At 50.6% G+C, this 285,736-nt stretch overlaps 2 protein-coding genes and 1 pseudogene across 13 annotated transcripts; 1 reads left to right on the top strand and 2 right to left on the bottom strand.

Moving 5' to 3' along the window:
• Nucleotides 1-97,037: 97,037 nt before the first annotated feature.
• On the bottom strand, nucleotides 97,038-97,572 carry LOC129555113 (E3 ubiquitin-protein ligase Mdm2 pseudogene; annotated as a pseudogene).
• Nucleotides 97,573-120,378: 22,806 nt separating this feature from the next.
• On the top strand, nucleotides 120,379-184,174 carry PTPN1 (protein tyrosine phosphatase non-receptor type 1). 5 transcript variants are annotated; one of them, XM_055393578.2, is made up of 10 exons: nucleotides 120,380-120,618; nucleotides 136,584-136,754; nucleotides 163,672-163,762; nucleotides 166,551-166,651; nucleotides 169,104-169,202; nucleotides 174,672-174,809; nucleotides 177,888-178,097; nucleotides 178,408-178,569; nucleotides 178,944-179,170; nucleotides 180,839-184,174. In XM_055393578.2, exons 1-10 carry the CDS (start codon nucleotides 120,556-120,558, stop codon nucleotides 181,023-181,025), a joined length of 1,449 nt encoding a protein of 482 aa, XP_055249553.2. In that variant the 5' UTR covers nucleotides 120,380-120,555; the 3' UTR covers nucleotides 181,026-184,174. The 5 variants fall into 5 exon arrangements, with proteins under 5 accessions (XP_055249568.2, XP_055249553.2, XP_055249577.1 ...); XM_055393593.2 differs by lacking the exon at nucleotides 177,888-178,097 and having other exon boundaries at nucleotides 120,379-120,618; XM_055393602.2 differs by lacking the exon at nucleotides 136,584-136,754 and having other exon boundaries at nucleotides 120,381-120,618; nucleotides 163,672-163,742.
• RIPOR3 (RIPOR family member 3) lies at nucleotides 171,233-260,939 on the bottom strand. Of its 8 annotated transcripts, none has more exons than XR_016039075.1 (22): nucleotides 260,394-260,937; nucleotides 214,213-214,331; nucleotides 205,921-206,067; nucleotides 203,228-203,306; nucleotides 201,030-201,053; nucleotides 200,671-200,727; nucleotides 199,970-200,119; nucleotides 199,752-199,815; nucleotides 199,360-199,403; nucleotides 199,075-199,200; nucleotides 198,845-198,990; nucleotides 197,233-197,362; nucleotides 195,272-195,841; nucleotides 193,862-193,992; nucleotides 192,897-193,020; nucleotides 192,263-192,398; nucleotides 191,498-191,659; nucleotides 190,653-190,814; nucleotides 189,965-190,167; nucleotides 188,833-188,916; nucleotides 175,078-175,162; nucleotides 171,233-171,468 (listed from the first exon to the last, which is right to left on the bottom strand). XR_016039075.1 is itself a non-coding variant. In XM_088843678.1 (22 exons), the coding sequence occupies exons 2-22, from the start codon at nucleotides 214,320-214,322 to the stop codon at nucleotides 186,467-186,469; spliced, it is 2,823 nt and encodes a 940-aa protein (XP_088699804.1). In that variant the 5' UTR covers nucleotides 214,323-214,331; nucleotides 260,394-260,938; the 3' UTR covers nucleotides 185,260-186,466. The 8 variants fall into 8 exon arrangements, 7 of the variants coding, with proteins under 7 accessions (XP_088699804.1, XP_088699802.1, XP_088699803.1 ...); XM_088843678.1 differs by lacking the exons at nucleotides 171,233-171,468; nucleotides 175,078-175,162 and adding exons at nucleotides 185,260-186,570; nucleotides 187,027-187,117 and having other exon boundaries at nucleotides 192,918-193,020; nucleotides 260,394-260,938; XM_088843676.1 differs by lacking the exons at nucleotides 171,233-171,468; nucleotides 175,078-175,162 and adding exons at nucleotides 185,260-186,570; nucleotides 187,027-187,117 and having other exon boundaries at nucleotides 260,394-260,936.
• Between the last annotated feature and the right edge of the window lie 24,797 nt (nucleotides 260,940-285,736).

Raw genomic sequence — 285,736 nt, 5'->3', positions numbered from 1 at the left:
CCTCAGTGATACCATTAGGAGCCCAGGTTTTTTCCTGTTTTTTCACTTGGCCTTCTTGTACATGTGGATTTTGTCCTCACGGTTGGTCGTGGTTCAAGATGGCCATTCTCTCTCTAGCTCGTATCCACACTGTAGCCAGGAAGAAGAGGACAGGGGTGAGCAGAGTGCCCATTATGTTCGTCTCTTTTCAAAAGGCTTTCCCAGGGGCCCCACTTGGCAAAATCTGCTTAATATTCATGTCTCATACCTGGATCACATGGCTGCTCCTGGCTGTCACAGGGACTTTAGGAGGCTGAGAGCTTTTAGCTGGCTGACTGCCATCCCAATAAAATCAGGGCTCTGTAAACAAGGATAACAGGAAGAGTGGCTATTGGGCAGATACTAAGCAGTATCTACCACAAGTTGTTCAAGGGACGTTAATACAAAGACTCAAAGACATTTTCCAGGACACGAGTTTTTCCTCTTTTCTACTCTAATCTTGTCAGTGCGGGCTTCTGTCCGGAGACCTGATTTCCCTCCTCAGGCTGGGAGGGTGACCCCTGACTTAAGTACATGGGCCGATGCCTCCTCAGACAAAAGAGGGTTCTTTCAGCCAACAAGAAGAGTTGACAGTAGCTGTAACTGAACAGTCAACAGCGTCTGCCAAACCTCAATTAATCAGAATTTTTTAAACCCCATCCTCTTCTTTCAATTCACTGCCATCTCCCTTTTGTTCTCAGAGGTATCATCATCCCCGGCTGTGATGATTCTGCATAACAAACACCCCAAACGTTTTATTCTCTCGAGTATGGAGTTGTTGCAGGTCAGCTGACCTGGTGTGGGTGTGGCTGGGTGGTTCTGCTGATCTTGGCTGGCCCCATCCACCTGCCTGCTGTTGCTGGAGGTCGGCTGACCTAGGCTGGCCTGGGAGATGGGACTCTGCCCTGCCTCACACGCCTCTCACCTTCTTCTGGGACCCAAAGACTTTACCAGGTGTGTCTGCTTACAGTGGCGAAGTGAAAGTGAAAGTCGCTCAGTCGTGTCCAACTCTTCACGACCCCAGGAACTATACAGGTCAGAATACTGGAGTAGGTAGCCTTTCTCTTCTCCAGGGGATCTTGCCAACCCAGGGAGCAAACCTAGGTTTTCTGCACCACAGGCAGATTCTTTACAGTGGTGGCAGAGGCATAAAAGCCAGGTGGAAACACGCGAGGTCTCTGAAGCCTCGTCTCCTACGGACGCACTGTCACTTTCATCCCATTCTGTTGGCAAAAACAAACCATGTGGCTGAACTCAGGTCAAGGGGGAGGGAGTACGCTCCATCCCTTTTGTGAGAGGAACTGCAAGGTCACAGGTCAAGAGGCGTGGATCCAGGGAACAGTGAAGAGTTCCTCAGATCCAATGTCATTTCTGTTTGTTGGTTACCTACCTCACTGACTTCTCGTTTCCTTGGTTTTCTTGTCTCCATGCCTTCTTCCCTCCACATTCAAGAGAATCAAAGTTTTGGGGTGGTTTGCTATGTAGCATTATTGTACCTGTGGACGACCAATACATGCGGTGAGAGGGAAATGAGATTGCAGTGATGGGAGGAGAGAAGAGGATGGATAAAAAATCTGTGGTCAATAGAGGTGAGGCAGACTTGTCAGCTGCCCAAGCACAGCCATCGTCAGCCCTTCTGCCTGGCTGAGAACCTTCCTTAACTTGAGGGGGCTCTCACTCCATGTTCTCAAGAAGAGAACTCCCTCTCCAGCCTGAGGCGCTAAGTCGGGTCTCAGGGCAAAGCCCTAGGCAGAAGAGGGACTCTGGGGGTCTCCAAGGTTCTCTGGTCACCTCCACTCATTTTCTGCACATGCCCTCTGACTTAGGGCCAGCCCCGGGCCTTCAGTCACCAGCTCTGCACTGACAATCCCCAGATCTGTAGACTCAGACCTGGCACTTCTCCTGGGTCCACCTGCCAAGTGGGCATGTCCACCGAGGCGTCTCACAGACTCTCAGCTCTTTCCCACTCACACCCTGGTGGCCTCGGCCTCAACCGTACCCCAGACTTTCTCCTTTATTCTCAGTCTCATGCCCATCCATGCCGTCACTCAATCCAAGAACCTGACTCCGTGCTCTCCTTTGTGCTATGGTTGGTACTTACAACGACCGTTTGCACTTAACTATGTGCCAAGCACAGGACTGAGCATCATACACGTATAATCTGATTTAACCCCTCAGATGAAGGCGGCCCTGGTATTGTCTGTATTTCACCCAACACAATCCAGCAGTCGCCGCGAGGTGTGTGTCCCACAGTTAGAGCGTGTGGCCTCTCTTAGAAGCTTCAGTGATCAGTCCCAAGCCAATCAGTGGAAGTTCCCACTTTAAAATCCTTTATGGGGACTTCCCTGGTGGTCCAGTGGTTAAGACTCTGTGCTTGCAATGCAGGGGATGTGGGTTCAGTCAATATAAAATATTTTTTAAACAATTTAAAAGCCATGTTAAAAAAAAAATTGAAGTCCCTTATGATTTTCATTGTCCTAAAGACCTGAACTAAACCCTTTGGTCTATAGCAGTTGCCTCCAAGATTCTTTTTTTTTTTAAACTTTTTATTTTGGATTGGGGTAGGGATTGGGGGTAGGATGAGACGGGGATGACAGAGAATGAGATGGCTGGATGGCATTACCGACTCGATGGACATGAGTTTGAGTGAACTCCGGGAGTTGGTGATGGACAGGGAGGCCTGGCGCACTGTGGTTCATGGGGTCGCGGAGAGTCGGACAGGACTGAGCGACTGAACTGAACTGAACTGATAGCCTATTAACAATGTTGTGATAGTTTGAGGAGAACAGTGAAGGGACTCAGCCGTACATATACATGTATCCATTCTCCCTCAATATCCCCTCCCATCCAGGCTGCCACATGACACTGGGCTTCGTTCCAGGTGGCTCCAAGATTCTTGCGTTTATTTACACAAGAGGAGAAATGATTGAGCTTACTCAATGTGCCAGGAAGTTTCTAGGCACCAGAGAAAGACAGACGTCCCCAGGAACTTAGGTCCAATGACAGTAAACAAAAGAATACATATCTGACGTGTCAGGTAGTGACAAAGAGTTAGAAAAGAAAATAAAGCTGGGTGAGGGGTAGGTATTTTGGGGACGGGACACCATTTTGGTGGGAGTCAGGGTCCATCTCTCTGGTGAGAATGTATCACGGTCAAGGAAGTAAGGGAGCAGTAAGTGCAAAGGCCCTGAGGCCCAAAGGGGCACGGTGGGGGCCAGAGCGGGGAGTGGGGGGGCTGAAGGAGTGCGGGGGAGGGGAAGTCAGACAGAGCCTGCAGCCCGCCGAGAGCACTCGGCGTCGACCCTGGGTGCAGTGGAAGCCACAGGAGGAGTCGGAGAAGAGGAGGGTGTGACCTCACTGACTGCGTGTGGATCAGGGTCCGCGTCGGGGCCACGGAGGAAGCAGGGTTTTGCAGGCCTCTTGACACTTAGGTCAGAGAGGGAATTCAGGTGTCCGAGTGACAGTCTCAAAAAGCACAGGGAAACCAAACAGGATTTTCGAGTTAACTCAGAATCTACCAGAAGATGGGAGGGAGCGGCGTGCGCTAGCCTCAGGCACCGCTGGGCCGCCCTTTCAGCAGCGTTCTCAGGAGATGCTGAGGCTGTGGTCCCAATGATGCTGCTGGGTTTCCCCTGCACCCACCACCTGCTGTTCTGCCAGCACCGGGGAAGGGCGAGCGCTGAGCACACCCGGCGTGGCCCAGGTGACGCTGACCGGTGACCAAGCTTCCACCAAAGATGCTGACGGCTCTGAACCCTAGAACAAACACTGACGCTCCTAGTTCTGCAAAAACAAACCATGTCTCCTTGCATGCGTACCCGACCCCGGCCCCAACGCCACCCCGCCGCACCAAGCTCCCTTATCTCGTCGCACAATCCTTCAAAGAATAACACGGTTTATTTGTGTCTGTGGTTTGGATTCCCCCAACCTGTGACATCAGATAAGTGCGATGTTCATAAAACACGAACGACATCACAGAGAGGAAAAAACAACTGCAAAGAAGCCCCTGGGTTCAGCCTCAACTTCCTCTCTGGGGAGGAAGGGGCTCTATCTGGCTGAGGTTTCATGGTGCAGAGTCTGGGGCCGGGGGTGAGGGTGGGGATGGCGTCCTGCTCTCTCCCCAGCCAGTGCTCATCTCAGCCTTTACACTCACCCCTGTAGTATGGAAATGATGTTCTCCACCTCTCTGGGCTGCTCTTGAAAAGTGACTTTAAAAATGCATGGCAATAACGGCAATCATCTGCCATGGGCCATTTTCTTGGGCAGTACTCTTCACAGCCACCGGCTTCACCCTCACGTGGGGTGGCTACTGAGATCAACTGGTTTGTAGATGGGAGACTGAGACTTTGAGTAGGAAACGAAGGTGGTTATCAAACACTATGTGGCCACTTTTGGTTTTTAAAAAATGTAAACATGTAAAATGGAAATTAAAAAAAATTTTTTTAAACTGTATAAATAACGGTTTGGCAGGAGATTTGCCCAGAAGTCACAGGGGTTTTCCTGGGTGTTGGAAGTACCAGGGAGACTGATTCCCTGATGTCTCTTTTCCATCACTCGGGTCTCAGCAAACTGGCACCTCTGCTGAGAGGCTACCCTCAGGCCTGTCTACACGGACCTTTCCGCCTCCCATTACCTTCATCTCTTCATGCACCTGTCATCACTGGTGTGTACCTTGGTTTTCCATCTGTTTCTGGGTTCATGGCCTGTGTTTCCCACTAGAGCATAAACTCCACGAAGCTGGAACCGCATCCACAGCTCCTTGAGCAGCACCTGGCATTAGCAGGCCTCAATAGATACTCCTGGACCAACTAACTGTGTTTTATTCTTATTTTAAAAATTTTCTTTTTAAAAACCAAACCATCTGGATTACTTTTAATTACTATTTTAAGAGCTGGTCAAAAGTGAGCTGGCCAGAGCCCTTCAGGGAAGTGTTGCCTCTGCAGGCTTATCTGGCTGGACATGAAGGAAGTGGGTACCCTGCCTTTCCTCGGGCTGTGTCAGGGGTGAACATCCCAGAGTTTCTCAGCCCAGCCTGCTCCGAGTTCCCTGGCCCCGGAGATCTCTCCGCCTGGGACAGGGTTATCTTTGAATGACAGCATGTTCAGCTCCCCCCACCCTCAATCCCCTAGGGTGAGGCTGCCAGAATCTCAGGGGGCAAAAGGGGGCCCCGGGCCAGACGCAGCCCATACAGGGGAGGTGTTACTTAGGCCATGCAGTTCCAACATCTTGGAGTTTTGCCATCATTTAAAAATCAAGAGACTTTGGAAGAAAACTAAAATATCTTCCCAAAGGGCAGAAAATAAGATGAGAATAAAATAGGTGGGAAGACTTCACATCTTTCAAATGACAATTGTGCCAACATATATAAACCGAATGCAATTTCAAGTAGTGACCCACAGGGTTTCTTTAATTGGATAAATTCATTTTGGAGTTTACAAGGAAGAGTATGAAATAGAAGAACGGTGGGAAGAACTACCACAAAAGTGGTATTTGAATTCACTGGGGAAATGGAATATTGAATCTAGGATGCCAGCATAGCACATTATCGATTTATGCCATTTATCACTAAAATAAAAAGACTCTCATCTTCCACTGTATTAAAAAAAATACACAGGTTTCACATAAAATGTCTGGGTTTCTGCCTGAAAACCTTGAAAATACGAGACCCTCATTTTCCCGAGGCAGCCGTGGGCTGGTGCAGAGTTGAAACTCCAGGGCTTTCTTGTTCACCGCGTCCCCCTCACTCCCTGCTGTCTACCCCCCCGCCGCCGCCCCCACCCCAGCTGCCTTCATTATCTGTGTGTCTTGTCTGGGCCCTGAAGTCACTGGAGTTCGTAGCCCCTGAACTCAGGGCTGGCACAACAGAGAGACTCAGAGGACATTGGAGCTTGAATGCCTGCTGTCAGCCCCTTTATGCTCACGTCATTTTTCTTGGTGGAAATACAGATGCCAAGGAGGGATGTGGCTTGAGAGCCTAGACCGGGGAGTCAGAATCTTGAGTGTCCTCTGAAGAGTGACTTTCCCTCTGGGTGCCTCAGTTTCCCCCTCTGCCAGGGGAATAATAAGATCTGTCAATTATCGCCTGCAGGAATGTTGCCGTTGTTCCTGTAAAATGCATGAGCCAGGGCTCAGAGCAGAGTCACGCCAGGGATAATGAGGTGGGACAACAAACCCTCCCTCTCAAATTTAGGGTTTTTTAGTGCTCTTTTAGTCTTTTTAGGGAGACCAGGACAGGAGGAAGGGGGATCTGGGCAGAGCAGAGGATTGGCTTTGATCTCCTTTTGCCAAAAAGGAGGAAAGAGGGTAAACAAATAGCCCTGGCCTCCTTTGATTCCACACTACCTGCCCGAAGAGCTCTGCAGCTGATAAGAACGGGCCAGATTTGATCTGGGCAGCTCCGCCCTTCTGACTGGACTTTCCCTGGGCAGCTGGAATCTGGGACCCTAAAACCTGTCCCCGAACCCTGCCTGCAGCGCCTACCTTTCATGCCCTTCTTTGCTTGCCCCTGCGATGGAGACTAGAGGGGGACAAGAGGGGGAGAGTTTCCCACCCGGGCAACACACATCCAGACGTGGGAGAAGGGGCTGGGAAGGAGGCCTCAGAGCACGTGAGCACCCCAGCTCCCCGATCCCAGGAAGGAGCCCTCCCAGGGGGACTCATGGGAAATGAAATTCTCGGACATTGAGACTGGGCTGCTGGAAGGAGGGTGACCTTTCTGGGGAAGAGCAGAAAAGTCTGCCTCCCCATCAGCTGGTGGAGAGCAGCCATGCGGTACAGGGGTTCACAGTGTGACTTTGAAGCCATCCTGCTCACGGGTGTGTGACTCTGGGCAAGTGACTTCACCCCACCTAGCCCTGGCACCTGCCTCGTTAAGGGTTAAGTGAGGTCATGCCCCTCAAGTGCCTGGCACAGAGTGGGTCCAGTGACTGGACACTTAAAATGGCTTAGAAGTTTCCAGAACAGCCTCAGGCGGAGAGACAGGAAAATGCCAAGTCCAGAAAGATGGAAGAGGATCGGTTGTTTGAAACCTCTTAAGGCGCCTAGGGCCATGCAGTCAACAAGGTCAGGAATCAGGCCCGTTTGAAGTTGGGAAGATGTAATTCCGGACAGAGTTTAGCACAAAGAGAGGACATTTCCTCCATGTTACCTCCAAGGAGGCCCCAGCTGATGGCGTTAAGCTTCCCAGGGACTGGTAAGTAGCTAAAGGTTAAGGCAGAGGGGGCTGTGAGAATAGTCTCTGGGGTCAGGGGTTCCTTCCCACCACAGCCCCTTCCTCACTGAGCGATCTGTGCATCCTGGCCTCAGTTTCTCCACCTGTAAAATGGGAGCCATAGCAACATCAGTCTCCAGATCTTGAGGGTGGAATATGTGGCATTCAGTTGGTGCTCAGTGAATGAGTGGAAGTCACGAGCCACAGCTACATTAGGGATACGGTGGCAAAAGCAAGGGTTGGTGGAGAGAGACGAACTGACCTCTGTCCGGTGCTCACTTGGTGATTAAGCCCAGGCCCCGTTCCATGCCACCAGCTCAGCCACGGCCACTGGAGGCAGGAGCTTGCCCTGCTTCATGCCACTCCAGGACCTGAACAGTGCCTGGCACAAATCGGGGGTTCGCTCACAGAATGTGTGGAACCGGACACAAGAGGAACGGAAGGCACAGAGAGGCCAGGGAACTTGTCCAAGACCACACAGCAGCCTGCTCGCCTGGAGTCACAGCTGGGGTTGGGGCTGAACTGACCTGGCCTCAGTGTGACTTCGCTCTGCTTCTCCATCTCCTTGAAGCCTCCCAGCCCCCTCTCAACCACTCCCTGTCCCAGTTGCCCCCACCTAGTAGAGCCAGGCTCCTCCATGGACCGTCCAGCACCAGCTGCCCGCAGCATGCCCTCACCTTCTGCTCTCTCCCAGGCAGGCCGGCCGTCAGGAGCTCACCACCTGTGGGCCTCACCTGGCCTCAGATGTGTTCTGTGAAAGTGAAAGTCTCTCAGTCATGGCTGACTCTTATCGACCCCATAGACCGTACAGTCCATGGAATTCTCCAGGTCAGAATACTGGAGTGGCTAGACTTTCCCTTTTCCAGGGGATCTTCCCCACCCAGGGATCGAACCCAGGTCTCCCGCAGGCGGATTCTTTACCAGCTGAGCCACCGGGGAAGCCCGTGTTTTACGCAACCTCATATACAGTGTGGATGTGCGCACGTGTGTATGTAGGGGCTTTTTTTTCTCATAATTTTGAATCATTTGCTAACACTTAAAAACTGGAGATTTCACATAAAAACCAGGGTTTCCAGCTGCTATTAGAAATTTGCAGCTTGGGCCCCCTGGCCCACCTTTCCTCTGCCACCTGGGGTAGTGTTCTGAGGGCCTCCAGACCCCGTGTCTAAGCCTGGCCCGCCTCCCTCCTTGGGGCCTCCTCACATGAAGACCCCAGGCTTGCATGAGAGACCCAGGCTCCCCGCACTCCTTACCACCACGCCGGGCCCCCTCGCATTATTGATCCTGAGGCCCAGGGTACTCGCAGGGGAAAGCCCAGAGGCTGGGTTGGGCCTGGATTCCAGGTTTGTGGCAAGTAGGGTGAAGGCTCCTCCCAAGTGTGTGTGTTCATCGCTCAGTCACGTCCAACTCTGTGCGACCCCATGGACTGCAGCCCGCCAGGCTCCTCTGTCCGTGGGATTTCCAGGCAAGAAGACTGGAGTGGGTAGTCATTTTTTCTCCAGGGGATCTTCCCCACTCAGGGTTAGAACCCGGGTCTCCTGCATGGCAGGCGGACTCTTTACCGTCTGAGCCCCCAGGGAAGAAGGATGGCTCCTCCAAAGAGGCCCACGTCCTGATCCCCAGCACCTGTCGTTATGCCACCTTACGTGACAAAAGGCCTTGGGAGACATGATGAAGACTCTAGAGATGGGCTGTGTTTCTCATGAGCATTCCTGTTCAGCAGCAGCTGAGCTAAAGGAGGAGCTTTCCTTTTGTCGAGTTTGTTTCTCTTTCATATCCGTGCCTCCGTTCCTCTTAGTTTATGTTTCCCAATTTCTCCATCTCTTTTTTTGTTGTTGTTCTTTATCAAGCATAGAAGAAAAGCTTTTGCACACACACAAATATATACATATATAGTATATAATATGTATATTTTAGAAAACTTTTGAATTTTGGCCCAGCTGAAAATTTATGATGGTTGATTCCGCTTGTTTGACTTAGTACGAATAGAAAGCTAGATTTCTAATTTATATTCACTCAAAACCTTGATATAGTTCCATGTATTTTGGCATCTAATGTTACTGCTAAAAGATTAGAAAGTTTATTATCTTAGAAGTTTAAAAAATTTTTTTAATTAGGCTTGACATTTCTAATCCAATTCTGAGAATATATTTTAAAAAAGAATCTGGAGATGAGAAGATTAGCCTGGATTATGCAGTAGGCTCAATGTAATGGCAAGCATCCTTATGACAGGGAGGCGGGAGGGTCAGAGTCAGAGAAGGAGAGGTTTGAGGGAAGCCGAGGTTGGAGTGGTGTGAGCCAGGAATATGAGTGGCATCTAGAAGCTGGAAAAGGCAAGAAACGGAGTCTGAGGAGCGAACCCTGGGTTTGATTTTAGCCTGGGGAGACCTATGTTGGGCTTTTGACCTCCAGGGCTGTAAGGTAACAAGTGTCTGTCATCTTAGGCCACTACATTTGACATAATTAGTTATAGCAGTGACAGAGATGGAGAAGGAAATGGCAACCCACTCCAGTATTCTTGCCTAGGGAATCCGTGGACAGAGGAGCCTGGTGGGCTGCTGTCCATAGGGTCGCACAGAGTCGACACGACTGAAGTGATGCCGCAGCAGCAGCAATGGGGAACTTCAGCCTGGGCACGCATCCTGGTTTGCTATTTAATCGGCCATATGCCCTGGGCAGGTGATTTGCTGCCGCCGAGTCAGGGTTTCCCTGTCTGGAAAGGGGGCACCAGGGCTGTCACACTGGGTGTCGTGAGCGGTCCGTCGGCACGGCACTGAAGCGTGAGCGCAGCCCAGCAGCTCCTGGTGCCGATTGGCCAGCACCACCCTCACGTCTGTCTCCGTGTCGTCGAAACCAGCTCAGAGCCGGCTGAAAAAATCTGCCCGCTGCGACCCGGCCCTCAAACGTCTTACTTCTGGCCCGGCTTAACCCAACTTGGCTAATGATAGCAATGCTGCTAGCGCCTGAGAAGCATTTGGCCTGTGCTAGGGATGATTCTTGGCGCTAGTGGTAAAGAGCCCGCTGGCCCTTGCAGGAGACGAAATGAGACGAGGGCTCGGTCCCTGGGTCGGGAAGACCCCCTGGAGGAGGGCATGGCAGCCCACTCCAGTGTTCCTGCCTGGAGAATCCCATGGGCAGAGGAGCCTGGCGGGCTACAGTGCATAGGATAGCAAAGAGTCAGACACGACTGAAGCGACCTGGCAAGCACACGAAGCCATGATTCTAAGCACTGATGAGATATTCAATTCATTTAACGGTCACACTATCCCTCTCGCTTTCCCAGTTTTCTGATGGAGAAAACTGAGGCCACAGGGGTGAAATCACTTGCCCAGGGTTCCTTGGAAGGGCGGTAGCTGTGCGGTATTTGCTTTATTCATTTGTTTTTGGCTGCCCCGTCCTTGTACCTGCGCGTGGGCTTTCTCTAGCTGTTAGTGGGAGCTGCTCTCTAGTTGCGGTGCATGGGCTTCTCTTTGCAATGGCATCCCTTGTTGCAGAGCCCAGGGCTCCGGGTGTGAAGACTTCAGTAGTTGTGGCACACGGGCTTAGTTGCCCCTAGGGATATGGAATCTCCCTGGACCAGGGATCGAATCTGTGTCCCCTCCAATGGCAGGTCCCGAATCCTGAGGAAGCTTTAGGAGACGGGCACGACTGTCATTACTCCCATTTTACAGATGAGGGCACTGAGGCCCACAAAGGTGGCGTGGGCTGTCCTAGGTCACAAGGTCAGTGAGTGGTGGATTCTAAGCCACTGGACTTCCAGGGAAGCCCGCTACGCTGGTATTGAACACACACTATTGTGCCCTGGGGCCTGAGCACTGACCACTGGATAGGGGTGTCTCTGTGTGTGGACAGACCAGGTCCCAGAGTGAACCTTGAGACTCGGTGGTCTCGGCATCCCCTCCACCCACCACTTGCCCAGGTGCAATTCTGGACTTAAGACTCCTGGTTCACAGTTGTACCCCAGGGTGCATTTATTCCACAGTTTCCAGCAGTGCCCACTCTGCACTGGGTACCGTGCCCCAGAGAAAAGACAGATTCCTCAGTGGAGCCCCAGACCCTGAGGACAGATGAATATGCAGCCATCACAGCTCAACAAGAGACAGCAGGAGCTGGGGGTGGGGAGAGGTCAGGGGAGGGGCATGCAAGGAGGGGTCTGAGGAAGTGTGACGCTGGCCCAGCCAAAAGACAAGGCCAAGTGTGTTCCACGTGAGGAACAGCTCAGGAAGGCCCCAGGATAGACGAGCCTGTGTGTTCGGGGAACTCCTTGTGGTCACATGTGGCCAAACTGCTGCAAAGGAGGCTTGACCACTCACTGTCCTTGTGACCTGGGGCAGCCCACACCTGCTGGGCCTCAGTGCCCTCATCTGTAAAATGGGAGTAATGAGAGTTGTACCCATCTCCCAAGGCTGTCTGCGAGATTCAGAGCATTGGCACATGCAAAGTCCTGTGCCTGGCCACAGGCGGGCTGAGGGACCGTGAATCAGCGCGGTTGCTAGGTTTCTATGAGCATGAGCCGCCCAACCTGCTCATCCTTCCCCTTATACTCAGATCCTCAGGTGCAGAAGCCCCAGAGTCCCCATATTCACATTCACGGGGTGACTCAGGAGGCAGCAAGTGAGGAGGTACTGCCTCCCGGGACGTCAAACCACCAGACTGGTGCTCCTAGCATCCCAGACCCGACTCTAGACCAGTGACACGATCCCCGTGTTCCCTGCTTCCGGCAGCCTCAGTCCGCCTGCCCTGCTTCATGCACCCCAGTTCCCATCGCTCCTTTCGTGTGTAACGTTTGTTTTTCTTCCCCTTGACTCACTGGAACTTTCTCCACATCTTGACCCATCCTGGTTGTGAGGCACACTTGACCCTTGAGTTTCTCTTTTTCGAAGGCACATTAAAACTGTGAGAATTGCTAAGCCTATCTGATCACTCACTGTCTGCCTGGCATTTCCATTCATTCATTCAACAAATGGCCGTGGGCACCTCCCAGGGGTCTTGGAGCTCAACAGTGCACCATAAAGATTCCTGCGTGGTGGAATTCACACTGCAGGGGCGAGAAAGGAAGAGTGATAGATAATAAACCTGCAAGTCTCCAACCCATTCTCACTGAAGCACCACAGCAATCCCAGGAAATGTTTGATCCCATTTTCCAGGTGAGACAACCAAAGCTCAGAGCGGAGAAATCACTTGCTCAAAGGCACACAGTTAGGAATTTGAACCCACACCAAGTTCTTAACCTCCCCAGGAGACTCTCTACAGAGATAAAAGCCATAGGCCCGGTTCCACCTACAGCGTGTTTGGGAAGCATCACAGCGCCCCAGGTTGGGTGTGCTGGTACCCAAGGGCTCAGCTCATTCCCATGAGTCCACAGGCAGGATGAGCTCTGCCCTCCCTCCCAGCAGCCTCCAAAGGGGAAGGCCAAGTACACAGTCACTCTCTGGCCAGAGCCGGTGGGAACAGGACGTCCCAGTCCTCTTGCCCTGGCCAGGCCCCGTGAGCTATTTTGGGGCACGTTTATTGATGGGACATGGGTGCCCGGCTGGACTCCTGATTTCAGAGGCGCAGCCACAGGCTGGCCTAGGACAGCTCTACCCCTCCACGCCCCGTCGGGGGGCCGCCAGCATCTGTGTCCTGTCCAGGCCCCAGGCCCAGGGTGCAGCCTGAACCGGCTGGCTCCAGGAAAGGCAGGATTCCCAACTGGAGTGGGCGGATACTGGGGGTCATATGGATTATTGTTTCCCAGAATTCCGGCGCCTGATTCCATTCACAGGAGGCAGAACCCGGAATGAACCCAGAATGAATGCAGGAATGAGGTAAATGCAGGGTTAGATAAATCCTAGCTGCGTCCCCTGGGACAACTTGCCTCGGGGAAGCCAGATCAGTTCTCAGAGGCTCAGTTTCCCTGTCTGTAAAATGGTCAGTGATAGCTCTTACAGGGAAGGAATGGGACTTAAATGAGATCGTGTCTACAGCTCAACGCCTATTTATACAGTAAGTGATTGATAATTAATAAATTTGCAAATAATGATTGACAGCCGACATTTACTGGGAGTTTGGCACGAGCTAGGCCCCTGGGCTAAACTGTTGATCTGTTTTGTCCCATTTCATCCCCCAGGAACTCCAGGAGGCCTGGGACACTGTCACCCCTGTGTACAGATAAGAAAATTGAGCTCAAAAAGATGACGTGTCCAAGATCACACAGCAAATATGTGGCAGAAAACCTGCCTTTGATCGCAGACCTGAAGAAGAGGGGACAGGGCAGACCCCAGTCCAGGGCCACCTCCCTGTCCCCCAGGACTGTACCCGAGATCGGCTGCAAAGTTCCTGTAAACACCGAGTCCCTGCCAGGCGGTGTTTACCTCAGTCATCCCTCAATCTGGGGAAGTGACCTCCTGGCCCTTCCACCTGATGGGAATCCAGAAACCAACGTTTCCAGAATATTCCCTTGACCTGCCTCCCTCTCTTCAGAGTTATTTTGTTTTCCTGATTAGTTGGTGAAAGTCTACAAGAAACTGGCTGGATTGGCCAGTGCCCTGGTCTGGGTAGGGGGGTGTTTTGCCCTGTACACTGGGGGCAGGGTGCTGGGGGGACCGTGCACAGGGAGGCCAGGGGATCCTCCGCGTGTGCAACCTGAGGCCAGAGTGGATGCAGTGTTTCCTTCCTAAGGGGTCCGTTGTGCCCTGAACCTGCCAACAGGCTCTGCCCCGTGCCCTGAGGGTATATGCCTGCCTCCTTTGGCTAAAAAAAGCAGCCCTTTGAGAGATCTGCCCTTCTGGGCCCTTCCAGCTTTTTCTCCCACCCCGGGCCCCTCTGACACCATTCTCCAAAAAGACTGCCTTTGCGCTCTGCTGCGCCCTTCCCCTGGGAGGCCATTCCTCCATTCTCCACCTGCCAGATGCTTCTCCCTATCCGTCACAATTCCTCCACTGTGGGACCTTCCTGGAACCCCCCTCCCGACCCCCCAGCAGTATCGTCCCCCTGCCTGGGGGTTGCCATAGCAACCGTGAGACACTGCCTCCAGAACCACCTTGGGCTCCTACTGGTAAGACCCTGATGTCCAAGTGGCAAATGGTCACCTTCACACGGTGTCACACAGACCCCTCAAACGTCACAGAGAACCTCAGAACCTCCCCTTTCCCCTCCAAAAACTCCAGCCCTTCGCACTCATCTTCCGCTCTTAGTAAATGAGGTGGAAGGGCTCCTCACCCAGATGCTCAGGACGAAACCTGGGAGCTGTATTTGATTCCCTGTTGTCCCACCCCACGCATCCCATCCATCAGAAGGCCTGTCAACTCAGCTGCTGAAGGTCAATACATCCAAATCCATGTTCTTGCACCACCATTGTAGACACACCAGCACAGCACAGCCCAGGCGGCTGCCACCCTCACCCACTTGACTGTGGTCACTGTCTCCTCCCTAGTCTCCAGGCTTCCAGCTTTGCTCCATCACAGCAGGAAGTACCTCTGTAAAAGATAAATTAAGTCAGGTCACACCCCTGGGCAAAGCTCTCTAGAATTCCTCTTCCCTCTTAGAAAAAAAACCTCCTCCTCTCTGTGGCCCGTGAGACCTTGTATGATCTGACGTTTGTCTACCTCTGCTCCCGCCACACACGCCTCCTCCCTGTTCCTGAACTAGAAAACCTGTCCTTGAACCTAGGCAGAAACTTGCCGTTCCCTCTGCCTGAAACTTCTTCAACCAGATATCTGTCTGCTTCATTCTGTCATTTCATTCAGGTCTCTGCTCAAATAGCATCACCTCAGAGAAAACGTCCATGACCTGCTCATGTAAAATAGCCAGCACCTTCACCACCCTCCCCTAGCCTACTTTATTTTCCTTCATCGTAGTTGTCACGATCTGACATATTACATACAATCAGTATACTTGTTTCACTATCGTTTGCTGCTAAATGTTTGGCTCTCGGCAAGAAGGGAGCTCTGATGTTTACATCTGCCAATTTATATGGTGTGAATTCTCCGCCTCTGGCCAGTCTCAAGCTCCCAGCATGACTTCCGTGAAGGTAGAGTTGAGAAGAGATGTCCAGTGTCCTGCCCTCAGATGCTCTTTCCACCATATAGTATGGTAGATGGTGCAGAGGTATTCTGTGATGCCATAATAGATGTCGACTACCTCGAGAACATAGAAAACTGTATGTCAGTTAGAAAGTGACGAGTCCTGAGTAGCTGTTGCCTCTATCTGTATTATCATTAATTTAACTGTAAGTTCAAATAATTAGAGTTTTCATGATGGCTGTATAAAAGCCAGCTTGCAGAGTTGGCCAGCCAGGACAAGCCAGCTCCAGCACCCCATGGGCTATAGGCCACATGAGGGCAGGACTAGCAGCCATCCGGCTTCCTGCGCTCTCCCTGGGGTCTGGAACGGTAGAAGTAGCCCAGTAGAAGGTGCTCAGCTCATATTTGGTGAACATTTCATAACGCATCTGTTTTCATCAGCAAGCACAAACGGCTTGCCCCCATCAACTTGACTCTGTGGGCAGAGTCCAGCCTACAAATGGGTTTCATCTGGCTCTCAGAATGTTTTTAACATTTTTTTAAAAATTCGTTGCCAACATTTAAAAGTCATGAGATTTTTTGCATGAAATTCCACATAGACCTGGACTTACAGCCTCTCTTGAAAGTTCTGAAGCTCTCAGCACACGGGGCCTGCTCCCCTTGTGATGACAGAGGTCGGTGCTGAGGAGCGGCCGTCGCCTCCTCACGGGCCTGAGCTTTGCCGGTTCACGGCAGCCCCTCCCTCCCTGTCACCTCGCAGGCCTGCTTCGTTAACTTACACACCCTGCTGGCCCTGTAGATATTCGGGTTTGTTGCTTTTTTTAAAGTCTGTTTATATATTTGGCATTCTGGGTCTTCGCTGCAGCATGCAGGATCTTTAATTGCAGCATGCAGACTCAGTTGGCACACATGAAATCCAGTTCCCTGGCTGGGGATCGAACCTGGGCCCCCTTCTCTGGGAACGTGGAGTCTCAGCCACTGGACCACTAGGGAAATCCCGAAATCTGAGTTATAATTGCCATCTTAGCCTCCGTCCTAGCCCTTGTCACAGTGTCCCCTCCAGACTGAGGCCACCATGAGGGCAGACTCTGTGAGTTCGGCCCCCAGGGGTTTGCATTCCTGCTACAGGGCCTGGCACACAGTAGGCTCACAGGCCCTGGAATTTGGTGAAAGGTTTGTTGTCAAACGAATCCCAAACCCTCAGCTCCTCTAACTGGGGCATGCACTCGATCCAAGCCCCGACCGGAATGTGACAAAGAGGTTGGCCTAGGCCAGGGTTTTAAAAATACCCAGGGCTGGTCAGCTGCGAGCACTTGGAGGTGTTGAAACAAACGGGCAGCGTCTGGCCGGAGGCCAGCCCCCCAGCTTTGCTGTGCAAGCGTGGGCTTATAGGCGGGGCCGTCGACAGCTCCCGGGGGCGGTGGAACAGTGGGGAGACCGGGCTGCAGCCCCTTCCCCCAGCGCCCTGCTTGGGAAAGTTTATAAACAGTGCTCGGTTTATAAACAGCACTGGGCGACGTGACATAATTTCGCAGAAAGGGCTACAGGGCAGAGCGTGAACATAGGGCGGCTCTCCTGATGTCTCCTCGCCGCGGTCTCCTGGCGTTGAGAGCCAGGCTGTTGCTCTCCTTGTGGTCTCCCCGCAGCCTTCAGAGCCACTGCCCAGCCCGCCGGAGTCACAGTTAAAAATAACACTCCCTGCACAGTCCCCTGGGGGACAGCCAGCCCCAGAGGGGCTGGACCAGGGAAGTCCGAGGAGGGCCCACTGGGTGCCAGGCGCTTCTGAGACCTCTGCTCGCTGAGCCTCATGATGTCCTTGAGAAGGAGGGATCATCGTCCTGTGCACAGATGGGGAAACTGAGGCTGGGGAGAAATGCAGTCCCTGGTTCAGAGTTCCTTGCTCAGCTGGTGGCTGTATTCAGATCCGTGAGGATAGCGTGTCAAGGAGTCAGGGGCTCAATGTTTTGCTTTGCTGGGTCCCGAGTCCCCGGAAGAGTGTCCAGGCCTCAGCAGGCACGGGGGCAGCCCCCGCTTAACATGTCCAAACCCTGCTCCTCCCACTGACATTTTGGAGTTAAGGACACACGCTGATAGATCAAGTGAGTATGTTGCATTCCAGATGTGTCTCCTTAGCAATCAGTGCTGAGAAGAAAAGTACATCGGGGAAGGGGTGGCGCGCCTCGGAGAGGAGCAACTCTCCACGCGGGAGCAGGGCCAGAGCCGGCCTTGCTGAGCAAACATGTGAGGACGGGCTCAGAATACGTGAGGGACTGGGCAATGCAGATAACTGGAGGAAGCGCGTTCCCGGCAGAGGACACAGCGAGTGCAGGGGCCTCGAGGCTGGGGCGTTGCCGGGCATGTGTGAGCTCAAGGAGGAAGCCAGTGTGGCCAGGGCAGCGTGGGAGCCAGAATCCTCCCTAGATGCGCAAAGCTTTCCTCTGGGGTCCACGGGAGCCCCAGAGGGCCCTGAGCAGCGCAGCGAGGTCTGACCGAGGTTCTGGAAGGGTCCCCCTGACTGTGTGTGGAGAATGGACTGTCAGGGCCTGGGAAGAAGGGTGGCAACCAGAGAGGAGGTGACTGCAATGGTCCAGGTGGAAGGGCATGGTGGCCAGGCCCAGGGGAAGACACTGGAGGAGGGGACGTGGGGGAAGGTCATGCTCTCACATTCTAGATCTGTTCTAGAGGCGGACAGGACACGCTGCTGGACCAAATGTAGCAGAAATCAAGAAACCAGGGCGGCTCCAAGGTTTCAGGCTCAGCGGCAGGAAGGACGGAGCCTCCCCCTTAGGGAGGCGCAAGCACTGTGCCGGCTCCCAGGGGAGGACGGATGTGGGTGGGACAGTCCTTCCTGGGGCCACGGGGGACCTCGGCAAAGCCCTGCCCCCAATATGCAGGCCTAGCTTTCTGACAGCCACCCCCGTTCAGACCAAGATCCTTCCCCCACCCCCCCCTGTTTCATCCCTGGCACAAGCTCCTTGCACTTTGTGCAGAAGCCACTACGTGTCCTCTCCCCCTCAACCTCTGCAGAGCAGCAAGCTCTTCTGTGAGCCCTCATCGTGTGCCTGCTGGATCCTCTCCTTTACGTCTGTGAATTTGTTTGACCATCACAGGGGTTCAAAGAGGTGGGGACTATCATTTGCATCTGCTTCATGGACGGGGAAACCAAGGCCCAGAGGGGCTGAGTCACTGGCGTCTTAGAGCACACAGCTAGCAAGTGGCAGAGGCAGGACGTGACCCCAGGGCCATGCTCTTGACCCTGCTGCTGTCTCATGAGCCGCTCACCAATGACCATGAGGAGTCAGACTGGAGGACTGGGGTTGGGGGAGGGGCCTCGGCCACCCCTCCCAGCATCTGCCCTGTGCTGTGTCTCTATCCTGCGCATCAGCGGAAGGGGTGGATAGTATGGTGCTTGTGCCCATTCTACAGATGAGAAAACTGAGGCTCAGAGAGAGGAAGTGCCATGCCCAAAGTCACACAGCCAAAGCATGCGGACCCGGGGTTCTGGGGCTCCAGACCCTGTTCTGTCCCCATGTCCACACTACCTGTGCATGTCACCTGCTTCTCGCCCTGGTGGGGAGGGAGGTGTTCAAGGGTGCGAGGGCCACGCTGAGTTTCCTTCCGGCTGGCTGGCAGAGGATGAGAAGCAGGCTGAGGATGTGGAGAGGTAACTCGGGGACAGCAGAGCTCTTTGGGCTTGTAGATTCTGACAGCGACCGACGTTTCTGAGGCCAGCCCTGGGCCAGGCTTGGGGTGGGGGCCGTGGAGGCAGGAAGGCACAGCTGAGTGTGTGAGAGAGCTCGAGGCCCCAGTTGGCTCTGACGCCGCAGGAAACGGTGGGGCTGCCACAGGAGTTCACATCGAGAGTAGCCCGTGGAGCAGGTGCTTGGGAACCTCTGCTTTGGGCGGCCTGTCTAATCCCTTCAGAACTTAGTTTCCACTTCTGTGAAATGGGTTGATAATGCCTGCCTCAGAAGACTGTTGTCAGGACTCACTTTGTGAGGCTCCTTGCTCCTTCTCTAACCGGCTGCCGTGGTTTTTTAGGATGGGAAGAGCATAGGAACAAACACTTCGTAGATGGTCTGGAGACGCGGAACCTGCTGGGCACATGGAGCAAAAAACGAAATGCTTTCGCTCTGTTTCATACACACACAGAAGCTCTCAAACCCCTGATGAGGTATCAAGATCATCTTAACTGGGGACTTCCCTGGTGGTCCAGTGGCTAAGATTCTGCACTCCTAAGCAGGGGGCCCGGGTTCAATCCCTGGTCAGGAAACTAGATCTTGCATGCTGCAACTGAGACATGGAACTGCCAAACAAATTTTTCAAAAAATCATCTTCAATGAACAGATAAGAAAACAGACACCCAGTTAAGTTATGAGACTTAACCAGGGTCACAGAGCAGGGAAGAGATGAAGTGGGAATTCAACCCTGACTCACTGGGCCTCCCTGGTGGCTCAGACGGGAAAAAAACAAAATCTGCCTGCAATGCAGGAGACCCCGGTTCGACCCCTGAGTCAGGACGATCCCCTGGAGAAGAAAATGGAAACCCACTCCTGTATTCTTGCCTGGAGAATTCTATGGACATACCACAGTGTTGCAAAGAGTGGATGCCATCGAGCGAATAACACTTTCACTTTCTTTCACTCTGCCTCCTCAGCTTGGCCTCTCGTATTACAAAGCTGAGATCACAAAAGCTTCGGTTTTCCTTGAGCCCTTATTGTGTGCCATGTGCTATTCCGAGCACTTCATGTATCAACCTAGACCTCCAGTGGTTCAGACAGGTGCTGCTTCCTTCCCATTCTCCACACGAAGAAAGGTTAGGTAACTTATACCTTGTTAGGTAACAATATCAGATGCTCCGGCTGTGTGGCCCTTGGCCTTAGACCACCATGCTCCACTTGAGAGGGTCAGCCCAGTGCCCGGAGCCCAGTAAGTGCTTAATACACTGTTAAACCTTGGAAAAGGATACAGAGATAAGCAGGGCTTTCCCGTTCTAAGCCACGCTGAGCGCTCGCTTGAGAATTCACCGTTCCCTGTTTCCGCCCCTTCCTGCCAGTCTCGCCCGCCGGAGGAGAAACTGCCTGTGGGCCCTTTTCCCATCTCCCCTGCCCCGGGGGAGGTTCTGCACGGCATCCACGGGGTCACGGGGCTGCTGGCCGGAGCGCTGGCGAGCACCCGGGTTTGGCCAGGTTATCAGGTTTCGTGGTCAGCCACCTCCGCCCCTGACCAGAGCTGTCTTTCCAAAGCAGAGCCTTTGGTCACGCCCGGCCCCGTGCTCAGCTGTCCTCGTGCCCCTGACCTTGCTTCCTGCCCACCCGCCCACTGGTTTGTTTTCCTTCCCCCCCAGTATCCTTGTCTCTTACTGACATCTCGGGAAGACGACCAGGGCAGGCAAGACAGAGTCAGAGAAAGAGAAGCCGAGAGGCCGAGACAGGGAGAGATCGGAGAGGCTGTCGGGTCCTGACGGGTCAAGACAGAGACGGCCACGAGAGAGACAAAGAGGGGATTCAGACAGAGGTGGAGAGGCAGAGACAGGGAGACACAGAGAGACAGGGAGACACAGAGAGACGGGGAGACAGACACAGAGAGACGGGGAGACACAGAGAGACGGGGAGACAGACACAGAGAGACGGGGAGACAGACACAGAGAGATGGGGAGACAGACACAGAGAGACGGGGAGACAGACACAGAGAGATGGGGAGACAGACACAGAGAGACGGGGAGACACAGAGAGATGGGGAGATACAGAGAGACGGGGAGACAGACACAGAGAGACGGGGAGACAGACACAGAGAGACGGGGAGACACAGAGAGACGGGGAGCCCCGCAGACACCACCGCCTTTCCGCATCCACTGTCTTGGGTCTCCTTGCCGTGGATCTGAACCTCCTCCCAAGTCTGCAGCACCCCTCCCGCCACCCCCTGCCAGCCCCTTCCTCACCCCACACACAATTCCTGCACAACTCCTTCTCCAGGAAGCCCTCCCTGCTCCCACAGTACCCTAGCTGCCTTTCCCTCATCAGGCTGGTGCGGTCCACTTATTGGTGTGTCTCCTCCACCAGCTGTCCACGCCTCAAGGGCAGGAACTGGGTCTGCCTGGCTCGTGCGGCACCCCTTGCACCCGGCACAGTCTCCGACACACTTGCTGCTCCATGTACACTGGCCAAATGAAGCCCTAAACCAGCTGCCTTTGCATCACCTTGGAGAAGCCCTCCCTGGTGGCTCTGATCACGTCTGTGTTTCACTGTATGATCATTTGCTATAGGGTCTGTGTCCCCTCTGGCCCCAGGAAGGCAGGGTCTGAGTTTGTTGTATTCATTCCCCTCTGTTTCTCTCCAGTGCCTGGAAGAGTGTCTGGAACAGAGTAGGCACTCAACTATTGGGGGAAGGAACGAATACCCAAGTGATTTAACTGCTAGCCATCCGGAGGGGTTATTACCATCATTATTATTAATTGTCATTGGAGTACGGTTTGCTTCACAATGCTGGGCTGGTTTCTTCTGTGTAGCAAAGTGGCACTGCCTGGAGGTTTTAAATCTTATGTCTTACTCCATTTGAATCCAGCTCAAGTCCGTCTTCCTGTTGCCATTCTGATCAAGCCCTGCGTCCTTCCTGAGGCCTGCGAGGCCCTGCAAGCTCTGGCCCCTACGCCCTCTATCTCCGCCTTGCTCTGTCCTTCCCACACCACCCCCCACTGGCACCCGTGTCACCATTCCCCAGGGCACCATACATGGTAGACCGTCTCAGCCCCCCCAGCACTCCACCACACGTCATGCCAGCAGAGTCGTTGTTTTTCTTCTGTGAACGGGACTGCCGAGCAAACGGAGCACATTTGTACAAACAACCTCAATGTCACCGGTGGACCTTGGTCACTGTGGGACAGTCTCCAAGGTTCGGCCGGCCAGCTGCCCGGGGCCTTGTCCCAAGACAGAACTTGAGTCCTAGCCTCAAAAGGGCTGCCTGGGTGGGAGGGGGTGTGTCCTAGGGGACCCTGAGTCTGACCTTCCTGTCCTGCAAGAAGGGAAGAAAGAAAGACGTGGGGAGCCCGGGAAAGCGGTGCTGATTGAGGAGACCCTGTCATCCTCTGGGCTCAGGCCTGGCCCCAGCTCCTCCCAAAGCTCTGCTGGCCGACTCCGTCGCTTCCGGGGACCCCTGCTCTCACCCTCATCATATCGTAGCAGCTCATATCACGTTCCGCTGAAATTCTCCATTGGACTGTTTCCTCCACTGGACTGGGCTCCAAGCAGTTAAGGCCAAGTCTTCTGTATCTTGGTGTCCCCAGGGCTCAGGCCTGGCATGTGGGAGACATCAGCGAACACGTGCTGAACAAGAAAATGATTACCGAACAAGTGCTTCCTGCCTTGGTTCATATTTACTTCTGTCTCTATCACTAGGCCGAGTGCCCGAGACCTTGTCTCTTTAACTTTGTTCTCCAGCATCTACCGCTGCTTGACACAGAGGAGGAGGGATGGAACATACGTGGACAAAGTGAGTGAACGAGCTCTTCCTGTACCCTCCCTCATGCCCGTCTCTCCCATCGCACCGTGAGGTCAAGCGCCAAGCCTTGTCTGTTTCTCGTGTCTCTGAGTCTAGCGTAGGGCTCGGCACAAAGGCGACAGTTGGTATGTTTTTACTAAGTAGGTGGATGATGGACAGATAAATGATGTTCGAACGTATGGGTCAGTGAAGAAGTGAATGGGAGGCTGGATAGAATTGAGTAAACGGGGTAGGTGGAGAGAAGCGTGGGTGAATGGATTTGTGGGTAAAAGGATGGATGGATGGAGAATGATTGAATGTATGGATCAATGGAGGAATGAATGGAAGGCTGGAGAGAGTGAACAGGGCCAGTGGATGGAGGTGTGAGCGGGTGGATTGTCGGCAGATGGATGGATGGACGGAAGGCGGGACAGAGAAGTGCGACAGTCCAGGTGGGGAACGGGGGCAAATCGTGCTTTACAGTGAGCCCACCTCAAAGTCACCATTTTAGAAGAACTAAATGAGGTCAAAGAATGAGTCAGCTAGAGTTTTCACGTGAGGGATATTTAGCAGGAAAAAAAATAATGTGAGAAGGAAGAGGCTCTGAGCCTCTGAAATTCTCAAGCAAAATCCTGCAAGTTGGTTATGCTTTCTTGAGGTGTTGACATGTTATTTTTTGAGAGCTTACCGTATGTCGTGCCTCTGGGTTTCATCCGGAAGTGGGAAGAAGTATGAGATGCCAACCCTGACTCGGAGTGTGGTCAGAGTCAGACACGACGGTGCCACGTCTTCAATGGGTCTTCTTGGTAGAAGCTGGGTGCACTCCAAAGAGCAAAAGTTTTGGAGATACACAGTGGGTTTGTATCCTGATTCCTTCTCTGTGTGGCCTCAAGCAAATTGCTTGACCCCTATCTCCAAACCTAGATTCCAAACCCAGATTTGCTCACCAGCCCATGCTTATGAAATGCAAGGCCCAGGCCTGGATTACAGTGTGTGATTGACAGACATCAGGGTGGGCCTCGGCTTGTAACACTGGCCGAACTTCTTAACTTTTCTGTCCCTGCCTTTCAATGCGAGGCAACCTTCCTGTAGTGAGGACCGTAAACCAGGGAAGAGCTGGAGTTGGCAAACCCAGTGCATCCGGATTCAAGTTCGGCCTCCTCCACGCCCCCACTGCTCAGCTTCAGACAAGCCCCTGGGCCTGTCTGAACCTCATGTCCCACATCTACCTCCAAGGCCTCCTTGCTGTTTCTCAAACACAGCTGTCATGCCTGCACCCAAGCTGCGAGAGAGGCTGAGAAAGTGAGTTTTCTCGAGTCTGCCGTGGGGAGGCGTGGGCTCCACAGGTTGACGCTCTGCACACAGATCTGCCCTGAGACACAGTGCAGGGTGGGGAGGAGGTCTGGAAAGGCAGACAGAAGACAAGGGCGTCTCACCGCATCTGGAAGAGGAGTTCCGTCCCATGCTGTTTACATATGACTCCGTGTAGCATATTTATTCATTTATTTTCCACTCTACTCTCTCAACACTGCTATTGTCAGTTTCATGAGGGGAACTTCTGTGTCCCCGGGGACTGAAGCCAAGCCAGGCACACAGTTTGTGTTAAATAAATGTGTTGGATAAATGAATGGACAGATGACTGGATGGATGGATAATGGATGGATCGATAGGTAACTAGCCGGGCACAACAGAATTAAAGAGTTTAAATACACACTCACACACATGCCTACGTGGGCCATTTCACTGAGTCTTCGTGGGGGCAGGTAAACCTACCCTCTTTTTCAGAGCACAAACCTGAGGCTCAGAGAGGTAAAGTCACTGACCTCAGGTCACATAGCCAGAAAGTGGAGGAGCCAAGAGTCCAGGTAAGATCAGCTTGATTCCGAAACCCAAGCCTGACCTGATCGGGTCAGCAGGGCCACACGGGACCCCGGGGTTTTCAGTCCCCAGGTGGTTCTGACGTGCAGTCGGGACAAGGGCCCGTGGGCCAGACCAGCCAGGTCTGGGGACAGTGAGCCGCCTTTGGGGCCGGCTGCCGTCTCCTGTTCTGCCTCGCAGCCTGTTTCCTCTTCTCTGACGTGGAGGTGATGGCAGCGCCTGCCTCGGGGGTTTCGGGTGGAGGCAGGAGTGGAGCAGAGCCACAGGGTAGGAAGCTCAGGGCGGAAATCACCCTGCAGAGGCCGCAGGTTTCCTCACTGCGCGGGGGGCCATCGGCCGTCCTGCACCTTCTCCCAGCTCCCCTGGGCGCAGATACATTCCAAACCCTTAGTTTAGAGCCCGAAATAAGAGGCAGGAGACCTCTCGGCAGCATTCAGGAGGCTAGGAAAGGGTGGAGCAGGGCTGGTGGAGCAGGGCTGCTGTAGCGACTCTACACTCAGAACATGTGTCCACTGGCGTGTGACCCTGCTGACCACTACCGTGCGGTTCATCACAGCAAAAGCCAAGAAACAAGCCCCACGGTGGTAACAGCTGGGGCGAGTTGAGAGCAACACTTCTCAGTTCAGAACCAATGTCATCTGGGGCTGGGTAGTCTCTGTAGGGGCTTCCCTGATGGTTCAGATGGTAAAGAAGCTGCCTGTAATGCCTGAGACCCAGGTTCAATCCCTGGGTCGGGAATATCCCCTGGAGAAGGGACTGGTTACCCACTCCAGTATTCTTGCCTGGGAAATCCCATGGACAGAGGGGCCTGGTGGACTGTCATCCATGGGGTCGCAGAGTTGGACTCAACTGACCAACTGAGCACAGCACACAGTACGGTCCCTGGGGAGGGACTCTGTTCTGTGCATTGCAGGATGCTAACAGCATCCCTGGTCTTGGTCCACTAGATGCCTGTAGCTTCTTCCCTATCCCCGTGGTAAAGGTCTCCCGACACTGCCGCATGTCCCCCAGGAGGACAGAATCACCCGAGAGCATCTGGTGCAGAGCCTGCTCCACGCCAAGCCCTGCAGCCTGCTCTCTGCAGGAGCCGCTTCCTCTGGGCCCTCATCACACCCAGAGGCGGAGGCTCTTCTTCCTTCCCCAGCGCAGACGCAGACTCAGGGAGGCGGCTGGTTTGTCCCCAGTCACGGAGCTGGCATTTCAGCACAGCTATGACTTGAACCTGTGATGAGTCCTGGGGCCCTCTTTTTCTAGCCACTTTCTGTGGGTTCCTTGGCTTTCTCGCCATTCACAATCGTGTTGCCTGTGACTCGAGATTGTTTCATTTCTTCTTTCCCTGTCTGGCCACCTTGGCACATTCAAGGAAAAAACTTGCGTGACATGAACTATAGCTCTGGTAGATTCTATAATCTGCACAGAGATTCTTTTAGGAACTTAGGTCTGCTCAATTACTGACAGTTAGAAAATATAGAAAGAAAAGAAAACATGACATCTCTGATAGGTCTCCCCACAAAGGCTAACTTTCCAACAGTTTTGTCCTTCAAGTGGCTTCCTCTGTTTAGAAATGTTGTTGTGCTGTTGCAATCACACTCTACATACAATTTCAAATCTTGCTTTTCCTAAACTGTACATTTTTTAAATGTTATTACAGAATCTTCTTGGACGTTATTTTAATTGTTGTTATTGTGGCAAAGACCCATGCTTCCCTCAAATTCTATGATCTCTCCCTCTTCTTTAGTAATAGAAATCTCAAATTTTAGCTGGGCAAGTGACCACCCAGAAAAAAAAAAACTACCTTCCCGGCCTTTTATTTTTTGGCTATACCATGTGGCATGTGGGATCTTAGTTCCCCAATCAGGGATCAAAGCTGTGCCTTCTGCAACAGGAGGGCGTCCCACTAACATTTAACCCTGGGCGTCCCACTAACAGTGTGCTGGAGGAATCAGCTCTTGTCTCTTTTCAGGATCATCGCCTAATTAACTAAGCCCGTCGCCTGGTCACTGGGTGTTTAGATGGTTTCTTGGCTCCCCACTACTCTACATAATTCGACTGCAAGCATCTCTGTGCATCTTTCACTATTTCTGATTATTTCCTCAGTATGGAACTCCAGAAAAGGGATTTAAGAGTCAAAGAACATGAATAATCTTGTCGTTGTTGTTCAGTTGCTAAGTCATGTTTGACTTTGGGACCCCATGGACTTCAGCAGGCCAGACTCCTGTGTCTTCCACTAGCTCCCGGAGTTTGCTCAAATTCACGTCCACTGAGTCGGGATACTATCCAACTGTCTCATCCTCTGCCGCCCCCTTCTCCTCCTGCCTTCTATCTTTCCCAGCATCAGGGTCTTTTCCAATGAGTTGGCTCTTTGCATCAGGTGGCCAAAGTATTGGAGCTTCAGCTTCCGCATCAGTCCTTCCGATGAACATTCTTAATACCTGTTAGTACTTGTCATCCCAGGGGGACCACAGAGTTAGGACTGAGGGCTCTTCAGCCAGAAACGAGGCCCAAGTCTTCTGGAAGGGCTGTCCAGAAGGGAGCCTGCTTACTTTCCTGGGACCCCCTCCCAATGCATCCTTGAGGGCCAGGTCCATTCTCCTCCACACCTCTTGCCCTGCCCTTCTCTGATTACACATCTCTAGCAGGCATGTCTGACTAGTGCAGCCCCAAGTCCCAGGCCTGCACCAAGCTGCAAGGGAGGCTGGGAATGAGCGTCTTCTGGTGTCTCTGTTGGGGAGCTGTGGCCACTAGAGTAGAAACGTCCCTGACATGGAGGATGCAACGTGCAGGGGCAGCCAGAAAGTAGGGCAGAGCTTAGTTCCACAAGTAAAGACCCAGCTGGGCCTGTGGGAGGAATGCAGAGAGGTTTCTGGCATCACTTTCCCATTTCTTCTCCACTTATGACGAAGGGACAGCAGGCAATAAAGGCGACAAGAATATCATTCCTGGTTGTGTCAGCCTCACAGTTAACCCAGCTCTGCAAGAGCTGAGTGAGAGCCGGAAATGCACGTCTGTCAGGACACAGGCCCCTTTCTCTCCCACCACGCGGGGCCAGCAAGTCAACCTGGATGTCCTCAGCCAGCTGTAGTGTGTCTCTCTGACCACTGACCACACCCCTTAAGGGGAGGGCCTGCTTGCCTTACCCACTGTAGTCCTCCCAGCACCCAGACAGGCTCTGGCACACAGAGGGTGCCCAACAGATAAATCTTGAATGAATGAACAATGGCAGTCAGTTCTCAGCCTTGGAAGGAAGCTTGGAATCTTGGAATTAGCATTTCTTGATTCAACCAATACTGAACGCCTACAATGCTCCATAAAGAAGGTTGAGCACTGAAAAACTGATGCTTTCTAATGGTGGTGCTGGAGAAGATTCTTGAGAGTCCCTTGGACAGCAAGATCAAACCAGTCAGTTCCAAAGGAAACCAACCCTGAATAAGTCATTAGAAGGACCGATGCTAAAGATGAAGCTCCAAAACTTTGGCCACCTGATGCAAAGAGCTGACTCATTGGAAAAGACCCTGATGCTGGGAAAGACTGAGGGCAGGAGGAGAAGGGGGTGGCAGAGGATGAGAAGGCTAGATTGTATTACTGACTCAATGGACATGAATTTGAGCAGACTCCGGGAGACAGTGAAGGACAGGGGAGCCTGGCATGCTGCAGTCCCTGGGTTCAGAGTCGGACACACTGAGCCACTGAACAACAACAATACTCCAGGCTCTGTTTTAGGTGCTGGGGATACTGTAGGAAAGATAACAAACGTAGTCGGTGGGGATGGACACTAAATATGAATATGATCCAAAATATGAATGTAAAGAAACATAATGTGACATGATACTCATCGTTCAGTCCTTTACGAACCCGTGGACAGTAGCCCGCCAGACTCCTCTGTCAGTGGGATTTTCCAGGCAAGAATTCTGCAGTGGGTTGCCATTTCCTTCTCCAGGGGATCTTTCCCACCCAGAGAGATCAAACCCAGTTCTCCTACATTGCAGGCAGATTCTTTACTACTGAGCCACCAGGTAAAACTTTAGGAAGTTTTAGGAAGAAAGGAAGCTTTAGGAATAAAGATAACACCGGATAAGTAACTTAGAGAGGCTAATTGAAAAAAAAAAAAAAATGGTTGTGAAGTCCCGTCTTAGAAGAAGACATTTGAGCAGAGACCTGAAGTAAGAAAGCCAGGAGAAGCATATTCCAGGCAGAGGAAACAGCCGGTGCAAGGGCCCTGAGGTAGGAATGAGCTTGATATGCGCTGTTTGCAGCAAGGCAGCCAGGAAGGCAAGGGTTATACCAAGTCTCCCAACTTCAGCAAGTCTACGGAACACTTCACTGGCAATTGGCGGAAATAGTGGGATGGGAGTGGGATGAGTTTTTCACTCTTAAGCTTCTCTGGAAAAACATGTCAGGGAGAGACAGTAAATCTTGATTTGTCCCAAAAAACAATGGGCCTGTGAAACCAATGAAGTGTCAGGCTGACAGTAAACGGCCAAAAGGCTGGGGCACGGGTGGCTCATATGGAATTCGTTAACGGATCTGTGTTTGAAAAAGAATTTCCCAGTTCGGGGCAGAAGCCTCTGGTCAGCATCAAAAAGATGTTTATTGTGGTGCCTCCGTGCAGACATGAGAAATGGAGATTTGCTGCCTAGCTAGAGATGTGGAAAGATGTACCCGATATGTTAAGTGGGAAAAAATAGGTCACAGGGTAGTATAATATATTATGTAACCCCTTAAAAGAAGTTACCCATTCATTCATTCACTTGGAAAATATTCAGTACAGGCCTACTGTGTGTTGGCACCCTGCTGGCTGTGGGGGTTGCAGACGTGACCCTCCCTGCCTCCTGGAACTTTCTGCACAGTGGAGAAGGCAGATAATGATCAGAATATCTAATCATCAAATACAAATATATCATCACAAGCTTTGATCAGAGCTAAAAAAAAAAAAAAAGATACCTGGGACGGCAAGAATGTACAGAGACATCAGGTGATGGAAAAAGCCTGAAAGGGTGTGCTCCAAAACGTGAAAGGGGAAGTAAGGTTTCAGGAGATTCCACTTTTCTTTTCTTCCCCTTTCTTCTGTTTGTGTGTTCTAATTTTTTTTTTAAGCAATGTCATACTTTATAATTAAGTGAACTGAAAAACACAAACAAAACCAAAATGAATAGAGGAATTGGAAGTCATGTGTCCAAAGATGATTTAACCCCAGGAAAGGAAGGAAGGACATGTGAGAATCTGCTAACTGTGTTGGCTTCCAGGAAGCAGAGCCAGAGGCTGGGGTGGGAGAGTCAACCTCATAGCTCACTGGAGGCCCCTGAAGCTGCTTGAGCATGCACGAATGAAAAAACAAACAACAATAATAAAAATAAGCAAAGATATTTTCAAATGAAACTTCAAATCAGGTTTTATTTTTGTGAAAAATGAAAAAGCAGTCCAGAGAAGGATCTTAAGACAAATAAATTAACTAAGCCAAATTTCCACAAAAAAATCTGTGTGTTTCTCTCTGGAGGGGGGGCCTTCTTGTTTTCATCTCCATACTTTTCCATATCTCCTATACTTAAAGTTAGAAGAATAAAAAAGACAAGAAAAAAGACCTCCGTGCTTTGAAAGGCATTGTTCTGCTGCTTTTCACAGTCACTCTCCAATGAGCCTGTGTTCACTGTTCCCATTTGACAGATGAGGAAACTGAGGTTCAGCTGATGAATCCCCTGGCCAGAGGTCACACAGCTGAATTGAACCCAGGTTGGTCTAACCCCCCAAAGTCTGTTTTAAACCAGGATGCTCAGGTGCCCTTCAAGATGTCCTTCAAGGAAATTGGCATTGCTTTTCAAAATCAGAGGGGGAGAAAACCAAACAAACCAAACAAGAAATATGACATTTTTTAAACCACTTCTTCAGGCTCTGATGGGGCCTGAGACCAACTGGGCTTGGGCAGGATTTCCCGGCAGGGGCACTGTTTGTACTTTGGGTGGGGTGTTCCTTCATGGTGCCTGGCCATCCCCCCACCCACTCCATGCAGGTCCCTGCCCTCTAAAGACCAGTTATGTCCCCCAGTCCTGCGTCATCCAGACCCCCTTCCCTCTCCAAGGCTTCCCCTATTGAAGACTGCCGGGGGGTGCCCTGTGGTGACACTGCGTTCCCTCAGTGGGCTGAGAACCTCCCAGGCTGTAAGCCCCTGTTAGAGTTGATCCTCCCCGCAGACTTGAGCCTTGCTTTACAGAGACGAGGCTCAGAGAGGCTGGGTGACTCGCCCGAGGTCACAAGGTGAGCCCTGAGCCCTGGGTCTTGTCCCCAGGCTGCAGCATCTCCCCTTGGGGACCAGGCAGGCCCAGGAGCTATGTCTTACGGCCCTGGGATCAGGCTGAAGGGGAGAATGAGGCCCGTGAACTGCAGTCCCCGGCCCCCGGGCCAGGTGGCCACCAAGCACCACCGTCCACTCTCTGGCCAGCAGAGGCCAGGCGGGGAGACTCGGAGCCCCAGGCTGCAGGGCCGGGCGGGCGCTGGGGACGGGAAAGCGCGGCTCCCTCTGCCTGCCCGGCAGCGGCCATGGCCGCCTGCCAGGCCCCGCCTGACGTCAGGCTCTGACCAGGGACATAATGTGCTGGCGTGGGGACAAGGGCTGGCTGCAGGGAGACGGGCCCGGAGGCGGGGCGGCCAGGGTGAGACAGGCAAGGGGGAGCGAACAGGAAAGGGAGAAACAGACAGAGTTCAAGACGCAGAGACTCAGGGAGGCGGAGAAGAGAAACTCGGAACCAGAAAGAAGGGACCCCGAGGAGTGGGGAGGAGGCAGAACCAGGACGTGAACGGGGAGATTGAGGTGGAAAACCCAGAGATGGGGTGGAGACCCAGAGATGCAGAAAAACGCCAGTAGAAAGTGGGTTAGAGAAAGCTGCGGGCAGGTGAGGGGGAGAGACAGACAGACAGACAGCAGAGATCAGAGGGGTGTGGGGTTTAAGTGCAAGCTGGGGAGACCCCAGACCTGGGCGGGACCGGGGCTCTGCCCCGGGGGCTGGTGACTCAGCACTCCCAGCCTCTGATTCCCGACCTGGGCGCTGGGACCCGCGGTCACAGGTCTTGCTCATTTGGGGAGGGGGCAGGGGACCCTCTCCACAATAGGGGTGGTGGGAGTCCAGCTGCAGGGAGACTTCTGGCAGCTCTTGGCAGGCGATGAGAGCTGGAGACGCTGGAGGCCGCAACTAGAGGGGGTGGGCAAGGCAGGAGAGAGAGAAACGATGCGAGCAAGGGAGAGGGGAGAGCTGGCCCCGTGGAAAAGAGCCCTCGTTCCAGAGCGCCCCCAGGCCTGCTACCACCGGGCGTCCCCCCGCCCACCCCCGGCGTGACTCGGACACAAGGCCACTGTCACAGACCTTGGCCCGGCCTTGCCTGTCTCGGGGCCCAGCCCCCTGTTTATGGGCTTGAGAAGGACATGATCCCAGGGCCATCACGTCACCAAAGCCAAACAAGGCCAGGGCCTGCTCGCTGCCGGCCTTCCAGCCTTGTCACCCCTTATCCAGCTTAATTATTAAAAGCCCCAGCAGGGCCGAGGGTCTGAGCCAGCTGCCCTGCTAGGGGTGGGCAGGGGTGACTGCGTGTCCCTCATTCATGCAGGGGCACACACAGTCTCGAGACCCCAGGCTGTACTTGCAAAGCGCCCTTTCTCTCGCCCCCACTTCTCCCAGGAGCCGCTATCACCTTCATCTTCATCCTCAGAGTCAGTAAGCTGAAGCAGCTACCGGGTATAGGGCACGGTGCCTAGCCCCCATGACAATCCCAAGAGAGTGAGCGATATTATTATTCCACTTTCCAGATGAAGAAACTGAGGCTTAGGAAGCTAGAGTCACTCTCCCAAGGCCACCTGCTAACTTGTTAAGTGGCAGAGCCAAGAGTCCAGCCCGGCTGCCCTCTTGACCAGCAGCTCCCATTTCCTGAGCAGCTGCTGAGTGCCAGGCTGTGAGCCAGATGCCTTACCCACATCATCTCTTTCAGCTGAGGTGGCAGTTCTCAGCCCAGCGCGATTTTTTCCCCTCAGGAGGCTTTAGGCTACATCGGGGGTCATTTGGGGTTGTCACAACTGGGGACATGCTCCTGGAATCTCAGGGGTGGAGGTCAATGATGCATCCTGCCCTGCCCAGGGCAGCCCCCACAGCAGAGAATGTGAGTGAGTGAATAAGAGTTACTCAGTCGTGTCCAACTCTTCACAACCCCATGGACTGTAGCCCTCCAGGCTCCTCTGTCCATGGAATTCTGCAGGCCAGAATACTGGAGTGGCTTGCCATGCCCTCCTCCAGGGTATCTTCCCGATCCAGGGATGGAACGTGGGTCTCCCGCATTGCAGGCAGATTCTAACTGATTGAGCCACCAGGGAAGATCCAGCCCCCACTGTCAGTAGCATGGAGGCTAAGAGCACCGCTGTAAGGTGGGGACAGGTGAACGCCCCGCTGTAAGCTGAGGGCAGGTGAGCGCCCCACTGTAAGGACAGGTGAGCGCCCCGCTATAAGGTGGGGACAGGTGAACGCCCTGCTGTAAGGTCGGGACAGGTGAGCACCCCACTGTAAGGACAGGTGAGCGCCCCTCTGTAAGGACAGGTGAGTGCCCCACTGTAAGGTGAGGGCAGGTGAGCTCCCAACTGTAAGGTGGGGACAGGTGAGCGCCCCGCTGTAAGGACAGGTGAGCACCCCGCTGTAAGGTGGGGACAGGTGAGCACCCCGCTGTAAGTACAGGTTAGTGCCCCACTGTGAGGACAGGTGAGCGCCCCGCTGTAAGGACAGGTGAGCGCCCCGCTGTGAGGTGTAGACAGGTGAGAGCCCCGCTGTAACCCTGTTACAATCTCCAGTCGCAGACGTGGAAGCCAAGGCACAGAGAGCCCCACTGCTGGGGCTCCCACCCCATGACCCTGTGCTTCCCTCATGAGACCCAAGGCCACTTCTGATGGCGTCTGCCCTTAGGAGACCTCAGCTAACCTCTATTGCAGGCCCTCTGAAGCCCTGGCTTGCCTAGTATAAACAAGGCCGCACCGCTTTTTCACATGTGAAGTCGGGGCTCTAATCACTGGCTGAGGGAAGCGATCAAGCCGAAAAGTCACCAGCACAGTCAGAATGTCTTTCAATGTGTTTGTACTTTATCCACAACAGCACAGGGGGACACTGGGAGCTGGCCACATAGGGATTCGTGGAGCCAAGGTTTCCTGCGCACTGCTAGGTGCCAGGCCCTGTCTTTGGTGCAGGAGACACAGCAGAGAACCAGACAGACCGGCCCTACTGGGTCTTTAAGAGATAGTCGTCTTGTAGGGATGGTGGATAATCAACAGGAAAACAAACAAACAGTGAAGACAATTTCAGACTGTGTTCAGAGGGTGGGGAGAGGGAAGGGCTGTTACAGGGAGGGCAGAGTCCAAGGGGGCCTTTTTGAGGAGGTGGGACCTAAAGGATAGCAAGCAATATCCTTGGGAAGAGGCAGGGTGAAAGGCTCCAGGCCGAGGGAACAGCATGTGCAAAGGCCCCGAGGCAGGCGCACGCGTGGAGTGTTGAGGCCCAGCAGGCAGGCATGGGGCTGGAGAGGAGCTTAGAGAAGTAACCAGCACAGTATTGTGCAGGAGGCTGTGGCCACTGTAAGGACATTGCATGTGCTCTGAGGGAGCTGGGGGCTATAGGGTGATTCTAAGCAGAAAAGGCACAAGACTTAACTTAGGTTCTAATAAGATCCCTTTGAATGAATGATGCTCCCTTTCCAAAATATCCTCCTCTTATCCCCCAGACCTTTGAACGTCACTTTGTAGGGCATAAGGAATTTTGCAGCTACGATTTAGTTAAAGATCTTGAGCTGGGAAGATGATCCTGGATGATCTGAGTGGGCTCAACGGAATCACGGGAGTCCTTATAAGATGGAGGCTGAAGGAGGTTTGAGCACAGAAGAGGAGAAGGCAGGGAGAATGACAGAACAAGATTGAAAGGAGGCACGTTGAAGAGGGAGGAAGGGGCCACAAGCCAAGGAATGCAATTCACCACTCAAAGTTGGAGAAGGCAAGCAAACGGCTTCTCCCCAGAGCCTCTGGCAGGAGCCAGTCCTGCCAGCATCTCGACTTCAGCCCAGAGACTGATTTCACACTTCTGACCTCCAGAACTGTAAGTAAATAAATGTGTTCTCTTAAGCCACGGAATTTGTGATCATTTGCTACAGCAGCCGTGGGAAACTGATGTAGATGCCATGGGGAAGACAGAGGTGGGGAGCGTGGGGTGGGAGCTAGGGGACCAAGGCTGGGGGGCTACTACAGTAGTCCAGGCAAGAAATGGGGGTGGGCAGAGAGAAGTGGATGGATTCAAGAAAACTTTAGGAACCCAAACAGGCAGCCTTGCTCATGGACTGGATGCTCGCAGCATGGTGGGGCTGGTCGGCTGGGAGCAGTGTTTCTGGCTCACCCAGTCATCCCTGGGCTAGTGCCCAGGACAGAGAGTTGGCCACCATGCAGTTCCTGCTCTGGGGAAGAATTCAGCCGGGGGAGGCCCAGGAACAGTTACAGGGTGATGGGGAGACCAGGCTCAGCTCCCCTAGAACCTCGCATCTCACACGTTCAGATCTCTGCCATACCCTCAGGGAGGCCTCCCTGCCCACCTTGTCTCAGAGAACCCCTCCCTCCGTCTCTCCCCCCTGCTTTGGCTCGCCTCATGAGTCTTGCGGTCTTGCTACATGTGTGTCTGTTTCTTTGCTGTCTGACTCCCTTCCCTGCCCAGTATCAGCTCCACAAGCAGGACTCGGTCTGACTTGTTTAGCACTGAATCTCAGCATCCAGCGTCGGCCCGCCTGAGAGGTGCTCAGTACACACGTGTTGAATGAATGAACAAATCCATGTTTTCCGACGAGGACACTAAGGAAAATCAGAACAAGGGAAGTAACTAGCTCAGGGTCACCCCGTGGTTCCATGTGGGACCAGGATTGGAACCCAAACTGATTCCAAAGTTTGCACTAAGTTGCCCACCTCCTTTTCACAGCAATGATAGCCTGAGAAGTTGCCACACTGTGGGATGCAGTACTCCATCGTTCACGAACGTCAGACATTATACTTTGTAAAGTATTAGTTTGGTGGGCCGTCCCACGTCTTGCTTGTAGCATGGGATCCTCAGTCTTTGTTGCAGCAAGCAGGATCTTTAGTTGTGGCATGCAAACTCTTTCTTCGTTAAGGCATGTGGGACCTAGTTCCCTGGCCAGGGATGGAACCCGGGCCCCCTGAATGGGAGCATAGAGTCCCAGCCACTGGACACCAGGGCAGTCCCCAGACATTCTAAATGCGGCACCTCAGGGACTCTGCAGGGCACTCGTCACGCCCAGGGACATTGCCTGTCATAAAACTGAAGCTCAGCGGGACTGGGCTCTTCCTCGAGGTGCACAGCTTGCCAGCAGGAGGGCCGGGACTGAATCCCCACTGCACCCCACACTCAGGGTCTTACTTCACAGTCCCAGCATGTTCTGGGCCCCTGAGAAATAAGGAAGGGCCTCTTGACCTGATGGCCTAAAAGGCAGGGTGAGTGTAGACCGCTCCGCCCATGGTCCTGGGGTAAGTCCAGCAACACCTCAAGCTGGGAGCTTCTGAGAAAGAGGATCGGGGGTTAGGACCTGAGGCCCTGGGGTCACACTTCAGCTCTGCCCCTCCCTGCTGTGTGACCTCAGGAAAGTGGCCTCCCTTCTTTGACCCAGGGCTCTTCCAGTACTCCAGCTAAAACTCTAGACAAAGTCCTATAGACCACATGTTAAAATAAAAAGATCCAGCCTATATTCTGACATTTTTCATTAGACTCTACTGCTTTGGCCAAACACATGTACTCATAATAAAATATAGGAAGCTTAATTTGAAAACATCAACAATAACAAGGGGAGCTTATTTTTCTCTCCTATGTATGAAGTCCAGATGTAGGGAGTTCAGGGCAGATTTGAAGCTTCCACGGAGCCCTCAGTGTCCCACCCTCTGTTCTGTTCACCATTCTGCCATTCCCAGAGTGTGGTCTTCCTTTTCATGCCCCAACATGGAGGCCATAGCACCAGCCTTCTCCTCTGCCTTCCAGGTGGCAGGGTAGAGAAGGAAAGATAATGAGTGGAGAGCAAACAATAGCTGACTCTCCAGGAAAGTTTCCAGAAACTGCTACACATACTCCCAACTACAACCCTGGAGTCAGAACTTGGTTGTATGGCTGCACTTAGCTGCAAGGGAAGCTGGGGAAAACTGACTTTATTCTGCATGGTGATGACCTCTGATAAAAGTGGATCAAGTACTTGAAGACGAACGAAATCATTTCAGATAGTGATACACGCTGGGAAGGGACAGAACAGGGTGACCTGAGGGAAGATGTGTGTGGGGAAGGCCTCTGTGAGGTGACACTTGTTGTTTCGTTGCTAAGTCATGTCCAACTCTTTTGCGACCCCGTGGACTGTAGCCCACCAGACTCCTCTGTCCATGGGATTTCCCAGGCAAGAAGACTGGAGCGACACGGCTGACACATAAATGAGAAGACGGCCTGGGGCTGAGCATTCCGGGAACAGAAAGTGCTTGCTTGGAAGGAGGAATGGGCCTGGTTGGTGAAGAAACAGGAAGGAGGCCAGTGTAGCTGAGATGGGATGGGGCTGGGGGCCTGCTGGGGAGGAGGTGGGGTCACAGAGGTCAACGGGGCTAGACGCAGGGTGACACTGGGAGGCCCCGGCTGAAGCGCGGGGTTTTTTCATCAGTGCAGCAGGGTGATTCAGGAGGGCTGAGGCTGAGGATGCACCTGACTTGCTATGACATCCTTCTGAGAGGGTGCAGAGCCCCCTGAGCCTGGGAAACATACCAGATCCTTGGCAGAGCTTCATCTGTTCTTTCACTCACTCGCCCATTTATTCGTTCAGTAAATGGACTATAGTAACAGGACTGATCCCACCCTCAGGAGAAGGACAGACAGAATGAGCAGACAAGCAGAGCAACACAGCTCACAGGTGGGCACTCTGAGGAGATGGGTGGGGCTCCAGGAGGGCCCGCGATCACCTGGGAACCAGCAGGAGCTTTCCATGAGGGTGATTTTGAGCTGACGTTTGAACCAGAAGGAAGCTTGATCTTGGGGAGGTCTGGAGAGGAGGGAGACCACAGTCCAGGTGGAGGGAATAGCTTGTGCCCAGGCCTGGAGGCTCAGGAAGAGAAGTGCCCGTTCAAGAAACTCACCAGATGCTAGACTGGCAAGAGCGAGGAGGGTGAGAGGGGAGGTGAGCGGAGGCAGGTCCCAGAGAGCCAGAGGAGGGGCTCGGGGTTTCCCGCTTCCAGGCAGGAGGCTGTGTTAAGAGCCTTGACCCCAAGTTCCAGGCATGGGCCCAGGGTCATACTGAGACAGGCAGGGACCTCGCTCTCCTCCAAGGGTGAGCACAGGCTCCCTGATGACGGGGGTTGCTGCCTTCCTGTGGCCTGCGAGTCACTGGGCACTGCCCGCTGGGGTGATTTTCTCTTGCTCCCAGCCCTGAGAGTGCCTTCTGACTCAGTTTCCCAGACAGCCCCTCCCATCACCTGCAAGGCCACCATCCCCGCCCCCATCCCTCCCTAGGACGTCTCCACACGATTGCCTGACCCTGGCTCCCCTGCAAGAGTGTCTGTAATACATTTGCAGTCAGACCTGCCCATTTCACAGAGGGAGAAACTGAGGCCCTGTGAGAAAGAGACTCTTCCCCCAGTCTCACTTCCAGCTTGGAATAGCGTCACAGCCTGCTCCCCCATCTCCTGACACCTGGCCCTGAATCTTCACACAGTTTAATTTAAAAAAAGAAGGAGGAGGAGGAGGAAGACGAGAAGGGGGAGAGAGAGGAAAAGAAGGTAGATGGAAGGAGGCGAGGAGAGACAAGTCATATTCAAGTCGAACCTGTGTGGGCCCTTCCCAGGGGAGAGTAAGGAAGGAGCGGGCTCCCACCACGTGCCAGGCACCCCACCTACATCTGCTCCATCAGAGGACTCCTCCCAGCCTCACGGTACGAGGGGGACAGTGACATCCTCTGAATGGTTTGGAAAACAGAGAGGCTAGGCAGCCTCCCCACCATCACACAGCAGTTATCTGGAAGAGAGGAGATTCGAAGACCATTCTGGCTGTAATTCTAGCCCCATGAACTCTCCTATGGCCAGCCTAGCCCCCTGCTCCCCTGCCTGCAGAAGCTGCAGCCTCATCTCCCCAAGTGAAACAGCAGCGGTTTTCCCTGGCTGCCCACAAGCCTGCAGATAATGTTTCCTTTGGCACATGCGGCATTTTAATAAAATTTGAGCCAGTGTTCACAAATAAAGAGATTTTACATAAAAACTCAGATTTCTACCTCCCTTCAAACATTGGAAGATTGAACTCTGCTAGGTCCGCGTTCTTCCTGGCAATAATCAACTGGGAATGGGTGTGTGAGAAAGGGCTCCCCCTGCCCCACACGCCCCACCTCTCCCTGCTGTCTCCATGGCCTTGAGGCCAAATGCCAGCGGCCATTTATCCCAATACATACACTGTTGTTTTTCTGAGGGCAGGGACATTTTCTCTGTACCCTTCTTGAAAAGAAGAAAACAAATAATAACCAAAGAGGGATCAGGTTTCCAGAAAAATGGGAGAATGCATATTTCTTTGTGGAATTTTCTTAGTGTTTATTATGCAAACAGAGTGTGGCTAAGCTCCCACACCAGTGCTGAGGTTTCTGACCCGGTGACCCTAAGTAGGATTGTCAAATTTAGCATATAAAAATATAGTATGCCCAGTTAAATTTGACCTTCAGTTCAACAATAGTTTTTTTTTTTTAGTAAAAGTATAGCCCATGCAATAATTGGGACAGATGTAAACTAAAACAGTTGCTTTCTTTATCTGAAATTCTAATTTAACTAGTCATCCTTTATTTTATCTGGCAACCCCATCTAGAGGGGTTGAGAGCGTGTCTCTAAGGGGTTTGCATTTGAATCCAGTTTCCTCCTCTCTGGGTGATTTAAGACAAGTCAACTGAAGTTCTCTGGGCTTCAGATTTTTCCTCCTAACGGGTAATAACGTGTGATAACTTGATAACGTATGTGAAGAGCTGACGGCAGAGCCAGGCTCTCTGCACACACGCAGCAATGTCAGCGGCGGGGATCCGGGCCACCGGCCCCCTGTGCACGCGCCAGTCATCTCCCTCCCTCTTTTCTATCTGAACCCCAATTTGTGCCAGCCACGCCTTGCCCAGGGAAAATTATGATTGGTCAGCTAATCGTGGCTGAGCCATTTCAGTCTGCTAGTGATTGGTCCAAGGTGAGCATGTGACCTGGTTCTGCCCAATGAGATCCAACAGGCAGTTTGCGGGCGGCGTGCTCCAGGGAGACCGTTCCTCCGCTACGGAGAGTTGGCAAGGCTGCCGCTGCCTGCTCTGCTTGCCGTGGATACAGCCATGGAACGTGGGAATGCTTGACCTCAGTCACCGTCTCGTGCCAGTTCGGTGGCAAAAGCCAGTGTGCTGAGGATGGCAAAGGGCAAGGTCAGAGGACTCCACGCTAAACTCTTTTTTAAGTAAATGACAGGTGTTCTTATGGCTGAAGTCACTGTTGTTTGGCTCTAAAGAGAGGCAGCTAAGAGCATGACCTCTGGAGTCAGCTGTCTGGCGTCACATCTCAGGTATGTCACTTACTAGCCCTGTGCCTGCGTTCCCTGTGTGTAGGGAAGAGGGCATCTCCTCGTGGGGTTGTAAAGAACAGATGAGTTCGTGTAGGAGGAGTGCCTGTTAAAGTGCCTGGCAGGTTGCGTTCAGCAAACAACTGCTGGCCATTGTGATTCTCCGGTTATCAGCACCCAAGCATTTCTAATTGATACAGACATTTCATTAAGTCCAAAATTCTCACATGCTGTGAAACTCCGAGAGTTAGTAACACATTCAAGAATCTAAGCCGCCCCCCTCAATATAAGCAAACGTTGCATTCTTTTGAGCAAGTGTCAAAAGTCTCCCAAGAATTAGCATGTGTGTTTCTTCACACCTCATTCATCCTGCAAGGACCAAAGCAAACTGAATAGGCTGCTTTCCATCAGCTTCCAAGGAGGAAAAAAAAGAGGTGTCTACCATTCATAAAAATAAGTGATGGTCCTACCATCTGGGAGTTGGGTAGAAACTCCAGGGCCAAAATGTGGTGGGCTGAGCATAATTATATTAGCTATGAATGCTTTCTTTAGCACTAGTGGTAAAGAACCCACCTGCCAATGCAGGAGACGTAAGGGATGTGGTTTGATTCCTGGGAGGGGATGAGGGGGGGAAGACCCCCTCGAGTAGGAAATGGCAAACTACTCCAGTATTCTTGCCTGGAAAATCCCATGGACAGAGGAGCCTGGCAGGCTATAGTCCATAGGGTTGCACAGAGTCAGACATGACTGAAGTGATTTAGCCCTTTAAGCAGTAAATTTCAGAATAATCCACTCAGTTCAGTTCAGTTCAGTTCAGTCGCTCAGTCGTGTCCGACTCTCCGCGACCCCATGAATCACAGCACGCCAGGCCTCCCTGTCCATCACCAACTCCCGGAGTTCACTCAAACTCATGTCCACAGAGTCGGTGATGCCATCCAGCCATCTCATTCTCCGTCGTCCCCTTCTCCTCCCGCCCCCAACCTTTCCCAGCATCAGAGTCTTTTCCAGTGAGTCAACTCGTCGCATGAGGTGGCCAAAGTATTGCAGTTTCAGCTTTAGCATCAGTCCCTCCAATGAACATCCAGGATTGATCTCCTTTAGAATGGACTGGTTGGATCTCCTTGCAGTATAAGGGACTCTCAAGAGTCTTCTCCAACACCACAGTTCAAAAGCATCGATTCTTCGGCGATCAGCCTTCTTCACAGTCCAACTCTCACATCCATACATGACCACGGGAAAAACCATTGCCTTGACTAGACGGACCTTGGTTGGCAAAGTAATGTCTCTGCTTTTTAATATACTATCAAGGTTGGTCATAACTTTCCTTCCAAGGAGTAAGCGTCTTTTAATTTCATGGCTGCAATCAGCATCTGCAGTGATTTTGGAGCCCAAAAATACAAAGTCTGACACTGTTTCCACTGTTTTTCCATCTATTTCCCATGAAGTGATGGGACCAGATGCCATGATCTTTGTTTTCTGAATGTTGAGCTTCAAACCAACCTTTTCACTCTCCTCTTTCACTTTCATCAAGAGGCTTTTGAGTTCCTCTTCACTTTCTGCCATAAGGGTAGTGTCATCTGCATATCTGAGGTTATTGATATTTCTCCCAGCAATCTTGATTCCAGCTTGTGCTTCTTCCAGCCCAGCGTTCCTCATGATGTACTCTGCATATAAGTTAAATAAGCAAGGTGACAATATACAACCTTGACGTACACCTTTTCCTATTTGGAACCAGTCTGTTGTTCCATGTCCAGTTCTAACTGTTGCTTCCTGACCTGCATACAGGTTTCTCAAGAGGCAGGTCAGGTGGTCTGGGATTCCCATCTCTTTCAGAATGTTCCACAGTTTATTGTGATCCACACAGTCAAAGGCTTTGGCATAGTCAATGAAGCAGAAATAGATGTTTTTCTGAAACTCTCTTGCTTTCTCCATGATCCAGCGGATGTTGGCAATTTGATCCACTAACTGTGGCTTAAACAGTAAAGGCATTTAATTTTTTCAGAGGACAGAAAGGCTGGGGATAGATAGTTTCAGGGTCAAGGCAGCATCTCAACAATATCATCCAGTATCCAGCCACTTTCAACCTTTTCACTTAGCCATCCTGTGTGTTGGCTTTTTGTCATTAGTCTTGTCTCTTTGTGGTCACAAGACAGTTGCCACCACCCCTAGCATCACATCCTTAACAGAGTTCAAGACAGGAGAAAGTGCTGAGGGGAGAGGGGAGCCTCCTTTTTCCTTGAGCTCTTTTAACCTGGGAAGATAATCTTTCATACAGCCTCTTTGAAGGGACTCTCCTCACACTGAATTGGCCAGAACTGGACATACATACGGAGAAGGCAATGGCAAGCCACTCCAGTACTCTTACCTAGAAAATCCCATGGATGGAGGAGCCTGGTAGGCTGCAGTCCGTGGGGTCGCTCAGGGTCGGACACGACTGAGAGACTTCACTTTCTCTTTTCACTTTCACGCATTGGAGAAGGAAATGGCAACCCACTCCAGTGTTCTTGCCTGGAGAATCCCAGGGACGGCGGAGCCTGGTCGGCTGCTGTCTATGGGGTCGCACAGAGTCGGACACGACTGAAGTGACTTAGCAGCAGCAGGACATACATATGTTCTTCACTGCAAGAAGACTGGGAAAGTAAGTTGAAATGAAGAAGAATAATATGACTAAGTTAGCCCCATCTTAATCCCTCCCCTGGGGCTGGACTTATCGCCTCCTACTCCTTAACAAAATCAAGGTCCTGCTTTTGAAGACAAGAGAGTCCGGCTGTTGGGCAGACAAGAATGGTGTTGCCAAAGTGTAAGCCTCAGCTTCTTCCAGAAATCTCACTGACACAGTGGTGAAGAGATTAAGACAGGAAAAGAGGCAGATGCTCAGGACGAGAACAGGCAGTGAGAAGGTGGAGGAGGGGCTATGCCCCCCAGGGTTTGGAAACCGGAAGGCAGTGCTTCGTCACGGCTCCTCACCGGGAGCCAGCATTGGAAAAGTCCCTTCCCTTCTCTTGGCCTCAGTGTCCTTACTGTTTAGGTAAATCTTTTTGGCTGAGAGCTTGCCTCAACATTTCTCCCACCTGCATATGTAGGAAAACAGTGGTCTTGGATCCTTTGCTCCAGTATATAAACGACTCTAACACCTTTGGGTTGTTCGAAAATTGCACCTGGATGACCTAAAGGGTGTGGATTTCAGGGGCCAAAGGAAACTCTTCAGTCCTAGAGGTGTAGGAAAACTTTCAGTACCCTGCTCTAAAGGAGACCTTTAGAACCAATAAATGGCAGTGGATGGCCCTCCAAGGATACAGGAGGGAAGAAGGCTGGCGTTGAGCACTTACACTTTATATCCATTTCCTTTCTTAATTTCCTTATTCTCTGGGTGACCTTGGATGAATATTTAACCACTCTGTGCCTTAATTTCCCCATCTGTGAAATGCAGCGTAGTTGAGGCTGCCAGTTGTCCTAAAGTGGAGCACTGAAGAATTGATGCTCTTGAACTGTGATGTTGGAGAAGACTCTCAAGAGTCCCTTGGACTGCAGGGAGATCCAACCAGTCCATCCTAAAGGAGATCAGTCCTGAATATTCATTGGAAGGACTGATACTGAAGCTGAAACTCCAATACTTTGACCACCCAATGCGAAGAACTGACTCACTGGAAAAGACCCTGATGCTGGGAAAGATTGAAGGCAGGAGGAGGAGGGGACGACAGAGGATGAGATGGTTGGATGGCATCACCAACTCAATGGACATGAGTTTGGGAAACTCCGGGTGTTGGTGATGGACAGGGAGGCCTGGCATGCTGCAGTCCATGGGGTCACAAAGAGTTGGACACGACTGAGCAACTGAACTGAACTGTTCCTTCCCCAGCTCCATGGGGGCTTGTAGCTGAGGATGGAGCTGTCCCCACAAAGACTACATTTCCCAGCCTTCCTCGCAGTTGGATGTGGCCATGTGACCAAGTTTTGACCAATGGGATGTGGGGTTAAGCCATGGGACCACTTCCAGGTTCCGCCTCTCCATTTCCCTGCTGCAATATGAATGTGGGGTGGAGGCATGTTGTACATGAGGCCAGGGCAGCCCCGTAAGGAGGGGAGGACAGGTTAGCAGCCTGGGCACGACAGTATGGGGCTGCCACATCCGCCCCAGCCTGATAAGCTGCTTGTGACTCAATGCATTGAGACCCGTAAGTCACTGAACACAGGGCTAGGAACAAAATAATCCCTTGTTTAAGTAGGTGTGGGTCTAACGCAGTGGTTTTCAACCAGGGGCGATTTTGTATCCTTTTCGATCGTCATGACTGGGAATGGGCAACTGCTCCTGGTCCATCGTGAGTGGCCAGAGATGCATCTAAACATCCTACAATGCACAGGACAGCCCCCACTGTAGAGAACTGAGTATCCATCCCCAAATGTCAGCAGGAATGTGGCTGAGGAAACCTGGTCTCATGGAATGATGCCCACTGCTTACCTAGTGCCCAGGGCATTGTAGGATGTTTAGATGCATCCCTGGCCTCCACTCACAATGGGCCAGGAGGCCTCTGGTTTCCAGGTAATGGGCAGGGTTCTTTGACGTGCTCATCCAAAAGGCGTCTCTCTGCCCCACTGCCTCTTTATGTCGCTCACGTCTGCACAGGCCCACACATGGGGCGAAGGGATCTGCATCAGGAGGAAACTAGACCCTCATCACCTTTCTGCAGTTCACCCCTGCCGTCTCCCACCCCTCCTGCGGCAGCGAGGGGCACGTTCAAACAGCTCTGCCTTCCTCCCTACCCGCCCCGTTGCCAGCCAGGCCAGTTTCCGGGTGGTGGGCGGAGGGCAGGGTGCCATCCCAGTGCGGTCCAGTTTTCCCAGGGGGGGTGAGAAGGGCAGGGTTTTTTTTTTTTTTCCTGCTCCTGGAATCTAGCGCCCAGACCGTCAGGGCTGCCTGCCCAATCAGAGAGGGCTGAATGCTGATGAAGCCTTGTGGACTGTTGAGGAAACTGCTTCCTAGAGAAAAACCCAAATTTCTCCTCTTCAGTTTCCCAGGATGTGGTGAGTCCCAGCCTGCTGGGATGGCAGGGCAGGCTTCCAGAACCTTCTATCCTGGCCACACAGAAACCAAGAGACTGGAGCAAAAAAGCTAACCCCCTGAGGAGCTCTGGGGATTCGCTGAAAGTTGTAGGGGAAGTGGAGCCCGCGACCACGCTCAGAGGCGCGTCTTCTTTTTCTCTTCTGTTGACCAGGCCCACCCCCGCTCACCGTCCAGTGGCTTCCAACCACCAGCACCTGTGTCTCCGCGCTGAGGGTTCTCTCTGGCCACCAGAGCACGTTAAGGCCCTGCCGGTCGGGCCGGAAGTGCCCAAGAGTTCATGCGCTGGTGGCAACCCTCAAGCAGTGACATGGAGGTGGTAGACAGAAACCCACTTCCTCTCTCCCAGGTAGGACTGCTTCGGCGAGCTGTTCTCTGCTGGTCCCAGTGCTCCGCAGCTGGCCACACAGTGACCTGCTCAGAGACGCACCCCAGACCGGCTGCCTTCGCTTCCCCGCCCGTTTGGCGTCCCCACATCCTTACTGCCTAGGATCACCTCCCAAATACACGACTTGCATTCCTGTCTCAGTACCTGCCTCTGGGGGCACCCAACCTGAGAGCTGTGCTTACTATGAGTCAGACAGACATTCAGGGATCAGAAGGGACGCGGTGGACCCCTGCGGGGTGCTCACAGTCAAAAGCCAGACAGCACTCCAAAAGTCATGCAAAAGCAGAACTGCAAGGGTGAAGAGGGCTGAGACTGTGCAGAGAGACAGAACCCCGTGTTAGAACCCTCTGACGGCTGCCCTCTGCTCCCGGATCAGGAGCCAGAGTCCGTAAGACAGTCTTAGGGTCCAGCACAGCCTGCCACCACCCGACCTTTCCAGGCATACCTCTTCCCCCGGCTGCAGCCACAGGGGCTTCCTGGCTGTTTCTCAGTTGCGCTGGTTATGCTCCGGCCTCGGTGCCTTTGCTCTTGCTGCCCCCTCTCCCGGGCATGCTTCTCCCAGATCTTTCCATGACTAGCTCCTTCTTCTTAACTCACATGTCAATTCAAACATCACCTCCTCAGGAGGACCCCATCAGTCAGCCTCTTACCACGCGACCCTGTTCATTCACGTCATGTCACACATTTGTCTGATGTTCTCTTAGCTGTTTGCCTGTTTATTGAATGATCCCCAAACGTGAGCTCCATGAAAGCAGTGGCTGTGTCCTCGGTGCCTGGAACAAATCCTAGAGCAGAGTAGGATGTTTGGTGGATAAGTGACTGAATGTTTAAGTGAAGGAAAAAAATAATGAATGATGTCAGGACGCTGACAGGGTTGGGGGGCTACTGAATCTTGTCTGGAAAATCAGGGAAGACTTCCCTGAGGAGGTGATATAGAAGCTGAGATGCAAATGTGCTGTGCTTAGTTGCTCAGTCGTGTCCAACTCTTTGCAAACCCATGGACTGTAGCCTGCCAGGCTTCTTTGTCCATGGGGATTCTCCAGGCAAGAATACTGGTGTGGGTTGCCATGCCCTCCTCCAGGGGATCTTCCCAACCCAGGGATTGAATCAAGGTCTCCTGCATTGCAGCTGGATTCTTTACCATCAGAGCCACCAGGGAAGCCCAAGAATACTGGAGTGGGTAGCTTACCACTTCTCCAGGTGAATCTTCCCAACCCAGGAATCAAACCAGTGTCTCCTGCATTGCAGATGGATTCTTTACCAGCTGAGCTTTCGGGGAGATGCAAACAGGGATGGGAAACTAACTGAGCCAAAGGTGTTGAAGGACTGCCTGCTGCTGCTGCTGCTGCTGCTAAGTCACTTCAGTCGTGTCCAACTCTGTGAGACCCCGTAGACTACCTAGACAGAAGAAAAAGCATAAGCAAATGCCCAGAGGCCACACCTGGGTTGTGCTGGAGAACAGACCAACAGAAACTCAAGGCTTTTCTTTGTTTTGATTGAGGCACAAGTGACGTATAACATTATATTAGTTACAGGAATAGAATATAGCAGTTTGATCTTTGCTTATATTGAGATGACAGTCAGAATAAGTCTAGTTAATGTCTGTCGCCATGCATAGCTACACACGTTTTTTCTCACGATGAGAACATTTAAGTTCCGCTCACTCAGCACCTTTCAAACACGCAGCACAGTATTATTAATTACAGCTGCCAGGCTGTATAGCACATCCCAATGGTGTATCTGTTTTTTAAGTGGAAATGTGTACCTTTGGATCCTCTTCACCTGTTCAGCCCCCACTCCCCACACCTCTGACAACCACCAATCTGTTCTTTGTATCTGTGAGCTGAGTTGTTTTTGTTTTAGGTTCCACATATAAGTGAGATCATATGATGTTTGTCTTTCTCTGTCTGACATTCACTTAGCATAATGCCTTCAGTTTCCATCCATGTTTTCACAAATGGGAAGATTTCGTTCTTTTCTATGGCTGAATAATAGTAAATTATATATATGTATATAATATTATGTATAACATAATGTTTTAATATTATATGTAATTATATATTTTATATATTCTATTTCATATAATATATAATTTATATATTCTATATAAAATATATTAATATATAATGAAATTATACAGTAATAATATTTTGTATAATAACAACAATAACAGTATAGTAGTATAATATATAATATAATTGTATGTAATTATATCATTTATATATTATACTGTATGTATTACATAATTATATAATATATATAATAATTATGTATATATATCACAGACAACATTTTCTTTATTCAGTCATCTGTTGATGGACACTAACATTGTTTCCATGTCTTGGCTATTGGAAATAAAAATGCAGTGAACATGCGGGTCTATATATCTTCTTTTTGGAATTAGTGCTTTTCAGGTTTGTCTATCATTTTTTTAAATTTTATTGAAGTATAGTGGACTTAAGATATTACACTAGTTTCAAGCATATCACGTAGTGATTCGATATTTTTATATGTTACCAAACGGCCACCGTGATGTCTAGTTACCATCTGTCACCGCACCGAGTTATTATGATACCGTTGACTACATTCCCATACTGTACATCACACCCCCCAAATGGCGTATTTTATAACTGGACATTGGTACCTAAGTCTCCCTCACCTATTCCACTCATCCCCCACTCTTCCCTCTTGCAGCCACCAGTGTAGTCCCTGTATCTGAGACTATTTCCGTCTTATCAAATTTGTTCATTTGTCTTGATTTTTAGATTTCACATGTAAGTGATGTCCAGTGGTGTTTGTCATTCTCTGACTTATTTCACCTTCCAGGTTCATCTATGTTGCCACAAATGGCAAAATTTCATTTTTATAACTGAGTAATATTCCATTGACACACTCCTTTTCCTATTTGGAACCAGTCTATTGTTCCATGTCCAGTTCTAACTGTTGCTCCCTGACCTGCATACAGGTTTCTCAAGAGGCAGGTCAGGTGGTCTGGTATTCCCATCTCTTTCAGAATGTTCCACAGTTTATTGTGATCCACACAGTCAAAAGCTTTGGCATAGTCAATGAAGCAGAAATAGATGCTCTTCTGGAACTCTCTTGCTTTCTCCATGATCCAGCAGATGTTGGCAATTTGATCTCTGGTACCTGTGCCTTTTCTAAAACCTGCTTGAACATCTGGAAGTTCACGGTTCACGTATTGCTGAAGCCTGGCTTGGAGAATTTTGAGCATGACTTTACTAGCGTGTGAGATGAGTGCAATTGTGCGGTAGTTTGAGCATTCTTTGGCATTGCCTTTCTTTGGGATTGGAATGAAGACTGACCTTTTCCAGTCCTGTGGCCACTGTTGAGTTTTCCAAATTTGCTGGCATATTGAGTGCAGCACTTTCACAGCATCATCTTTCAGGATTTGAAATAGCTCAACTGGAATTCCATCACCTCCACTAGCTTTGTTAGTAGTGATGCTCTCTAAGGCCCACTTGACTCCACATTCCAAGATGTCTGGTTCCAGGTGAGTGATCACGCCATCGTGATTATCTTGGTCGTGAAGATCTTTTTTGTACAGTTTTTCTGTGTATTCTTACCACCTCTTCTTAATATCTTCTGCTTCTGTTAGGTCCATACCATTTCTCTCCTTTATGAAGCCTATCTTTGCATGAAATATTCCCTTGATATCTGTAATTTTCTTGAAGAGATCTCTTGTTTTTCCTATTCTGTTGTTTTCCTCTATTTCTTTGCATTGATCGCTGAGGAAGGCTTTCTTATCTCTCCTTGCTATTCTTTGGAACCCTACATTCAGATGCTTATATCTTTCCTTTTCTCCTTTGCTTTTCACTTCTCTTCTTTTCACAGCTATTTGTAAGGCCTCCTCAGACAGCCATTTTGCTTTTTTGCATTTCTTTTCCATGGGGATGGTCTTGGTTCCTGTCTCCTATACAATGTCAAGAACCTCCATCCATAGTTCATCAGGCACTCTATCTATCAGATCTAGTCCCTTAAATCTATTTCTCACTTCCACTGTGTAATCATAAGGGATTTGATTTAGGTCATATCTCAATGCTCTAGTGGTTTTCCCTACTTTCTTCAATTTAAGTCTGAATTTGGCAATAAGGAGTTCATGATCTGAGCCACAGTCAGCTCCTGGTCTTGTTTTTGCTATCTGTATAGCGCTTCTCCATCTTTGGCTGCAAAGAATATAATCAATCTGATTTCGGTGTTGACCATCTGGTGATGTCCACATGTAGAGTCTTCTCTTGTGTTGTTGGAAGAGGGTGTTTGCTATGACCAGTGCATTCTCTTGGCAAAACTCTATTAGCCTTTGCCTTGCTTCATTCCGTGCTCCAAGGCCAAATTTGCTGTTACTCCCGTTGTTTCTTGACCTCCTACTTTTGCATTCCAGTCCCCTATAATGAAAAGGACATATTTTTTGGGTGTTAGTTCTAAAAGGTCTTGTAGGTCTTCATAGAACCATTCAACTTTGGCTTCTTTAGCATTACTGGTTGGGGCATAGACTTGGATTACTGTAATATTGAATGATTTGCCTTGGAAACGAGCAGAAATAATTTAACTGCTTATTTAACTTTATGCAGAGTACACCATGAGGAACACCGGGCTGGAAGAAGCACAAGCTGGAATCAAGATTGCTGGGAGAAATATCAATAACCTCAGATATGCAGATGATACCACCCTTATGGCAGAAAGGGAAGAGGAACTCAAAAGCCTCTTGATGAAAGTGAAAGAGGAGAGTGAAAAGGTTGGCTTGAAGCTCAACATTCAGAAAACAAAGATCATGGCATCTGGTCCCATCACTTCATGGGAAATAGATGGGGAAACAGTGGAAGCAGTATCAGACTTTATTTTTGGGGGGCTCCAAAATCACTGCAGATGCTGATTGCAGCCGTGAAATTAAAAGATGCTTACTCCTTGGAAGGAAAGTCATGACCAACCTAGATAGCATATTAAAAAGCAGAGACATTACTTTGCCAACCAAGGTCCATCTACTCAAGGCTAATGTTTTTTCCCGTGGTCATGTATGGATGTGAGAGTTGGACTGTAAAGAAAGCTGATCGTCGAAGAATTGATGCTTTTGAACTGTGGTGCTGGAGAAGACTCTTGAGAGTCCCTTGGACTGCAAGGAGATCCAACCAGTCCATTTTAGAGATCAATCCTGGTGTTCATTGGAAGGACTGATGCTGAAGCTGAAACTCCAATACTTTGGCCACCTCATGCGTCGAGTTGATCACTGGAAAAGACTTTGATGCTGGGAGGGATTAGGGGCGGGAGGAGACGGGGACGACAGAGAATGAGATGGCTGGATGGCATCACCGACTCGATGGACATGAGTTTGAGTGAACTCCGGGAGTTGGTGATGGACAGGGAGGCCTGGCGTGCTGTGATTCATGGGGTCACAAAGAGTCGGACACAGCTGAGGGACTGAAGTGAACTGGATATTCCATTGTGTGTGTGTGTGTGTGTATGGAAATGATATATCTGATAAGGGGTTAATATCACAAATATACAAAAAACTCATACAACTCAAGATCAAAAGAGCAAACCAATTACAAAATGGGCAGAGGATCTGAATAGACAGTTTTCCAAAGAAGACATACAGATGGCTGGCAGATTCTGAATGAAGTCTCAAGATACTGAACATCACTAATCATCGGGGAAAGGTGAGCAATATATCTGATAAGATATTTGCAAATGATATATATCTGCAAGGGGTTAGTATATATATATATATATGTAGATATATATATATATATAGTGTGTGTGTGTGTGTGTATATATATATACCTCCTGTTCTTTACCCATTGATGGACACAGAGGTTGCTTCCATATCTTGGTTATTGTAAATAGTGCTGCAATAACAAGGGGCATGTGTACGTCTGTGTGTGTCACTTCAGTCGTGCCCAATTCTTTGTGACCCCATGGACTGTAGCCTGCCAGACTCCTCTGTCCATGGAATCCTCCAGGCAAGAATACTGGAGTGGGTTGTCATGCCCGTCTCCGGGATCTTCCCAACCCAGGGACTGAACCCAGGTTTCCCGTGTTGCAGGCAGATTCTTTACAATTTGAGTTACCCAGGAAGCCCTGTTAAGGGGCATCTATACTCCGGGAGTTGGTGATGGACAGGGAGGCCTGGCGTGCTATGATTCATGGGGTCGCGGAGAGTCGGACACGACTGAGTGACTGAACTGAACTGAACTGATCTTTTCAAATAAGTGCTTTTGTTTTCTTCAGAGAAACACGCAGAAGTGGAATTGCTAGATCGTATGGTCGTTCTGTCTATGATGTTTTGAGTCACCTCCATATTGTTTTCCATTGTGGCTGTGGCAATTTGCGTCCCAACCAACAGTGAGCTTCGTTGGCCTTTTCTTCACATCCTCGCCAATTCTTTCTCTAGGTTGTCTTTTTGATGATAGGCGTTCTGACAGCTGTGCGAGGAAATCTCATTATAGTTTCCACTTGCCTTTCCCCGATGATTAGTGACGTTCAGTATCTTCCTGTGTCTGCCAGCCATCTGTATGTCTTCTTTGGAAAACTGTCTATTCAGATCCTCTGCCCGTTTTGTAACTGGTTTGCTCTTTTGATGTTGAGTTGTATGAGTTCTTTGCATATTTGTGATTTTAACCCCTTATCAGATACATCATTTGCAAATATCTTCTCGCTTTCAGTAGGCTGTCTGTTCACTTTGTCGATGGTTTCCTTTGCTCTGCAGAAGTCCTTTTAGTTTGACGTAGTTGCACTTGTTTGCTTGCGCTTCTGTCGCCCTCTGTGCCTAGAGCAGGGCCCAGCACATAGTCTGTGCTCAACGGATTCTGTTCAGCTGAGTGCACACAGACCAGTAAGAGTTGCGCTCACATGTCGTCTCAACAGAGGCAAAGGATACTTAAGATGACCAAGATTTACGGCCCTTCAGAGGGCTGCAGACGCACAGATTATCTGTGTATTAAAACAGGTATACAGGTTATCTGTGTATTAAAATTTCATGGAGGATGGGCAACTAGGAAGACAAGTATCTAAAAAGGCTCCTAGAGCAGGAGGAACATTGAGAAACCCTGTTTTAGAGGGAAGATGGGACTACTGGAACACATAGTAAAGACCCTTAAACCGGCCTGGGAGATCACGGAATGCTTTCTGGAGGAGAAGGCATTTCAACTCTTTCTTAAAAGATATGGAAAAGTCAACTGAATCAGGGGCCAAGAAACCTTTTCTATAAAGAGCCAGATAATAAGTATTTAGATCCACAGGTCTCTGCCACAGCTACTCACTTCTGTTGTAGATCAAAAGTGGCCATGGATAATCCAGAAACAGAGATGCGCTGTGTCCCAATAAGACTTTATTTACAGAAATAGATGATGGGTCAGATTTGGCCCCTAGGCCATAGTGTATCAACCTCTGATCTACACAATGGGAAAGGACAGGCCACCAGAGGGAAGAGCTCTAGCAAAGGTGTGGACGTGGGAAAAAGCATGAAGAACCAGAAAAGAGCCAGCAATGTGGTTTCCCTCCTCCCTGGGGCAGAGAAAGAGGTGTCAATATTTACACAGACTTGTGTTGTCACACAGGCCGAGCACGAGATCGTGCTGATTCAACCCATAAATGTTTATTGCGTGCCTACTACGTGCCAGGTATCATGTGAGGCACTGGGGATGCAGCAGTGAACATGATCACTTCCGTGTCCCCAGGGTCTAAAGCCCAGGCAGGCATATATTTTTCATTAAAGAAATGTGTTTGAAAAATGAACGGAAAGGTGACCGGATGGATGGATGAGTTGGGAGAAAAGCACAAAACACACAGATAAATAAGTAAGCAATTAGATACAGCTTCCTCACCAGCTGCGTGGCCTCAGAGAAGTAACGTAACCTCTGTGTGCCCCAGGAGGTTGACACAGTCGGTCTTTTACATGGAGAGTTCCGCATCCGTGGATTCAACCCACCGAGGATCGAAACTATCTGGAAAAAAACAATTTCAGAAATTTTCAGAAAGCAAAACTTGACTTTGCCAGATGCCAGCAATGATTAACATAACATTTACATTGTGTTAGGTATTTTAAGTAATCTAGAAATGATTTAAAGTGGGCTATATGCAAATACTCTGACATTTTACATAGAGGACTTGAGCATCCGTAGATTTCCTTATCTGTAGGGGTCTTGGAAACAATGCCGTGTGGATACTGAGCATGTGTGTGCGCACGTGTTCAGTCTCTTCAGTCGTGTCTGACTCTGTGGCACCGTGGACCATAGCCCGCCAGGCTCCTCCGTCCATGGGATTCTCCAGGAAAGAAGACTGGAGTGGGTGGCCATGCCCTCCTCCAGGGGGGTCTTCCTGACCCAGGGATTGAAGCTGTGTCTCTTATGTCTCCTGCACTGACAGGTGGGTTCTTTACCACCAACACCACCTCAGAAGCCCGTGGCTGCTGAGAGATGACTGTAAGAGCAAAATGCAAGACCAGCATGTCATGGCTGCCCTATAAATGTAGCTGCTGATACTGAGTCAATATGCTATTAAATACACAATCTAAAATAACTGATCCATGCGACATCGAAAACAAAGCAGGTACAGGAGAGCGAGAGAAGAGGGGGGATACCTTGAATCAGGTAGTGAGTCAGGGCTGTTCTGGCCACATCCTGTGAGTGTATCCTAGAATTAGTAGTGTTTGCAGCCCTGATGCCCTGGGGCCCCACAAGAGAGTTTATTAGGAGTACAGGAAGGTGTCTTCTCTAATTAGAGTGTGCGTGTAAAGTGCTTTGAAATCTGAGGATTAAAGGGGGAGAAGAGGTGAGGCTCTGGTCACGGGGCCAGAGCACCCCACTGGGAACCCATCCATGAACCTTGAGAACTAGACTCAGCTCTGGCAGCCTTGTCTGGAGTGGGGCCCTTCTCTCCTCTGAAGTGGAGGTTAGGGGCAGTGGAAAGTACACCCTCGTAAGGCATGGAGCCCGGGGGGGCAGGGGAGGCAAAGGTGTTGGCGCTGCCCTGAGATGATGTGCTTAAAGCAATGGCCGTCATGAGACAAGGGGTGCTGAGTCAGAATTAGCTGTTTCCAGTCTTGCTCCATTCCTGCTTTTGTTGCGGTGGCTGTTCTCTGCCGCTTCCTGGCTGGGTGTCCCTGAGAGTTACCTTTTCTGAGACTGTTTTCTGAGCCTCGGTTTTCTCTGCTTTACAATGGGGTGATTACAGTACAGCAGAGCCAGTTGCAGGTGAAGCACGTGGCCCAGAGCAAAGATAATGACACCTCTCTTGGGGGGTGCTTAGGGAACCATTGCTTGGTGCTGAGCACCCACCACTTCCTGCACGTTCCGTGAGTTAATTCGTTTGACCCTGATCTTCCAGACAAGAACCTCGGGGTCACCAGAGACAGCCGTGTGCTGCCCAGCTCCAGGGGCACCAACCCCAGAGATCACGGTGAGAGCAGCCCTCTGACTCTGGTGCACAGACAGCTGAAGTCACTTTCCCAAGGGCACAAGCTAGTCCATGGCAAGACCAGGATTAGACCCCAGGCAGCCTGGCTCCCAACCCTGGATCAACTTTGCCCTCATCAAGATGCTTGTTGTAATGGAGAGTTTCTGGGAGGCAGAGAAAATTTCCCTTTGACCAGCCAGGCAGGCAGCAAACCTCCCTTCACTGTTCTGTTACGTCCCCCTACCCTCAAGGCCTGTATGTGTCTGGGAATTTTTGATGTTTTTACCGTCTTCAGATTTAACAAGAGCAAGTACATCTGTGTCTTGGCTTGCTGTGCCCACTGCAGTCCATGGGAGCCTGTGAAAACGCCAGGACATCCGGCCTCAGAGATGGGCACCGACTGTGCCCCTTCCTATTCATCATCACATTCTCAAGACCTTCACTTAACAGACGGGCTGAGACCAAGGTGATTCCAAGGTCACACCGCTCGGAAGTGGCCGAGCAGACTAGGGCTTTTGGACTCCAACTTCACCCTTCTTCATCCCCATATCTGAGTTCTCAGACTGGTGGCCCATGAGCCAAACGTAGCCTGCAGCCTATTTGATTTGGCCTGCATGATGTTTTCATAAAATTAGAATTTATCATCAGGATTTAAAGAAAGGGATATTTCCAGGAATAATATGCAAAATATTTAACCAGACTGACCTGGGCATCTACCATTCAGAGTGGACGCTGGCAGTCCAGCCCAAACCCTGGGTATTGCAAGAAAATGCAATAAGATAATCAAAAGATCTAGAAAAGACCAGCCTTACAGAGACATTAAAAAGATCAGGAGTTGCTGGGGCTTAGAAGGGAGGGAGAGATGACTGAGCAAAGCAGAGAGGATTTTGGGGGCAGTGAGAGGATTCTGTACTATACTATGACAGTACAGACACGCGTCAGGACACATTTGTCCAAACCCATAGAAGGCACCAAGCGTGAACCCTAATGTAATTACGGACTCTGAGTGGGTCCCTAATGATGTGTCCATTATGTTCGTTGATTGTAGTAAACGTACCACTCTGGCAGGGGGCTGGCGTGGGGGGGTTTTGGTAGGTGGTGAGGCTGAGCGTGAGATAGGGTGGGAGCAGGGAGATACGGGAATTCTCTGTACTTTCTGCTCAATTTTGCTGTGAGCCTCTAAAACAGCCTACTGAAATATCAGAAGGTACACTGCTCGCATATTTTCACGGAGCCACAGTGGGAGGCAGCTGAGTCCTCAGGACCCGCTTAGGTGGAGCGTGTGTCCCTGAGGGTGCTAGGCTCCAAGTCTATCTGCTCCAGCATCACCTGCCCAGGCCCTGCGTGTAACCCAGGCACGGAGAGGATTCTTTGGAAGTTCTTGACACGAAAGAGAACTGGGTGAAAGCGTGCCCTGCCAAAGCCGGCCAACGAGGGCAGGAAAGAGACCTGGTGATGCTGGCCTTCATCAGACACTGTTCACCATCTCCCTGGGCTAGAGCCTCCTGGGCATTTTCCACGGGGCAGAGTGAGCCATTCTTGATTCAGCCTTCATCTGCCTGGGCCTGTGGTGGGTGGGAGCCCACAGGGGACTCAGCCCCATGAGGCAGCCTTGCTGTGCACTGCAGCAGGCGGAATCAGGGTTCTGAAGGTTGAAATGATGCCAGCCCGGGAGAACAGAGCAAAAATGGGCCAGACGTGGGAAATCAGAAATGATCTGTAAGATCACAATGAATTCTGATAAATTAGATGGATTTTTCTTCTAGTAGTTTACTTCGTATAATCACTTCTTCATTTAACAAACATTTATGGAGTAATCTAACGGAGATCAGTCCTGGGTGTTCACTGGAAGGACTAATGCTAAAGCTGAAACGCCAATACTTTGGCCACCTCATGCGTCGAGTTGACTCACTGGAAAAGAGTCTGATGCTGGGAGGGATTGGGGGCAGGAGGAGAAGGGGACGACAGAGAATGAGATGGCTGAATGGCATCACCGACTCGATGGACGTGAATTTGAGTGAACTCCGGGAGTTGGTGATGGACAGGGAGGCCTGGCATGCTGTGATTCATGGGGTCGCAAAGAGTCAGACACGACTGAGCGACTGAACTGAACTGAACTGAAGCACATACAAAGGAGGCCTTGGAACAGGGATAGCTGGGGGTGGGGGGGTGGCGTTCAATAGCCAACTGTTGTTTGTACCTGACCACTGTCCATCCCCCTCCCCGCTTCTGGGAACTACTCCTTCCCTATTATCACTCCATGTGGCTCAAGAGGAAGTGGGCTGTCTCCCCAACAAGAGCAACAGGTGTATGCGGCCTGGGCAATGATTGCATAGGTCCCATTCCTAGGGACTGGTTCTGGGATGGGCATGGGACCCAAGTCAGGCCAACCCGAGTCAACCCCAGACTGATGCTGGGAAAACGTAGCAAAGTCAGCTTTTATCCACGTGGCTTGCTGACCTGGAAGAGGGGCAGCCTGCATTCCTGGGGCTACAGGTGACCATACCTGACACGGAAGGAAAGAGAGCCGAGAGCTGGAAGGGGCATGGCTCCTAAAGAGCAGGTACGCATCTGGATCCAGCCACTCCTGAAGCTGAACCCACCTCAAGAATTTCAATTGCATAAAGTGAAAGTGAAGTCGCTCAGTCGTGTCTGACTCTTTGCAACCCTGTGGACAGTAGCCCACCAGGTTTCTCTGTCCATGGGATTCTCCAGGCAAGAAAACTGGAGTGGGTTGCCATTTCCTTCTCCAGGGAATCTTCCCCACCCAGGGATCAACCCGGGTCTCCAGCATTGTAGGCAGACACTTTATCGCCTGAGCCATGTGGGAAGTCCCATTTGCATAAACCTATACATTCTCACACACACTCACTCACTTTTTTCTTAAATACTTTTCAGCTGGGTTTGTTTCTGTCGTTTTCAACCCAAAACCTGGATTATATACCAGTGGGTAAGTGGGTAATTCACACAGGGTCTGACAAACCCTACAGAACCTTCTATGGGATTATCAGGACCAGATGTAAAATGAAAACGCAGGGCACGTGTTCAGAAATCAGTAAGGATTTCAAAATGGCAACTGCAGAACTGTAAACCCAATTTGGGTCCAAAGGCGGAGCCCTTTGGTGTATGGGGCGCTGTGTGACTTCAGAGGCCCTGAAGCCCTGGGGAGGAGCTGGATTTTATATTCCATCCTGTTGGAGATGTGGAGTCTCAGACGTGCAGGGACTTTTGCACAGTCCTACTAAGAGCCAGTGTCAGAGGCAGGTTTCGAATCCAGGTCTTGCTCTTTCAGCTTCCACTGTCGCTGGAAGGGCTGTAGGAGGACGACAGTGTCTCTGGAGGCTCGAGACCTCAGGGGCCAGGACCAGGGGGGTGCAGCCCTGAGACCCTGTGCTCGGCAATCCCATGTGCATTCCCTTCTTCTTAACTTCACAACAGTGACAGGCCCTCGCTTTCCCAGCGTCCTTGGCAGCTGGCTCAGGCATGTGATCCATCACGTGACCAGATCTGCCAAAAGAACTGTAAGGGGAGCTGCTGGCATGCAGGGAAATCTTTCACTTTGGGGCAAAGGGGACAGAGTGGACGGTGCTGCCTTGCTTCTTCTTATCATTAGAAGGACTGAGCATCTATCCTGAAACCATGATGGGGAGCCGAGAGAACTGCAGAGATGCCAGCAAGAGCCCTGATTTTCTTGAGCCACTAAGTCAAGACCAACAACTGTCTCCCTCTGAACTTCTTTTTATGGGGAAAAATAAACCCTTGCTAGTTTGAGCATCAGTCACTTGCATTTCCATCTCCTTGCTGCCAAATGCATTTCTCTCTGTCATAAGACCTTAGGTTGCTCTGGAGCCCCACTGTACATAGGGAGATACTGAGGTCTGAAACGGAGAAGAAACTTCCCTGGGTCACATGCTGGAGTCACGAGTTTACTGACTCACCATCTAATGTTCCTTCAGTTCATGCTATATTTCCTTTCATTCAGGCTGCTATAGACACAGCCAACAGCTGCTCTGTAAACCAAACATAAGGCGGTGACGACCTTGCCCCTGAATCTTTCCAGTGTCTTACGTAAATAGCCCCCAGGCCACTGCCTCCAAGCCATTGGACCCAGGACAGCTTCCCACATCCTTTAAAAAGATGAGATGACCAAACGTAGAATCTGTGCTCCTGGAAAGTGTGAGTCACGAATCCTGAACCAGAAAGTTCACAGCCAGGAATCTGCCTATCACACTGGTAGTCTAGACCCCAAGGCTTCCACTAAGCTTATCCCATGAAGCACTGACTCATCTGCAGCTTGCGGTCAGTTCTGACACTCAGATCAACTTCTTCTCTGCTTGTGCTAGGCTGGTGGTCTTTAGTTAGGTGCTGTGAACCTCCTGTCTCTGCCCCACCTTCTTAGAGGAGAATATGAATACTAAAGAAATAATAGTGATGCTAATACTAACAGTACTTCCATATTCCCAGTGCTTTAAATGAATTTCAATTTTTTTTCTCAAAAGTCACTGCAATAGATAAATATTTTATGATCAGAAAAACTAAGGCTTAGAAAAGTTAAGCCACTTGCCAGGATAGCAGAGTACTTGGTGGAGCTGGAATATGGCCCTGAATCTGTTGGCTCTTAGAGTCCAGCTCTAAAGACAAAGCCAATTGGATCATTTAATATAGTTTTCAGAGGCTCCACAATAGCAGTTTAGAAAATAAAAGCATTTATTGTTTTTTAAAAGACGACTGGAGACCCTAAGGTGTATTTGGAATCTCAGGGTGATCATAAAGGACCAATGCTCCTTGCCTTCAGCTGCAAGTCAGCAACTTGTCCTTAGTCTGTTCACCTAATGTCACAAAATGGTTGCCACAGCTCACTCATTACCTCTTCACACAATTACATCCAAATCAGGAAAGGAAGAAAAGAGGCAAACAAATCTCTCCTCATATGCCTCTTTCTTATCAGACAGGAAATCCTTTCCCAGAAGCCCCCAGCAGCATTTCCCTTTGGCCAGAACTGGGTCAAATGACTACCTCTAGACCAATTATGGGTCCAGGAGAATAGGATGGTGATAACTGCTTTAAATCGAATGTGGTTTATTTCCCAGGCCGGGGTACATGACCCAGAACAAAGACAGGGATCCGTCAGCAGGAAGGAAGGGAGACATGGCCGTTGGCATGGTAACCACCAGTGTCTGACACCCCAGCATTTTTAAATGTTCAGCACAAGCACCACTGTTGGTTTTCAAGATTATCGAAGGTGGTATGTGGATAAAGGTGTGCTTTCAAAACACTTTTAGTATTTATTACATATTTACACATATTTGAAAAAGCACTCATATTACTAACTCATCAGAACCATGAATTCATGGGTATTTTTTCTCCAGGTGAAACAACCATGTTTAAGGCTTTTACAAAATTATGTAAGTTGAAAAATATTGTTAATAATAATTCATTTACTTCAAGATTCGGCAATTGTAAGGGTAGGAAACATGTTTTCTGTTACTCTGATTGGCGTTTTTTTCCAGCTTCTCAGAGGCCTTCTGACTTCAACCTCCTTCTTGAGGAAAATAAACATCCACAGAGATTTCTGCATCATCTGCAAATATGATTCAAATAAAGCTTCGAGCTCAAATATAATCCAGGGTTCCTAAGCCCAGAGGAGCAGGCATCTCGACTCCAATCCTTTCCTGGTATTTCACCTCTGTCTTAGTAATTTTACAGTTTTACTGGGTCTGCCCCTCCTGTTGTAAGCTGCCGCAAATCCTATTTCTCAAAGAACAAGATATAAATTATAAACATAGAGACAACTTGGGATTTCTTGTACTTGTCAGGAATTTTCAAACTGTCCTGAGACATGAACTCTTTTCATTTAGACAAGAATTTCAGGGGTCTGTCCTAAGAACTGGATCAATGATGGCCCAGCGGTGCAATGAGAGATGCAAGAGTGTTTGTTAAAAGGAATGAGGTCGATCAACGCAGATCTTCCCTGACTTACAATAAGGTTACATCCCAATGAATGCATCGCAAGTTGAAAACATTGAGTCAAAAGTTTACTGAAGGAAATTCCCTCCAGTGGCCAGGATTCAGTCCCTGGTCAGATCCCATAAGCTATGCAGTGCAGCCTTTAAAAAAGAGAAAAAGGCTTCACCCACGGCATGCTCTGCGCTGGCTTCCTCAAGGGCGGCACCGACGCGTGCCAGGGTGACTCCGGAGGCCCTCTGATGTGTGAGGATGAGACCCCTGAGCGCCAGCTCATCCTGCGAGGCATAGCCATCTGGGGCTCAGGTTGCGGCAACCGCTTCAAGCCGACACCACCGTGACCAACTACCTAGCCTGGATTCGGGAGCACACCGCTTCCTGACGGCCTGGCGACTGTCCTTCCCTTCTGAGCAATTCTGGAATGGAAGCGTGGCTGACGGGGGATTATGGATAGCAAGGATTGTTTTCCATTCCCCCCAGCACTGCCAGCCTGGGGCCAGGCATGGCATAGGCACTCAAGAAAGTGCTTTTGAAGCTGTTAAAAATAAATAAAAGAAAAAGAAGAATAAAATACATTTAATGCACCTAACCGATTATCACAGCTTAGCCTTGCCTACCTTAAGCGTGCTCAGCACACTTACGTTAGCCTAGAGTTGGGCAAACTCAATTAACACAAAGCCTATTTAATAATAGAAAGCTGAATATCTCCTGTCATCTATTGATACCGTGCTGATGGGGAAGAACAGGATGGTTGTCTGGATCCAAAACGGCTGTCAGTGTATCAGCTGTTCGCTCCAGTGACCCTGGGGCCGACTGGGAGCTATGGCTCACTGCCCTGCCCAGCATCATGAGGGAGGATTGGCCTGCACATCATGAGCCTGGAAAAAGATCAAAATTCAAAATCAGAATTACAGTTTCAACTGGACGCGTATCACTTTTACGCTATCACAAAGTCAAAAACCGTAAGTTAAACCAAGTCAGGAGCCATCTGCGTGTGCTGAGAGCAGAAGACTCCCAGGAGCTCTGGTCACGTGAAGAAAGCAGAGCGTGTACAGCGTAAACCGGCTGAACACATAGTTTCTGCCGAGGGCCTCGTAGTAAACACTCGGGGCTCTGTGGGCTGCACGGCCCTTGCTGCAAGTCCTCAAGGACGCCGTCTGAGCGTGAAAGCAGCCACAGAGGGCACGCAAACACACGGACAGGATGGTGTCCCCGTGCAACTTTACTCATGGATGCTTTGAATTTCATATCATTTTCATGGGTCATAAAGTATTATCTTTCTTTTGATTTGGTTTCAACCATTTAAAAATGTAAGAGAATGTAAAAACCATTCTTAGCTTGCAGGCTGTACAAAAACAGGCATCAGGATAGATCTGTCCTGAGAAAGCTGTCGTTGGCCGATGCCTTGTATAAACCATTGGTACAAAGAGAACTGTTAGGCAAACACAGGAAACAGAGAGACACTACATTACACATATGCACGGATCGTATGTGTGTGATGCACTATATGGTTGGAAAGAGGGAGACAGATTCGTACGTACAGTTACAAGCACACACAAGAAACAGGCAACAGTTGGAGCTTCTGGAGACAGGAACTGGGAAAGATCAGATGAAGGCAGAGGGAAGACAGTTTGCCCCGCAACCCTCTTACCCTGTCTGAACTTTCCTCCACGTGCTCACGTTACTTTCGCAAAGCAGGAAACATGTGTTGAAGCAAAAAGGATTCCTCTGCCCCGTCTATGAGGATGAGATGATGATCTGAACAAACACGTGTAGGCAGCCATGGCACAACTCCAGGGGGCGCTGTTCGTGGGGTTATTTATAGCCTGGAGCTCCTGGAGTTGTTCAGGCCCCACCCAGTTGGCAACCAAATTAACACCAAGACTTTGTATGAAGTGAAATTAATAAGTAAACATTGAGGGAGTCCGGTGAGGAGGGAAGTTGTGGGAGGAACAATAAAATCTCGCTATTTCCGTTTTAGGCTGTTCGTTATCTGGGTCACGGTAAAACCAATGTTCTGCCAATATTTACTTTTGATCTTTGCTCCAGCGTGGCGGAAAGATGCCCGGGCACAGCATAAATGTGAGGGTGGAATTGAGAGTTATGAGAAGAGAAAGGAACTCACTCTAAAATAAAATCATCTCAAGAACCTAAATAAGAAAATGCCATTCATTTCACAGAAACACTCAAAGGCCAAGTTTACTCCTTCAGCTGCCGCTCTCAGAAGTCCTGTCAGCTTTCCCAGAAATCTGGGGTTCTGTAAAAGCCCTTTGGAAGCATTTGTGACTTAGGTCAGAGGTCACAGATAGCAGCTTCCCACCTAGAGAGGGGCGGCCCTGGTGGCTCAGCGGTAAAGAATCCACCTGCAAGGCAGGAGACACAGGAGATGTGAGTTCAGTCCCTGAGTCAGGAAGATCCCCTGGAGGGAGAAATGGCAACCCTCTCCAGTGTTCTTGCCTGAGAAATCCCATGGACAGAGGAGCCTGGCGGGCCACAGTCCGAGGGCTCACAAAGAGTCAGACATGACCAAGCGAGCAAGCACAGCTGCATGCACACACCTGTGTAGGCAGCCGATGTGGATTTTTGATCAGCAGTTGTTCAACGGTTTCAAAATCAAGACTTTTCACATAAATACAGAAGTTTCTGGCTTCCCTTGAAACACTTGGCGCTTGGCCATACTGGGTCCATATCCCCACGTGGAAATGTTAGGCTGCGTAGAGCCGAGTGTTGGCTGCACCTTGCAGACGGGACCAGGGTTCCCGCTATGCCGCAGTCCCCACCACTCTCCGCTGTCCTCCACGGGCACCGTTTCATTCACTGCTTGCTTTCACACTCTCTTCACTCAAGCAATGTTTATGGAGCGCTTCCCATGTGCCAGGCCCTGCGATTATAGCTGTGAACAAAACAGAAGAACATGCCCCACTTCGTAGAACTTATGTTCCAGCTGGGAAGACAGATGATGAACCAAAAAGTAAGTTAAAAATACATGAAATGCCAGAGAAAACTAATGCAGCCAAAGTGGATACAGACTGTGGGGCTGTGGTTGAGGCAGGCCCTCCTGAAAAGGTGGTATTTGAGGAGGTACCTGAAGCGGGTGAGGGAACACACCTTGAAGGTGTCTGTGGAAAGGATGCTCCAGCCAGAAAGACCAGCGAGTGCGAAGGCCCTGAGGCAGGGCCGTTCCTCGTGTGCCTGGGGAGCGGTGAGGAGGCCGGTGCAGCGGGAGGGTGAGGGGGCTGGTGAGAGAGGTGCGGTCAGGGAAGCGTCGGGGTACAGATCTTGGAGGGCTTCACAGGATCTGTGGCGTTTCCTCTGCATGAGGTGGGAGCCGTGGAAGGTTCTGGGACATGGTTGGACTTAGACTTTGATAGACACCCTCTGGCTGCATGAGGGGACTGTGTACATGCCTGCGTGTGTAGAGCGTGGGGTGAGGAACAGGCGTGGCCGCGGTGAAGACCCTCTGCACTAGTCCAGGCACAAGGTAATGGGGGCCAGATCAGGGTGCTGGCATGGAGGTGGGGGAGAGGTTGGATTCCGGTCATAATTACTGTATGTCCCGGCTCTTTTTGGCACACGTGAGAAACTTTCCTCACTCACCCTGATCCAGCCACATTGTCTTTGCACAGTGCAGCCTCAGGGCTGTATCTTTAATCCCCCAAAGAACTTAGGAGCTCGTTTGATTGTCACATAGCCCCATTTTACAGATGAGGCACTCGAATATGAGCTCCTGTTCACCAGTGTATTTTCTAAAGAGGCTCACAGCCATGTCCCACCCTCATGATTTTTCTTTGAGAAACAGCTTTACTGAGATATATTTTGTATACCACGGAATCGATCCTTTTAAAGTACACAAGGTATGCCAGTATCTAACTTGAACTGTAAGTATTAAATATCTTATACATTTAGTGCAGGTACCGTAACCAAAAGATATTTCTTATTTTGGTGGATTGAGAGGTAGCTTTCTGCTGTATGTTATGGCAGTTACAGATTTGATCATAACTGAACTGAATTTGGATCATAGAAGTGCACTTCCTAGCTATTTTTTATTTAGGTGTAAGAAAACAGTGAGAACCTTATGGGTAGAATGTAGCAGTTGCAACAGAGGGTAACTATACTGCACGACTTCGGCGGTTCGGGCGCGTGACACTATCCTTTTGTTGGGGAGCAGGGTATAAGATACACAGGAGAGATAGAATAGTGAACAGTAACATTTTATATGTATGTTTTAACTTCCATGATATTTATTATTTTGTAGAGACGTTTGTGATTGTTTAGAGTTATTGTTTTTATTATATTTATGTATAAGGTTGACTTTTTTAAAATAAATAAGCCAAAAATTAAAAAAAAAAAAAAAATAAAGTACACAAGCCAGTGGATTTCGGTATATTCAGAGAGTTGTACAAAAATAACTACTAATTTAGAACATCGTCCTTGCTGCCGGAAGAAACCCTGTCTCTTGGCAATCACTCCCCGTTCACCCCTCCCCAGACTCTGGCTATCAGTAACCAACTTCTGTCTCTGTGAACGTGCCTCTTCTGGATGTTTCGTTATAAGTGGAATCGTACAGTCTGTGGGGTCTGGTGCCTGGCTTCTTCCACTTGGCACATCTTTGTGGTTTCCCCAGGATGTAGCCTGTATCAGTACCACATCCCTCTTCAGGGCTGAATAATACTCCACTGAATGGAAACGGCATACTTTGTTTACCCATTCATCTGCTGACAGACTTCTGTTTTTGTGTGACGAATATCTTCGCTTCTCTTGAGTATATATTTTATGTAGGAGAAGAATGACTGGTGAAACTCCATGTTTAACCTTTTGAGGAAGTACTTTTCCAAACTGTTTTCCAAAATGTCTGCCTCATGCTGAACTCTGACCATCCATGTGTGAGGTTCCAGGTTCTGGACATCCTCCTCAGGTTCTTCTTACAAAGTGACTTTGACTCTCCTCCCATTGGGTAGGGAGGTCTCGCCAACCTCTCCTGTCCCTTCCCCTTGAATCTTGGATGACCTTTATGACTGCATCAACTGACAAAACACAAATGATCCTAGGTGATGTCTGAGCCCAGATCATTAAAAAGCCCTGCACTTCCAGCATGATCTCTTGGAATGCTTGCTCTGGGAGACCCACCACCACGTTATAGGGAAACACAACCAGCCCAAGTGAAGAGACTCCATGGAGAAGTCACACACAGGGTGTCCTCCCGCCAGCCCTGCAGAGGAACCAGCCGCCAACCACACGAGTGAAGACTCTTAACATGATGCCAGTTCACTCCAGGAACCAAGTCACCCCTGTCTTCAAGTCATCCCAGCTGAGACTGCCAACATCGTGGAATGGGGAAATACATCTCCCTGTGTCTTGTCTGAATTCCTGACGCACAGGATCCAAGGGATATAAATCCAGAAGAATAAAATGGCTGTCTTCTGCCACTAAGTTTGGGGGTGTTTCTTATGCAGCCCAGCTAGCAAGGCAGGGTCAGAATTCAAATCCCAGTCTGTCTGGTGACAGAGTCCTTCCGTTATGACCCCGTGAGTGCTGCTCCACCACACCTCCAGCCGTGATGAGGGGAGTTGGGGCTCCATCCCCGGTTCCATTTGACTCGGTACAGGAGATGACATCCCCTTTCTCAGCCTGACCTTCTGGCAGCAGCATCAACCATGGAGGGAAAAGGCTTCCTTTCTGTCTGTCAGATTGTTGTCACTGCCACGGCTATCATTTAACACACAAGATTTCTTATTCTTTCTACACAAATTAAAATAAACAAATAAGGAAAAATAAAATCCACCTGTCATCCCCAGCATGCAGGGAGAATCTCCATGGAACTTTGACTCCAGGGTTGAGTCACATGATACAGGCATTTAACTTGACAGTTTTGCCATGAACACAGGGGCAAAGTGGGGATAGGAGGGAGAGAGACATGGCTGAAGTAGCTCAGGTGAGCCCAGAGGGCAGATCCTGTCTTCTCTTCAGCACATCCTCAAACACAAGGCAGTCCCTCCATCCAGTGGCTATTTCAATTTACAGAGAGTTCATAGTGCACTATGGCCAACAGAAAATTTAGCTTATTTTCTAGAATCCACGTAAAAGGAAAACTCTTTTCCCCAACAAAACAGGGATTGCTTTACACGTATGGTTTGGTCCCTGCCTTTTTCACAGAACGACATCCCTTGAACGGCTTCCCATGTAAGTGCCTTCCTCGTGGCCTTTTTTGGAGGAGGGAAGCTTTTGCATGCTTCATGTGATATCTTGGTCTGGGCAGTAACACAGTAGAAGTCTACTAAAACACCATGAATCTTCCAGTCCTAATGCTGCGTGAAAGAAACCAGACAGGCAAGAGCCCATGCTGTGTGATTCCATTTATATAAAGTCCAGAAGCAGTAAAATTAAGCTCTGGGGTTAGAACTCTGCATAGGGGTTCGTTAACCATGGGGGGATTTACTGGGAGGAGACATACAGGGGGCTTTGGGATGTTCTGCTTCATTCTGGAACATGCATCTGGATGCTGACGTGATGAGTCTGTCCCTTGGTGAGAAGTCTCTCTGGATATGCACACTTTTCTGTGCAAAAGATAACAAAAAGCACCAATGTTTTCAGAACATGGGCTGTGCCGTACGGAAATGCACGCTTCATGTAGATGGACACGACTCTTTAAAGGATTGGATGTAAAGCTAGGAAATCCGGGCCTGAATCCTGGCTTGGCCACTGATAACTGTGTCACCGCTTCCCTGGTGGCTCAGATGGTAAAGAATCTGCCTGCAATACAGGAGAGCCAGGTTCGATCCCTGGGTTGGAAAGATCCTCTGGAGAAAGGAATGGCTGTCCACTCCAGTGTTCTTGCCTGGAGAATTTCTTAAACAGAAGGAGCCTGGGAGGCTACAGTCCATGGGGTCGCAAAGAGTCAGACACAACTGAGTGACTAACACTTTCACTTTCACTTGGGCAAATAACCTTTCTGAGCCTCAGTTTCTTCATCTGGATTCCAAGTTCACAAGGCCCCCATGATCAGCCCTTGCCTCCCTGTCCAAGGTGGACCTACCAGCCCTCTTTGGCTCTCTGTCTAAACGCCAGCCACACTGGCCACCGCTCTGTTCCTCCCACAAGCAAAGCTTAGTGTAGCCATGGGGCCTTCGCACTAGCTATCCCCGTCCCGCTCCTTTCCTCTCCCTGATTGTCTTGTGATCGGTGCTTTTTTCTCACTCATGTCTCAGTTCAGGCATCACCTCCTGGAGAGCCCCTTTGCTGACCACTACCCACACCCCCCATCATCAGTCCTATTCCCTGGTCTCATTCTCCTCCCAGCCCCTCCACCTGCACTGATCATACTTGCTTTTTGCATTGCTGTTGTTTGCTTGTTATTTGTTCAGCACTCCCTCTGGCGCCAAAGGCTCCATGGAATCAGGGGTTTTTTAAAAATATTTATTTGTTTGGCTACGCCGGTCCTAGCTGCAGCGTGCGGCATCTTCCACCTTTGCTGCAGCATGCAAGGTCTTGAGTTGCAACACGCGAGGTCTTAGTTCCCTGACCACTGACCCCGTCCCCTGCATTGGAAGCACAGAGTCTTAGCCGCTGGACCATCAGGGGACCTCCTGAAATCAGGGATCTTGCCAGTCTTTTTGATTGCTAACCTCCTCACCACCTAAAACAGTAACTATCTGTTGTATGAATGAATCAATCTACCCAGTGATCTGATCCTACAGTATAGAATATTCGAGAGGTTCAAGGAGATGATGTCTTGAAAGCACATTTTAAGCATCCAGGTTTATAAAACACAAGAGAACTTTGAAAGCCTTGATCAAATATGGTCAGTTACTAGGAGGACTCTAGTTAGGCTTGGGTTTTCCCCTTAAGCTAGACCTTCAATAATCTGACCTGTGCTAAAAGTCACTTTACCTTTTACAGCCATTTGCCTGGAACAAAATCATTGATGTTCTTATTTAGCTTATTTATTTCTAGAACAATACTTTAACACAGTATTAAGTCATTCAGAAGGTACTAAGAGGATAAAGAGAAACCTGTCTCCCCCTGACTCCTGACTCAGAAGCAGCTAACAGTTCCAGACACCGGGTAATGATTCTGGAAAATTTCTACACATTAACAGGCATGTAGGGAGATATACCCCACCTTTTCTATTTACACAAAAAGGATCTGATTGACTATTCACAAACCAGCTTTGTATCCCTGCTTTTCTTTTTTTCCGCTTTACAATCTGGTCCCCTCTCTCTGCGCAGGGCCTGGCTTTGCCCTTTAGAGCCTGTGGAGCCGTCACGGTTTACCCATCCCCTGGCTGACGGGCGTGGGCGAATTCAGTCATTTGCTACTGAAAACAGTGACTATCCTCCAAGGCACATCTGGGGGCCCGGAGAGTCACGCGCACAGCCTTGAGTCTGTTGGAGGAAACCAAGCACTCTTCCCTCCCCACCCTCCTCTCCAGCCCCCCTCTAGACGCCCTCCCCGGTGTTTGTGTTTTGGCCTTTTAAAGACTTTTTCAAAGTTGACTTTGGCTTCTTGGCCTGAACCCTGAAGTGTTTGAGCTGATAAGATAGGGGGCGGGAGCAAACAGTTCCCTTGGAGGCCCTCGGCCCCAGCTGAGGAGGGGGACGCCACGCTGGGCCCCAGCCAGGCCGGACGGCGGGGAGACAGGGTCGGGGGCGGCTGCATGCGCACTGCTCCTCACCCGCTCCTCGCGACCTTCAGAGCAGCTGAGAGGGCCCTCACCAGGGGCGACCTGTTTACCGGGGCCTCTCGGAAACCAAACAAGACACCGTGGGCAAGTGAGAGCAAAGTCCTGGCGAAGCTCAGGCCTCGTGCCCCTCTCCAGAGGCCTCGCACCCTGAGGGACCCGAGGGGCCACAGACGGGCCCAGTCTCCCCGGCCGTGGCACGGTCCTGACACAGAATCACCACAGGCTGGCAGCTGTTACCTCATTCCAGGAATCTTACCTGCTGGCACCCATCTAGGTTCCAGGTCACAGAAGTGAACAAATTAGTCCAGATCCCACCTTCCAGAGCCTTCTTCTGTCTAGAATAACAGGGAGGTGACAAACTGTCCAGGAGTTCCCAGCAGACCTCAGACACCCTGTGGGGACCGAGCAGGGGCACTGCCTGGCCTAGGACAGGGAAAGCCTCCCCAGTCATGACACATCCTAGCTGAACGACTCCCTGGGGCTCCCCAGAGATCCCCAAGGTTCCCAGGACCCACAGTCCCTGCACAATCTGGCCCCACCCACCTCCCCGCCTCAGCCAGACCCGCCGTCAGCTTGCCGACAGCCCACGCTGCTCCTCAGACCCTCATAAGTGCTGCTCCTCTGTCTGCAGCGTTCTCACCTTCCACCTCCTCAGCCAAGAGGATGCCTCCTCCTCCAGGAAGCCTTCCATGATGCCCAGGATGGGTCCAGAACCCCCTCAGGGCTGTCTCATGTTCCTGTATATCCTCTGTCTCAGCTCCAACTCCTCTGGATTCAGGTCACCATTTGTGGGTAGCCAAAGGGCTTCCCTGGTAGCTCAGATGGTAAAGAATGCAGGAAACCTGGGTTCAGTCCCTGGATTAGGAAGATCCCCTGGAGGAGGGCGTGGCAACCCACTCCAGTATTCTTGCCTAGAGAATCCCCATGGACAGAGGAGACTGGCAGGCCACAGCCCATGGGATTGCAGAATCGAACATGACTGAGCGACTAAACACAAAATACCCAGCATAGCCAGAGTGCAGGCTGTGCATCTGACCCGCCGGCATTTACATGCTGGCTCCCCTATTAGCTGTACAACCTTGGGCCTCAGTTTTCTCATCTAGAAAGTGGGCATTACGATGGCACCACCTCATAGGATGGTTGCGAGGAAGAAGCGATTTAACTGAAGGACTAAGAGTAGTGTCTGGCACAGAATGCTGCTCAGCATTAGTCCACCATTTCTCTTCCACAGACCACAGTAGGTGCTCACTTAACATTTGCTGGATAAATTCATGCAGCCTTTCACGTGTGTGCATGAGGATGAGCAGTGGGAAAATGCTCGTGATACGATGGAAAAGCTTTCCAAAGACAACACTAAACAGAGCAGTGTGATTTACAACCCCGCAAACACACACACACACACACGCACACATGCACGCACATGCACACACACGCACACACGTGCGTGCACGCACACGCACGCACACATACCTTAGGTTAGGAGAAAGAGGAAAAGAAAAAAGAAAAGCAGACTGTTTAGTGTGGTTGCATTATTAGAATGGAACAAAGAATAATTTTTCTTCTTTCTTGTTTGATGTGTTTTTTTCTAATCTTCTTTAATAAGCATGGTTTCAATTTAAAAGGGAAAAAAAATAACAACGAATCTAGCAAAGGGGGAGCCCGCAAGCCCTTTCTGTTCCATAGAGTTTTCCCACAAACTGGGGCAGGGTGGGGTGGGGCGGCGTGGTCAGAGAAAGAACTGCCCTTTAGAAGTGAAGCAAGAGTGGGAAACCCAGCGCACTCTGGGCCGGCGGAAGGTGTCAGCCGACCAGGGGGAAGTTGTGCGGATAATGACCCAGCATGTCCTCTCCCAGCATGGGGCCTGATGGACGTGTGGACGCTGCCACACCCCAGAGCCTCCACAGACCCCAGACTGGGCCGGCGACCACACCTCACACCACAGCCCCACGTGTCCCTACAGCCTAACGGGGGTCACCCTAACCCTAACCCTAACCCTGCCCCTCTTCACGTGCGTTACCTAGCTTAACCTGGTCTTGACAAGTTGCCTGCGAGCCAGCTGGGGTCACTGTGTCAGCCTCACTTCACAGAGAAGGAAACCAAGGCTGAAAGATGTAGCGATTTGCCCAAGGTTGACGAGCTGGTAAATGGCGGCGTCTAAATTTATCACCACTTGGTTCCATCCTTGTCTATGATGGGCCTCCTTCTTCTCATTTCTATGAAACCAAATAATGAGTTTCCAGAGGAAAAGGATCGGAGAAGGCAATGGCAAGCCACTCCAGTACTCTTGCCTAGAAAATCCCATGGACAGAGGAGCCTGGTGGGCTACAGTCCATGGGGTCGCTACTAGTCGGACAAGACTGAGCAACTTCACTTTCACACGTTGGAGAAGGAAATGGCAACCCACTCCAGTGTTCTTGCCTGGAGAATCCCAGGGATGGCGGAGCCTAGTGGGCTGCCGTCCATGGGGTCGCACAGAGTCGGACACGACTGAAGTGACTTAGCAGAGGAAAAGGATGGGTTCGCAGGCTTCACTGTGTCCCCAGGGCTTGGCCAGAGTCTAGCACATGAGGCTGGGTCTAGCACAATAATGATGGCTGGATGAATGAACTAACCTGTGGAGGATGAACAGACGGTGGATGGATGGATGGGTGAGTAGCTGGGAGAAATGAATGAGTGACAGGACGGATGATGGATGGACGGATGCGTGGGTGTCGATGGATGAGCGGGTGGCTGGAATGCATGCAGGGAGTGAATGGATGGCTGGAGAGGTAAAAGAATTAATTAAATGATCATGAGAGGCCAAGGGCGCAAAGAGGATGCCTGTTTGTTCCTGGACCTTGAATGCACCCTTCAGGAAGGTTGCAGACCGGCAGCTCTCAAGACAAATCAGGCTTCCGACATGTTTTGTTTTGGCCATCCCAGGGTTTTTAATTTTTTAATTAATTGTCATTATTTTAAAATTAGGAAATTTCACATTAGAAATCTGGATCTCTGGTTTCCCTGACAGCTCAACTGGTAAAGAGTCTGCCTGCAATGCAGGAGACCCCTGTTCAATTCCTGGGACAGGAAGATCCCCTGGAGAAAGGACAGGCTACCTACTCCAGTATTCTTGGGCTTCCCTGGTGGCTCAGACGGCAAAGAATCTGCCTGCAATACTGGAGACCTGGGTTCAATTCCTGGGTTGGGAAGATCCCTTGGAGAAGGGCATGTCAACACACTCCAGTATTCTTGCCTGGAGAATCCCCATGGACAGAGGAGCCTGGAGGGCTATAGTCCATGGGGTCACCAAGAGTCGGACACGACTGAGCAAGGATATGATCCTTGCAAAACTTGGCCAGCTCACGTGCCAGGAAGCAATGTGCCAGGACTGACAGGGCCTAGCCACCTGCGACCACAGTCTCCACCGCTCCCCAGAGCATCTCTGATGTTGAGGGTGAGTGTTGGCTACCATTTATTACGGCACTTCATGCTGGTGTTCTTCTCATAGTATAATTACAATGAAAATGAAAAATCTTGTGTACCTGAGTTTCCATCAAAAGTGGGAAAACGAAAACATGTAGAGAGAAAACTGGGAGAGACATTATTTGTTTGTAGAAGGAGAGAATGTTCCTATGGAACTGATGCCCACACAATGCATACTTTCCTGAGGGACAGTAGAATATAGTGGTTGAGGTCACAGGTGCTGGGGCTTGAGAACCAGGTCCCAGCCCCAGGGCTGCGGGCTGTGTGGCCTTGGGAAAGTCACTGACCTCTCTGAGTTTCAGTTTCCTCGTCTCTAAGGCAGAGATGGAGTCAGTTCTCACCTCCGGGTATTAATGAGTTCCCACATGTGAAACTCTCTGTATGTGAGCCAGGAGTAACTTTGGTTGTTTTGTGTGCCCTGTACATCAAGGGTTCTAGACCCAGGGCCATTTGGCAATGCCTAAAGACTTAGGCTGCCGCAATGCGTCCCTTCCCGGCTGTGGCCAGTTAGACAAGGGATGTGTCCCTAGCGCCTCCCAGTGACTTCACACCGAAACTGCATGAAGCTCTCCAGCCTGGGGTGGTGGTAGGGAACAGGGACTCACTCCAGGGCCATTTTCATCCAGACTCAGTGGGAACATGGAGATGTAAGATCATGAAAGGTGATAGCAAAGGCTTAGGAGACAAAATGACGTGGGTTTGGATCCCAACTCTCCCACAGAGCCGCAGGGAGACCTTGAACAAATCTATGACCCCTCTGGACCTCAGTTTCCTCAGCTGTAAAATGGGGATGATGTTACGCCAGTGTTGTGCGTAGGATTATATTAAGTAACATACATAAACAGGTGGTGCCTACTGGATGCTTCATAATCCTCCTCTCTGACACGGGTGTTCACCTAGATCCAGAGCTATGGGGATGAACTTCCAGTATACCCAGAATGATTTTTAAATAATTCTCCAACAAATAGTTTTGCTAGAGGGGTGGGATGTGATGTGGGGTAGGAGGTTCAAGAGGGAAGGGAGATATGTATACTTAAGCTGATCCACATTGTCGTCGGCAGAAATCAGCACAACATTATAAAGGAACTGTCTTCCAATTAAAAATAAATTAAAAAAAATAATTTTGCTGCAAAGGCACATTTACTGTAAGGAATGGGATCCGCAACATATTGTCAAATAACCTCAGACCTGAAAACCATGGTGCAGAAGGGGACCCCATTTCTGTTTGACAGATCTGGATTTTAGAATTCACACATTTGTAACATCTGTGAGAAACGAAGACCTAATTTTCTTAGTATATAAGAGCTCTTGCAGAGGAAGAGACAATTATCCGACAGAAATATAGGCAAAGGATGTGAATGCTTTACTACCAGAAGAGAGACACAAATGGCCTTTAGACGTGTTTTTTAATTCCCAACCTAAAGGAAGACTTTGCAGATTACAACCGCGGTGAACATGTTTCTTCCCGATCAGCAAGGCCAAGATGGAGCGGTCGGATAACAGCTGGTGTTGGCTGGAGTGTGGGGAATCCAGGGCTCACGTCAGTCGTTGCCCTGAATGTCGGTTGGTAGGCATGACCTCAGAAAGCATTTAGACAGTAAGTGTTAAAATTTAAAAATGTACCTGCCCTATGACTGGGCAGTTCAGGGGCTAAGAATTCATCCCTTCGGAAATAGATCCGCATACATGGAAAGACTCCTGTGAAAGGAATACTAATCGCAGCATTGTTTGCTGCAGCAAAACACTGGCATCAGCTACATGGTATCACCGGGGACTGGTTAGATTCAGACAATGGAATGTGTGAAGAATGCTCTCCTAGTGCTGATCTGGAAAGATCTCCAAGGTACATTATTAAGTAAAAAATAAAACCAGTGCAGAGCAGGGCGTGCAGTATGCTTCTACTTAGAGAAACAGCTACAGGAATCTGTGTACACATTTGCTTATCTACACTCTGGATATCTCTGCAATGATCCCCAAGAAATGATAGCCAGGATGACTTCCTGACAGGGAAGCTTGGAGATTTGGAGCTGGAGAGCAGGGCTAAAGGATTGTTGCTGTTTAGTCGCTAAGTTTGCTCTGACTCTGTGACCCCACCCTGCCTGGCCCCTCTGTCCACGGGATTTTTCCAGGCAAGAATACTGGAGTGGGTTACCATTTCCTCCTCCAAGGAACCTTCCCAACCCAGGGATCATTGGCAGGTGGATTCTTTACCACTGGGCCACCAGGGAAGACGGGGGTTAAGGGTTAGACAGGGAATATACACTGTAAATCTTGTAGTACCTTTTCAACTACCTTCCATGCAAATATGTTTTCTTATGAATATTTTTAAAGTTTTCATCCTTTAAATTAGACGAGAGGGAGAAATGCCCACAAGGAGATGCTCCAAAATGTCTGCAGCACTTACCTGTGGAGACTGATGGGGATTTGGAGTGACTTTTATTATCTCATTTTTACTGATGGATTTTCTGATTTAAAAAAAATAATTATCAAAGGATATTTGGTATTAATAACTTCAAAAATTCTTTAAAAGTAGACTCTCCGTGTTCTTTTGGTAGCCAGGGGGAAACTAACTTTTACATTGAAAAGCAACAACAGAATATGTGCACTCCCCTAAATAGTCCCATTATCTTCACTGCCAAGAACATTATGGAGTTGCTGCTGCTGCTGCTGCTAAGTCACTTCAGTCGTGTCCAACTCTGTGTGACCCCATAGACGGCAGCCCATCAGGCTCCCCCGTCCCTGGGATTCTCCAGGCAAGAACACTGGAGTGGGTTGCCATTTCCTTCTCCAATGTGTGAAAGTGAAAAGGGAAAGTGAAGTCGCTCAGTCATGTCTGACTCGTAGCGACCGCATGGACTGCAGCCTACCAGGCTCCTCCGTCCATGGGATTTTCTAGGCAAGAGTACTGGAGTGGCTTGCCGTTGCCTTCTCCGATTATGGAGTTAGATTCCACGAAAAGTGAAGATTGATATAGTCATCCTACTATGTGTGTGTGTGTCGCTCAGTCACGTCCAACTGTTTGTGACCCCGTGGACTGTAGCCCACCAGGCTCCTCTGTCCATGGGATTCTCCAGGCAAGAGTACTGGAGGGGGTTGCCATTTCCTTCTCCAGGGGATCTTCCTGACCCGGGGATCAAACCCAGGTCTCCTGCATTGCAGGGGGATTCTTTACCATAAAAACTCTTAAGCTTCCAACTCATTCTGGGGCTTGAATCAGCTTCAGATCTGTCACTTGTTAGCTGGGCACATCAGTTCAGCTCTCGTGGCCCCACTTTTCCCACAGGGTGGAAACACTGCAGCGCTGCCAGCAGACTTGTCTGAGATGATGCCTGTTGAGTTCCTCTCCTGGCTCAGGGTGGACACAGAGTGAGACTTGGTTTTTATTTCGGGCGTGATGGGAAAACGAAACAGGCAGAAACTGTGCACATTCACGGGAAGGACAGGATAGGGGCCCTTTGCCTTCTTCAGGATTAGTTTGTAAATAGCTCTGCCCAGAGTCCCCAGTACTTGGCCCATCTCTGCTGGGCCGTCTTCCTACAGCTTGGAAAGAGTGACACCAAGTGGCCAAGACCGAAACTATACCTTCAGGCCTCAGGCTTATTGAGAGCCTGGGAATGTCTCCTTGTCCCCTCCACGGTGGCCTTGAGCAAGGTGCTGAATCTCTCTGGATCTCATTTTTCCCAGTGGTGAAGTGGAGATAAACGTGCTTTTGTGGTAAGGCAGAACTGAGGTGTAAATACGGTAATCCAGGGACATCATCTCCAGGCCGCTCTATTATACAGTAAACACCTGGGAGAACGCAGCTCTCATTACCATCACTCCCTCAAGCTTCTAGTCTCCTACATCCTCCTCCAGAGTGATTCTAAATCAGGATCTCCCAAAGCATAGACCAAGTGCCAGTGATGCTTCATGGTAAGATTTTTAGTAGGTACAGGGCTGCTCCATCCAATAACACTCCATTTTCTTTTGACTGTTCTTATTACATCTAGGTAACAGTTTGATTTCCTCTTCTTGGGCTCTAAAATCACTGCTGATGGTGACTGCAGTCATGAAGTCGGAAGACAATTGCTTCTTGGCAGGAAAGCTATGACAAACCTAGACACAGAGACATGACTCTGCCGACAAAGGGCCATATAGTCAAGGCTATGGTCTTCCCAGTGGTCACATAACAGTTGGGAGAGCTGGACCATGAAGAAGGGAGAGCACCCAAGAATTGATGCCTTCCAACTGCGGTGCTGGAGAAGACTCCTGAGAGTCCCTTGGACTGCAAGGAGATCAAACCAGTCAATCTTAAGGGAAATCAACCCTGAATACCATACTCATTGGAAGGACTGATGCTGAAGCTGAAGCTACAGTATTTTGGTCACCTGATGTGACTAGCCAACATTGGAAAAGTCTCTGATGCTGGGAAAGATTGAGGGCAGGAGAAGAGGGCATCAGAGGATGAGATGGCTGGATGGTATCACCTGTGCAATGGACTTGAACTTGAGCAAAATTCAGGAGACCCTGTGGGACAGAGAGGCCTCTGTGCTGCAGTCCACGGGGTCACAAAGAGTCGGACACAACTGGGCGACTGAACATCAACAGGTTGGTACTGACACATCTTTAATGCCTTTCTAATGCTCACCCATCTTCCTTTTGAACAAAAAGCGAGTGGGCCTCAGGCTCAGAGCCTTCCAAAGGCAAAGTTATCTGGCCACAATTCAATAAATTTAAATGTTTTCATATTTACACTTTTGTGATCACCTTTTGTCGAAGGCAAGAGGTGCTGGTTTTCCATTTACAGTAGATGTGGTGGATTGTGTTATTTTTGATGTTTATCGGTCCTTCCTGCTGGCAGTTCGCTGGTAACTCTCCCCACTGATGTCAGCCTTGGCAGTGTGACTTCCTTTGACCACTAGCATCTGGGTGAAGCTTCCAAGCAGGAGCTGTAAGAGCCAGCTGTGGTCCTGCCACTTGCTCTTCTTTATCTGCTGTGAGTCAGATGGCAGGGAGGGCGCTGCTTCTTCAACCTGCACTCCAGAGTAAAGAGGACACCCGGGCCAGGGCTGCAGTCAACCTGCAAACAACATGAACTGTGAACGAGAAATAAACCTCTGTAGCTTGCAGCCCACTGGGATGCTTGGGTTGTTCATTATTGCAGCAGAATCTAGCCTGAGTTGGCTGATACAGTAGAAATAACATGCTGCCTTTAAAAGTAAATAGCAAAACGAACGTGTGTGTTTAAAGAAGAGCACTAAGTAAGGTAGTAGGGACATGTTACAGGTCAACATACTGTAGGCATGGGGACATGCATAACGAAGGCAGTGGCTGGATGACTGAAGTTGAGAAATACTGGTGCAGAGTTTTAAATGTGAAAACTGTTGCTCCAGGCTGCACATGGCGCATTTCAGAGGCCCCCAAATATTTCTCAATTCACATTTCCAATTCTCCAGTCTTTGCTTCCCTCACGTAGGCAGAGTGGGTTTCCTAGAGCATACATTTGACCAGGTTCTCCCCTGCCCTACCCTCTCCGGGGGCTCCCTTGCACCCTCAGGACGAAGCCCGGAGTATCCATGACGGCCACCAGGCCTTCACAGTCTGTCCCCTCATCCCGTCTTCTCTCCATGCTGCGTTCTCAGTTCCAGCCACACTGACTTCTTTGTTAATCTTTGAACAAGGCAAGCATGCTCTTGCTTCAGAGCTTTGTTTCAAATTTGAAATCCTCTCGTTATAATGCCCCTCCCAAAGGTAGGAACATGGCCGTTCCTTACTCCCTGAGGTCTCCGTTTAAATATTACTTTCCCGAAGAGTTCTTCTCAGACCACGCTGTATAAAACAACAGCCCTCTATTCTCCTGCCCCTTTATCCTGGTTTTTGGTTCCCTGTCACCTATGACTCTCTGACCACATTAAATATCTGTTTATCTGGATCCTCCATTAGAATGTTAGCTCCTCAAAGGCAAAGTTCTTGTTTTCTCACTGCGGTGGCCCCGGTGCCTGTAACAGCACCTGGCACATAGTAGGTGCCCAGTAAGCATTTGCTGACTGAAGGGATGAATAAAAGATGGCAAAGGTAAACCCCAGAAGCTTTAGGCCCAGGACATAATAGAATCTTTTCCCCCACTATTTATGTTTTCTATGTTACTTTTTTAAAATTTATTTATTTTTAATTGAAGGATAATTGCTTGATGTGTTGGTTTCTGCCATTCATCAACATGAATCAGCCATGGGTATGCATCCGTCCCCTCCCTCTTGAACCTATTTATTTATTTTTATATTTTATTTTATTTATTGTTTTATTGAACATCATACTATCTTTAAGTCCAGCTGATAAAGAACTTCTCATTCCCAGTGGTTCAGATCACCTGCATTTCACTGGCTTCCCCAGATCACATGTCCCTGTCTGACCCAGTCTGGCCAGGGAAAGGGAACACTGGTTGGCCGGGCCTCAACCATATGCCCACATTTAAGGCCAGGAGCAGCTCAGCTCTTGGTAAGCTACATGTGCCGAGTGAGTGTTCTGTAACGAAACTATGACGCTCTCATCACAGACAGAGGCAAGCCCCCAAAAGCAGACTATTCACTGAGCTGAGTGCCTAGGGACTTAGCGCGCCCTCTATGACACAGGGGCCTTATTTGGGATCAAGCTGAATACAGGTGGGAGGGGAAGTAGGGGGAACTCTGCTAACACCAGAGATGGAGCTAGAATAAGCAGCAGGTGTATCCATGGCATTAACAATGCTGGAAGGAATCAGAAGTTGGGAAGCAAAAGAAATCTTCAATTTCTACATGCAACTTCTTACATAATCAGCAAAATATTAATCTCTCTTCTGATGCTGAGGGCGACACCCTTGAGAAGAAATGTAAAAATAAATATTGTTGGCTCTAATCTATTACTGTTGATGAGTTTGAGGAGCCACATGTGCTTATTGCATGATACAACCATAAGGCAGCCCACAAACCCCAACGACCAGCCAAGTGGGGCCTCCTGAAATTGGCAGTCATGGTCAGCTGAAATTCTGAAACCATATGGTGTAGTGCTGTTATTGGGAATGAGTAATCTATTTTGTTCCAGAATCTAAAGTCTATACTCTTCAGTGGTAGAGTTTGAAAGTTGCCCCCCAATATCAGTCTTCCCCTTCCTATAATGATAGAAGCTCCATAAAAGCATATGGCTTTTCGGAATAAAGACTACATTTCCCAGACCCCTTTGCAGTGGGAAGTGGCCATGTGACTGAGGGATGGTCAAACGGGTGTGACAAGGGGAAGCAAACGTGGTGGTCAGCCACTTGGGTTTTGGGACGGGGACAACACGCGGCTGCGAATGGGGCCCGAGCCTCCGACAACTTCGTGGTGGAGTCACCATCCCAACTCAGGCTTCTGTGCAAGAGGGAACTTTTATCATATTTCCGTCTCTCATGTCCCTGAACCCCACAGATGAAGTTATATTCAAAATATAGTTGTTCAGTCATTCAGTCGTGCCTGACTCTTTGCGACCCCACGGACTGCAGCCCACCAGGCTTCTCTGTCCATCACCAACTCCCAGAGCTTGCTCAGACTCGTGTCCATCGACTCAGTGGTGCTGTCCAACCATCTCGTCCTCTGTCATCCCCTTCGCCTCCTGCCTTCAATCTTTCCCAGCATCAGGGTCTTTTCCAATGAGTCAGTTCTTTGCATTATGTGGCCAAAGTATTGGAGCTTCAGCTTCAGTCCTACCCTTCTAAAGAAGTGGGTCTGACTTGGAAAATTGTGCACAGTATATCCATGGAGTAAATCCTTTAAAATAAAAGAAAAGAAGTACACAGTTTTGATTCTCTCTTATCAGTTTATTCCTGTTCTACAAATACTGAAGACTATGTCGGGGAAGACACCCTGCCCAGGGTGCCGACATTTCAGCTGCTTTAACAAAACTGAGGCAGCCTGGGACTTCGCTGCAGTGCTGCAATGCTAGGACCTGGACACACCTCTGCTCCAGCAACAGAATACAGAGAAATTGTGTGGGACTAAAAATAACTGCATGCATGGCAGTTGGGGCAAATTCTGGACCCCAAGATACAGAGAGACCAAAAAGCCCAACTGCCATTTTTGAGGAGCCTGGAGCAAAAACAGGGTGTCAGGAGCAAAAGCAGGATACTGTACCTGCCCCTGGCACATGCCACTGCCTAGGGGTGGGCGAAACACCTAAGCCACCTCCAGCCTGACCCATGGACATGCCCTTACCCCTCAACCCGTATAAAAAACAAGCTCGCTGCCCCCTCAGCTGAGGGAGCAAGCAAGGAAGCAAGGAAACCTGTTTGTTCTCACCTCCCCCAGCCCCACTGTAGCAGGGACCCCAGTAAAGCCTTGCCTGAATTTCTTGTCTGGCCTCTGATCAATTTCTGTTGATGAAGGAGGCCAAAAACCCTGGTCGGTAACAAAACCACTCTGGCACCTTTAACTGAAGTCCCCCAGGCTCTGAATTCCCAAACCTGGCTGGCTATCAGTACCATATGTAGAGTCGTTCTAAAATACAGATTCCTGGGCCTTGGCCAGTTCATTCGAAGAATTAGGAGATGAGGAATCTATAATTTACCAGCTGCGTGATCTTGGGCAAGTTACTTCACTCCCCTGTGCTGTCGTTCCTTCTCCCAAATAATGAGGAGAGTAATAGCAGGAGCCACAACAGGGCTGCTGTGAGGGCGAGCTAGTTTCACGTGTACGAAACGCCTAGCACAGTGCCCGGGACAGAGTGAGATCTGTGGTATTTCTCATCACGCCTGTTGGGAGGAGTATAATTTTATTTTTCCTTTTGGCCACATCAAGTGGCATGCAGGATAAGTTCCCCAACCAGGGATCAAACCTACACACCTGGCAGTAGAAGCCTGGTTTTAACCACTGGACCACCAGGGAAGTCCTGGTGAGGGTATAAACGAATACCAGCTCTCAGGAGAACAATTTGCACTATCCACCAAGATGATGGGTTTCTGGTAGCTCAGTGGTAAAGAATCCACCTCCCCATGCAGGAGACACCAGTTCGATCCCTGGGTTGGGAAGACCTCCCGGAGAAAGAAATGGCAAACCACTCCAGTATTCTTGCTTGGGAAATCCCATGGACAGAGGAGCCTGGCGGGCTACAGTTCACTACTGGGTTGCAAAGAGCCGGACACGACTTAGCGACTGAGCGGGAGCATGCACCAAGATGCTCAGTGTGTCCGCCTTGACCCAGAAACGTGGTGGCTGAATTGCCTAAGATTGTCCTCATTCGTCCAGCAATGTGTGCAGTAATGTTCTTTGCAAGTTTTACTGAGCACCTGGAGAAGGCAATGGCAACCCACTCCAGTACTCTTGCTGGAGAATCCCATGGACGGAGGAGCCTGGTGGGCTACAGTCCATGGGGTCACAAAGAGTCAGACACGACTGAGCAACTAACACACACACACACACACTGAACACCCACATTTTAGTCAGAATAAGACAGGCTATGCTGCATAACAACCTCCCAAGTGGCAGTGACTTAAGACAGGAAAGGTTGGTTCCTTACTTTCACATTATGACCCCTAGCGAGAGCCCTTCTGCATCTTGTTGCTATGCTGTCTAGAACAGGTGGTCTTGGAGGTGGACTTGGGAGGCAAAGAGACAGCTAGAAGGTCACATGGATTTTTTTTAAGGACTAGGCTGGAAGTGGTTTCCATGATTTTTGCACATCCCATTGGGCAGAAATGAGCATAGTTACAACCTGATTGCAAAAGAAGGTGACGAAGGTAGAAGAGCAAATGGATACTGAGTCACCGCTGTCCCTGTGAGATCTGCTACGTTCAGGGACTGTTCTAGGACCTGGAGCCCCAGAGGTGAGCAAGACCAACAAGGTCTGGCCCTCAGAGCTTCCCTGATAATAAACTTCTACTTGAAACATGATCCGGGTGTATGTCATTTTACGCCTGAGCAAGACCAGGAGTAAAAGGTTTCGTTTGCAGCAGTTAGGGTTGTTGCATCAAAGAGTATATGCGTTTGTCACTGTGACAGATGTGGTCAAATTGCTCTCCGAAGGACTGTGCTGGTTTCCACTTCCACCAGCGGGGTACGAAAGTGTGTCTTTTCCTGCAGACTCGCAGGCACAGAGTGTTATCAGACTTTGGATTTTTGCCAATCTGATAGATGAGAAATGCTCTCTGTGTGTACTTATAATTTGCTTTTTTTTTTTATTACAAAGGAGGGTGAACATCCTTTCATATATTTATGAGCTATTTGTATTTCCTTTTCTGAGAACTGTGTGTTCATATCCCTCATCCATTTTTCTACTGACATTTTTAAATGAAAAATGAAGGGGAAGAACAGGATGCATATTATATTCACTTTTGTAAATTAAAAGCAGAACAATATTTTGGCATATACATATAGTCTTATATATGTATAAAGGTTTTCTAAAAGCAACCACAAGGAACTGTTAATGGGGAGTAGACTCAGCGCCATTTTTTTTGCCTGTGAGCTTTTTAAAAATGTCAATTTTTAAACCCCTGAATGTGTGTGTGTGGGGGGGGTTTTATTACACCTGTGTGCTATGTTTTGAGCCTTTCTGAATGACTTCACTTTTCTAACCAGGTACAAGTATTACTTGCATTTTTTTTTTTAATGTCAGTAAAGGTCTTTTGGCCTTTTTGCCTTTATATTTTATATATTTTATAAATTCTGACACATGTTGTTTTAACTCAGAAATATTTTAGAAGCCCACTGTATCTGCAAAACATCACCATTAGGATCTGAGGCCAGTCCCAGAATTCAGCTCAAGTCTTACACAGCTTATAAGTGCTCAAGAAATATTCGGTTGGGTTGAAAGAAATGGAAGCGTCTCTTTAACTGAAAGACCCCAGATGCAGAATTACAATACTCTTTTTGTTTTCAAGATCAACAAGAGAGAGATCATAGTTGCCTTTCCAGGACTCCTTTTTTATTTATTTATTTTTTCCTTTCATTTTTACGTGAGAAGGCTAGTCCCTCTGTCCCAGACAGTCAAGGGCCTCGGAAAATCTGTATGGGGAATGCCACACCCTCTCTCAATATTGCCTCTCCTTCGGGAGATCGAATGTCGTCTGTTGCATTTAGGTCATGCGCCCATCTCAGCCAATCACCGTGGCCAGGGGTGGACCACAGATTGGTCACGCCCCACACCTGAAGCCAGGGGGTGGAGTCCACACTGTTCAAGCTCCTTGGACCGGCAGCAATGGAGGTGTGGTTTTGTAGCAGGAAAATTGGAATGCAAATACTAGAAGAAGGAACAACAAATGCTAGAAGGCAGAAGCAACATCACATGTCCTCCGCAAACACCTGCTATGTGCAAGGCGCTGTGCCAGATGTGGGGGATATGATGGTGGAAAAGACAGCCGTCCCAGCCCTCAAGAAACTGACATAGTTCAGTTCAGTCGCTCAGTCGTGTCCGACTCTCTGCGACCCCATGAACCACAGCACGCCAGGCCTCCCTGTCCATCACCAACTTCCGGAGTTCACTCAAACTCATGTCCATCGAGTCGGTGATGCCATCCAGCCATCTCATCCTCTGTCGTCCCCGTCTCCTCCCACCCCCAATCCTTCCCAGCATCAGAGTCTTTTCCAGTGAGTCAACTCGTCGCATGAGGTGGCCAAAGTATTGGAGTTTCAGCTTTAGCATCAGTCCTTCCAATGAACACCCAGGATTGATCTCCTTTGGAATGGACTGGTTGGATCTCTTTGCAGTCCAAGGGACTCTCCAGGGTCTTCTCCAGCACCACAGTTCAAAAGCATCAATTCTTCGGTGATCAGCTTTCTTCACAGTCCAACTCTCACATCCATACATGACCACGGGAAAAACCATAGCCTTGACTAGACGGATTTTTGTTGGCAAAGTTATGTCTCTGCTTTTTAATATACTGTCTAGGTTGGTCATAACCTTCCTTCAAAGGAGTAAGTGTTTTTTAATTTCATGGCTGCAATCAGCATCTGCAGTGATTTTGGAGCCCCCAAAAATAAAATCTGACACTGTTTCCACTGTTTCCCCATCTATTTCCCATGAAGTGATGGGACCAGATGCCATGATCTTTGTTTTCTGAATGTTGAGCTTCAAGCCAACCTTTTCACTCTCCTCTTTCACTTTCATCAAGAGGCTTTTGAGTTCCTCTTCACTTTCTGCCATAAGGGTGGTATCATCTGCATATCTGAGGTTACTGATATTTCTCCTGGCAATCTTGATTCCAGCTTGTGCTTCTTCCAGCCCAGCATTCCTCATGATGTACTCTGCATATAAGTTAAATAAGCAAGGTGACAATATACAACCTTGACGTACTCCTTTTCCTATTTACAACTGACGTAGTAGGAGAGACCAAAAAAGGCAAGCTAACAAATGTTTTTAGAACTACAAATTGCGATAAGTTCTATGAAAGATACAGACAGTGGACCGAGATAGGGAATCCTTTGAACAGGATAGTCAGAGAGGAGGCAACCTTTAAACAGAGTCAACATGAGAAGAAACAGTTCAGGTCGTCACTGGGAGGGGAAGTCTATCTGGACACCTCCTCCACACCTAAACCAGGACAAATTCCAAATAGATCATGGGCTTAAATGTATAAAGTGAAACCACAAAGCGAGTAAAATATGATAGGTATAAATCTATTATAACTTCAGACTCTGAAAGACCTTTTGAATAATGAAGCAAAACTGAAATGTCCTAAGTGAAGCCTCTCAGTTGTGTCTGACTCTTTGTGACCCCATGGACTCGGGCTCACCAGACTTCTGTCCATGGGATTCCCCCAGGCAACAATACTGGAGTGGGTGGCCATTCCCTTCTTCAGGGGATCTTCCCCACCTAGGGATTGAACCCGGGTCTCCTGCATTGCAGGTAGATTCTTTACCATCTAAGCCATCAGGGAAGCCTGAAATGTCCTAAAATGAAAGATAAATGTGTTTGACAACATAAAGATGTTAAAAACACTCTTTATGGTTAAAAAGATTTACTAAATTCAATGCCGAGAGACAAATTGGGCTAATCACAAAAGGCTAATTTACCTAACATACAAAGTGTTTCAACAAATCAAAAGAAAAGTGTCAACAATTCAGTGGGAAAACAGGCAAAAAGAGGTAGTTCGAAGAGGGGGAAAAGCAGATGGTTTTAAGGATGTAAAGAAATGATCAATATCATGCATAATAAGAGAGATATAATTTACCTCCCCATCAAATCACCGGAAGTCCCCGTCTGGCAGTCTACTAAGTTGCTGACTAGAAACAGGATAAGAGCATTCCCCAGCCGTCCAGTGGGTAAGACTACGGGCGTTCACTGTACAGGACCTATCTCCGGTTGGAGAACTAAGATCCCACAAGCCCACAGTGTGGCCAATAAATACATAATAGACAATTACTCTACAGGTTTATTCATACATATGCTAAATGGCGTATACAGAGTTATTCATTATCACAGTGTTTATGACAGCAAAAAATTGAAAACAGTATCTACTGACAAAGAACCGGATGACTAAATGGCAGCCCATCCCTACAGTGGAATAAATTTCAGGGATATGAAACAAGGAGGCAGGGGCTTCCCTGTGGCTCGGTGGTAAAACATCTGCCTGCCAATGTGGGAGACACAGGTTCAATTCCTGATCTGGGAAGATCCCACGTGCTGCAGAGCAGCTAAGCCCATGAGCCACAATTATTGAGCCTGTGCTCCACAGCCCGGGAGCCGCAGTTGCTGAGCCCATGTGCCACAAGTGCAGAAGCCTGCGTGCCCTACACTCCGCGCCAAGAGAAGGCGCCGCGATCAGAAGCCTGTGCACTGTAGGTAGAGTACCCCTGCCCACCGCAACTATCGAAAAATGCCCGCACAGCACCAAAGACCCAGGAAAGCCATGCACAAGCAAATAAGAATCGTTTTTAAAGAGCAAGGAGGCAGGTTTGTGTGAACAGGTAAGCAAAGCTCATGCCAGGACTTCCTAAGCAAAACACACACACACAAAATATGACGAACCATGTGTATAGCATTTACTCATTTGTGACATTTTCAGGGTGTGGAAAGGAAAATAATATGTTTTCATATTTGCTTATATGCAAAAGATATTTTAAAGGTTATGCAAGGGACCAATAACACAATGGTGGAGGGAACAGCAAACTCAAAAGTCCCCAAGGTTAAAAAAAAAAGGTGGGCGGGGGAGGTGGTAAATCCCAAGGACGAGGACAGTGCCTGCGAGAGATGACACGTGACAGGTGGTGGCCAGATGCTTGTAAACCACCCTTTAGGAGTCTGGTCTTGAGTCCAAGTGCAGTGGGAAGACATTCAAAAGAAGAATATGATCCGATTCACATTTTAAGAGCATCTTGCTGCCATTTGGAGAAGCTGTTAGAGGAAAACAAGATGGAAACAGGGAGGCCATTAGGAGGCTGGGCAGCTTTCTAAGAGAGAGAGGAGGTGGTTGGACCCGGTGGGGGCAGTGGAGTCGGGGAGGAGAAGACGGATTTGAAAGAGAGTTTGAACTTGGAATCCGCAGGTTGATGTGGCACCAGGAGGAGCAGGGATCCAAATGAAGGGAAGACTGGAGGCTGACTTCGGGCTCAGGCACCGTGAGGCTGGTGATGGTGTTGACTGGGCTGGGGGCACTGGGGAAAACGGACTGGGGTTGACGTGGGCTGGGGTGCGCTCCAGGGTAAGGCATGGTAAGGTTAAGAGGTCGGTAAAACATCCAAGTGGCATCAAGTAGACGGCTGGGTGCTTGAGCCTGCAGTGGGGGAGGCCAGTACGTACTGAGAGAGTGTAAACAGAATAACAAGGACAAGTCCTGTGTGGATTCCAAATTAGAGTCCCAAGCCTACCCTGGAGAGCCGGGCTCATACGTCCACCGGAAGTCACGTTCAAGAATGTTCATGGCGGCTTTATTCATTACAGCCCAAATCTGGAAACGGCTCAAGTGTTCTTCAACAGCAGGTGCATAAATAAATTGTGATAAATTAGATGATAGACAGGTAGATAGATAGAAGGTGCAAGCTAAAATAATGAAAAAGAACGAAGCATGGATACACCCAACAACCTGAGTGAGTCTCACAGACAGTGTCCCGGAGCCAAAGACGCCAGACAGGGCCTCGGGCACTGTGGGTCCTCGTCCACCTGGGGGTGGACACTGGCCTGAAACTGCTGGAGGCCGAGGGCCCCCAGGGACGTGTCCACCCAGGGCCCCCTTTATCTGTGACCACCGCCCAGAAGCCTGGACGGGCCGGTCGCACTGCAGAGTGAGGGCCTCATTGGCCAAAGTCCTGGGCGGCTGCCCCCACCCTGAGGCTCCAGCCAAGGTTCCTGGGGAGACAGGAATTGTCTGGACGCTGGCTGCGTGAGGCGGGGTGCGGCCCGGCCTCCCCGTAATCTCCACCAGGCCTGCCATCTCCTGCTTTGGGATCTGGTCTGAGTCTGTGCTGCCCGAGGCAGGGCCTGTGTAGCCAGCCTCCCACCTTCCGCACCGTGATTTCCACTGGAGCCTCTGCAGTTTCTGGACACGAGCTCAGTCGCCAGGACAGGAATGGATGACTGACTGGCGGCTGTGAGGGGCGGCCGCCTGAAATCAGTGTCAATAAACCACTCAGGCCTTTCTCACCTCCAAAAAAAAAAACAACAGAAAACCGAAGCCAGACAGCAAAGAATGCATACTGTATAATTCCATTTATATAGGGTCCTTGAATCGGCAGAACTAACTTATAGTGATAAAAGTCACACTAGACTTTATATCGGGATGGGGAGTAGAAGTCCCAAATTTAAGTAAAATTAAACTGAAGTATTTTATTCAATCAGTCGCACCTACCATTTTAAAAAATTTCATGGTGGTGCCAGATGCTCCTGAGGGTGAAGGAACAGGAGGGGATGAGCCCAGGAACCTCGCCTGGAAGCTGGCGGAAGGTTCTCAATCCCCTCTGCCCCTCTGTGTAGCCAGATGACTGCCTGCCCGCCTCAGGGCTCTGGGAGTTACTCTCCGGAGACACTGAGATAGAAAAGCTGCGGATGAAACTAGGAGCCGAAATGGTCAGACCCAGCTCCCTTCCCCGCCTCGGCTTCCGGATCACAGGCAGCCTGGCACAGGCAGGATTCCTGGGCAGACTCTGGGAGAGTCCTCCACAGAGGAGTAGAAGTGAACCTCCTTGGCAAAAACACTGATAATACTGATACTTGGGTCCCAGGATGAAAAAGCTGGCTCCCTGCCCAGCCACATTGCAGAGAAACGCATGGAGCTTCCAAAGAGTTGTTTATGCCTCCCTCTCATGCGTGAATAGAGGTAAAGAGCCCCTGACATCTTAGAAACATTTCTAATGTGAAAAGACAGAGAGTGGAATCGACAAGCAGGCAGAGGGACCTGGGAACAGAGGAAGACATTACAGAGAACAGGCGGAGAGGCATCCAAGTAGGAGACTGGAGACTAGGACTTGCATCCCAATTCTGTCACTGGCTGGGCTGCCACATACCGTTGTGCAGATTGTGGACTGCCAAACCGAGGGGGCACTCTTCCTATTCAGGTCTGTGTAGATGGTGTCCCTGAGGCTGTACAGTGCATCACCATATTTGGGACCCTGACCCACTATCTGCCCCTGGGAAGTAACAATAAAAGAACCCCCCAGCGGAGGCACTTCTGGAGGGCAGACAACCATCTTGGTTGTTTTCATAGCCCCAGGCCTAATAAAGCCTGTGAGTTAGCTCTCCATAATGCTTGCTGACGAAATAAATGATGTAATCAGTGAATGAGAGAGGGAGACGGTGACGGTGAGTTGCAGGGTCTGTGCGCTTCCACACCGTCCATAAGACGACAGCAAAGAGGCAGCAGAATGTAGTGCTGGCTCTGGAAGCAGACTGCCTGCTTCAAATCCCAGTCACTTAATCCCTCAGAGTCTCTGTCTCCTCGTGAAATAGAAGTGATAATGATGATGTCTGCTTAAAAGTGCTATTGGGAGGATTAACTGAGGTGCATAATAAAAGCACTGAACATGGGCCTGGCCAAGTCTTGTCAGTTAGAATTCAGTTCAGTTCAGTTCAGTCGCTCAGTCGTGTCCGACTCTCCGCGACCCCATGATCACAGCACGCCAGGCCTCCCTGTCCATCACCAACTCCCGGAGTTCACTCAAACTCATATCCACAGAGTCGGTGATGCCATCCAGCCATCTCATTCTCCGTCGTCCCCTTCTCCTCCCGCCCCCAACCTTTCCCAGCATCAGAGTCTTTTCCAGTGAGTCAACTCGTCGCATGAGGTGGCCAAAGTATTGCAGTTTCAGCTTTAGCATCAGTCCCTCCAATGAACATCCAGGATTGATCTCCTTTAGAATGGACTGGTTGGATCTCCTTGCAGTATAAGGGACTCTCAAGAGTCTTCTCCAACACCACAGTTCAAAAGCATCGATTCTTCGGCGATCAGCCTTCTTCACAGTCCAACTCTCACATCCATACATGACCATGGGAAAAACCATTGCCTTGACTAGACGGACCTTGGTTGGCAAAGTAATGTCTCTGCTTTTTAATATACTATCAAGGTTGGTCATAACTTTCCTTCCAAGGAGCAAGCATCTTTTAATTTCATGGCTGCAATCAGCATCTGCAGTGATTTTGGAGCCCAAAAAAACAAAGTCTGACACTGTTTCCACTGTTTTTCCATCTATTTCCCATGAAGTGATGGGACCAGATGCCATGATCTTTGTTTTCTGAATGTTGAGCTTCAAACCAACCTTTTCACTCTCCTCTTTCACTTTCATCAAGAGGCTTTTGAGTTCCTCTTCACTTTCTGCCATAAGGGTAGTGTCATCTGCATATCTGAGGTTATATCAGATTGATTATATTCTTTGTAGCCAAAGATGGAGAAGCTGTATACAGTTAGCAAAAACAAGACCAGGAGCTGACTGTGGCTCAGATCATGAACTCCTTATTGCGAAGTTCAGACTTAAATTGAAGAAAGTAGGGAAAACCACTAGACCATTCAGATATGACCTCAATCAAATCCCTTATGATTATACAGTGGAAGTGAGAAATAGATTTAAGGGACTAGATCTGATAGATAGAGTGCCTGATGAACTCTGGACGGAGGTTCGTGACATTGTACAGGAGACAGGGAACAAGACCATACCCATGGAAAAGAAAGGCAAAAGAGCGAAATGGCTGTCTGAGGAGGCCTTACAAATAGCTGTGAAAAGAAGATAAGTGAAAAGCAAAGGAGAAAAGGAAAGATATAAGCATCTGAATGCAGAGTTCCAAAGAATAGCAAGGAGAGATAAGAAAGACTTCCTCAGTGATCAATGCAAAGAAATAGAGGAAAACAACAGAATAGGAAAAACAAGAGACCTCTTCAAGAAAATTAGAGATTCCAAGGGAACATTTCATGCAAAGATGGGCTCGATAAAGGACAGAAATGGTATGGACCTAACAGAAGCAGAAGATATTAAGAAGAGGTGGCAAGAATACACAGAAGAACTGTACAAAAAAGATCTTCCCAACCAAGATAGTCACGATAACGTGATCACTGACCTAGAGCCAGACATCTTGGAACGTGAAGTCAAGTGGGCCTTAGAAAGCATCACTACTAACAAAGCTAGTGGAGGTGATGGAATTCCAGTTGAGCTATTACAAGTCTTGAAAGATGATGCTGTGAAAGTGCTGCACTCAATATGCCAGCAGATTTGGAAAACTCAGCAGTGGCCACAGGACTGGAAGAGGTCAGTCTTCATTCCAATCCCAAAGAAAGGCAATGCCAAAGAATGCTCAAACTACCGGACAATTGCCCTCATCTCACACGCTAGCAAAGTCATGCTCAAAATTCTCCAAGCCAGGCTTCAGCAATATGTAAACCGTGAACTCCCAGATGTTCAAGCAGGTTTTAGAAAAGGCAGAGGCACCAGAGATCAAATTGCCAACATCCGCTGGATCATGGAGAAAGCAAGAGAGTTTCAGAAAAACATCTATTTCTGCTTCATTGACTATGCCAAAGCCTTTGACTGTGTGGATCACAATAAACTGTGGAACATTCTGAAAGAGATGGGAATACCAGACCACCTGACCTGCCTCTTGAGAAACCTGTATGCAGGTCAGGAAGCAACAGTTAGAACTGGACATGGAACAACAGACTGGTTCCAAATAGGAAAAGGTGTATGTCAAGGTTGTATATTGTCACCTTGCTTATTTAACTTATATGCAGAGTACATCATGAGGAACGCTGGGCTGGAAGAAGCACAAGCTGGAGTCAGTTAGAATTAGATTGGGCTATATAAAATGAAAACCCAAGTAAGTGGCTTAAGATAGAGCTCTTTTCCTTTTTCTCCCCTCACCAACTCCTCCTTTCCCTGTATGCACTTAAGAAATCAAAAGCTGTGACATCCAGGGTTAGAATGACGAATAGATAATAATCATTTTGCGCCACCATCCTTGAGGTTGCCTCAAGGACCAAAACAGCTGCCAGAGTGCCAGCCATTGTGTCCACATTCTAGGCCCAAAGAAGGAAGGCATGAAGAGGGATGAAAGGTGTGTACTTGACAACTATCAGCTCCACCCAACAACTTCTGCTAGCTTCTCCCCTAGCTGCATGGGAGGCACACTGCTGCCCAGAACAGGGTCTGTTAACAAGGAATAGATATTGGGAGAGCAGCCAATAAATGTCCAATGGGGACACAATAAATATCAGCTGTTATTATTGTTGTTGCTAACCCAGTTTTTGAGAGGGGGGGAAAGTAAGCTCAGAGAAACTGGGCAATTTGCACTGAACAAGTCTTAACTATATACCTATAAACCTACCATGCTCTGGCCCCTTAGGATACACATGCTGAATAAGACGTGAGCTCTGCTCTCAAGGACATGAAATCAAGTAATTTCAAAGAGCACTGAGTCTAATGGTCCAAAGGATAGAACACTCGGCCTGGGGTGAGGGTAGGAGGCTAGAGTCAGGGAGGGCTTCCTGGAAGAGGTGGAAATCTTCATTATGAGAATAATGGCTATACCTGCTATATATGAGATATGCTATATAGCTCACATATATGAGATATATATACGTCTCTCTATATGAGATGCTGTATTTCTACTATAAATGAGGCATGCTGGAGACAGGCTTAGCACGGTGTCTGGCACACAGTGAATGCTCAAATTAAAACAGCTCTTATGCTGCTATGATCATTGCATCATCATCATTATCCTGATCATTTTTCAGAAATTAAAATGGCTACTTCTCAACTTTATAATATTTTGCAAATGAATTCATCTTCAAAGGGTGTTGACCTCCAATATATATTTAAAAAGCAGAACAACAGGAACCAAAAATTTCTCATTTTCTGTTGACTCTAGGCCAGAAACTGACCTTAGGAACGATAAATTTGTACCTTTTCAGGAAGAACTGGATTTAAAGTCCTGGCATCTTACATTTTAACCTCAGGCACTTAACTGGCATCCTCTCTATGTGATAATAGGAAAGAAACAACAAAAGATTAAGAGAAAAATTTTAAATAGTAAGAGAGTTTAGTTCTGAGAAGGCTAGACGCACTGAGGCTAATTCACATTTTACTCCAGTGACCCCAAGAAAAACCAAATTTCCTGGAAGATCGAAAGGCAAGGCAGGTTCTGTTTAAAACCAAACTCTGAGTGAAATCAGATTATTGGGGATGGGAGAGGGACACACGGTAGCCTTTAAAGTGAAAGTGAAAGTTGCTCAGTTGTATCTGACTCTTTGCGACCCCATGGACTATACAGTCTATGGAATTCTCCAGGCCAGAATACTGCAGTGGGCAGCCGTTCCCTTTTCCAGGGGATCTTCCCAACCCAGGGATTGAACCCAGGTCTCCCACACTGCAGGCGGATTCTTTACCAGCTGAGCCACCAGGGAAGCCCAAGAATACTGGAGTGGGTAGCCTATCCATTCTCCAGTGGATCTCTCCGACCCAGGAGTCGAACCGGGGTCTCCTGCATTGCAGGCGGATTCTTTACCAGCTGGGCTGCCGGACCTCAAAAATAGCATTGGTCCCCTGGATATTTTGGGAGTGTCCTTGGCAGAGCATGGCAGGAACCAGGGGCCTGTGTGGACATCTCCTCCAAGGGCACACCTAAAGAATGCATCACCCGCCCTCCCCTTGACCCCGAGCCCCACCCAGGCCCCAGAGCTGCGTCAGCAGCCATGTAAGTGGCACAGAGATGAAAGGAGATGTTTAAACACCCAGAAATCATCTTCCAATTTAGGAACCAAGCTGCAAAACATCTTTCTCCCTTCACGGCTTGAGTTGGGAATTTGGATTTTGAACCTTTTCTCTTGCCAGGCTGCCAAAACGTCTTCATGAATTGATAGAAGGCGAATGGAAGATTTCAGGGACAGAAGGGCTGTGGGCCTTAAACTGCCTGGAATCCGAAGATCCAGACCAGCAGAGCCCATTCTGGACTTTTTTGTTTCCTCTCTGCTTCTGCCAGGGCTTCTGATCACCTCATCATTGCTGCTGTGGTGGCAGTAATTATTAAGCACCCTAATACTTGAACAAGGAGTGTGCGATCCTGTAATTACATTCCTCCCTGCCCCATTGTTGGGGGAGAGTTGGAATTGTTGTCCCTGTTTTGCACAAAGGAAAATGAAGGCCTGGGTGAGTGAACCAGTCCAGGGTCAAAAACTAGTCAGCACAAGGGCGATGCAGGATGTGGGTGGGGACGGGGCAGACAGAGGTTCTAGCCCAGTTTGAAAAGCTTGCAGGTCTAAGTTCAGGACATGTGCTTTAATCTTAAAGCAGTGGCTGCGCAGCTCACGTGTGCGGAACGTGTGCAGGGGTTTCTGCGGGTTGGTCTGTCTATGTGTCTGTGGGTCCAGTGTTGGTGCTTCCACGTGTGTATCTATCCATGTGTGTGTGTGTCTGTCTGTCTAGCTGTGGAAAAGGAGGGACAGAGGTGAGAGGCAGAGGGTAATCAGAAGACAGGAAGGAGAATCAGTTGCCACAGTTTAGAATGGCAAAGCTGCTGACCCCTTCAGAATCATCTGGCCCAGTCTAAGTTCTCATTGCTAGCTTTGGTAGGTATGATAACATCGTGGTGACTTAATTTTTAAAGTGGTTATCAAGTATTCACTGGTGAAATGACACGAGGCCAACCAGTTGCTTTTAGAAGAACTCTGGCAAAGAAAGGGTAATTTGAAGGAAGATGACCAAATGAGATTGGCAAAATGTGGATAATTGTTGAAGATGGATACCCAAGTATTATGTTTCCATTTCTTCTATATGTTTAAAAATTAAAAGTTTTTAAATCTTGTCGGCCACTCACTGCAAAGTAGCATCCTATGGGTCAAACACCATTCATACAAATCTTTATAAAAATTGAATAGTCACCAATATTTAGAAATGGCAGATTGCAAATTAAAGGCTCGGTTTCTAGTTTTTCTTGAAAAATCAGATGCTCTGATAACTCCAGTCCCATACATGATCCTTTTGTTTTTTTACTTCATAAGTTTATTTGGCTACGCGGAGGCCCAGCTGCTGCATTGGGATCTACCTAGTTGCAGCATGCAGGATCTTTTCTTTCTTCCTTCCTCCCTTTCTTTCTTCCTCTTTCTCTCTTCCTAGTTGTGGCATGTGAACTCTTAGTTGCGGCCTGTGGGATCTAGTACCCTGATCAGAGATCGAGGCTGGGCCCCCTGCGCTGGGAGCATGAAGCCTGAGCCACTGGAGCTCCAGGGAAGGCCGCCACAGCGCTTCTGGGTAACAGAGGATTGCGCACTGGGAAGCAGCTGGAACGCACGCCCTCCACGGGGTCTTCGGTTGTTCTTTGCCGCAGCCCCCACCACGCTCCATCTCTCCTGACACTGACAGCGCTTATCATTGCCCTTGGGCCACTGTTTCTCTTTCCGTAGAAATAAGAGGAAAGGGATTGAGATCTCTTGGAGCAAGGACTGCTGTTTGCCATCCACATGTCTAAGAGCTATTTCCCTCATACTTACACCACTACACTATTGGGGGTGGTAATAGATTCAAAAATCACATTTTCCAGCTTTTCTTGAATGTGAGAGTGCCCTAATGGGGAAGTTTTGTCCCCAGAGATGTTTCTGGTTGTCACAGCTAGAGGTGGGGAGCACTACTGCCATCTAGTGGGCAGCGGAGGTGATGCTGCCGAACACCCTGTCAGTACAATGCCCGGGACACACCCAAAAAAGTCTTCAGTCCAAACTCCATCATGCTGAGATTGAGCGGCCAATGCGTTACAACTGAAAACTGATGGTGGGGCTTCCAAGAATGTTGTCGGTGCCTTGCCATTCTCCTGCATTTCCCCTGCAATGCAAAAATGATGGCTGGAGCTTAAGTAGCCATGTTGTGACCTGAGAGAGGTTCTGTACTAATGCATGCTAAGTCGCTTCAGTCGTGTCCGACTCTGTGCGACCCTATGGACAGCAGCCCTCCAGGCTCCTCTGTCCACAGGATTCTCCAGGCAAGAACACTGGAGTGGGTTGCCCAGTGGGAGAAGGAATCTCCCACTGGAAGGTTTAAGAGTATAGGGCTTCCCTGGTGGCTCAGAGGTTAATGCGTGTGCCTCCAATGCGGGAGACCCAGGTTCGATCCCTGGGTCAGGAAGATCCCCTGGAGAAGGAAACGGTAACCCACTCCAGTATTCTTGCCTGGAGAATCCCATGGATGGAGAAGCCTGGTTAGGCTGCAGTCCACGGGGTCGCAAAGAGTCGGACACGACTGAGCGACGGAACCAAACCAAACTGAAAATTTAAATATTAAATCTTTCACAGGAACTTTTTTTTTTTACATGACAGGTACTAAATCCAATCTAAATTCACTGAAAGCCAAATATAAAATAGCAACAGAACAGGCATTTTCCTAAAAGGAATAATCACTATTGGGATAAATCTATATGTCAGGTATTTTCTTGTTTTGATACAGCTAAAAAATAAAAATAAATTTCATATCTAAATTTTTAAGCTTATAATATATAATTCTGTATTTACAGGTAGTTCAACTAGGGGAAATAAGTCAGCACAATCATTTGAATTGGTTGTCTACATACTGGACAGGGCTTATTTCTTTTTTTAAATGTCTTTGCACATGTAAAGCACGCCATAAGATGTCCTGTTTTGCCATGGACGATGCAACCATTTTTAGATCGACCCTGGCAAATCACACAAGGTTCAGTGGCATTAAGGGGAAAACAAGACTCCATACTTTCAACTGTCTTGCATTTCTTCTCTCTCAAAGTCTTTGACGTCTTCTTGGCTGTCATAAACGATGCTGTTAGAAGTCGAGGGCTGACAATAGTCCTCACTTTCTTGGGATAGAGAGGCTCGTGTGATCTTATCATCATTTTCTTCAACACACGATTCTCCGGAATCACTCACCGTAGATTTCTTACAGTCAGGGACATCAAAGCCCTCTCCTTCTTGCGTCAAGTCTTCTAGTTAGGCTTTCTCAGACATATTCCCTTTATCTTTTCCTTTATCTTCAGGAAGCCAATCTGTACTAAAGATGGAAGGAAACGGAATCTCTGTCCACACCATGGAGCTACTCCCTTGGAATGCTGACCTCCAGACTGGCTTTAAGTAAAAGGAAGGAACCTATAATTGGTTTAAACTGCTACAGTCAAGAATTGATAACGGTTACAGTCAGCCGAGTGTAATTTCTAAAGGACTTCCCTGTGTGCCTGGTTCTCTATGCTAGTGGGGAAGAAAAGACAGACAGGAGGGCCAGATCTTTACAGGAAAGCAAGAGAAAGCACAGTTCTTGGTGGCAATGACCCAGTCCGTATCCCTCGCTTAGGTCAGCTTTTGGCTTCCACAGGCATTGGGATTTGTAACTCTTGGACTAGTCTACTCCTTCACCAAAAATATAAGGAACTGAGGCCCCCAACAAGTTAATGATGACTTGGAGGATAATCCCCAACCTTGTCCTTCTTGCCTCTTATTTCAAGAAGCTAAGTCCAGTGTAGTGATAAAGAAGGGCGTTTCCAGAGCCAGACTGCCCTGGTTCAAACACTGGGGCCACCATTTACTAGCTGTGTGGCTTTAGGCAGCTCCCTTACCCTCTCTGTCCCTCCGTTCCTCATCGACGCGATAGGGATGATAATAAAGGCGTCTACAGCCTTTGACTGTCAGGAGGATTCACACCAGTCTGAGACCCAGCAGGAGGACAGCTTTATGAATGGACTCTTTACAAAGCACTGGGCAGTGTACAGCCCCCATGGATGCTACAACACCCCACGGCTAATAACAGAGAGGGTGTTACCACTAAGCAGTAGTGACAGGGCGGGGGTGCATTCCAACCCCTCAGCAGTAACAGTGGAGGCGTTACCACCTTAGGCTGAAAAGGGCAAAGATGGAAGCGGTGGCCAGATCTGGAGAGAAGACCGTGATCTTCAGTCAAGGGACACGGTGGCCCAGGATCCCAACAGGAGAGCTGGGGGAATAACCAGACCCATGCTTCTCCTCTCCTCCCGTCTCCTGCCAGTGTCTCTCACCGATCAAACCCAACCAGAAGCCAGAGGGCAAGAGAGCCCTTTGATGCTGTTCACATGGGTCCCAGAGCAGAGTGGGAAGGACTGGAGGGAAGGAGGAGGAGGCTGGAGACCAGGGCTCATGCCCCCAGCTCTGTGATGACGAGCTTCCGGATTGTGCCCTTGGAGGGAACAGAGGGCCCTCTTCCTCCCTTTTCCCTCTTCCCACCGGCAGGAGGAAATACGGTAGGAGCTAAAACAGCCTTCCTAGACCAGGAAGTGGAAGTCACACGTTAGGAGTGCCCAGCAACGAGCTAGAGTCTGAACCCCAGACAAGGTGGAGCCACCATGGCGAACTGGATGCTAACCGCTGGGCTATTCCATGAGAGAAGATTCAACTTCCATTTTTTAAGCCAATTATTTTACCTTTTATTTACTGCAGTTGGACCGATATCCTCACCAATACAAGATTTAAATCAGGTATTTGCTCAGATTTTTTGGATCTATTTTAGACTGAGCTTTTTAAAACAAGCAGAAGGGACTAGAAAGTGACAGATGCTGCTCAAAAATACTGGTAAGGAATCTGCTCTCCAGGGAGGTTTAACATAATACAATAATGATCAGTGTTTGTGAAAAAAAATTTTTTTAGCATCTGAAATTCCTCTGGAATTGAGACGTTCAGTAAGCCGAGTTGTTTGTCAGCAACCCAACCACACTAAACTCCCAAGGGACTGCAAGACAGACCTGCTTCCTGGCTGCTGCCAAACAAATCCTGAGATGAACTCTGATTGGACCAATCTGCACCACGTGTCATGGTGGGCCTGTACTTCAGCTGCTCTGATTGGCTGGCGCTAAGTCACATGTTCCTTGTCGGGAGGAGTGTTACAGGAACCTTCTGGACAGAGAACTTGCATGAGGGGTGGTGCCAATGGAAATGCAGAGGGCTTGGCATAGAAGAGGATGCAGTTTGGTTTTGACCTTCTTCTCTGTTTCCTCCTGCTCTTGAGTTTCCGGGCCAGCGCTGGTGCCCACGGTCATCCTCGTCAGCCCACCCTGGAGGACTGCCTGCAGCGTGGTGGACAGCTGTGTACATGCCGATGGCAGCTGCATCACCGCCCAGGGCCCATGTATGTGTTCGGCATGTTCGCAGCAGGTCAACAGGGAAGTGCCTGGGAGTTGACAGCCCCAGGTGGTACCTTCAACCATTGAGAGATGGGCCCCCAGTGAAGAAGGGCCCCGAATTGGCAAACACCCTTTGTACTCACCATTATGAAAAGAAAGAAAATAGGGGAAAAAAATTTTAGAAAAATAACAAAGTGTCATGGGAGTGGGGGGACTGGTTGTTGTGGGATTTCCAATCAGCCACTCTGTTGTTTTTTTTAAACAAATGAAAGTACTGAGCCAGACCATTTGTTGCCAACATTCAACATGTGTGCCTATCCCCAGAAAGTAACTAAATAAATAGGAATAGGAGTCGCCCCCCACTGGAGACCCAAGGGACGTTTCCAGGGCTACCAACAGAGCATCCTCTGTATCTCAGACAACAAAGGAACTCATGTGAAGTACAGGGGGCGACTATGCACCAAAGGGTGGGGCGTGAGGCTTGTTAATGCCGTGGGGGAGATGAGTTCCTTCCACTCAGTGAATGGAGGAGCCTGGTGGGCTGCAGTCCACGGGGTCGCTAAGGGTCGGACACGACTGAGCGACTTCACTTTCACTTTTCACTTTCACACATTGGAGAAGGAAATGGCAACCCACTCCAGTATTCTTGCCTGGAGAATCCCAGGGACGGGGGAGCCTGGTGGGCTTCCGTCTATGGGGTCACACAGAGTCAGACACGACTGAAGTGACTTAGCAGCAGCAGCAGCAGCTTCAGCTCCAGGTGGAATTATTAGGAGAGTGCTGTTTAACTGGATGATAGCATGTTCCCTCCTATTCTTCAGAGATTTAAAGAGAGGCTACAACTGGATCTAACGGATATCTTAGTTTGGAAACCCCCACAGTAGAGCTTGTATCATCATTTGGGCTTCCCCAGAGGGAGACCCTAAGACAAAGATTCAAGGACAAGTAGTTTAGTTGGAAGGCAGAAGACACCCCAATAGGGAAAAGAAAGTGAGGGAGGGAAGGAGGAACAACCAGGATTAAGCAAGTTATCAAGGCAGTTACGACTCTGGGCAACTAGAGCCCACGCCCACGCCCAGGGCAGAACATGCGTCTCAGAGTTATTCTTCCTGAAGGACCAGGGAGCCGGGGGCACTTATACACCGTTTCCTTCCACGCACAGGCTGACGGCTGCTTGGCAGAAGGGAGAAAGCATGAATTCTTCAGCACTTCTAGCCTGCTTGACTCTTACAGCCAGGAAAAAAGAAATACCAAACAAACTCATGCACAAAGATGCAGATGCTAACAGCTAGAAGATGGGCAGATGAAGTTGAGCAAATGATAAAATCCAAGGCAGACAGATAGCAACTGCTACTCCCAACCTAGACAGCATATCAAAAAGCAGAGACATTACTTTGCCAGCCAAGGTCCATCTAGTCAAGGCTATGGTTTTTCCCGTGGTCATGTATGGATGTGAGAGTTGGACTGTAAAGAAAGCTGATCGCCGAAGAATTGATGCTTTTGAACTGTGGTGCTGGAGAAGACTCTTGAGAGTCCCTTGGACTGCAAGGAGATCCAACCAGTCCATTCTAAAGGAGATCAGTCCTGGGTGTTCATTGGAAGGACTGATGCTAAAGCTGAAACTCCAATACTTTGGCCACCTCATGCGACGAGTTGACTCACTGGAAAAGAGTCTGATGCTGGGAGGGATTGGGGGCAGGAGGAGAAGGGGACGACAGAGAATGAGATGGCTGGATGGCATCACCGACTCGATGGACATGAGTTTGAGTGAATTCCGGGAGTTGGTGATGGACACGGAGGCCTGACGTGCTGTGATTCATGGGGTCGCAAAGAGTCAGACATGACTGAGTGACTGAACTGAACTGAACTGACTGAACTCCCCAGGTGCAAGTAGTTTATCTGGGAAACAATCTCAGGAAGGATAATGAGGAAGTGGGAGGTGAGACAGGGAAGGGAGAATGGCAGGCGTGGTTACCTTTGTGGGCAAATGGGGCTCAACCTCACGGAGGACATCTGGGAGATGATGCAGAGGACACTTGAGGACTGTCCCGGGAAGGGTCAGGAAGCGGGACTTTACCCACAATGCCCATCTCCCAGTGCTTGATGGTACTGCCTGGGGTTGTTAATTGCCAGGCACTTCCCTGTTGACCTGCTGCGAACATGCCGGTCGCATGGGCCCTGGGCAGTGATGCAGCTGCCATAGGCATGTACACAGCTGTCCACCACGCTGCAGGCAGTCCTCCAGGGTGGGCTGACGAGGATGACCATGGGCACCAGTGCTGGCCCGGAAACTCAAGAGCAGGAGGAAACAGAGAAGAAAGTCAAAGCCAACATTTACGAAGTGCAGGGCGCTGACATCCATTAGCACATTTAATCTTCTTTTTATAACTCCCATTTTACAGATGAGGGGATGTGACTTGTTCCTGGCAATGTGGCAGTTAAGTGGCAGTGCTAGAACCTCAGCTCAGGTTTAGTCTACGAAGACAGTGTCTCTCTCTGTCTCACTCACACATGTTTTCCCCCAAATGACGTTTAGAGAGTCACCAAGACGAAGTCCAGAGAAGCCTCCTGGCGTCCTCAAAATTTATTCTTCTATTTTTTAACTATTTGTTTATTTACTTATTTATCTGGCTGCACTGAGTCTTAGCTGTGGCATGTGAACCCTTACTTGTGGCAGGTGGCGTCTAGTCCCCTGATCAGGGATCGATCCTAGGCCCCCTGCATTGGGAGCCTAGAGTCTTAACTACTGGACCACCCGGGAAGTCCCTGTATCCTCACATTTTAAAGATGCTTTATGAAATATAGTGTTTGTTTGCACTTTTCATACATGCAACACATTTATTAAGCAGCTACTATATCTAACCCACTCCAGTATTCTTGCCTGGAGAATCCCATGGATGGAGAAGCCTGGTAGGCTACAGTCCACGGGGTCGCATAGAGTCGGACACGACTGAGCGACGGAATGGAACGGAACGGATATGGTGAGAGCAAGAGACAAAATCCTTGCCCCTTAGAGTTTATATTACAGGAAGGAAAAGAGACATTAAACATGTAAACACACAGATGTGAAGCAACAGAAATATGGACCCCAGAGTGGGGAAGTGAGACAAGGAAGGGAAGGCTGACAGTAAAGGGAAATTACTTGAAATCACAGCTGTGATGCAGGCTGTCAACCTCAGCCCATTGATACCTTGGGCAGAATTGCTTCATCGTTGGGGATTGTCCTGTGCATTGTAGGATGTTTCATCTTGTAGAACTTGATCCTAAATAGGGTAAATCTTACAGTAGATAATTTCTTAACTTAAAAGGAAAAAGAAAATTATTTCAGAAGCCTCTACAATAGGACTATCAGGACTTCCCTGGCAGTCCAGTGGTTAAGACTCCATGCTTCCAATGCAGGGGTGAGAGTTTGCTCCCTCGTCAGGGAGTTAAGATCCCACATGTTATGGGTGTGGCCCAAAAAAGCACACAGGACTATCAATTGGATGTTTGGGGGGAAATCAAGCTTGGTGAGAACCCTGAAGTAAATCTTGACCCCAGTGGGGGACTGTGTGTGAGGGAGTAAGAGCCCAGGATCATTGGAACCAACCTACATGTAAGAAACTGGGAGATCTTTATGGAAATGCAGACGTTTGGTATTAGATGTGGGGAACGACTGTTTTCCACACATTAAAAAAATTTTTTTAAAGCTCATTGCAGCACTATGAACAATAGCCAGGACATGGAATCAACCTAGATATCTGTTGACAGAGGAATGGATAAAAAAGTTGTGGTACATAAACACAATGGAATATTACGCAGCCATAAAAAGGAACGAACGTGAGTCAGTTCTAGTGAGGTGGATGAACCAAGAGCCTGTTGCACAGAGTGAAGTTGGTCAGAAGAGAAAAACAAATATTGTATTGAATCTAGAAAAGTGGCACTGATGAACCTATTTGCAGGGCAGGAACAGAGGCGCAGAGCAGAGCACAGACTTGTGGACACAGCAGCAGAAGGCGAGGGTGGGACAGGTTGAGGGAGCAGCACTGAAACGTACATGTTACCATGTGCGATATAGGGGCTGACAGTACAGTGCAGGGAGTTCAGCCTGGGGCTCTGTGACAGCCGAGAGGGGTGGGACGGGGTGGGAGGTGGGAGGCGGCTTCAAGAGGGAGAGCACGTGTGTATACGTGCGGCCGGTTTCATGTTGATGTATGGCTAAAACCAACACAACATTGTAACGTAATTATCCTTCAATTAAAAAAAGATTGTTCCAAACAGGTCAGTGCAAAAGCAGTCTGGGGGAACACTACTGGATTTCATGCCATTCTGTGTAAACTTAGCTGATGGAGTGACCGACTTGGCTGCAAGATGAGGAAACTTCGCTGGGTAGAAAAGAATCTTTGCACAAACGTTTGTCTGTGTTCAGATTATAGATGCACTCAGGCTCCATTTCAGAGCTGCTTTAAAGGTCATTAAAACTTAGTCTCAAAAGCAAAAGATTGACAGAGCAGTTAAGATTTAAGCAACCTTCAAAATTACATCTGGTCCACCAAACCCCAAAGTGAACTGGGATTTCGTCTTTTCAAATGAGACACTTCAGTGCCAATAACAATAAAAGCCAATGAGTCAATGGCTCATGCAATTTCAAAACTGTGGTTTTCATCTTATGGCTGGTGGGGACTTCCACAGAAGTCACAATGTTAGCTTAATACAGGAACAAACAATGAAAAAAAAGAGATGGCAATGTGACAAAGGCTTAAACCAACGTCTGTATGTTTACCAAAGTCCAAATAAATCCTATACCAGTGGTTTTTATAAATATAACCATAAATGGCGGGCCAGCTTTGTCTCTGCCATTTAATACTCTGTGGCCTGAGGAAGTCCCTTTGTCTCTCTGAGCGCCAGCTTCCTCGTTTCTAAAATGCAGATGGTAACAGGACCTGCCTCATAGGCTATTGTGAGAATTAAATAAGATACAGTGTTAAATGACTGATAAGTACTAGTTTCTGATGGCTGCTATAACAAATGATCACAAGCTTAGTGGCTTAGAGCAACCCAGTTACTATCTTAGAGTTCTGAGGTCAGAAGTCCAAAACAATGGGTCTCATTAAAAACCAGGTGCTGGCAGAGCTGCGTTCCTTCTACAGACTCCAGGGGAGAATCTGTTTCCCTGCCTTTTCCAGCTTCTAGATGGCTGCTGAATTCCTTGGCTTGAGGCACATCTTCCGTCTTCAAAGCAAACAATTTTGCATATTCTGTTCACTCTCTTGGGCCCTGATTCCTTACCCACATCATCTTCTCTGACTTCGACCCACCTGCCTCCCTTTTATAAAGACCCTTGCGGTTACACTAAGCCCACTGAGATAATCCAGGATAATCTCCCCATCTCAAGATCCTCAACCTAAACCACACCCGCAGAGTCCCTTTTACCACCCAAAGTAACACATTTACAGGTTCAGGAGATTAGGGCATAGACATCTTTGGGGGTGTGTGTGTGTGTGTGTGCTCAGCTGACTCTACTACCGCATGGACTGTAGCCCACCAGGCTCCTCTGTCCACCGAATTTTCCAGGCAAGAATACTGGAGTGGGTTGCCATTTCCTTCTCCAGCAGATCCTCCCAACCCAGGGATCAAACTCACGACTCCTGCATCTCCTGCACTGGGAAGGTGGATTCTTTATCACTGTGCCACCTGGAAAGCCCCTAGACATCTTTAAGGGGACTGTTATTCTGTCAACTATAAGCGGCTGTTAATGGCATTATTGGTATAGTTTGCTGGCTGCAAGAACTCTGGCAATGTAGAATACTGATGATGACATATTGGTAAAGGGGAAAAAATATGCTGTCAAACCTTCCATAGGAAAGAAGACTGGGAGAACACACACTAAAATGCTAATAGGGGTTGTGATTGGAGTTACATCAGCACAACCAGGGGTGGCGTTTCTTTTCTCCATTTTTGGTAACACTTTTATAAGAAAATATTTTAATGAAAATATTAGTAAATATTAAAATTGAAAACCTTAATTACATATATATTATGTATATACATATTGTTCTCACCATCAATTGATGCATGACAAACCACCTCCAAATTTAGGGGCTTAAAAACAGCGGTTTATTATTCTTGCTCACAGTTCTGTGGGTTGGCTGGACTCGGCTGAGTGGTTCTCACTTGGATTCTCTCAGGCCGTTGCAAGCAGATGGCTACAGGGGTTGATGCATCTTGACTTGGGCTGGACCTCCAAGATGGCACCTCAGCGCCCTCCCACTGGAGTAGCCTGGACTTCTTCCATGGTTGCTCAGGGCACTATGAGGCAGGAAGCCCAGGGCCACTTTCACCATGTTCTACTGGTCAAAACAGACACAAAGTCTAGGCCAGTTCAGATTCAAGGGACTGGAAGGTTAGACCCCATACCTGAAGGGAAAGAATGAATGGCAGCCATCTCTGAAGTCCAGTTAACATGTACTCTTTCTCTCCTCCCTCCCCCTAACATCATCCCAAGATGTTGCCTGCTTCCCCCACTTCCCTATTTCATTCTGGGATGTCTCCCTCTCCTTCTTGAGGGGAGTGTCACGTATTCGGGGGGAGATCACAGTTTCGTGGGTTCTCAGTTAAGACACGAAACTTGTCCCCTCCAGCAGTGTCAAGAGCTTAAGCTTCTTAGAGAAGTTGAGGTGGGCCTTTTTTTTTCGCTTTGTTCTGCTAGTTTAACATCCCTTCCCACTTCCTGTACCAGGATCTTCCTGTGGGGGAACTACTGGTCAACCACAGTGCCTTACACTCTATAAGCTGATGAGTGGGCAAGTGGTCCAGGCCAAGCCAAACAAACCCTCCTGAAATTTGAATCCCTAACATAGTGTCCCTAACAGAGTGACAAAGTCTGAAATAAAAAGTTTACAGTGGACACTATAGGTGACTCCCCACCAACTATTACACCCCAGTGTAGACAGGGCCTGATTAGTCTAAGCCAGGGATTTTCAACTTCTGCAGTGTTGATGTTTCAGAACAGGTAGTTCTCTGTAGTGTGTGAATTGGGGAGGCACGATCCTGCCAATGAAGGGTATTTAGCTGCATCTCTGATTCCTACAGGCTTCCCTGTTGGCTCAGTGGTAAAAATTCACCTACCAATGTAGGAGACATGGGTTTGATCCCTGGGTCAGGAAGATCTCCTGGAGAAGGAAACAGCAATCCACTCCAGTATTCCTGCCTGGGAAATCCCATGGACAGAGGAGCCTGTCAGGTTACAGTCTGATGGGTTGCAAGAGTGGGACACAACTTAGTGACTAAACTTCTGATTTCTCCCCATGAGATGCCACTAATACTTCCAGATGTCTCCCAATGTTGCCAAAATATGTCTTCCAAATATGCCTCTTGCCGATGACTGGTTCAGGGGTGAACGGGCCCTAGCCACCTTTGCCCAAGAGACACACCAGGATAGATGTCCTGAGGACTTCGGGCAGCAACACTTCCTTACTCTTAAGAGAGAATCCAAGAAAGCCACTCTTTCTTTTTTCCCCATTGGATGCTAACAGTTTTTTAGCCTGATTACTACTGGCCACGACTTTGCAGCCACAGAGGGAACCAGCTCTCAGCTGAAGCCAGTGTGTGGATAGTAGAGGGAAGAGAGAGAACCTGGGTTCTCAGTTACATTCTTGAACCCCCAAGTGAAGCGACTTGAGAGTTGCCCTGCCTCCCAGCTCCCGTACTGCTTAAGACAGTGTGAGGCTCTGCTCTCTGCTGCCTGCAGCCAAAGTGCCCTAGAGACACATGATCAGAGCTGACTTGCCCGCTTGTGTAACCAAGGCCCCCCCAGGCCATCCTGTTCTCAAGCCTTTTTGAACTTGCTTCTGGCATTTTCTCTATTCCTATAAAGTGCCTACCTCCTTCTCACAAGTTCCTTTACCATGCCTGCTGGCCTGAACCAATTTCATGATTTGGCAGTAGGAGAATTCTATAACTGCAGTTGACTAATTTCAGCTCCATAAAAACCGACATCCCCAGCCACTGGACCAGGATCATGAGGCCACCTGAGAACCTGTTTGCTGAGGATGACTGACTCACCTGGCATTTCACAAAGTGCTGTTTATGAGACCCGCGGGAAACATGGAGCCTCACGTGGACAGGTCAATGAGAAAATCAAGACAGAAAACATTTCCGTAAGTCCTAAAGGCAGGACTGCCTGGCTGCCGGGGAGGGGGAGGGGGTCAGGCCAAGGGGCAGCCAGGCAGGACCACCCCAGGGCATCCTGAGGACTGCTAGATCTAGCAGGAGATGAGAGGAGGTGAAAGGGCAGAGAGTAGAGAAGAACAGGATTCCCTGGTCAGAGAGGCCCCGGCTCCACCACCAACCCCCTCTGTGACCCCAAAGGAGTTGCTTCGTCCTCTGAGCCTCAGTTGCCTCATCTGTTAAACAAGCATGAGCCGTACTAACTTCTCAGGCTTGACGTGCGCTTTTTCTGAGACACACACCTAACCAGTCTAGGGATATGTCTCAACTAGTTGAGGTGTTACTATGAAATCATTTTTATAATAATTACTACCAAATATCCTGTGTTGAAACTTCCGTTTTCCCTCTGGGTAATAATAAAAATCTAGAGTAAAGGTAGGATTCATGGCAGAGACAGGAGTGGAGGCAGCAGCAGGCTTCCCCGGAGCGCCCCCTGCAGGCCAGGCCCTGCTCTACACACCTTGCGCATTAGTCTTGTCCATGGGCTTCTCCAGACAAGAATACTGGAGCCAGCAGCCATTCCCTTCTCCAGGGGATCTCCCCAATCCAGGGATGGAACCCCGGTCGCTGCATTGTAGGCAGATCTTTTTTAACATCTGAGCCACCAGGGAAGCCCCTGCACACCTTGCAGACATTAATTCAGTGAGCCCTCACAAGGACGTGGTGAAGCAGGAACTTGTATCAGCCCCACGTTACAGAAATAGAGAAACAAGAAGTTTGGTCACTTGCCCCAGGACATGTGGTGTCCTCAACCCACCTCTCTCCAATTCTATAATTTTGGGGATTCTTTTAGTTACCGAAAATATCTCCTTTCAGCTCTTAAAACTCGAAACTCCTCAAATTAAAATGTTGGTCTCAACCAGTGAGCCACAGCTAGACCCAGCACAAATGAATCTCATGGCCATGATGTTGATGGAAAGAAGGCAAGGCAGGCATGAAAGAGCACACTCTGAGTGATTCCACTGATGCAAAGTTCAAAAACAGGCAAAACCAACTAAGAGTGTTCAGTGTCAGGATGGTGGTCGTCCTTGAGGAAGGGATGTGACTGGAAGGGGTACCAGGTGGCTCTCAGGGGGCTGGTTGGCTCTGTGTCTTGATCTGGATGCTGGCTACATGAGCATGTTCAGCTGGGAGAAATTCTTTAAACTGCATACTTAAGACTTAAAACTTAAGACTGTGTACTTTAAACTGTGTACTTATTCTGTATGTATGTTGTATTTCTGTAAAAATTTGCTCGAAAAAAAACCTTCAATCTAGAATTTGATTTAAAAAAAAAAATTAGCAAAGGGACTTCCCTTGCAGTGCAGTAGTTAGGACTCTGGGTTCCCAGTGCCGAGGGCTCAGGTTCAATCCCCGGTCAGGGAACAAATATCCCACAGGTCACGTGGTGCAGCCAAAAGAAGAAAACAAACTTATAATTTGATGCCAAGTTCTTCTACACCTTCCTCACTTCCATCACCCAGTTCAAGTGAGACTTCTGGCTCTTAGGGGCTTGGAAACGGAGGGGAGGGGAAGTAGGAGAGGAAGTAGGTGCTTTCCCACTGAAATGGCTTCACAGGGAGCCCAGAAGAGAAGTGACTGCCCCCAACTGCTAGACGAGCTCTGAATGTAGACTGAGCAACTCAGAGGGCCCCCTCATCATTTTATTGTATATATATGAAGTAGTGGCTGCAAAGTAGGGGGGGGTGCTAGATGAAACCCAATATATTTGATGTTTCAAGGCCTAGCAGTGGGGGTGCTCTGCTCTTCTGAAGATGCCAGGAGGCTGTGGATCACACCTGGTTGAAGATGATGCTTCTATTCATGGCCCTTTAGTTAGAAGGAAAAGCCCAAGTCTACCGTCTTGGGCAGAGTTCCTCCAGAAGCCAATGTGGAGGCAAAGCTCTGAATACAAGTGAGTTACCTGAGAGGAGATCTTAGGGAGGACTGGTCCAGGGTTAAGGGAACAAGAAGGGCAACTCAGGAGCCAGTCGCCACTGTGGGCAAGGAGGACTCCGCCCCCGTGGGGACTCCCAAGAGTCCAGGAACAAGCAGTCCCTGAGAGGCCCCCCTCTGAGGAGCAGGGAGTCAAGGTGCTGGTGCACCAGCTTCCCTTGTCCTTGGCCGCTCGCGACCAGACCCCGAGGGGCACTGAGCCCACCCCAGCGACTGGAGGAAGCTTGCGAGTGTGAACGCAGCGGGCTGGGGGGACGCGCAGGCCAGGAGCCTGGCCGGGGAAACCTGTGCCGGGTTTCTCGTCCTCTGGGGAAACGAAGCTCCGACCTGCCTCAGCTGGAGTGTGACTGAGGGCCGAAGCATTCCCCACCGAGGCAGGAAGAGCAAGGGAAGCCGGAGAGCAGGCTGAAGTAACCATTGGGAGCGAGAAGAGACGAGCGATAAGCCGAGTTCGAGGAAAAGGTACCCAGACTTCTCAGAAAGTGTTGGGGAGGCCAGGGCACTGAATTTCCTGCTGCCTCATAAGACAGGAATTAGATCAAGCTGAGCTGTTCATCACGGAGGGCGGGGGACGACCCAGTCTGGAGGGTGAAGACCTCGGAAGCATTTAAATTGGAGAAGGAGAGAAAGATACTTGGAGGGAGGGAGTGAGTCAGGACGGGCTGAGGGAAAGAGGGGGATGGAGACAGAGGGGAAGCAGCAGGGACAGACCAAGAGATGTGGAAATGCACATGCCAGAGTGCCCAGTCACCACCACGCGTGGTCAGACTGAACACTAAGCGTCCTCTCTTTCACATGTGCTCTCCAGGCTTTCTTCACTAAAGGGGTATTCCTTTGGTGATTAGAAGAAGAACTGAGGGGGGAACAGGTCTAGAATTGACAGCTCTTAGTGGAGAGCATGTCCACTTCGAATCATTTCTGTCTCTAGTTCTTCCATGTTTCTTGAAATGATTTAAATACAAACACAGTTTCCTTTCTTCTCTCTCTCATTCCTTTTTTTTTTTTTTTTGAGATGCTCTGGGTCAGAGTCAGCTCAGAGCTGAACCAGAGCTAAGGCTGACAGTGGGTGGATTAAAGGTAATTTAAGGAGAGAAGGATTAGAAGCTGCTTTGGAAGTGAGAACCGAATTAACTTCTTCCTGTCTCTACCTCTGCAAGAACTGTCTTGTCCCAGAGTAGTGTAGGAGGGCAGTGGGGAGGGAAATTGGCTCTGTTTAGGGAGGTGATAAAATTGACTTTAGATGATTCATTCTTTCATATAGTCATTCAACAAGCATTCAGGGAGCACCTTCTTTGCCCAGCCCTGAGCTACCCAAAGGTATACCAAGATGAGTACTCCTCAGTCCATGCCTGAGACAAGCTCCCGGTCAGCTGAGAGAGACACACATCCGGACTGATAAGGCCAATACAAGAGGACTGATCTGCACCGAAAGAGAGGGTTGCACAAAGGCTGAAGTTCTGCTTTCACCCCACCCCACCCAGATACAGATCTTGGTTTGAAATGAAGAAGTAAGATGTGACGAGGGAGATTCTTATTTAGAAGAAAAGTGGTGACAAGTCGATGAAGGTGGTTTCCAGAAGAGCTTGACTTCCAAAGCAATGAGGGCTTTGCAGAAGGAATGTGGTTACACTTGAGACCCACAGAGAATGAGGTGGCTGGATGGCATCACCGACTCGACAGACATGGGTTTGAGTGAACTCCGGGAGTTGGTGATGGACAGGGAGGCCTGGCGTGCTGTGGTTCATGGGGTCGCTAAGAGTCGGACACGACTGAGCGACTGAACTGAACTGAACTGAGACCCACAGGGCTGGAGGAAGATTGAGACAGAAGACATAGACAGCGTATCAGTTAGCGTGCTTCTGGCTGCAAGTAACAAAAAAAGTAGCTTCAACAATAAAACAGAAAAGCTTGTCATGACAAAGAAGTTCAGAGCCAGGTGGTTCCAGGGACAGCTCAGTAACTCAGTGACTTTGTCAAGGACTCAGGGCTCTCTCTCTCTGTGCTCTTCCCGCCTTAACCTATTGAGGAAGAAGCGAAATTCCTTCCACGTGTCTCTTACAAGAGGGAGAAACCTTTCCCAGGAGCTCCTGGGCGGACTTTGCCTGACATCTAATTAGCTGCGTTTGAGTTATATGTCCATGCTCTAACTGCCAAGATGGCTTGGAAAAAGAACAGCTCACTTTTTTTTGCCTCTGTTATAATGGGTGGGCTCAGTCAGCCAAGAAGGGTGGGGGAAGGAATGGTGGGGAGATAGGCAACCAAAAAGTATCTGCCTCAGAAGGGAATTAACATTCTCTGGGCATGGTTTCTAACCCCAGCTGTCCCCGAAATTTCCAGCTTCCCCTTTAATATCTAACTAACAATCAGACCCCATGACACAAACAAGACTAAACTTTATCAGGTTCTTTCTGCGGATATTACTCAGAATCTCTGGGGGATGTTCACATGTCCCATGGACCATCCCTGTGGTTGCTTGAACTGTCTCTCCCAGGACTTCTACAGCCCTTGTCTGCCTTCTTTTAACTGCCTGCAGCAGGGTGCCACTCCTATCCCCAACACCATCTGAATCTGGAGGCACTACCCAGCCCTCTTCCTTTTCAGCCCCCTAAAACATGGCTGAGTTAACCAGAAAACAGATTCAATTACTATAAATGAGACTCCCACAAACAGTGGCTTAAACAAAGCAGAAGTTTAACAGTAAGAATGTCTGTAAGCAACCATGATGACTAGACCTGTATGCATCAGCTGAATATCAGCCTCCTTTATGTCTCTCTCATAGAACAATCTATGCACGACCAGTCTAGGGTGATGGGCCAGACTCTTCTTTTTCTTTTCCGCCCCTGTATGTTGCCCTTGTCTGCGCAGTTCAAGTTGGAACTCACTACATCCTACATTCCAGGCAGAGGGATGAAGTAAAAAAGCAAAAGAAAGAACTTACCTGTCCCCCTGCCCAGTACCGCTTAGGCCTTTGAAGGCACAATTTAGAAGTGGACCACATCACTAACACCCACATCCTATTGGCCAGCATGAAGTCACATGGCATAGTTACCTGCAAGGGAACATGGGAAATGTAGTCTTTAGTTGGGCAGCCATTGCCAAGGTACAATCCTGTTTCTACGAAAGAAGAAGAGAATTGATGTTGGGAACTATTAGTATCTAACCCCCAACCTAAGATGAGCTTGTAGCAGTGAACAACATTTTAGTGAAGCCTCGAGTGTAACAGGTGGATGCGCAGAAAAGGAAAACATAAAATGAAATTGTAAGCGCAGAGTTTCTAGAGGCCATGTACCTGTATCCTACTTTCGCTCATGCTGGTCTCCTTCTTTCTCTCCACCCCGTGACCGTGCTGTGGGAGCCAGTCTACCCGTCATGGAGGGGGCCTTCCTGCCTCTCCCTTTAGACTTTGGACCCTTACTCTCCCTTGCCTACCCCAGATGTGGGCAGTGGGAAGATCCTGGTTCTTCGAAGGAAAGCTCCACCCACTGTTCCCCATGGCTCAGGTGAGGATAGCAAAAGAGTTGTGAACCCATTTCCCCAAGTCTGGGTCCCTCTGCTCGGTCACTCCAAGTGTGGGACCTCTCCACAGGTCTCCCTCCATCACAAGGAGAGAAAGTTCAGGCCAGCCCCTCCCTCTCTGCAGTCAGTTCTCAAATGGAAGCTATTTCCATCTTCAAACACAAAAACTGCTGAAGCAAATACTTAATCAAAAAGACCTAAGCCTGGGGCCCTGTGCAGCTGCACAGATCACAGTGTGTGTGCTTAGTCAGTCGTGTCTGACTCTTTGCAACCCCATGGGCTGTAGCCCACCAGGCTCTTCTGTCCAAGGGATTTCCCAGGCAAGAGTACCGGAGTGGGTTGCCATTTCCTCCTCCAGGGGATCTTCCTGACCCAGGGGTCAAAACTGCATCTCTTGTGTCTCCTGCAACAGCAGGCAGGTTCTTTACCCCTGAGCCACCAGATGAGAGACACACCCACAAAGCCAGCCCTTCTCACCTCCAGCAGCATGCTAAAAATTCAGTTCAGTTCAGTTCAGTCGCTAAAAATTAGAGATGTAAAATAGGAGGTGGCAACATATACCATGAAAACATCTAGAAGCAGGTGGTAGCTTTTTTCACTCAGCAACCTATGCAATCACAATAATAACAGCCATATTTATGGAGTCCTGGCCCTGAACTAGACACAAAGCTCAGACACCAACTCATTCAACTGTCACATCCCTGGCTTAACGTAAAAGACGGAAAACTGACAATCAGAGGGGGTAAATAACCTGTCCAAGGGCACACAAGCCCAAGTCAGCCAGATTGCAGAATCTACGCCCAGAACCACTGTAGTGCGGTGGCCTCTGAAAACCTTCCTTTCCTGAAAGCACGGGGTCAGGTCTAGTTTCCATCCTTGAGTCAAACTTCCCTGCTTAAAGGTTCCCTGCTTTAATCACCACCCCGCACCCTCCTTTCTCAGAAGACACATGATTCCCCCTAGTTCCCCTGAGCGCCTGCCCCTCCAGTCCCTGGGAACTCACCCTTGCAAGAGAGGCAGCTCCAGATTAGATTTATGGATTTATTTTTGTTTTTATTTTTAACAACTTGGAGTCAAGTCTGAAATATTTTGTGGGGGTTGGTGGGGGGAGGTGGGAGAGTCTTCACAAGGATGGGGAAGGTCACGGGAGGAGGTGAGGGAGGAGCTTCTGGACTGCTAACCTTCCTGTGAGTTCTGAAACAGTGCAGAACTCAAATGTAGTCATAGAATTTCAGAATTAGAAACAGCATCTAGAGCTGAACTGGGTTCAAATCCTGACACCACCATTTCTTAGCCGTGTGACTACAAGCAAGCTGTGAAACTTTCTGTGCTTCAGTTCAAATGTGGGATAATAATAGTGGTAGCTTCACCATGCTGTTGCGATAACTATTTTCATGATTATCATGTGTCCTGGTTTATTATTAAGGCTTCCCTGATGGCTCAGATGGTAAAGAATCTTCCTGTAATGCCGGAGACCCAGGGTGGAGCCCTGGGTCAGGAAGATCCCCTGGAGAAGGGAATGGTTACCCACTCCATTATTGTTGACTGGAGAATCCCATGGACAAAGGAGCCTGGTGGGCTACAGCGCATGGGGTCAGACATGACTTAGCATGCACACATGGTTATTATTTGTTAAGAGCTCATGGGAGTTCTTGGGAGAGACTGTGGCTGCGAGCACAGGTGCTGAAACCAGATTGCCTCTTATCTAAATCCTATTCCATACATATAGCTGTGTGACCTTGGTTAAGAAATTGACCTTTCTGGGCCTCAGTTTACTTATTTGCCAATATTTCCCTTAGACAAAGTGACTGGCTTAGAGATGGCATATGAGACTCAAGTGGACCAATGAGATTCAAGGCCAAGACTGGTGCTGGGGCCACAGGGGAAGAAAAGCACTCTTTCTGCCGGGGTTGCTGACTGCAAGGAGTGAGCCTGGAGCTCCAGGGCCATCCTGGGTGCCTGGGAGGAGAGTGAAGCTAACACAGAGGGACGCACTGAGGCAGCAGGGTGGGGGAGAGTTGCAGTGATGAGGTTTGAGGCCCTGGACGCGGCTGTGCCTGAAGCCAGCCACCTTTGGACTTCCCAGTCTCATGAGCCAACGGACTCCCCATTTTGAGAAAGCTATTTTCAGTTGAGCTTTTCTCACTGGAAAGCATCCAGGCTGAGACTAGAAGGTTAAGCAACTCGCCCAAAGCCTGAAAGGTAGCAAGCAGCAGACCTAGGGTTTAGAAGCTTCTAACCTACTGCATTCAGACCAACGTATTGGGGTATTCACTGATTTCACCTCTTCTTACCCATTTTCTCATCACAAAATGGAATAACACCAGACTTTTAGGACTGTTGGAAAATATAAAATGCGAGATCAGGACTTCCCTGGCGGTCAGTGGTTAAGACTCCACACTTCCTCTGCAGGAGGTGCAGGTTCAATCCCTGTTCAGGGAACTAAGATGCTATGTGCCACATGGCCAAAAAAAAAAAAACACCAATTCTATTTTTTTTTTTTAAGAAAAAGCCAAAATAAACTATTTTTTAAAAATAACGTAAAACGCAACACCACACCTAGCATGTCTATAACCCATGGCTGAAGCTCTCTCTGTAAATCCAGTTTCCTTGCCGCGGACCTGGGTTTTATCCTGAGTCAGTTATCCCATCTCAGGGATGTGTTTGGCTGTCACCAAATCAGCCAGCCGGTCCAGGTGCCCAAACCTCTTCAGGAGAGCAGCTGTGAATCTCAGAGGGAAGGGCCACATCCCTTCTTGGCTATGTGTCCTCACTGGCAGACAGAAGGAGCTGGGGCGGGGGGGCGGGGGGGCGGCCCTGAGGACTCTAGAAGTCCGAGTCTATGAGGTAGAAAAAAGCCCTGTTATCTTGATTTCTGGAACCTTCCAAGGTCTGGTGGGCCCATCTGGGGACGACCTGCTGCTCAAGGAAGCCAGCACTGAATCGGATCGACTTTGTCTCTTTTCTCCATGGAGTTTACATGCAGTGGTGGACAAGAACACATAGAAAAATGTATTACATAACACCAGTCGGTAACAGCAGGGAGAAAATATGTCCTCAAAGGCCTGACAGGTGCCGAGAAGGAACAGGGATTCGGGGCACCGTTCACTCGGGGGCATCAGAAGGGGCCTCTCTGAGGAAGTGACATCGCATCGGAGGCTAGTTTGCTCTCCCCCTGAATCCCAAGCTCCTAACAGAGACATTACTTTGCCAACTAATCTATCTCCCAGAAACAGACCGGGACGGATTTTTACCAGGAAACTTGCTGACACTGCTAAGTCAGGAGTCAATGATCTGTCCAAGGCTTGGTAAACAGCCATCCTTCTCTACTGACAAATCTTTAGGACATTTTTAAAAGTTTAATGGGTCATTGATTTCCTCCATTAGCTAAATCTGTGAAGGAAAGACCCGGGAAATCGCGTGAGACCATCCCTTAGGCAGGCCTGCCAGGAAAAGGTTTTAGCTATCATGACACATGGTTGTTTGTTTATTTTCTAACCGGTCATCACTAAAAGATTCCCCAACATCACCACCACATCTCTTGGGGATACCAAGCCTTGGCTAGTTCTAGGCCAGGCCTTGGCAGGGAACTGGCAGAATGTTATGGACAAGAGCCAAGCCTCAGAGAGCTGAAGAAGATTCCAGCAACTCAAGTCCCTCTTCCCAATCCAATATCAGGGGCTTGGGACATGGCCCAAGAGGTCGAGGTCCCTACCCTCATGGAATGCTTTGTGGGGACGGGGGCAGGAAAAGGAAACAAGCCAACAAATAAAGAGGGGGATTTAACACAGAGACGAACTCTGTGATGCAAAAAAATGAAAAAATACAAGGTCACTGTTAGAGAGTGACTGGGGTCTATTTTAGAGGTGGTGGTTAGAGACCTGTGTGCAGAGGACACTTTACCTGGGATTTAAAGGGTGAGAAGAATTGCAAGAAGATCCAGGCAGCAAGAAAAGCTGGTGCAAAGATCCTGAGGTTGAAACTCATTCAGTGAATTAGAGAATTGGACTAGAGTACAAAAAAAGGAGAGAGTGTGGCCAAGTGCACCAAGGTTAGGACTTATTTGGGTTTCATTCTAATAAGGATGGGTAACTACTGGAAGATTTTACATATAAGTTTTCATGATCTAAAAGATAAGAGCACTTTCTGGCTGCTATGTGAAGAATGGATATAATAGTGACTAGCTGAAATCTGCGGAGAAGGCAATGGCACCCCACTCCAGTACTCCTGCCTGGAAAATCCCATGGATGGAGCAGCCTGGTAGGCTGCAGTACGTGGGGTCGCTGAGGGTCGGACACGACTGAGCGACTTCACTTTCACTTTCACACATTGGAGAAGGAAATGGCAACCCACTCCAGTGTTCTTGCCTGGAGAATCCCAGGGATGGGGAAGCCTGGTGGGCTTCCGTCTATGGGGTCACACAGAGTCGGACACGACTGAAGTGACTGAGCAGCAGCAGCAGCAGCTGAAATCTGAAATGAGGGGTTTCATTCAGGATTAATATTGTGACAAAGTTTTACCCTCGGTCATTGTGGTAGGTTGAGTGGAGGGTCTCAAAAAGACATACCTGAGTCCTTTCCCCTAGAACCTAGAAGGTAACCTTATTCAGAAAAAGAGTCTTTGCAGATGTAATTAATTCAAGGATCTCAATGTGAGATCATCTTGGATCACCTGGCCACGCAAAGTCACCCTGCATTAGAGTAGGTCCTAGACCCAGTGACAGATACCCTTCAAAGAGTAAGGCAGAGGGAGATTAGACAGCCGGAAGGGGAGACAGAGAAGAAAACTGAGTAAAGACAAGACAGAGAGCAGACCTATGCTGCCACAAGCTAAGGAACTACTGAAGCCACCAGGAGCTGGAAGAAGCAAAGAAAGATTCTCCCCTAGAGACTTCAGAGGGAGTGTGGCCCTGTCAACACGTTGACTTCAGACGTCTGGCCTCCAGTACTGTTCAAAACATTTATTTCTGCTGCTTTAAGCCAACAAATTTCTGGTAATTTGCTAGGGTCACCTAGGTAACTAATACATCCACTAAACACACGTGATCCCTGCACCCCACCACACTCCTTCACCAGGATCCTGTGCATAGCGCTGGCTCCACTCGAAAGCCGCTCCAGTCACTGGGTGGCACTCCCTGAAGGCATGAGGACCACTTGGGCTCCAGATGGGCATTTGATTTATTTACTTACTTAGCTCAGCCCATGTGAGAGGAATGAACCAGCCTTGTTCTCTGTTCCCTTCAAGGAGCTCTTCTGTGAGTTCCAGACAAACTAGCACTTAAAGAAACAAGGGCAGGAAGAGTTCACAGACCTGGAGAGTCAAATAGCTAAGACTTATATTAGGCAACTGCCAACTGTGGGGTTCCCAAACTTTTCACTTGAAGGGATATCTTTTGTTAATTTCCCCCTCCATGAAATAGTTTCTAAAGACATTGCCTATCAAACTAATTGCATTTACCCAATAATAATTTACCTCCCATTTGCTATTATTCGATGGAATATAATAACGGGGGCTCATATTTATTGATCCACCCACTAGACTAAAAGCACTGTGCTGTGTGTGTGCTCAGTTGCTTTCAGTTGTGTCCGACTTTTCGCGACCCCACGGACCACAGCCTGGCAGGCTCCTGTGTCCATGGGATTTTCCTGGCAAGAATACTGGAATGGGTTGCCATGCCCTCCTCCAGGGAATCCTCCCCACCCAGGGATCAAACTCCACTCTCCTGTGTCTCCTGCATTGCAGGCAGATTCTTTACCGCTGAGCCACCAGGAAGATCCCAAAACACTATACATATTCTTTCAATCTTCACACCAGCCTATGAGATGGGTACTTTTATTATCTTCATTTTACAAAGGAGGGAACAGAGGCAGAGAGCGATTAGGTAATTTGCCCAAGGTTGCACAGTTAGTATTATATTTAATAGAGCTGCAATTTGGACTTAGGCAGCCTGGCTCCAAAGGGTGTTCTCCCCTGGAGACTGGGTTAGAATCCTGGCTTCCATACCGATATGCAAAGGTACCTTGGCCAAGTGATTTTGCCTCCCAGCGCCTCAGTTTCCTCATCTATAAAATGAGAATAATAAAAGTGCCTATATTGTAGGGTGGTTGTAGAGATTAAATGAGAAAATGTACTTGAAATGCCAGGCACAGTGCCCACCATAAGCACTCAAGGAATGAGTTGGAATTCAACACAACTCTTGGGGAGGCTTGAGATGGGAACAGTGAAGAGAGATGATTCCCTCCTGTAGGGTCTCTGACCCCACTAAGTTCACAAAATCCAAATAAGGTGCTAGAGCCAAAGGTGGGTGGCTTAAAGTAGAACCTGCGGGAAGGCAAACTGACCAGCCCTTTTCACGTGCGCTTCAAGGACCACAGGTACAGAATTAGCTGGGTTGGCGGGTGGAAAATATACATTCTCGTATCCGAATCTTTTGGAGGTCGGCCCGGAAACCTGCCATTATTCAACACTATTGCACTGTGGAATGTATGCTACACTGAGTCCAGTCTGAGCAGGACTTGCTTGCTATTTTGGGAAATATTGAAAATCATTTTAAGATCCCAATCCATTCATTTCCGCAGCGCCCAGGAGACTCCAAAACGGAAAGCACATTCAGATAACAGCGGGGCCTTTCCCAACAGTCTGGTAAACCATGAAGCGCTAAGTTTCAAGAAACCAGGGCAGACTTCGGGCCAGAGAAGGGAGCCTGGAAGAGGAGCACGTAACGCCCCCTAGCTCCCCGCGCCTCCTCCAGCTTTGAACCCTGGGACCTAGGCCCTGGCGCTGCAGGAAAGAAGCATCACTGCTTCAAGGTCACTTGAACCTAACGCACCGCGTCACGGCGGGCGCTCAAGACACGTGGGCGGCGTGGCGGGGAGGCTTGCAAACCCACGCGCCGTGGGCGGGGCGCCAGGGGTCGCCTAGGCAACGGGCGCGCGCCACGCCCAAGCCCGGAGTCCGGGAAGGGAGGGGGGAACGCGCGCGGCAAGATGTCTGCCCCCCGGCCCCGCCCCGCGGAAGTGCTCGCCGACACTTAGGAGAGCTGATTGGCCCTCCTGGCTGAGGGGCGGAGCTCGCTGCAGCGCGGTGCGTACTTCCGGCTGCCGGGTTGACATGAAGAAGCGGCGGCGGCGGCAGCGGCGGCGGCTGAGGCGGCGGTAGCGGCGGAGCCGAGCCTTGTGGCGGGACTCGGGACGGCGAGCGCGACGCGGCCTAGAGCGGCAGACGGCTCAGCGGGGCCGAGGGAGAGGCGCGGCAGCCGCCCCGGCCCGTCATGGAGATGGAGAAGGAGTTCGAGCAGATCGACAGAGCTGGGAGCTGGGCGGCCATTTACCAGGTGCGGGAGCGCCCCGGAGCGCTGCAGGCCCTTCCCGAGGCCTCGAGGGCCTTCCCCTCACACACACCGCCCCCGGCCTCCCTGTGCGCCCGCGCTCCGCCTCGGTCCCCGCTGCTTGAGGACCCGATCGGCCGGCGGCCGCGGCCGGCGCCCTGTGTCTTTGTGCCCCGGTCGGGCCTGCGTCTCTCCCGGGCCTCGCAGCCCCCGGTGTCCCCCCACCTTCCTCTGGTCTTCCAGCCCCGGCTGACCGACCTCGCGAGCCTGGAAGCCGCCGGCCTCCGCTCTCGGCGCGCAGCCTCGCACCCCGACCCCGCCCCCCTGGCCGGCCACTCTTTGTCCCCCGGGGTGGTGGGCAGAACGCCCCCCGCCCCCCACTTCCCTTCCTAGACCGGACCACCGCGGACTGTCTTCCTTTGTCTCCCCGGGGGGAGAGGGGGACTCCCGCCCGCCCTCTTTTACATTTCCTCTCCCACTAGCCGCCGAGCTGCGTCGAGTCCCGAGGATGACAGTCCCTTCCCCTTTCCTGTTCATTGATTTGATGGATCTGCATCGGCGTGCCTCTTACCGTGCTAGGCACTGCGGGGGCGCTGGAGGTAGTAGTGTTTGCTGAACGAGACCCGCGAGATCCTATCCACCCCGGGAGCTTAGAGTCGAACGGGGGCAGTCAAACACGTGAGCAGATCATTTCAAATGGTGACCGGGGCTGCGAAGAAAACAAAATATCAGCGGGTCGAGAGTGACTTAAGAGGCGAGGGGCTGTCTCAGAGAAGGGGATCAGGGAAGATCTGTCAGAGGAAGAGGCATTTGCTCCGTGAGCTCAGCCCTGAGAGTATCAGACTCAAGCGCTTTCCAGCCAGGAGGCCCGTAGCACCCACTTCACTGGGGCCAGAAGGGTACCCGGTGTCAGGCAGGCAGCGCGGGGGGAGGTTAACGTTTTTAACTTCTCGAAAACAGCATCTTTTTCTCCGGCGAGCATCTGACCCTTTGTTCAGGGTGGAGATGATGATGTCTTCCCAGTCCTCATCTCCTTGTGGGCTATGGTGGTTCATGAATAAAAACTTAGGGAGCTGGGGTTTCTCCCATATGTCTGCATCATCAGATAGAAAAGATGAAGAGGTCTGCTTTCAGGAGCAGCTAAATCCTGTGAGGAAAATATGTTGCTCCCGATTAAATGTCATTGCGGGGGTTGTGAGGATTAACCAAAACCGCACTGGGTATTTTAAATAAACGATGTACAGAATAGAGAGATGATGTTACTTGTGTAAAGGGAGAAGGCTGTTTTCGGCTTATAGGCTCAAAAGGCAAATTGTGAGACCCATCAGCTGGTATTAAAATCTATTTTGAGCTCCACTTAAAAAGGAAAAAAGCTTTAAGCAGTTCTTTGGTATGCTTGACTAACAAAAGCCTTTTTTTGGCAGGCTTGGTTTCATGTGGATTTGCATCAAGCTTATTTGACAGGATTCTTTTTACTTGCACTGTAATGTATATTAGCTTCTGATAGACTGATGTTTATAACCACTCTAATCTGTATAAGTACGGTCGATCAATATATAAAATTTGTATTCCATGTCTAGTCTCTCTGAGTGAATTGAATGAATTCCACAAGTGACTCTGAGAATGTGTAGACAAGTTTTCTGCATCAGATTTAATACAGTAAAGTGGTTTTAAAATAAAAAATTCTTGGTCTGAAGTTGATTATGATGTACCCCGTCTCAAGTAGGGGTGGTCTCCAGGAGTTTAGGGGGAAAATCTTTTATATGGAAACTGACTCAGTTGGCAGCAACAAATTCATATTGTAAAAAGCCTTTGGTTGAATTTGATTTGTTTTAGGGCAGAGTGAGAGACCTGACACCCAAGCATTGTTAAAACTGTGTTAAGCAAGCCACTAGAATGGAGCATGGTCTTCAATTAAATTTTCCTCATTGTTCTTAAGTTCATCTACCACCTTGAAGTCCCATGAGTTATATGTTGAGATTTCTCTAGACTCATAATGGATTGCCACATTTCTGGAGGTGGTTTCTTTTATCTTAGAGAATTATCCAGTCAGGCTTTCTCACCTTTGCAGTACAGATATTTCTCTTTTACAAAATCGAAATTAGAAGCTCTTTTCCTTCTTAAAGTTAAAAGTGTTAACAGCCGACTGTGGCATTTTAAAACAATGTAGAATTCAAATGACCTTGAGTTTAAGGTGCAGATTTTCCAAAGTATGTGTCAATTTACCAAAACCATTATTTTTCAGAAATTCAAAGAAATGTATTTATAGTTGGTAGAAAATGGAAGTTAAAAATATTTTGTGGCATGTCGTAATGAAGGCAACTTTCTACCAAGCCACTTTGAGCTTGCCTAGTCTACTGTGATTTTAAAAATAATACATAATTTTTGTAAACAAAGCAATGCAGTTACTTCTCACTATACTAACTTCTGACTAGAACAAAAAGATGTAAAAACTCGGAAAAAGTGGGAAAAGAACAAAGGTTGAAGTAGACTTTTACATGCTAAGGAATGTGGCAGCTTAGAAAACAAATGTTTCAAGCAAAGATTCTCTGTCAGTTTCATAAAGTGAGTATAACTGGTTTTAGTCGTTAATGCTAATAAATAGCATAGCTATTAATAAGCATTTCGGTCTATAAAAAGTCAGCTGTGAAAGCATGTGCTACTGCTGCTAAGTCGCTTCAGTCGTGTCCAACTCTGTGCGACCCTGTGCAGATGGCTTTAAAAATTGTTTTCTATCATTTAAACGATTGTATGTCTGGTTTGAAAAGTGGAAGTAATACATAGCAGGCCTTGAGTGCTCAAGAGAGAAGAGATAGGGGAAAGGGATTGGTTCTGGAGCTAGAATGAGAAGAGTGGGCTTGAATGAATGAAAATCAAAAAAACTACCTTCTGTAATTTAAAGTTGGGGTCAGGTATTTTCACTGTTTCTCTCATCTCTAATTCTTTGATTCTCTGACACTGTTCACTACTTCTCAGTATGAATAATTTGATTGTCTCAGATAAAAGAGATTGCAACAATAGCTTGTGACTCGAAGGCAAGATTTATTCTGTGTTAGAGGCAAGCTTTGTAAAATGGGCCCCTCTTCCAATTGACATTTGTTTTTATAGCTGCTTTCATTGTGAAATACGACTTAATGCCTGACTGTGTTAAAACCATGTTATAACAGTAGACCACTAAAATTTCTTACTGTTCTGTACTTCTTGTGTCCTTATAGTCTAAGGCGAATATTAAAATTTCCTAATAATTTTTTATATAAATGCTATGCTCTTCAGAGAAAAACTGTGTTTTGTGCCGAGGAAAAGATCTGTATGCTATGACTCACTTCACTTAAAAAAAAAAAAGACAAAGGGAAATGACATGGAGAGCTTGGGAAGCCCTAGTCCTCTTGAGTGACCCATTAGATCTAAATGTTCTCTTGTAGCCCTGGTTTGAGTGCACTAAATTTAGATGTCTGAGCCCCACTTTGGAAGCATGCAAAGACGCTTGTAATTGTCTGGACTCCTCTTAGATTAACAGGGGGCACAAGTAGCAATAGTGAAAGGAAGAATGTTTTGCTGTCATTATTTGTTTGATGTCACTGATGTATTTAGAGGAATACTTCGGTTCTTTTGGAAGTACGTCATAAACCGTACCAGGTGGTTCTAAAAAGTCAGCTGGCAGATAACACACGCACACGTATGTGCTTAGTCGTGTCCAGCTCTGTGCAACCCCACGGACTGTATCCCACCAGTATAGTGGTAATGCAAGTGATTCTCAGTTATCTGCCATTGGGCTCCAAGGTCTCTCCAGTGCATTTTGCATTTTAGCAGAAATAGCTCTCGCAAATCTATTTTTAAAAAATTCTGGTATTGAGTAATGTAATTAATGTGTATTGAATTTCATGATGAATCTTTTACGTTTCCTGTAGGGATTTTTTTCAGTCTCTAAACTGCTGAAATAACTGTGTCCGCCCTGTGCCCCTCAGCCACCCCCCCCCCGGCCTTTTTTCTTTTTTTGAGTTGTCCATTTTCTGATCTAAATGATCAGAAAGGAATGCAGAATCCTTTTAGCAGTTTTTGTCCAATGCTTTGCTCTTGATGGCATGTATTTTTCCTCAGCCTACCTGATGGCGTGTGAGTTTTGCACAAGCTGGCATCCCTCCCTACAGTGTTTTTGTTAATTGGTTCGTGGTAACCAGCTGATACTGACTGTAAAGAGGCTGGGCATGTTTCCTTGTACTGCCCCTGCTCGGGAACAATGGGAAGTCCAGCTGGGTCATTGTGTCCAAGACAGTGCAGTTTGGTACCAGTCATTCGGTGCACGTTTTGAGTATCCGTGAGTGCTGGGAGCTTTGCAGTGGTTCTTGATTCCTCTGCCACATCTCGCTGACTGGTCACCATGACATGCTTCCTACCATCCCAGTGGTCTCAGTTCTCAAGTTTTGCCTATGCTGCTACCATTTCTGGTTTCGCATAACAGAAATTAGTGAAACCAGAAACATACTAATAAGGTCCCTCAACACTTCTCTGCACACCTTCCCCCACCCTACCAGATGTATTCTTCACATTATCTCTGGGGTAATTGTGTTAAAAACGGCCCTGAGCCTGCCTCTGCTCTGTTTACTTCTCTGCTGTCGTTTGTCTGTGAGGTCCAAACTCCTCGGTGTGGCAGCCAGGCTCCAGCCTTCCCCTCCCTCCCATGTACCTTTTATTCTAGCCACCCTGGGAGGTGCAGTCTTCTCCAGTCTCACCGGTCTCTCTCATTCCTCTGTCCCTTGGCTCAGCACTCTGTTTAGGCTGCCAGTCCCACTCTCTCTGGCTCAGACGTGTGCCCCTCACACTAGATTTTCACCTTCTCATTTGTCTGCGTCCGTACACCTTCACACCCATCTCTTTCAAAGCCCCGTGCTCTCACAGGAGTGGTTTCTTCGTATGTGGGCTCATCTCCTATAGAGTCCGAGCTATGGAAGTCAGCCCTTCCATGTTTCTCATTCATCTTGGTGTGCTTTGCACCGGCCACAGAGTGCCTTAAGAAATGTTGGGGTTGAATGGATAGTCAGCACTTTGCTTTGGGCGCTGACAATAGACAAGTCATGGTTCCCAACTCCCATTCTCGGGGAGGAGGAATGGTAGACACACACATTAATAGATTGGCCTGTGTGGTTACTAATAGCAGAGGCCACTCGCAGAGAAAACCAGCATGGTGTGACCCGTGGCTTGACGAGGCAGTTTGGTTCTGCCTGCTGTGGTGGCTTGGAAGGAAAGCTTGGGTTCTTACCCAGTAGGAGTTCACACCACCAGTGTGTTTCACAGGAACTTTCAGTTTAACAACAGATTTGTCCTTGGCCTGGGGTGAACTTAATAGGAAACTTGGAAGTAGTATATCTGTCTCTTTAAAAATTATTGAATTACTCTGTTCTCATCACTCTCGATTAGTTCTCACATGCCTTCTAGAAGAGCTTCACATGTACCTGGTTTGTAAAATGTGTTTGGACTATGGTGGGATTAAAAATATGGTTCTTCGTAAAGTAACAACCCTTTTAAAATCTCTGATTTTTCTTTTTTTTTTCCTCAAAGTATAAATGGTAAAGGCAAACATTTTTGGCCTTTGATCAGACCACACTTCTGGCCAAGAGGGTAGTTCAATCTTGCTTTTTCCCTAGTCGGTTCTAACACTAACTAGTCTGACTGGGTTCCTTCCTCTGTAAAAATGATCCTCGACTAACTGACCACTAAGTTCTCATCAAGTAATAAAAGTCTTTAATGTACTCACAAAGAGAGTTTAATGTTCTTGAAGTAATCCTTGTAAACACTGCAGTGGTTACTCAGTTTTGTAAGGTGTGTGGGTGTCAGTGGGTACAATTAGGCTCAAAAATGCATGAAAGTTTTGTGAGTATAGTTAAAGATTCAAAAGAATCAAAGCTTTTTTTCCCAAGAGGTATTGAAACCTTTTTAATAAGTAGGGTTCCTTTGGTTCAGTAATGTGGGAAAATGAGTGGCACTGACATATGAGTTATGCTTGCAGTTTTTCTCAAAGTAGCAATTGGTGGTTTTTCCTGTAAAGATAGAGGAACTGATTCTTGAGAATTTACGAAAGATTCAACCCCAGCTAGGTACATGAAGAGTCGCTGCCCTTTATGTTGTAATTTTAGAAAGAAACCTACATCTGGTCTAAAATCATTTGAAGAGTTTGTTAGTATGCACAGCTGCCATGTTTGGAAACAAAGTACCTGAGGCTCTAGCATTTGAGAAATAATGCTTCACTTTGGGCTATAGAGTTGCCCAACAGCTGCCCTCCCCTTTCTCAAGGCAGCTTGATGTAATCACAAGTGACTTACTGACAGTCTGTAAATTCTGAATGTCTGAAAGCTAGGAACAAGACCATTTCCCATGTAAGATCTTTTCTTCCCCAAAATAAATAGCCAAAGGAAAATGAAGCACACACACACACACGCACCCCCGCCCCCATCAGTCAATCTTGAGACTATGGTACGAGTCACACTGCAGATAAAAATAACTACTGATAGATGATTTTCAGTTTTCTTTTTAAATTTGTGACCTGATTTAATTTGCAGTTCCAAATGCTGTGATTCTGCCGAGGCTGTATGCAAAGTTTTACGGGTGGTGGTGGTTTACTCCCTAAGTCATGTCTGACTCTGTGACTCTGGACTGTAGCCCGCCAGACTCTGTCCATGGGATTCTCCAGGCAGGAATACTGGAGTGAGTTGCCATTTCTTTCTCCAAAAGTTTTATGGATACCCCATGGTAATTAGATTTGGTGCTTAAAGAGTTCTGCAGCACAGAATCACAAAGTAAACATGGCTTATTAGCAAAGGGACCCTTAAGGATTATATTTTTCTCGGGAAAATACACATATTCCCTACTACTCTTAGTCTAGTACTGTGCCAGGAAATTTTGAGTCCTTATTGAAGAAGGTTAACCACTTGTGGAAGCAAACCTTTGGGCCCAAGTAACCTTGTGTCCTGGGCTCTTGCAGAGCAGTCTTCCCAAAGACTGCGTGAGGCATGCTTTCTTTGACAGATGAAGAAGGGAAAGCCTCGGTTGTGTTTGTGGCTTCTGTGGGCCAGCAGCACCACTTGCAAAGATAAGACGAGCATAGCAAAAGGAGGGTTCCAAGACTGCGTTTTTCTGATTTATTAGTTAGTGATTGCAGAGGGAAAACTCTCCCTTATCTCCATTACTCTGTTATTAAACGTTTCCCCCCCTGACTTTTTTCTTCTTACCTAATGGCTTTGTTATTGGTACAACTCTCCTTTTGAAGAATCACATTTAAAAATTGCCACACTGAGTCCCAGGGAACAGCTTGAAGTGAAGAAGTGAAGTGAAGTCGCTCAGTCGTGTCCGACTCTTTGCGACCCCATGGACTGTAGCCCACCAGGCTCCTCCATCCATGGGATTCTCCAGGCAAGAATACTGGAGTGGGTTGCCATTTCCTTATTCTGATGAGTACTCATTACTCAGAGAATTATGCACTGCTGTGAATTGCTTACAGGAAGGTGAACATCAAGTAATTACTCCAAATAGTTGGAGTTCTCTGAAGAACAGGGGGTCACTTAGAAATGTCTGCACGTGAAATCACTTCTGAATATAACTTCACTCAGGAGAACAAACAGGCAAGCTGTATTTGGCATAATAGGGTAAATTAGCTTTAAATTCCCTTGGTGGTTAAACATTTGTTGCTGTTCTATTTATCTCTCTTAGACCGTGTATTGCCTCACTATTCAAAGAGTCAGGCCTGAGTTTGCTTCTGCAGGGATAAAGGTGAAGTATGCTTCAGTGGCTAGTCAATATTTGTGTGGCCCTGTCGCACAGAAAAGAGGCCTCTCAGAAGATACTCAAAGGTGTATTGGAGGGAGTTTTCTGGTTTTTTTGTTGTTGTTGTTCTTATTCTGCTTTATTTTTACCCTGATTTGAACTGTATTTTGGCAGCATCTTAGAGTTGAGTGTCACCGTTATTTTTCTCTGTCATGTGGACGTGCCGTGTAGTGCTAGTTGCTCAGCTGTGTCCAGCTCTTGGCGACCCCGTGGACTGCGGCCCACCAGGCTCCTCTCTCCATGGGGATTCTCCAGGCAAGAACACTGGAGTGGGTTGCCATGCCCTCCTCCAGAGGATCTTCCCAACCCAGGGATCGAACCCAGATCTCCCACATTGCAGGAAGCTCCTTCACTATCTTAGCCACCAGGGAAGCCCAAGAATACCGCAGTGGGTAGCCTGTCCCTTCTCCAGGGGATCTTCCCAGCCTAGGAGTTGAACCACGTTGTCCTGCATTACAGGCAGATTCTTTGCCAGCTGAGCTGCCAGGGAAGCCCCTACTGCCTGGATGCCACTTCCTTATTGCCTGGGTCTTTCAGATCATCATCCTAAGAGGTGGGGTGAAGGGGTGAAGCTGAGTGGTGCAAGGTCAGGAAGTTGCATTTAGCCCCATCAGGTTGACAGGCGCAAAGCCCGTCTCTGGAGCAACCCTCAGTGCACGGGGTGAGCTGGCCGTGCTGGAGGGCCGGCCGGTCCATGTGTCTTTTGACTGTTGGTTGAGAATCCATGTCCCCAGGATGTGTGCTGTGCTCTCAGGGGTCCTTTATGTGCCTGTCATGGTGCTGTTTCGAGGTGTGTTTAAATACTCCTTCATGTCCTGCTGACAGTTTCTCTTAATACATCCTAGGAATACTAGTGCCATTAGCAGAGTTTTATTTCATCTGTTTTCATCGTTGTAGCCAGGTCTGCTCCTGTCCCTTGTTTTCCTACTTACTGGTAGGAATGCTTTTGATAATTTGAGTAATAGTATTGAAGAATGCACAGTAGCAGTTGGTAAGTTTGATGCTCATCTTTTCTTAACCACTTGTTTCCATCCTTTTTGAGCTTGAACTTACCTCAGAAAACTTACCAAGACATAGTCATCACTCAGAATATCTGTAAAAAAAAAAAAATAGTTGAAGTTTAACAAACTGGTACCTCCCCCCCTCCCCCTGCCAGGAACCCATATTTGTCAACTAAGCTTCCTTTTGCAACATGTTCCACTACTTGTTATTGTTTCCCAACAGACTTTGTTCATTGGATGACCATGTTCCTTTTGAACGTAAGAAATAAATGGCTGGAGGAGATGGAGGCAAGGTTTGGTTTGCAGTAGGAATCTGGCGTGTCCATGGCTCTTTGTGTGAAGTGCAGCTGGAGATGGGTGTGGTCCATCACCTAAAATTTCCTATCTTCAGTTTGAGGAGGTGGTTAGCATTCTAACCACTGAAGAGCTGCACAGTGCATGCTATTTTATTTACAGGGCGAAACTTGGCTCTAGTGGTTTCCCCTGTACTTGCCTTCAAAGTAATAAAATGCCATTCTTTGGTAATGTTTCCATGTCAGGTCCACTTTAGAAGGAAGAAAGGATACAGCTGAAGTTAAAGGATTAAATTGGCATCACTCCTTTAGTTTTGTGAATGCTTTTAATGTTTGATTTTTGTAGGTTGATCATAAGGAAGTGATAAGTGTGTTGGGTTATTTGTGGTTTGAGCTAATTTTAGTCTCCTGTTCACAGCTTGCTTTGTATCCTTTGACATTAAAACATGCTTTCTTAGAAAGACACATTTTGAATGTAGGACTCAGTCTGTATTCTGCACTTGGCTACATTTCAAAAGCGTATTTTTCTCAGTACTTTGGTAGCTGGACACTTTGAAGCATAGCAGGTTTCTTTTAAAACCATTGATTGCTTTGCTGAGTAATGTCTCTCCTTTTCCAGCAGGTAAATTAGATTCTTTCCTCCAGGCGTGAAACTGTTGCTCCAGGCCAGTAGCTAAGAGGGTATTTTTAAAAAGAGTCTGTCTGATCCTGGGATGTAACTGTGCATAGGAAACCTTTCCCACCCTGTCCCCTTCATTGATAGAGCCTTGTACTCCTAAAGATTGGGCTTTTGTCTCTTTCCAATACTGGTTAGTTTCACGCCAGAGTTTTGCTTCAAAGCATTGGTTCCAAGCTACCCTACTCCCCACCCTTAAGGAACCACCCTGAATGTACATCCCCCAGGGACTTGTGAGGTGACGGAAGGGAGAGCACGGGGTTTGGGTTCTGGGTCTGCCTTCAACTGTTGTGGGACCTCAAAGGAGTTAACATTCAGGATCAGGAAAAATGTAATTAGACCAGATAACCTTACAGCTTGACTGGAATCTAACATCCTGCACCTCTGCGGTCAAATGAGGTGCTGGGAGAGTGGGACAACTTTGCTGGGAAAATCGAGGCTTCACGTCTTACAGCTGCTAGATTCAGGAGCCTTCTGTGTTCCATGCTCCCCCCTTATCTAACAGTGAGAACTTTAAATTTTCGTATTAGCTCAAATCAAAACTTTAAAGACGTCCTCGTGTCTTTAAAAATAAGGAAAGCGCTCTATGCAGGCTTAAATTGATGGTTTTATACAGTGACCAACTGCCACACTGACAAATGCAGTTTCCTCTGAAATTCTTCTCATGTCTAAAGAGGGTTATCAGGTGTTTGTGATTGGACTGCTATCTCCCCTTCAAGGGAGAAACGCATGGTCTGATCCATGTTCTGCGCTCATTCGTAATGAAACCCAGTAATAGCTAACATTTACTGAAGTCTGTTGTATGCCCCAGGCACTGGGCAAAGCGCTTTACATGCAGTGCCATTTATTGCACACCATAAATTTGTCTTTAATAGCAGGAAATGCTTTAGGAGGACACTCAGGTGTCAGAGCATCTGTGTTCTTCCCTGCCTGAGGTCTCGCGTGTCCTAGATGCAGCTTTCCAACAGCCTGATGGCCTTGCTCACACTGACGCACCACCGCAGACATGATTGTGCTGCGCCTCCTGGGCGATCCGCACCTGGAAGGAGAAGGTCAAGATCGTGACCACTGTCTGTATTTCTGACCTGTCACTCAGATGTCACGAGGTGACCACCCAGTTATATTGGACTTGGTCCACACAGTGCTTTAAAAACAAGAGGAGCTTGAACTTCTGTCGTTGTTGATAAATCAGGAGGAATGACATGCAAATCTGGGTTTCTGCCTTCTCCTGAAAAATCTGCAGCTCACACGGTCTCGGTCTGAACCCGGCGTGATGGTGGTCTGGTGGGCCCAGGGGCACCACTCCCGCTAACTGCACACTAGTAATCTAACTCTGTGGTAATGTGCATCCTTCATTTACCTCAGCTCTTCAGCGGGTCTCCCTGTCCTCTCTCGTATGGACTGCCCAGCCTTGGACCCTCGAATTTGAGCCTCTGCTCCAGGCTGGGTTTTTTCCTTAGAGTTTGCTGTCAGCATTAGAAGTAAGATGATTTTTCAGATGATGTTTAGGCTTGTGAGTAGCTGGTGTGCTGTCATTGGATAACATCAGAGCAAGGAAAACACCAGCCAGAGACGCGGTGGCTGGTGTCAAACGCCTGAGGGCGGGCCCTTGACAGTAAAAGCCAGGAGAAGATCATTAACCAGGGGCTTCTTTCCTTCCTGCCCTTCCCCCTTCCCTTGTCATCCTCTGCCCCCTTCTGCTATTGTGAGGAAGCTGGAAGCTGCCACCATGTTTTTCCACCTCAAGCAACTGAGTGTGACTGTATTTTTGTCCTATGTTCAATTATTTCCACGAACTATTTTTGATGATCAACTTGGAAATTAAATTGGATAGTCCATGTGGGACTTGATAAGAAGAATGACTTGCTCAGATATATTTGCACTGAGAAATCTAAGAAGTAAGATTGTTAATGACTTGCTTTGTGACCTGGTTAGGAATGACACCATTTGTTGTGGGTCTCAGTTCATGAGGTTTCTTTCTCTACCTTACACACTCTAGCAAGGGATGAAATAAATGATAGCCATGATAAGAAAATATATATATATAACAAAGACTAGATATGAGAGGTCTCTATACCTGTTTAGCAACCTATGCTATGCTATGCTAAGTCACTTCAGTCGTGTCCGACTCTGTGTGACCCCATAGACGGAAGCCCAGCAGGCTTCCCCATCCCTGGGATTCTCCAGGCAAGAACACTGGAGTGGGTTGCCATTTCCTTCTCCATTAGCAACCTAAGTTCGTATTTTATTGTAAGAGATGCTGTTTCTTTGATCTCTCTCGAACATCTGTTCTTTTATAGAGGTGTGTTCTATGTAACAAGTCAGAACAAGCAATAGAGGGAAATCCCTGGTGGCCCAGTGGTTAGGACTTCGTGCTTTCACCGCCACTGATGTGGGTTCAGTCCCTGATCAGGGAACTAAGATCTTGCAGGCTACATGGTGCAGCCAAAAATAAATACATTCATTAATTAAAAATAAAGTTTTTTTTTTAAAGTACAGGCACTAGGGAGGGCAGATTCTTTACCATTATAAAACAATGAGGATCTTTGTTCTAGAGTTTATACCTTTTCCCTTCCTAAAGCTGTATCCCAGAAGGACAGAACTGACACAGTGTTTCAGCAGCCCCGAATCATGTGACATGATGGCACTGCTCATTTAATACTTTTCTGTATACGTGCAGTTAAAAATCCATGACTGAAGCTCAGTTTCTCCATGAAGCTTTCAGCTCCCCTTTATTTCCCCTCTGTTCTGCTTTCAGGCAGAGCCCATTCCCTTATTCAAGTACGTGAGCTGGTGCCAGACTCTGGGAGGCAGTGAGGATAAGTGGTGCACGAGAAAGACACAGTCGATCCCTGCTCTTAAGAAGCTTAGCAGTCCAGCCAGCACAGGGGCTGAAAAGAGACCATCCCGGTTCAGTATTGAGAGCGCTCATTGGCATAGGCCTGGGTACTTGAGCATTTGGGAGAGTTTGCAGGCAGAGCTGTCAGGTAAAAACAGTTTATATAAGTCACATCTGGGCTTCCCTGGTGGCTCAGTGGTAAAGAATCCACCTGCCAGTGCCAGAGACACGGTTCGATCCCTGGTCCGGGAGGCTCCCCCAGGCCCCGGAGCACCCAAGCCCGGGCACCACAACCTCTGAGCCTGCGACGTGGAGCCGGGAACCGCACCTTCTGAAGCCTGAGTGTGCTGCAGCCTGTGCGTCGCAGCGAGAGCAGCCACCGCAGCAAGAAGCCCTGCAAATACTCTTCAGTCTGCACAGAAAATAGCCTTATATGTTAGCATGTAAAATATTTCTTAAAGAATCTTTAAGTATAAACTTGACTCACTAAGAGCAAATTGAAAGTATGTGGCTATCCCCTGATCTTCAGATGATCCTGTAAGGATAAACGTCTTATTTATTCACGGTGAACTTTAAAGGATATTTTTGATGGCGTTGCTAGCTCACGCCGTTATGTGGTCTGTGCTAGCGGTTCTCTGTAAATAGATGGCTTTGTTTGAGTGATTCTTTCATGTCTAGTACCTTGTAAAATAAGTTTGCCAATAATTTATCCTAGTTTCAAATGACTAAGCAGTGGGCTTTAATTCTTAGGCATTTTAACATTTTGGATATGATTACAAATTCTGAGACTTTATAATTACTTAAGTTTAAACATACAGATTACCATCTTGAGCAATTCTGAACGAGTTGCTGGATGTTGTCTGTTTTCCATTTACATACTTAATAAACTCATTCCTTGCTGTGGAGGAACAGTCAGAATTAGGTGTCTGCAAACCATTAAGATTGTGAAACATCGATTTTCCCCTTTTTCTGATTCTGGCTGTGAAGATCATGTATGAAAGTAACACTGGACTTTATTTTTTAAAGTGTAATTGTTGATTACTAATTGTCAGAGGTTTGGAAAGGGGAGTTTTTCTTACTAATGGGTGATGAAGTGAGTAAAGAAGCTTTGACTGTTGTTCTTTAGCAGTGAAGGAGGATGTTTAAGTGCGGTTTTGGTTTTTGTTTTTCCTCCTTCCAGTTTTATTTTGGAGTCACTTACATGTCACTGAATGGATACTGTAGAACATCCATACCAGTAGATGTATGGAGTAGGAAAACAATAGTTCATAGACCTCTCACAGAATCACTAAGCACACCAATTAAACGGGCAGAATATTGCCAGGCATGGGGGGTGGGGTGGCGTGGTGCGAGGGAGCAACTATTTTAAGATGGAAGTGAATAGGAAAGCATCATAAAAATAGATCTTCAGTAGAAGTCCAAACTCTGGACAAGACTCCAGTTCATTGATTATGCTTTGTCTTCAGATTTGCTGAAGAAAGTGAGAACAGTTAGGACTGGAGGGGAGCTATAGGTGGGGTATATATCTTAGAGAGGACCCCAGCAGGGATTCATCTCCTAGTCAGTAAATCGCCTTTGGCGACTGGTTTAATTACTTGCCCGTATTATGCTGTTTATGTTTTAATTGGGCCCCTCTGCACTTCGCTGGGGCCGTCCGCCTACCATCCTCACCTTGTACAGTTCGTGTCTCTCCTTTTGGTTTCCCTCCCATAGGCGTGCTCTGGCCCTTAGGATCATCTCTGTCTTTGCCGTCTTATTAGACTCAGACCTTCCACTCTCTGGTCATAGCACCCTGTGCCTCCAAACCCCCTCCTTCAGTTACTTCCCTCCTCTGGGTTTACTCCTTCAGCCAGATTTTCAGCTACTCGTTTCCAGCCCAAGCCCTCCCTTCCCTCCTTAGGCAGCGGTCAGGCCCTTGAAATGCTGCCTCTCCAGTATTCCCACCTCGCCCTTTTGCTGTCTTCTTGCCCTCAGCACACCTGACCAGCTCCATGCTGGACCAAGCCAGCCCTGCTTGGGCTCCCGCTCCTAAGTGCTGCTGGAGAAAACCTCCCACTTGTGCAGGTGGCCCAGCTAGAAATCTGGTCAGTAACCTCAGATCTGTCTCCCCCGGCTCCTGGCTGTCAGACCTGAAGTTTGCCAGCCATCCTTCAAGCCTTATTTCTCTCAACGGGAAAAAGGAGCCTTTGTTCCTAAGACAGCCCTTGTATCTGTGCTCTCCACGCCTTCCCATCCTGCCTCTGCAGGGCGTCTTGTTCTGACTGCTTTGTGACTCTTTTAGGTATGTCCTTAGTCCTCCGTCTATGTTGCCATCTTTTTTGGCCCACTTTCTCTGGCAGCAACTCCCCCGCCATCAGCGCTTTCCAGTTGAGATGTTTGAATAAATAGGTCACTGTGTCCATTGTTCACGTCCCGGTCACTCCCCACCCAGGGAAGCTATGCTCCAGCCTACCACACCTGAAAAGAATCCTTCACCGAGTTACTGTTCGCTTCCTTGTTGCTAAATCCAACGGATTCTTGCATCCTTATCATAACAGCATTTAACACGGTCGACCCCTGTTTGCTTTTTGAATATTCTCTAACTGCAGTTTCCATCACTGTCTCCTTTCCTTTCCCTTTCCTTTTATATCTTCTCCTTTTCTAGCTAGTTAGTCCCAGCTCTCATTCCTGGGCTTCTGCTCCTCTGCTGGGGGAGTTCCCCACGTGTCTCCCCACACTGCTGCTTTCATCTGCCTCTCTGTTCTTTGCTGTTTCAATGGTTCACCCAGAAGTAGGAATAGCCCCTGAATTCAGAGTGGCTCATAGATGTTCTTGGAGTCAGTACAGCTTCCAAAGTGAGTTTCGTTCCTGAAGTGTCGGCTCGCTGTCTCCCACAGGGCCTTTGTGTGTACTGTTTCCTCTGCCTGGAACATTCTCCCTCACCAAGTCTTGTTCTGCCTTCCAGTACCAGCGTGGGCATCTCAGGAGGCTTCTCAGACTTCCCGAGCCCCATCCCTGTACTTGTGCTTCCATAGCGCTCTGTGGTGACACTGTAATGACACCCACTGTCCTGTAATTGCCTGCTTGCATACGTATCACCAGCTAACCCGTCTTAGAAGTCTTCAGAAGGGCAAGGCTGGCAGGATTTCTTTTGTTTGAGTCATTTCTGTCCCTTAATACCCAGTATAGTGCCGGGCACATAAAAGAACCTACTACGTAGTTCCTGAATGAGTCAACGAGCTATGCTCTCTGGGTCCGTGAAGTGGAAACTGGTTACTGGGGAGGCATTGACTTGGTAAGTGCTGTGCAGACCATGTGTTACTGACCCCACCATCGATTTAGCACACACTTTCTCTCTTACCTTTTAGAGTGTGTGTGGAACCACCCCCTCCTCCACTGAAATGAGAAGCCCTCTGAGCCGGATCCAGGTGGAATTCTTGGTGTCTTCCTCACAGTACCCTGCATGTAGTGGGACTTCATTCCAGTGGTCCTCCTCTCAGATAAATAGACACATACATACACAGATACACTCGCTGGAAGTAAGTCTCGTCTGTAAACCACCTTTGTCTTTCTCAGCTGGTCCCCTCGGGGCTGTGCACAGCCCATGCCACTCGGGAGGGGCCTTTGCCCTGTGGTTCCGCCGTGCTGGCCAAGTACAAGAGACATCAGCGGTGGGGGGTGGAGGGAATCTTCCCTCGTTGAAACTTCTTAGGTTTGGTAGCTGGGACTGACCAGTGCTGACAGGAAATAGAGGCATTTATTAAAAGCCAGAACTGTCAGCTTGCAGGATGCAGAGCTCCTGTTAGCATATGATTTTGTGGTTGGTTTGGTGCTCCTCTATAAAAGTAAAGAATTGGACAAAAATGGGAGGAACGTACTTGGGTCTCTAAAGTTAGATCCTTTTTCCTAAGTAATTTGCCTTTAGAGTTTCATTTGTTTGGAATTTCCTGAGATTTTGATCTTGCCAGAAAATTTCCAGCAAAACAAAATTCTGGGCAGGTGAAGAATTTGCATGTGAAACGAAATCATTGTTTTGGTTTTTAACTCTTTTCTTAACATATTATCCTTGGTTCAACCCTGAAGGTTATTCTGTTTTTTGTGACTTTCAACTTTTCCCTCATCTTCTGGTTCTTACGAAAGGAGTGGTTTTGTTTAAATGGAGGAGAGGAATAAAACGTAAAAGCCGTATTCTTGCCTAGGCAGGCTTGGCATTACGGCTTAGAGTGGAATGACGTGTCTAATCTGGTGAAGAAGGCATATTTTGGGTTGGTTTGGCTTCTTGTTGGATTTGATTTTTTTTTTTTGAAGATTTGTCTTTTAAACTGGAATTTTTATGTGAATGTAATCAAATGTGTATAAACACCCTTACTTTCACTGTTGGCGTCACACATTTCTGTTACCTGTATTAAACACAAGTCATTGTGGTGAATGGCGTGAGGCAGGGTTGTTTTTTCAAAGGAACTGAGGCCTGGCGTGATTAAGTGGTCGTAGAGCAAACTTGTAACCAGAGAGTTCTTTTCTTCCTGGTCCAGGGTCCTTTCCTCCAGACGTGCCCCTTTCCTGTAGCCTGGGGAACGCCTTTTGTTGGAGTAACAGAGTAGAGGTTTCCTGTTGGGACTGCAGCACTCGCCTGCCTTCAGTCTGCCCACCTCAGAGCAGAGGTTCTGAACTCTCACTGCTACTTACCGAAATTGTTTTTCAACTTGAAAGTGCCTTTAAACAAGTTTGAAGGCCAGAGGTAGACCAGTTGAGAACAAAGTCGAAATAGCATTAAAGCCAGAGCTGTTGGCAGGAGTCTTATAAAATGTGTTGAACGTGGCTATGGGAAGCAGGAAGCATTTCTATCCCAATAGGTTGGGAACACAGTCCCGGGGTTGTGGTCTCCGTTACCGAGTCCCCACTTACCATCACATTCTTTGTCTTGTTTCCCCCTTCCTTGCTTCGCCTCCTCACCACCCTCCTCCCCCAAGGCCACTGCAGCCACCAGTAGCAATTACCCCCATGTTGGATCTCGAGGCTGCTTCCCTACAAGGACATGGGGCCGGTGGCATTGGCTGTGGACGTTGGAACTGAGCTCTGCGGGTTCTCGCGCTTTGTGCCCTGGGACATTTGACTGGCTGCAAACTAGCAACCAACTACTACTTCCACCGTCTAATCTGTAGTTGTTTTCTGTCTGTGTAGTTAAGGCCAGTTGAAGAGGATGGATGATAGAAGCAAGCCTGTTTTATGCTTGCTTAAGCAAGCCTTCAGCAGGTTGGGAGAGGTGTTCACGAACAGCCGGAAAGCTGAGTGCAGCCACCTGTAACACAGAACAGGCTCCGAGTGGCCGAGTTCGGTGTCCATGGGTTTTGTTTTTTGACTGAGTTTTAATCTCCCTGTTTTGTCTTTTTTAGATTGACAGGCCTCAGATAAAAAGCTGTGGGCGGTCTCGTGTGTCGTGGAGTGCCTGGGTGTGAGGCTCAAAGTTTATGACTGTCCGGAGCGCCCCTTAAGTCTTGCTTGGGTCAGCTCAGGGGACAGTGTTCAGATGGACTTTCCGGCTGGCAGAGTCTGGAGCGGTAACCAAGCGTGAAAGCATAGACAGTCCTTGATACGCAAATGTGTCTGGTACAGGAGCTTGGAAGTGTGTGGTTCAGGCCGCGGGGCATTGTTTCTGTAGAGTCAGTGTGGTGGTTAGAGTCCAAACTTACCCTGGTACCCATTCAACCTGCATTATACCTGAGGTGTCCCTGTTAATAGGTGCTTTTCCCGTGGAATTATTATATATGATGATTACTATATATAACATTTAATATTATGCATAATAGTGATTTTATTAAGAAAAACCATCCCAGGCTCCATCTGGGAGGTAGTGTGTGTGTGTGTCTCTGGGGGAGGGGTGGGATGGGTGTGTGTGTGTCTCTGGGGGAGGGGTGGGATGGGTGTGTGTGTGTCTCTGATGGGTGTGTGTGTGTCTCTGGGGAGGGTGGGATGGGTGTGTGTGTGTCTCTGGGGGAGGGTGGGATGGGTGTGTGTGTGTCTCTGGGGGAGGGGTGGGATGGGTGTGTGTGTGTCTCTGATGGGTGTGTGTGTCTCTGGGGAGGGTGGGATGGGTGTGTGTGTGTCTCTGGGGGAGGGGTGGGATGGGTGTGTGTGTGTCTCTGATGGGTGTGTGTGTGTGTCTCTGGGGAGGGTGGGATGGGTGTGTGTGTGTGTCTCTGATGGGTGTGTGTGTGTCTCTGGGGGAGGGGTGGGATGGGTGTGTGTGTGTCTCTGATGGGTGTGTGTGTGTCTCTGGGGAGGGTGGGATGGGTGTGTGTGTGTCTCTGATGGGTGTGTGTGTGTCTCTGGGGGAGGGGTGGGATGGGTGTGTGTGTCTCTGATGGGTGTGTGTGTGTCTCTGGGGAGGGTGGGATGGGTGTGTGTGTGTCTCTGATGGGTGTGTGTGTGTCTCTGATGGGTGTGTGTGTGTCTCTGGGGAGGGTGGGATGGGTGTGTGTGTGTCTCTGATGGGTGTGTGTGTGTCTCTGGGGAGGGTGGGATGGGTGTGTGTGTGTCTCTGATGGGTGTGTGTGTGTCTCTGGGGAGGGTGGGATGGGTGTGTGTGTGTCTCTGATGGGTGTGTGTCTGTCTCTGTGGAGGGTGGGTTGGGTGTGTGTTAATGTGTCCTGTTCTTGTGCAGCCTTGGCGTTGGAAGTAGTCTTTCTCCTCCCCTCCAGGTGAGCATGGACTCCCGTGGATTTCAGGGCAGAGGCTGGACGTTGATTTCAGGGCAGAGGCTGGATTAGAGCTTGAAGAACTGATTAGGCTGCTGCTTCTGGGGCTGGAGAACAATGACAGTTCCCATAGCACTTCCTGGGCTTCTCTTCACTGTCCTCTGTTGTTGTCTACTGGGGTCTCCAGACATTGACCTTTTTACCTTGGTTACCTTTTTTTTTGCTTGGACCAGGGTTTTCGCTTCTGATCTGCACCTGAATTTCCTATCCAAGGCTCCTGTTTATGAAATAAATATATAGTCTTTTTGAGGTTTTCAAAATTAAATGTTGTAACAGAGTTGTCACATGTTAATTTTGCTGTGAGAAATTGTAGAATCGCAGGTGACTAAACTTTATAAACTGTACCTGTATTTCAGTTTCATTCTCCCCTGATGTGTATCACGTTGTAGAAAATAATAGCTTTTATAGTTAATACTGGTTCCATTTCCCTTGATTATATTTCTTATTTAAGACTTGTTTTCAGGTAAGACATTTTCATGACAGTACATGAAACTGTACAACACACTTCCTACTTAAACCTTCAGAAACTGTCCACAGAGTCCAAGGTGAGTTCTGCCAGGCACCTGGGTAAACCTCCGGCCAGGCGACCTCTGTGGCCTCGGCTTAGTTGGAGCCCCACCTGGTGCACAGAGATCTTCACGGGCAAGGATAGGCAGTTCAAGCCAGGCCTAGCAGGAGGGACCTAGAGAGCGTCTGAACGGCTCGGGAGGCCTGGCCCTTGCAACCTCGTGAGAAACGGTTTGCCTCCAGGGCTATCATCTCCCATAAATGTCACATTCCCCTCCCTGAGCCCACAAATAGCCAGCTTGCACTTCATCTTTGTGCTCAACCAACCAGTGCCGAGATGCGGGGGCCTTGGGCTGCAGGCTGATGCCATTTAGCAGCTGGCTGCTTTTGAACTGGCTCGTGGAGAGCTGCAGGGCTAAGGTTCCCTGCTAGTTCATGTTCAGCTTTTTGTCCCTGACTGGATGGCTGCTGTTTCACTTCTCAGCACAAAGGGACACTGGGCCTACCCACGCCCACTCGGAAAGGAAGGTGTGATGTACCACTTCTGAAAGGTTGGGTCTGGCGTCATCGTAAACAAGAAGGGGGGGTCAGGCGGGGCTGGAGGTGGAACGTGGCTGCTCCCCAGAATTACAGATTGTTCCACAAGTGCACTCTGGCATAGTGTGATGGAAGCTTCTGGCATCTTATTCCTCTTAATAATCATAGCACAGAAGGCGGTGGGGGAGTGGGCTTGTCTGGCCGTGGAAGCTGTCATATTAAACAGCACTTTTTGCTTTTAACAAGTTTTATCCAAATGAGACTTTAGGTTTTCTCTCTCAAATTTACTGGCAGTTTTTCTGAAAACACCTAATTATTTTGCCAGAAAATCACTGAAGGACTTAGCCTCTTTTTTTTAACCTATGCAAATATGTTACTTTCTTTTAAAATAGATAAGACAGAAATAGGTTACCTGTAAGATTTTGTATATTTTCTAATGCATTCTTTTTATATTAGATACATTTCTGTAGACTTTTTTTATGCTCTTATTTGGAGGATGTATTTTGTAACATAGAGCACTGCTTTATCTTGCTTGATAAATTTTTTAACCACTGAACATTTTTTTGTGTATTGTGAAATCCACTGAGTAATTATAAAATCAGCAGACATTTGTTTACACGTTAACATATGTATCTATTCCTAGTTGCACTGAAAACCTAAAGCAGCCTTCAGTTCTTTAACTTTCCCTTACTTCCAGCTGATTGGCAAGCCTTCCGGCTTCTTGAAGTGTGTGTCTGACCCTCTTCTTTCCTCATCTTCTTCCCTTGCCCTCGCTCAGGCCCCCTCCTCTCTGGCCGTTCACGGTCCCCTTCAGCTGGTTCCGGCCCCCTTCACTTCCAGCTTGTCTTTCATGGGACGAGAAGGGATATCCTTGTCCTACTCAAAGACTTCCTGTGGCTCCCCGTTGCTGGGTCTGGCATCTCCAGATTCTTTGGCCTCACCTAACACAGGTGCTGTATGCAGGTCAGGAAGCAACAGTGAGAACTGGACATGGAACAACAGACAAGTTCCAAATAGGAAAAGGAGTATGTCAAGGTTGTATATTGTCACCCTGCTTATTTAACTTATATGCAGAGTACATCATGAGGAACGCTGGGCTGGAAGAAACGCAAGCTGGAATCAAGATTGCCGGGAGAAATATCAATAACCTCAGATATGCAGATGTACCACCCTTATGGCAGAAAGTGAAGAGGAACTCAAAAGCCTCTTGATGAAAGTGAAAGAGGAGAGTGATCGAGTCATCGTGGGTGCTGGATCTCCTGTCTGCTGAGAGCCTCCTTTCGGCTCACAGGTCCCACCTCCGTGGAGCACGTGCCTCCTGCTCCCAACGCCGAGCTGACTGTCCTGTTCAGTTCCCTTTTTTAAAAAACTATGGCAAATATTATTAGTATGCTTTCTCTGTTACCTCTGTGAATGCAGTGATTTTTCCCTTATCCACCCAAGGAATCCATCTCCCTGGAGGAAAGTTAGGATTTGGTCCCAGGAAGAAAGCTACTGAGAAAGCAGGTATTCTACCTCTGACATGCCAAATAGCATTTTTTTTTACAGCACGTTGCTCCTTTTTAACAGTTCCATTTTATGTGAATTAGTATTTTTATTCTATTGCTTATATGTTATTTTCTTCTTCGCTAGAGCACGAACCCTCCAAGAATATGGGATCGTGCTTTCAGACCTTTGTACCCTCAGGACCAAGTGTATTGTAGTGTCTGGCTTATCGTCACCTTGTGGACGTCTGTCTCACCCGCATTGAATCTTTCTTGCTTAGCAGCAGCAGCAGTTTAACTATACGTGGTGCCACAAACAAAAAGAGAAATTCCTCTAAGCACTACATGGTCCTGTCTGACCACATCTTGATATCCTCTGCAAGGAAGGGGAGACTGCAGGTGAAAGAGAAACAAAAGAAGTGAAGATCTGGGCTTTAAAACCTCTCAGGCTTCAGTGCTGGCAAATGAAGATTTTTTCCCCAAGGTTTTAATCTCAGTTGCATGCAATTTTTGCCTCATAGCAAATTATAGAATTTAGTTGCCATGTAAGATGGATACCTCTCTACACCCTTCAGAAATGTTTATGGAATTAAAGAAACTACATTAAGGACTCAGCACTTAAGAGTAAGCTGCTGCTGCTACTGCTGCTGCTAAGTCGCTTCAGTCGTGTCCGACTCTGTGCAGCCCCACAGACGGCAGCCTGTCAGGCTCCTCCGTCCCTGGGATTCTCCAGGCAAGAATACTGGAGTGGGTTGCCATTGCCTTCTCCGTAAGAGTAAGCTACCTAACAATTTTTCACGAACAAATTTTCATGAGGCCAAACACAGAAGAGTTGCAATTTTCCCTACAAACCATTATGCTGGTCATCTATAAATTCATATAAATTATGTTGACACTTAATTCATTCCAACTTGATCGGGTGCCCGTGGATACCAGGAATGATGCACGGCAGTAACACGTGAACAGGCATGTGTGATCGGAAACAGCCCGTGGTCTCTGTAACAGTCACAGGAGAGCGGTGACATGAGGTAGTCACGCAGACTACGAATTGTGGAGGAAAGTGCCATGAAAGAAAAATAAAAGGTGCAAGGAGAGTGTTGAAGAAAGGGCTTTAAGCTGGTGTGAAGAGATCATTGAGTGCCTGGGCGAGGCTTACAAGATGGGGTGGGACAGCCTTTTGAACAGAAGGGGCTTAGCAGTTTTCAGCAAGGCAGGGAAGACATGCATGGCCTAAGCATTGGTCTCCAGAGTATGTCACCTCCTGAGATAATGGCTCCCAGAAGTTAATTATTCCCTCGCAGAAAGTAGGACTTCCTCTTTGTTTATAGACATTTTAAAATTAAGGATTTGTCTTATACTAGAATCCCATGATTTGTTGAAGAGTCCTGTATTCACTTTACTCACATTGCTTGAGATTTTATAAAATATTTTGAGAATACCTAAAGTCGTGATCTTATCCTTTCAACCCTTATTAAGAATTCTTTTTTTCTAATTTATACTGTATTTCATTATAGAGTGATATGTTTATTATGGAAAGCAAAAAAGAATGACAGTTTTCTTTATCCCTATCACTGCACAGTGTAGGTACTACAACCATTTTGTCTGTTTTCTGCCAATCATTTTTAATTGAAATTTTTATTGAAATAATCATAGATTCATGTGAGAAGTAACAGGAAGGTCCCTTGTGCCCTTTGCCTGGTTTCCTCTACCTTGATGACGTTATGCACAAGTGTGATACACTGTCACACCAGGATGTTGATATTGATCGTAGTTTGCCCAACTTATCGTATTTCCTCGGTTTTACTTCTGCTCATTTGTGTGTGCTGTTTTCCATAGATTCTTGTATTAGTAATGCTACTTTGTGGTGTGATTTCATTCCAGTTTTTTCTTTTCTGCCCTCAAAAAGCATCTCCTCTCCTAATCATATATCCTTCTCATATCCTTGTGTGTTTTCTCTAAACTTGTTTTAAAAAGCAACTGCCCGTAAGGGAAATAAGTAGATTGAGAACAGAATTGTCAGCCTGAATGTACTTTACCAGCTTACTGATAGCTTGTAGACAGTTTAGCCAGTTTACTGTTTCTGGTCCTGCCACTGAAAGATCCTCTGGGTGTTTTGTATCCAAGAGAGAACCATTTAGTGCCATTCAAAACAGACCAAAGCATGCCTGAATAAAAGCCTGACAGTGATGTGTAAATGTCAGGTTGCCTGTAATTTAAGCAGAGCAGAGTAAGTAGAAGAATAAACATATACAGGGAAAGTACAGGTAACAAAGGAGGCTTTGAGAATTTTGCTCTTATTTCTTGAGTGAATAGTCTTCTCATTAAGATAATAACCACTTGCTTGCTGCATGTGTGGTCAGTTGATTTTTCAGTAGTCATGTGATTTTCGTACGTGGTTTGGTTTTTGGTATTGTTTGAGTTTTCTCAATGGGAATATATTACCTTAATAATCAGAAAATACCCCCAATTTTCAATTTTGGAGTAAAAAGAAACAGTAGACATGTGAAAAGTAACAATGAAATTGGTTTAAAGTATCTGAGTTCAGGAAGCATGGATAGAGTGGGAGAGAAGCCAAGATGATTGATGCCAAGGGCATGCAAATGGAAAGGACCCCAGAAGGAACACGAGGCATGAGTGTCGGTTTAGAGTTTGGGTAGTGAGAGAAGAGAACTCCTTCTGTCCAGAATAGGATCCCCTGGTGGCTCAGAGGTTAAAGCGTCTGCCTCCAATGCGGGACCTGGGTTCGATCCCTGGGTCGGGAAGATCCCCTGGAGAAGGAAACGGTAACCCACTCCAGTATTGCCTGGAGAATCCCATGGACGGAGAAGCCTGGTAGGCTACAGTCCACAGGGTCGCAAAGAGTCAGACACGACTGAGCGACGGAACGGAACGGAGGTTAGGCTCCCACTGATGAAAAAGAACTGTTCGGTTCTGGCTGACCTTGTTCAGCAACTTTTAATAATTAAGATTTAATAACGTACGAATATGTGGCAGGTACTTCAACAAGAGAATCTGTTTCTCAAACGTGTTAAAGTGGTGAAGTTTTTTTTTAACTTATTGTTTAGTCACTAAATTGTGTCTGACTCTTTTCGACCCCTGAACTGCAGCACGCCAGGCCTCCCTGTCTTTCACTACTTCCTGGAGTTTGCTCACAGTCATGTCCCTTGAGTTGGTGATGCCATCCAACCATCTCATCCTCTGTCGTCCCCTTCTCCTCCCACCTTCAATCTTTCCCAGAATCAGGGTCTTTTCCAGTGAGTCAGCTCTTTGCATGAGGTGAGCAAAGTATTGGATCTTCAGCATCAGTCCTTCCAGTGAATATTCAGGGTTGATTTCCTTTAGGACTGACTGGTTTGATCTGCGTGCTGTCCAAGGGACTCTAAAGAGTCTTCTCCAGCACCACGGTTCAAAAGCAGCAGTTCTTTGGTGCTCAGCCTTCTTTATGGTCCAGCTTTCACATCCGTGCATGGATGTGAGACTACTGAAAAAGCCACCGCTGTGACTCGATGGACCTTTGTCGGCAAAGCAATACCTCTGCTTTCCAGTACATTGTCTAGGTTTGTCACAGCTTTCTTTCCAGGGAGCAGGCATCTTTTAGTAAGGTGGTCTGAGATTCCTATCTCTGTAAGAATTTTCCACAGTTTGTTGTGATTCACAAGTCAAAGGCTTTAGTCTAATCAGTGAAGCAGAAGTAGACGTTTTTGTAGAATTCTCTTTCTTTTTCTGTGAGCCAGTGGATGCTGGCAGTTTGATTTCTTCTATTTGCAATATGATTGATAAACCCAGAAAATGCAGTTTTAGAAAAATTACCTAAGTAAATGAAGGTAGGTTAGATGGCTGGATAGCAAGATTATATTATAGACTAATACATATATTGTGGGCCCATCTATGTAAAAACAAGTAGTAACAATTCAAAAATAATGAATTCATTATTTAAGAGTTCATTGTTTATTTTGTATGTTTGGAGGAGTAGATACTGCTAGACTGTTAAACGCTGGTGAAGTTTTTCGTTGCACCTTTATATTGTGTACACTGGACTTGTTTCTGTAATTCCTGTGGAGGGATTTTGTAAGTAGTCTTTCAGTGTTTAGGAACGTTTGCGTTTCCTGGTGATTCCTTCGACCCTGATGTCGCTGTTATGCACCGCTGGAGCCCTCAGTTTGGGACTGTTCCTGTGAGTCCCTTCTGGGAGCACTGTTGAAGTTACGCAGTAATCAGCCGTTCTTTCCTTGCCTCTCCCCCAGCGTCCGATTTGCAGTATTTTCAGTTGGTATCTGCGGAGTCTCAGCTGATGCCCGTGAGCTGACGGCCCTTACTGTTCTGCCTTCCCTGTCCCTTTGGTGCTTGTCCTCTGCGCTGCATCCACACCGCCTGCCGCGCCGCCTTTTGTCTTAGGCCTGCTCTGTTGTTCCATCACTAAGTCGTGTCCGACTCCTTAGGCCTGCTGCCGCTGCTACTGCTGCTGCTAAGTCACTTCAGTCGTGTCCGACTCTGTGTGACCCCATAGACGGCAGCCCACCAGGCTCCCCCATCCCTGGGATTCTCCAGGCAAGAACACTGGAGTGGGTTGCCATTGCCTTCTCCGTTAGACCTGCTAGTAAGGACTAATCCCTGTTGTCGTCATTTCGGTTGCCTGATGCTCCTTCTCTGCTGGATTCCTTGGGAATGGTTTATAGAAATATTCTGTGAGTTATCAATGCATATCCCGAACAGTTTGCAGCTTTAATATTTGAAGGCCATTTCATCTATATAAAAACCTTTGGATCACATATTATTCCCCTAAGTAATTTAAATATGTTATTTCACTGTATGTCTTATGGTGTAAAGCATTGCTGTGGGTGTTTGATGGTCTGATTTTTTTGCCCTTTAAAGTGATTTGGTCCTTTTGCTAGATGCCCAAAGGAGTTTTTTCTTAACCTTTTGTGTCAAAGTGTAATCATTTATTAAACTGTATCTTGCTCTTGGCCATCTTGGGTCATTCTCCTCCCAAATCCAGTGTGTTCTTGTAATATATAGTTTCAAACCTTTTCTTTTTTTAGTTTCAGGAGAGTCTTAAATTAGAATTTGCAGTATTTTCTTTTGTTCCATTGTTTGGATTTCCTTCTCAGGGACTCAGCCTGTTGTGTGTTTGTTTGATTTTCTTGTTCTATCATCTATTTCTTTCACTTCCTCAAAAAATTTTTAAATCTAATTAGCTTTTAAAGTAAAAAATTGTTAAATATAATTGCATGTTTAAAAAATATAATTTCAAACTTACACAATTAAAACACTACAGAGAACCTATTTCTCTTTGGTTATATTTTTTGGAGTTTTTTTTTTTTACTTCACTGTATCCATTTCCTTTAAGGCATTAAACATGTGTGTTTGCTCTTGGGTTCTCCTCGTTTTATCTTCGTTTCTGAAAATACTTTCTTCTTTTCTTTTTGATTCGTCCCACTTTCTTTCACTGACCTTTTCGAATCCTTCTGTTTTCCAGTTCCTTTGTTTTGTGAGTTCTCATTCTTATTTGTGCTGTTCTTCTGAGCTTCCACCACGTTCTTGGTGTCTTCTCACCTTGTTGGATTAGTTTCATCTTTTGTGGGCCTCTTTCTGGCTTGCTCTTCTTTTCTGTAGGGGTATTTTTTGTCCCTTGTTCTCGCATATAGTAATGTTACGTGGAACTCAGCTGTTCCTCATCTGTTGCCCATCTTTAAGCGAACAGTTTCCCAGCAGTTTTGAGGAGGAAGGGTGGATCACGTGGACGGTCTAGCTCAGGGCTCTCAGTCTCCCTCTTCAGCTGCCTTTGTGAAGTGACTTCTGTGTCTCCAGGATCTGCTTCCCCTCTTCCTCCTGTTCTTACCTGTCATCTCCACCTTCTCTCTCCTCTGCCCCTTTCGTCCTCACCGTGCTGGATGTGGTCTACTCCCAGAAGCCTCTTGGTACAGGCTGTGTCTTGGAAGGTCTTAGTCGCGAGCGTCTGGAGGGCATCCGGGTGCCTGGGGGAGGGGGAGCCTGCTGCTGCCTGTGAATCGGAGCCTGCAGGTCTGCTCCGAGTCTGGCTGCGCACGTGGCCGGCCTGCCACGCCTCCCCGTGAGGCCCAGTGCTCTGGGGCTCTCCTGTCACAGCCGCCAGGATCGCCCATGCCTTGGTTCTCCTTCCTCCCGTGCAGTGCCAGCCACATGGCTCTTAATCACTCGCTGTCTCCGCTTGCTTGTGCTTTCAGAATCCTAAGGGAGTTTGTTTCAGTTGTTGTCTGAGGGCTGTCTGTCGGTTCTGCTGTCCTGTTTACTTTTATGTCCTGTTTACTTTTATGGGGGAATTCAGGGAGAGGGAAAACCTGTGCTGCTGCCACTGACTTCCCAGAACCGTAAAGCCAGAGTAGTCTCTCAGAAACACATATCCGATTGTAGTATTCCTCCCTGCTTAAAAAAATTGAGTTGCAAGAACCCTTCGTGAAAACTTTCAAACATATAGAAGTAGATTAGTATAACAAACCCCCATGTGTTTGTCACCCCGTTTCAGTCATTATAAGCTCATGGCTCATCGTTTTTCCTCTGTACCCCCTACCCACTAACCCCAGCCAGCTCTCATTTATTTTGAAGCATGTCCTAGCTTCATAATAAATACTTAAAAAACATTGAACACTCAGGGACCAGAGAAGCCAGAGCCACATCGCCTTTGGACTTGAGAAGGAGAGGGAATGTCAGGGGAAGCTGACGTTAATGTCCAGTGTCTGGACTGAGGCACCACCAGTCCGGACATGCATGGACAGAAATTTGGGACGTGGCCTCTCAGGAGCTGAGCATCAGGCATGCTTTGCTGGGCAGGGAGCTGGGAAGACAGCACTTGCCCATCCTGCCTGAATGTTGTTTGCTGCAGAGGGCCCCGGGGTTGGGGGGGTATGAGTTCTCCTCAGCCTGGCTCGGGGCTCCAGGAAAGCCTTCCTGATACTCCAGCTGCTGACCTGCTCCTCCCCTGGCCTGTAGGGGTGGGGTTAAGGGAGCCTGGATTCCATCTCAGATGGAGTGAAGCCTTCTCCAGGAATGTAGCACATCAGAGAGCCATGCCGCCTGCAGGAAAAGTGGAGAGGAAGAGGCACATCCTTCCAAGAAATGCTGCTCTCACACCCAGCCATTCCCTGGGTATCATGGCAGGAAGTTACTCATTACTGGAAAATGACCCCTGACCTTTCTGTTGAGGAAGTCCGAGAACAGAGTGCTCAGAGATAGTGGGGTCACTGGTGCTCGCTTCTTACAGCTGCTGTTTGTTTTCCAGCGCCATCCTTACGCTTTCTCGGATTTCTTCATTCCACGTTCCTCTCTCTCAGCTTGGTTCGTTCTGTTTAGCCCACTCATCTCAGGGAATCCTTGATGAGGGCCCTGCATCTCCAGGAGTCGTGCTCTGCGGGGAACATGCTAGACCTGAAGTGTGCTCCTTGGAGCTGAGGAGGCTCAGACCGCAGTCTCTGGGAAAGCCTGTGGAGCAGAGGCAAGTTTAGGACATAGTAGGTGTGCCCTGTGCACCGCGGAGGGTCACAGACCCGGGTTGCAGGCCCGGATGAGGTGTTGGCCCACTCTCTCCTCTCTGACCACAGGCCTGGAGAGGGCCCAGGCAGCAGGCTGCTGGGATTGCTCCAGTGGAGGATGGCCATCCTTTCTCCTCCCCAGCCCTCGTTGCTCAGGCTTCCTTTGAATCAACCATGCTGGAACAGACTAGGCAAAACAGCTTGGGTGTCAGCCGTCTGACTTCTTTTCTCCGCTTAGCTCCAACCAGCATTGTCGAGGAGAGGCAGCAGGTGAGCACCGCCAGGAAGAGCTCTGCTCTGCGTCAGATGTGGCTGCTCCCCAACTCCTCCTGAGTTTGCTGTACTCACTGTCACCGGCTCTTCTCGATGCCTTTCCCTTCTTCCTGTGAATAGATGTCCCCTCCCAGCAGGACTCCACTCAGTAGTGCTGTGTTTGGCCACAGCTGGTCTTCCCCACTGAGTGGGAACTCAGTGAGGACAGGGGTCATGACAGAGCCACCTGCCCCAGGACATCGGCGCAGCGTGAAGCGCAAGGCCAGACATTGGCTGCAAGCACAATGATGTATTGTGCTCCAGGTTCTGAAGGTGAGCCTCAGAACTTAACTTTGGCGTCATGTGTACGGCTTTGCTTTAACAAATACACTTGGGTGTTAAGACCAGTTACCTTTAAGAATGTTACAGCTCTGGCTTTTAACTATCCTGTTCTCTAATGAACATACCTTATTGAAGCTACACACTGTTTGCTCCAAGTAATCTTGTGAAGATTGCTTTTCAGTGCGGTAAGAAAACAAACATTCTAATGATGAGCTTTTTTTCAAGTTTAGGCATTGCTTGTTCCTTGAAAATGTCACTAGACTTAGTGTCTCTAAAGTTCTTTATTCATCCTGGTTTTTGCAAAATGTTTGATTTATTTGGTCCTAGGGATTTATTTTCCTGCTAAGCCAGCATAAATGTCGTCATTTTGTGAGCCTTGGGAAGAAGAGTGTGTGGCTATTATTGTAATAAGGGATATTGCTTCTGCAATAGCTTCAGTTATTTATGTAATGATAGTGACCCAAGTCTGTGTCTAGCAATATGTATATGGATTTTTAGTTCCTATATAGTTTTAGATGTAGCTTTGAAATATTGAGCAAATCCTCCTGAGGAAAGATATGGCATGCATCAGCTTTCAAAAGCTTCTAAAAATTGATCATATATTATTAGAAGAGGTTTACTGCCTCCTTCCATCCCATAGAAAATGTGTTTTTTATGTGTCCAGGTCTAAGAAGGCAGATGACCAGAAGGTCATGCAGCTGTTGCCCGTGGCGATGACTAGAGGAGGAGGGCGCGGGGCTCTAAAGCAGTTTGTGCTGGTGGTGGTGGTGGTGTAGCCACTGAGTTGTGTCTGACTCTCTGCGACCTCATGGACTGCAGGTCACCAGACCCCGTGGGATTTCCCAGGCAACAATACTGGAGTGGGTTGCCATTTCTTTCTCCAGGGCATCTTCCTAACCCAGGGATCGAACCTGTGGCTCCTGCATTGACAGGCATCTTCTTTAAAACAATTGCATCTGAATATGTTGAAGGAGGAGGGAAGATGTACTAATTTAATTTGTTGAGGTACAGCTATTTTTGGAGAAGGAAATGGCAACCCACTCCAGTATTCTTGCCTGGAAAATTCCATGGACAGAGGAGCCTGGCGGGCTACAGTCCACGGGGTCGCAAAGAGTCGAACATGACTGAGCAACCGAGCAACAACAACACACCTATTTTATGCTGGATCTTGTTTGAAATAGTTACTCAGAAAGTTGCTTTTAAATTAAATATACTCAATAAAGTAAAATTTGCTTTGACAGAAGTTAAAAAGTTAGATGTCAGGTAACATGGAGAAGTATGCTTTTTACAAAATAATCTGCTTATCGACACGGCAAACAGAAATAATTTAATGTTTTCATTTTTTTCCATGTATTTCACAAGTTTAGACACATAATAATACATACCAGATAAATACGGGGGCAGAACTTTGTGCCAAAGCCATGCTGCCTACCCTTTCCTTACAGAAGAACAAAGGAACAGCATTCATCTTAAGTGTAGAAATACTATTGTGGATTTTTTAAATTTCCTACTATTTTAATCTCCTGTGTTCCTCTTGATATTTGCTAAATAGTTGCAAAAAATGAATCGAGCCTGCATTACTCTTTTTTTTTTTAACTCTACCTAGTTTTAATGGTTTTTCTTTCTCTGAAAAACAGTGATTTGTTCATTCTGAAATCTGAATGATCAGATGCAGCTGCATTTTTGTTACTATTTGAGTTTAGGGAGAGGGAGGTCGAGCACTCTGAATGGACACAGAGATTAGCAGAGGAACTGTTAGGCTGACGGAAGGAGAAGAAACACCTATTCTTTGCATAGTTTGAGATTTAAAGACAGTACAGTGGATATAGTTGAAAACTAGAAGGAAAATAAACCAGATGGATTAAGATTCTTTTTTCTTAAAGTGTTATTACTGAAGGAGACGACGGCTTTCTACTGTTAGAAGCGATAAAGGAAATGACAGAAAGAAGGTCAATAGGGTTGAATACTTAAAAACTTAGAACTGCTTTAAAACTTTTATTACTTAGATAACGTGCATGTGCTGCAGAAAACCATCGGGAAACAGTAGAAAATAAAAAATCCCTCAATCATTCTCCCACGTGGCAGCTCTATTACAATGGCGTTTTATGATCATGCTCCCACACTTAAAAAAACTTTTATGTAGGGGAAATTAACTTTAAATGTGCAAACATATAAATTGGAAAAGTGGTTTCCAGCACAGACAAAGAATTGATGGCTTTAAAATATGTAAAAAGCTTATAAGAGTAAGAAAAATGCTTATATTCTCAAAGACTGGTAGGCAAAGACAGACATTTGTTCCATTGTACATCATTGAGCAGACGTTGAGTGCCTGCTGGTAAAGGTAAAGGAGTGCTTACTCTGCACAGAAAGAGCTGTTAGAAGGGACAGACGTGGCATTTTGTCATCTGTATGTTTTATTCCAGTGTTTTGAGGCATAATTAAGATATAAGTGAAAATACATGGGAAACATTTTTCTTTAAACTTTCAAAAATATTGTAGGCGAGCGTGTGTATAAACTTGAGTTGGAAAGCCGTTTCTTAAACAAGACTCCCCACAAAAACTAACAGTAAAGGAAAAGATTCATAAATTGAACTGTGTTGACATGAAGAACTTCTCTTCATCAGAAGACACCGTTAACACTGGGTGGTCTGCAGCAGTGGCCTGCTTATGGATCAGGTTGTCCTTCATTGACCCGTAATGTGCGGTGCATGTGCTTCTACGCGTGGTGCCTGGCGTCCGTCATTGTTCTCAGGCACAGTTCAGCGCTAGAACCCTTGAACTAATCCCCAGGAGGAAGCGAAAGGAAATGCACGTGTGGATGGAGGTCGGGGCTTCTGAACCGCTCGTTCTGCTTCTCCAGGAGGGATCAGATCCCAGTGGTGGGAGTGGGTGTAGGTAGAGCATCCGCTTGCTCAGAGCTCTAATCCTTCTGTTTTACCGTCAGTCCCTGATGAATAGTTCTGGGCATGTTTATGTGAGTTCCGTGTGACAGCACCTAGCCCAGAACCTCGCATCTCTTTGGCCATCTTCCCCACTGGAGCACAAGGTCCACAGTGGCAGGACTTTGCCTGCCTTGTTCACCCTCGTATCCTTATTGCTTTCCACATAGTCAGTGCTAAATAAATATTTGGATGAATTGAAGAGATTCAAACATTGAATCTAACTAAACCTTGCTTCCTTAATCCACATGTGCTGAGTTCTTTGCAAAGCCAGGCAGAAGAACTTGGTCACCACTTCCTCTCTTCCCCGAATTGTCATTTTACTTTTGTGGCTTCACTAAAGAACTATCACTTTAGAATGCTTTTGAGCATTGGGCGCATCTTCCTTCATCATCTTTAATCCCCAAATGGTGTGTAGAAAAGTACACTTACATCTAGAAGGTATTTAGAAAACTCACTTGGTGGTAACAATAATACAAAAGCCTTTTCTTTGATTATGGTAAGAGAATCTTGTACTACTCTTGGAATATTAAACAAATTCTTAACCAAAGCTGGTTTCATTTTGACATTCTGTTTCCCTCCCATTCACACTCCCAGATTATCCACAGAATACCATCAGTTTCATAAATATGGTTCTCAGTTATTTCAAAATAGGCATATTGTGTGGTTTCCTAAGGTCCCTGTACGGAAATTAACCATGGAGGGAGGAAGCTGGTGGTTGGCAGTCTGGTTCCCTGTAAAGCAAGGTGTGAACCTTCCACTCTCAGATGTCTGCCAGCTACTTGTGTCGTTAGTCAACTGTGCCACTGTCCTCAGCAAAGTGCCCGAACCCCAGGGCCTGAACACTTAAACTGTCCTTATGGAAAGCAGAAGGTAAACAAAACAGAAGTGAAAGTGGATTCCGTTTTTTAGACTCTTCTCTTACAGGAATGGTTTTGTGGTTCTCGGCATTTAAAAAAAAAAATACTCGTTCCAATATGTTTCATTGACATCAGTTACTGTAAGTCTGATTCATTTTCTGCCCATTGATTTCTGCCCAAGGTGAAATTTATGACATTTAACAGAAAACGAAAGTGATGTTAAAAAGCAACAAAAACAAAAACCAGATACTTTAAGGATTGTAAAAATAAGGTTTACAGTCAGTGACCCTTGAAAACACAATTTTTATATTTCTTTGTTAACTATTTGAGTGTGTAACCGTAGAGTTGTTAAAAATAAATGATAATGTTAACGTTATATTAAGCTTCCAAAGGGTAGTATAATTTACTCTGAAGATTTCTTTTTAACCTTAATACCCTGCAGCTTTACTCCAGCCCTCGCGTGTGGGCACTGACGTTTACTGCAGGGGTGGCTGGGACCGCTCCACCTTCGTGTCTCCTGTCTCTACACGCTGTGTTCCTCTGCACTAGCCTCCGAAGTACCTGTCCTTTGAGTTCTGTGCAGAGTTTATCTTCATCTGTTAAGGTCTGTTGTTTTTAAATTTCAGTGGTTATCAATTTTGTTTTCAGATTTCTCATTTATTCTTTCCTATCTTATTGTGGCTTCACTTATTCCTTCCTCGATGTATATGTAACATCTTTTTTATACACAATTTCTTTATTTATCCCTGATCTGAAATATATTTATCTTTAAAGTGCCTGACAAGTTAGCAGTAAATTTCATGCGAAATAGTTATTTTTCTGGGGATTCCCTGGTGGCTCAGACAGTAAAGCGTTGGCCTGCAGTGCAGGAGACCAGGGTTCAATCCCTGGGTCAGGAAGATCCCCTGGAGAAGGAAATGGCACCCCACTCCAGTACTATTGCCTAGAAAATTCCATGGATGGAGGAGCCTGGTGGGCTACAATCCATGGGATCACAAAGAGTCAGACACAACTGAGCAACTCCACTTCACTCACTGATTTTCTGGTTGATCACCTTTTTCAGAACTAGGCTTTTGTGTTGCTGTGTGTTTCTCTTTTTTCGGTGTTGTGCTGATGGTTGATTTTGAGTGGGAGGTCTGTTTTTTTCATTGGTTCTTGTTTTGGTTTTGAGCCTGGCTATGCCTTTGTGTTTTCCTCTGTATTTAATCGACCCTCACTTTGTGTTCAGAGCTGAAATCATCCTCACCGCCTCCACCGTTGGTTTCCCGGTCCCCCTTGCTGACTGTGAAGGGTGCGCCACACTTCCCATGCCTGCCCTCATCTTCTCGTTTGTGGAGAATTTGTAAAACAATTTGATTATGCTTTTTCCCATGTCACTTTCCAAATGCACATAATTGTTCTGGTAGTGATTTGTAACTCCATTATCTTTGAACCTCACCCCCGACCAGTGGACAAGATGACCCAACATTTCCGCGAGCTCTGGCAAGGATGATCGTTGTAGATCCTACTGTCTTTTAAATGCAGGGCGGTTGTGTTCATTTCTCCTTCCTCTATTTCAGCTTACCCCATTAGATTCTGAGGTTCTTGGTTTACTTTTCAGCATCTTTTTCTATTCAGTAGATAATCATTTTAAACTTTAAACCAAAGCAAACTTGCTACTAGTTAACTAAATTTTAAACTCTTTATTTTGTAAGCATTGTAGATTATCTTACAGTTTAGCAGTATTGACTATGACTTCTGGCATATTGATTATATAAATGGATAAATATAGTCATTTCCTAAGGTTTGTTGGAAGGGCTGAAGCTGAAGCTCCAATGCTGTGGCCTCCTGATGTGAAGAGCTGACTCCCTGGGAGAGACCCTGGTGCTGGGAAAGACGGAGGCCAGGAGAAAGGGGCAGCAGAGGACGCGATGGTCAGGTGGCGCCACTGACTGACTGGGCACGAGTGTGAGTAAACCCTGGGAGACGGCGAAGACCAGGCCAGCCTGGCGTGCTGCAGCCATGGGGCGGCAAAGAAGTGGACATGACTGAGCGATGACTTAGCAGCCAAACAACAACAAAGATCTTTGTAGTAAATTATGTTGTTCCATTAACTAGTGTAGACAAAGAATACAGCATTGCTTTCAACCTGAAAGATGTCGAATATCTGATTTTGAAAGTTGTGTATTTCTCAGTATGCTTTACTATACAGTAATTTTATATTCTCATTTATAATGAGATTTATGAGTAACAAAGTTTGTTCAACACAAACGTCACTTTGAAGATTTGGTTGCTAAAATTCTAGTCCAGCCATCCCTGCCCGCCCCCCACTTCTGTATATATCTTCCTATTCAGTGGTGACTACTTGCGAGAGTTACAGGAAATGTATCCCGTGTATGTTCACTTATTATTTTAAATTATTGCCTCTACTGTACTTCTGTATTTCCCTTTGATCTAGCTCTATTTCTGAGAGCCAGTAGCTTCCTTGAAGTACTAGGTAACAGCTCGAAAAATCAAATTAGGCAACCATGTGTAAAAAGAGGGTGTGGGAAGTATAGAAGATATTGACGGTACTAAGGGGGTTGCAGTGCTCTGCAATTCTAGCAAGTACAAAGTACCACTGGGGCTTTTTTCTTCCTTCAGACATTTAAAACAGATGGCTGTCTGAGTCATCTAAAAATAACCATTTACGCTTTGGATTTGTGTTTTAGTAGCTCTTTTAGTACTATCTTGTTGAGAGGCTGTGTGATTCAATTGCAAAGCAAAATAGTGATAATAATAATTATTGTTATTATTGGAAAGCAGGAGTGGACCAGGCCTTTGCTTAAACACATTCCCTTTGAAGAACATTTCTGTCCCACACTATGAAGCAGGCTGGTATAGAGTTAAGGACTCTGAGCACCTTTAGAACCATTCCTTAGTTCAGTCATGAGAATTAGGTTGAACGCCCACTCTGGGCCGGGCTGGTGTTAGGAGGGTTGAGAGTCTAGGACCTTCCCTGCAGACTCCCAGCTTTAATGCGACACTGGCTCCACCTCATCACTCTTGGATAGTTTTAAGAGAAATAATGCATTTTACGGTGGAGCCAGAGACATTCACCCTATTGTGGGACTGACTAGAGAAGGATGTTTCAACCAAAATTGCTGGGTTTAACTTAACAAAGTGCTGTAAACATTGGAATATTTCTGCAAACCTGGCTTTTATGCCTGTGTGTCTCCAAAAACTAGCACTCTTACGTAAAGCATTATCAGCTTTACGCCATGTTTGACTTTTGCCTAATCGGATTTGGGAGGTATTTGAATAATGGATAATGAGCTTTCCTGTGAATAGAGAGACTGATTGACTCTGGGCCCTAGTTCACTCTGCCCCCGAGCTTTATGAGGGGCTCATTGGGAGGTCGTCAGTCATCTTGTTAAGTGAGTGTGGAAGGATGGGGAATCAGAACCCCAGAAATTTTTCAAGTAATGATGGTTTCTGCCCTACCTTGCCTCTTAAGATTGATTTCAGTTCAGATGTTTTGTGTAAATTTTATCAGGCATCTTTATCCCAACTTTCTAGCCCAGCTCAGTCATAATTTTAAAAGAGCTTGCTTTTTTTTCCTCTCCCATGAAAATGATTCACTGTAGAAATGAGGCAGATCATTTTGGGTACCCAGTGCCTATATAAAATGACACGGTGTAATTCAAACCACTCACCAGTAAGCTGTGACTGACTGAGCGTGAGCCCTCCTTTGGCTGCACACCATCAGACGTGTTCTCTAGGAGAGCGTGAGTGTTTGATGTCTGTTACACATGATGCTTTCTTCTGTCACATTTCTGAAGAAAGCTGTACTACGAATAGGAAGTAGGCTCCGGAAGAGCCAGTGAAGCGCCATCCGAGGGAGGGAGACGGGCAGCTTATGTGTTCGTTGGTGTAGGCCATTTCACTGTTACAAGTTCTCATTCAGTGTGCTCTCATCCCTGAAAGGATGAGGTGCACTTTGAATGGTGCTTGGAATGTTGAATGGGGTTTTTTAGGGAATGCTTCTCAGAGTGTGTTTCATGGCAAGTTTACTATTTCCTTCTTGGCTTTGCTCCTAAATTTACCCAACAGTCATCTTCTCATCATCAGCTTTAAGGCCTTTATTCTATTTTATTTTCTCTGTGTGGATGTTTTACACACTTCCGTGGGTTCTTCACTCTTTGGTCAGAGTAGTAAAAGATCTAGGGATGCCGTATATTGTGATGGCAGTCTCCTTAAACTTGATCAGCAGTCAGTGATCTGCCTTTTCTGCAGCTGTTGGGAGGCTGGCTCACCGTTGATACACTTTTAGAATGCAGAAATCTTGTTTTGCTGTAGTTCTGTCACATTTCGTGGTACAGTCATTCATGTACTTTTTCTAAACCAGTATTGGTAGTTAACTTTTAATTTTACAGCAGCTTTTATCACTCCTCAATATTAATACTATAATCCTGGCATTTTATTTTACTGAGTGAAATGTAAACTCTTGTATTTAAAGCCTGCATATATTTCTCATATGCAATTCTGAAACAGAGAAACACTTACACCAGGTTTGTTTTATTATTTGTTAATTATACCTCAGAATTGGTTAGACAACAGGGACCTATTGTATAGCACATGGAACTCGGCATAACTCTGTTATGTGGCAGCCTGGATGGAAGGGGGGTTTGGGGAGAATGGATACATGTCTGTGTGTGGCTGAGTCCCTTCTCCATTCACCTGAAACTGTCACAACATTGTTAATTGGTTATACCCCAGTACAAAATAAAAAATATGACATTTGGGAAAAAAATAAATCAGGAACCAAAAAGAAATTGGTTAGAAAAACTGACTGAACTACATATTTAAGATCTGTGGGAGAAAAAAAAGAAAAGATCTGTGCATTTGATTCTTTGAGTCTACCTTAATTTTAGACTCTTCTTTTAAAGGTATTGTGTGAATAGCTTCTATTTTCGCAATATTTTTATTAGCTGTTTCAGTGTGTTCTCTTCAACCAAAAAAGTACAGTTTACTAAATCCTTCGGCTGCATAAAATCAGTCGCACACTGTTGTTATTTTGGCCCTTATTTCCTCAGAATGAATATTTTTTCAGTGGTTTATTCATATCAACTATATCTTCCATCTTCTTTCAGTCACACCAGCTGGACTGATCAAGATTGTTTCATGTCATAAGGCAAATTTGTACCTATTGGTGAACACTTCCAAAGAACAACTAGAGTAAGAAATTTAAAAATGAGATTTTTTTCCCCCTTCAAGTCATTTTTCTGTGCTGTGCAGCATTTTCCCTAAAGCTTAATCTCATCCATAAAAGATGTGATGGATACATTACTATTAGAGTAATTTGTTTAATCTCAAGTGGGTTTATAATATATTATCATACTTTTCAATTGCTATCTATCTTGCTCATATGAGTCAAAAACCTTGCCGTTTTGTAGGTTTTTCTTTTAAATAAGTAGAATAGCAGAATGTGGACTTTCTCTTTAAATCCAAGTTGAATGTATACATGGTTTAAGAAGTTAAATACTACCACAGTGGTCTTATCATCCAGTTATTTGCTGCCCACATCTCCCCATTCCCAGTCTTTCTCTTTATGAATGACTTTTGAACTCTTTGAGCCTGCTTCGAGCTTGCATTTATTTCTAGTTTTTAAGGAAAATGTTTATCCTTTGATTCATTAGTTTTTTCCGTGAGATATAGGATGCCATTTTCTTAAGCAGCCGTCCCTTCTGCTATTGCTCTTTGCTTCCCCTCCCCCATTCTCCCAGTATGTTATATTTTTTGGTGAAAGCCATATCCATTGTTTACATTGTTTGCCTAGCACATAGTCACAGATAGTGTTGTACTGTCATGCTTTCCTTTTTAATAGATTTTCTTGTAGTTAATAATTGCTTTTTCTTCATTTGCAGTTTCCTTACTGCCTGAGTCACCAGGGAAGCCCCTACCTGTTGTTAACTCTTCTCATACCTTCTGAGAACCTCTCACAACAGTTTCCACAAGCTCAGTTAGCACTATCCAGTAGAAATACAGTACCAGCCATGTATGTAATTCTGCTTTTTCTAGTAGCCACAGAAAGAAAGGGGCTTCCCAGGTGGCGCTAGTGGTAAAGAACCCGCCTGCCAATGCAAGAGACATAGGAGACATGGGCTGGATCAGAAAGATCCCCTGGAGGAGAGCATGGCAACCCACTCCAGTATTCTTGCCTGGAGAATCCCATCGGCAGAGGAGCCTGGCGGGCTTACAGTCCATGGGGTCGCAAAGAGTCAGATACGACTGAAATGTTCTAGCATGCAACAAGAAAGGTAAAAGGAAGCAGATGAAAGTAATAGTATAGTTTGCTTAATCCAACATATTCAAAATATCATTTCAACCAGTTGTCAATGTTTCAAGTATTTGAGATATTTTACTTCGTTTTCTTAGTACTAAGTTATCAAAACCCGATGTGTGTTTTTTACACTTGCACAGCATCTCTTTTCAGATTCGCCACATCTCGGGTGGCTCATGGCTACTATATTAGACAGAGCAGGTTCAGGTGATTCCGCAGCTGCAGCTCTGGTCTTAGAGGAGGCATCCCTCCTGGACGCCTCCATCCCTCTGTCTGGGTTGCTTGCTCTGAAGACTGACCCACGGCGACCATCTCGAGACTAGTTTGCTTTGCTTCTGGTCTGCAGGTATTCTCGTTTCCCTCTGGTGGTTTTAGCCGGTCATGGTGGGAATGGTGGACAGAGGCATGCTGTTGGCATGTCCATCTCTTGAGTTACTCTGGTCCGGTCTGGTTGCTTGCCTTCTGGGGCTGGTGCATAGCTGTCATCCTGGGGCCTCCCCCACCACAGCCTCTGTGGAAATTTCCCGTGCCTTTGCTCTTGTGGTGGATCCTTTTTTGTTCGTTTGTTTTTCCCCTGGGTATCTTAACATCTTTCTCTTCCTTGGTTTTTTTTTCCTTCACTCAGGTAGAAACTCCAGTGGATTGCTGAGAAAAGGGAGCAGAGGTGGTGGGGTTTCTGAGACCCTGAAGATCTGAGCTGTTTCTCTCATTCCTTCTTGCATGACGATTATTGGGGCTGTGTCTAGAATTCTAGGTTGGACATCATTTTTCTTCAGAGTTTTGAAGGCATTGCTCTATTGCCATTCAGCTTTCAGTGTTCTTGCAAAATCTGAAGTCATTCAGATCCCCTTAACTTCTGAAAGTGAACTGTTTTTTCTTCATGGAAACTTACAGAATCTTCTCTTTGTTGGTGAGATCCTCGACCTGCACATTGCTGTGCTGCAGTGTGGGTCTGTTTTTATCATTTTGCTGAGCACTTGATGTGTCTGGTAGATTTCCTTGAGCTATTTTTTAATGTTTTCTTTCCTTGTATTTTATTCTGCTTAATTTTCCATTGTTATTTATTTATTTAGGCTGCTTTGCCTTCTGGAAAGGCAGAGTTTCTTCTACCTTTATCTTCTGACTCTTCAGTTAAGCTTATAATTTCTGCCATCTTGTTTTCAAGTTCCAAGAGACATTTTTATCCAACATCCTGTTCTTAATCCATGAATGTATGGATCTTATTTTTCTGAATATATTAATGATAAATATATTTTTAAACTTTGGTTTCTCTGCACTCTGTTTCCTCCAAGGGGCTTGTTTTCCCCTGTTTTGTTTTTCCTTTAGATCTCTTTCATACTAGAGGTTCCTTCCTCTGATATCTCTTAGTTGGTGGTCTGTGCGTGATGAAGATGGGGGGCTTCCGGGGTCTACTGCAGGCTCCCAGCAGGTGCACGGGGCTGGTCAGCACGCATCTGACCTCCAGGCCTGCAGGTGGGCTGTTATTTGCATACCCTCGTTATGGTATCTTTTGGTCTTTCCTCTTGTTTGCTCATATCACCTGGACGAAGCTCTGCCCCCTGATTCACATTTTCCAGAAAGTAAATCTCCAGATTTCAGCAGAGGTGTGAGTCGGCAGGCACCCAGCAGCAGGAAGGGGGAGGTGGGAGTGGAGATGCAGCTCCCCTTGTCCAGCCCAGCCCGGCCCCGCCCTGCGGTGAATCCCACCCCTCGTTCCAGAAGCAGGCTTCCTGCCCTTCTGGAGTGTCCTGTGGTGGAAACCAGGCTGGCGCTCTGCTCTCCCTGCCACGGGCTTGTGACTGAGCCTCCTCCCACCTGCCAGCTGTTCATCAGCCTGATTGCCAGCTTGCAGAGTGGGGCTGCTGGCATCTGCTCTCCTGTTCCCTCACTGCAGGCTTGTCCTTTTTTTAAACGTTGTGGTGAAACATACATAATATAAATTTGCCATCATAACCATTTTTAGGTGTGTGGTTCAGTGGCATTGAGTATGTGCACAGTGTTGTGCGAGCTTGTCATTTCGTGATGGTGCTGGTCAAATGCAGACGTCAAGGAGAGATCCCTGAGTGGGGTTCTAGTGGTGATGTAGGAGAGCGAAGTGGGATGTGTGGTCTGTCTGGCAGGACACGCGCTGCAGTCTTCTGTGAGTCCAGGCACTCACTCTTTCTGACAGTTCAATTTAATGGGATTTGTTTACCACCCCTAGGATGGGGCTTCCCAGGTGGCGCTAGTGGTAAAGAAGCCACCTGCCGATGCAGGAGACTTAAGAGACGCAGGTTTGATCCCTGGGTCAGAAAGATCCACTGAAGTAGGAAATGGCAACCCATTCCAGGATTTTTGCCTGGAAAATCCCATGGACAGAGGAGCCTGGTGGGCTACAGTTCATGGGGCTGCAAAGAGTTGGACATGAGTGATCACATGTGTGCGCGCGCGCACACATACGGGAAAGTGTTTGGATGGTTGTTTGGCAGGAAAGGGCATTTTATCTGCTCTTGATAAACTGTAGCTTTACAAGAGGTTGCAGATGAAATTCCCAGGCCTGACACAGAAGGCTGTCCAAGATCTGATCGCTACCCACCTGTGTACTCCCTCCAGCCCTGTCGTTCCTCCAGCAGCCCACTCAGTGTCCCCGTGCCAAGTGTGAACCCCAGCCCCTGTGCCCCTGCTGTGCTGGGTGTTCTGAGTACCGCGCCCCGTTTCTGTCCGCTTGCCCTCTCCACGTTGCTCCAGCTCCCGGCCCCGCGCCGCCTCCTCCCACCCGCGGCATGCAGTTGTCCTCCTGTGTCCCTGCCGTGACCGTGGACACGCCTCTGAATTAGTACCATGCCTTTCCCGCGCCCCCCGGTCCCCTCTGATGGTTGCTTCTGTGCCCGTCTTCCCGTCTTCCTCGGTGCTTGGCACACAGCCCACACGCAGCCAGCCGGATTCCTGGTGCCAGAGATTTCAAGAGAGAACTCTCTGTCTCTTATTTTTGTAGGATATCCGACATGAAGCCAGTGACTTCCCATGCAGAGTGGCCAAGCTTCCCAAGAACAAAAACCGAAACAGGTACAGAGACGTCAGTCCCTGTAAGTATTCACGCACCACAGTTACCTGCTCCCATCCAGCCGGCTCCTTCGAGGCTGCGGGCCTCTCAGACTCCTTTAGCCCCGGGTTTGGTAAAAAATCAATAGCAGTCAAGGTTTATGACTTGATTGTTTCCTATAATAAAGGTATTAGAGACTTAGAGTAATGGTTCATTTTTCCGCCCATGGAGAAGGGATAAGGTTTCAGTTTCTAGAAAATACAGCAAAGTTCAAAGCACTTTTCTTAGCTTTGACTATTTTAATGATGAATCATTTTCCTACCAACTGAGTGTGTGTCATGGCAGGCATAATATAACCCCTTCTGGGTGAGTCGGTGACACTGTTGTTGGGACCCAAGCATTGTACTGGCCAGTAGTGACGCCCTGCACTGGCACGGGTGGCGGTGGGGAGGCTCTCGCCTGCCGCCTCAGCTGGAGACGCGGTCAGCTCTGCTCGCCAACCTCATCTCTCCCCCTAGCCCACCCCTCCACCATCACTGTTTTTCTGGCTCTTTCCTGCTCTCAGTGTGCCCGCTGGCAGCCTCCTCTGCCTTCTGAGTAATTGGCTGTCAGTCCACGGATATCTCGAAAGTGAATAACTGTGTTAGAATCTGTGTAAAGTGAGAAAAACTGGAGCGGAGGGAAGGACAGGTACTTCGCCGCCGCCTCTAGGTCATAGAGAGCCTTGGGACTCACCTCCACGCGGCGTCGCCCAGCAGTAAGGGCTGTGGCTGCAGCAGCTCCACAGCAGTGCCCTCTGCCGGGGACGTGACAGTGCCGCCAGGCCCCCAGGCAGGCCTGTCCTGCCGAAGCCCGCTGCGGGGGCAGCTCCCAGTGCCCCCCGCAGGAGAGTGGCCACAGTGCCTCCTGCACGGATGGTGCAGCGCCCCAGTCCGTGGGCGGGGAGTGAATCAGACCTGGGCTGGCGCTGAGCAGTCTGCCTCCGATGGCTGCCATGGCGCCCTGCCCCTCTGAGCTGCACGGCCTCAGGCGGGTCACCCTCTCCTCTGGACTTCAGGCACACAGGGATCACAGAGGCAGGCCCCATCAGCGCTTAGCCCGGCACTCTCAGTGTCGGCCGTGGTTGGGACGCTCAGAAGCTAAAGCGCCTGCCTGGAGCGTCCGCTGTGCAGGTCTGGGTCAGCTGACAAAGGATTTTGCCCCAGTGCCCGATTCTCTTGATTTAACACTTCTAGGCTGTGGCCCCACATAGATTTTATTTCAAAATAGTGCTGATGGCCTCTTCGCAGGGAATTCTGCCATGAGGCCCTGGCCAGCTGCCCTGCGCCGGAATCCCCATCACAGTTCACACCGTACACACGCTGCCCACCGAGCCCTTGGTCTGTAGCCTTTGCTGTACTCACTCTGAATTAGGCAACAGTATTATCTTTCATATTTCTTTTATATGTTTTCTATCAGTATTCATCTAAATCATTTTGTAAACCAGCTTTACAGAGAAAAAAAACAGCATTTGAAATATTCTTCCAGAGATACAATTCCCAAACTTTTTAACCAGTCTTCACTCCTTGCATTTTTCTCCCCTACCTCCACTCTTTACTAGAGAAGGTAATTTGCTTTTAAAGTTATGAAGGAAATGGGGAACAGCTCAGCACTCAGAAGATAAATTGTCTGCCCAAGGTCACCACCCAGTGCTGTGAGGCCTCTTATCTCCGTGACCCATTTCAGTGTCACCCAAGCATTTCAGTGTGTACCAGCCCTCTATGATGAGAAACATTATTCCAAACAATGGTTGATTTACTCAAAAACATCTCTTTGGAACGCTTTCCAATCGAAAGCCCCTAACTGCTTATCCCCATTAAGTTTTCCTTTCTCGCTGGGCAAGGGGAGAACTGTTTATGGGTCACCTGAGTTTGCCATCCCTTGTGTTGCACCAAAATAAAAACACCACCTGCGCTGGTTAATGGCCCTGGCAAGATAAGGAAAGTTGCCCTTGGGAAAATAGGGCTTTTGTGACAAAATTGTGGTAAAGAGGAAAAGAAGTGGCTGTGCTTTTTTAGTAACCTGGGGCAGACCTTTCAGATGCAAGTGTATTTTTAAAATCTATTTTGAAAGTTACTTTTAATATATTTTCAGTGTTGTGTTTTGGATTCAGAGTCTATGTTTTCCTGTTAAACTCTCTTTTAAGTGTCTTTGATTGTGACGTTTATGTTATACTTGAACTTTTTTAAAGAAAACCTTGTATCAAGGAATTCAAAGTATGAATTTTCACACTGTTACATACTTCAGCCATTTAATCTTGGAAGCATTAGGCCCAGGTGAGGCTGACATGTGATCATAAATCTTACCAGCTTGGTTCATTGTACCAACTTGAACTCTGGGGACTGGGTAGAATATTGGTGGATTTTGTTGCCTTTTAAAAATCAAAGCCATTGCATTTTACACTCATAAAAGTATGTTTAAGGCCTCAGAGAACAGATTCCTTGACATCCCCTCCCCGCCAGTCTTCTGAGTTGTGAGGACAGTAATAAATATTATAAGACAATAAAGCCTAGAAACAGATTTCCCAAACAAGAGTTAATAATCTGTGTTTTAGTGTAAGTTGTTTCTGTTGATATTTTGTATTGAGTTTCAGATACTTTCAAAAGCCTTCTGAAAGTACTAGTTGTTCCCATTATTGGAGACACTAATTTAATCTCGGAACAGTTTGGACTCAGCCCATGTGAACGTCCTGAGCGCCTCACTCGCCTTCTCTGCTTTCCCGGTAGGGCGCATCGCCTGTGCAAGCACTGAAGTCCCGCCGGATTAACCTTGCATTCTGGTTTGCCTTTCAGTTGATCACAGTCGGATTAAACTTCATCAAGAAGATAACGACTATATCAATGCTAGTTTGATAAAAATGGAAGAAGCCCAAAGGAGTTACATTCTCACCCAGGTAAACAGAGAGTCTGAATTTTTCTCTAATGGTTCTTGCCTCTCTCGATGTCAGCCTGAGTTTGACAGTGCCGTTATCCACACCTCAAATGAAGTCTTCAACATCTTTTAGAAGATCAGGTTTCTAACCCAAAAAGGCAACATGGAAGGGAAAAGTCTTCCTTCAGAGATTCAGTCTGGTCATGACATGAATCTTTTCTGGAAAGTATGGCATTGCTGGGTTTGTAGACAACAGCAGTGAAATGCCAGCGTTGTCTGGTTTGTTGGCAGTAGCTAGAGGAGATGGTACCTGTGTTGAGTCCCTAAGTATTTGCCTCAGGGCATCAGGACTGCTTATGGACGTGTAGGAGGGTTAGTAATCGACCAGAAATCTTTCTCCAGATGGCCTTTCAGAACCCCTCTGCGTGGCCCTCATTCTTCGGGGGTGGCGGGGTGAGTTAGGCTATGTGGAGAAGCATGCAGAATCCCTGGAAACTCCTGCTGGTTTTTGGCATCTTATGGAAGAAGAAATCACAGCAGTGGTTTCATAATTGGCCTTCTGTGAAACCCTGGTATATGACCCAGAGACCGTAGGGGTCTGAGGGGGGAGGGGTCTCTTTTAACCGATTTCCTCGCGTCTTTGTCTGTGGCTGGTCCATTGATCTGTCTGTTCAGTCGCTCAGTCGAGTCCGACTCTTTGCGACCCCGTGGACTGTAGCCTACCAGGCTTCTCCGTCCATGGGATTCTCCAGGCAAGAATACTGGAGTGGGTTACCGTCTCCTTCTCCAGAGGATCTTCCCGACCCAGGGATCGAACCTGGGTCTCCCGCATTGGAGGCAGACGCTTTACACACAGTCTAAATCTCTCTCTAAATCCTCATTTCCTCTTTCCATGTCAGTTTCTCAGGCTTATATTAGGTTTGGGTCCTAGGGTGACTGTGAACGTCATAACCCTAATATTTGGAGACGAAAATGACAGTGAAGCTAGGAAGCACAGGGAACAAAGTGTGCTTTGGGGCGGTGCATTTTCCTGGTGGGCCTTGTTGACTGTCCCTTTTGTTCTATCCGGGTTCCTCTCCGCACGTAACCAGAGTCGGCCCGACACTCCCCCAGTCATTGTACGGAACATCAGTCCCCAGGCCCTCAGCCCGTGGTCCTCCCAGCCCTTCTGGGGTTGGGATGAGCGGCAGGGAGACCTTGGTGGCAAGCCAGTGGGAAGAGGTTGTGGCAAAGTGGCTTCTTGGTAACTTCTCTTTTATAAGTAGTCAAGTTTCTTACTTCCTGATTTCAGCCATTCAACTTTGGTCTGGGGTCAGCAAGCCCAAAGCAAAGATAGGGTATATGAAGTCAAACGGGCATTAGGAAATCACCGTGAAAACTTTTACCCTGCTGTCCTCCGCACTCCCACGCCCTCGCAGTTGCTTGGCACATCTGAAGTTCCATCTGTCCATCAGATTGTGCCCCGGATGTATCCAGCTGCTTGCTGACATGGTCTCCCTCTGCCCTGAGATCTGCATAAGGGATTCAAGCAGCCTGGCCCCAAAGTTGCACCGCTGGACAGTGGGACTGAAATCATTTCCATGCCACAAAACCAAGAACACTATGCCTGTTTTTAAGTGTCGTTCATTAAGCAAATAATGCAAGGCTCTTGTCTCATTTTTCAAACCTGTGGAGAGTAATGTCACGGATACTGGCCTTCACACCCACCTTCAAGTATTGGCTGTTTGGTGTGTGTCCTTTCAGATCCTATATGATTCTAGTCCCTCAGACCCGTTCTGGAGTGGAGTGATGTTTGGGGCCGTAACAAGAACCCTGGCTGTGGGGCCCAGTGGCACCGCAGCCCTTGCCCACCCCCCGACTATCTGTGTGTCTCATCTCTTAGGTTCTGTGCTTCAAGGATGAGGAGAGTCTATGGTCAGGTTAGCCATTAATAGTAATAATAGTGATAGCTCACACTTTATTGGGTATTTACTTTGTTCGGGTCCTGTGGAAAGGTGTAGTAAGTCTGTGACCATCTTCACAGCCCTGTGAACAGGTGCTCTAATGATTAGAGAGCTAGGTGGAGAAGCTGTGGGAGGAGAGGTAGAGTGATCTGTCTGAGGTCATGCAGATGGGACCCTTCCCCATGCCGCTGCTCACCTGCAGCCAGCAGTGTTGCTTGCTGGCCCTCCCACCCTGACGCAGAGACCTCTGGTGCCCTTGCTCCGGCCAGCCCAAACCAGAAACCAGAATCAGTGTTTTCTCTCCTCTGTCATTCGGCTCTGAACCAGCTCTGAGATACGGAAATGACCTTTCGGTGCATGGTAGAAAATAGAACTGTGGTTACTGACCACTAGGCAGGGAGAGGCGGGTCCCAGTCTCAGCCACGGCCACCACGCTACCTGAGGGCGCTGCCGTCCACTCACTGCCGACAGCGAGCTCGCACCAGGACGGCTTTGTATGTCAGACGCACACACTGTGAACTGTGTTTGCAGGGCCCTTTACCCAACACCTGCGGTCACTTCTGGGAGATGGTGTGGGAGCAGAAGAGCAGGGGCGTCGTCATGCTCAACAGAGTGATGGAGAAAGGATCGGTGAGTCAGTTACCCACTTTTCACGTCTCTGTCCGCGCGGGTGCCAGGCCATCAGGGCAACATTGATCTGTTCATTTCCTCAGATTGCTTTTCATTTCTGTTAGAAGCAGTACGTAATCGCATGTTTATTGTAAGCAAGTCAGATAAAGCAGGTGAGTTTAAAGGAGAGAAGGGTCAAACGGCCCCTGCCCTGGTCCCCGCCCCGCCCCGCCAGCCAGCCTCCCAGCTGACGTGTGCATCCCCCGCAGGTGCACATCGCCCGCAGGTGTGTGTGTGTGACGTGTGACTCGCCCACACCTGATGCGTGGGTCCTGCTTTCCTGTCCCCTGTGCTTCGGGTGCTGCTCTGCTGGCCCCGTGGAGTGCTGCAAGCAGTTTCACTTTGCAAAGCATGTTCCTGCTGCGTCCTGATCCTGCCTGCTTTCTCTGGTAAAGTGTCCCTTTGCACAGCCAAGCGGTGGGAGCAGCTGGATGCAGATTCAGCCCCATCAGATCCGCAGACACTGGGCCCCTGGCCACACCTTTCACAGGGACGGTGTCTGCTTGCGCTTTACTTCAGGATGTGTGGGCCTCTCTTCCGAGGACTTTGCAATGTGAACCCGTTTGTTCAGGCCACCTCCTGCCTCTCCTCAGTCTCTTCTGCCCCTATATCCAGAGCGATCTTTCTAAACCAGGTCTCCCACACCTCTTGCCAGCTGAAACCTTTCTGGGGCTCCCACTGCCTCCCAAGATATACGCCATGTGACTGCTGGACCGGGCACAGCTGGGCCCTCGGTGGCCTGGGCCCCACTCTCTCCCTTCATCACCCGACTCCAGCCAGAACTGACTTGTATTTTATTAAAAAAAACTTTTTTTTTTTAAGTCCCTTGCCCCTTCTCTGGACTAATGACCCAAATCACACTCACCCCCTTCTAGGAACGCATGTGGCTTCCCTCAGGTCCGCATGGCTATGCTGACCTCCCCTCACGTCTGAGGGCACAGTGTGGTCTTCCCGCAGGGCATAGGTGCCGCATCCTCCTCCCTGTCCTGCCCTCGCCCTGATGCCCACTGCCAGCCGCGCGGCGCTCTGCAGCCTCCAAGGCGGAGGCCCCAGGGGAAGAGAGCTGAGGAGCGTGGAGGCCAGCAGGAAGTGGGGCCGGGCCGGTGCTGGCACCGTGCTCGGGCTTAGTGGGGACACCGCTGGCCTGGCTTCCAGAAGGACGTGAACACTCCAGAGAAGCCCGCCTCTGGGGAGGGGACCGTCGTGGCCCACAGGGGAAAAGGACAAGTGTGAAGCTGAAACCCGTCAAAGGAAGCTTGAGCAGTGAAAACCTGAAGGGGTAACGCACCCGCCTTACAGACTCATACCTCTCTCACCAGAAAGGACGGGGCTTGGCGACAGCAAATGGCCCTCTTAATGACAGTTCATGTTTAAAATCGTCTTTTTGCCTCTGCCTCCTTTGCTGCAAAGAAAGGATTTGTTCACTCTACAGAAACAGATAAAGCTCTTATCTGAATATTCATTACCTGAATGTTCAACTGCTGCAGCAGTGTGTTTTGTCTGAGAAAAAAAAAGTCTTCAGTGAAAGTGGTTTTTTAATTTTCTCTGCAGTGGCTTGATTAGTAAAACACAAAGTTGCAAACGTGAAGTAAGCCCTTACCCACCACCTTTCTTGTCAGCAACTTTGAATAAAGAAACAAAACGTCAGGTCCCTGCCACACAGGTGCTCCGCACGGGAAAGTGAACCATGGAGGCCGGCGCGGGTGCTGAGCGCAGAGGCGCGGCGGGGTCTCCCAGCCCCGGTGCTGCTGCTGCTCTGGCCGGGTCGCCCTCTGCCAAGGGGCAGGGGACCCAGCCTGTGCCTTGGGGCATCGCTGGTCTCCACCCACCAGCTGCTGGGAGCGCCCTGCCCGTGGCTACAGCCTTTAAAAGCGCCCCAGACGCTGCCGGTGTCCCGCGAGGCAGGCCTGCCTGCTGTTCTGACTCACGCTATCGTGGTTTGGAGGGCTGAGAATTTTAAATCAAGACTGACTTACTCAAAACCTGTCAGAGAAGGTAGCATTTGCCTTTTATTTGTTGGTCACTAAAAGTTCAGGTGACACCTCTTCGCTGTTTGCACATGGTTTGCTCCAGCTGCTGTGGTCACAGGACACCAGGAAGGGCATCCAGGTACTGAAGTCGCGTGTTCCTCAGCAGGCTCTGCCCTTGGTGGTCTCCCACCCAAGGCTGAGCATAAACAGGCCACAGCTCCACTGTGACGTCCTTTCCCCTTGGACTGCTGTGCTGGCTGTTTAAAAGAAAAAGGTTTTATTTGTAGTTGACTGTGGTAATGTGGCGTAGTCCCTGTTTTCTCTGTAGCTCTTTTTACCCTAGGTCACTTGGGCATGCAGATTGGCATGGAAAGCAGTGTATGGTTTATAGTTCTTAAACCTTGTTTGGGATAAACATTTTAAATTTGGCATCAGTATTATCAGTTATCACCCCCATCAGAGCTGGCCAGGGGAAATTATAAGAAATTGCAGTGTCTTGTTCGCGCAACTAATCTAATTATAATTTTTCCACTACAGCCTATGGTGAAAAACCAGCTTGCAGAGCGCTTCCATGTGATGCGTGTGTTTTCCGGGTTTTGCCTTTCACCAGATAGTGTCCCGCGGTCCCCTCGCATGCTCTGGCAGACCTCCCTGCTACCCTTCTGGGACCTGATGCTTCCTGGGGGACAGTTGTGCAGAAAATGATTGTGTGTGTTAGGGCAAGGTCGTCCAAGTGGCCAAAGTCCTCATTCATTCCATGTAGAAATTGCATTTAGGCATGAGGCAAGCCACTCCAGTACTCTTGCCTAGAAAATCCCATGGATGGAGGAGCCTGGTAGGCTGCAGTCCGTGGGGTCGCTGGGGGTCGGACACGACTGAGCGACTTCACTTTCACTTTTCACTTTCACACATTGGAGAAAGAAATGGCAACCCACTCCAGTGTTCTTGCCTGGAGAATCCCAGGGACGGGGGAGCCTGGTGGGCTTCCGTCTATGGGGTCACGCAGAGTCGGACACGACTGAAGTGACTTAGCAGCAGCAGCAGCAGCAGCTATCGTGTATATGTATGCAGGGGCCAGGCATGCAAGTTGTTTAGGCAGGGGGAGTAAGCCAGGCCATGTTCAACCTGAAGCATCGCCCGGATCTTTCTCTTGCAGTCCCTACTAGAGATGCTGTTTGATTTCAAGGACTTTCAGCCTCGGGACCCTGGGTTGTGTATCACGGGTGCTTTAGGCTTTGTCCATCTCTCTCACACTCCACTTTTAGTTCTCCGTGTTCATCATTCTCTCAGCCAAATCACCCATCAGAGGGTCACCTCAGATGACTTTTGTGGCTTTTTCTCAACATGCCCTAGCTGTTTGAGAAGAACCCGAGAACTCTCACACCGCCCTCCTGGTGATGACAGCATCTCTAACAGGTGCCAGCACTGGCGCTGGCCCTGGCCCGTGGCTTTGCTGCCACCTCAAGACATGCCTCCAGTTTAACTCAGTAAAGGACTGCTTTCCAACAAAATAATCTCCTTTTCCGGTCCCTATGTATCAACTTAATAGGACCATAGGAAATAGTGATCTTGTGCTGCTTCTGTTTTATGTGTTTACAGAAAAAAACTTCTACAGGAAATGACAGAGAGCAGACTGTGGCATGTTGCTGGAGATGCCTAAGAGTTCTTTGAAGAACTCCTATTTTTAAATAAGTATTGGTTGATTGACACTCAGTGTGTGCCAAAATTCCTCAGCGATAAAGTTTCAGAGTCTTGGTCTTTATCCAGATAACAGAGATTTGTGAGGCTTTATATTCACCTTTGAAAGTGAGTGCTTGCTGTGTGGAGATGAGATTTAAAAGACTTGCCTCTCCTGCCCGTGAGCCGTGAAAACACTGGCCTTTTCTCTGAGAGCAACTGGCCGTCCCGCGTCTCTGCTTCTTGGCCTCAGTCTCTGTCTGCTCGCTGCCCTGGGTGCCCACTCCAGCACTCGTGGCTCTGGGCCTCCCATGGTGGCTTCTTTGTTTCTGGTGTCTCAAGGCGCTACGCAGATCTGATTATTCCAAGTGTAGGAATAAATGCCTCCTTCAAACGTCCTCTAAAGTCTTGCTCTCACCTGCCTCGCCCACTGTGGCTAAGTATGCAGTCGTGATTGTGCGATGCCACCAATGCGTCTGTGTCCTGAGTGGCAGGATCACTTAGATGCTGATAGCTGGGCTCTGTTCCGGGGTTTCATTTTGGCAGCTGGGCTTCCCAGAAGGCACTCGTTTTAAAGAACCCGCCTGCCAGTGCAAGAGACTTAAGAGGCGCAAGTTTGATCCCTGGGTCGGGAAGATCCCTGGAGGAGGGCATGGCAACCCTCCCCATCTACCTGCCAATTTTGTCCAGGGTAGTCATCAGCAACCAGAAATGTCTGGTGTAGAAACTTGCCTCACACGAAGCATTGCCACTGAATTTGACCCAAATTCTCTTTCTTGACCTCTAAATGAAACCAGGTCTTCGAGAGCTTGCTTGCTCTAAGGAAAATGTTAATGAGATACATTTAAATCAAGACTCTCAAGTAGTTGCTGGGATTTTTAAACTTGAACTTCAAAAGGACTTTTCTGAACTGAACCAGACCAGAATCAAAGGGTGGGATGGGGCAGGAGGTTATCCCCAGCCTTGGAGGATCCCTCTCAAGCCTTCTCGATCCTGGTTTGCCTTTGAGGAGGAGAAGGGGATGACAGAGAATGAGATGGCTGGATGGCATCACCGACTCGATGGACATGAGTTTGAGTGAACTCTGGGAATTGGTGATAGACAGGGAGGCCTGGCGTGCTGTGATTCATGGGGTCGCAAAGAGTCAGACACGACTGAGCGACTGAACTGAACTGACAGCCTTCAAGGGGCTCCCTGGTAGCTCAGCAGTAAGGAATTCGCCGTATTCTTGCCTGGAGAATCCCATGGATGGAGGAGCCTGGTGGGCTACAGTCCACAGGGTCGCAAAGTCGGACACGACTGAGTGACTTCACTCACTCACTGAAACAAATCAGCATACACAACCCCTCGAGCTTTTCGCAGTCTAGTCTTGTTACCGTCCCCAAGGTAAGGAGTCTGCGCTGTGCCAAGGTAACCAATCAGGTTCTTGATAATCTTTGAAATGGCTGCATGAAGTCCTTCCTGAGAGACTGAACCTTGTGTGCAGGCTGGCTCCTCTCGTGAGTGACAGGGAGGGGATGCGACACCTGGAGCACTTCTCTGCGCGGATACCCAGGGCAGCTGGGCGCAGAGTGCACATCCTGTCTGCCCGCCTCACCCTGGCCTAGGTCCTCACAGGCCCCTCCCCATCTCCCCAGGAGGGAGGCAGGTTACGCTGATGGCGGCTTCCAAGGTCAGAAAACCCTGGGTTTGGGGGTTATCACAGAACGCGTGGACAGCACTGCACACTCCATAGGAAGCCAGTCCATTGCTCAGAGTAACTCGGCGCTGTCTTCTGTCCTAGTTAAAATGTGCACAGTACTGGCCACAGAAAGAAGAGAGAGAGATGGTCTTTGAAGACACAAATTTGAAACTGACGTTGATCTCTGAAGACATTAAGTCCTATTACACAGTACGACAGCTGGAACTGGAAAACCTCATGGTGAGTACGGCCCACACTGAGTGCTCGGTGGGCCTGCTGGCGACGCCTCCTTGAGGGGTTGTTTCAGTTGTGATGTTCCTCAGCACCGGTGGTTTTCTGAGCTCTGAGCAAGATGCGGTTCTCACACCATGGTGAGCAGCGCCTACCTGATTACCTGCAGGTGACCAGCGGTGTCTGGGGTGGGGACAGGTCTTAGTACCTCCCTTTCCACAGAACTCTGTCTCAGCCCCAGCTAACACCAGTTCTAGGGGAAAGGGTAGGTTCTTACCTCAGACCAACTGCAGAGGGTCTAACGTGATAGCCGGGGAGTAACACCAGCGGAGTGTGCGGGCTTCTCATCCACAGTCTCTAGTCTGCAGTGAGGGAAGAAAGGCGCAGTTTGTGGTCAGTGTAAAGTTTCTAGATGAAGTCCTGGGCTTCTGGCGGGGGTGGCAGGGAGTTTATAGACTCAGGGGCCGGCTCTCATTAAATGATGGCCTTGGACCACCTCTTGGCACTGCTGGAAGCAGCCCCACTGAGGACCTGTTCACGGGGAGGCTGCAGAGCTCGCCCGCGCCCCTCCCCGCACTGGGGACCCCGCTGGTGACGGAGACCGCGGAGGGGAGCTCCAGGGGGCTCCCTCAGATGCGGGCACTCTGGCCTTGTGCAGTCCCACAGCCCACCTCCTCAAACTGTTGGCCCTGAGCCGAGGGCACCGTGTCTCCCCGCGTCAGTCTGCCCCCAGCCCAGGCTTTTGGAAGGCTTCCCGCAGCAGTCCATGTGCGGTGTGAGCAACGCAGGCCCAGAACGCGCCATGAGGGGCTCGCAGGTTCCGGCGGGGCCGAAGGAGCAGGGACCCTCAGGGCTGCAGGCAGGCTGACGGGCAGGGTCTGCTCCGGCCTTGCCTTCATTCGCACCTTAACTTTTGACTTCTGCTCTGTAGTTGCCATGACTCCTGGGGTGCGTTCATAGTGGGAGTAAGATGGAGAACTCGGCGCAGGTGCCCAGAATCAGAGAGGAGGTGAAAACCACGAGGCCCTGGGGGAATGCAGCCGTGCCCTGGTCCAGGCCCCCTCCCTGGTGAGCACTGGAGCCCCGGGCCGGGCCACATGCGTGCTCCCGGGCTGACTGATAGAGGGGCTGACTGATGGACAGTGTGCAGGAATAATCTTGGTGGAGGGTTGGAATGTGCCTGGAGGATTATGTGGTAGAGTTTTTTTTTTTAAACTTTTGAGCACTTGTGAGCCTGGTGTTACAGATGACTTCTGGTAAACTCTTGAGAAAATTTCTTTTGCTTGTTGAAGAGAACGGAATTCGGCCCGAGCAGAAGAGGCTTGCGCTGTCTGGGCGGCAGAGCAGAGAGGTTTGGGGGAGATCTGTTTGCTCTAACAGAATGTGGTTTTCAAAAACAATCTGTTCTGAGACTTGTGGATCTGTTCGTGCATCCATCTGGAATGAACTCCTTGAGAAAGAGGTGGGCAGGCATGAGGAAGGCAGTAAACAGAGATGACCCACACCTTTTTAAGAATTTAAAGAAGGAACTTGCTTTTGGCCTGTTTTCTTATTCCATTTTTAAAAATCTGTTTTTAAGTGCTTTTCTTACCGCGTGCCCCCACCACCACCAAAAAAAAAGGAAGACATGTTTCTCTTTTAAACCATTAAAGTATGTAAGGAGGTCGTTTTCTAGGGAGGAAGGCATGGAGTCGTTTGCGTGATTCTCGAAATTATCCTGATGTGATCAGCAGATTGGTTCCAGTTCTGCAGGAAGATCCCAGCGTGTGTCATGGCTGGTGCGGGGTGACCCGTGTGTGTTCTCTGCGGGTGTCAGGTTCTTGCTGTTTGCTGTGGGTCCTTTCCCATGTTTCTGTCAGCCTCGGGTCAGGGAGGGTGGTTGTACTGGAGGCATGAGCTCTGGGAGGGCAGGGCCGACTCACTGCCTCATGCTGCCTGGCACCCAGGGGGCGCGTGGTGGACATTTGCCAAAGGAGGGGAGAGGCGCTGTCGGTCACTGGGTCTCCGGCCCAGTGTTTCCCCATCAGCTGCCCTGCAGGTGACCGGGGTGCCGGCGTGGCCCTCGGCTCTGCGCCGCTGGTGGGGTTCCTGTCTCAGGCCTTACTTAACCCATGACTGGCTCCCGTGACTGTGGGCTCTTACCTGAGGGCTGTCCTCAGGGAGAAACGCAGTTTGACCGTCACCCCTGGCAGCCCACTGTCCACCCTGGGAGTGGAGTCTCAGAGGAGCAGGGCTGGAATCAGCCTCAGAGGCCATCCTTATGATTCCCCTGGGAGCTGATGGGGCCATGAGGAGAAACACTTGGGGACAAGCGTCAGGGTCCACCTTCAAGGGTCCCTGCAGCAGGCTGTGAACACGAGCTCTGGAGCAAGCAGTTCAGATAGAAACTCCTGCCCCCACCTAGTAGAGGGTTGCCTGCCAAGCCTCAGGCTTCTGGTCTGGAGCACGAGGGTAACTGGACTAGTGGGGTTGCATGCAAGAGCCCCGGGGGCCCAGGCGCCCAGCGTGGGGGTGCGCAGATGCTCACTGGTGGGGCCGGGCCAGCTGGTCTGACCGGCAGCCCCTCCTCGCAGACCGTCTGTTCAGACGGGATTGAGCCACATGGGCAGCCTCCAGTCTTTGGGGACCGAGTCGGTAACTTGTTTCTGTAAAATGACAGTCTTCTGAGACGTCCAGATCATCTTGTAAAGCCCGAATTCCCTAGGGCTGGTGGCCCACACGTGTGGTTACGTTTCCACTCTGAAACCCCGAGGTGCTGATGACAAGACTTCTGCGGGCGGTAGTGCAGCATCACTTTGACTTACGGAGAGAAGTCAGTTGTGACCTTGAAGACAGCAGAGGGGAGAGGGGTGTCGAGATGAGGGCTCCTGGGGGCGAAAGTGTTGCAGCTGAAGCACGAGCAGCCTGGCGCCTGCCTGGGGCTCAAGGCTTGTCCTCTGGGTCTGTGGTCCTGAAGAGAGACTCTGGGAGGAATGAAGGCTCCTTGTGGAGGCAGGTGGGTCAAAAGGCGCTTCGCACTTACTTGAAGTCAGTGGTTCTCACACAGGTGATTCTTTGAGAGTCATCACGTGTGTATTTCTCTTTCAGTCTCGAGAAACCCGAGAGATCTTACATTTCCACTACACCACATGGCCTGACTTCGGAGTCCCCGAATCGCCGGCCTCGTTTCTGAACTTTCTCTTCAAAGTCCGCGAGTCGGGCTCTCTCAGCCGTGAGCACGGCCCCGTGGTGGTTCACTGCAGTGCCGGCATCGGCAGGTCAGGCACCTTCTGCCTGGCTGACACCTGCCTCTTGCTGGTAAGACAGCCCTCAAGACCGCAGGAAGCAGAGGGAACATGCAGTGACCTCTAGGCTGGTCTGGCTGCGGCCCTTTGTCACTGTCTGCAGTCAGCCAGCTTTGGTCTTGAGTTTCTAGCCGCTTCCCTCCCATCAAGGGAGCTTTACCCTAAACAGCTTCATTTGGAGCAGTGCTCTTAATTTTGATGTGGAAGCCAGAGAATCCCCTTCCCTCACACTTTTCCCTCTCACGACTGCCCTGGGACGTGTACATTCATGTTGTACCTGACACCCAGACCTCACTCAGCTGTGTCTCCTCCCTGGCTTTCAGATGGACAAAAGGAAAGACCCTTCTTCTGTTGATATCAAGAAAGTGCTGTTAGAGATGCGTAAGTTTCGGATGGGACTGATCCAGACAGCGGACCAGCTCCGCTTCTCCTACCTGGCCGTGATCGAGGGCGCCAAGTTCATCATGGGAGACTCTTCGGTGCAGGTCAGCATTCCTTTTGCTTTCATCCTGGTGTGTTGGTTTTAAACTTTGCCTCTAAAGAAGGAGGCTGTTCACTGTCAAAGTTGAAATAATGTCACATGTCAGGGGAAATAGCTAGACTTCATGTTAAAGTCTGTTTAGCTAGAAAGTTGTGGAAATTGTCACCATGTTCCAGTTTCTTTGAAGTGCTCAGGTAGAGAGCACTAATAGGGATGAATAGACTTTATTTTCCAAAGATCTCATCTTCCAAGGGCATGGCTGGAGACCCGAGAAGCTGAAAGGCCCCTCACCTAGCCCTCACCTCTCCTCACTTGAAAGGGAGCAGATTTCCTGACAAATCACCAAATGTGAAATCTTCCTCTTGCTGCTTTTTCAAGGAGCAATGGAAAGAGCTGTCCCACGAGGATCTGGAGCCCCCACCTGAGCACGTCCCCCCACCTCCCCGGCCACCCAAGCGAGTCCTAGAGCCACACAACGGGAAGTGCAAGGAATTCTTCCCAAACCATCAGTGGGTAAAGGATGACCCTGAGGAGGAGGATAAAGAAGACGGCCCCATCAAGGAAGCAACCAGAACCCCTTTAAACATCCCCTGCAGCCTGGAAAGGTAAAATAAGAGGGTCCTGGCTTACTGGAGGGGGCGGGGGAGCAGCCTCCTCTTGGCAACTGGTACTTCTGTGTCCTTGGGGAGACGAGGTCCCTGGACCAGCCCTGCGCCTCCACCGGTTGGCGGAACCTCTGGACTGAGCCACAGGTTGGCCCAGGAAAGGGACTGACTGTAGCTGGGGTCTAGTGCCACCTGGTGGTGCTTGTCAGAACCAGGGCTCTGGTGCGACAGTCAAGTCTTCCAGCCCAGAGTTGATAGCGACAGAAAACAGGAGCCGGGCTTCCGGCAGGTCCTGAAACTGATATCCAGGCTTCAGCCCCCAGAACATAACCTTTTCGTGTAGCTTTGGTTGTCATTTTGCTTCCGTACAGTTCGACAAAGATTACTGAGCACCTCCTGATGCCTGTGAGAAATGAGATAATTAGACCGGGGCCCCTGGTCTGTGTTCTGGACCATCTTGTTGGGGAGGGGACAGTAGGTTGTGGTGGGGGCCCCATGGACGGGACTGTGATGGAGGTGCACGCTGAGGTGGTCAGCCTTAGAAAAGAGCCACCCAGCCTTTCCTGGGAGGTCAAGGAGGACTGCCTGCAGGAGGTGGCATTGTGTAGGCGCTTGAAGGATGGACAGGGGTCAGCCTGAGCCCGTGGAAGCAGTGCCCTCGGTGCCTGCTGCTTTGGAGGGCAGCTTAAGATTAGCGCCCGCTCTGACCTCGCATTTGTCTGCATCTTGAGGTTCAGCCTGCAACAGTCCTCAGCAGGCGTGCCGAGGGCAGAGGTGTTCATGGTAGCATCACCTGTAATGGTGAAAAGCTAGAGGTAGGTTGATCATTTATCCAGGGAGTGTATCAGCCGGGCTTTCTCCCTGTGCTGAATATTCTGCAGCTGTTGAAAGACGGGATCAGAGTGTATTCTTGTGGCCGGACTTGGGAACCTCATGCATGAGAGCAGGTCGCACGTGGTGTGTGCCGCGCCAGGCCCCCTGGCTAAGCTCACCATCCAGATCTTCCCTGGTTACTTTGCCGGATGCTGGCTTCCAGACCTGAGTCCTGACCCATGAACCTACTCCCAGGGCCTTTCGTGCACCTCTGGTTCTGGGGTTCTGGAGACACTTGTCCGGTGGAGCCTCCCAGAGCAGATCCTGAGTGCGGGAGGCTGTGCCCGCCTTCCCTGGCCTCTGCTGACGTTCAAGGGTGAACCGGTGTGCTCCCCAGAGGGCTCATCGTGGGCTGCGACAGCTTGTGTCATGTCTGTCACGTGTCCTGTTTCTTTATTCATGAAGACGGTGGAAAGGGGTGCCCTCCACGTCCCATGGGTGAAGGGGAGAAGCAGGGAAGTACGCATCTGGGAGCTGAAAGCCAGAGGATGCCAGGAGAACATGGAGCAGGCCGAGATCCTGAGCGTCTGCACCGGGGGGAGCCCACACGTACCCAGGCCTCGCCCCATCCACAGGCCTCCCCTGTCTCCCAGGGCGGTGGGTCTCCGGACCCCTGCCCTGGCCCTGCAGTTGGGCCTTGGGAAGGAGGTGGTGACAGGCAGGCTTCCGGCCAGTGTCAGCGTCGCCAGGCTGTCTCCAGGGGGCTCCTTCTCCCTCCAGGTCCTCCCGTGATAATAGCGTCCTTGCCATTGTCTTCCTGGGTGAGTGACCCTTCTCTGCCCCCTCATTCCTCAGCGCAAGTCAACACACTGAAGTCAGAAGGCGGGTCGTGGGCGCAGACCCTGCTCAGGGGGAGCCGTCGCCACCCGCAGAGGAGCGAGACCAGCCGCTGAGCCACTGGAAGCCCTTCCTGGTCAACGTGTGCGTGGCCACGGTCCTCACAGCCGGCGCGTACCTCTGCTACAGGGTCTGTTTCCACTGACGGACGTGCTGGCCGGACCGCCTACAGGAAGCCTAGCCTTCGCCCGGCGGCGGCGCTCAGTGCCGGGGAGGCTCTGAGCCCGTCCCGGAAGAAGCAGGTCAAAGGTTTTCAGAGTCTGGAACTGTGAAGGGCTAACGAGAGAGGACTGGGGATTGATGCACTGGGGTCTGGAGGCACTGTGGTCCCAGGAGTAGAAGAGTCTAATCTCAGGGCCTTAACCTATTCAGGAGTAAGTAGAGGAAATGCCAAATACGTCTCTCTCTTTTTTTCCTTTTTTTTTGTTCATTTGTTTTTGAAAAATAATAGAATTACAACACATTGTTGTTTTTAACCTTTATAAAAAGCAGCTTTTTGTTATTTCTGGGGTAGGGGGGAAGAAAAGACTAGGCACTTATGAAACTTTCTTGTACCCTTAGGTGGTGTAACCAGATACAGTTTTTGATTTCCCAGGGAAAGACTCCCACACATGTACGAATGTAAACTCCTTTGGAGAAGAGGGTTGAGGGTCGGACCCCGTCTGGCTCAGGCGCGGCCCCTGCTGCAGGCTTCCCAACTGGGAGAAGGAGAGCAGCGAAGGCCATCTCTAGAAAACAGAACCTGGCTTCTGCTCAGGGTGTCCTGCCCTGTCCTGCCATCCATGTCCCCACAGAGCCTTCCCCTCGCGGCCGGCCTGCCTGCCCACCTCGCACCGTCCCCACTCAGGGTCCCCCGGGGCCAGAGGTCACCACAGGGCGGCCGCCGAGCCTCCACCCAGGCCTCGAGACCCAGATGGAGCAGGTTCCACTCAACTTGGAATAGGAATGCTGTCTCGGCAGAAATCCCCCCATTGGAACATGTCGTTGTTCAAGTTAGGGAAAAGGTCAAGGAGGAGCCTCAAACCTCCAGTCACGTAAATCACCTCCCAGGTGATTCGTTCTTTATTGGTTTTTCACATTTTACCTCTTTTCTAAGCAACCGTCTTTGAGTGCATCCAGTGGTTTAGCAGCATGCAAACAATTTTTTCTTTGGAGGTGATCTTTGGAAAGGCAGAGCTCCTGTGAAAAATCAAACTCTTCGCAGGAGGCGGGGGGGCCAGGGTGTGCGTGCGTCTGCAGCTCTGCAGTGCTGGGCTCGTCTGGAAATGTTTGGTTTCTTTTCAGTTCCCATTCAGCAACGACACACAGCCTGACTCAGCGCCAGCCTTGTCTGCCTGGCAGGCAGTCGCCATGGGTGAGGCTGCAGACAGGGCCGCCAGCCTCCCGCAAGCTGCGGGTCTGCACTGAAGCGGCCCTCCCGGGCGCTTGGCCTTGGCTCCACCATCTCCCCTTCCTCCCCACCACTGCTTGGAGGACCAGACCCACAGCCCAGTTCTGAGGAGGGCACAGGAGGGCACTATGCCCGTGGCACAGGGCAGGGCAGCCTGGGTGGGTGGCGGGGCGAGCCTCATGTGGGGGCCCGCAGTGGGCGGCACGCAGAGTCCTTCCCGCTGCCCTCCTCAGAGACTGCCCGCAGTGAGCCCCTCTCCATTCCATGTTTATTTTTACATTGTTTCCCCAGAAGGCACCCACAGTGCACTAGCATCTTCTTAAACCAATAACATGTTCAAGTTTTTTGATGTCAGCCTTGCACCAAGGGCTTTATCCAAAAGTACAGCAGTAAACCCTCAGGTCGGGCTGGGAATGGAGGACTTTGCCGTGAGCCTCCACGTAGACCAGCACCCGTCGGAGGACGGTTGGGAGCTGTCGTCATGTCACGATGCCACAGGGAGCTCGAGAAGAAGTCCGCGTGTGTCCGTAGAACAAGGGGGTCATATATAACGGACACTTGGCTACTTCAGACGCGGCGGGGGAGTCCTCGTCCCGGTTCCTCACCTCCCGTCATCTGCTCAACCTTGATCTCAGCCACCACTCCCCCGTGTGTATTGAGACACGTGTCCCATCTTCCTGTGTCCCCATCAGATACGACGTGCTTGGGATACTTAGCGCTCTGCTGACTAGGTGCCCTGTGTACAAGTCGTTTCCCTTTGCACGGTCTGATCATTACGTGGCTGTGGTTCCTAAGATTGTTTGCTGAAATAGTCGCCATTCAGCAGTGGAATGACGTTTTCCAGTAACAGATAGTTGCCTAATTCCTGGCACAACACTCTGGTGACTTCCTAGTGAGGCCCAGCCTGTCCTGCTCCAGCTGGGTCCACTGCAGCTCAGACATTCCAAGGGTACGGGAAGCCATAGTCACACCTGCACTCTGGCCGTGTAGAGAAGCAGGGTCCTCCCACCCACCCAGCCACACACGCACCTTTGGGACCAGCCTCCACTGTGCCCAAGCTCACCCTCACCTTGAGCGGACCGTGATTTGGAACCAAGGTGACTGTCGGAAACCGCCCTTCCCGAAACAGCCTGGACGACGGTCCCTTCGAGTCAGCCTGTGGCCCTCTGGGTCCAGGACCTTGCTGCACGAGACTTCTGACCCCACCTCGAACCCTGGGGACTGATGGTGCTCAGGACTCCGCCTGCGTGGAGGGAGCCTACGACCTCCACATTCAGTGGCTTTTTTTACAGAAAAAAAAAAGGCAGCTCACGAGCTGCTCTTTGGCCAGCATTTTCACATTTTTGCCTTTCACGTGTTAGAAGCTCTGCGAGAAGTTTCTGTGGGGGAGCATCTGCGGTGTTGCCCGCAGGCCTTGGTGAGGTACGGATGAGGCTGGGGGCCAGGCTGTAAGCGTGTTTGAACTGGGCTTGTCCGTCTGCTCTGTTCAGTCCTTCTGTGTATGTAGTAGTTTGGGTGTGTATATAGTAGCATTTCAAAGTGGATATGCTGGTTTCACCTCCTGTCCTTGGAAAACAGGTGGCTCTGCGTCCTGCCACACGTACGTTAGAGAAGTAGTGAGCTGCTCTGCTCTATGCCTTAAGCCAATATTTACTCACCAGGTCATTATTTTTCACAATGGCCACAGAATAAACCATTTTTACAAAAATAAAAACAAAACAGCCCGGTGTTTCGGTATAACGCCTTTCCAGGCGTGTCTGCGTGGATGCATGATGGGGCGGGGCGCGTCTCAGGGTCTTCTGTGACCTCACAGAACTGTCAAACTGTACAGTTTTCCAACTTGCCATATAAATGATGGTTTGCATTTTAGTTGCAACAATAAAAATCTTTTTTTCTAAAGAACATGGCTTTGGGGTGCTTCCCATTTCTTCGCTTAATGGGCCTAAACCAGGCTGGGCAACTCGTGTTTCTTTCCATGCCTGCTGATGAGAAGCAGATGTTGTCGACAGTTCAGGAGGGGTTACCATTTTCCACATCTGAGGATTACGACAGCCTCCTGGGGTCGTGGGTGCCTTTGGTCTGCGAGAACTTTCCCCGCCTGGTGCATTTACTCGGAGCTTCGGAGCCTCTTCTTCTTATCCCCCAGTAATGGTAGTAAAACTCACCATTTCAGGGTATTAGGGCCCTTGGATAACTTGCTGACTTTTTATGAGTTATTTGAAGAACTTCTCAAACCTGACAGGCGTGCGCCCTCGCCGGCTGCCTTTAGGACTCAGGGTGCCACCTCTCAGCCCCTTTCCCAAGTCCCGTTTGACGTGGAACTGATGGACTGTAACAGTGGATGGATTCATGTAGCGTAGTCCAAAACCAAATGGGATTCTCCCCTACAGTGATTTTTTTTCTTTTAACTTCTTACTCTGAAATTTCAGATTTGCAAAATCTTGAGGAAATAGTACAGAGAATTCCCTTATATCCTTTAAGGTTTTATGGTTGTTTCAAAGCTGGCTGCTGAGTAAACTACGGATGCTGTGGCCTCCCAGTGAGATCCGTGGAACCCAGAAGGGAAGACAGCCTGTGGTCACGGGGCCCCCAAGCGCCCAGCGAGGACAGTGGGGACCCAGAAGGCAGTGCCACACCCGCCATCACTCTGTCTCCGAAACTGTCACCGTCATCTCATACAAAAAAAGGCAGCTAAGCTTCCGTGAGAAGGTGGAATGCCAGTGTGAAAAAAAATCTGGGCCCAGGGCCAGAGAAGGGTGGCCTCCTGGTGTCTAAGGAGAGAGGACTCAGGGTGCATCAGGGAGCCTGGGGAGACTCCAAGGGGCGCCCTGCTCAAGACCACCCTCCGCTGCTGCCGTGTCTGTGGGAGAAGCCACTTCACAGAAAGTCACGTTGGAAAGGGCCCTGGGGAATGGGGCAGGGGGTGAGGGTGGTTTCCTTCAGGATATTTGAGAAAACCACCACTGCCTTCCATGTGTCTCAGGTAGAGTGAAACACCAATAAAAAGTTATTTTTATTGAAATTTCAGAAAACAACATATCGGCAAGGCAAATAAATACTGAATTAAATCGAAAAGCACAGAATAGATACATGAAATGTGAATGAGCATGTTTAAATTACAGAGCTTTCCGATTCCACTGTGGATTCCACATCCAGAACCCAGGGTGCCTCTGTATTAACCCAGAAACATCCCAGGACACTCTGGGGTTTTCTTAAGACTTAAATAGGAAACTAATTTTCTTTCTTTAAAAGTGATGTTCAGTGAAATCTTTCTTCAGACCAGCGCATGCCATCTGAAGCAGTTTATTTAATAAGCCCCAAGTGGACTAGCTTCAAAATTCCATTTTGATTTGTGCTTCATCGTGCTTAGCCGCTCAGTCATCAGACACTTTTGTGACCCCATGGACGGCAGCCTGCCAGGCTCCTCTGTCCATGAACTTCCCCAGGCAAGAACACTGGAATGGGGTTGCCATTTCCTCCTCCTGGGGATGTTCCCGACCCAGGGATGGAACCTGAGTCTCCCACAGTGCAGGCAGATTCATTACCGATGAGCCATCAGGGAAGCCGCTCTGTTCTGACTGGTGAAGGTCAAAGCAAAGGACACGTGGACTTCTCGACTGATGGCCCGTCCTTGTTTCCATGTCGTAGAACCACAGTGAGATCAAGTTCTGTGGTTGGCAGGCCGCCGGCCGTCTCCACGGGCATCTGGGCTGCGTGTTGGGCTGAAGTGAACAGTGGACACCCCGGCTGGGCCCTCCCACGTGCCCCCAGACCCGCACTGCCTCTTTAGCAGGGTCAGCCAGCCCACTCGCCGCCTCGGTCCTGGGCTTGAAGAAACCAGATGGTGCCGAGTCGGCTGCCCTGCTGACTCCCAGCCTCAGCCTCCCCATAGCAGGACCGGCCGGCACTGACCCGGCTCTGCAACCTGTGGAAAGTCAGGCAGATGCTCAAAGCCAAAGGCGGACTGGAGTGCAGCCCTCAAAGTGCTGTGCTTGCTTTGCCCCGGGACGGAAGTCCCACATACACCCCGGGCCTTCATAACTGGCCTGGATGGTCAGGGAGCAGCTCGGCCAGTTGATGCTTCTCGGGGAGCACTCAGCTTGCCCCCAGCCGCACCCCCCAAAACCCTCCCTGTGTTGGGGCCAGGCGGCAGCACAGACAAGGCCACCGGATGTGAGCCCATCAGCTGAAGCTTCTTAAAAGATTGTGATTTCAACATCTGCCTCCTGGCCAAGGGCCGCTTCTCTCTGTTCTGAGCAGAGTCTGTCCATCTTCTCAAAAGCCAAGCGGCCTTTGTCCCCTGAAATATCAAGGTCATCTGTCAGTGGGCTGTCCCCCGCCTCGCGCTCATCTACTCTGGTGAGCCGCGGCGGCCTCAGTGTTCCAGACGCTCGGGCCTCCGGGGCCGCTGGAAAGGGTGGGGGTCAGGGAGCCCAGGGCCCCGGCTCACAGGGACCCACCCGTGTCCAGCACAGTCTGCCGAACCTTGGTCCCGCCTTACATCTGGCCTTCATCCCCACGGATCGTAAATGGGGCAGGTCAAGAGGTTAACGGAACACCTCTTGCCACCTCAACCGTACAGGAAACCTGCCCCAGCTGGGCACAATGAAGCGGGTTGCGGGCGGGTCCGACCCGTGTGCGGGTTCGCATCTTTGGGGAGCTAACTGTGGCCTCCCCAGCACAACCTCTCCATGGACCCTGGCACCCCCGCCTACCCCGCAGCTGGCACTGGGGAGCACGGGACACTGGACCTCACCAAATGACAGCGTGGTTTCCCGGGCGGCCGCACGCACGGCCTCCACGTCAGACTGGCACAGGCTGGCGATCTGATCGATGCTTTCCACGCCCTGTTTGAGGTTGGGGGAAAGTGGGCCCCTCAGGGGACATTTTAAGGAACAAATGTCCACTTTCATAAAGCCCTGCACGACCAGCCCTAGCATGGTCTCTGCGACCTCAGCCCCTTCCTTCTTCGAAGGCTTCCATGCTTCTCACACGGCCTCAGGTTCGCTGACGTGCCATTGGCAAACGTCATCTTTTCCACCCTGACACCTTCTGAAAGGCCCATGTTGGAATAAGACCTGCTTTCTCCTGGACCTTTCTACCTCCTCTGCCTCGCCCAACCCTGCCCTCCAGGTCAGACCAGGAGAGGAGTGACCAGTGTCCTGGTCCAGGCATGGCTGACCGTCAGCCGCTGACCTCCAGCTCCAAGGACCGGAGTGCACACTAGCCCCCGCTAGTGGGCAGCTGGCCACTCCCTGGTTATTTGATCATAACCAGATGGACCTTTTAGAATTTCCCGTCGGTTCCTTCCAGAAAGAATGTAGTCTGTATTGGACCATTTTTCATCTAGCAAAATGACAATGAGCTTTTTAAAATAAGAGTTACAAACACAAACAGAAGTGAAGCCAGCACACCCTCATATCTGCATCTTAACACAAATGAGTGTAAAGGGCTGTGTTGTCTCGAATCTCAAAAGAGCATTTAGGGGCTTCCCTGGTGGTTCACCGGATAAAAATCTGCCTGTCAGTGCAGAGGACACAGGTTCAATTCCTGGTCCGGGAGGATCCACATGCTGCGGAGCAGCTCACCCCATGGGCCACAGCCACTGAGCCAGCACGACAGCTGAAGGCCACGCGCCCAGAGCCCTGGCTCCACAAGAAGAGAAGCCCCCGCTCCGCAACTAGAGAAAGCCTGGGCACAGCCACAAAGACCCAGGGCAACCTAACACTGAACACGCAGTCTCGCCTAAGGAAGTAACTCAGAACGCCATATAAATGTTAAGACCTTTATGCCCAGTGAGGGATAACTTTGGGGGAATTCCCTGGTGGATCAGTGGTCAGGGCTCCACACTTCCACTTCAGGGGGCACTGGTTCAAACCCTGGTTGGGGAACTAAAATCCCATGTGCCTCATGGTGTGGCCAAAAAAAAAAAAGGATGAGTAACTTTTGCATTTCTGCATTTTACACTTTTTTTCGTTTATTGGCTGTGTTGGGTCTTCATTGCTGCACGGGCTTTTCTCCAGTCGCGACGAGCTGGGGCCGCTCTGGCTGTGGTGCCGGGCCTCTCGCTGCAGTGACTGGTTGCGGAGTTTGGGCTCTGGAGTACGTGGACTCGCTGATGGGGATCCAGGGCTCTAGAGCACAGCTGCAATAGTTGCGGTGCACAGAACCGCTTGCTCATGTGGGATCTTCCTGGACCAGGGATCGAACCCCATGTCTCCTGCATTAGCACGTGGATTCTTTGCTCCTGAGCCACCAGAGAAGCTCTACGCTGTTTTTCTACAATGAGCTTATCGTGCTTTTAGAAAAGCTTAAATTGAGGCTATTAAACCATATAATCCAAGAGCACAAAACTGAGCCTCTTGGGGCCTCTGCCCACGGAGCTTCTGCTGGCGGCACTGGCGGCTGTTTCTCCACAGCTAGCTTTTTCCGGTGCTTTTTCACTGGCAATGATTTTCTTTTTTTTGGTCCCAGTAGAATCATTTCGAAATGCACTAAGTAACTTCAGCGTTAATCACAACCAGGCTTCTCTCCATCGCCAGCAAGGGCAGGTTAGACTCACCCTGAGATGTCTTAGCGCCACGCACGCAGCTTGCTGGAGTTTTGCATCATTTTCGGTAAGGGCGTTGGTGTAGAAGAGCAAGGCCTAGGAAATAAGGTGGCTGGTGAGAGCGAAACCCACGGTACTACTCACGCCCGCCTTCCAGTACGCTCACAGCCTGCGCACACAGCATGGAGTTGCAGGCTGTGGCTCTCAGTTCATCTGCAATCGCTGGCCTCAGGACTTCCCTGGGGGTCCAGTGGCTACGACTCCGCTCCCAATGCGGGGAGCCTGGGTTCCACCCCCGTCAGGGAACTGGGTGCCACACGCCACAGCTAAGACCCAGTAGAGCCAAATAAATATTTTTTTGAAAACTCACCTAATGTTTACAGAATGCATTCTGAAACTACCATCTAGGTAAAACGCTACATCAGAGAGACCCGCTGTCCACGGGGGACAGCAGAAGAACACTGAGGGAGCTTTGGTGAGGCCGCCGAAATGAAAAGCATCTCTTCATCACCCTTTCCGGTCACAGCTCTGACCCTGCCCCATTGGTCATAAGACCATGGCCATGTCGTCCAGCTGGAAAATAAAGCTGGCACTTCCTTTGCAATATTGCTTTAGGGGCTCATAGGAAGCAGGTGGGGGTGGGGGGCATGGGGGTGTCCCTGGCACTTGGGTGTGCCCGAGACTATGGTAAGTATTGCCCTTCTCCAACCCCGGCAGGCTGGTCCCCTAAATCTAGAATAGTCACAGGGCCAGGAACCTAAAAGGCGGAGGGGTCCCGTCTCTTGGTTTTTCAAGTGAACCAAACACAACAAACCACCCAGCCATACGTGGTTAGTCGAAAGTAAATGAGGGTGACTGTCAGAATTCTGAAAAAGGAACATCCCACATGCAGGTGACGTTTCAGTGACCGAATAGATAACGTGGCTGTAGAAACACTGAGCTGGTACGCATGGGGCATGCAGTCATGACATGCAGCTTGGCAACCCGGGGCCGCCCATGGTGAAAATGGCCACGCATGAGACCGTGGTCGTGTCAGGAGCATCTCGCGAACTCAGCCCCCCATCACCGCCCTTTGTGTCTCTGAGACGAAGCCCGCCTGCCCCCGGCTCACACGCCCGCAGAGGCCGCCGCCTGCCACACGCACCTTTTCCCGAAAGCTCTTGTTTCTGGCCGCGCCGGCCAGGCGGGCGCTGGCCGCTCTGCACGCCCGGGGGGGTCCATCCAGCTGGAGCAGCGCCCAGGCCCTCAGCGTCTGCGGCAGGGGCTGGAGCTGGCCCAGCCGCTTCCCCTGCAGCTTCCTGACTGTCCTGGCCTGGGCCCCGCACTGCAGCTCCTCCGCGAGCGTTACTGGAAGAGACAGAAGGGGGCGGCTGTGGTCCCCTCTGACTGCGGCCGGGCAGCTGCAGGCTGAACATCAGCCAGGGAGGAGCAAATCCCAGGATGCATCCGTGTGCTCACCGAGGCCCCGCCCAAACTGGCCCCACAGGGGCCTCCTGGAACCTCCAGGAAGGCATTCTAGCTAGGGGTCAGATATACCCTGAAGATGAGTCAAGGCCAGCCCCCACTTCAGGGGCTCGGGCCGGCCCAGCGCACCCTCCTGTCCACTTCCGACCTCTGCTCTGTGCTTCGTACAACCTCCTGCCCTTGGAGCTCATTTCTACGTGGGCTGAACAGGGAATCTAATTAAATCAGGTTCTCAAAAGAACAGCTGGAGGGGAAAGGGATTCTGAAAAACCGGCTTCCCAGAGCCGAGACAGAGGGCTCTGCAATGGGCCGTCGCCTGTCGTTACCATGTTGCCTGCGGGGTGCCTGCCCGCCGCCCCAGCCCCTACCTTCCTTGGTGAGCTGAGCGAAGTGCTTCTCCAGGTCAGAGACACTCTGCCTCCGCAGGTAGCTGTGAAACTGGAACCAGGTGACGGTCTGTTCCTCAGGGAGCCCAGCTCCAGGCAGCAGCCCACCGCAGCTGACCACCTGCTCCAGGAGCCGGCGACAGGCTGGCGACACACAGAGGGCGAGGGGGCAGACGGGGGTCTCGACCCCTGGGCGACGGCCCGGGTGCCCAGCCGGGTCAGTCTGGAGGCTCCATGACAGCCTGGGGAAGGGATCCCTGGGGCACCCCCCATTCCCACGAGGGACACACTCCAGCTGAGGCCCCCGAGCCTGAGTTGGGGGTCCCGCGGGGTATCCATGTGCCCTGGGCCCCACCAGCCCCTCGGTCTGAATCCCAGAGGCAGAGGTTAGAACTGCGTAAGGTCCAGAGCCACTGCCTGGAGTACGCCTCCCACTCTTCAGTGGTCAACATGAAGATGCTACAGCTCTGTGTTCCAGGGAGGAGTCCAGCCAAGACTCACGATGCTGCTCACTCTGTCAGGCAGACAGGGTCCTGCCTACCTGCCCCAGGGGCCCTTCTCTAAGGTTCTGGTGGAAGCTATGCAATCAACCAGTCCCCAGAAGCTGCACCAGCCCACGGATGCAGGCCGCTCCCGGGGTTCACTGGCTCTGCCCTCCTCTCCCAGGGAAGAGGAGGTGCTTTGTGGTCAAGTGAGCGATGCCTCCCTTCGATGCCACGCGGGCATCTGCAGCGGAGGCGGGCACAGAAGGGGCAGAAGGGAGGCCTGTGGTGGTGATGCTCCAGGCCCGGGGGGCTCCACACAGTGTTTCCCGGGTGGGGGCCTACCTATCTCTAGCTGTCCCGGGTATTTCCCTCTGACTCTGTGCAGGAACGTCTTCTTAAGCTGGTCCAGCAGCGCTGTCCCCGGGCAGGACAGGGCGGCGCCGGGCCCCGTGCAACCCCTCCAGAGCTTCAGGCAACCCTTCCTCCGCGTGGCCTGCAGGAGGACTGAAAGGCCAGGCTCAGAAAGCCGCCCGGCGTAGGGGGAAGAGCGAGCAACGAGGAGGCCCAGGGGGTCCCTGTCCCTGGAACCCGAGGGCTCGGGGAGGGGGCACGGCCTGGCCTAAGGCAGGCCCCTTCCCCACGTGCGGGCGTCACCTGCAGAGACGAGCAGCTTCAGCCCTGAGCCTCATCTAGTCACCGCCCGCCAGCCCCGCGACACCCCCAGGACTGTGCTGCTCCCAGCCTCCCCTGACAGACAGGGCAGGTCCCATGGGGGCGGAGCCCAGCCCCTGTTGGGCAGCATGCTGTGTGTGCGCTGAATGTGTGCCGGGGATTCCCTCATCGACACCTACCCATTATACAGATGGGGAAGCTGAGGCTCAGAGCAGCGACTCATTTGTCCAGGGTCACCGGCTGACTGAGGCTGGCTGGCCTCCCTTCCCGCCCCCACGGTGTGGGTCTGGTCCCAGCCCAGCCACTCCCCCACTCACGTCCCCTGGGTGCCATTGGCTGTCGAGTGTCAGGAAGGGAGAGGAGCCCCCCACCCCGCCACGGGCTTTCATCCTCATCACTTCCTGCCATTCACATGGCCGGACAGCAGGTACTTACTCTCCTCAATGGACACCGCTTTGCTGACCTTCTCAAAGTCAAGCACGGAAAGTGTCTCCAGAACCTGCTTCTGCTGTGCAGCTTCTTCCAGAAGGCACTCCTGGACCAAATTTGACAGATTTGGGGAGCCCAGTTTCTGGAAAGCAGCCCAAGGTGCACCAGGTTAGCCCAGAACATGCCCTCTGAGGTTAGCTCCCGTGCTTGTGACCCCCACCCGCCCCTTCCTCGTCTGCCCGTTCCCCGTCCCTCCTATCCCCAGGAAGTGCCCTGTCATCTGGGGATTCCTCCTCGCCAGAGCAGCTGAGAGGACAGGATGCAGGCTGTAGCTGCCAGGAGCCTGCCAGAGTGTGAAGCCAACCAACACAGGCAAGCAGAGCCGAGAGAGGGGGAGACCCATCGTGATGCTGTTTGCAACCCTGGATCCAACTGGATCTGAAGCCCACCGCTGGGCCTTTCAAGTCTGTAAACCAAATCATTTCCTTTTGAGCCAATTTGGATTGGAGCTCCAGCATCTGCCACCTAGAGTCACCATCACTGCCTTTGGTTGATGGCCTGGGCTGCCTGAGGACCGCAGGACTATCTGCCCCTCCCGCCTTGAACCTTCCACCCCACCCCACCCCAGGGCCTCGCCCACCTGCAGCAGCACTTTGCAGACCTGCAGGTGAACCGTGAGTAGCACGTCCAGCTCTGGGGCGCCAGCCGTGAGCTCCCTGGACGACGCTTTCAGCGATGGTGGTGGAGGCGGACTCCTGTCCTTTCTGAGTGGAAGTGAGAACTGGGTGACTGGTCTGTTAGCATTCAGCTGCCTCCAAGGACAGGGAAAAGCCTCCCTCCCTGGAGAGCTCTGATCAGGGGGGCCAGTTCCAGGTCCCAGGGAGATGAAGTTAAACTGGGGAGAAAACTAAGAAATGGAGACACGGCAAATGGGAGAAAAACTCACACAAAGCGGGGACTGGGAAGGCCGCCCCCCCAACCCCACCCACTGTCCAGGGTGCGCAGTTGGCAGCAGACGCCTGAGGTTCAAACGAACCCCAGCTCTGATAGGCTGGGTACGTCTGCCTCCCGGAGCCTTGGTTTGCTCATCCGGAAAGTGGGGGCAGGAACCCCGCGCTTGGGCCATGGAGGGGCTAAGACACCAGCGCACCCAGCACCGTGTCTGCTCCATGACGGGGGCTGAGCCCGAGCCCTGAGGGGGTGGAAGTGACATGGGCATGTTGGGTGGAGAAGCCACCCCCTCCCCGTGGGGTCCTGAGAGGTGGGGAGAAATGGAATCCACTCAGGTTTCTGTGCTGCTGAGCTGTGGGTGCCCGAGCGCTCATGGGGGTGGGACTGCGAGATTGCTCTGCAGAGGTCTGAGGTTCTACTGCACGGGCTGGTGTCATTTTATAAGATTTAAAAAGAAAGCCCACTGCTCAGAGCAAAAGCTCAAGGCCAGCTGAGGTATCCTTGTTTGCTCCGTTGGCCACGTGCCAGGCAGGGCCAGGACCATAATAAAGAAAACACATGCAGAGTGGGCACCGTGGGAGACGGGGCAAGGGGCCGGCAGGCCGCCAGGCCCGAGGCTGGACTCCGGGTCAGCACTGTGAGGGGCGCACTCACCGCAGGCCCTGGGAGCCCCCAAACAGGGCCAGCTCGTGGGGGCTGATGTGGGCGTTGAGGAAGGAGAAGCTCTCCAGGATGCACTCCATCAGGCTCTCAGCGGACGCGTGCTCCTGGCGAGCTCTGCGGGGCTGCGGGCGGACGGATGCACTGACGGCCAGGCCTCAGGGGCGCCCAGGCCTCAGGGCACGTCCCCAGGGCCCTCCCCAAGGGGCCCTGCCACCCAGGGTGTGGGGCCTGAGGCGGACCATTCATGTTTCCAAGAAAAACCAGAAACCTCCACTTTGTGGGGAGCCGCCCAGTTTTCAAATATCGACAGCTAATTGCAAATCATTTTGTAAAGACGGCGTGCGTCGGGCCGACAACCCAGGCCAACGGCCACCAGGTGAGCCTCCAGATTCCAGGTTTCTCCTCTCCCAGGGAAGCGTGGAAGGGGAGGAGTTTGCAGGCAGCCCCTGCCTGGGGGACAGGAAGGGTCAAGTCATCAAAGCCTCCGAGGGGCCACTCCCCTGTGGCTGAGTCCCAGAGTGCATGGGGCTGACTCAGACCCCACGAGGCAGAACTGGGCTCCTGAAGCTTGACCCCCAAGGAGAGACTCTCGAGCAACAAGATAAGAATAAGGCTACTTGCAGATGTTTCCGTGCTTGATGGGGAAAAAAATGTGTGCACATGTATATATGCACACACGCACACGCACGCACGCACGCACACACACACACACGACCCCATTATTCACAGTAATTGCGGTGCACAAAGTCACCGTGACCCCTGGGATTTGAAACTGAACCAGCCTTTGCTCCCAAGGGAAATGCAGAGGCCATGAGCCTCGGGTCAACACTTTGTACGATACAGAACCTTGTTTTATGTGTCTGTCCGTGTGTGTGTGTGTGTGTGTGTGTGTGCTCAGTCGTGTGTGACTCTTTGTAACCCCAAGGACTGTAGCCTGCCAGATTCCTCTGTCCATGGAATTTTCCAGGCAAGAATCCTAGAGTGGGCTGCCATTTCCTTCTCCAGGGAATCTTCCTGACCCAGGGATGGAACCCGCGTCTCGTGTCTCCTGTACTGGCAGGCAGAGTCTTTCCCGCTGTGCCACCTGGGATGCCTGTGTCTGCTTAAAGGCATCTTCTTTAATATAGACGCACTGCTGACTCATCAACACTGAACTCAAGGCCATGGCTGAACAAGGCTTATCCAACACACAGATTTCCTCCACAAGATGCATCAGGAACACTGGCCGGCATCTCAGCCCAGACCTTGGGGGCTGTTTCAAACGGCAAAGTCACCAAAACCAAGTACTGCGTTGGCCAAAAGTTCATTTAAGTTTTCCCTAACATGCCAAGCTCCTGTCCCACTGCCAGTCACGGCGCCATCAGCAAGCAGGGCGTGCCCCCCCGCACAGAGCACACATACCTTCAGCCGGTCCCTGAAGGTGAGGACCTGGTACTCCAGCTCCCGGAGCTGCGGCGGGGCAGGGTCCATGGACCTCAGTAAGTCCAGGACCTCCTGCAGCGGCCTCTCAAGGGGCAGCCCAAGCCCCCCCACCGTGTCTTTGGGGTCTACGTCGGGGCCTCCCTGGCTCCCCGGGAGCACGCAGTTGTGGAAGGGGGAGCCCCGTGACAGGTCGGGGGTTCCCACCCCCAAGTCTCTCCAGCCCGGCTGCTCCACGAACGAGCCCTCCGCCAGGCGCAGCATGTCCGGCAGGAGGCCCAGGGGCGGGGGGTCCTCTTGGGCCTCCTCTTCGATGGAGGTGTTGGGGCCCATGGCCGAGGGCAGGAAGCCCACGTCCAAGGTGGACGCCGATGTGCTGGTCTCCGTGTCTCGGGGGTCCTCGGAGCTGAAGGAGTCCATCTCGGGAAGCTCCTGACTGCGGCTCCGCAGACCGGGGCCTCGAAGGTCACCGTCGGACAGGCAGCTAAGGACGGAGGGGGCCCTCGGCCTGTCCAGCAGCAAGGCCTGCTGTGTCCGTGGCTGCAGGACAGACTGGAGGCAGACAGACAGACAGGCCTCAGCAGCTGCCCTGGGATCAGAGTGAGACCCCTGGGGGCGGCCCCCCAGACATCTGCTCTGTGTACCCACAGCTACAGGATGACCAGGGTCCACCAAGGTGCCTGGCACCTGGAAGCGCTGGTGAGAGCCTGGCACCTTTTGTAACCCGCTCACTCACTCCTTTCCAGCCCCAGCCCCTGAGTCAGCTCGCAGTGAACCCTCAGCATGCCTCCCTGAGGGTGGCACTCTTCTGCCCCCAGAGAAGCGATGTGCAAGCAAGGAAGGATGGACGTGAGAGCATTTTAATCCAGGCCAGCTGATGCGAACTCTGACCCCCTCTGCTGTACCCTTTCCCTCATCAACCAGACCAACAGCTGACGTTCCTACAGCACCACCTGTTATTGCCAGGCATTCTAGTAAGCACTACTCGTTTACAAAGCCATTTATTTAACCCTCACAAAGCCCCGTCAGGGCAGTGCTGTTAGTTTCATTTCTCCGATACAGAAATGGAAGTCCAGGGAGGTTGAGTGACTTGCTCAAGGTCACACAGCAGATGAAAGGCACAGATAGACACAATTTGGAGCCCAGGCCATCTGGCTTCAGAGTCCATGCTCTTGACTGTAGATGACTTTGTAACCAAAGTACGCTGGGACCACCCCAGCCGGACAACCAAGTTTCCTCTAAATGCACAAGCTGCCTGGCTCATCCAAAGCTGCCTTCCCCACCTAAGGTCCAGAGGAGGGCGGCAGGGTGGTCCCGCTCCACATGCCTGGACCCTCCCTGGGGCATTGACACACACAGGGTGATGTGTGTACCAGGTTATTTACTTCCCGGTTGTTGGAAACAGCAAAAACTGAACCTCAGTATCTTGTTAAGCAAAGTGCAGTTTTTAGCCAAATACAGGATGCTGTTCGGTGCCAACATGACAGAGGTCTCCAGGGCGTCACCAGGGCAAGGGCTGCTGAGGAACACAGGCCAGAGAGGCTGCATCTGCTCCCAGATGGCCCGGAGCCTCTCTGGGGGACCACGGAGGAAGTTGAGAAGAGTAGGGCGCTAAGGAGGAGACGCAGGCCCTGGAGGTCACAGGAGAGAGGTACCTCACTGCACACGAAGTCAAGCTATTACCTACCGGAAACATGTTCCAAAGCGCAGAACAAACTGGAAGCCAAGGCCGTGGCTGGGGTGGTAGAACCATCTGGAGAACCCCATCCCAGTCAAGCCCAGAACCGAGTCCAGAGGCCGCAGAACAGAGGGCAGGTAGTGAAAAAGAAAAGGTACCCCCAAAACACCCCCAAACAAGGGAGGCTGAACCCAAAGCTTGCTGCAGCTGGAGGTGCACGTGCTGACAACCCTGCCCCCAACCCCAGCCCACCCAGCTCACTCACCAGGTAGTATCTCTCCCGGAAGCTGGGGGTGTTTGGGGGTGTCCAGTTGTACAAGGAGCCCTTCCTGCTGCCTATGGAGAACTTGCCCGGGGGGCTGGGCGACACCAGGAAGCTCTCAGTATCAAATGGGCTGGAGGGGAGCAGAGGCCAGGGTGTCATCGATGGCCGGAGGACATCGGACCACCGACAGGACCAGTGGACTTGAGACAGAGGCTCAGTGGGGCGGGGGGTGGGGGTGGATAGGCACAGTGGAGGGACTCCAGGTCCCTGCTCTGAAGCCTCCTGGAAACGTCTCAGATATCCACTGCCACGAGGGTCCTTAGCCAGATGGGGAGGGGCAGCGATTGGCCCTTTTAGAGGGGCCGATGAATGACCCCCTTTTGGAGGCCCTTCAAGAAGCTCAGCAGAGCAGCAGCGGACACTCAGAGCTGCCGTCTTCTGGGTAAACCATGTCACCAACCCCCGCAGGTTCCTCCTGGGTCAGGGGGCTCCCATCACAGTCCCGAGGGAGGCTGCAGACCCACGGGGGAAGCACAGGAAGAGACGCTCCAGCCAGGCCCTTGCCTGTCCTTGGAGCTGCCAGGGCTGGGTCAGCCCTTCCTGCCTCATGGACATTGGCTCTCCTATCTGCACGCTGGCCCCGCTCACAGTGTCTAGAGCCCAGCCCAGCCACGAGTGCCCACGGCCCAGGGGCCCTGCCTGGATGCCTGTCCTGCCTGCCCAGGGCAGCTGCGGGCCAGCAGGACGCCTGGGTCCTTGGATCTTCCCAACCTGGGGTTGGGGGGCGCTGCAGGGCCACCCCCTGCCCTGACCACTTGAGCGGTGTGCTCACCCCCACTAGACAATGCGGGCACCAAAGGGGGGTGTCACTCCTCCAAGTCCACCCAGTTCAGCCCCAGGAAGAAAGGACAGACTGGCCCCAACTGGTCAGAACGGGCACCAGAGCAGAGGAAGCGTGTGTCCGCCCCTTTGCTCCTGCAGCACCCGCCCGGGGAATCAGGAGAAGGGAATTTCCTCGAAACACAAGGTTTCATTTGGGGATTAAAAAAAAAGATCTCTGCTACCAAAAACCAAAACCTGTGGAAACCACCAGGATGGGATGCTCAGTGGAAAGCCCCACCCTAGGTGGGGTGCTTCCCATGAGCGTCCCCCATCCGGGGTCGTGGCCCAGGGGGACCGCTCAGTCCTGGTGGGCACCGGGGTCAGCAGGTAAGGAGATGGTGGGTGTAGGAAGGCGGAGGTGGGTTCTCCCGGGAACCCAGCCCAGGAGGCTGCCATAAAGGGTCCTGGCCAGCCCGGTCTTTAATAGCCACTAATTCAAAAGTGAGAAAAAAAAAAGAGAAGATAATTTAAACTCGGGGCGGCGGGCGGGGGGCAGGCCGCGGCATGGACAGGGCTGCAGAAAGGGGTCTGGGCCCCTGCCTGTCTGGGGGGCAGCCTGCGGGCAGGGCCGCCCCCGGGCGGATGCTGGGTGAGGCCAGGCCACCAGGGGGAGCCGGAGAGGCCTCTCCGCGGTCCTGGGGGGCGGGTTTGGGGCCGACCCCGCTCGCCCTGCACCCCGCCCCCGTGCCCCCGCCAGGAGGGGCAGCGGGGAATCGCCGCCCGCACTCACTTCCACAGCACCTCCAGCTGCAGCTTGATGGTGCCCAGCTCCGTGATGTCCACCACGATGACCTGCGGCCGGGTGGTGAAGAAGTCGCTGATGTCGCAGGCCACCGCGCCCACCGCCAGCGAGCTCAGGCCGCGCAGCTCGGTCACCTGGGGGAGGGCGGAGTGGTGGGTGTGGGCGCCGCGGCCCCCCGCCCCGGCCCGGCCCGGCCCGCGACCCCGGGCCCCACCCACCTTGATCTCGAAGTTCTCGTGCAGGGTGGGGATGAAGGCCTTCTCCTCCTCGTCCCAGGTCTGGCTGTCGTCCGACTCGATGCGGCCCCGCAGCTTCCAGCGCTGGCGGCCCAGACGCAGGAGCACCTGTGCGCCAGGCCCGAGAAAGGAGCGGTCAGCCGCGCCCCTTGCCACCTGCCAACTGGGGGGCGGGGGGCGTTGGACAGGAACCCTGGTTCCCAGAAAGCCCCACTCCCAAAGGCCTGGTGGGGAGCCCTGAGGGCCGATCCCAGAGGGCGGGCATACCTCGTACTGGTCTCCAGGACAAAGACGTGCGTAGCCCACCAAGCCTGGAACAGAGACGGGCTCATCTCTCCCCTGTCCACCTACCCCGTAGGTCACAGGCCCTCAAGCGGGGAGCCCCCCACCACACTGGGGGTCATCAGCTTCGGGGGGGGGGGCGGGCAGTGAGCTAAGCCATCACGATGGCAAGGGGCAGACCTAGGCCCTCACTTTCAACTCAGAGAGCGGGCGGGACTTGCCCGAGGTCACAAGTCACAGGAGTGGAAAGCCGAGCTGGGCCTGGAACCCTGGGATTCTGACCATCACCCCCCACCCTCAGCACAAGCCCCAGGTCCTGGAGAAGGCCTGAGGCTCACCCAGACTGCCCCCGCCCTACCTCAGCCCTGCCCCGTTACCTTTCATCCTGACGTGGAACTCGCCCAGGTGAACCTCCAGGGCCCCCTCGATGAGCCACATATCCTGCAAAGTCCCACAGAAGGTGGCTCAGCACCTTCCCCGGATGGACAGTGGGGCACGCACGGACCCTGCCAGGAGAGATACCCCGCCCCCGGGGGCAGAGAGAGAGGCGGCCTCAGGGCCCAGGGAGCCCCCAAACTGGCCCTCCGCCGCCCACCTCGGTGCACTCCTGCAGGCTGCGGCCCAGCTCCTGCAGGCTCTCTCGGGAGGCTCGGCTGGGGGGACACCGCGAGAAGGCCTGCTGCATGTTGGAGGCGCCGTCGCGCAGGCGGCACTGGATGCAATAGCCCTCGTAGAGCTCGTCCACCTGCGGGACGCGTACATCCGGGAACTGTCTCGCACCCCGGCCCCTCCGGCGGCCACAGCCCGCGTCGTGCTGGCCCCGCCCCCGGCGAACGTGTGCCCGAATCTGTCCCATGCTCTGCGCATCCCCAGCACCTGGCAGCGGCTGGCGCACAGCTCAGGCACGAGAAAAACTAGTGAGCTGGATGCGTGGATGCTGTTTTCAGCGGTCAAACAGGGAGGGTGTGATATTCCGTCCACCCGTGGGGCTTCTGGGCAGCAGAGCTAGTTCATGGAGGGGTTTGCCCACATAAAGCTTGAGGCACTTGCTGTGTGACCTTGAGCCCGTCGTGTCCCTCTCTGGAACTCTACAGCCCCGCCCGTACAACCGTGTGGTTGGACTCATCACTCCCGGCCCTCTGACCGCACCCCCTGATCCCCACCTCTGGGCTCAGCCCCTGCAGTCCCTGCACCCTCTTGGCTTTCTGCAGCCTCCTGGCACCCAGAGAGCCTTCCTCCACTGATACCACAGAGGTCCCCCCTCAAGCTGAGAGGCGCCCCCGAAACCAGGCTGACCTTGCTGATGTGAAACTCCATCTTCCGAATGTGCCTCTCCACTGAGCGTGTTTGCTTCTCCCAGAAGAAGAGAAGATGCTTTAAAAGGAGCCTGGGCCAGCCCCCACCCCAAGCCCCCGCCACCCTCCTGCAGGTCCTGACACAGAGCTGGGCTCGAAGTCAGGCCTGCCCCTCACCATCCCTGAGGAAGGCTCATCGCCGAGCCTCAGTTTCCCCATCTGTCAAGTAGGGAGGAAACCCAAGTATTCCTCCCATAGGATGGCCAGGGGGGTGGAAGGCCTCAAAGACGTTGTTCCCATCCAGCCAGGCCTAGCCACGGCCCGCCTTGCTTACCCCATGCAGAGAGAAGTTTCCCTCACCTTGTCCAGGTCGTAATAGAAAGCCTGTTTGGGGGGAGAGGTGTCAGGGCTCCGGCGTTCCTCTGAGACCCGTGAGCCTCCATCCCAGGGGTGCCCGAGCTCAGACAAAAAGCCAGCGGCCGCTCCGTCCGCCAACGCCTACAGTCAGCAAGCTGCGGTCCAGGCCGGGCAGGAAGAACGAGCGAACACATGGGCTTTGGGGTAGGCAGCTGAAGGCCTGACTCTGTGCCAGCTGTGTGTCCCAGGCATGCTTCTCTACCTCTCTGAGCCTCCATCTCCTTTTGAAAGAGGAGACGCCGTCGCACCTGCCCCACAGCGTTGTTATGAAAAGGACAGTGTGCACTCAACGAGAGGGGAACCACTGCAATTTGATTATTTAAGGGGCGACTTCAGCCACGATCAGAGACTCAGAAGAGGCAGCCAGCGGCAGCTGGGAGTTCAGATGGAAGGAAACTGCAAATCCAGACTGGGCCGTCCCCGCCAGGGGCCATGGTGTAGCCAGTGAAAAGAATCTATTGTCAGGGTGGGGGAATCTTTGTGCAAAGGGCCGGAGAGTAACTAGTGCAGCTTGTGCCTGCCTTTGGAGTGTGAAAAGCAGCCAGTGTGCCCACGATGGGTGTGCCTGTGTTCACGTAAAATTTATTTCCAGAGCAGGCCCTGCTTTGCCCGCATGGGTTAGGGTCAGTGTATCTGAGCCTGGACGAATTTCCACAAAGTTGGCGACCCCCAACGAAAAGAAGTAAGACAGTGGAGAGGGTGCAAGCTGTGACTTCACCTTGTAAGGTGACCGTCCACCAGACCCCTCTCTATATACACAGTCTGCGTACTTACGGTAAGGTGACGAGGGAGGAAAATATGGGAAGAGAAATGCTAGATGACCCTCAAGGGTTAAACAGGATGGGACAGAGCCTGGGGAGGGGGGTCGGTCCAGCAAGAGGGAAAAGACGGTTAACCACCCCCAAAGGGGGTCTGTTTTCCTAGGTATGTGACATCGTATGTGTGGGATTATGAGATGAAAACCCTATGCAAGAAATTAAGAAATGGGGATGTTCCCAAGGCTTTGGAAAGAACAGTAACTGTACAGCAATTTCTCAGAGACTGGGAACCCGGCCCCACGTGCTTCGTCCCTCTGGGAGGCCCCTTCACGGCCTGTGTACCCACCTACGAAATGGGAGCAGCTAAAACATACAGACCTCTACACAAGCCTTAGAGTTACTTCCTTAGAGTTACTTCTAGAAGGCAGAGACAGACACAGCTGAACAGCTGCAGCTGTGGGAGAGGGAGGTGTGACAAGTGCTTGGAAGCCTGGGACCCGCGGTGGGATCTTGGCACCACTTCCTTCTGCCTCTGCGTTGACCCACCCACCACCCAAGATAAGGCGTGACAGAGCCCGCCCGCCTTCCCTTCCCCCGGTGGCCGGGCCCCTGGTGAGGCGGGCGCCCTGCGTCTCCCACTCTGCTGACCCTCAAGGTCTTCTCTGCTGGGGCCAGGATACAGAGGTGGGGACACAATTTGATAGTCACCCCCTCCCCGCCACCGCATTTGCAGTCCCTCCGTCAAGCTGGCAGCCTGTTCTGTGCTTTGGTGTTTTGCAGGAGTGATGCTAGAATAAGCTAGAGAAAGCCACAGACTGCAAAGCCTCCTGGTCTCTGCTGGCAGAAGTCTACTCCTGTCGAGGACAGAGGGGTTTCCTGTCCTTAGTTGCAGCCAGATAGAGACGAGGGGACCGAGAGGGACTCCCCAGGACTGAAAGGAACCTGAGTGCTGGAGAGACACAGGCCCTCCATTTGTGGGGGAGGGCCTGGAAATGCCAGCGGATAAATGACAAGACAGCCAGTTACATTTAAATTTCCAGTGAACCATGGATAAAGTTTCTTTTTTGGTGTAACTATGTCCTGAAGATGGCAGGGGACATACTTACACTGAAAAATGAGATCTGTTATTTATTGGAAAATCAAATTTAACTGGGCATCGTTTTTTTTTTTTTTTTTGGTTTGTTTTTGGTATTGGGCTTTCCTGGAGTTTTGTTTTTTGTTTTGGGTCCAAGTGAGGTTCATTCATTAAAAATTAAGTCCACTGTGTCAGCCTCTGCGTCCCCGAGACTGAGGCTCACACCCACAAGGAAGGCAAGGGGATGCAGCAGGGGGCTGTTTTGCACCCGGGCCGCTCGGCTGGGAAGGGCTGGGGAGGGGTCTCACCAGCCTGGAATTCCTGCGGGTGTCTTTGTGGCGGCCTGTCAGGTAATCCAGCTCGGCCTGCTGGGCGCACAGATGCTCCCTGCGGGGAGAGCAAGGGAAAGGAGTTTGGGGAGGAGAAGAGGATGGAAAGAAATGGGCAGGGGCACAGTGCTCCATGGAGGAGGCAGCCACGGCAACCGGCCTGGGGAGAAGCGGGGTGCTCAGCGGGTTCAAGGGTCAGAGGGCAGAGCCAGCTCCCTGCCGAGAGCCCGGCCCCCGCTCTGCCTCCACATCCCACACATGGTGTGCCCAGCGGGAATTCCCCAAACAGCCCTGCCAACAGGAGGGAGCTGCTATTATTATACCCATTTTAGAGATGGGCAAACTGACTCAGAAGCCACCCAGTACAGGGTCCACAAGGCAGGGAAGAGTCTGAACCCAGGCCTGAAAACAGGCAATGGCTTCCAGAAGCCAATATCCTCCCCCACAGCCATGGGAGATGTGGGGGTGGGGCACGCCTCCCTTACAGACAAAGGCTGGCTCTCCTGCTGTCTGGATGCCCAGGACCAGAAAGGGGCTTCAGTCAGTCAGTCAGTCTGTTCAGTTGCTCAGTCGTGTCCGACTCTTTGCAACCCCATGAATCACAGCACGCCAGGCCTCCCTGTCCATCACCAACTCCCGGAATTCACTCAAACTCATGTCCATCGAGTCGGTGATGCCATCCAGCCATCTCATTCTCTGTTGTCCCCGTCTCCTCCCACCCCCCAATCCCTCCCAGCATCAGACTCTTTTCCAGTGAGTCAACTCGTCACATGAGGTGGCCAAAGTATTGCAGTTTCAGCTTTAGCATCAGGCCTTCCAATGAACACCCAGGACTGATCTTCTTTAGGATGGACTGGTTGGATCTCCTTGCAGTCCAAGGGACTCTCAAGAGTCTTCTCCAACACCACAGTTCAAAAGCATCAATTCTTCGGCGATCAGCTTTCTTCACAGTCCAACTCTCACATCCATACATGACCACGGAAAAAACCATAGCCTTGACTAGACGGACCTTGGTTGGCAAAGTAATGTCTCTGCTTTTTAATATATTATCAAGGTTGGTCATAACTTTCCTTCCAAGGAGTAAGCGTCTTTTAATTTCATGGCTGCAATCAGCATCTGCAGTGATTTTGGAGCCCCCAAAAATAAAGTCTGACACTGTTTCCACTGTTTTTCCATCTGTTTCCCATGAAGTGATGGGATCAGATGCCATGATGTTTGTTTTCTGAATGTTGAGCTTCAAGCCAACCTTTTCACTCTCCTCTTTCACTTTCATCAAGAGACCTTTGAGTTCCTCTTCACTTTCTGCCATAAGGGTGGTGTCATCTGCATATCTGAGGTTATTGATATTTCTCCCGGCAATCTTGATTCCAGCTTGTGCTTCTTCCAGCCCAGCGTTCCTCATGATGTACTCTGCATATAAGTTAAATAAGCAAGGTGACAATATACAACCTTGATGTACTCCTTTTCCTATTTGGAACCAGTCTGTTGTTCCATGTCCAGTTCTGACTGTTGCTTCCTGACCTGCATACAGGTTTCTCAAGAGGCAGGTCAGGTGGTCTGGTATTCCCATCTCTTTCAGAATTTTCCAAAGTTTATTGTGATCCACACAGTCAAAGGCTTTGGCATAGTCAATGAAGCAGAAATAGCTTAGCGAACCCCTATTCTGGAAAACACAGAAAAAGCCGTGGGCCCGAGGGGACTTTTCACATTGTGTTTTGCAGCCAAAGAGACTCTTGAGAGTCCCTCGGACTCCAAGGAGACCAAACCAGCCCATTCTAAAGGAAATCAGCCCTGAATATTCATTGGAAGGACTGATGCTGAGACTGAAGCTCCAATACTTTGGCCACCTGATGCGAAGAATTGACTCATTTGAAAAGACCCTGATGCTGGGAAAGATTGAAGGCGGGAGGAAAAGGGGTTGACAAAGATGAGATGGTTGGATGGCATCACTGACTCAATGGACATGAGCTTAAGTAAACTCCGGGAGGTGGTGATGGACAGGGAGGCCTGGCATGCTGCAGTCCCTGGGGTCGCAAAGAGTCAGACACGACTGAGCGGCTGAACTGAACTGAACTCTGCGGCTGGCACTTGGTAAGCCTCCAGTAAAAATATGGAGAGTAAGTGACTGACTCCTCTGTCCTGGCCTCTGCTCAGTTCACTCAAGCCCAGCCGCCCTGGCCCTAACTTCCGGCTCCTCATCCAGCTCATACCGTAGGGCCTTTGTGTGTGCTTTCCCTCTGCCCAGGATGTTTGTCCCCCAGAGGCCAGCATCATGGGTCCTTCTCACAAATGGCCAGGACGTCCTCAGGGAGGCCTCCGGACCACCCCGTGTGACAGGCCCTCCGGGTGCTGTCTTCGCTTGTCACTGCCCTCAGGGCGTGTGGAAGTTACGGTATTGACCACATTACTCCTTTATGGCCATTGTCCCCTGCCCGCCGTGGGTGTTCTCCATGAGAACAGGGTGCCCCTGCCGTTATTCCCTCATCCCAGCACCCAAGGAAGGGGCCGAGCACGTGGCTGCACCCGGGACATGCTTGTTGACTAAACGGATAACCAGGAGCTCGCTCTGTGGCCGCGCACAGACAAGACCCACCCCCGATGCCCCGGGACAGGCAGAGAGGAGTGAGCATATGAGGCCAAAGGATGCAACGGGTGGCACGCTGCCTCCTTACTTGAGCCCCCTCTTCAGCGCTTCAAAGATCTTTTTCACTTGCTGGGGCTTGGGGTCCGAGCAGATGCACCCCTTCCGCAGAGTGCCGTACGTCTTGGAGGATTTCACAGGCATCCGAGACCTCACCGAGTTCCTGTGGACGGACTTTCTGTGAGAAGGGATGGGGGGATCAGAGCGGGGGTTTGGGCATGGCCTTTCTAGGGGACAGGCCCCTCGGGAACGGTGGCCAGACCCCCAGGCAGTCAGGAGACCACGGTGAGTCCTGCTCCACTGACCCGAATCTGAGTGGTCTCAAGAAGGCTGCCAAGGCTCCCTGGGCCTCAGCTTCCTCATCAGCAAAATGAGCGCTTGAATTTGAAGATGAAAAGAACAGTAACACTAACCTGATGCGAGAAATTAGCTTAGAGTGAGCAACACAATCAAGCGGCCCGAATGCCAACGCTGTCTGTTTGTCTGCGCTCTTCAGCAAGCTCTGTGCAGGCGAAGCAACATGAAGGCCAAACCGCAGTCCAGTGGCATTCCTAGGCTGGGCACCTGCTGGCTTTGGCGGCCCAGCATCCATCCCCCTTCCTCTGTTAACAGCGCCTCAGTTTTCCTCTGGGGCATCTCTCCAGGCCTGCTCTTTATTTGTGTAGTTTGGGGAGAGGTAAACTGACAAATCGCTGCACGCACGGACACGCATGCATGGACACGCACGCATGCACACATGGATATGCACACGTGGACATGCATGCATGGACACGCACGCATGGACACGCATGCATGGACACGCATGCATGCACGCACGGACACGCACGCACAGACGCGCGCATGCACCCACGGACACGCGCTCACAGACACGCGCGCGTGGACATGCACATATGCACGCATGGACGCGCATGCATGGACGCGCACGCACATACATCTACAGGCATTCCAAGGCAAACCCCTGTCCCCAGCCTGGATTAGTCAACACATCCCACCCCTGAAAGAGAACTTCTCCCCGTTTCCTCGCCTTTCTCGGTGCACCGAGCAGCAAGCTCCAGCCACGTGCACTGGGACCCGCTCAGGGGACGGCTGAGCAGCAAGAGAGCAGGGACAGGCCGCCTGTGGAGCGGACCATCCACTGGCTCCACGCTCTTCTGAGAAAGAGGGAGCAGTAACTGGTCTCATCTAAGACTCTATATTTGGGGAGGTTTCTTTGTCAAAGCAACTTCACTTCCACACTAGTGTACTACCTGAGCCTCAGTTTTTTTCATCTGTAAAGTGGGAAATACAGCAGAACCTGAATCAGAGAGCAACGCTAAGAATTCTCCCAGATATCAAGTCAAAGGTTTGGCAGGGTGGGGTCACTTAGTAGGTGCTTAATCAATGTCCGTTACTGTTAAAGTGATCGCACCGTATCTGTATCCTTTCCTGTAACACAGCCTGGTAGACAGTGGGTGCTCAGTAAATACTGAACTAAGCTGAACAAGGGAAATGCCACATGTCAAGGGCCATCCTGCGGCCCTTGGCTGGACCTTGAAGGAAGAGCAGGAACAAAGGTACTGCCCCCGCCAAGAAGGGTGTTCCAGGTGAGCGGGCAGACTGAGCAAGGGGGGAGTCATGTGTGATGGGGCAGTGGAGCTGCAGAGCACGGTGTGATTGAAGCAGAGGCGGGAAGGTGCTGGGAGGCGCTGGACACAGGGCGCTGCCTGCCTTGGGGACCCCGGGACAGGTGTGGGCAGGAGAGCGTCAGGCCCTAGCAGAGTTCCAGCTTCAAAGACCATGACAGTGGCAACTGAGACTCCACAGCAGAGAAAACGAGACCCTAGCCACAGCTCCAGGGCCGCTGGGTCCACCAGCACCACCCCCGACGGCCCAGGGAGCCGAGTGATGAGACGCGGTGAAGGGTCCCCGCTGAGCGTCCGCTGTTGCCGGGCGCTTGCTAAAGGCTTTGTATAAATATCCACTTGCACAGCCACCCTGAGAGGCAGGTATTAACCCCTGCCAGACAGGGAAACTGAGGCTCAGGTGAGTGACTTGCCGCAGACCACATCCCCCAGAGGTGGGACCTCAATCTTGTGCACGCAGGCCCCCAGCCTGGGATCTGAGGCTCCCAGGACTCCCTCAGGTTCCCAGAACCACGTGGAGGATTTGTGAGACTGCGCGGTCTAGCCCAACCACCGCCCCACCCTGAAGGTTCTGCTCTGACAGGTCTGGGTGGAGCCTAGGGATATGCATTTCTAACGTGTTTGCAGGTGCTGCCCGGCGTGCTAGTCTGCCATCGGAGGACCCTTTTCTCAGGAGTTCTCCCTTTCTGCTTCGCTCGGAGCTGTCCTCCTGGTAGAAACCCAACGCCAGGTCTCCCTGGACACCCTTCCCGGTCTGCTGCCGTTTCAGGGTTTCACATCAAGGGCACAGGCTCATTCATTCGAACGCTCACAGAGTGGGGCTTTCTCTGAGCCAGGCACCTCGATGGGAGTCCACGGGCCAGAGTCCCAATCTTGGAGGCTCAAGGTTCACAGGGAACGGGGTGGGGCTTGGGGTCTAGAGAGCGGGCAGGAGGCCAGCAGGACAGAGCTCCAGCTCCTTCACCAGGCCTGGGAGCAGGCCACTGGGCCACCGATGAGCCCTGGTCCCCGCGAGGGCTGGCAGGGCGCTGGGCTGCCTTTCCAGTCTAGTCAGGATGCTGCCTACTCCATGGACGGTCACAGAGCCCTGAGGTTGACTCAGAAGTGCTGTCCTACCCCCCTGCCGACGGGGGCCAAGCCCCAAGCCCCGTGCTTCCCCAGCATGGATGCCACATCACAAACCAGCGTGCCAGAGATACAGAACCAAGCCTTGCCCAGGCACGCTGAGAACTCCATCCCAAGGATGCTGTGGGAAAGAAGGATCTGGAACCCCACCCTGGAAACCTCGGGGCCTCGCCAAGCTAGAAACTCATATCATCTCTTGGGACACAGCTCCTGGTCAGCTGCCCATGTTCAAATCCTAACCCCAGAGATCACGGGTACTTAATCTGCTGGAGCCTCAGTTTTCTCATCTGTAAAAGAGGGATAATGAGAAGGCACGTCCCACAGAGTTGTCATGAGATAGTCATTCGCTCAGGAAGTTATTACTGAGCTCCTGTTACACACCAATGCCATTCCAGGAGCCGGGACTAGGACAGTGACCGAAACAGTGACAAAACCTCCACCCTGCGAGCTGCCCTGCCAGCTGGGGGGGAGGTCGTGGGAGGCGGTAGCATGCACAGACTTGAGCCAGGGATACCGTCTGGCTCCCCCAGTTTTAAGCTGTGTGACCTTGGGTAAATTACTGGGTCTCTCTGTGCATCAGTTTTCTCATCTGTATAATGAGGGCCAGAAGAAGGGTTGCTGTGAGAGTTAATAAATGTAAAGAGATTCAAGCAGTTCCCAGGAAACAGTAAGTGCTATGTATACGCTGAAGTTGATAAGGGGAATTTTTAAAGTACACACATCACTTATGTAATACATCTACTATTTGTTGTTGCTGTTTAGTTGCTAGATCATGTCTTAGCATGACAGCCCAACAGACTCTTTTGCCTCCAGGCTCCTCTGTCCATGGGATTTCCCAGGCAAGAACACTGGAGTGGGTTGCCATTTCCTTCTCCAGGGGATCTTTCCAATCCAGGGATGGAACCTGCGTCTCCTGCATTGGCAGGGGATTCTTTATCACTGAGCCACCTGGAAAGCCCACAACAACTATACTCCAGTTCTAAAGTTATAATCAGATAGTGCCTAGAGCCAAGAAAACACAAAGGCCGGATAATGAATTTCAATAGGGTGACCAGGGAAGGCTCCTCCATTCAGGCCGTGCTTGACCAGGTAGTGTGCACGGAGCCCTGGCGTAAAGCCTGTCACATCGGTAACGCTCACCCCTGCACCGCTGTCGCTGTCATTCACACACTGTATGTCAAGTGACACTTTGCACAGCCCAGGAAGCGGCTCTGAGCCTCGCACTCCCCCTCTCCTGGACGCCCTGTCACCCACCTCTTAGCACACAGCCTCCGCAAAGTTGCCATCTCCAGGCCGGCAGGGACGGGCAGGGTTGCAGCCTCGAGAGAAGCAGGTTTCAGACAGGCTAGGGGCCCAGGCAGGTGGGCAGGCAGGCAGGTGCGGTGGGCACGCCACCGGGAGGTGGGCCTGCAGGAGCCCCGCTCATCTGCCAGCTCCTGGGGGCCCACGGTCCAGCCCCACTTCCATCTACCTGGAGGCTTCCTTGCCCCCGGTCTGCGGCTCTGCCTGAAAGCACGGGCTCCCGGGAACACTCTGCACCCGGAGTGGCTGAGGTCGCACCGAGCAGGCGTGGTGGCCACACCAGGGTCAGCAGTGCAGCCTCCGGATGGTGAAATCAGGCTGCACGTCTGGCCCAGTGTCATAACCGCCGGGGCAGGGAGCACCCTCTGGGGCGGATGTTACACTCGCCCTGGGAGGACTCAGTAAATATTAAACACCCCCGGCATGCCAGACAAGCTTCCAGATGGGCACGTGCGACCCACTGGACCCATTCCTCACGGGAGGCCGCCGGGCCGGTCCGTCTGCCCCGGGGTCGTTGAGAAACATCGGCGGCCCCGGGTGTGTGACTGCTGCGGGTGCGGGATCTGGAGGCGGGTGGGGCTGGCGATGGGGCAGTAAATAATAGTATCGACCGGACACGTTTCGGGCGGAGACTCAGAGCTCGCTGCCAGCTCACCTTTCCTCCTGCGCCGGTGGTACTCAATGCCCAGGGATGAGGACAGACACTCTCACGACACCCACCATGGTCAGGTCTGCTCTGGTTGCTACGTGGGTGCTCGCCTGTGTCTCCTGACATCTCTGAGTCCCCATCTGTCCTTCCTCTAGTCTCCTCTGCTTGGAAATCAAGGGCTGATGCTTAGTTTTCACACTGACATTTCCCAGGCATGTCAGTGGAGGAGTTCCCAAGGCGATGGGGACATGGCAGCAGTCCCTGCCCAACAGCCTGAGGGAGGGGAGACCTGGCTGAGGAACGGCAGGAAGGGGTTGGCCCTGCCTGTCAATCAGGTCAGAAAGGGGACAGTGTCAAGACCTGGCCTTCTTCGTCACCTCCCCACCTTAGCATACATGCCTTATGTTATATTATTACGTATCAATATTTATTACACATGGCCTGGTTATATTAATAACAGTCCTTCACACCTTAGTGGAAAATTTCCAGATTACTTCCCCAAGTAAATTCTTTGATTATGCAATTAAAAAAAAAAATCCAGAGTCAAAGGGTGCAAGGGCAGGAATGTGGGCTGGGGACACGTAAGTGGAGCCCGGCTCTCCTGTTGTCCCGTCTAAGGTTATTTTTGCCTGACCCGCCCCCAACGCCAAGTGCCTTGGCGAGCGGCTCTGTTTCAGCCTGGTTGGATTACCTGGGCCATTAAGCCAGAAGGTGAGGCCTGAAACCCAATCCGGACCCAGAGCCAAGGGTCCAGACCCCTGGGTGTGGGACACGGACAGGAAGTTAAAGATAGACCTGCTGCTTCTGCCAAGGGGGGCAGCGTCTCCCCCACCCCTGACGAGGGGACTGCAGAGGGCAAGGCCCAATGGCAGCCACTCAGGAACCTCAGACCCCATCTAGGGCACGTCTCCTCTGGAACTTCCTGTGGGGTTGAGGGGGGCTGGACAAGGACTCCCAGGAGGGGCCCGGGACATTTACAGCCACCGAGGCCATCTCTCTCAGACCGGGATACAGACTCTGCAGACATCTGGTCAAGACAGCCTTGCTGATGACCACTGAGCTCTAGGGGCAACAGGTCAGATGTGCTCAGTTCTCTTTCTGCCCAGAGACCCCAGGAACCCAGGAGAGGCCAGCAAGAGCCCAGGGATCCCCTCGGCGCACTCTTAGTGCAGAGCTCCCAGCTGGGGCCTGAAGGGACATTTGCCATGTATACAGGGAGTCCGGAGGCCCCCAGAAGCCTCGCAGGAGGAAAGCTGCCGGCAGGATGGGGGACAGAATCGGTGATAAGGCAGGGCAAGAGAAAGCACAGGACCCTTTGGTCAAAACTTGCTAAGGATTTTGGGGTCGTGACAGCAGAGTGTGAACTCTGAGCGTGGGGTGCCAGGTGTGAGCTCTGGCAGCCGGCCTTGGCCACAGGGTCCAGACCCCTCCCTGCTGCAGAGCCCAGGGACAGAGCCCCCGGAGTTCTTCTGTAGAAGTCAGAGAAAGGCGCCCTCCTGGAGGCCCAGCCACACACTCGGCTCCACGCACGCTCAGCCGGGGAGGGTCCCACGGGCAGGAGGCCCCCGGGGACATGCACAGCTGTCCTTAGCAGCCCTGTACAGACCCAGTGGGGTGGGGGCCCGGTGAAGCCCAGGAAGAGGCAGCTCAGAAATGACTGGGTGCAGAAACAACGTCGTTCCCTGGCCAGTTTGGGCGTAGCCCCTCTCCGCAGCATTTATGGAGTGCCCACTGTGTGTCTTCCTCATAGGGGCACCCTCATGGTCCCTCCTCGGAGGCTTAGCGTCAGGGGAACTGGTGCTAACTCCCTCTGAGGCTTTGGCCAAATTTCTCCCCATCTTGGGGCCTCAGTTTCCTCTGCGCCAACCGTCTGTGGCTCCCTTCATGCTGTGCATGTCCCAAGAGCCCCCATAGGGTCCCCTCCCTTCCTGAGCACTGTCTCCCAGGCCGACCGCACTTCCTGCCCCTCAAAGCTCATCCCCACCCCAGGGCCTCTGCACCTCTCTCCCCCACCTCACACCCTCTTTGCAGTGCTTGACTCCTCTCCCCTCCAACCTTCACTCTGGGCCCCTCCTCCCTGTAGTCCTCCGCTGCCCGCTTGCCTGCCCTGCTTTAACTCCTTCATGACACTGGCCCCCAGCTGCACCCACCCTGAGGGTCATTGGCTTACAGTTTTCAGCCCTGAAAGGAGGGTGCAGCCTGGGACAGGGCCTGATCAGAATCAGTGTCCAGAAATACGTATGGAAGGAATTAGGGGTTCCTTAGCGTTTCACTGGACCTCAGCTGGTAAAGAATCTGCCTGCAGTGCAGGAGACCCCAGTGTGATTCCTGGGTCAGGAAGATCCGCTGGAGAAGGGAATGGCTACCTACTCCAGGATTCTGGCCTGGAGAATTCCATGGACAGAGGAGTCGGGCAGGCTACAGTCCACGGGGTCGCAAAGAGTCGGACACTAACTGAGCAGCTTTCCTAAGGGTGCTTCCAGGATTTCAAAGCTGGTGCACCTCGGAACTGAGGGGCTGAGCGGGGTATAGGGAGCTGGGAAGGCCTGACTGTGGGGCCCAGCCTCATGGCGGCGGGGGCCCCCTTCCCCACCCCAGGATGTGGCAGTGAAGCTCAGGCCCCTGAGACTAAGCAGGACTGGGCTGGGTGAAGGGGGTTGGAGAGGGCTCCAGGTGGAGGTGGGCACGGGGCTGAATGAAGGCCTGGAAGGGGCAGAGCCACCACCGCGGGCTCACAGTGCAGCAGGCCGGCCAGGCCTGGGGGGACAGGACTGGACTCTGGGTGGGATGGGAGCCCCTGGAGGGTCTCGGGAGGGGAGCGCTGTGATGAGCTCAGTTTGCTGATGGGGTCACCGGCCCACCAGGCCCTGCGCCCTGCTCAGCTGCCGTCACAGCCGCTCGGCTGGCTGGCAGGCCCCTCAGGATGCCAGGGCCGGCAGGGCCGTGGTCCCAGGAGTGGGAACGCACCTTGCTCCCGGGCACTCCTCAAGGTTGGAGGAGACATCACGGAGCTGTCGTGAACTCAATTCTGGGGGTGAGGGCCGACCAGGCCTGTCTCTACAGAGGCTGATCCGCCTCCTTGGAAACCTCTCACAAGCCCCTACTGTGTGCCAGTGTGCCCCAGCGGTCACCACGTGTCGCCTCTCTGTACCCACATGGCAAGCCCGCGAGGCAAGGACACTGGGCCTCCCCACTGGGCACATGAGGAAGATCACAGGTGGCCCTATTTCCTGTTTCGTCAAACAGGAAGGACATTCTGTCCCAACCCCGCCTCCGGGAGACTAAGTTCCAACTCTGAATCTGTCTTGCTGTGTGACCTTGGGTGAGTGGCTCTGCCTCTCTGAGCCTCAGTTTTCTGATCTGCCAAATGGGCCTGATAAACTCAGGCAGATCAACTTACAGGATCAACAGCCAGGAATATGTGAGATCACACACACACACACACAGACACAGACACAGACACACACACACACACACACACACACACACACTGCCCTGGGCTGCAGGGCTGGCGTGAGTGAGAGCCTCAGGGCCACCTGTAGCAGAGAAGAACGCCCTCACCACCCTCCTCCCTAGTCCTTGGCCTTCAGACAAGCCTCCCCCGCGCAGCGTGGGCAAAACTTACGCGATCCTCCGGCTCTGGGCACTGCTGAAGCCCGCGAAGGAGGCGCTCCGGCCCATGACCCCCACGGTCCCCGCGTCCCCGGAGGACAGGAAGCGCACCCTCACCGACATGGTGGTCACCTGTGGGGAGAGGGTGGGACAGTCAGCCTCTAACTGGCACCTGGCAAGTGCTGACCACAGGCCAGCCACCCTCCACTGGGGCGCCCAAGGAACCGGGGGGTGGCCATGTTGTGCCCAGCTCACAGATGAGAACACCGAGGCTCGGTGTGGGTGCGACAGCAGGAGCAAGATGGGAACCAGGTCTCTCTCTGCACTCTGCGCTTGGGTTCTCAGCACCTGTGCACCGCTGAGTCCTCGTGCAGGGGGTCCAGCAAGTCCTGAGCCAGCTCTTCTCACCGCCCCCTGCCAGGAATCCCGACGCCCTCCACAAACTCCTACAGAGCATATCCTGTGAGCCAGACACCGATCAAGGTGGGCCAAGCCCTCGCCCTCGGGGGCTCCCGGTCCAGCCGGAGGCTAATGAGCCACCAGGGACAGGAGGGTGTCCCTAGCAGTGATGGGGGTACTGGACCCACCCATGGAAAAGGCGACCAAGAGCTGAGAAGGCAAGGCTGAGGATGGAAGAAGGATAAAGGGAGGGGAGGCAAGGGCATCTGAGGCAGAGGGAACAGTACGAGCAAAGGCCTGGAGGTGCAGAGGACCAGGTATAACCCAGAGACGGACAGTTCAGTGGGTGGGGGTGTGGCCCCAGGTGAGGCTAGAGAGGCCAGCAGAGCACAGGTCAGGGGGACCTCGGCGGCCCCAGGGAGGGCTCTAGCCTTGCAATTGGCTGAGGGTAACTGGGAGCCATGTGAGATTTTGACCAGGAGGTGAGGAAGCCCAGTTCACAGGATGTCGGGCCACTGGCATCGGAGGCTCCCAGGACCCCCCGGTCCACTGTCCCGACTCTGACCCAGCTGCAGCGAGGCCGGCCTAGAACCCTGACTGTCTTTTCCTTTTTCCAAACCATCTTGAGACTGGAAAAAAATGTCACTACATCCCTTGGGAATAACGCCAACTGTCTTCCAGCACAATCGGAAAGTTCTCCTCCATATCTAACCTAAATCTCTGCTGCTACAGTTTCATACCTCACTCCTCGGCCAGGGTGGGGTCAGTGCTAGGACTCCAGGGGCCCCACTGGCCTGTGGGGGGTCTGCCGCACCCCATCAGCTCCTTCTTGCTCCCCCTCGGTGAGGGCCCTGCTTCCCACATCCCCCCGCCCCAGGGGCCGAGTCCAGACTCCACACCTCTGCCCACCTTGGGGCCTCTGGCTGGAATAGCATTCTCTCTGGGGCCACGTCTGTCCAGTGTCTAGTCCTGCACTTCGTTTGTAGCCCCTGACATAGGCTCCAGAGCCCTCACTCTGAACCCCCTGGAAGATCAGTGAAGCCCCACAAGCTTCCTCCTCTTCCAACACCCCTCACACCCCTCAGCCCCACACCCGCAGTGCATAGGTGAGCGCTGGAAACCAAAAAGCCAGACCTGGGCTCAATTCCCAGCTGCAGCTGGCCACTCCCTGGCTCTGGGCCTCAGTGGTCACATCTGTAAAATGGGAATTCAGAAAAGGATCGAGGAGACGACGGGCTGAACAGCACATAATGTGACGCGGAAACCGGAAAGAGCTGGTTGTCTGTGGCGGTCGGCTGGCCGAGACCCCAGCCTGGAGACCCTGATGCTGGGGCAGGTGAGCCAGGGAACAGCCCTTGGCCCTGACGGGGGAGAAGCGAGGGTGTGCTGAGCACCCACTGCATGGTGAGCCCCAGTGCCAGGGGCTGTCCCACCCTATAGACCCGTGAACCGCAGCCAGGTGTATGGGCAGCGAGGTGGATGCAATCTGGCGGCGGAGGTGATGTTCACTGAGCGCTCATAAGTGCACTAAGTGCCTGATTAAATTATTTCATTAGCACCACACAACCCCCTTGGCGTCGGAGCTACTTAGCTCAGTAGATGAGGAAACCAAGGCTCAGAGACACAACCAGGGAGCCCAGGGAGCCGGCTAGGAAGCGGCAGAGCCAGCCTGAGGACCCGAGAGTTCTCAGCCGCGGACGCGGACTCCGCACCTCTCAGCCACGCAGTCGGGAGTCCCCCACTCCGGGGGCTCACACCAGCCCCACGGGAGGAGGACCCCCGTGACCCCCACAGCCCCTACCTGGACTGCAATGCTGCCAGCTTGGACCAGCTCGCAAGAGTCGAAGGTTAAATTGTCAGGAGTGTTGGTAGCTTGACATCAGCCGCGATAGAATTAAGTGCAGCGTGGAACTGGGAAAGTGCTACACATTAGGTTTTGAGGTGGTTTTTTTTCCCTGCTGGTTGTTAAACTTTTATCTGCACGCCGCTGCCCCCACCCCTATCAGCACAGGCTCTGGGTGGCACTGGAACCTCCTCAAACTGCCAAACACCCCCTCCCTCCACCCCAGCCAAGCTGAGTGAGGGAACAGGAGGGAGCAGGCAGGGGGACCCCCAAGGTCAGTGGCTGGGGCGTGCCCGCCCCAGCGGGTGGGGACCTGAAAGCCTTCCCGCCACCTTCCCCCTCCGCCCGCCACCACCCTTCCTCCCAGGCCTTCTGGGGCCTTCCTCCAGCCTCCCTCTAGTCCTGCGCTTCAGGATAAAAGAGAAAGACAATTGCTCAACCGCTCAGCAGCTCCTCTGCATGCAGTTCACTAGAACAAGCCCACCATCTCCCTGCCCAGCTCTAGGAAAGGAGGAGCAGACCTAAGGTTCGGTGCAGACCCATGCGAGGTGCCAGCCCCTGGCCGTGGACTAATAGTTCACGGCAGGGCCGTGAGGGTCAATGACCCCACTTTTCGTATGAGGAAGGGGGCTCTTAGAGGTGAAGAGCCTGCCTCAGGTATCTGCGTTTCCCACGTGAGGACAGAGGACAAGGTGGGTGGATGGCATCACCGACTCAATGGACATGAGTTTGAGCAAGCTCCGGAAGATAGTGGTGGACAGGGGAGCCTGGCGTGCTGCAGTCCCCAGGGTCGCAAAGAGTCGGACACGACTTAGTGACTGAACAACAATGCAAGGTCTGGCTGCCACGTGGGGGCTGATCCCCTAACTGATCCCTCCGCCCTCTGCCTCCAGCCCAGATGTCACCTCCCCCAGGAAGCCTTCCTGGACCTCCCCGCCAGTCCCCAGCTCCCTCTAATTATGATAGACTGTGAAAGGTGAGTTTTTTTGTCTCCCCCACTAGACAGTTGCCAGCAGGCAGGGCCAGATATGTTTTCCAGGGCCTGAAGGATTCACAGCACATCTTTCTGGGACCAGAGGCCACGTGCTTCCCCGACTTCACTGGGCTGTGCAGCTCAAGGCGGAGGCCATGGAAGAACAGGATAAAGATAAGAATTTCGGCTATGTGCTGGACTCCGGGGAGCAGGGGACAAGTGTCTGCTGGAAGGGCCAGATAGTGAAAGTTCTTGGATCTGCAGGCAGGCCTTGTAGCCTTTGTCACAGCTACGCAGCTCTATCGTTTTAGAGAGAAAACAGTCACCGACAAAATGCAAATGAATGAGCCTGGCTAAGTTGCGCCTAAACTTTATTTACAAAAGCAGCAGCTTTTGACAGATGACCCCTGGCCAGCACTGTGCCTGCTACCTGCTCCAAAAGCTTAAAATCTCATTTAATTCTTTCATCAGTATAGGAGGCACGTATCATTATTATCATTTCCATTTTGCATATAAAGAAACCGAGGCTCAGAGACGAGGGGAAATAACTCATCCAAGGTCACGCAGGTCGGAACCTTTAGAGCTGGGTTGAACTTGAACACGACAGGTTTCAAAGCCTGGCTACTTCATGCTAGGCTGTACCTGCTTCTATGGAGGCTGTGCTGAGACACACAACTCCCCCGCCCGCGCCCCCAACATGAGCCTGAAGCGGGGGAAAGGGGGCCCAGAATGGAAGCAAGTTCATGATCGAGACCTGCCAGGCTAGAAGGCGGCACGGGAGGCGGCTGAGAAACCCAGCGCCGCCCGGTAGGCTTCAGCGGGGTGTGGAGCGCAGGTCCCTTCGGACCAGCGTTGGGTCTCAGCAGCGCCCCCTCCTGGCCGGCCTCCGGTAGGGCCGATCCTTGGTCGCGGACCCTTGGGATCGCACCCAGCGGACTGCAGGGCCTCCCGCCTCCGGTGGTCGGACCGTGAGCTGGCCGAGCTGAGACCCCCGGGTTCCCAGGAGCCCCCAGTGGGCTCCCGACGGGCCCCAGCGGATGTCTGCCACCTTTGGCCAAGGGTCATCCTCGTAACGACGCTCCATTGTTGACCCAACAGCAGAACTGACCGCTCCGGACAGGGCGCGGGCAGCCTGGCGCTCCCTCTTCCCCGCAGGACCGTCGCCCCTCCACCCTCTTCCCCGCCCGCGGGTCCTTTAGCGGCTGGGCTGAGGGCAGGTCGGGCATGAGAAGCGGCCGGGGGGCTCGCGGGGGGCCCTGGGCAGAGGAGACACAGAAGCCAAGCAGACACCAAACCTGCGGCGGCAGACAGGACGCGTCCCTCGCTGCCTCGCTGCGGCCCGGCGCCTGAGGCTCGGGGGGCGCGGGGCGGCTGGAGGGGCTCCTCACCCAGCAGCGGCTCCCCAGACACTGGAGGGCCCGTCCTGGGTCTGGCCCGCCAGGTGCAGCCGGAGGGGGCCGGCCCCTGCCCCCGCTAAATCTGTCCCGTTCAGTGCTGCCCAAAGCTGCCCGCCGGCCCCGGAACCTGCAATTTCACCTCGTTTGGAGGTGATGCTTCTAAATTTAACAGCGTGGGCTCTCGGGGCTGGGCAGCGTTTATGCCCGAGTCCCTCACTTAGGGCTCTTTTAGATCTGCTCAAATGCCAGCCAGGGATTAGTTTGCTTATAGGAGTTTCCAAAATAGCCCTTGGTTTAGCAGGAAAGGAAATGGCAAAATAGCCCAGGATGAGGGGTGTGAGTTTATACCAAAGAGGGAAGGGCTGCCCCGGGAACCAGACCGTCTGCCCCGGCCGTAGTCCAGCTCCCTCATCTTCTCCATGGCCAGACCCAGCCCAGAGAGGTCAGAAGACCTGCCCAGATCACCCCCAGGGGAGCGGAAGGGTCAGAAGAGCCAAAACTGCCCCTCCCTGCCCAAACCCGGCCCCTCGCGCCTCCCCCTCCCCATAAAGCCCCGTTGCTGTCCCCCACCCAGGATGGGAGCTGCAGAGACCCCCAGGCCCGCCAGCTCAGGCTCCCCCAGTCTCCACCAAGCCCCTCCTGAGCCAGGTTGCCTGGCACTGGGGAAACGTGGCCATGGAAATAGGAGAACGTGGTTCCAGCTGCACGCGATCTTGAACAAGTTAGCTCCCCTCTAAACCTCTGTCTCGGGGTCTGTAAACAGGGAGGACTGGGCTAGAACGCAGGCAGGAACCCTCTGCGCCAATGAGGGACGCACAGCGGTCCGTTCCTCTCAGGGGGAGGGTTATCACAGTCTTTAGTCCCCCTTTCATCCCGGCTCCCTGGCTCCCTGACACTTGTCACCCTTCCTGTTCAACAGAGCACAGAGCTGGCCCTGGGCACAGAGCCAGGGGTGGCAGAGGAGGAGCTGGAATGCAGTCGGGTTGTTTTGTTTTTGCTGAATTTCATTTAAGGTAACCATCCATTTAGAGCAGACGTCTTCTGTATGATTTGAAGTGTTTTGTTTTTTTTTTAAATGCTGTGTTTGAATGAAGAGAGTATGGACTTGAAGGACACTTGGTTTAAGGAGAGCAAGTAGGAACGCCCCTGCCCAGCAGGTCACATTCCTTGGTCCTACCACCAGCTCTCAGGGGCCACCGTGGAAGGGGCACCCGGAGCCAGGAGGGGACACCCCGGGTGTGTCTCTGCAGACAGCCAGCCAGCCTCACCGAGGCAGGTCAGCTGACAGTTCTGGCTTCTGCTGTAAGACAAGAGTAAGTAGCTCTTGGGGAGCCCATCTGGACCTCAGAGTTCACTGTCCCATGGCTGCAGGGCAAACAGAAACTTCCTGACCGCCAGATGGTTCAAGACCAGATGCTGGTGTCAGGATTCCTGCTGCAAGAGGGCCCCTCGCCTTCGTGTATCATGTGGTCCATGGCCCCTGTGTCCTTCCTGCCCAGGGCAGGCCTAGAGGAGTTCCTGTCCTGCTCCAACTCCAGCCTGTAGCCCGTCAAGGACCAGCCACAGGACAGGGCAGACAGGCCCTCTCACTGGACTTCACAGCACACCTGTGCCCATTTCACAGATGGGAACACTGGGGTATGGCTATGAATGGCCAAGTGCAAGACTCAGGGTCAATAACCCATTTGTGTGGCCATTAGGAATATGATTTTGAGGAAGAATGACATGGGAAATTTTTGAAATAAGATGTGAGAAAAATTTTCCGAAAGGAAATCAACCCTGAATATTCATTGGAAAGACTGAAGCTGAAACTCTAATACTTTGGCTACCTGAATTGAAGAGCTGACTCATTGGAAAAGACCCTGATGCTGGGAAAGATTGAAGGCAGGAGGGGGCATCAGAGAACGAGATGGTTGAATGGCATCACCGACTCGATGGACGTGAGTTTGAGCAAACTCCTGGAGATAGTGGAGGACAGAGGAGCCTGGCGTGCTGCAGTCCATGGGGTTGCAAAGAGTCAGACTCAATTGAAGCTATTGAACAACAACAAAAACCAGAGCAAGATGTAAACTGTATGTTTTACTTGTGAAACAATACCTTAAGGTGGTTGGGAAAAAAGTATTAATTTGAAGAAAATCAAGAGATTGATTAAGCTGCCCTTGGCCAGGCAGTAATCAAGCTGCCAAGCTGTGTGTCTGCCAACCTAAAGAACACTGCTTTTCAGGGCGAATCTGGGGTCTAAGGAGAGACTTCCCTCTTTAAAAAAATATTTTTTTTTTCCAAAGGTCCATAGATATTGTCTACACTCCCAGCTGACTCCACTGGGGTTTTACCAGGCAAAGATGACTCACGAATTTCTGTAAAATATTCAGAGGGTGTTTTAATTTAAATGGCCCCTGATCACCACTGACACACTCCATCGGCAGGTCAACCAGGGGTCTTCCGGAAAAGCCAGCAAGTTTTAGTGGAAGCAGCCTCCGGAGGTCCATGGAGGGGAGTGTGTGTGGGTGTGGAGGTTGGCAGGGCAGGGGGCTGGGCTGCCCGGGGAGGAAGGGATGATGAAGCTGGGCCTCTGGGAACACCACCCCCACCCTGGTCTGCTTAGGACCAGGAATGAAAATGGCAACAGGCCAAAGGAGCTGGGCATGTCACCACAGCACCGCTCTGAGGTGGGCACTGTGAGTACCCCCATTTTGCAGACAGGGAAACTGAGGCTGGTAGAATTGCCATGGCCTGAACCAACAAGTGGCAGCAATAGATCTTCAATTAGTTCACCTTAAGGGACTTCCCTGGTGGTCCAGGGGTTAAGACTCCATGTTTCCATCCCTGGTCGGGGAACCAAGATCCCACATGCCCCTCGGCAAGACCAAATTAAAAGAAAAAATTCACTGTCAAATGCGTGCAGGTGGGCGGGCATGGCCCCCGCTGTGCGTAGACCTAACCCTCATCCTAGGGGTGAATAGGTATCACGTGGGTGTCAGGTAGAGGGTGCTAATTAGGGTCCCACTCCAGAAGCAGCTATGGGAGGGTCTCTAGCTCAGCATGGCCTCCATTCGGGGCAGGCTCATTCTTCACTATGAGCGTTGTCCTGTGTATGTACAGTACCCCCACACACACCCCGCCACACACACACCAGGAGCTCTCCACCCTCCAGCTGCGATAACCACGCTTGTCTGCAGGCACGGCACTGTTCCTTGGGGCGAGTGGGGGGCAGAATGGTGACCCAGTGACCGAGGGGAACAGCCAGGCAGAGGCCGCTGGTCAGATCTGCTCGGCGAGGCCGGGGGTCAGGAATGAGTTCTCGTGGGCGAGAGGAGCGGTGGTGGAGACGCGGAATGCTGTGCGCTACACGTGTTGTTCAGGCTTCTTCTCCTGACCTGAAAAGGGAGGGGGACGCAGGGGCCCTGGGCCTACGACCCCCACTGGGCCTGGGCCTCCACCACCCTTCACACACGCATACACACACGCGTACACACACCCGGGCACGGATGAGAACCTGGAAGCCCGAGCTCGAGGACTTGAGCTTGAGGTAGAGGTTGGCCTCCTCCTCGGGGGTGCTGGCTGCGCGTCCGAGCTCTGCAGGAGGTCTGCCTTCACTGTAAACCCCCATGTGGAGCCAGGAGAGACCCAGAGGCTACGTAGCTTTTTAATCCCAAGGAACCTGACAGCTGACGAACGCACACCCTGGTCTGGGCAGCCCAACGCAGGCCGGGTTTGGATTCAAAGTCAGGCGGGCAGAGCTCTGATGGCCACATGGGCCGACCACTCTGCCCTGGATGAAACCGACCGCAATTCTTGGTATCCTGGGGACACAGAGCGTCCCCTCACCAGACAGCCGGACATCAGCGCCCAGGAGTCTCTCTCCAAACCAGCCCAAAGGTCTGGGAAAGAACCTGGCTGCAGTCTGTGGAAGAAGAGTTAGGGCCAATTTATCCACCAGGGATGGGGTCACAGGGCACAGGCTCCATAAAAATGCGAGGATTATTTTTAAAATCAGAAGACTGAGAAATGAACTTTCAGGTCAAAAGGAATGCTTTACTATATAATTATAAAATTACATTACTTATATATATAAATAGGGAGTATTTTATCACATAATACATTCCTCTTTATGCCAGTCATAAAATACTGTACTATTCAATGGTTTTTGCTGTGGGGTGGGGTGGGGTGGGGATGAAAGCCTTCTCGAGGACCTGTCCTTGGCTGCCCCCAGTCCCTACTCCAATCTGTCAGCCTGCAGACCAACCCTTCCTCCTCCACCCCAGGCCCCCTCTCCAGCTCCCTCCCACCAAGCCTTTATTATGCAAATCAGATTCATCCTTCCTGCCCGGCTCCCACTTCTCAGTTTTATCTCCCTCCTCCCTCCTCCCAGTTCCACTGGGCCTGGCCCTGCAAGATGCAAGAGCTAGAACAGCCACAACAGACCTTGCTCTTGACCCATATTAGCTCATCTGAAAGCATGTCTGACTCTTTTGCAACTCCATGGACTGTAACCCACCAGGTTCCTCTGTCCATGGGATTCTCCAGGCAGGAATATTGGAGTGGGTTGCCATGCCCTCTCCATGATCTTCCCGACTGGGGGTCAAATCTGCATTTCCTGTGTCTTCTGCATTCATGGGCAGATGCTTTACCACTGAGCCACCTGGGAATTTCAGCAAAACATGGCGCTGGGTGTTTCATCTCATCCGATTCTGGCCTTTGAGTTTGAGGAAGGTGAGCACAGGCTGCCAGCCTTCTCTCAGCCGAGGTCTTACCTGCCAGGTCTCTAAAACGGGCTGACGCGCCCTTGGACAGAAGTCACGTGTGGACCTGATTCCCAGTGAGAGCCTGTGTACCTCCATTCGTGCCTTGTCCTTAGAGTTTCTTCTTCTGGGACTCAGGGATTCATCCTCCCTCGTACGGTTATCTAGCTTGATCTCCTTGATTTCCAGGGGCTGTTTATAAATCCTGGATGGTGATCTTTTCTTGATTTTCTTCCAGCCCCTCCCTTACTCTCTGCCTTGTTCTTAACGGGGTGTGCGTGCATGTGTGTGCGTGTGTAACAGAAGCTTCAAATATTTACGTGGCTGGCTCTGTGGACATTCCTTCTGTGTTTGTGAGTTAAGAACCTACTTTTCCACCTCTAAAATTGTTTCACATCTGTTGACCACTGAAGTCTAGGTGCCCAGGAGAGAGTTTTGTCTTCCTGGCAGCCAGGCTGGAAGGCCCCCGGGGCATCTCTTTCCTCCTCCTTGGTCACCGTGCGCCCCGCTTCTCAGAAACACCCCGAGTCTGTCCCCTCTTTCCACCCTGGACCCCAGGGACAAGGCCCCACCCCGTCTCTGGTCTCCACTGCTCTCTCCGCCTCCACGTGCCCTCTGCCCCCACCTGAAAAGCAGAGCAAGCCTCTAAAAATGTCCATCAGCTTCTTATACCTCACCCCAAGTTTGGGGCTTCTGGAAACTCTATGGATTAAAAATGTCACTCCTTACTGCACCCACAAAGCCCCAAAGGAGGCGGTGCCTAAGGACGGAACCCAGGCAGGGACGGCAGAGAGCTCCCTGCTGACCACCCAGGAGTCAAGGGCTCCCTTGGTGCTCAGCCACTCAGTCGTGTCTGACTCTTGCAGCCCCGGGGACTGTGGCCCATCAGGCTCCTCTGTCCATGGGATTCTCCAGGCAAGAATACTGGAGTGGGTTTCCATTTCTTCTCCAGGGGATCTTCCTGACCCAGGGATTGAACCTGGGTTGAGCCACCAGGGAAGCCCCAAGAGTCTCCTTCCTACCTTCCTACCCCTCAAACATTAATCACAACTGGGTCTTCTCATGGTAAAGGTGGGGGTGGGGGCCGAAGGGGGAGGGGCTGGGAGGGGGCAGGGACTGCAAAGCCTTTATGTCATCCATCCTATTTCCACCCTATGGGCAGCCCCTCACCCCATCTAGAGCCGAAGTGCATGGACCATGCACCCCATGAAGCTCCTTAGCCCAGCAGTGCTGAGTCAGCCTCCTGGAATGCCAGAGGCTTCCCCAGCCCGCAGGCCTGGGACTCCTGCACGTGGGCCGGTGGAGCAGGACTGTTTGCTAATAGATGCTGTTAACAGCACGAGAAATGGTCAAGGGGTCAACCAGAGAGGAGCCATCTGGTTGTCCCGAGGTAAACAATTTACAAGAGAAAAGTCAATTCGGCCTGTTCTTCTGGTTTTTCAGTGTGGACATGCAAAAGATAGAGACTGTCCCAGGCACCCTGGCTTCAGCTCAGTGCCTCCCGGGGGTTGAGGGTCGGGGTAGGCAAGAAGCAGGAAAAGTCAGATTTTGTTCACACTTTTTCTTGCCCTATTCTTAGGACTGGGTGACTTCATGCCAGCTGGTTAACCCACATTGCAAGGACTTCCTTCCAAAGGAACAGCTTCATTTTCTAGCACTCAAAGCCTTGGACTTCAAGAATCTTCAGCCTTAAATTTATTTCCTGTTGGAAGAAGACCCCTACTGGTCTCCCCAGGGATTGCAGCCCTGCTCTACCAACCACCACAAATACCCACGGAAGTGAGAGAGGGTCTCCATTCTTGCCATTCAGAGTTGGCCAGTGGATTCCCAAGCATGAAGGAAATGCATGTGGTTTAATAGTCTGAGATAAACAAATTGTGCTGAAATCAGAATCCGAAAGTGTTGCAAAACATTCCAGGCAGACTGGAGTTGGGATACTACAAGCTGTTTACCGATTAATTTCTTCTTTGCCAAACATTCTTACTTGGGTCTATTGGGAGATGATTTTGGTGGGAATGCATCTCCCATTTTGTAATGAAAATCACCAGGGAAAGAGGGCTCAATCTGCAGAGGCTCAGATTCCAGAAAATGTGGTCAGAACAGGTAGTTCCCTTAAGGACAAAGCTAGTACTAAGTTTCGCAATAAATAAAAAGCACATCTGGGGACTAGGATCTGGGGACTCTACAATGACCCGTGAGAGCAACATCCACACATTCTCAGGGAGGGTGATGAGTACAAGCCTTGGGGTCAAAAAAACTCGTGTGCAAGTCCAGCCTCTGTCTCCTTCTAACTACGTGACTTGGACAAGTCACACACTCTGAGCCTCAGCTTCCTCATCTGTAAAATAGAGACTGTTAAAATTAGTTCCTTTTCTGTACAGTTTCCAGGAGGTGCTTTTTGTTTTTTTTTTTAAATTCTCCTCATTAAAAGGAAAAACCAAACCATCATTTATGGCTTTTCCCACTGCTTTGTGCTGCTGAGGTCAGAGGCCTGAGGTACTCTCTTAGTTTCCTGTGGCTGCTGTTACCAAAGTGTCATTAAATCAACAGAAATGTGGGACCTGCCTGGTGGCCCTGTGGCTAGGACTTCGTGCTTCCATGCAGGGGCCTCAGGTTCCATCCCTGGTTGGGGAACTAAGATCCCACTTGCCTTGCAGTGGGGCCAAAAAAATCAAAACATAAAGCGGCTCTTCCTATTCTTAAACAACAAGGATAGAATGTATCGTTTCACAGTTCTGGAGGCCATAGTCCAGTCAAGGCGTCAGCAGGGCCCTGTCCCCTCGAAAGCCTCTAGGAAAGAGTGCTTCCTTGCCGATTCCAGCGTCTGATGGTGGCCACCAATCCCCCACCTTCCTTGGTTTTCAGCCGCACCACTTCAGTCCTGCCTCGAGGGCGACACGGCCTCTTCTCGTGTGTTCTGTCTTCACAAGCATTTCCCTTTCATTATAAGCAAGCACGCCATCACTAGATTGAGGCCCACCCCATGGGCTTCACCTGAACTTGATTCATCCACAAAGACCCCGCTTCTTTTTTTCGATTTGTTTATTTTTGGCTGCACTGGGTCTTCCCTGCTACATGCCAGCTTCCTCTAGTTGCAGTGAGCAGGGGCTTCTCATTGTCGCGGCTCCTCCTGTTGTGGGGCACCAGCTCTAGGGCGTGCGGGCCCAGCGGTTGGGGCTCACAGGCTCAGTTGCTCTGTGGCATGTGGGATCTTCTGGGACCAGGAATCGAACCCCTGTCACCTGCATTGGCAGGAGGATTCCCAACCACTGGACCACCAGGGAAGTCTTGCCAAGACCCTATTTCTGAACAAGGTCGTGTTCGCAGGTATGAGGGGGTAGGAATTTGGCATAGATTTGGCAGGGAGAACACACATTCAATCCACAACATAACAGGTCAAACACACATTGTTTAGCCAGCCAGTATATTCAGGTTTGGGATACGCTAAGCTGGGCTTACAAATAGCTGTGAAAAGAAGAGAAGCATAAGCAAAGGAGAAAAGGAAATATATAAGCATCTGAATGCAGGGTTCCAAAGAATAGTAAGGAGAGATAAGAAAGCCTTCCTCAGCAATCAATGCAAAGAAATAGAGGAAAACAACAGAAGGATAGGAAAGACAAGAGATTTCTTCAAGAAAATTAGAGATACCAAGGGAACATTTCATGCAAAGATGGGCTCAATAAAGGACAGAAATGGTATGGACCTAACAGAAGCAGAAGATATTAAGAAGAGGTGGTAAGAATACACAGAAGAACTGTACAAAAAAGATCTTCATGACCAAGATAATCATGATGGTGTGATCACTCACTGAGAGCCAGACATCCTGGAATGTGAAGTCAAGTGGGCCTTAGGAAGCATCACTACAAACAAAGCTAGTGGAGGTGATGGAATTCCAGTTGAGCTATTTCAAATCCTGAAAGATGATGCTGTGAAAGTGCTGCACTCAATATGCCAGCAAATTTGGAAAACTCAACAGTGGCCACAGGACTGGAAGAGGTCAGTCTTCATTCCAATCCCAAAGAAAGGCAATGCCAAAGAATGCTCAAACTACCGCACAATTGCACTCATCTCACACGCTAGTAAAGTCATGCTCAAAATTCTCCAAGCCAGGCTTCAGCAATACGTGAACCATGAACTTCCAGATGTTCAAGCTGGTTCAAAAGGCAGAGGCACCAGAGATCAAATTGCCAACATCCTCTGGATCATGCAGAAAGCAAGAGAGTTCCACAAAATCACCTATTTCTGTTTCATTGACTATGCCAAAGCCTTTTACTGTGTGGATCACAATAAACTCTGGAAAATTCTGAAAGAGATGGGAATCCCAGACCACCTGACCTGCCTCTTGAGAAACCTGTATGCAGGTCAGGAAGCAACAGTTAGAACTGGACATGGAACAACAGACTGGTTCCAAATAGAAAAAGGAGTACATCAAGGTTGTATATTGTCACCCTGCTTATTTAACTTCTATGCAGAGTACATCATGAGGAACGCTGGGCTGGAAGAAGCACAAGCTGGAATCAAGATTGCCGGGAGAAATATCAATAACCTCAGCTATGCAGATGACACCACCCTTATGGCAGAAAGTGAAGAGGAACTCAAAGGTCTCTTGATGAAAGTGAAAGAGGAGAGTGAAAAGGTTGGCTTGAAGCTCAACATTCAGAAAACAAAGATCATGGCATCTGGTCCCATCACTTCATGGGAAATAGATGGGGAAACAGTGGAAACAGTGTCAGACTTTATTTTTGGGGCTCCAAGATCACTGCAGATGCTGATTGCAGCCATGAAATTAAAAGACGCTTACTCCTTGGAAGGAAAGTTATGACCAACCTAGAGAGCATATTAAAAAGCAGAGACATTACTTTGCCAACCAAGGTCCGCCTAGTCAAGGCTATGGTTTTTCCCGTGGTCATGTATGGATGTGAGAGTTGGACTGTGAAAAAAGCTGAGCGCCAAAGAATTGATGCTTTTGAACTGCGGTCCTGGAGAAGACTCTTGAGAGTCCCTTGGACTGCAAGGAGATCCAACCAGTCCATTCTAAAGGAGATCAATCCTGGGTGTTCATTGGAAGGACTGATGCTATAGCTGAAACTCCAATACTTTGGCCACCTCATTCGACGAGTTGACTCACTGGAAAAGACTCTGATGCTGGGAAGGATTGGGGGCAAGAGGAGAAGGGGATGACAGAGAATGAGATGGCTGGATGGCATCACCGACTTGATGGACATGAGTTTGAGTGAACTTCGGGAGTTGGTAATGTACAGGGAGGCCTGGCGTGCTGTGATTCATAGGGTCACAAAGAGTCAGACACGACTGAGCAACTGAACTGAACTGAAGCTGGGCTCTGAGCATTACCGGGAGTGGTGGGAGGAGAGAAGCTGACTGTTCCCTGTAAGAAAGTGCAGACCTGCAAGCGAGTGTTGATGATTGACAGCTGGAGCTGGGGAGGCTGTGGGGGCAGAGAGAGCAGCACGCAGGACAGTCTCCAGGCAGTGGGATTTTAGGATGGGGTTCCAGACTTGTAAATGTGCTCCCCCTTGGTTCCCATTACCCCCGATTATGTGGACTTCCTCTCTTCCCGACGGCACCCCGGTTTCCCTTTAACCTAGCCCGCTGCCATCAGTCTGCTTTTCCAGTCCCACCACCTCCTCACTAAGGAAGAAGCACAGGCTATGCAGACACGGCCTCCCTGGGGAAGGAAACTCAAGTAGAGGGACCGGAGACAGAACACACAGGAGTCGTTCACTCGGGCTGCGGAGCGCCCCCAACTACGAGGTCTGTCATGAGCTCACCTCGGGTTCCTGAGCCTGTGGTTCAGGCCATTTCCAGGCCTGCTTTTCTGGATCCATTCAGGGAGCCCCCCCACCCCACCCCAGATGGCCTTCCAGGAGACCCCCCCCTCAGCTTAAATTAACCAGATTCTTTTGCACCAGCTCATAACAGAGATGGCCAAACTCTGCTCTCCCAGCAGACTTGTGTCAGCAAAACTTCGGGAAAAATGAAAGAACTGGAGCAGTATCCAGCATGGGATGGAAGGGGACAAGACAGCAACTTTAGGAGAAGAATGGAAAGTTTAAAAAACTGAATCTATCAGCACAAATGTATCTAGAAGAAATGTCAGGACCCTCGAGAATCCTTGGGGATAGTGCATGGGGGTGGGGGCAGGGATTTCTCGCTGGGGTCTCAGGCTCTGGCTGATATTAAGGGGGAGAGCACCTGGAAGATGTGCCAGGGCATCCGCGAGTCCGGCCGGTGCGTGGAGACGAGGGCCAGTGATGACCACTCCTTGGCACACAGCCCTCTGGACTGCACGGCCCCCTCCTGCGGCCAGAGCACCGCGGCCTGGGCCGGACGCCCTCCCCGCCGCGGCTCCGTTCCTGCACACATGCCGTTTTGATTCTGCGCCCCCTCAGCCTTGCCTCACTTTCCTGCCTAATGAGGTGAGCATCACCCGGCCCAGGGGCAGTTCCCGTAAACGCCACAGCTTTGATGACCCAACAGGGTGAGTGCTCCCCCAGGGCTGGGCTGGCTGGAAACAGATGCTTCACCCTTTCCAAGGACGGTAATGAGGTCTGAGGGGTCTGACGGCAGGCGGGGGAGCTGTGGGCGCCAAGAGCCCCCGGCTGGCTCAGGGTCAGGAGATCTAGGCTCCAGCTCCAGACACGCTAATGAGGCGTCCATCTCTCTCCTGGATAAAACAGGGATAACGCACGCACCTCGCAGCATCACTGTCAGGCTCCAGCCGGATCGCAGATGTAGTCAGTCTGAAAACCACGATGCTCCGAGTGAATAACAGGAAGTACCACCGTTCCTGTGGCTATAATTTGGATATTATTAGAACCTAAGGGGACTTTCCTGGTGGTCCAGTGGTTCAGACCTTGCCTTCCAATGCAGTGGATGTAGGTTCGACCCCAGGTTGAGAAACTAGATCCTACATGCCTTGAGGCCAAAAAACCAAAACATAAAACCAAAGCGATGCTGCACCCATTTAGCAAAGATTTAAAACATGGTCCACATCAAAAAATCTAAAAAAAACCCCCAAAACCTAAGATCTTCCATGGTGGACAATCCCAGGGGACTTTGAGCTTGAATGAAATCCTCTGCCCTTTGAGTGTGAGCGGAACCTGGGAATACCAGGAGACACTACTCCTGTGAGTGGTTCACCTTCTATGACAAAGGGGGAGTTATCCTGGGCAGGGCAGGCCTGGCCTTCTCAGGGGAGCCCTGAAGCAGGACTGCCTTTCCAGCCAGAAGAGGTTTAAAGCAAGAGAGGGATTCTGTGTGAGAGTCTCTCCTGATGGCTTTGAAGATGGGAGGCCATGTGGCAAGGACACCAGAGGCCTCTGGAAGCTGACAGTGGGCCCGGCTGACAGCTAGGGAGGAAGCAGAACTTCAGTCCTCCGTGCGTGTGCCTGTGTGCTCAGTCGCTTCAGGCGTGTCTGACTCTTTACGACCCCATGAACTGTAGCCCATCGGGCTCCTCTGTCCATGGGATTCTCCAGGAAAGAATACTGGAGTGGGTTGCCATTCCCTTTTCCAGGGGGTTTTCCCGACCCAGGGATCAAATCCAGGTCTCCTGCATGGCAGGAGGATTCTTTACCATCTGAGCCACTGGGGAAGCCCATAGTCCTGTGACCCATGGAACTGAATGATGTCAACAAGAACAGTCTTGGGAGCGAATTTGTCCTTAGACCCTCCAAACAAGAACTCGGCCTACCCACTATCCCCAATACCAACTTCTGTTCTCCAGAGCTGGGAGCCCCTCATGGGGACTGCATTGTACTGCTGGGTTTCTAGCAATTCGTTCATGGCAATAGAAAACCCATGTGCCCCGCTGTGGAAGTGAGTGTTAGTTGCTCAGTCATGTCCATCTCTTTGCGACTCCATGGACTGAGGCCCCCTTCCCCTGTGAAGGAGGCCTTAAAGTGGAAGACTCCTACACCATCTCCCTCCTAGTGTGACCTGGTCGGTAGAGATGAGGTTGGACTCCTGACTAGACCGCTTATTGGCTGTGTAGGGTGGGCTGCAAGACCTCCCTCGGGGCTCGGGACCTCAGTTTGCCCATCTCTGGAATGGGGATGGAAATTAAATGCAAGTAAAACATCAGAGCTCCCCTGGTGGCTCAGTGGGTAAAGAACCCACCTACAATGCAGGAGACACAGGAGACGCAGGTTCGATCCCCGGGTCGGGAAGATCCGCTGGAGGCAGAAACAGCAACGCACTCCAGTGTTCTTGCCTGGGAAGACCCCATGGACAGAGGACCGGGTGGGCTACAGTCCAGGGGGTCACAAAGAGGTGGACACGACTGAGCAGGAGCGTGTAGGGAGTGGAAAGCGTCAGGGCGGAGCAAGCCACAAGGACACACAGTGGGCGCTCAAGACACATGAGCATTGGGCGTGTCAGGGACGGACACCAGCCGGCAGGGACGCACTGTTTCTAAAGCATTGGCCCGCTGCGGCCCACTGCGGCAAAGCAATAAAGGGATTATTTTCTAATCTACCATCTCCCCCGCAAAAGAAATCAGCCAGCCGCTGACCAAGACCGTTGAGTCGGGTCGTCAGAGCCCTGCCCCACACCACGGGCACAGGAATGAGCCCCAACCAGGTCCTGGGGGTCAGGACTGAAAGCCACAACCTTGGAGACAGAGGGTGGTAGGTGCCCAGTGTTCTTCATGGGCTGCAGGCCAGGCCTGGAGCTCTGAGCCCCCCTCAGAGTCTGGCGCACACCTGGGGGTGCTGCCTGCCTCAAGACCCCCTTTGCTCCAGCTTCCTATCTGAGGCCTCACTCTGGCCCCCTCGGTCTCAGTAAAGCTGAAGTCCAAGGCCCGTGCTTGTGAGGACACAGCTCACCCTGGGCCCAGGAGGAGAGGTGGGTGCCATCTCCCAGCTCTGCTCCAGGCACGAGTCCTCACCAGCCCCATCACATGCCCCCAATTCTCCAGTCACCAAACCCCGGGGACCCTCCGACGGCCCTTCCAGCTCCCTGCGGTCCTTGGAGTGGCCGCAAAGCCCGGCCGCCCCCACCCCAGCCTCCATCAGGCCTCCCTCTTCTGTGCCCACTGACCCCAGTTCCAGCCACACCAGGCTGGGGCTTGGGCGGTGGAGACGGTAAGTTTCCAATTAATCACAGCTGGGGACTTTCTTGGTGGTCCAGTGGTTAAGAATTTGTCTGCCAAGGCAGGGGACAAGGGTTTGATTCCTGGTCCAGGAAGATCCCACGGGCCTCAGGGCAACAGAGCCCGAGGGCCACAATATGCCCAGAACCTGCTCTCCACAACGAGAGCAGCCCCGCAGCTGAGAGCAGCCCCGCCTCGCCGCAATGAGAGGGAGCCTGCGAGCAGCAACGAAGACCCAGCACGGCCAATAAATGAGTAAATAAAATTTGAAAAAAAGAAGGCGGTCAAGGAGAAGGACAGCTAACTTAGCTCCTCCTTCCCACCGTGGCTTTAGATGAAAAACAAACAGTCATAATTTGCCTGCTAGGGATGCCCGTCAATCATAGTGAGGTACCCTCTGACATCCTGCTGCTGCTGCTGCTGCTAAGTCACTTCAGTCGTGTCTGACTCTGTGTGACCCCTTAGATGGCAGCCCACCAGGCTCCCCCGTCCCCGGGATTCTCCAGGCAAGAACACTGGAGTGGGTTGCCATTTCCTTCTCCAATGTGTGAAAGTGAAAAGCAAAAGTGAAGTCGCTCAGTCATCTCTGACTCGTAGCGACAACATGGACTGCAGCCTACCAGGCTCCTCCATCCATGGGATTTTCTAGGCAAGAGTACTGGAGTGGCTTGCCATTGCCTTCTCCATCCTAGGATGGCCATAATCCAAGAGATGGGCAATAGCAAGAGTGGAGACCCCGGAGCCCTCGGACACTGCTAGTGGGCACACAGGACGGCGCAGCTGCCTAGGAAGATCACCTGGTGGTTCCCCCCAAATAGTTAAACACAGACTTAACATATGACCCAGCAATCCCACTCCCAGATATATCCCAAAGGAACGAAAACATATGTCCTCACAAAGCCTGAACGCAAACGTTCGCAGCGGCGTTATTCCTAAGAGCCAAGAAGTAAAAGCATCCAAATGTTCACCAACTGATGATCATAAACAGAGCGGTACAGTGACACAACGGGATGTTTCCCAGCCTCCCAAAGGAATGTGGCCCGGATACGCGTCACAACATGGATGAGTCCAGAAAGCACGCTGACGAAGAGAAGCCAGACGCAAAAGGCAACATGTTATACAATCCCGTTTGTATGAAGAGTCCAGAACAGGCAAATCCTGGGAGACAGAAACTAGACTAGTGGTTGCCACAGGCGGGAGCAGAGGAGAGTGGGCATGACTGCTCACGTGTCCAGGGTGTCTTCTGGGGATGCTGAGACTGTCCTGCGGACTTCCTGGCAGTCCAGTGGTTAAGACTTCACCTTTCCAATGCAGGGAGTGTGGGTTGGATCCCTGGTCAACCCACATGCCTCTTGGGCAAAAAACCAAAATATTATGCAGAAGTAAGTGGTAACAAATTCAATAAATACTTTAAAAATGGTCCACACCGGGGCGGGCTAGGGGAGCGGGGCGGGGGGGAGAATCTTTGATTAAAAAAAAAAAAACAACTGTTCTGGAGTTGGATGGTGGCAATGGTTGGGAAGATCCCCCAGGGGTAGGAAATGGCAACCCACACCAGTAATCTTGCCTGGGGAATCAGAGGAGCCTGTCGGGCTACAGTCCAGGGGGTCACAAAGAGTCAGACGCAACTGAGCAACACACCTGCACCATGGTTGGAGGACTTGGTGAAAAGGCTAAAAGCCCCTGAATTGTACACTTTAAACGGTGCACTTTATGCTATGTAAATTATGTCTGAATTTTTTTAACAGAGAATTTTTTTTTTAAGTCCTGAGAGCAGCCTACCATGCGTCACCTTGCCTGGGTGACCTGGCCAAGCCTGAAACTCCCCATCAGTGAACAGGACTAACCACAGTGCTGCCCTATGGGTCCACTGAAATCACAGAAGAAAAGGCAGGCGAGCCGTGCTCAAGATGAATGGAATTCGTGTTCGGATGAGTCCTGGGACAAGCGCAAACTTGGGGTGCCTCCCCCAGCAACGCGGCCCCTGACTCACCTGCTGCCTGGTGACTGTCCCCATCTTTCCACCCCCGCTGCCCAGCTCCCCTGTTCGCTCTGCCTGGAATGTCCTGCTCGGCCACGCTTGGCAGGTCCAGACTCACCCCTGCCATCAACGGTGCCCCCACCAGCAGCCTCCCTTGCGACCAGATCTCCCTGAGCCATCAGAGCCTCGGAAAACCCGCCCCCTTCCGGAAGCCCTTAAAGGGAACCGATGATCGCAGACTGAGCCACACGGGTGAGCTTTCATCTCCCGAGTCAGGCTCTGGGCAACTCTAGGTGAAGGGTCACGTCTGATTTTCGAGTATCCCAAATTTCATTCATTGATCACCTTTACAATTTCCCCCATATTTGAGGACCGCCTGTATTTCAAGTTCCTTAATACTTTTTCAAATCAACTCCTTTTTCAAAACCTAGAAAAAATTGGAAAGATGCTTTTCATAACTGTAAGTGAAGAGCTAGTGTCGTTTGCCATCAATAGTAATATAAACAGTAACTGCAAAATAGTCACACTGAACACAATGTCAAGTTCAAGCGCTGGTAGGCACGCTTGCCTACCAAGCCTCTGAGCTTTCAAGGGGAAGCAGGGAAGATTTCAGGGTCTTAGGGAGGCATCAAAGCCATATTGACGATAAGCAGACTTTCTGATTGCCATTATCAGAACTGAAAGATACTTGAAAAGGGACTTAGGCATGATCCATGAGTCACTGCTACTGAATTTCGGTGCCTCTTGAACCATCTCCCCTCATCTCCTGCAGCTGTTACTTAACACCTCCTTTCCTGGCCCCTCATCGAAGTGGGGCCACCCCTGCCCCCCTTTTCCCAACCACCCGTCCCAGTTTGACTTTGTCTCCTTAGCATTTAACACCATCTGATAGTCCTACATGCTACATCTTCCTTCTCTGTCTGTCACCCCAGCTAGAACCCAGGCCCTAAGAAGCAGTTTCCTGCTAACTGCCCAGCCTATCCAGAAGGTGCCTGGCTCCTAGGAGGCTTCAGTAAGAATCTGCCAGATGGATGGATCTGGTATCTCCAGTGGCTTTGTACTATCTTAACACTAGCTTTGTATCAAATCTTACACACAGGAGATGGCCCAGTAAACGATTGTTGAGTGAGCCAGTGAACGAATGAATTCATCAATCAACACATTTTTGCCTGAGAGTGAAGCTCTCAGTTTTTGAGATAATCCAGACTTCTTCGTGTGTATATGTTTTCAAAGTCCCTGATTCTAAATTCTTCCTGCAGATTGTCTCCAGGACTCAAGGAATGGGGCGGCTTTGCCAAGAACAGAGTTTGAATTCTCAGGCCTCCAGTTTAGATTAAATAGAGATGGTTTACCAGGAAAAGAAAGTTGGGGACCCCAAGAAGTTGTGGGGAGCTCTGGAGAGCCTTCCCCAGAGCCAAAGCCCTCCGTGCCCCTCTGCCCAGCGCTCCTGGCACCCCGCCAAGCTGGAGAAGCCAGCCAGACATTCAGGCACGCTGCAGTTACTAAGTGATCCTAAGTACATCAAGATGGGTGCATTGACGCGAGCCACTTGGAGAGGATCTGGAATGAATTGGGGGGTGTTAAGATCGCCGATTTAAGCCTCTCCTCACAGGAAAAATATTTATTTCACTGAGCTCTGCTTTTTGGAAACTGTGCCTGTGACAGTCTGCGTCGATATAGCAGAGTTTTGGAGACTGCTGGGTTTTCTCTCCCCTTCTGCTGTGTGTGTGTATGTGTGTGTGCGTGTCCATGATTGTTAAGCAATCATTCAGAACGCACAGCCAGGACACTCTGCTCTACTTTAGCCAGAAAAAAAAATGGACACAAACTGAAAAAAAATGGACACAAACTGAGTTCGTGGCAGGAGACACAAGACCTGGAGGTTTTATCTTCGAAGATGCCTGCTTGCGACAGGCAACTGCCTGTTTCTTTTCCTGTTTATCTGATATGCGCTCTCCCCACCCCCAGCTTTGGAGGGAAAAATACAGACGAGCATAGGGAAAAAAATTAACTCCCTCCTGCTCTTCCAAGGAGCGCGATTGTTTTCTAAGGCACCGTGTTCTTTCCATTCCTTTTCTACTCTTTGGAGCCCAGCGGCCTAGGTTCGAATCTCAGATCTGCCGCTTTCTGGCTGTGTGACCCTGAACGTCACCACTTGGATCCTTTGTTTCCTCATCTGTAAAATGGAGTCATAATAGTACCCACCTCTTTGGGTTGTTGGGAGGAGTAAGTAAGAAAGAAATTAGCAGAGTTTCTGGCCCAGAGTAAAGGCTCAGTAAACGTTACATATTTTTATAGGATCAATATAGTCAATATTTACACCTTCTTTTGCATGAAAGGGTGGAGCACATGCAGTTTCTCATTTCGCTGTTCTCATCAGCATTTTTAATGACAACAAAATAGTCCATCACAGGACTCGTTCAGTCATGTCTGACTCCTTTGCAACCCCTATGAACTGTAGCCTGCCAGGCTCCTCTGTCCACGGGATTTCCTAGGCAAGCATAACTGGAGTGGGTTGCCGTTTCTTCCTCCTGGCCATGACAGGACTACACTAGCCTTATTTTTTTCACTGTTCCCAAAGGATAGAAATAGAGGATGCCTCCACAATACTACAAAGACAGCTGTGACAGACTTCTCCGGAGTCAAATATTGGTCTACAATTGAAGTTCTTTAGGATGAGTTCTCAGAAGTGGAATTATTGAGTCAAATGGTATGAACATTTCCAAGAACCTCAATACATCTTATTTAGCACTGCAAGTCATTTCCAGAAAGATTACCCATGGATGTCTATGAGAGAATCCATCTCACCATGTCGCAACTACATTATTTTTTCACCGTTGCTAAGATGACAGGGGAAAATGTCATCTCATTCTTTCATTTGCATTTTTAAAAATTTTACCCACTATTTTTCTAATACTGATTTTTTTTAAATTAGCTACAATACATTGAGTGCTTACTATACACCAAACATGGGCTAAGGGCTCTTTTTAAATTATCTCAGTCACACTCTGGGTAAGAAGTGGAAACAGGGGGTTGATCAGATGTTTATACACCTGTGTTCACAGCAGCATTTATTCACAATCCCCAAAAGGTAGAAGCAACTCCAGTGTCTATTGACAGATGAATGGATACACAAAATGCTGCCTATCCAAACAATAGAATATTCTTCAGCTTTTAAAAGGTAAGAAATTCTGACACACGCTACAGGGTGGGTGAACGCTGAAGACATTGTGCTGAGTGAAATAAACCAGTCAAAAAGGACAAGTCTGGTTTGATTCCACTTACATGAGGTTCCTAAAGTAATCGGATTCACAGAGACATAAATGAAAATGGTGGTTACCACGGGCTGGGGGCGAGGGGACGAGGAGCTACTGTTTAATGGGTGCAGGGCTTCAGGGGGCGAAGACGAAACAATTCTGAAGATGAATGGCTGTGACAACCACGCACAATGGTGTGAATGTACGTGACCCCACAGAACTGTGCACTTACATATGATCACAATGGTAAATTGTGTGTGATAAATATTTCAACACAAAAATGGCTTCATCAAGTCTCACAACGACCACTGTGCCGTGCTGAGCTGTGCACCTACATATGATCACAATGATAAATTGTGTGTGATAAATATTTCAGCACAAAAATGGCTTCATCAAGTCTCATAACGACCACTGTGCCGTGCTGAGCTGCTCAGTCGTGACTAACTCTGCGACCCCATGACCTGTAGCCCACCAGGCTCCTCCTCTCCAGGCAAGAATACTGGCGTGGGTTGCCATGCCCTCCTCCAGGGGACCTTCCAGACCCAGGGATCAAACCCGGGTCTCCTGCCTCTTTTACCATCTGAGCCACCAGGGAAGCCCAAGAAAACTGGAGTGGGTAGCCTATCCTTTCTCCAGGGGATCTTCCTGACCCAAGAATCGAACAGGGGCCTCTTGCATTGCAGGCAGATCCTTGACCAGCTGAGCTGCCAGGGAAGCCCCACACCCGATGAGGCAGATGTTATTATTGCCCTCCCCTCTTCTGTAACAATGACGAGGGCTTCCCTGGGGGTCCAGGAATTAAGACTTCGCTTTCCAATGCAGGGGGTGTGGGTTTGATCCCTGGTCGGGGAGCTGAGATCAGCCTTGTGGTCAAAAAAAAAAAAAAGACATAAAACAGAAGCCATATTGTAACAAATTCAATAAAGAGTAAAAAAAAACATATGATACTAAGACCCAGATGATGAAACAGATTCCCAGAGTCATACAGCCTATGAAGTAGCAGAGACAGGCATTTTAGATGCCAGGTCATGCCCTTAAAGGCCATGTTATCCCGCAAGAATAGATGCAGAGTCAGAGGTGAAAAGTCAACCAAACTCAAGGTAGCAGGTGGTGTTGGCAGGCAGCCAGGGCCAGACAGAGCTGCTGGTCCTCAGGGATCAGAGGTCAGTTCTAAATTTATTCTCTGACCTTCTTGTGGCTTCTAAATTTGACCAAACAAGTTCTTCCAGTCTAACTGATGATGTAGGTGCTTTGTTTTGAAGATCAAACCTTTTTCCTGGTATGAAAGTAAGAAAATAAGGCAGAGTTTGTTTGATGAGGTAGCCAGGCTGTCAAAAGCCACCTGAGGATAACCCTGGGCTTGTTCACAGTGGACACATGCAGTTACTGATCAGTTTCTCAGGAACAGTGATCAACACCATCCCTTGAACTATGTCTGAATTTCTTCTCCTGAATGAACCGGAAAAAGAGCCTAGAGAAACAGCTATGGGGTGGGGGGGAAATGTAACCAGAACTAATCTTAAAATTTCCCTAAAATTAGTAATTAGAATAAATGAGGACTCTTCAGATAGTCTTCAGGCCAGGGAGGACTTGTAGAGTCCTTGGGGACTCGTGGCACTCAGCTGTGGATCCCCACTTCTCTGGGAAGGTATCAGGGTGATACCTATCACTGGTCCGTGACCACTTCTCAGACATCCTGTCTCCACTGGGTGGGAGCAAGCACGTGACCTTTGTGGTCTGGCCACTTGTGACTGAACCCAGGAGAGACCATCCACTCACTGGCCAGAAACACACAACTTCTGGTGCTTGGCCTGAGAGAATGAGTCTAAACATCTGATTCCCTCCCTCAGGAATATAAATGAGGAGACACAGAAGGACACTGTAGTTGTTTTAGGTCCTTGAACTGAAGGGTCATGCATGTTTGAAGTTGAACAGCCATTCTGGGAACACATGCAAACTATATGGAAGAGGGATTGGGGCTGTGGCAGACTGAATCCCCATGTTAGTGTTGAGTGGCTGTATCAAACTTCACCTGAAACCCACCCTACCACTGGACATTTCCATTACCTGAATTAACAAAGCTTTCTTCAAATTGGTTTTATTGGGTTTTCTAGCATTTGGGGTTTGTTTGTTAGTTTTGTATAATGAAAAAGAACATCTCTGTAATCTTCCAAGGCATCCTCCTTTTACCTGGAATTGTTAGAGCAGATTTATGACCCCCTGAACCCTAACACACCACAGCAAATTGGGGAGAAGCCCTTTGAGAGAGTCAGGATTCAAAGCCCTGTCCTTGCATGTCCCAGAGGACAAGCTCCCTTGCTCCGGGCTGAAGCACTTGGAGGAGGCAGCAGGAGGTTGCGGCTTTGCTGCAGGAACACGCTGTCCTCACCGCGACCCCTTCTCAGCCTCGGCACTGCTGTTATCGGCGTCACTCTGGAGGTCCTGGACAACGGGTGAAGCCAGGAACTCCTGAGGCCAAAGGGCAGGTCAGGGGCCTGGGAGAGAAGGGGCAGAAATACGCCTTCCTTTTCCCCAGGGCCCCCGCAGCACAGCTGCTGTCCACAGGATGTCCAGTGGACCACAGGACGATCGCAGGCACTCCGCGGGCCGCGCCCAGCTCTCAGCGGGCACTCCCAGGGGTGAACCCAATCTCATAAGCGGTCCATGTGGTTCTGGGACGCGAACCTGCATCTCGTGGGCTCCAGGAGCACAGTCTTTTCCAAAACAGCTGCAGCGAAGCCCTGCTGACCGCGGGCCTTTGGCTGTAGCCACATCTGCCCTCGCACTTCCCTTCCAGCTGCTTCCACCATCAGCAGCCCCTCCGGAGGCTCCTCGGGGCTGACTGCGCCTGAGCAGAGGATCAGCCGCTAACTCTCCCTCCGGCCGCTGCCAGACCCACCGGAGGCGCGGGCGTACCCAGCCTACCTGCGAGCCTCTGCTTTTGTCATCAGTCAGGCTGCCTTGATTAGGGTCAGGCCCCCCTGAGGACAGGGAGAGCCAAAACGTATTAGAAGTGAATTTCCAAAGGAAATCAAGCAGCAGAAATAATTGGCCGCATCTGTGAAATCGGGTGCTTGTTAAGTGCTAGGTCCCAGGCCTGGGTTTGAGCCCAGGCGGTGGACGTCACGGGCGCTGCAGGCGTCACGGCCGTCCCACGCCCGCCACCCTTGCGTGTTTCTCCAACTGGGGCACCCCCAGCACCCTCCTGTTGGATGCTCCAGCACTGCCCCGCCACGGTTTGGTCCCTATCATCTCTCATGGGTCTCCAAGGGAGTCAGCTGAACTGGGACCCCAATACGGATTCGTCCTGGCCCCACGGCTCGCGGCTGTGCAACTTGGCGGAAGTCAGTTCTTTTTCTTGAACTTCAGTTTTCTCACCTGTACAATGGGCGGGGAAGGGTGCTTATTCTAGACGAGAAGCTTTCAAACTGATTGTGTCTCTCTGTGGGCCACGAGCTTAAATGTCACAGCAGGCACTCATTACTTTATTAGCATCCCCAGAGATGTTCGTCCTAAAGGCACACCCTGTGCTTTCTGGGAACCACCATGGGTTTCTCTGAGCCCAGCAGCAGCGTGCACCCTGCTGCTGGGGTGACGGACTGAATGGCTCTCCAGGGGCTCATATGTTCCCTTCTGCCCTTCTTCACCATGTCTGCCAGCCCATGGCATGGGGCTCGGTCAGGACCAGGGTCGGGCAGGTCCAACTGGAAGCCCAACTCTGCCTTCTCTCATGGGTGTCCGGGGGCAGTGTGACTCCCTCTCTCTAAGCCTCCAGTTCAGCCTCTGTTCATAGGGGCAAACTCCACCTCCTCTTTGGAGTTGTGTGAATTTGATTTAAGATAATGCAGGGCTTCCCTGCTGGCTCAGATGGGAAGGAATCTGCCTGCAGTGTGGGAGCCCCAGATTCAATCCCTGAGCCAGGAAGATCCCCCTGGAGAAGCAACTGGCAGCCACTCTAGTATTCTTGCCTGCTGAATCCCAGGGATTCACGATGCAGGCAAAGGGCTGCTCGGGTGGCACTAGTGGTAAAGAACACACCTGCCTGCTAATGCAGGAGATGTAGAGATGCAGGTTCAATCCCTGCGTTGAGAGGGATGGCATGGCAACCCACTCCAGCATCCTTGCCTGGAGAATCCCATGGCCAGAGGAGCCTGGTGGGCTACAGTCCATAGGGTCGCAAAGAGTCGGATGTGATTTAGCATGCAATGCAAGCAAAGCCCCCATACTTCCTTTTTTTTTAAGATTTTGTTTTTGTTCATGGGGACCATTTTAAAAGTCTTTATTGAATTTGTTACAATGTTGCTTCTGTTCTATATTTTTAGGTTTTTCAGCCACATGGCATGTGGGAATCTTAGCCCCCTAACCAGCCATTAAACCCTCATCCCAGATACTGGAAGGCATAGTCTTAAACACTGAGCCACCAGGGAAGTCCCCTAAGATGATACAGGCAAATCTCTTGCCTTTGTGCGAAGCACATGGTAAGCCCAATGTCAGTCCTCCGAAATTATTAGTAAGTTAATATCCCATACTTGACAGTAGGCTCCTTGAGGTCAGGATCCCCTTTGGTACCTTCCTATGGCCAGATAACCAGCTGATTGTTTGGCACGTACTTTCTTCCTGAGATTGGGTGAGGCGGAGCTGGGATAAAGGCTATGTTAGGACTCAGTCTCTGCTTTCCGGCTTCCCAGCCCTTTCTCCTTCCCTCTCAGAACACTCTGACCCCAGTCCCCAGGAGGAAGTAAATTCAGCATCATCTCCTGCGACAAGAGTGTGTCTAGTAGAGCATGTTTTATTATATTTGATGTAAAACACCCGGGTTTTATTATATTTAAGGTAGGGCACGCAAAAGCCCACTGAGAGTTCTGTGGGAGAACAAAGGTTTGCCCGGTGGTTTTCACATGAATTGTCCTTCCCGCCGAATCGCTCTCAGCCCCAGGGAACGTTCTCAGCCTGAGTTGGGTCAGTGGCTGAGCTCTCTGGCTTTCCTCTGACCTCAAGTCTATTCCTTTACCACATGCAGCAGTTGTCTGGAATGGAAATCTCCACTGAGGGACAGACCTCCTCTCAAGGCTCAAATCAGGCAGAATCCCACAGGAAAGGCAGCCGGCCAGAGTCAGGCGGGTTTGGTCTGAGTTCCTGCGTGACCCTGGGCAAATCACATAACTCTCAGAGCTTCAGTTTCCTTTACTCCATCGGCTTAGAACAGAAATTGCACATCGTTTCGGCCCCTGTTCTAACACTGACTGATGGATACGGGGTGCTTCCAAATCAGTGTTGAGTTGGAGTCTGCAGCTCACTGCGAAAGGGAGCTGTGATCCATTAGCAACGGCCCCCATGAACTGAAGGAGGGGAGGAGCGGTGTTTATGTGGCACAGGCTTGCCATGCCAATCCAGCTGCTCTGTAAGGGCCTCAGAGCTCGGAATGGCTCAGAGACTTAAGGTCTCATTTGACCACACAGAACGTAAGAAGATCTCTCTGTTGATGTGACTTTTCTTCCAACAGCACCAAAGGTTTCTCTCAACCAATGACCTCGTTACCACTTTCCAGTGCATACCACTGACACCCATTCAGACCACCACGTTCTCACAGCTGCCATGATTGGTTCAGCCAAAGAAGTCGCTTCTAGTCTAGGCCACTGAAAATCAACCTTAAGATCCTCCACCCCTAGCCACTCCACTGGATCCAGCCACACCTGAAGCTGTACCTAATCCTAGACTTAAATGTGAGCCAATACATTCTCTTTTTATTTTTTTAAAAACGTTCATCAACATATTTATTTATTTTAAAATTCATTTATTTGTTTTATTTAAATTCTTAGTTTCAGCACGTGGGATCTAGTTCCCTGACCAGGGATTGAACCCAGGCCCCCTGCTTTGGGAGCACAGAATCTTAACCACTGGACCACCAGAGAAATTCCCATTCTCTTTTCAGCTTGAGCCAGTATGACTTGGGGTTTCATCACATGTAACTCAGAGTCCTAACGCAGAGGTTATTTTTCCCAGGAAGGCCCTAGAACGGGGACCAAAGCAGGTTTAGTGAATATGTCTAGGGGCTTGTTTTTGTTTTTTCTCTTCGATCCAACCAAGACAAAAGGCATGCAGACACAGGACACCACTTTCTTCAGCTGTTGGTGCCTGGAAGGTGCCTCCCAAGGGGTCTCCGTGATAAGCAGGGGGCCTCTGCTTTGGATGGGTAGAGTCAGAAAGGAGGCAAATTGTCTGGCATATCCTTTTATTCCCCCACCCTGAACAGTTTCCAGGACGGCTATCTCTTTAGCTTCCTGGGGCACTGAGTCTAGCTTGGTTGAATTTTGTTTCAAAACACCGGCATAAATCATGCATACCCTTGGGAAGGAACATTAACCATCAACCAGCAAAATCAGTGTCCTCCCACCCGCCCCCCACCCGTCTCCTCCAGTGATGTGGACTGGAACCTCCACCCCTTTCCCAGAGGACCCTTCCCCGCCTCGTCCTAGAACATTCCAGAACTGGGTTTCTGCTCAAAGTTCCCAGCATCTGCTCCCGCGGCTCGGCTCCTTCACAGCGAGGGGAAGCACACAGCCCTGGGCGTTTCTGGAGTCTGGCACTTGAAGGTTTTTTTTTCCCCCTGGGGCAAATTCTTCTCTCCTCTACTCTGCCCCCATCCAGGAACCTGAATGGCCCCGCAGGTGTGGGAGGACAGTGAAGGGTGTGCAGTCACACGGCCCTGAGGGACAAATCCCAGCCTGCCACGTTCTCGCCAAGTCATCAAGGTGAGCTGCTCAAGCTGGCTGAGTCTGTTTTCCTTCATGTAAAATGGGGATGATAACACCACTCGCTGCACCGGGCTGTCTCTGAGAATTCGCGGTTATAACGCTTGTCCAGTGGTTGACACAGGGGCCTTCTCATTTAGATCGGCCTAGGTCGGGACAGGGAGGACGGAGGATGGAGGCAACTGAGAGAGGAGAGAGCCTGGGATGCCCACAGGACTCCTGCATCCTTCTGCCCTGGGCGGTTCCAACCTGCTCTCCCTGGTCACCCTGGTTTCGGCATCCCAGGTCACTCCAGGAAAGCTGCTGCACCATTTCAGGGTGACAGGCTGCCCTCCTTGTTCCCAGGTGGGGACACTGAAGCTGGGCCTCTGCTGGGTCCCGGAACTGAAGCTGAGACGGTGGCCCTGACCGCTGGGTCTCTGGTGCTTTGCCCCCGCAGGCTAAATGGGCTCAGACGGTTGCAGCACAACCGCGTTGCTCTGTGTCTCCTGCAGCATGTTGGTCACGACTGTGACCGATGAAGTGTGTGACCACGTCTGCAACAGGCTGGAAAAAGTATTGCGCACTTTCCTCTCTGCTTTGTGGGGAACAGCCCTCCCCTCCTGAACTCAATCCTCGACCTGCCCGGCTAGAGGGAGATTCCTTCAAAGGCAGAATGAGCAGGACCATGGCCAGGCTCAGTTCCCGATAATCAAAATCGATTCTGCCGTGAGACAGGAGACTCAAAAGCCCCTTAAAAGCCTCCACTGTGAGAAAACATTCTTTGAAAGGCCCTTAGCTCTCCATGAACATAGCAATCCCCAAATCACCAAGAAAGTAAGAAGCCCTCCCTTCAGCCATGACCCCGGGCTGGCCAACTACCCCCAAAGGAGCATATGCAAAGGAAGTAAGGCCCCCTCTACCCCCTCTGCTTCAGCCCAGAGAGAACAGGTGATGGAGAATGCCAGTGGTGAAGAGCGTGGACTCGGGGGCACCTGGGTCCACATCCCAGCTGCACCACTTACTGGCTCTGTGCCCACAAGCAAGCCATTCCCTCCTCTGTGCCTCAGTCTTCCCATCTGTAAAATGGGACTAGCAGTACTTCTTCACAGAGTTGCTGGATTAAGTGAGCTCATGAGTGAAGTGTTTAGAGGAGACCCCAGTGTACAACAGGCACCCTGTGTGTCAGCTACTTCTATTTATTGGTGTTTTCATACATGCGGGGTCAGCTCCAAAGGCAACTTCATCTTCCGGAGGCTCAAGGAATTAGCTGCCTTGAAACCACTGCCCACCACTTAGGGTTGGGGAACCCAGAGATGCAGCAGGTTGAAGAGAAAGAAGCCCCGTTGTCCACTCTCCCTGGCTACACGGGGTCCTCCCATGACCAAGAAGGGGCTCAACACATCCCTTCGGGGTGAGGGGGACACGTTTTCAGGGGAGGGGCCGAGTGACCGCAGCAGAGGCTGGCGGTGGACAGCTGAGGCAGGGGGCCAAATGCAGGGGTGATGGAGGTGGGTGTGAGCCAAGGCAGAGACAAGCCAGCCAGAAAGGGCTGCAGGCCCAGAGCGCGAGCTCTTCCAGCCGCCAGCTGCAGCCACAAGTGCCAGAGAGGCAAGCGGTGATCCAGGCATCGGACGTGGCTGCAGACCCGCCTCCTCCCCTTGGCGGGGAGGCTGGGCCACAGCATCCCTGCCCGATGCACAGACTCAGACGCGCTTAGAGAGAGGCTCAGGGGGAGCGGGAGCCTTACCTCCGGGCCTCCATCAGATTCCATTTTGCCAGCTGAGACTAAATCGAGCACTTTCCCATGTTGCCCTATGACCGGGGCCTCTGAGAAACCTCAGATCAGTCATAGCACATTTTTCTCGGCACACACACGTGACAGGGTGAGGGGATGTGCAGCTGGCTCCCCAAGTTCAGTCCCGGGATGGACATTCCATGGGCGGGAGCCACAGCTGTCCTGTGCAGGGCCTGAAACAGTGGCTGCTCATAAATGGTCCCTGAGTGCATGAATGGGCGGCCCGGCTCTGACCTGGCAGGGAGCAGACAGGTGGCCAGTCTCTAGGACTGAGGAGAAAGAACTCTTTGCTCAGCTTTCTTTGGCAGGGCGGGGGGGTTGGGGTGGGGAGCAGGCTTTGGAGTCAGACCCAACTGGGTTAACATTCTGAGGCTGGGCAGCTTCCAAAGCGGCCCGCCACGACCCACCCCTGCTGGCACCCACCCTCTCCTCTTAAGTATGAGTTGGCCCAGTGACTTGCTTCTAATGAATGGAATATGGCAAAAGTGATGGGGATGGATGTCGTCTCCAAGATTAGGTTATAAAAGACAGTGACACACACACATACACACACCCCTTCCTGGCTTGCCCACTTTGACAGAGCAAGCTGCTGTGCTGGAGAGGGCCACAGGGCCAGGAAACCGAGGGCTTCCCACCAACAGCTGCAGAGGAACTGCACCTTGCCCGTACTGCCGCGAGGACATGGAAAAGGATCCTGCCCCCGTCGGACCCTGAGGTGACTGGAGCCTGTCACCCCTTGACTGTCGCCTGTGAGAGACCCGGAAGCATAGGACCTAGCTGAGCCAGGCCTGGACCTCCAATCCACAGAAGCGATGAGATTATAAGCATGCATCATTCTAAGCCGCTCAACTCTGGAATCACGTGTCAGGAGCTGCTCACAACTAATACAGGCTCCCTAGCTCTGTGCGCTGGAGAAGGCAATGGCAAGCCACTCCAGTACTCTTGCCTAGAAAATCCCATGGATGGAGGAGCCTGGTAGGCTGCAGTCCGTGGGGTCGCTAAGGGTCAGACACGACTGAGCGACTTCACTTTCACACATTGGAGAAGGAAATGGCAACCCACTCCAGTGTTCTTGCCTGGAGAATCCCAGGGACGGGGGAGCCTGGTGGGCTTCCGTCTATGGGGTCACACAGAGTCGGACACGACTGAAGTGACTTAGCAGCAGCAGCAGCAGTAGCTCTGTGCGCAGGAACTGGTCGCTTAATCTCTGCGTGTGTCCCCCATCTAAAAGTGGCAGCGTAATAACAGCACCTCCCTGCATTGTGGGTTCATTGTGAAGACCAAGAAAATGAACGCATGAATGACCTCTGGCTGGAGCAGTGAAATGAAGAACCAGGAATTAGCATCAGGACATGAAGCCCGTCAGAACGGAGCCGCGGGACTCCCTGGTGGTACAGTGGATGAGAATCTACAGGGGATGCGGGCTGGGCCCTAGTCTGGGAAGATCCCTCACGGCACGGAGCAGCTAAGCCCATGAGCCACAACTACTCAGCCACGCGCACTAGGGCCCGCGTGCAGCCACAGCTAGAGCCCGTGTGCCTAAAGCCTGTGCCCCGCGACGGGAGAAACCACCGCAGCAGGAAGCCCGTGCGTTGCAACAAGGAGTGTCTCCCACTTGCCACAACTAGGGAAAGCCTGTGCACAGCGGTCAAGACCCAGGGCAACCCCAAAATAAAGTTAAATACATATGTGAATAAGAAGGAAGCAGGAAGGGCTCTCACTGAGCAGCTGTCACAAGGTCAGGGTCCAGCGGCCCTCCAGGGAAGGTCCCCCACCCTAGGCTTCAAAGGACATGCTCAGAGCTGCCTGCAGCCGGGGCACCCAGCATCCTGTGCCCCCAACCTGGCCACCCCCATGCTGGGTTCTACAGTGCCTTCTTCATGGACTTTGGGACTTCTGTTGCCCAAAAGCTGGCCAGGCTTGGAGCCGTGGAGATAAACAAGCCAAGAGCCACAGCATCTGAGAGCTCCAGAAACTGGCATTCATGGGGGAGTTGTAGCCAGCTGGACCAGCCTGGCCGTGACCCCCAGAGAGTCAGACCTGGAGGTGACGGGGACGCTGGGGAAGGTCAGGCCTCAGCCTTCACATGCTGACAGATACCTGAGTCCAGGTCCAGAGAACAGACTTGCAGCCCAGATACAGCTAACAGGACCTGGCGCCTTGATGACTCTGACGTCCGGTGCTCCCCACCCCAGGTCTGCATGATCCCCACCCTTGAGCTGGACCCGCCGTGCAGCCCACCCCCCACCCCAGGCTGGCTGCCCATAAAGACATGGGTCCCTCCCCACCTCTCCTCCGGGCTTGGAGCCACCTGAGAAGGACTGCAGGGACCACGTGGTCACCGTCTGCCCCTCCATCGGCCTTAAGCTGGGAACGTGAATCAGACCCTTGACGCCCGCAGGCCTGGCTTCTTGGATGCTGAGCACGCGGACCACCCAGGCCGGGTGAGACCACCTTGACACTCGTCTCCCGGTTGCCCTGAGGGAGGAAGCTCCTGCCCGGTGGGCAGCGGGTGGGTTAGGAGTCTGGCCTTGGAGCCACAGCGAGAGGTCTGCTGCCTCGGCTCCTCTCTGTCTGCAGGCAGCCCCGCACTGGATCAGGGTCCTGAGGACACTGGCTGGGGTTAATGAGAACTCGACCTATGCTGTTAGCTCAGGGCTTCCCTCAAGGCCCCAGGGCAGGCTCTGCGATAATCCCTATCCAACAGCGGGGCTGACCAGGGTGGTCGGAAGGAGACAAGACCTGGACCCAGACAGCCTGCTGAACTCTCGGCCCTGTGGCTGGCCCCATCAACCTCCCCCAGCAACTGCTGCAGGCTGGCTGGGACCTTTGGGGACCCCGATCTCCCCAGGGATGTCAAATCCATTCACTCTCTCTGGGCTGACAGAGCCAATATTTCCTGGCCCCAAAGCCCCAGTTGTTGGAAATGACAATTTTTCTTTCCCAACTTCTAATTGCCCAAACCTCCCACTGGCCAAAGCATGTTCTTTCCTCAGCAAGCATGATGAAAGCTGACCTGCAGGGCGCCATCTGGCTGGCGCTCATTTGTCTCCGTTGGGCCCATCCCGGCCCCTGGGGCCCCACTCTCCCCTCTCTGCTGACATCAGAAACCAGCCCCACTGCTGCCAGGCCAGGGATAGGCCCGGCCTGAGAAGTCAGGGCTGTGGATCCTACAGAGTGAATCGACTCTGCACAAGCATTTAATAGCACATTCTCGATGATAAATAAATCACACCTTAAAGGACCCCTTTGCTATTTGTAGCCCCAAGTCAAGACTCCGAAAATGTTCCCAGATGTGAGGGATGACGTGTGTGCCTCTGGCATGCTCTCACACGCACAGGGGGCACGCCAGCTTCCTGCCCACAGGAGACCCGGGCACCAGTGACCCGTGGCAGAGCCCAACCTTGTGTTTCCTGAACAAAGATGCCTACCCCCCGCCCTTTCATAGCCTCTCTGGGGGAGATGTTTCTGGAGAGACATGTGGGCCAGGAGCCAGCCCCTCAGGCGGCTGGGATCCTGGGAGGAAAAGTATGGCGGCCCCAAGCTCTCGGGGTGGGACTGGAGGGTCTCAAAACCTTGTCAGCTTTGCAGTCAGAGAGAAAAGGGTCCGAAAGCCAGGTTTGCTATTTACCAGTTGTGGGACCTGGGGCAAGTCAGTCCTCCCCTCTGAGCCTCAGAGATAACCATGAAACCACTTTGCACAGCTTCAGAGGGGGCCAAAGGAATAAAGAGAGAAGGAATACAAGAAGCTCAGGGGGAAGGGATAGTTAGGGAGTTTGGGATGGACATGCACACACGGCTATATTTAAAATGGATAACCAACAAGGACCTACTGTGTAGCACAGGGATCTCTGCTCAGTGTCATGTGGCAGCCTGGATGGGAGGGGGTTCGGGGGAAGAATGGGCACATGTACATGTATGGCTGAGGCCCTTTGCTGCCCACCTGAAACTATCACAACATTGTTAATCTTCAGGTGTGCAAAGTCACTTCAGTCGTGTCCAACTCTGCGACCCCATGGACGGTAACCCACAGGGCTCCTCTGTCCATGGGATTTTCCAGGCAAGAATACTGGAGTGGGTTTCCATGTCCTTCTCCAGGGGAATCTTCCCAAACCAGGGATCAAACTCATGTTTCTTATGTCTCCTGCGGGTTCTTTACCATGGGTACCGCCTGGGAAGCCCTAATTGGCTATACTCCATTACAAAATAAAAAGCTTTTTTAAAAATGAAAAAAAAAGACGCTCAGAGAAGCGCCAACACTTGTGTGTACTGCCTCAATAGGCGGTGGAGGGAGTGATAACAACGGTGGCCGCAGCTGCTGTCGTGAGTTGGACGGTGTCCCCCCAGAATTCGTGTCTACACAGAGACATAGGACATAATCTTATTTAGAAATGGTCTTCACAGATGTGATTAGTTCCACTGAGGTCATACTGGATTAGGGGGGCCCTGAGTCCAATGGCTGGTATCCTTACGAGAGCAGAAGACACACGAATGCGGGCCAGGGGAGGGCAGTGACTGCCGGCTCCTTCCTGGGCTCTCTCGTTCGAGGCAGGTCCCACAGCAGACCCGGCGGGACTGGGCCTCCAGCATCCACAGTTCAGGGGCCTCCCGTCCTTCAGATACCCTGGAACAGCTCCTGAAGTCTTCAGCACATTCGCCCTCTCTGGAGTTTCTGCAGTTGGGAGCAGGGGAGAAGGGAAAAACCCAGACAAAACCACGCTTCTGACTGACCCAGTCCAGCAGCAAACATCCCTCACCCTGGGTCAGGAGTTTTTGTCCACCAGGAAACAAGAACAGTTCATCTGAGTTTCTTCACCCCATGTCCCCAGATGCAAAAATGTCAGAAATGTGCAAGGGCCCTGCTCAACGAGGGACTCTGTATCTCGCCCCCACGGTCCATTTCCTGTGCGAGGCCGGGCGAGGACCGCTGCTCTGAGGGTCAGGAGAAGGGTCGGCCCTGCTGCACTGTGAGCTGGCTGTGGAACACGGCGGGACGCTCTCCCGCCTCTGAGCCCCTTTTCCTTATCTGTAAAATGGGGGTGCTGACGCCTGCTCCGGCATCCCACAGAGTTGGGCGCCAGCAGATGGCATGAACCGCAGCTCCGGGCATCTCGGTTGGTTTTCCTCGAGTCTCTCTAAGGGAGTCAACCACAGGAGAAATGGAGCCTTCCGACAATGCCTCCCCCAGACCCGACCTTATAACCAGTGGACTTGGCCCTGTCAGTCAGTGCATTTGAGTCGCAAAGTACCCAGGGCACGCACACTCTGTGCCAGGTTCTGGGAGGATGTTTTACAATTAGTAGCGCAACATTAACGATGTCAGCAACAGCCAACGTTTATTGAGCATTTGCCGGGTGCAAAGCATTATTTGCTTTGGCCTCACTGAATTTCCCAAACAAACCTGCTAGATAGGTATCATTGGGACCCCCATTTTCAAGAGAAAACTCAGTCCAGAAAGAGAACGACTTGCCCAAGGCCACACCATTAGGTTGGACTCCGTTTATATTTGGTTCCAGACGGGACACCACTGCCTGCAAATGCCCACAGCCCAGTGGGCAGGCAGTTGGACCCCTCCCACAGGCGACATTCCTAGTCCAAGCTTATGTTTCTCGGGACCAACGCAGGGTCAAACATTCCACCAATGTTTTGTCGCGGAGACCTCGCAAGACCTTTCTGAGGAGTTGCTATCACTGCTGTCATTATCTGGTTCACACAGAAGAGACACAGAGGTCCCAGGGGCTGCGTGGGTGGAAGGCTAAGCATTCAGGCCTTCCTGACTCCTTTTCTTAAGGCCTTGCCCCCCTCAAAGGGAGCAGGACACCATGGCACTAAATCCACGCAGAGACAGTCACGAGTGTCAGACCACAGGTCCCAGGGGGCTTCCTGGAGGAAGAGGATTGCAAAAGATGGGCAGAGCCTGCATGGGACAGGTTTCTTCTCTCCAGGCCACCCTGGGCATTGGCCAGGTCGTGGGGGCTGGATGGCTCAAGAGGACCCGACCCTGCCCTGTCCCACAGGCCTGTCTGCATGCCAGGCCGGGGCTGGCCTTGTGTCTACACGCCTCTCCTCGCTCTACAGGCCCTGGGAAGGAACATGCAGAGACAAGGTGATAGTGGGGTTCACATACCTTGGGGGAGCAGAAGGTACGCAAAGCCACAGGCGATTCAACGCCACCTGCTCTGAAACCACGGAAGACTGGAACCGACGCCAGGTCTATCAACAGGGGGCTGGGTTAAGCGACAATGGCACCACCGCACACGCCTTGAGTGTCAGCGGAGTTAAGAATGGGCGGGTCCTGGGTCAGTAATAAAAACTGACGTTTAGGGACTTCCCTGGTGGCCCAGTGGTTAAGCACCCACCTGCCAATACAGGGGCCGCTGGATTGATCCCCGGTCCAGGAACTAAGATCCCGCATGCCTGTGCATGGCACCCATGGAGCCCTCGCTCCCTAGAGCTCAAGCTCCACAAATAGAGATGCCACCGCAACAAGAAGTCCACACACCGAAACTAGAGAGGAACTCGAGAAAGCCGGTGCAGAGCCGGTGCAGCCACCGATGAATAAACGTTAAATGTAAAGCTGACGTTTAGGAAGGCCTTCATGTGCAGTCAGGGGCTCCTCTGAGTGGACCCCCTCGTGTGGTCCTGACAGCAATCTCAGGAGGAAGGACCAGGATTGTCACTTTAAAAATGAGGAAACTGAGGCCACAGGACCTCAAGCCCACGGCTCGCAGCTACAGCACAGCTGGGCCCTGGTGTGGGCAGTGGGCGTCGGCGGCCCTCAGGGGACCAGCCTACCACGCGGCCTCCCAGCTGCTCCATCTTGCCACGAGCCTCTGCAGTTCCTGGGAGCCGGGAAGGAAGACAGACAAACTCCCTTCAGCAGCCCCCGCCCTGCACCAACCTGGGGCGCAGGTGCAAGGAGAAGAGGCTTGACTGAAGCATCCTCGTCTCAACCGGCTTCTGATAACTCGGCCACTGGGGTAGCTAACTTCCCCTCCAGCCAGTTACGGCCAGTTTTTATAGCCTTTCCTGGAGTCAGCACGACAAGGAAAACTCAGTGAGCTACAGGACCCCTTTCAACACTAGCAGCCGGGTATCACGGTTGGGGGTGCAAGAAGGAAAGAAAAGTCACTTTTTTCCCCCACTTTGAGCTCATCCACAGAACACAAGCCTGGGCGGCCAACGTGCTGGTGTTGAGAAAAGCTGTTCTCAAGCGGAACTGATTGGCAACAGAAGTGGAATTTCCCCCCCAAGAAAAGTATAAACACTCTTTCTCCCTGGGAATTACCCTTCGGAATAGGTATTCCAGACGTGTGTGCAACGGCCCGAGCATGGCCATCAGCCTCACGTGGATGAGGCCAGAGACCAGTGTTGGTCACCACTCATCCTGGACAGTCTTTCTGGCCATAAGATGGTCACCAAGGTCAACGGCCAAACCAGCCCAGCCTGGAGTGGACATCTACCTTCCTGTGGCCCAGCCTCTGCTCGCTCCCCACAAGAGTTGCTGCTGGCTTTGGGGCACCTCAGGGCTTCCTTGGTGGCTCAGCTGGTAAAGAATCTGCCTGAAATGCGGGAGACCTGGGTTCGATCCCTGGGTTGGGAAGATTCCCTGGAGAAGGGAAAGGCTACCCACTCCAGTATTCTGGCCTGGAGAATTCCATGGACTGTACAGTTCATGGGGTCGCAAAGAGCAGGACGTGACTGAGCAACTTTCATTTTGGGGGCCACCTTATGTCCGGATTCACCGACACTGGCTTGGGTGGAATTGATTCCCACTCAGCTCCAAGGATGAGCCTTGTCGGTTCCTTCCGCCAATGAGAGTATTCCAGGGATGTTTCAGGAATGAGCATACGACCCGACAGGAAACAGCATGGCACGAGAAGAACCCTGGCACGTGGCTTCTGGAAGACAGCGCTCTTGCATTCTAGAGGTGCAGAGAGGTGAAGTAATTTGCCCAGAGTCACACAGCACATTGACAAGGGGTCCAGGATTTGAACCCAAATCTGGAGGACTGAGGCCTTCCCTGGGGGCTCAGTGGTAAAGACTCTGCCTGTCAACCCAGAAGAAAGCGAATATTTCCCTGAGTCTTAACTGAGTGCATGCTATAGGATAGACACAGCGCTGAACAAAACAGGAGAAAAAAGAGAGAGAATCCTGCCCTCAGGAAGCTCGCATTTTTATTTTAAAAAATAACTGTGTCCATCTGGCGGTGCTGGGTCTTTGTGGCTGCACTCCAGCTTTCCCCAGTTGGAGCGGGCGGGGCTCACCCTCCAGTTGCAGCGCGCGGCCTTCGCCTTGCTGCGTCTTCTCTTGTTGCCGAGCTTTGGCAGTCGAGGTTGCCCGGCTGGAGAGCACAGGCTCAGGAGTGGTGGCGCAGGGGCTTAGTTGCTCCGTAGCACGTGGGATCTTCCCGGATCAGGGAGCAAACCCGTCTCTCCTGCATTGGCAAGTGGATTCTTTACCACGGAGCCACCAGGGAAGCCCCTCCAGCAGAAGATATTTTGAAAAAGAACAATAACGTATTGTGTGTTAGATGATGGTGAGAAGTACGGAGGGAGCCATGTGGAGATCTGGAGAATGAGTGTCCCGGGCAGCGGGGGAGGCAAGGGCAAAGGTCCTGAGGCCACACTGAGCACCTTACTCAGCAGCGAGTTCGGTGATGGGGCGGGCAGGGGAGATGAGGTCCAGGTTCTGTGGGGCCTGGCGGCTGTAGTTAGCACTCAGCCTTCTACACCGGGTGAGGGGGAGCCAGGCCGGCAGGGAGGAGGCGCCCTGAGCGGGAGGGGCGGGATCTGATCTCCTTTGACCAAGACCCCGCTGGCTGCAGGTGCAGGACAGGCAGTCAGAGAGGCAGAGACATCAGGGAGGAGGCAACCACAACAGTCTGGAGACAGACGGTGGCCGCGCGGACCAGGGTGCAGGGGCGGAGGGGAGCGGTCAGCTTCCAGAGACAGGCGGACGGTGGAGCCAACGGAATGTCCTTTAACTGAGAAATGGAAGCAGCTGGGCTCTATTTGTGTGTTCGGCGGTCAAAAAAGTTTGAGCCGCGGGACTTCCCTGGTGGTCCAGTGGTCAAGAATCCGCCTTGCAGGGCAGGGGACACAGGTTCGATCCCTGGTTGGGGAACTAAGATTCCACATGCAGCGTCCACAAGCCACAATGAAAGCAACGAAGACCCAACGCAGACAAATTAACTAATTTAAAAAAGAGTTCTACATGTCCCAACAAAGACTGAAGATCCTGCAAGCTGTAGGCTGCAGCTAAGACCCAGCGCAACCAGATAAATAATGAAAATATATAAATTTTTTTTAAAAATAGAAAATTTGAGACCTGATTTGAAAACAGAGATGTGGTTGTCAGCATAGCTCCCCTCTCACAGTCCTCCTGGGGGCAGGCATCAAAAGCTTTAGGTCTTCCTGTGCTAGCAGGGAAAAACACCCAAGGTGTATTGTCAAGTGAAAAAAGAAAGATGCAGAATAAAATGTAAGAATGATCTCATTTTTGAAAATTAAAATTACATATGTGAGTGATATAGGCTTCCCAGGTGGCGCAGGGGTAAAGAATCCACCTGCAGTGCAGGAGACCCGGGTTTAATCCCTGGGTCAGGAAGGTCCCTGGGAGGAGGAAATGGCAAACCCACTCCAGTATTCTTGCCTGGAGAATCCCCATGGACAGAGGAGCCTGGGGGCTACAGTCCATGGGGGTCACAAAGAGTTGGACACGACTGAGCAACTAACACGCACACTCACACGCATGTGAGTGAATGAATGGTCTGGAAAAGGTTGCCTGCAGTGGGACCCACCGAGATTTAAACTCCGGATTGCTGTTCCTACATGCAAAATTAAAAATTAAAAAAACAAAACAAAACTGGTTTTAGCTCTTTTTAAAATTACTGCGGGCAGGGCTCACTTCCTGCCATCCCAGCCTCGCTTCTCTGAGGCGGCCAGTGTCCCCACCTGGGCCTCCTCCTTGGCCGGGACCCTAAGAAGGAGGAGCAGGGGAATGAGAAATATTTTCCTCTCGTGCTTGCCGGCCTGGGAGACTGGAAAGAGCCCACCTGGCTCCGAGGCTTTCTAAAAATAGAAGGTGGTCTGAACTTCCCTACAGGTTTGGCTTAGCTGTCCCTCCTCCAGATCCAAGACGCCGTTTTGATTAGAGAATCGTGTGCTGTGCATTAACAACAAGGATGGAAGGAGCGAGACCTGAAATGGGATGGGATTTACAGGGAGCCACCCCCGAGGCGACCCGGAAACACCCCGCAGATGTTGGGTCGTGAATGAGGGAGCCAAGGACGCGGGGAGCGGGGGCCTTCCTGCTGCCTGAGCTGGGACCCTGGAGGCAGCTGGTGCCAAGGACACCCTCTGCCCCTCCCAGTCTCCGCATCCATTCCAGAACTCAGGGCAGGAGAGAGGAGTTTGGCTGTTGGTTTGCTTGAGGCCAGAGGAAGAAGCTGAGGGATTGTATCCAAGGCTGGCTGCCTGGAATTTGAATCCCTCTGGGTGAGAGCTGAGCACGATCTCTCAGGACGGCCATAAGATTTCTAAGACCCTGGGCACAAGCAGAGATGTGGCGGGGCCAGCGGTGTGTGGGTAAAGGTTTTAACAACCAGTTTTCTGGGGGAAAGGGTATGTGTGTGTAAGCACATGCACATGTGTGTACAAATCTGTGCATTTACACACACTCTTGAACACATACATACTCAGGTTTCCCATAGATTGTATTGGCACAGAGGCTGCGTAACACACAACTTACAGATACACACAAAATGCACAATGGCCCCCTTGCTGTAAATTTCATGCACTCAAGTGATTCACACAGGACGCTGTTATTGATTTTGCCCCTCAACTCTTGTATCTATTGTCAATCTATGGTTATAATTGATGAGCGACTGTAGTTCCTTCCAGAACCTCGACTGATATCTGCTTTCACGCTAAGGAGTGAGAACAAAGGATGCAGCAGAGGGCAGGTCGGAGCTTTCCTGGCTTGTCAACAAAGTGAGCAGCTTCCTCGAGTTTTGCTGCTATTCCCACTGTGCCAAGTAGAGAGATAACACACTTCTGCGTTCAATCTGCATCAACCTTTTCTCCCTCCCTCTGTCCAGGTCATCTTGTCTGTTGACCTAGATAATCCACAAAACAGTAAGTCAGGCCCTGAGCTGTCCTGTTTGCATTTCCCCTTAGTGTCATTACTCCCACCCATGGCTGACTTCAGGCTACCAACCTGAAGTTGCAAAAAAAAATGGAACTGGGAGGAGATCTGCAATAGTGCACTGGAGAATTTCCACCAGACAGACACACCGGATGAAAATATCCCCAGGAACACCAGTATCAGTAACCAGGTAGCTTTTTTAAAAATGGAAAGAGATGAGCTTTGAGTACCTACGACCTTTGTTTTTAATATCATTTATTTAATCATAAATCTACGTAGTTTAATTTTTAATAATGGCTCTGTTTACCAATGAGTTCACCAAGTTCCTAAATATCTGACAACCGGTTTCACGAGTCGGTCCAAGCTGGCTCCAGCACACCATGCACAAGGGCCACAGAGCTGAGAGTGTCCAGGCGGGGAGGAATCCACAGCAGGTCAGGCGCTAAGCAATGGAGTCTGGCCCCACCAGGTGGGTGCTGGCAACAAAGCTGCCCAGGTGCTGTTACTGGTAAAGACTCTGCCTACAGGAGATGCAAGAGTTGAGGGTTTGATCTCTGGGTCTGAAAGATTCCCAGATTCCTGGGAATGGCAGGAAATGGCAACCCACTCCAGTATTCTTGCCTCGGGAGTCCCATGGACAGAGGAGCCTGGCAGGCTACACTCCATGGGGTCACAAAAAGTCAGACATGATTGAGCAACTGAACACACACCTTTCTGAAGCTTGTGGATACCCAGGACTGTTCTCACTGACAGCAGTCACTGGGCCTGCAGGCCAGCAGTCACTTCTTCAAGCTCGTCTGAATTCCAGCCTCCTCTCGCACACTCCATGACGCGCTGGGGGATTCATGGGGAGGTTTTCCTCCTCTCTAAGCCCATGTCTCACCCACATTTAGAACTTGAGTGCTCTGACTCTCTCCAGCCAGTCACAGCATTTTAGAGTTGCAAAGAGACTGTAAAGATTTCCTGAAATAATCCTTTTGTTTTACAGATGGGAAAAAGCAAGTCACTAGGAGAAGGCAATGGCAAGTCACTCCAGTACTCTTGCCTAGAAAATCACATGGACAGAGGGGCCTGGTGGGCTGCAGTCCATGGGGTCGCTACTAGTCGGACACGACTGAGCGACTTCACTTTCACTTTTCACTTCCACACATTGGAGAAGGAAATGGCAACCCACTCCAGTGTTCTTGCCTGGAGAATCCCAGGGACGGCAGAGCCTGGTGGGCTGCCGTCTATGGGGTCGCACAGAGTCGGACACGACTGAAGCAACTCAGCAGCAGCAGCAGCTCAAAGTTGCAAAGGAAACAAAAAAAGAAGAAATCAAAGGCAGAACTGCGTAGGGTGACCAACCATCCGGGTTTGCCCAGGACTGAGGGGAATCTCCTGGGACAAGCTGGTCACTCTTGAGCAAGGACCGCCAGTCGGGTCTCCAGTCAAGCCCAGGGCAGAGGACTTGGACCAGACCCAGAAAGAAAAGGAGTGAGTACAGAGCTGCCACGGGGTGGAATTCTCCAAGAGAAGAATAAAGAGGAGGCCACATCTGGGTGCTGGGACTTCCAGCGCAGCCCAGATGCCGGACACCCAAGGGACTTCCCACCTGCCACAGCCTGGCCGTGGATTTCCCAGCCCTCACTGATGTAACGTGCGTCCTCCTTGTGGGTGCCAGAGAGACACTCGCTGGCTTTATCTGCATCTTATCTCCTGGCTGCTGCCATCACAGCTGCAGGGATGCATATGCAAATAGCCTCTGATGATGTGAATACGTGATTCCCCCAAGGGAGGCATGTGGAAAGCACTGTACGTGTTTCACAATTCTGTTTGGTCCAGAGGAGCAGTGGGAGCCCAGAATGATTCGAAACAGATTTTTGAAAAGGCAAAACAAAATTGGAACACAACCTCATACAGACATGTGCCACTCTCCCCACCCCCAGCTCTCTCCACCCCTGCCTGACATTAACCCTCTTCTCTCACAGCCCCTGGGAGCTGCCCCAGGGCAGTAAATACCACAGGGAGCATCAGGCCGTCTGCATTCAAGCCAGGAGCCCCTGCCCATCCCCAGGCTGACAGACCCTCCGAAGAGTCAAAGGCTGGTCAGCCTGTGGCTTCGCCTGTCCAGTCCCTCTGCCTGCCTCCTACACACAACACTCCCTCTCATCCTTCACCTCTGCTCTCTGGGATCATCACAGACTCAGAACACAGAGGACACAAGTCCCAACTTCTGGAGGTGCAGAGCTTAGCAGGAGGCAAGTTAGAAGGATCAAGATCTGAGTCCCATCTCTGCTGCCAACCAGCTGTGTGACCTCGGGCAAGTCACTTCATTTCTCTGAGCCCCCCTCTGTCAGTGTAGGATGAGGATAATAGCAATAAGAACCTCTGTCCTGCCCTGGGGCTGGAGGGGACTGTCCAGGCTGAAGCTTCATCAATGCCCGGCACAACGCCTGGCGCAGCAGACCCACGAAACATAGTAGTCATAGGGAATTCCCTGGCATCCAGTGCTTAGGACTCTGTACTTCCACTGTAAGAGCCCAGGGTTCAGTCTCTGGTTGGGGAACTAAGATCCTGCAAGCCTGCCGCACAGTCAAAAACAAGAGGAAGAAAAAAATAGTAGTCATAGTAAGACCCCCTTAAAGACGACCTCCTTCAACCACCCATTTTAGGGCTGGACAAAGGGAGGCCCGGAGGCGGGTAAAGAACTTGCGCAAGGCCACACAGCGAGGTCCTCCTGCGGTCCCATCTCAGGCTCAGGGCTCGCGGAGCTCCAGGTGGGACGTGCTGGACACGCCGCCCTCCCACCCCGGAGTCTGGTCCACACTCACCACCAGGCAGGTCCGAACATTCTCTGCCCGCGTCGCCGGTCCCCTGGAGGCAGCTCGGCTTGCTTTATCGCTGAGACGAGCGAGCGGCGGCGCCCACCGGCGCGGGGCTCAGGAGACGAGGCTGTGCCGGAGCATGGCCTCGGAGGACCCCCGGCCGGGCCTCCCCCGCGGGGCCGGCGCTCCCCGGGCTCTTATCGGGCCGGGTCAGGGTGCAGGCGGCCGCGGAGCGGGGTTCCAGGAAGCCCGCCTGGGGCCCCCCGGCCGGCCCGGTCCCCCCCGGATGCCGCCTGCGGCTCTGGCCGCGGCCGATCGCCCTTCGGTGTCACTCTGAGCTCGGCCGGGGAGAGTTCCATGCTGGCCCCCAGCAGGCGGGGCCCCCACCCCTCACGGCCCGGCCCCCACTCCCATCTTGGCAAGGGGGCCGGGGCAAGGCAGCTAATTTCAAGTCTGCACGGCGTTTGCGTTCGTGTCCTGAACTCTCCACGATTAATCCCCGGAGCATCTGATTTCTGCTTGGCCTCGGAGGAGGGGTGTGGGGACGCCTGGAAGTTTCTGCTTACTCACTCGGCACCGGCTCCGGTGCTAATCGCAAACAGACCGGACGCAGGCTCCCCTCCCGCTCGCTCCTGGCCCCCTTACCTTGCCACTTTCGGCCCCCCCAGCCCCTCTGCTTTCTCCCCTCTTTCCCATCAGTCCCCCTCCCCCGCCTCTGTCCTGGATCCGACCCTGCGCACACCCCATCCCCGGGTCCAGCTTCCCCGCTCAAGCCCCCTTCACCTCCACACCTCCCACTTCCCCCTGGTGGGAATTAGCTTGGCCTTTTCCCTTTGCGTCTTTGCACTTAGTGGTCAGCCTCTTTTACTGCCTCTTTTCCTTATTTACAACCTAATTATTTCAGGGTTTGCCCCCCGCCACACCCCTGTTACATGCATGTGGAATTCCTATGAATTAGACAGCGTCTGCCAGTCAAGAGTGGGGTCCAGACAGGGTCCGCGGCTGGTTTGGTCATCTCGGTGCACCTCGGTTTGGGATCCTGCTCAGGGATGGACCTGGGAACAAAACCCCCATTGAAGCCACCACGGAGACCGCCCCCTCACCCCCCACCCCCACCCCTGTGGTGCCTCCCAGCCTGTAACACCTAGAGATGAATTTCTCTCTGCACCCCTTGGCTCCCTGCCACCCTGCTGCCACTGCAGACAAGACACCGGGAATAAACAGCCTCAAAGAAAAGAAGCTGATACCCCTCTCCACAGCGACACACACAGTCTGATGGTAATTTGGTGATAACTTTGAAAACCAGAAATAAGCATAGACTGCCATCCAGAACACTTAATGCACATCCATTAGGAGGCATGCACATTGACGTTTGCTCAAAAAAGAAGAAAAAAATGTTTATCATAAGAAACATCAGAAATATCCATCCAAAAAAATGACTGATTAAATGGAATATGCAGGAATCCAAGGCAGGGGTTTAAAGGGTGAGCTGCATCTGTAGGTAACAATGGAGTTGGGTCTTTGAGACGTATTATTGAGGGAAAAGGGGATCAGAAGGATGCAGTCAATATCATTTTGGTTGTGCAACCCTCCACCCTTACACATAAAATGAAATGCTATGGAAACACATATAAAGCCAGGAAAATATTCTGGAAGAATATGCACTTCACTGAGTCATTACCCCTGGGAAAGGGGAGAGGCAAATGTTAAGGGTGGTGCTCATACCTGTAGTAGCTTCATTTCAGAAAGTGCAATGGATTTATCTATTATCTCTGTCCCAACCAGCTTCCTTCACCAGCAACCTGGCACCCCATACTTGGAGAAAATTTCATCCATCTGTTGGCCTCCTTGGACTAACTCAAAGAATTCTGCAATCTGTCAGCCAAGAACTAAATGTCAGCCCTGAGGAGGGAACCCAGAAATTCTGCAAACGGTCCACTTTGATCACCTCTCCCAGGTGGCACTAGTGCTAAAGAACCTGCGTGCCAATGCAGGAGATGTAAGAGTTACGGGTTCAGTCCCTGGGTCAGGTAGATCCCCTGGAGGAGGGCATGGCAACCCACTCCAGTATTCTTGCCTGGAGAATCCCACGGAGAAGAGCCTGGCCGGCCACAGTCCATGCGGTCACAGAGTCAGACATGACTGAAGCGACTTAGCATACACTCATGCAGTCAGGTGTTGGGACCGAGAGCTGAAAGTGACTTTCCACTGAGTAAAATTCCTTAAGAGCCAGGGAGCTGTCCGAGTTACTCCAGAGTGGGCTTTGGTCTCCCGGAAAAGAGGCCAGCAGATCTCTATCTGAAAGCAAAGTGCTGGATTGGAAAGTGATGACTTGGTTTCAGGAAACAATGTCACCTACTCTATCTCATGAAACACGAAAACCAGTGTGAAGCCCTCTAATGGAATGAACGTGAGCGAGTTCAGACGTTTCGCCGAGACAGGGACTGCTGAGGAGCCCAGTTTCAGTTCAGCCCTCCTGCTCGCCGACCACTCACACAGCCCGTCTCACACACGACAGGCCTGATGCTGCCAAGTGCTTCCTGCCCACGCGCTGTGACGCAATGGAAGCTTTCCACGTCGCCCTTGTCCAATGCCCGCAGGCTTTGGGGAGTCACTGGGGCATCACTATAAAGAAGACAGATGATGTCCCCACAGCCCTGGGCCAGTGGAGGCCCCAGCCCCTCCGCCTTGTCCTCCAGGGCAGAAAGGAGCCCCGCAGGTTGGGAAGCCTGCAGCCTCAGACTTGGGGTTTCCAGCCATGTGAGGGCTGGCAGTTCCCAAGGGGAGGCTCCCATAAGGCAGTGACCAAGATGACTCTGGGCGGCACCCAGAGTGGGCATGGGGCAGCCCCACTGACTCCACAGTGCCGACGCCATTTTACTTCCGTGGCAATTCTCCTCACATCCCATTTGGCCTGGGAGAGTCTCAGCTTTGTGCTAACCCATCTTTAACACCTCTGCTGCTGCTGCTAAGTTGCTTCAGTCGTGTCCAACTGTGCGACCCCATAGACGGTAGCCCACCGGGCTCCGCCGTCCCTGGGATTCTCCAGTCAAGGACACTGCAGTGGGTTGCCATTGCCTTCTCTGTTAACACCTCTACCCTCTACTGACATCCCTTTTGGACAAAGAGAAAGCAGGCCTCAAGCTGAAGTCAGCCATGAGCCAACAGCATCCAGCTAGCTTCCTGTTTGCCAAGTGATCATGGTTTTCCACTGTCTTTCGTTTTTCTATTTTTAACTTTTTTAAGTTTAAAAGGGAGTCCATCAGATAAGGGAAAATCTAACAAAACCTTAACAAGACACAGATGTCAGTTAATAATATTGCATCAACGTTGGGTCATTAGTTATATGACAAATGAACCACAGCAATGTAAGACAAGGGGGACAATTAGAAATCGGGCTCAAAACATGTAAGGGCTCTCTGTACCGTCTTCACAACGTTGCTGAAAATTTCAGTAAGACTGCAAGTTTAGTGGTGATCACATTGTAATGTGTAGAAATACCGAATCATTATGTCATATAACAGGAACTAACATAACGTTGTAAGTCAATTACACTTCAAAAAATGGACAAAGTCGTAGAAAAAAGGTCCAGTTTGTGGATACCAGAGGTGGGGCTTTGGGGGAGGGAGGAATTGGATGAAGGTCAAGAGGTACAAGCTTCCAGTTGTAGGATAACTAAGGGGGCTCCCCTGGCGGCTCAGTGGTAAAGAATCCATCTGTCAAGGCAGAAGACGCAGGTTCGATCTCTGATCCCGGAAGATCCCACATGCTCTGCAGCAACTAAGCTCACGTGCCTCAAGGACTGAGCCTGTGCTCTGGAGCCCGGGAGACGCAACTATAGACGCCCACAAGCCCTAGAGCCAGTGCTCCTCAACTAGAGACCCTTCAAAAAAAAGATAAGTCCTAGGGATATAATGTAGAACACAATTAATATAATCACCACTGCTGTACGCTCCTGAGAAGGTTGTGAAGAGAGTGAATCCTAGGAGTTCTCATCACAAGCAAAAAAGTACTTTTTTTTCTTTTTCTTTATTTTGTATCGATATGAGATGATGAATGCTCACTGGAGTTATTGCAGTCACTATTTAATGATGTATGCAAGTCAAATCTTATGCTGTATACCTTAAACTTATACAGTGCTATGTGTAAATTATGTCTCAATAAAACTGAAAGAAAAACAAGTAAATAAAATTGAAAGTTCATTTGAATATGTGTTATGAACCCAAGGGCTTCCCTGGTGGCTTAGCTGGTAAAGAATCTGCCTGCAAGGCAGGAGACCCGGGTTCGATCGTTGGGTCAGGAAGATCCCCTGGAGAAGGGAATGGTTACCCACTCCAGCATCCTTGCCAGGAGTATTCTATGGACAGAGGAGCCTGGTGGGCTACAGTCCATGGGGTTGCAAAGAGTCAGACCTGATTGAGCGACTAATACTATGAACCCAGAAAATACAATGTTAGGTGATAAAGTAAATCTATGTAAAGAAAAATATTTAGTACACAAGGGCCCAGGTGGCAAATGGATACGACCAGGTTGCCGAGGTGGTGCTGAGTTGCTGGCATTTAGGAGACGCCGGGCTCAGAGGTAGTCTGGCAGGGAGACCTATGATGACTCTAAAGCACCCTCTCAAGTGGCCGAGTGACCACACTCCTCCCCATTGCCCCAGAATCCCCTCTGCAGCCCCCCACAGGCACCACCTTCCAGGGCGCCGTGTTCGTCAGGCTGTCAGACTATTTCTCCGTCCCAAACCCTCTGAGTCAGCAGGGAAGGTGCTCTCACCCCACACGCCAGGCTGAGGCTTTCAGGGACAAAGATGAAGAGGGAGGAAACGTTCCAGTGGGAGACAGACATGCAAACAGAAACCTACAGTGCCAAGTGCTAACTTCAGCCCGGGTAGCAAGTACCCGGTGGGTGGGGCATTGAGGCAGGGCCCTTCCTCACCCGCCACCCGCCTTTGAGAATGAAGGGGACGGAAAAGTGTCACCAGGGCAGGATGAGTCAACAGAACGGTTACCAGTCCTTCTAGAGAACCTCTGTTTTCCGGCCCTGGGCGAACATCAGAGCTGTGCCCTGGGGGCCCTGCGGCGCCTGGAACCCTACCCCTCTCCTCCTCGGCAACCCTGGCCCCATCCCTCTCCTGTGGTTTATCCAGCAGAACTCTCACCCCTGGGCCATCTCCCCCTGCCCTCCTGGATTTTACCTGGTTGATACCTTAACCATTAACCTGCTGGAACCCCCGAAGGAGCCACATTCTCCAAGACGTTCTCTGAACCCCCAGTCTGTCGGGGAGCCCCTCTGCCCGGAAGCCCTGCTGCCTCATCATGGCAGAGCTGTGTAAGCACACAGGCCCCGGCATCCAGTCCTGGCTCCTCTCCTTTGCACGTGAATGACCTTGGGCAAGTCACCTGACGTCCCCATTTCCTCATCTGTAAAATGGGAACAACTCTACAGAGCCTCACTGGGTTGTTGGGAGGATTAGATGAAACAAAATCTTGTTGCTCAGTCCTATGGACCAGAGGATGGGGCATCACCTGGGAGCCTGTTAGTACAGAGTCCCAGGCCTCACCCCCAACCTTCTGAACCAGATTCACAGGATCCCAAAGTGACTCACATGCACTTTAATACTGAGACGCACTGAGACACTGTCTGTAAAGTGCGTAGGCCCTGCCTGGCGTGCAGCCGGCCCCTGTTGCATAGACGTGGTTATCATCGTCAACAGCATCTCCTTCTTCCCCACCTGAGGGGAAGCATGGCTGCCTCACACACCATCGCACACTCGGAGCCCAGAGCAGAGAAGGGCCTTCATGAGTGACGGCTGGATCAAGTCCTTCTGTCTAATTTTCATGGAAAAGCCTGACTGGAACCCAGGAGCCTCACTCCTAGCTGAGCTTTTTTGAACTCACCCCTTTCCCAAACTCCCAGCCTCCTGCAGACACAAGGAACAGAGTCTGGGATGGTGAAAGGGTCTCCCATTTGGGAAGGCATGGGGATGAGCTGGACGGGAGGAAATTAATTCCACTTGGTAAAATCCGTCATTTTCCTGCTGGTAGTAGGATCACAGCTCTCCTCTTCCATCAACCTTTTGGCACCAAAGAGAACATCCAACTGCTGATTCTACCTGGAGGTAAATATTCCAATCTATCATTGGGCAAGAGTCTTCTCTCCCATCTTGACTCAGAGTCCAGTTCCTGGCACCTCTGGTCCACAGTGACAAGCTCGACAGATTCGTCAGCTAGAGACTGGCTTTCTAGAGCTGGGCAAGGCTCTGAAATGACAGGTTCCCCCTCCGGATTCAGCCAGGGCTATAAATCTTGCTTCCGCGGAGGAATGAATCCACCCTAAAAATCAGGGCGCCTTATCAGTTCGGGGATTAGCAAAGGCCTTGTCCTGACCTGAAGGAAAATCCCGGACACCCCCACACTCCCTGAGGGACCCTCCGGAGTCAAACATTTTCTGAACCAACTCCAGTTAAGTAAATGCTTCTCCTCCCGTGAGTGCCCACAGGGCGTCTCAGAGGACCTGGCATTCTCCACTTGCTGACTGTCGCTTCCTTACAAACATAACATTGGAAGCAATCTTCGCATTCCCAGAATGACTGCCCCAGCTGAGGAATTCTGCATTTCTCCTGGAGTTCAGGGTCGTGGCTTTATTTTGCACTTTTATGACAACATCCTGTAAGTGCATCTTGTATAATTTGATAAGAAAACCTTCCCCACCGCGCCCCCACCCCAATGCGTGTCTTTCTTTGCCACAGATTTCTAGCAAACTCTTCAAAAGAAACACGCAGCCTAAATTGAACCCTGATGCTTGGGGCACTAACAGGGTGCCTTCTTCAAAGCAATTCTTTACAACTCAACAGTTTACATGGTGCTGGAAACAATGGGCTTACTCGCACAATTTATTTGGATTGGCTGGTTTCATGCTGTCTGGAATCTGCTTTGGGGGGAAAACAAACTCTGCATGTGTTTAGATTTATAATTTATACTGAAAGCACAAATACCTTGTAATAGGGCCGCAATGAGAGGCGGTTATGAACAAAAGCAACCACACATGGAGGCTTCGCTGTCTCGCAGATATAGTAAGAGAGACCGCAGGCTGCATTTTAGTGAAGCCACCTCTCCTTTCCCCTCCCCCACCCCAGACACATCTTTCGCAGAAGCCTAGACCATCGGCCTGACCTGGCTCCTCCCCAGCTGTGCGGGTGGTGACTGTCCCGTGCCCACGCTCCATCCTCACCACATTCTTCCGGGCATCACGACCCCCATGTTAAGAGGTGGAAACTGAGGCACAGGAGGGCGAAGTCGCCCCCCCAGGGTCACGTGGCAGGCAAGCGACAAAGCCAGGATTCTGACTCAAGGAGTCTTGGTCTAGAATCAGTGCCCTCCACCCGAGGTCCTTTTGCAGTACAATCTGCAGAACTAGCCAGAATGCTCCATTAACTTGACTTTTTATTGCAGTTGAGTTGGAAGAGAAATGAGGCAAATGGCAGGAAAATAAAATGAGATCATGACTTCACCAAAGCAAAATTGAGATCCTGCTCCCCAAATGAAACCAAACAAAATCTGGAAAAGAACAGATTCAACATAATCTCCTCCATCTCTTCCAACTCTGTCTCCAGGACCAGACAGGGAGATGCCACATTTGGAGGGGAGACTCAGGGTCCCTGAGGACCCTCCATCTACAAGAAAGACCCAGAGCTGCCCTTTGGATTCCAGAACGAGGACCTGGAAGAGTGTCCTCCAGAGAGACTGCCGTGGTGGACTGCTGTATTATGCGTCCCGGTGAATGCGTTCCCTGGATCCAGCGCCCTGTGATGAACTGCTGTAGCCACGTGAATCTGTGACCTGCTTTGACCAACAGATCAAGGCAGGAGGGATGCTTGTCCAGCTTGGGAAGCAGTCTTTACCTCACACCCTCTGTCTTTGCTTTCACCTTCTTGAACCCTCAAGGCCACAGATGGTGAAGGCCCGGGTTAGCCTCCTAGAAGACGGATGTCCATGTGGACGAGAACCATGGCACCCGAGCTGACACCAGATCACTACCGGGTGCCTGACTGTGGCCACCTGGACCCTCAAGTCCTCATCAAACTGTCAGATGACTGTGTTCACAAGAGAGGCCAGTACACCCACCAGATTGCCAGCCCACAGAATCATAAGACACAAGCAGCTCTCCGTCACCCGCAGCCACTAAGGTTTGGGGTGTTTTGTTATACAGCCACTAGAGCTCAAATAATTATTAACACAGTTAAAACGAAGGTTCCCTATTGAAACCACAGCTACAAAGAGGATTTCAGCATGACCCGGGATGACAGCGCTTTCTGGAGGATTTACCAAAACGCCTCATACTGTGTCCTCAGCTCGTTCATCAGGACTTTGGAAGCCCAATTGTGCTTTTGCTTTTATTTGCTCATTAAACATTTGACCACTGTTTTCCACATAAAAGAAAGAACTATCTTTAGCACTGAGGACACAGATAAATTCGGCACAATAATGTCTTCTAAGAAGTCCAGGGACAACAAAGGAGGTCGACAAGAGCGCTATTGTATTCATGCAGCAAATATTTGCATATCAGGCACGAGCTAAGGGCTGGGGGTACAATGACAGGAAAATCTCAAGTCCAGACCTCACGGTGTCAGAGTCCAAATAGAAAGAAAACGGATAAATGTATACTTGCAAGTAGTCTTAAATATATTAAATATTATGAAGAAGTAGCCCGCAATGCTCTGGAAGAAAACTAAGCTGCTGAGAAGAGGCTAGAAAGGTTCACTTGAGGAAGCACCTTCCAATTTGGACTTGAGGGACTTCCCTGGCGGTCCGGCGGTTAAGCATTTGCCTTGCAATGTAGGGGACTCAGGTTCAGTCCCTGGTCAGGGAACTAGGATCCCACGTACCACGGAGCAGCTAAGCCCGCATGCCACAACTGGAGTGTCCGTGCCCCGCAACAGAAGATGCAGCAGGTTGCAGTGAAGACCTTGTGTGCCTCAACTAAGGCCTAACACAGCCAAATACAGGAGTAAATATTTGTTAAAAAAGAGTAGGCGAAGCACCTCGTCAAAGGGCAGCAGAAGAATGTTCCAGCCCGAGGCAAGAGTGTATCTTGGTGGCTCTTACCACAAGCAGTTCGGTTAGCCTAGAAAACGACTCTTTCACATTTAAGCACAGACTGGTTTTTGCATGGTTTAAACATACACTGAACTTTGCTGGAATGCAGTGACCGCTCGAATTGAGAAAAGACTGAGCTGGACTCTGCGTGGAGGTTCGCGTTGGTCCTTCTTCTGGAGCGTCAGCACTGGCAGCACCCCCACCCACCGTGCTGGTGGCACGCGAGGGGTCAGTACCCCACACCTAGTCTGCCTGTCCGCCCAGCCGCCACCTTCACACAGCTTCCACCTGTTCAGGTCAGGCCCCTGGCTACTGCACTGGGACTTCCAGCACCGTAATACATATAACTTTCCTATGAATTACTTTTCACTGATTCTCCTCTGTTTTAGAGTGTGAGAATTACATGTATGTGTTTTCACTCTATGAGCAGAATATATTTTTTGTGAATTTCATTTCAGGATAGACAAGGAGACCCTGGGTCTGATTAAGATTAGAATCACAGGCACCTTTAAGACCTTCCATTTGGTGGTCTTGGTGGCTTACTGGTAAGGAATCTGCCTGCCAGTGCAGGCGACATGGGTTTGATCCCTGTCCGGGAAAATCCCACAGGCATCAGAGGTTAGAGCCTGGAGACCCAGGAGCAGCGTGGTGCCAGATGAGACCGGGGAGGATGTGGAGAGATAGGAATCCTCAGACACTGCCGGGGGATGGGAGGTGTAGAGTCAGGCAGTCCCTCAAAGGTAAGACATGGAAAGTCATCCGAACGAGCATTCTGCTCCCAGGATATGCTCTACAGAATACAAGGCCAGCCAAACGCCTGAACACAGAGGTTCACAGCAGCATGACTCATATTAGCCAAAAAGGAGGAACAGCCAAAACGTCCATCGGCTGGAGAATGTGTAAAGAAAAATGCGGTACATTCACGTGGTGGGATATTATTCAGCCACAGAAAGGGATGAAATACTGACCCATGTTATGACATCGATGAGCCCTGAAAATCACATGCTAAGTGAGAGAAGCCAGACATAAGAAGCCACATATTGTACAATTTATATGAAATATCAGAATAAGTGAATCCATAGAGACAGGAAGAAGATTCAAGGTTACCAGAGGCTGGGGCTAAGGAAGTAACGGAAAGTAACTGCCAGTAGATCTGGGGTTTCTTTGGAGGGTGATGCAAATATTCTGGAATTAAATAGTGGTGACAATTGTACAACTCTCTTAATATAGTAAAAACAAAAAAATACGGACTTGTTTACTTTAAAGGGGTGAATTTTATGGCATTTGAATTACATCTCAAATAAAACAAAAGGACAAGCTTCAGAGATAGACACGGTCGCCCCATTCAAGGCGTCATAGTCCCGTCACTGAGGGTTTTAGGCAGCACTAACTACTGCAGAAAGCAAGAGAGTTCCAGAAAAACATCTATTTCTGCTTCATTGACTCTGCCAGAGCCTTTGACTGTGCGGATCACAATAGACTGTGGAAAATTCTGAGAGAGATGGAAATACCAGACCACCTGACCTGCCTCTTGAGGAACCTGTATGCAGGTCAGGAAGCAACAGTCAGAACTGGACATGGAACAACAGACTGGTTCCAAATAGGAAAAGGAGTATGTCAAGGCTGTATATTGTCACCCTGCTTATTTAACTTATGTGCAGAGTACATCATGAGGAACGCTGGGCTGGAAGAAGCACAAGCTGGAATCAAGATTGCTGGGAGAAATATCAATAACCTCAGATATGCAGATGACACCACCCTTATGGCAGAAAGTGAAGAGGAACTCAAAAGCCTCTTGATGAAAGTGAAAGAGGAGAGTGAAAAGGCTGGCTTGAAGCTCAACATTCAGAAAACAAAGATCATGGCATCTGGTCCCATCACTTCATGGGAAATAGATGGTGAAACAGTGGGAACAGTGGACACAGTGTCAGACTTAATTTTGGGGGGCTCCAAAATCACTGCGGATGCTGATTGCAGCCATGAAATTAAAAGACGCTTACTCCTTGGAAGGAAAGTTATGACCAACCTAGATAGCATATTAAAAAGCAGAGACATTACTTTGCCAACCAAGGTCCGTCTAGTCAAGGCTGTGGTTTTTCCCATGGCCATGTATGGATGTGAGAGTTGGACTGTGAAGAAAGCTGAGCGCCAAAGAATTGATGCTTTTGGACTGTGGTGCTGGAGAAGACTCTTGAGAGTCCCTTGGACTGCAAGGAGATCCAACCAGTTCATTCTAAAGGAGATCAGTCCTGGGTGTTCATTGGAAGGACTGATGCTAAAGCTGAAACTCCAATACTTTGGCCACCTCATTCGACAAGTTGACTCACTGGAAAATACTCTGATGCTGGGAAGGATTGCCGGGAGGAGAAGGGGATGACAGAGAATGAGATGGCTGGATGGCATCACCGACTCGATGGACATGAGTTTGAGTGAACTCCGGGAGTTCGTGATGGACAGGGAGGCCTGGCGTGCTGTGATTCATGGGGTCACAAAGAGTCGGACACGACTGAGCGACTGAACTGAACTGAACTACTGCATGGATCACAGCCTTATTGTGGCGAAGGGGCTTGTGTAAATCGCTGAAGCTATGAGCCATGCTGTGCAGGGCTACCCAAGACAGATGGGTCATTGCAAAGAGTTCTGACAAAACATGGTCCACTGGAGAAGGAAATAACAACCCACTCCTGTATTCTTGGCTTCCCAAGTGGCTCAGTGGTAAAGAACCTGCCTGCCAAGGCAGCATCTCCTGCAAGAGATGCGTGTTCAATCCCTGGGTCGGGAAGATCCCCTGGAGAAGGAAACGGCAACCCACTCCAGTATCCCTGCCTGAGAAATCCCATGGACAGAGGAGCCTGGTAGGGCTACAGTTCATGGGGTCGCGAAAAAGTCGGGCACGACTGAGTGACTGACGCTTGCCTGCATTCTTGCCTGGAGAACCCCGTGGACAGTGTGAAAAAGCAAAAAGATATGATGCCCACAGGTGAGCACCCTCCCAAGGCCATAACGTGTCTAGCAGGCTCCTGGGGAGGAGAGGGACAATTATCAGGAGCTCCAGAAAGAAGCAGGTGGCCGGGCCAAAGTGGAAACAATGTCAGCTCAGTTGACGTGTCTGATGGTGAGAGTCGAGTTCGATAAGACGGTTAGACGGCATCACCAACTCAATGGACAGGAATTTGAGCAAACTCCGGGAGACAGTAGAGGACAGAGGAGCCTGGCAAACTACAGTCCATGGGGTCACAAAGAGCTGGACATGACTTAGCGAACGAGCAACAAAAAAATGACAATATAGGTGTACATTTCAGAATGATATCTGGGGAAGAGTGGATGGGAGCTGGGCAAAGGTGGACGACCTTTCTCTTTTGAGATTTATTTATTTGATTTATTTTTGGCTATGTGGGGTCTCTGTTGCTGCATGTGGGCTTTCTCTAGTTGCGGAGAGCGGGGGCTGCTCTCTAGTTGCAGAGCGTGAGCGTCTCTTGGCGGCTTCTCTTGCTGGGGAGCTTGGGTTCTAGGGGCGTGGGCTCTGTAGTTGCGGTGCAGGGGCTTAGTTGTTCCGAGGCACGTGGGATCCTCCTGGACCAGGGATCAAAGCTGTGTTCCCTGCATCTGCAGGCAGATTCTTCACCACTAGACCACCAGGGACGTTCAAAAACAGATGGTTTTGGAGCCGAGGAGGAGTCGGGTATCTGGGGTCACATCTGGCTTGGGAACCTGAGCAAACTAAGGAGTCGGAACCCCTCTTGGGGGTGCTGGAATCCAGCATGTTGACAGCCGTTTTCTAGAATGGCCGTCACAGAGGCACAATCGTGCTTGAGGAGACAAGAGCTAGGAGAAACGGCGTCTGACTGGTGGCATCTGGGAAGGCATTTGGAGGAGGTGGTCTTCGAGAGAACATTGCAGTTGGTTTCGGGCAAGCTAAGGTTCTAAGAGTCTGCTAGCAAGAAGGGGCCATATAAGCAAAGGTATGGATCCTGGCAGTGCCCAGGTTTGACGAGCTCTGTTTAGCCCAGTCAGAAGGGGACCAAAAATTACGGTAATGCATTAGTCAGGGCTCTCCAGAGAAACAGAACCAGTAGGAGATAGATAGATAGATACACAAGAGGAGATTGACGGCAGAAATTGGCTTATGTGACTACGGAGACCAGAAGTCCCTTGATCTGTCCTCTATAAGCTGGAGAACCAGGAAAGTTGGTGATGTAATTCTGCCTGAGCTCAAAGGCTGGGGGCTTCCCAGAGGGCTCAGTGGTAAAGAATCTGCCTGCAGTGCAGGAGACCCTGGTTCGATCCCTGGGTTGGAAAGATTCCCTGGACGAGGAAATGGCAACCCACTCCAGTATTCTTGCCTGGAGAATCCGTGGACAGAGGAGCCTGGCGGTCTACATGTGACCTCCATGGGGTCACAAAGAGTCGGACACGAGTGAGCGACTAACATGTACACTTACATATCAAAGGCCTGAGGACAAAGAGCCGGCAGGGCCCGTCTCAACCTGAGTCTCAAGGCCGGAGGACAAGGAGCGCCCGTGACCACGAACAGGAGAAGACGGGTGTTCCAGCTCAAACCAGAGGACAAATTCGCCCTTCCTTTCCCGTATTGTTCTATTCAGGCCTCAAAAGATTGGATGATGCCCATTAGCATTGGTGAGGGTGATCTTCTTTATCTTTACTCAGAGGACTGATTCAGATGGCAATCTCTTCCAGAAATGTGCCCCAGAGTCACACCCAGAATGTTTAACCAGTTATCTGGGAATCCATTAGTCCATCACACTGATTCACCAGGAGTCCACTCCTCGTCAACCTGCTGCCCACATGCATCTCCCCAGAACCATTCTTCATGTCCTCATGGAGATGCCATAGGTTTTTAACTCTGTCTAACACGATACAACTCTCCTGCCTCTAACCCAGAACACAGTGATACGGGCCAGCAGGGTGGGTCCTCCTGTTTCTCAGAACTTCCCTGGGAGGCACTAACCCTTCTTCATAGGAGACTGAGATTCGAAGAGCTCTAAGGGGCTCATCCCTAAAGTCCTCCAGCTAAGAAAGGGCTTTTTAACCTCAGGTTGATTTGAGGAAAAAAAAAAAAATGATGCCCAAGGTGGGTTCAGGCCAACTTGTGGCATGTGGACTTTATTTTATAGGCAATAAAGTCAGTCCTTCTCTTCCTGCGCCATAAAACTCATTCTTCTCTGCGTGTCTGCTTTGCATTACACATTCCGATCCCTCGCATCTTTCGATAACAAGTTTCCTTAAGGGAGAGATTGTGCTCATTGTTTGGAAAATGTAATCCACCATAGCACAGGAGATGACTGAGGACTCCTGACACCTCTGTGCAGGGAGGTAGGGTGTGTATATTTCAGTGCCAGATCAACCATAACCTGTGAACGCGTATCGAGAGTGATGACAACTGTCTAATATCAAATAGCAGACGTGTGTTCTTTCTGCCACTTAAACTCCCTGGCTTTGCTCTGAGCAATAAGTAACAAAAATAAATGCATATTTGCTGAATTTTTGTTGCATTCTATTTGGATTCCAATTGTTGAGATATAATCAGTTCTTTTATGTAATGGATTTTTAAAGTATATACTTGAATCTTTACCTTATGGTTTTTAGCAGCCATGGAAAAAGTCTTAAAATATTTTTAAAGAGGTGGGGCAGGAGGGAGGGATGTAAGATACAATTGTCAGAATTTAAGACCCAGTGCAAACAAACCTAGCTGGCGACAGATAGGAATTCTGAAAAGGCGGAAAATAAAATGGGGATGGTGCAGCCACCAGCTTGCTTTCCACCTGAGTGTTTATGCAACCTGCGATAAGCAGAGGAAGCTTGTCTGAAGGGCAAAGATGTACCTAGGACTTTTGAGATCCTTCTGATGTGGCATGGAAAACAGACTGTATGGTGCAAGGGCAGAAGCAGAGAAATCAGACTGGAGGCTACTGCAATAGTCCAAGCGAGAGATGATGGTGACGTGGTCCAGGGTAGGAGGTATGCAGGTGATGAGAAGTGGTTGGTAACTGGATATACTTTGGAGATCAAGCCAGTAGGACTGGATATGGGGTATGAGAGGAGCAGAGCAGTCAAGGATAATACTGATGGTGGTTTGGAAAACACAAGATCAAGGATGGGGCTGCCATCTGCTGCGATGGAAGAAAGTGTTTGATGAGAAGGGGATGGAGAGATCAAGAGTCCAGTTCGGACCGCGTCAGTTTGAGATGCCTGCCTGCCTGCGTGCTCAGTTGTGTCTGGCTCTTTGAGGCCTCATAGACTATAACCCGCCAGGCTTCACTGTCCATGGAATTTTCCAGGCAAGAATACTGGAGCAGGTTGCCATTTCCTCCTCCCAGAGGATCTAACCCATCCAGGGACCCAACCTGAGTCTCTTGCATCTCCTGCATTGGTAGATGGACTCTTTACCACTGCGCCCCTTGGGAGGCTTGTACCGTGCTGTGCTTAGTCGCTGAGTTGTGTCCGACTCTTTGCAACCCCATGGACTGTAGCCCACCGGCTCCTCTGTCCATGGGATTCTCCAGGCAAGAAGTGGGTTGCCATGCCCTCCTCCATGGGATCTTCTCAACCCAGGGATCGAACCTGCGTCTCTTATGTCTCCTGCATTAGCTCTTGGGCTTTCCAGGTGGCACTAGTGGTAAAGAACCCACTTGTCAATGCAGGAGATATAAGTGATCACCTGGGGAAGAAGTCATAGAAAAGAGAGGTCCATGAACAGAGTAGACATGAATGACAGTCAAAGCTTCCTTCCTGGGACTTCCCTGGTGGTCCAGTGGTTAAGAATCTACCTTCCAATGCAGGGGACTGGGTTCAATCCCTGGTCAGAGAACTAAAGTCCCACAGACCACAGGGCAGCCAAGCCTGCAAGCTACAACTTGAGAGAAGCCTGCAAGTAAGGCCTGATGCAGCCAAGAATAAATAAATATTAAAAAGATGATCAAGGATTAATAGGAATATAGGCTGTAAATTACATTTAAAAAAGAACTTCCACGCTACAAATGAGAACTATAAACCTTGATTGATTTAATCACCCATCTCTGATCTCCTTCAGCCTAGTTAGGGGAGGACAGTGGAAAGAGAACCGAATTTAGATTAAAAAGACCTGGCCCCTCTTCCTTCCTGTAGACCTTGAACTCAGCGTGTCGCTTCTCCCAAGCACTTCTGAAAACTACGGGAAGGACTGCTGCACAGGCGACTGTCAGGGTCAAACGAGGCGATGACGAGGGAGCCACGGACTGTCAAGTGCAGGAGACCTCGGCCGCCGTTCAGTTCTTCCTAAACGGCCCGAGCTCGGAAATTCTCGTTCCATCCTGGGCTTGCGCCAGCGTATCGTGGCTGTCCATTCACTCAGCAAACAGTCCCTGACAGTCTCCTACGCGCCAGGAATTGGTCCCAGTCCCTGACTCCGCAAAGCTTCTTTTCTGGTCAAGGGCATGGTCGTAACCGCCACCTATGGCTGAATCTTGCTTCTCTTGGAATCCTTGCATGTTGTGTCCTGAGAAGTTTATCATTGTTTTTTAATTTTTGTGTTTGTTTCTAAGAGGTGAGGAGAGATTGTTTCAGGTTTTAATTAGTAAGACTGCCTCCCCTAAGAAAGTACAGATGTGTGTAGAATCATTGCTATGTAATTTTTCTTTTTTTCCCCTTAATCATATATAACTTAATTCATAAATACACACAATGCACACAGAACATACTTATACATATGCCCAAATAAGCTATTTTGTATGTATTTTTCTTTTTAATGTTGATTTTTCAGTAATATGGGCTTTTCATTAATATATTCCTGGAGAAGGAAATGGCAACCCACTCCAGTGTTCTTGCCTGGGGAATCCCAGGGACAGGGGAGCCTGGTGGGCTTCCGTCTATGGGGTCACACAGAGTCGGACACGACTGAAGTGACTTAGCAGCTTAGCAGTAGCATGGGCTTTTATTAATATATCAGATGAAAACAGCAGTGAGCGTTCGCTAGGGTATAAATGACACAGTATAGTCTAAGAATTAAAGCAATTTACTACCGTGTGACTGCACGGTCCTCGAGGAGTGTCACTGAAACCCAGCAAGTGACTAAGCCTCAGGTTTATTCCTTTTTTTTGCAGGGGGATGGGGCGGGGAACAAAGTCCTATACTGCCCGGTGTTTTAAGAGAAATTTAAAAATAATGACTCCACTCATCTTTTTAAAGTTAGACGTTAGCCAGGCACCACTGCCGTTTTTGACATTTCAAGGGACCCTCTTAACACACCCCTGGGGTATGGGGACCACCATTGGGAAGCACAGTTAAGACACATGGGGCTTGAAAGACTGGCATCCCCACTTCCTGGCTATGTGACCTTAAGCAAGTCTCTATACTCTGCCGACTCCAGCTTTCCCCATCCCAAACAGGGGATAATGTGGGACTTCTCTGGCAGTCCAGCGGCTAAGACTCCACTCTGCTAATGTAGAGAATGTGGGTGTGATCCCCGGTCGAGGAACTAAGATCCCACATGTGACGAAGCCAAAGAAAAAAACAGGGGACAGTAATATTTCCTATCTCCTGAGGGTAAATGACACCAGGCCTGTAAGGGCCTTAGCTTTACACAGTCAGCTCTCCAGATATGGTAGCCAAGGGGGATGGCTGGGGCCTGGTGGCCCCAGCCGAGCCCTGAGCATTTTGCTAACAGAGGGGAGGGGGTCACCCAGCCTGCTGGGCTCCAGAGATGCAGGTCAGATGGCTCTGGGCACAGGTCAGATGGCTCTGGCTGTGATGCTCTGACTGGGGCTTCCCAGACCTGTCTGGAAGTGGAGACTAGTCCTGGCAGGAGGTCGTGAGGGTCTGCCCCCGGGCGCTGCTGTGTGGCAAGAGGGAAGGACCAATGTGTTAGATATTCTGAATCAGGCAACTGCCTGTACACAGGGAGTGAGAGAAACAGAGGGTCCAAAATAAGGTCATGGTCCTAGATGGCCCGAGAGCCAGTGATGCCGTCAACAGAGACGGATTACATGGAAGATGGGGAAGTGCAGACAGACGATGACACTCAGGAGGCCGAAGGTTCAGCGAGGGGTGAGATGGAAGGGAGTGTCCGTGGAATTTGGGGATGCGGCCGTTTCTCGTCCTTAAATAACCTCTTCAGAGCAGCTCTGTGGTGGTAAGTGCAAATGACTCTGACCTTAATGAAATCTAAACTCCAGGAATAAATTAGCGCCCCCGGAGCATCTTACTAAAGCTCCTCTCTGTGCTGAGAAGACTCCCACTCCAGCTCAGACAGTGCCCTCTGTTGGACGCAAATCCTGATTCTTTTATTAAATTCCTCAAGAGAAGGATATGAGGAAGAAACCAACATGTCCTGGGAGCATCCCAAGCGTTTCCCATATATTACTCTGACTTTGTCATCATCCTTGCTCTGCAAGAGGGTCACCTCTTCCAAGGTGGGAGACAGGTACAGAAAGGCCAGGCGAGGCTGCTACCATGCCCCAAATCACAAAGTCCGCACAGCTGCTTGGAGGCCAGGCTCATTCCCTCGCCCACCCTACTCAGCTGTCCCTGTACACGACAAGGGTGATTTGGTGCGACGGAAATCAGATATTCCTCCGAGAGGGGCTGCAAAGGTACCTCAAGTCACAATCCCTTTCTTAAGGGTCTTAAGACACAGTCTTAAGGACTGAGGTTCAAATCTGACATGAACATAGTATTCAAAGCTTTCATTCCTGGTTCTGTGCAGGACACACCTCCGGTCGAGGTAAATGGCCATCGGGCAGTCAAAGGTTGATAAAAACTCTGCAGCCTCACTGGAAAGAGAAGCAGGAGCCTGTGTCCTTGGCTCTGTCTTCAGTCCCATGTGACCTCGATGAGGCGCTGCCCACTGTTTCAGCCCCTTGATCCACATAAGGAGGGATGAGTCCAACCGCACATTTTTCAACTCTAAAATCTGTCGATGACGCGTACTGTCTTTCAGGAGGATGAACTTGGCAGTACCTACAACATTTCAAGTGTGCACGCCCACTGACAGATCTGCTGGAATCTGTCCTGGAGGAACACACGCCTCAGTGCACAGGACACAAGCACGGGACGTTCACTGCTACTGAGTCATCACGACCTGAGGGTCAGCCGCCACGAGGCTCCCTCCGTAAGGCACGATGCACCTACGTGGGCAAAAATACAGTCAGGGAGCAAGAATGGGGAAGGTACGAGAGTGATAAGTGGAATATCAACAACGTGACATGTTGCTGAGTGAAACAAGCAGGATTTGTAAAAATACGCATAAAGTGTATATATGTATATAATCCCTGATGGCTCAGCAGTCAAGAATCAGTCTGCCAGTGCAGGAGACCTGGGTCTGATATCTGGGTTAGGAGATCCCCTGGAGAAGGAAATGGCAACTCAGTCCAGCATTCTTGCCTGGGAAATCCCATGGACAGAGGAGCCTGGAGGGCTGCAACCCATGGGGTCGCAAAGAATCAGATACGACTCAGCGATGAACCAACAGCAACTGAGCCCATCCTTATGTGTATCTGTGTATAATGAAAGAGCTAAAAGGCAAGGCAAAAGGGAGACAGTTTCCCCTCCAAAAGGCTTGACTATGAAAACATTATTTTTATACGATTTTTAAAGGTTACTTTCCACTTACAGTGATAACAAAATACTGGCTCTATTCCCCGTGTTGCACAGCACATGCTTGAGCCTACCTGACACCCGATAGTCGGTGCCTCCCACTCTCCCCCCCCATTGCCCCCTCCACTGGTGACCACGGCTTTGTTTGCTACGTCCACGAGTCGGCTTGTTATGCTATAGTTACTGGTTTGTTGCACTTTTTAGATTCCACATATGAGTGGTATCGCAAAATGCTGGACTTATGTAATACAAATTATCTTAAAATACTTTAACTTGTAGAGTAAGCCTCTGTGGACCTCATCTAAGCAGTCTGAGTTAGTGAACCACCAAAAGAACTCGATGATGAGAGATTTGTCCACTATTCCTAAGATGTGGCCACATCTAGCACGTCGTGCTCCAGCTCCACCCAACAGTCTGAAAGCACAGACAACGGGGCCTATGGGGACATTCAAGCTGGAGATCCCGATTCTCAAGACTGCTTCTGTTACTCGTGTGATTGAACCCTCTGGGTTCCTGCAAAATGATTTATGTCCCTCTCTTCGGGGAATCGCAGATCCATGAAGACATTTGTCACCCTGGATTGTGAGTCTGCCCTCAAGTGCAAGTCTACTGAAAATGTGGGCTATTGAATCTTACCCTGAAAAACTAGGGTGTAGGGACTTCCCTGGTGGTTCAGTGGCTAAAAACTCTGCGCTCGTCACACCAGGGGCCCAGGTTCAATCCCTGGTGAGGGAACTAGATCCCACATGCTACAAGTCAAGAAGCCATGTGCCACATATTATGACCTGGCACAGCCAAATAAATAAATTAATTAATTAATTAATATAAAAACCAGGGCTTAAAAAATTGGGGCTTGTTTTTTACATGTCGCTGTTATTTTTACAGTTCATTTTTTTCCAAGTAGATAATTTTTATCCTGTTTTTACAAAAGGGTCCATCCGTGACAATGGGGAAATTTTTGAAAGACAGGTCCTTTGGCACTCCTGTTTGAAAAGCACTGGGTCCCCAGAGAGGAGACAGTTGTCTCAAGGACAGCAGGCTCTTCCAGCTTGCTGCATGAATGAGCACACCATCGAGTGATGGACGGCAGGAGGGACGAAGAGGCAGCCACAGCAAGTGCCCGGGATGCGGACTCCTCATTTAGGGTGGGCGCCTAGGACTTCCCAGTTCCCGGCCACGCTTGAGACAAGCGTCACTAAGCGTTCACCCTCTTGACTTTACAGATGGAGCTGGGAGACCTTTCCTCCCAGGTCACGGGACTGACTCACCAACGAGGCTCACATACAAATAAGAAGTACCATTTACTGTTCGTGACGACCTAAAGTCAGAGGTCAGTAACCCAGATAACCACCTCCTCACCTGAACCCAGTAATAGGAAATGCGGGCCAGGCGCACAGGATTCTATGTTAAGGATCTGAGTAGACGCTTTAGGGCACATTCACCTCCGGGGTGATGAACTGGACGGTAGGCAGGGATTCGCCCTGGAGCATGGGGTCAAGTCTGCCTGGAGCTCTTCAACTGTGAGGGAAACACCTAGAGCCTGAAAATTTCACTCTGAACATAAGCAAACCCCACCCCCAATCTGGAAGGCTGCCGGGCATACCTTGTTCCATTTTAAAATTCCCCACTGGTACTTTCCTGAAACACTCAGATCTTCTTTATACTTAAGGAGACCTGGAACTTGAAAAATGGTACCTACTTTTTTTATTTTGGTAAGTTTCCCTGTAGAGTTATAGCAGACAGCAGTCAGAAGAGACCTGGGTCCTGATACCCGCCTCTTTGTGTGAAGCTCACAGGCAAACATTTCCCCTCCCCACCTCCACCTGTCTCCCCATCTGCAAACAGAGTAATAATAACAGTCCCCAAGTCAGGTGCTGGCGGCTGAGTCTCTCAGTCGTGACTCTTCTGACCGCAGCCAGGCTCCTCGGTCCGTGGGATTCTCCAGGCAAGGACACTGGAACAGGTTGCCATTTCCTCCTCCAGGGGATCTTCCCGACCCAGGGATCGAACCCCTCCTGTCTTAGGTCTTCTGCAGTGGCAGGCAGATTCTTTAACACGAGTGCCACCTGAGAAGCCCCGTACCTGAGTTAAGGTGAGGATTAAATATCACAGGATGGAGACTGGCTAGAGGTCCACGTTTGGATCCCTGGTTGGGGAGCTAACATCCCACGTGCTACAACCAAAGATCTCACGTGCTGCAAGTAAGAGATGGCACAGACAAACAAACAAATAAAATGAAAACAAATATTTAAATAAATAAATACCACCATGTGTGCAACGCACTTAGCTCGGGCTTGACCCGGCCTGAGCCTTCAAACACTAGCTTGGGGGTTCTTGCTCACAAACCAAACTGACAACCCAAAAGGGTCTTGGAACAGTGACTGCTACTATTGATTCAATAATTGACACATGCCGGAAAGAGGGTTAAGTGACATATTTGTCATCTGGTGGAATCCTTAACCCTCTGAGGCAGCTACTCTGGATCCCCTTTGAAGAGACAAGGCTCAGGGGCCGAGGTAACCAGCTCAGGGACGGCAGCTGCCCATCGCACCGGGCTCCCCAGCTGTCCCCCGGATCGCTCTGTTCTCACGCACCCGGCTTCCTTGTTCTTGTTTGCCTCTGTGTTTCCTAAGAGCCTAACACTGTGGGCACCGACTCTGGCTGGCCTTGTTGTTTTCCTCCAGCCTCTTTCATCATTGGTATAATTTTACATAAACTTGGCATGCCTTTAAATTAAAAAAAAAAAAATACATTCAGTTCTTAAATATCTCCTGAGAGAGAAGAGGGTTTCTATAAACGATTTCATTCTCTTCTCCTTAACGCTGGACTTAATAAGGCTAAGTCACTGGACCTCCAGTAACAAGCTGGGTTGTTTGTTGGTTTATTTTCATTTTGGAAACTCCTCTCCATAGGGAACCACACTCTCCCTCCCCCTGAAAAAAATCTCATGGGGAATTCTGATCAGATGCTGGGGCTGTAGGGCCGATCCCCTGGAGGCTATTGGGTTTCTAGAAGGCTCCTGCTGCTGCTGCTAAGTCACTTCAGTCGTGTCCGACTCTGGTGACATATAATAAAACATAGAGCCAACTCAGACCAAGACTTCTAATGAGGCAGGAGCTTGCTTTAACACATTTCTTCTTTTACTTCTGACCCAGAAGGCTCCTAGAAGGCAACAAGTCTTGCAACCTGACTCTTAGCTGACTTTTCACCCACAGGATTGTCTCCGAAAGGGGTAAAGGACACAGGCAGGACTTTCTGTTTCCAGATAAAATGATGGAAGGAAGAAAGATGTTTAAACCCATCTCTGAAATTCACTTGACCCTATGAAAGGCAACCTAGAAGCCTCTGGAATCCAACAGTTTGGATTTGAGCACCAGCTCTGATACTTATCTGTGTGATGCTGGGTGAGTTTCTTAACTTTTCTGTTCCTAGGTTTCCTCATCTGCAAAATAAAAGTGATAACACTACCTAAATCCGTATGTGTTTGTGAAGATGAAGAGGGCTTGCCAGGGCCTGAGGGGTTTTCTGGAATTCTCAAGGTTCAGAGACGTCCCTTCAGTGGACCTGGGAAAGGAGCCTGGCAGGCTTCAGCTCTCAGAGTCTCAAAGAGTGAGACATGAGACATGACTGAAGCGACAGCACACACACAGAAGAAAACCCGAAGTCATCACAAGACCGGCACGACCTGCTCTGCCCTCCTTTCCCCATTGGTCTCGTTTAAAGCCGTTCTTCTTTGCTCCTCAAGCTCCAGGCATGGCTTCCCTTGAGCTCCTCAAACACATCAAGCTTTTCCGCTGCATCCTCAGCACAGGCTCTCCCCTCTCACCCCAGCAGGGCCACCTCCTCAGAGCTCTCCTCACAACCCATCCTAAGCAGAACTCATGCACACCACCCACCCACCCACACCCCTCCACACACACAATGCTCTTAGCCTCAGTCACTCCGTTCTTTCTGATCAGTTGCCAACAATTACTGGAATCAGGAATCTTGCATGAAAATGTCCAGCTTCTCTTAAACTGAGCCATTTGCAGATGTGGATGGACCTAGATTGTCCTATAGAGTGAAGTAAGTCAGAAAGAGAAAGACAGTTGTAACTACTATTAACTCATTTATGTGGCATCTAGAAGAACCAGTACAGATGAACTTACTTGCAAAGTAGAAACAGAGACGTGGATGTAGCGAACAGACATATGGACATCAAGCGGGGAGGGGGGGTGGGACTGAGCGGGAGGCTGGGGCTGCGATACACACACCCCTCTGTATAAAATACATAACTGATGAGAGCCCACTGTCCATCACAGGGAAACCTGCTCAGTGCTCAGCGGTGACCTAAATGGGAAGGAAATTCAAGGACGAGGGGATGTACGTATATGTGTGGCTGATTCACTCGGCTATACAGCAGAAAATAACGCAACAGTGTAAAGGAACGATTGCTGTTGCTGATTCAGTCGCTAAGTCCTATCCAACTCTTTGCGACCCCAGGGACTGAAGTCCGCCAGGCTCCTCTGTCCACCAGATTTTCCAGGCAAGAATACTGGAGTGGGTTGCCATTTCCTTCTCCAGGGGATCTTCCCCACCCAGGGACTGAACCCGCATCTCCTGCATTGGTAGGTGAGTTCTTTACCACTGAACCACCAGGGATGCCCAAAGCAACTATATTCCAATTGAAACAAACAAACAAAAAATGTTCAGCCTCTCTTAAAGAACCAGGAGACCTGCTTGTATGCAGCCCACCTTCATACAGACCCAGGGTCTGGGTGAGCCCTTGATTTGGGAGCAGCTCCCTCTTCTGCAAGCCCTGCCCTCCCCACCTCCTGCCTGGGCCATGAAGCAATCCTGTTTGTGCCCCCATCCCCAGGTCGCGTTCATTTGCTCATCATCTGTCTCTCTCGTGGGAAGAGATGGTCTTATTCCCCGCCCCCTCAACCCCTGCCGCAGTCCTAGCATCCAGGCAGGCGGTGCCTGGCACGTAGCGGGGCCTCAATAAAAATGTGCTGAATGAATTAGTAACTGAGGCTGGACCGCCTGCCTCCTCCTAAAGTCCCACAGGCTGAGCCACTCGCTTTGCCATTTAATTACACTGGTCCCTGCAAGACTCATTAATTCGCTGCCCCAGTGCCTGCCTCCTCCGGAGAGCTTATTAAAACACAAATCTGTCCCTTCCAGTGCCCAGTTTTAAAGATGTTAGGAGTCTCCCGGCAGCAACTGGAGCTAGCTGCCCACCGCGGCCTCTGAGACCCATCGCATCTACTCGCCACCTACTCCGCCCGCCCCCATCGCCAAGCTCCCTCCGGCCGGAGTGCCTCCTCCCCCGCCGGCCCCGCTCCGCCCCCGACCCCACCACGTCCCCAGCAAACTCCTACTCATTCCTCTGCCCTGACTGCAAGCGAAGCCGCTTCATCCGTGAAACACTCCAGACCCCCCACCCCCGCCCACCCCCGCCCCCGCGGCTGACTTAGTAATTCTCACTTCTCTGCTCCCACCCGCTCTTTCCCACCCGGGCCTTCGCGCTGAGTAATGGCTCAAAATAGCAGCTGGTGTCTTCTGAGCTCGCTGTGTGCCAGGCACCGAGCGCTTTATCTCCTCGGATCATCCGGCCCACGCTGAACCCCCGCCTGGAAGGCTTCCCCCATCCTCGACCTGCCACCCTGCCCCCACCAG

Source organism: Moschus berezovskii, chromosome 15 (genome assembly GCF_049115385.1).
Source record: "Moschus berezovskii isolate FMDL1 chromosome 15, NW_MosBer_1.0, whole genome shotgun sequence".
Classification (NCBI taxonomy): domain Eukaryota; kingdom Metazoa; phylum Chordata; class Mammalia; order Artiodactyla; family Moschidae; genus Moschus; species Moschus berezovskii.
The sequence above is the reverse complement of the archived record's forward strand: the minus strand, read 5'-3'. Positions and strand labels throughout refer to the sequence as shown.

Coding starts and splice junctions, on each gene's coding strand:
- PTPN1 (XM_055393578.2), top strand. CDS start 120,556: ATGGAGATGGAGAAGGAGTTCGAGCAGATCGACAGAGCTGGGAGCTGG. Junction 136,755..163,671: donor CACAGATACACTCGCTGGAA/GTAAGTCTCGTC, acceptor TTATTTTTGTAG/GATATCCGACATGAAGCCAG. Junction 178,098..178,407: donor CTGACACCTGCCTCTTGCTG/GTAAGACAGCCC, acceptor CCTGGCTTTCAG/ATGGACAAAAGGAAAGACCC.
- RIPOR3 (XM_088843676.1), bottom strand. CDS start 214,322: ATGTCGGTGAGGGTGCGCTTCCTGTCCTCCGGGGACGCGGGGACCGTG. Junction 206,068..214,212: donor GCCCAGAGCCGGAGGATCGC/GTAAGTTTTGCC, acceptor CCCTTCTCACAG/AAAGTCCGTCCACAGGAACT. Junction 199,816..199,969: donor GCCTGCAGGAGTGCACCGAG/GTGGGCGGCGGA, acceptor GGGACTTTGCAG/GATATGTGGCTCATCGAGGG.